The sequence below is a fragment of the Drosophila mojavensis genome, unplaced genomic scaffold (genome assembly GCF_018153725.1).
Source record: "Drosophila mojavensis isolate 15081-1352.22 unplaced genomic scaffold, ASM1815372v1 contig_231, whole genome shotgun sequence".
In the NCBI taxonomy this organism is placed as follows: Eukaryota; Metazoa; Arthropoda; class Insecta; order Diptera; family Drosophilidae; genus Drosophila; species Drosophila mojavensis.
In genome coordinates, this window is record NW_025318772.1 from 9,925,958 (window position 1) to 10,138,727 (window position 212,770).

General features: G+C 39.4%; 35 protein-coding genes and 1 non-coding gene across 81 annotated transcripts; 21 read left to right on the forward strand and 15 right to left on the reverse strand.

Annotated features, from left to right (window-relative positions):
• Window positions 1-3,278: 3,278 nt before the first annotated feature.
• Window positions 3,279-6,556, forward strand: LOC6575505 (tyrocidine synthase 3). Of its 4 annotated transcripts, XM_002001478.4 has the most exons (6): window positions 3,279-4,596; window positions 4,662-4,829; window positions 4,888-5,659; window positions 5,719-5,809; window positions 5,866-6,041; window positions 6,104-6,556. In XM_002001478.4, exons 1-6 carry the CDS (start codon window positions 3,492-3,494, stop codon window positions 6,429-6,431), a joined length of 2,640 nt encoding a protein of 879 aa, XP_002001514.1. In that variant the 5' UTR covers window positions 3,279-3,491; the 3' UTR covers window positions 6,432-6,556. The 4 variants fall into 4 exon arrangements, with proteins under 4 accessions (XP_002001514.1, XP_015023527.1, XP_015023528.1 ...); XM_015168041.3 differs by lacking the exon at window positions 6,104-6,556 and having other exon boundaries at window positions 3,280-4,596; window positions 4,888-5,651; window positions 5,866-5,950; XM_015168042.3 differs by lacking the exon at window positions 6,104-6,556 and having other exon boundaries at window positions 3,281-4,596; window positions 4,888-5,655; window positions 5,866-5,950.
• Window positions 6,557-11,369: 4,813 nt separating this feature from the next.
• Window positions 11,370-19,901, forward strand: LOC6575506 (mycosubtilin synthase subunit C). Its single transcript, XM_002001479.4, has 7 exons — window positions 11,370-11,713; window positions 16,695-17,807; window positions 17,873-18,040; window positions 18,099-18,870; window positions 18,930-19,020; window positions 19,084-19,259; window positions 19,325-19,901. The coding sequence occupies exons 2-7, from the start codon at window positions 16,703-16,705 to the stop codon at window positions 19,650-19,652; spliced, it is 2,640 nt and encodes an 879-aa protein (XP_002001515.1). The 5' UTR covers window positions 11,370-11,713; window positions 16,695-16,702; the 3' UTR covers window positions 19,653-19,901.
• A 360-nt stretch (window positions 19,902-20,261) lies between these two features.
• Window positions 20,262-26,518, reverse strand: LOC6575507 (negative elongation factor A). The gene is made up of 7 exons (XM_002001480.4): window positions 26,113-26,518; window positions 25,026-25,280; window positions 23,451-24,950; window positions 22,242-23,387; window positions 21,513-21,935; window positions 21,290-21,445; window positions 20,262-21,227 (listed from the first exon to the last, which is right to left on the reverse strand). The coding sequence occupies exons 1-7, from the start codon at window positions 26,320-26,322 to the stop codon at window positions 21,096-21,098; spliced, it is 3,822 nt and encodes a 1,273-aa protein (XP_002001516.3). The 5' UTR covers window positions 26,323-26,518; the 3' UTR covers window positions 20,262-21,095.
• Window positions 26,519-26,611: 93 nt separating this feature from the next.
• LOC6575508 (ATP synthase subunit C lysine N-methyltransferase) lies at window positions 26,612-27,515 on the forward strand. Its single transcript, XM_002001481.4, has 2 exons — window positions 26,612-27,094; window positions 27,156-27,515. Exons 1-2 carry the CDS (start codon window positions 26,827-26,829, stop codon window positions 27,503-27,505), a joined length of 618 nt encoding a protein of 205 aa, XP_002001517.1. The 5' UTR covers window positions 26,612-26,826; the 3' UTR covers window positions 27,506-27,515.
• LOC6575509 (protein O-GlcNAcase) lies at window positions 27,506-31,229 on the reverse strand. The gene is made up of 6 exons (XM_002001482.4): window positions 30,872-31,229; window positions 30,033-30,792; window positions 29,308-29,971; window positions 29,162-29,247; window positions 28,682-29,103; window positions 27,506-28,627 (listed from the first exon to the last, which is right to left on the reverse strand). The coding sequence occupies exons 1-6, from the start codon at window positions 31,122-31,124 to the stop codon at window positions 27,810-27,812; spliced, it is 3,003 nt and encodes a 1,000-aa protein (XP_002001518.1). The 5' UTR covers window positions 31,125-31,229; the 3' UTR covers window positions 27,506-27,809.
• A 628-nt stretch (window positions 31,230-31,857) lies between these two features.
• On the forward strand, window positions 31,858-33,157 carry LOC6575510. The gene is made up of 3 exons (XM_002001483.4): window positions 31,858-32,068; window positions 32,187-32,342; window positions 32,395-33,157. The coding sequence occupies exons 1-3, from the start codon at window positions 31,946-31,948 to the stop codon at window positions 32,860-32,862; spliced, it is 747 nt and encodes a 248-aa protein (XP_002001519.1). The 5' UTR covers window positions 31,858-31,945; the 3' UTR covers window positions 32,863-33,157.
• Window positions 33,158-33,316: 159 nt separating this feature from the next.
• Window positions 33,317-44,657, reverse strand: LOC6575511 (actin-binding LIM protein 3). 11 transcript variants are annotated; one of them, XM_044008144.1, is made up of 10 exons: window positions 44,166-44,657; window positions 37,645-38,645; window positions 37,160-37,216; window positions 36,439-36,992; window positions 36,163-36,372; window positions 35,962-36,101; window positions 34,717-34,823; window positions 34,408-34,474; window positions 33,953-34,194; window positions 33,317-33,895 (listed from the first exon to the last, which is right to left on the reverse strand). In XM_044008144.1, exons 1-10 carry the CDS (start codon window positions 44,167-44,169, stop codon window positions 33,782-33,784), a joined length of 2,496 nt encoding a protein of 831 aa, XP_043864079.1. In that variant the 5' UTR covers window positions 44,170-44,657; the 3' UTR covers window positions 33,317-33,781. The 11 variants fall into 11 exon arrangements, with proteins under 11 accessions (XP_043864079.1, XP_043864077.1, XP_043864078.1 ...); XM_044008142.1 differs by lacking the exon at window positions 44,166-44,657 and adding an exon at window positions 38,787-38,894; XM_044008143.1 differs by lacking the exons at window positions 34,717-34,823; window positions 44,166-44,657 and adding exons at window positions 35,355-35,443; window positions 38,787-38,893.
• Window positions 44,658-44,783: 126 nt separating this feature from the next.
• LOC6575512 (ubiquitin thioesterase trabid) lies at window positions 44,784-50,325 on the reverse strand. Of its 3 annotated transcripts, none has more exons than XM_015168049.3 (9): window positions 50,254-50,325; window positions 49,147-49,398; window positions 48,524-49,085; window positions 48,236-48,461; window positions 47,453-48,179; window positions 47,147-47,391; window positions 46,021-46,232; window positions 45,810-45,958; window positions 44,784-45,717 (listed from the first exon to the last, which is right to left on the reverse strand). In XM_015168049.3, exons 2-9 carry the CDS (start codon window positions 49,272-49,274, stop codon window positions 45,639-45,641), a joined length of 2,328 nt encoding a protein of 775 aa, XP_015023535.1. In that variant the 5' UTR covers window positions 49,275-49,398; window positions 50,254-50,325; the 3' UTR covers window positions 44,784-45,638. The 3 variants fall into 3 exon arrangements, with proteins under 3 accessions (XP_015023535.1, XP_043864085.1, XP_002001521.1); XM_044008150.1 differs by lacking the exon at window positions 50,254-50,325 and adding an exon at window positions 49,483-49,789 and having other exon boundaries at window positions 44,784-45,742; XM_002001485.4 differs by lacking the exon at window positions 50,254-50,325 and adding an exon at window positions 49,483-49,776.
• Window positions 50,326-50,388: 63 nt separating this feature from the next.
• Window positions 50,389-54,229, forward strand: LOC6575513 (protein dalmatian). Of its 2 annotated transcripts, none has more exons than XM_002001486.4 (6): window positions 50,389-51,062; window positions 51,122-51,253; window positions 51,315-51,455; window positions 51,589-51,747; window positions 51,801-53,473; window positions 53,734-54,229. In XM_002001486.4, the coding sequence occupies exons 1-6, from the start codon at window positions 50,744-50,746 to the stop codon at window positions 54,004-54,006; spliced, it is 2,697 nt and encodes an 898-aa protein (XP_002001522.2). In that variant the 5' UTR covers window positions 50,389-50,743; the 3' UTR covers window positions 54,007-54,229. The 2 variants fall into 2 exon arrangements, with proteins under 2 accessions (XP_002001522.2, XP_015023537.1); XM_015168051.3 differs by having other exon boundaries at window positions 51,816-53,473.
• On the forward strand, window positions 53,500-53,663 carry LOC116803741. Its single transcript, XR_004363814.1, has one exon.
• Window positions 54,230-54,369: 140 nt separating the features above from the next.
• LOC6575514 (protein VAC14 homolog) lies at window positions 54,370-57,261 on the forward strand. Of its 2 annotated transcripts, XM_002001487.4 has the most exons (9): window positions 54,371-54,549; window positions 54,619-54,769; window positions 54,939-55,169; window positions 55,240-55,705; window positions 55,765-56,091; window positions 56,149-56,257; window positions 56,375-56,671; window positions 56,727-56,969; window positions 57,025-57,261. In XM_002001487.4, exons 1-9 carry the CDS (start codon window positions 54,452-54,454, stop codon window positions 57,143-57,145), a joined length of 2,043 nt encoding a protein of 680 aa, XP_002001523.3. In that variant the 5' UTR covers window positions 54,371-54,451; the 3' UTR covers window positions 57,146-57,261. The 2 variants fall into 2 exon arrangements, with proteins under 2 accessions (XP_032589781.1, XP_002001523.3); XM_032733890.2 differs by lacking the exon at window positions 56,375-56,671 and having other exon boundaries at window positions 54,370-54,549.
• Window positions 57,262-57,349: 88 nt separating this feature from the next.
• On the reverse strand, window positions 57,350-58,839 carry LOC6575515 (pre-mRNA-splicing factor RBM22). The gene has a single exon (XM_002001488.4). It carries the CDS (start codon window positions 58,722-58,724, stop codon window positions 57,438-57,440), a length of 1,287 nt encoding a protein of 428 aa, XP_002001524.1. The 5' UTR covers window positions 58,725-58,839; the 3' UTR covers window positions 57,350-57,437.
• A 276-nt stretch (window positions 58,840-59,115) lies between these two features.
• Window positions 59,116-61,177, forward strand: LOC26528578 (ATP-dependent RNA helicase abstrakt). The gene has a single exon (XM_015168052.3). The coding sequence runs from the start codon at window positions 59,211-59,213 to the stop codon at window positions 61,068-61,070; it is 1,860 nt and encodes a 619-aa protein (XP_015023538.1). The 5' UTR covers window positions 59,116-59,210; the 3' UTR covers window positions 61,071-61,177.
• A 483-nt stretch (window positions 61,178-61,660) lies between these two features.
• On the forward strand, window positions 61,661-70,672 carry LOC6575516 (gelsolin). Of its 5 annotated transcripts, none has more exons than XM_015168055.3 (8): window positions 61,661-61,768; window positions 63,563-63,771; window positions 64,396-64,591; window positions 65,607-65,681; window positions 67,980-68,175; window positions 68,234-69,945; window positions 70,041-70,166; window positions 70,416-70,672. In XM_015168055.3, the coding sequence occupies exons 2-8, from the start codon at window positions 63,728-63,730 to the stop codon at window positions 70,440-70,442; spliced, it is 2,376 nt and encodes a 791-aa protein (XP_015023541.1). In that variant the 5' UTR covers window positions 61,661-61,768; window positions 63,563-63,727; the 3' UTR covers window positions 70,443-70,672. The 5 variants fall into 5 exon arrangements, with proteins under 5 accessions (XP_015023541.1, XP_015023540.1, XP_015023539.1 ...); XM_015168054.3 differs by having other exon boundaries at window positions 61,662-61,768; window positions 70,383-70,672; XM_015168053.3 differs by having other exon boundaries at window positions 61,662-61,768; window positions 64,399-64,591; window positions 70,383-70,672.
• A 69-nt stretch (window positions 70,673-70,741) lies between these two features.
• Window positions 70,742-72,684, reverse strand: LOC6575517 (serine protease snake). Its single transcript, XM_002001490.4, has 5 exons — window positions 72,310-72,684; window positions 72,140-72,255; window positions 71,793-71,902; window positions 71,537-71,701; window positions 70,742-71,228 (listed from the first exon to the last, which is right to left on the reverse strand). Exons 1-5 carry the CDS (start codon window positions 72,626-72,628, stop codon window positions 70,790-70,792), a joined length of 1,149 nt encoding a protein of 382 aa, XP_002001526.1. The 5' UTR covers window positions 72,629-72,684; the 3' UTR covers window positions 70,742-70,789.
• A 100-nt stretch (window positions 72,685-72,784) lies between these two features.
• Window positions 72,785-73,214, reverse strand: LOC6575518. The gene is made up of 2 exons (XM_002001491.4): window positions 73,111-73,214; window positions 72,785-73,052 (listed from the first exon to the last, which is right to left on the reverse strand). Exons 1-2 carry the CDS (start codon window positions 73,123-73,125, stop codon window positions 72,822-72,824), a joined length of 246 nt encoding a protein of 81 aa, XP_002001527.1. The 5' UTR covers window positions 73,126-73,214; the 3' UTR covers window positions 72,785-72,821.
• A 1,614-nt stretch (window positions 73,215-74,828) lies between these two features.
• On the forward strand, window positions 74,829-75,551 carry LOC6575519. Its single transcript, XM_002001492.3, has one exon. The coding sequence runs from the start codon at window positions 74,829-74,831 to the stop codon at window positions 75,549-75,551; it is 723 nt and encodes a 240-aa protein (XP_002001528.1).
• A 2,222-nt stretch (window positions 75,552-77,773) lies between these two features.
• Window positions 77,774-78,993, forward strand: LOC6575520 (transcription factor SPT20 homolog). The gene is made up of 2 exons (XM_002001493.4): window positions 77,774-77,797; window positions 77,861-78,993. Exons 1-2 carry the CDS (start codon window positions 77,774-77,776, stop codon window positions 78,953-78,955), a joined length of 1,119 nt encoding a protein of 372 aa, XP_002001529.1. The 3' UTR covers window positions 78,956-78,993.
• Window positions 78,994-80,870: 1,877 nt separating this feature from the next.
• On the reverse strand, window positions 80,871-82,446 carry LOC6575521 (transcription factor SPT20 homolog). Its single transcript, XM_002001494.4, has 3 exons — window positions 82,248-82,446; window positions 81,510-82,194; window positions 80,871-81,192 (listed from the first exon to the last, which is right to left on the reverse strand). Exons 1-3 carry the CDS (start codon window positions 82,260-82,262, stop codon window positions 80,987-80,989), a joined length of 906 nt encoding a protein of 301 aa, XP_002001530.3. The 5' UTR covers window positions 82,263-82,446; the 3' UTR covers window positions 80,871-80,986.
• A 4,381-nt stretch (window positions 82,447-86,827) lies between these two features.
• LOC6575522 lies at window positions 86,828-88,058 on the forward strand. Its single transcript, XM_002001495.3, has 2 exons — window positions 86,828-87,143; window positions 87,211-88,058. Exons 1-2 carry the CDS (start codon window positions 87,045-87,047, stop codon window positions 88,000-88,002), a joined length of 891 nt encoding a protein of 296 aa, XP_002001531.2. The 5' UTR covers window positions 86,828-87,044; the 3' UTR covers window positions 88,003-88,058.
• A 1,843-nt stretch (window positions 88,059-89,901) lies between these two features.
• Window positions 89,902-92,590, forward strand: LOC6575523 (odorant receptor 82a). The gene is given in 6 exon segments (XM_044008216.1): window positions 89,902-90,257; window positions 90,613-90,781; window positions 91,376-91,721; window positions 91,783-91,887; window positions 92,010-92,162; window positions 92,224-92,590. Coding segments are annotated over 6 exon segments (1,164 nt in total). The 5' UTR covers window positions 89,902-89,917; the 3' UTR covers window positions 92,275-92,590.
• Window positions 92,065-104,517, reverse strand: LOC6575526 (ankyrin repeat and SOCS box protein 13). Of its 4 annotated transcripts, XR_006356934.1 has the most exons (6): window positions 98,694-101,957; window positions 97,985-98,230; window positions 97,723-97,927; window positions 97,283-97,607; window positions 92,209-92,253; window positions 92,065-92,156 (listed from the first exon to the last, which is right to left on the reverse strand). XR_006356934.1 is itself a non-coding variant. In XM_032728098.2 (5 exons), the coding sequence occupies exons 2-5, from the start codon at window positions 99,084-99,086 to the stop codon at window positions 97,336-97,338; spliced, it is 1,116 nt and encodes a 371-aa protein (XP_032583989.1). In that variant the 5' UTR covers window positions 99,087-101,542; window positions 101,605-101,985; the 3' UTR covers window positions 97,291-97,335. The 4 variants fall into 4 exon arrangements, 3 of the variants coding, with proteins under 3 accessions (XP_032583989.1, XP_015023543.1, XP_043864139.1); XM_032728098.2 differs by lacking the exons at window positions 92,065-92,156; window positions 92,209-92,253 and having other exon boundaries at window positions 97,291-97,607; window positions 98,694-101,542; window positions 101,605-101,985; XM_015168057.3 differs by lacking the exons at window positions 92,065-92,156; window positions 92,209-92,253; window positions 98,694-101,957 and adding an exon at window positions 104,428-104,517 and having other exon boundaries at window positions 97,291-97,607.
• On the forward strand, window positions 94,079-95,445 carry LOC6575524 (omega-amidase NIT2). Its single transcript, XM_002001497.3, has 5 exons — window positions 94,079-94,185; window positions 94,243-94,583; window positions 94,639-94,819; window positions 94,922-95,155; window positions 95,210-95,445. Exons 1-5 carry the CDS (start codon window positions 94,173-94,175, stop codon window positions 95,326-95,328), a joined length of 888 nt encoding a protein of 295 aa, XP_002001533.2. The 5' UTR covers window positions 94,079-94,172; the 3' UTR covers window positions 95,329-95,445.
• LOC6575525 lies at window positions 95,781-97,246 on the forward strand. Its single transcript, XM_002001498.4, has 2 exons — window positions 95,781-96,091; window positions 96,181-97,246. Exons 1-2 carry the CDS (start codon window positions 95,878-95,880, stop codon window positions 97,137-97,139), a joined length of 1,173 nt encoding a protein of 390 aa, XP_002001534.1. The 5' UTR covers window positions 95,781-95,877; the 3' UTR covers window positions 97,140-97,246.
• On the forward strand, window positions 101,515-133,998 carry LOC6575527 (complexin). Of its 15 annotated transcripts, XM_015168062.3 has the most exons (8): window positions 102,064-102,237; window positions 104,935-105,154; window positions 108,993-109,162; window positions 113,651-113,662; window positions 123,231-123,388; window positions 123,712-123,844; window positions 126,997-128,165; window positions 129,424-129,510. In XM_015168062.3, the coding sequence occupies exons 3-7, from the start codon at window positions 109,108-109,110 to the stop codon at window positions 127,068-127,070; spliced, it is 432 nt and encodes a 143-aa protein (XP_015023548.1). In that variant the 5' UTR covers window positions 102,064-102,237; window positions 104,935-105,154; window positions 108,993-109,107; the 3' UTR covers window positions 127,071-128,165; window positions 129,424-129,510. The 15 variants fall into 15 exon arrangements, with proteins under 15 accessions (XP_043864144.1, XP_015023548.1, XP_032583991.1 ...); XM_044008209.1 differs by lacking the exons at window positions 102,064-102,237; window positions 126,997-128,165 and adding an exon at window positions 101,515-101,533 and having other exon boundaries at window positions 129,424-130,373; XM_032728100.2 differs by lacking the exons at window positions 126,997-128,165; window positions 129,424-129,510 and adding an exon at window positions 132,074-133,998.
• On the reverse strand, window positions 120,436-123,205 carry LOC6575528. Of its 3 annotated transcripts, none has more exons than XM_015168066.3 (3): window positions 122,620-123,205; window positions 121,610-122,562; window positions 120,436-121,457 (listed from the first exon to the last, which is right to left on the reverse strand). In XM_015168066.3, the coding sequence occupies exons 2-3, from the start codon at window positions 122,487-122,489 to the stop codon at window positions 120,547-120,549; spliced, it is 1,791 nt and encodes a 596-aa protein (XP_015023552.1). In that variant the 5' UTR covers window positions 122,490-122,562; window positions 122,620-123,205; the 3' UTR covers window positions 120,436-120,546. The 3 variants fall into 3 exon arrangements, with proteins under 3 accessions (XP_015023552.1, XP_043864137.1, XP_002001537.1); XM_044008202.1 differs by having other exon boundaries at window positions 121,610-122,556; window positions 122,613-123,205; XM_002001501.4 differs by having other exon boundaries at window positions 121,610-122,556; window positions 122,620-123,204.
• A 4,124-nt stretch (window positions 133,999-138,122) lies between the features above and the next one.
• LOC6575529 (melanization protease 1) lies at window positions 138,123-140,515 on the forward strand. Its single transcript, XM_002001502.4, has 5 exons — window positions 138,123-138,296; window positions 138,602-138,765; window positions 139,291-139,516; window positions 139,569-140,141; window positions 140,197-140,515. The coding sequence occupies exons 1-5, from the start codon at window positions 138,239-138,241 to the stop codon at window positions 140,346-140,348; spliced, it is 1,173 nt and encodes a 390-aa protein (XP_002001538.2). The 5' UTR covers window positions 138,123-138,238; the 3' UTR covers window positions 140,349-140,515.
• Window positions 140,516-140,601: 86 nt separating this feature from the next.
• LOC6575530 (39S ribosomal protein L9, mitochondrial) lies at window positions 140,602-141,670 on the forward strand. The gene is made up of 2 exons (XM_002001503.4): window positions 140,602-140,760; window positions 140,823-141,670. The coding sequence occupies exons 1-2, from the start codon at window positions 140,689-140,691 to the stop codon at window positions 141,522-141,524; spliced, it is 774 nt and encodes a 257-aa protein (XP_002001539.1). The 5' UTR covers window positions 140,602-140,688; the 3' UTR covers window positions 141,525-141,670.
• On the reverse strand, window positions 141,565-143,301 carry LOC6575531 (39 kDa FK506-binding nuclear protein). The gene is made up of 3 exons (XM_002001504.4): window positions 143,179-143,301; window positions 142,748-142,960; window positions 141,565-142,660 (listed from the first exon to the last, which is right to left on the reverse strand). The coding sequence occupies exons 1-3, from the start codon at window positions 143,192-143,194 to the stop codon at window positions 141,777-141,779; spliced, it is 1,113 nt and encodes a 370-aa protein (XP_002001540.1). The 5' UTR covers window positions 143,195-143,301; the 3' UTR covers window positions 141,565-141,776.
• Window positions 143,302-143,407: 106 nt separating this feature from the next.
• LOC6575532 (cytoplasmic FMR1-interacting protein) lies at window positions 143,408-148,545 on the forward strand. The gene is made up of 10 exons (XM_002001505.4): window positions 143,408-143,762; window positions 143,836-145,667; window positions 145,726-145,899; window positions 145,988-146,106; window positions 146,166-146,278; window positions 146,357-146,556; window positions 146,619-147,154; window positions 147,220-147,314; window positions 147,389-147,775; window positions 147,833-148,545. Exons 1-10 carry the CDS (start codon window positions 143,556-143,558, stop codon window positions 148,043-148,045), a joined length of 3,876 nt encoding a protein of 1,291 aa, XP_002001541.1. The 5' UTR covers window positions 143,408-143,555; the 3' UTR covers window positions 148,046-148,545.
• A 301-nt stretch (window positions 148,546-148,846) lies between these two features.
• Window positions 148,847-153,414, reverse strand: LOC6575533 (N-acetyl-D-glucosamine kinase). 4 transcript variants are annotated; one of them, XM_044008205.1, is made up of 5 exons: window positions 153,311-153,414; window positions 152,774-152,852; window positions 149,927-150,137; window positions 149,649-149,874; window positions 148,847-149,551 (listed from the first exon to the last, which is right to left on the reverse strand). In XM_044008205.1, exons 2-5 carry the CDS (start codon window positions 152,797-152,799, stop codon window positions 148,938-148,940), a joined length of 1,077 nt encoding a protein of 358 aa, XP_043864140.1. In that variant the 5' UTR covers window positions 152,800-152,852; window positions 153,311-153,414; the 3' UTR covers window positions 148,847-148,937. The 4 variants fall into 4 exon arrangements, with proteins under 4 accessions (XP_043864140.1, XP_015023554.1, XP_043864141.1 ...); XM_015168068.3 differs by having other exon boundaries at window positions 148,847-149,527; window positions 153,311-153,413; XM_044008206.1 differs by having other exon boundaries at window positions 153,307-153,396.
• LOC6575534 (serine--tRNA ligase, mitochondrial) lies at window positions 150,970-152,446 on the forward strand. Its single transcript, XM_002001507.4, has one exon. It carries the CDS (start codon window positions 151,114-151,116, stop codon window positions 152,389-152,391), a length of 1,278 nt encoding a protein of 425 aa, XP_002001543.2. The 5' UTR covers window positions 150,970-151,113; the 3' UTR covers window positions 152,392-152,446.
• A 198-nt stretch (window positions 153,415-153,612) lies between the features above and the next one.
• Window positions 153,613-154,929, reverse strand: LOC6575535 (protein FAM50 homolog). The gene has a single exon (XM_002001508.4). It carries the CDS (start codon window positions 154,804-154,806, stop codon window positions 153,733-153,735), a length of 1,074 nt encoding a protein of 357 aa, XP_002001544.1. The 5' UTR covers window positions 154,807-154,929; the 3' UTR covers window positions 153,613-153,732.
• A 10,114-nt stretch (window positions 154,930-165,043) lies between these two features.
• LOC6575537 lies at window positions 165,044-192,788 on the forward strand. Of its 3 annotated transcripts, XM_032728096.2 has the most exons (12): window positions 165,044-165,516; window positions 169,312-169,484; window positions 170,711-171,092; window positions 171,309-171,650; window positions 175,190-175,569; window positions 184,754-184,832; window positions 185,985-186,088; window positions 186,153-186,290; window positions 186,356-186,580; window positions 186,660-186,866; window positions 187,447-187,657; window positions 187,718-192,788. In XM_032728096.2, the coding sequence occupies exons 1-12, from the start codon at window positions 165,389-165,391 to the stop codon at window positions 190,170-190,172; spliced, it is 4,824 nt and encodes a 1,607-aa protein (XP_032583987.1). In that variant the 5' UTR covers window positions 165,044-165,388; the 3' UTR covers window positions 190,173-192,788. The 3 variants fall into 3 exon arrangements, with proteins under 3 accessions (XP_032583987.1, XP_015023556.1, XP_002001546.2); XM_015168070.3 differs by lacking the exons at window positions 165,044-165,516; window positions 169,312-169,484; window positions 170,711-171,092; window positions 171,309-171,650; window positions 175,190-175,569 and adding exons at window positions 177,867-178,488; window positions 183,206-183,426; window positions 184,105-184,635; XM_002001510.4 differs by lacking the exons at window positions 165,044-165,516; window positions 169,312-169,484; window positions 170,711-171,092; window positions 171,309-171,650; window positions 175,190-175,569 and adding exons at window positions 181,691-182,706; window positions 184,105-184,635.
• A 1,775-nt stretch (window positions 192,789-194,563) lies between these two features.
• On the reverse strand, window positions 194,564-195,961 carry LOC6575538 (glutamate--cysteine ligase regulatory subunit). The gene has a single exon (XM_002001511.4). It carries the CDS (start codon window positions 195,830-195,832, stop codon window positions 194,945-194,947), a length of 888 nt encoding a protein of 295 aa, XP_002001547.1. The 5' UTR covers window positions 195,833-195,961; the 3' UTR covers window positions 194,564-194,944.
• Window positions 195,962-199,568: 3,607 nt separating this feature from the next.
• LOC6575539 (probable cytochrome P450 4ac1) lies at window positions 199,569-201,508 on the reverse strand. The gene is made up of 5 exons (XM_002001512.4): window positions 201,237-201,508; window positions 200,975-201,178; window positions 200,837-200,918; window positions 200,680-200,780; window positions 199,569-200,612 (listed from the first exon to the last, which is right to left on the reverse strand). The coding sequence occupies exons 1-5, from the start codon at window positions 201,436-201,438 to the stop codon at window positions 199,675-199,677; spliced, it is 1,527 nt and encodes a 508-aa protein (XP_002001548.1). The 5' UTR covers window positions 201,439-201,508; the 3' UTR covers window positions 199,569-199,674.
• Window positions 201,509-212,770: the final 11,262 nt, after the last annotated feature.

A 212,770-nucleotide genomic window follows, 5' to 3' on the forward strand; every position in this document is an offset into this window, starting at 1 on the left:
CGCCCCAACTGGGCGTAGACACCTCATTTTTGGTCAGTTTTTAGAAAGAGATAACGGTACCCTAACTGCAAAGTTTGAATGCTTACCCTCAAAAAATGTGAAAATTACAGGGTATTTTTTCGATATGTCACACCCCTAAAGAGGCGTAAAAATTATTTTTGGGGAATCGATAGAGGAGGCTACCAGTAACTCAACTATCCAAATTTGAAGCTTTTAGCTATTATACTTTAGGAGATATCAACTTTTGCCGTTTGCCTCGCCCCCTGTGGGCGGACATATATCCGACAAAACTTTTTGGTCTTGGGTGATCAGTCCGAGTATATATACAAAATTTGAGGTCTCTGCCATTAATAGTGTCCAAAATATAGGAGAATTTAAAAAATCACTATATCTTCAGGTCCGATTTGCCACGCCCCCAATGGGCGTAGACTTATAATTTATCTTCAGACTTTATAGAATCATCCCATTAGCTGGCGTGCAAAATTTTAGCATTCTAGGTTTACAAATTTAGGAGATACAGTTTTATCCGATTTGCCACGCCCCCAATGGGCGTAGATATATCCGCCATAGCTCGTGATCTTGGGTGGTCAACGCGGACCTACATACCAAATTTCAGCTTTCTAGCTCTTCAACAAACATGATTTCTGGTATATCGGAAAATGCATTTTCCGATTTGCCACGCCCCTAGTGGGCGGATCGGGAAAATTTTAACACTTTATAAATCGGAGATATACACGAGTATGTGTTCCAAATTTCAAGTCTCTAGCTTCAATAGCGCCGAAATAGATTGCGTTCATACGGACAGACGGACAGACGGACGGACGGACAGACGGACAGACGGACGGACAGCAAGACGGACATTGCACAAAACCAATATACTGATTCACTTTCGTGAATGAGTATAAAAATACCGAAGGAGAATTCGATTGAAATCTTGCTTGCAGATCAGTATCCGGCCATTAATTCAAACGAATTCAAAAGATAAAAAATTGAATGAGAAAAATATAGAATTAATTCTAACCGCAGTAGATGCCCCTTTTTCTAACGGTCTGAACGAAAGATTAAACCAGACCTTGGTAAATAAGATAAGATGTATGCTCAATGATAATGGAGCAACAAAAAGGCGTGGTCGAAAATCGCAGAAGAATGCGTAAAAAAATACAATAGAACATCGCATACAGTAACAGGATTTTCTCCTATCTATCTGTTGAACGGAGAGGTCACTGACTTACTACCTCCGGAACTAAAAAACATGAACAACTATTCAAGAAATTTGGAACAAGATCGGAATCTAGCACTGCTCAGATCAAAAAGATCACATGAATATAATAAAGCACTATTTGATAAAAATAGAAAAAAACATGATTTTCAACAAGTAAGAAGGCTCTAGTCGAGACTGCTCGACTAGGAGATACCCTGAACCCCCTAAGCTGATATTCTAATCATTCTGCACTTTTATGCACACATACATACACATGCATCCACACGCACGCATAAGCCTGCGCTCTGCTAACTGCGCAGTAAGCAGCGACTGGGCTGCGCTGCAGTGTGGGCAATATTATGAGAATTTATTTGTTGAATAATTTCTTTTGTAAACATATGATCTTAATGAAACTTTCAGAGTGTAATCATATGGTGAATATGGGTGTACATTCCAAAGCAAAAGTCTCTAGTACTTGAAATGCGTTTTTTACAAATTGGGGGAGAAGGGGGCGTGGTATCCAAAATCTGTAAATTACAAAGTCTTTGTATCGATTAACTTTATATACAACGCGAATTTGAAGACTCCAGTCCTAAAAATGTTCAAATTAGGCTGAAAAAACAAAATCAATTTTTCGATTATTCTCGATAAAAAAGTTATCGGACGATTTATCGAAAAAATAAAGCAAACTCGTACTGCGTATGGTATACACGAGTATGCATGCCAAATTTCAGCTCTCTAGCTCTTATAACTTCTGAGATCGACGCACTCATACGGACGGACGGACGGACGGACAGACGGACAGGGCTATATCGACTCAGCTCGTCGCGCTGATCAAGAATATATATACTTTGTGGGGTCTGCCACGCCTCATTCTGCCCGTTACATACTTTTTCAGAAAACCATTATACCCTGATTTCCCATTTTCAATGGGTTCAGGGTATAAAAAGGCGATATGGTCTATATAACCAACGGCAATAAGCTAAACAGGAGAAAAATGGATGAAATAAGAATTGGTCCCTTTGAAATAGAAGAAAAAATCTCTGATTCGATTTGTAAAATAAACACTGGTCGTGGAAAAAAATCTATATCTCTTTACCATGTCACAAAGCTCATTCCCATGGCTGAGTTCTAGGCTTAATTCATACATATTTAATCAATTAAGCAACTCGGGGGAGTTGGAGATGTAAGCTTTGTGTACATTTACATTTCCCTAATCATATGTTTGTGTAATCATATGGTTGTGAGCATATGTGGGCCACATATCGATGATCACAAATAACTATCGGAGAGATATAAAAAGATGAAAAAGAGAGATTGGTGATACAAATACGAGTATAATAAACTTAATAATAAACTTAATAATAAATTAATTAATATTAAACTACATTAAAAATAATTAAATTAATCTTAAGTTAATGAAAATAATTATAATAATTAATTATTGAAGTTTAATGGAATGCATAGGAGCATAAACATTTAATTGTTGATTCTCTTATTTTAGGTTAGTAACCATGTGCTATTATCTTTTCGTTGTAATAAAAAAACTCTTATTTTAGATGAATCAAATTGTGTCGTTGCTCCAAGGGAGTTCCAACATATTATATGTGTATATTAATATTCAACCATACTTGAACACTCACGGCCCAGACGAGTTCTACTCAGCTTGCGATCTGATCATGAATTGATGAATTTTGTTGAGGTGTGCCGCGCCTCCTAATGCATGTTCTACATATACATTTTCACAAAAATATACTCTGAATCTCTCTGATAATGGTTGCATTTGAGCTGATTGTGATAAGCGAAACGAAGTATTCGAGCCCCGTCCCATATGGGCTTAGCTCACACACACGCACACGGTAACATTCGCACTATATAACAGCTCCCTATGATAATTCCAGCTGGCTAGATCCCTGAGTTTCCAGAACTTAACTGCAATCAGTTTTGGATTGCCGCGAGTAACCAATAAACCAAATTTCGTGCAGACAGATTTGATTGAACTGTGGACATGTGTTTGTTTCTGTTATTTTGTTTGATTCCTCTTATTTCCTTAATGAAGGTGGAAAAATCGATGTGACATATCTCGAAAGCTGTAATACTTAAAATATATAAATTTAAGTGCTACACTTTTCGTATTTGTATTTTCCAAAATTTGTAGTATGTGACTTCTTTGTTATCGCCAGGGATAGTAAGCGACTTGGTACTGCGGCAGAGGAGCACCTCTCCTTCCAGCTTAATGAACGCCACTCATGTCACCTAATTCCCGTCTGCCATCTAAGCAGCTATCGTTATGCTTGCGCTGCCACAGCTCTCGATTGTGAAGGGCCTGCAGCAGGATTACGTGCCCCGGGGGCTGCACCGTATCATTGAAGAGCAGCAGCTGCGCCACGCAGACAGTGTGGCGCTCATCTATGACCACGGCCAGGAAGAGAGTTCGGCGGCCAGCCAGAGCACCTATCGCCACATGAACGAGAGCGCGAATCGTGCCGCACGCCTCCTCGTCGAGGAAGCCCAAAGATGTTTCCTTCAGCCAAACAACGATGGTGACTTCATTTTGGCCGTTTGCATGCAGCCATCGGAGGCGCTGGTCACCACATTGCTGGCCATTTGGAAGGCGGGCGGTGCCTATCTGCCCATCGATCCGAGCTTCCCGGCTAATCGTGTCCATCATATATTGCTAGAGGCCAGACCGATTCTAGTACTACGTGATGATGACATCGATGCTCAGCGTTTCCAAGGCACGCCCACGCTATCGTTGACTGAACTGTATGCGAAGTCGTTACAACTAAGCGGCAGCAATCTGCTCTCGGAGGAGATGTTGCGCGGTGGGAACGAGCACATTGCCATCGTTCTGTATACCTCGGGAAGCACAGGTGTGCCCAAGGGCGTGCGTCTGCCCCATGAGAATATATTGAATCGCTTGCAGTGGCAGTGGGCAACCTTTCCTTACACGGCCAATGAGCAGGTGGGCGTGTTTAAGACAGCACTCACCTTTGTCGACTCTGTTGCGGAGCTATGGGGTCCTCTTATGTGTGGCCTTTCCATTGTAGTGGTGCCCAAAGCAGTCACCAAAGATCCTCACCGCCTTGTATCACTTCTTGAGAAGTATAAAATTCGTCGTCTAGTTCTGGTGCCCACTTTGTTGCGTTCCCTGCTCATGTACCTGAACATGGAAACTCCTGATCCTGGACAGAAGTTGCTGCACAATTTGCAGATTTGGGTCTGTTCAGGTGAGCCATTGGTCGTACCGTTAGCCAGCAGCTTCTTCGACTACTTTGATGAGGGAGTGCACAGACTGTACAACTTCTACGGCTCCACCGAGGTGATGGGCGATGTGACCTACTTCGCCTGCGAAAGCAAGAAGCAGCTTAGCATGTACGACAATGTGCCCATAGGTGAGCTCTCCACTCTCTTTCTGTCCTCTTGCTTTTTCTGTGCTTATGTATCTATATTTCCCCAGGCGTACCCGTCTCAAACACTGTTATCTATCTGCTGGATGCGGACTATCGTCCGGTCAAAAATGGAGAAATAGGCGAAATCTTTGCTTCAGGTTTGAATCTGGCTGCGGGCTATGTGAATGGTCGTGATCCGGAACGCTTCCTCGAGAATCCGTTAGCTGTGGAGAAGAGTAAGTGGGACACTTGAAACATCCTGATGAATGAATTTCTAATCAATCAGCTTCACAGAATATGCGCGTCTGTATCGTACCGGTGACTATGGCTCGCTGAAGAATGGGAATATCATGTATGAAGGACGCACCGATTCGCAAGTGAAGATACGCGGGCATCGGGTCGATTTGTCTGAGGTGGAGAAGATCGTGGCCGAGCTGCCACTGGTAGAGAAGGCCATAGTACTTTGCTATCGGGCCGGACATGTGGATCAGGCCATCCTCGCCTTTGTCAAGCTGCGCGATGATTCACCTGTGGTCACTGAGATGCAACTGGAAGGCAGGCTCAAGGATAAGTTGGCTGATTATATGACACCACAGGTGATCATATTGGAGCATGTGCCGCTCTTGGTCAATGGCAAGGTGGATCGCCAGGCCCTGCTAAAAACCTATGAGATGGCTAATAACGATCAAGGAGGCTCGGCTAGTGTTCCCGATTTTGACTACAGTCACGTTCCCGAGGAGCTGAAATTGACGGCTCGTGACCTCTTTGAAACCGTGAGCACTGTCATTGGACGTTCTAGGCGAGCAACTCTCTCAGCTCATAGCAACTTCTACGATCTCGGTGGCAATTCACTCAACTCCATCTTCACGGTCACCCTACTGAGGGAGAAAGGTTACAAAATTGGAATCTCTGATTTCATAGCGGCGAAAAATCTGGGAGAGATCATCGAAAAGATGGCTAGTAACCATGACGCAGTACAACTGGAAGAGGAGACGCTCAATGCATGCCCGCACCTTCAAATGGAGGCGGTACTGCTGCAAGAAGCGCATCATCAGCCTGTGAGTGAGTGAGTGGTTGGTTGAGTGAACTGAGTGTGAAAATCAATGCTAATCTTTTCCTCGGCAGCATTATCGTATCCAGTTTCCACAACAAAGGCGATCTGGAGCAATGGCTAAAGCCTGGCGCTTTGCCCACAGATTACAGTGATCTACTCGATGCAAGTTAAGAGTAATACGCGAAAGCTTCAGCTAATTATTCATTAATCCTTTGCAGGAAATGTGGAGCGTCCTGGTGGAACGTGAATTGAGCTTTGTGGTATACGATCGAAATACGGAACGCATCATCGGCACCGCGCTCAACTATGATGCTCGCGCTGGGCCCGTGGTGGAAATCAAGTCCGATCTGGCAACAGTCTTCGAGCTTATAGAATTCTGCGAAGGACCCATACGGTACCATAAAATATCTACTGTTAGTCGTAGCTCCGAAATAACCTCTTGCAATGCATTTTAAGAGACAACTATTTGCCCAAGGGTTTGAATCAAATCCTACGCTCGGGCATGATGGGCACCGCCGAGCATCTGAATCCGCGCGAGAATGTTGCTTGCATTCACTTCATGGAGAACGAGGTGCTAAACGTGGCGCGCAATAAAAATTTCGCCGGCATCTTCACCACCAACACCAGCCCACTGACGCAGCAGCTGGCCACTGTAAATCAGTATAAGACGTTGCTCAATTACCAGGTGAACGAGTTTGTTAGCTCCGATGGCAGTCGACCTTTCCGGGATGCACCAGACGAGCAGCGCGCCATTGTCCAGTGGAAGGAGGTGACTAGCAAGTAGGATCCATCCGCTCGACCGACAGTGTCTGGCAAATCTATAACTACATAATCAAGACCTTTTTGCTTCTTGATTATTTACTTAGCAAGTACAAAACTATATTTTTAATACAATGTTTTTATATCTTTTTGGCTATTGAGTATCTTTACTAGGGGTTATCATTAGTCAGTATATTTGGCTTTATCTGAATTACAACTGGTGTATAATTCGATCACACGAACATTTTCTTACATATTTTCTAAGCCGCACTGGGTCTAAGCCAAAGTGTTCTGTTGCGTTCTGCGCCGTACGAGCTTTTGTGAATGGAGTGCAAGGAAACGTTGCGCTAATTGAGCGTGACACGCAGTATAATTGAATGCCTTTCTATCGCAAGGGAAAGGTTCAGGCAATAAGAAAAGAGCCTCAACAAAATGTGCGTGGATTAGTGGGTGTTTCATGCTTTTTATACGTGGCTGCTGACAGGCAATCAATCATCGACTTTGAATTGGGAGGCTGGTATGATTTGATATCTAAGATGTTATATTTGCATAGTAAATGAATGATATATAAAATGACATACATACATTACAGACGAGCTTAAAGTAAAACATATAAGGCCTTAAAACACTAAGAACAGGATATTCAAGATGGAGCATTTACTCACTCTCTCAGATTAAAAATATAAATGTATTTATGGCATACATTTATATATTATGCACAATAAATCAAATTTAGATCCACTTAGAAGTAAAAAAAAATAAATAAACTCAATACAAAGGCGTAACAAATCGGGTAAAACTATAAATTATTAAGATAAAGTAGCACGAATGCTATATTAAGTCATTTATAGCCCACCAGAACTATCGGATATAAAAGACAGAAAATGGAGGGCGAGGCGAGGTGGGGCGTGGCCTAGTTGAGAAAGTGATTAAACGATAGCGACTGCTATTAGAGCTCTACTAATGCGATTTGCAAATATTATCGAACCTGTTCCTCATAAGCATGCCATACACAAGGAATTACTCTGTGTGAAGTTATGAACTATATATAAGATAAGATATAGATAGACTTCGGATTGGGGCATTTTAATTACTTCATTAACATTTAGTGACAGTTTTGCATAGAACGCATTGAAAGTTGTATGGGGAGCAGTCATTAAGTAGTTGAGCAACAACAGCTGGTGCACCTGCTTAACGCTCGACTAAAGTAAATTGCAATTGAATTATGCGATTCTGCCCGCCCCACATTGATTACAACCAGACTAAGGCCCTAGTGCGAATTTAATGATAATTTAATTGCACCTACATGTACAAGTACCTACATGTCGCTAAAGTCGATCGAACGATTCGATCAATCTACCATTTCGATGGCGCAACAGCAAGTCGGCAGCTACAACACTTCCGCAAGCCGCCCAAAACAGACAATTCAGCATGCTCGAGACGGGCGTGAACGACTGACAGGTACCCTTAGCCAAAGCTGTGTCACCTAAAATCCAATTGAACGACCGCCTTAAAGGATCTGTCTCACTGTAAATGTTAGACTTTAGACTGAATGTAGCCTCGTTTAGTCTCTATCTAACTCTATCTAAATCACCTTCACCCATTCTACTCTTGTGCTATATTCCATTCCTCTGTCGCCAGCCGCAAAGCATTTTACTCTAGTTATCTTAGGGTATGAGAATCAATAATATATAACTACGAATTCTTGCAAGTAATCGTAGTCAATGCTGACGGTCATGGCGCCCGCATACGTGTGGATACACATATAAATATATATTGTCGAACGTACAATAGATAATTCTCACATGTATAAAGATTTAGATATCCCAAAAGAAACTGTCATTGTCACTGTCAATGTTGTTGTACAACATGACGTATGCCTGATATGTGCAGCTAATCAAAACAATTCGAATTTGGCTCGGGTTAAACACGCTCAGCTACGCAACGACAAAGACAATAGCCAAACACAAAACTAGCTCGGCTCGGCCGGTTGGCATTTAACACCGTCGAAATGCTTGTGTAAATAAAAACTTGAAAGAACAGTTATCACTGAGACTGACGAGCTTGCCCTGATTTGAATTGAGGCGATGTGCTAAAGATCACAATGAAATCAGCAAGGTCTTCGTAAGAGTATTGAAAACCGTGGCTTACCTGTAATTGATCTTTAGCTGTAAATCGTCGTTTCATTATGGCTGTTTTTGTTGCTGTTGATGTTGTTGATGTCGCTATAATTGCTCAGGGAAACACTTGAGAGGAACATTCCAAACAAGTTGTTATTTTTCATCACTCAATACGTCAGGAAACTGTCCGCTAAAAAAAATCACATAATAACAAAGATGAAGAAGAAGATTATAACAATTCATGGAACTATCGCAAAAAAAAAAATAAATAAATAAATAAATAAAAACAAATGCGTCACTTTCTTTGGGGAACTCCAGACGAAGTCCGAGAGTCGAGAAACGTGACTTTGTCACGAGCGAACCAGATTATGACCAAACTGGAATTAGATGTTGTTTATGGACTATTCGAGGCGGTCACCCCGATTCTGGACACGCACGTTACTTTTGTGTTGTATTAACAATGAATTGATTTACAAATTGATGATTAACTAGTATCTGACTAGCAGAAGAAACCTTTCGCAAAGCGAACCAACAAAACTTTGCCAAAGTGGAAAAGCCTAAAAATTTCAGAACAAAATAAATAGTATATATAAAGATTAAATTAGATTAAAATATACAATGAAACAAATAATTAGTTGGGGAAGTTAAAATGTAAGTAGTTAGTAAACTCAAAACATTTACAATATAGTTAGTATACAAATTGCTTAATACATTTCGTAAGACAATCTAACATGGAAACGCTAGTGGCCTAAAATCACTGAAGCCCATCGAAATGAGCCAGCTGAAGAGGAAGAACCAGACTCACACTCTCTCGCGCATATCCAATGAGAAGCAGGCCGAAGGCTAGAGCCATTTATAAGCTCGACTGCTATTTAACAACTATATCCTATTCTCGTAAAACAAAGGTGGCAATAAATCGTGATTGCTTTTCAAATGCAATTTATTTAAACTATTAAAGGAAGCGCATATTTGTTAGCACAAATGTGTAAAAAATTCACAGAGTTTTATGGTCAATAAACTGAACTGGAAATTTTATAATTGCAAGCAATTACATTATTGATGTTTTTTTTTTTTTAATTGTTTTTACAATTGTTATATATTAGAATATTTTTTATTTTTATTAGTAGTTGGCTTATTTTAACCTACAATAAGCAAGCTAAGCCAAATGATGTAAGGAAATATTATGCAAATGGGCTTTGCTGTGTAACATGATAATTAGGTAACGACATCAATTGATCAACAATAATTTCACTTAATTAAATCATATTCAACAGCACTACGATCGTAACGGACCAACCTGCAAATATTCTGTGCCAACTTCAGAAATTCAATCTGCCTGAGTTTGTGATCAAATTAACTCAGAATACATCGTAGGAATATGTGTATAATATATATACATAAGTAATAACTGATCAAGAATAATAATTTAATATGTATATACATATATCCGAAACGAATCGCATCAAATCAAAACACATCAGATCAATCTCGGATAACTAGTGAATCAAGAGTCTATGCAAATGCAACACACATATTTATAGTTATTCGTTTGTCTTCAATTGGATTTTCTTGAATATGGATGTATTTATTATATATACATATACATGTATTATTTATAGATCTATAATGTGCCATACATATGCATATGCCATAATTTATGATCTATGTAAAGCTCATTTGATGCGGCATCTAATTTTTCACACTATTCTCACATATAATAATGCACCGAATAATAAGAGATCCGGACATAAGGTCAACTGGTGTAGGAATATGTTTAAAACATTCACCTAATCCATGTTAATACTAAGATATTCTACTATATTATCTGAACTGCAGCTACTTACAAATACGAACTACAAATTGCACGCATCGTAAATGAAAGGCGCGCGCTGACAATTCCAGTTCACAATTTGAAATTTCATTCAACATTCGAATGGAATTCAAGATGTCAATACCCTGGAAGCTATCGAACAAAGTGAAGGAATGATGAGCAAGGAAGTACTTAAGAATTTATTATTATTACGTACATTTATTTTCGTATATTCCATACATTCCTATATCAAAATTGATTGGTGACAAGGACTATCCTACCCTATGAACACAAATGCTCCAAGAGTCTGAGTCTGTTATTTCCGTGGACTCTAGGGTATCTGCCAGCTAAGCACAACCCCATAGAACATCTGACTTGTTTTTAATTGGCGATCAACAATTTCACCAATAAGTAGTTCCTTTGAAGTGGATACCCTTTGCTGTTTTCATACTTTTTATTAACCATAAATATTATGCGTCATATTTCGCGGCTTTGCCTCCAAGGGATTTCCAAGCTTTCTAACAAACAAATCTAGTCATATCATGTATACTTATTTGCGTCTGTGTGTGTGTGTGTGTGTGTGTGTGTGTGTGTGTGCGTGTGCGCGTGCGTGTACTAAATTAGCGTTTTTCATTGCCAGGAATTCACTAATTTCATTTCCTACGTCACTGAACTCGACTCAATTAAGCGAAACTAACGTAAAAAGGCGTTTCAGCTGTAACAAAAATCAAAACAAACAAACAAACAAACAAAACACACAACCACACACATATCAATATATATATAGATATATATGCACACCCTCGTTTATATACGAGTATATACGAATGCATATACATTTATATTTAGTATACGATCTGCGAAAGGCGATTGCAGGTGCTCGAAGAGCAGGAACTGGTTTTAGTTTCAGCCGAGCCAACGAACAAGAGCAAAGTCAGCATCGGCGTCAACGACGGCGACGACGCTAACGCCGACTGCGCTGCTGATTGCATACTCGATTCTGCGGCATATAAAAGTTAAGCGGGCGCTGTTGTTCTGATTAGTCTGCAAACGCCGCTTTCGAGTTCCGTAGTACGTTGAAATCGAAAAAGAAAAAATCCCAAGTTTATTTTTTGGGCTGCCTTTAAAAGCATAGTGAATCGCATGTGCAGTGTGAGCCAAGTGCTGGAAATCCCAAAAAACAAAAAACAAAAAATAAACAACAAATTATTAAAGATCAAAAATTTTAAATTACAAACAAACGTATTGCAAATTTTTGGCAAAAACTAACTCGGAAAATTGAAGCGTGCTAAGAGAAAGAAAACGGAACCATCGACAATAAGAGAAAAATTTAAAAACTTGAATACAATAAACAATCATAAATTTGAGTAACTAAAAGTACGTATACGTAATATTTAATAAAGCCCAACATGATGTGCAACAGCTCATCAAATTAGCCACGCCCCTCATACCCTCGCTGATCGCTGACCGCTGCCAATCTCATCTAGCCATTTGAAAAATAGTAATTAAGCTCGCCATAAGTGAAATTCAAATTACACAGCTCTATTACGAGACACTCATTAGGAACGTCTAAAAAAATCAAAATTTATAAGCCATGAAAATTTAATTAAAAGAATTACACGGACCATATTGATCTTAACAGAAAGAATTTATAGAGGTGCTTATATTCATAAAGTGTAATGTTACAAAATATAAGTGACCAATATTCATCGAAAATCGATTCAAATTTCAAACATTTTCTTGAGTAACGGGTCCCAAAATGCCATTTAATATACAAAGAACGCAAGCCAAGTATTTTCCATTTGCATATTTAGTTCATTGCACTAGCTCAACAAACGGTTAGGTAATATAAAGTCGCAATTAAATATTCGTGAGATCAGGTTATTTATTCTGATGTGAAAATTCTAAACAAATTGATATAGCAGCTAATTTTCGACTAAGCGTAACAGATTCTATTGATTTTAGTTCGATGCAATAAAAGCCAAAAAGTATTTAAAATTTTAATTATTATTAAAACAATTTGTATGACTCGGTAACTCGAACTGAGGCGAAAATTGAGGAACTGCATGCCAGAAAGTGTTTCGTAATTGACTGAGTATAAAATGAAAGTCGACTGACGACAATACAGGGTATATAAGCGCATTCTTTTCAAAATGCTTGTGTCAAATGCAAAAGGCAAACACAACTCAAGGCGAGGCCTACGGAAAATAAACTTCAATTAACAATTTGTTGGCAGCCGTTGCAGTTGAATGCAATGCCAACATGTCATAAAAAGTTAATAGCTAAAAGATAGCTGAGACCAAACTTGTCTAAACGAACATTAAATACCTTTCAGACATATGGGCGAAATTTCTTTGAAGCCCCAACTGAATCCCCGAAGCACAAATTAGCACGTTTGCTATTAGGCAATTATCATTTATTAAGTACACACTCGAATTGTGATAAAATCATAGTGCCCTGAAAAGGGTATCCAAATTCAATCAGAGCATTAGAAACTTAAGTGGAATGGCCAAACGAGTTGCAACAACTTTTGGCAGCACTTTAGCGACTGGTCTGCATGCTCAGCATGCAAACAATTAGGAAAACGGCTATGTCGAATTAGACAGCGATCGGTATTATGATTTATGTTATCCGCGCAATTGACATTTAATTTGTGTCAAGCGATCGCTTGTCCGACGCCGCGTATACATAATCAGCGTATTTTGTTCGCTTGCTTTGATGGCTTTTTAATTGCATTCGAGCTGTGCGAACTGCAAATTAAAATTGAGTCATTTGCAGTCGACCATTAATTGTGAAAAATTAATATATGCTTATATTAGTTTTAAATAAGATCTACCCAGTTGGACATTTGCTTAGGAGGGGCTTTTGCTTCTGCTTTAATGAACTTGCGAAACGATTTGTCAGTTTTTTTAATGATGTCTTTATCGACTGTCTATCTGTCTGACCGTTGAAAGGCATTTTTTTTTATTTTTTTTTTTTTAAATTTAGAATGCATTTTTTAAGCATTATCTCAGCCAAGACTGATACCAAATGTTTCAGACTTCACAAACATAAACATTTGAATGCTGGCTGAGATGAATGCTTGTGCGACCTTCTTAAAAATGTTTCCAAAAGTGTTAAGCTGATAACTCCTCATAAATGTGCTTTGACCGTGAACATGTATTGAGCAGTCGTTCTTATTTGTTAGATCGCATTTGTATGTTGAAAATCTCAGCACGTATTTGTCACACAGTCACTCACACACGCTCATTCAATTGTTGGTTGTCATTCAATTGACTCACAATCGGAAATTCTAAAAAAAAAAAAAAAAACCCACAATGTGAGAGGGTCGCTTCTCGTACTGGTGGTTAAGCAGACCTAGGTCAGGCGAGGCAGTGCACCCTGCCAGGCCGCAAATTGGACACTTTTTACTCAATTAAGCAAATCAACAGTCGCCGCAGCAACAAGAGCCGATACAAACAATGATATGATTTTGGTTACGATTACGATTACGATTGCGATTACGAGATATGGCTGCAGATCGGGCGGCTTAATTAGTTTGACTCGAATCAACCATACAACGGAAACCAAATTCAGACCAGAATTTGGTGACCTTAGCCAATGTTGTAGATTTACAGAAAAGCTGCCCAGTCACCTAGCGCCTTAGCCAAGTATCAAATCTGTTGGCAATTATGTAAATTACAAATTACAAATTACATGGCACGCTGATAATTATGGAACGATTTTCCAAAAGCCTCAAAGAAATCACAAAAGAGCAAAAAAAAAATATATATATAATGAAAACAATCAAAGTTAAATGCAACCTTGGGCAGAAAATTATAAAGCTTAACTTCTAAGTAACATACACACATACATATGTATATATAATCAATATTAGATATGCAATAGACGATATACGATGTCTATCTAAATGCTGCTTGATCGTTGGATCGAGCAGCACAAAGCTGCACAGAATAGAGCATTAGTAGCTTTATGGCAATTGCTGGATTTCACCTCATCAACAGAAGCAGCGATGCGATGCGGTACATTAAATCGATGATGTGAAAAGCCACCAGCAGCTACCAACTAATCACAAATCATGTCAAGACAGACGGCCTAATGCCCTGTAATCTCTACCATAAATTGCAGCTTGTGCCTCAAAATGTGAAACTGATATACTGATATACTTTACAAACACAAAGAATATGATTTATCTCGTGCATTACTGATGCATAGCAAAGTAATAAGAACTGCTAATAGCTAGAGGCTTAGCACCGCACACATAGCTTAACAAATATGCTCCTCTGTTTAGATGTAGAGTATTTAAAAAGAACTTGTACTCAAGAATGCAAGCGATCTACTCCGATCACAACAATGGACAATGAACAAAGATGCGGATAGAGAGATACCAGCACGGCATTGTATGCAGATATACGTACATATGAATACACACACACGCACATGCACAATGTACAAGTTTACAGTTTTCATTCAGCTTGAGCATGTGTGTGCATGCCCAGCTAATTGGGCGCACACGGCAAACGTAATGCGCGCTTGGGAAATGCGTTTTGCCTCTTGCCATATTATTTATACGTCCCATACAACGACTGTGGACAGCGCCTAAAGCTGTCGAAAAAAGTATGCCAAGCCGCCTAGCCAAACGACTCGACCAAACGCCTCTGATAAAGCTATGCCAAACATTTAGCAAAAAAAAAAAATAAAATAAAATAAAAAAAAAAAATAAAAAAATAAAATATAAATACAGAAATGTTTCACAATCGCGTGTGGAACTTGTTTAGAACGAAGCGATTGGCCGCGTTTTCTTCGCACCTGTCAGCTAGGCCCGACTGGAAATTGCGGACCTATTAACGGAATAAATAATTCAGAATACACTTGTACCAAAGGCAGACGCCACCCAGCGCGAAGAGTTTTGTTTCCTGGACTTGGATCGTAATCGGAATTGGATTGTAGCCAGGGACTGTGACAATGCCAATGTAATTGAGCGACATATTTCATAAAACAAGACAAGACTCGGCAGTTAACCTGCTTTAATGAGTTGTTTGTTGGTTTAGTAGTTCGTTTAAAATTGAAATGTGGCGAGACTAAGGACAAGTTGACGGGTAATTGCCTTTATAGCGTAAACTATTTCCACTTTATGCATGACATTGGAGCCAGAGAATTGTAGAATCGGAGAATCGGCAAATCGGATGGTTGTACACAACCAGAAGTTGTTTGTTCAATGACACTCTGTTGGATTAAATGACATAATAAAGCGAAGCTTAAAGACCTCCGGCAATAACCAAGACCGTCAGCTAAATGAGATTTAATAATTCCGCTCAGTCTTTACGTACTTCACGAGATTCCTGGGTAAGCTCATAATAAATTATTGGTAAATTTCCTGAAGGCGACCATAAAAGTCTTATATTTCAGCACTCACTTTCAATTCAGATTCAGAATACTAAAATGCTATTAAGTCCAATAGCGTAAATGAAAATATATGCCTTGTATGAATATCTAGCTCATAAAAGCTGCATCTATTAAATCTAGATTTTATCGGTATGCAAATGGCTCTAATAGATTTCAATCGAATCCAGATGCATTTATTAAGCTTATACAAGCACTTAAGAGTTCTGTTTGCTCATGGCGCTATTGCTGCACGTCATAAACAACAAAATGCAAATATTATATTTTAAAAACTATTCCTTAATCGTTAAACATGAAAATATGTTACAACTGCATTAAATGCGTATGCCAATGGTTGAGCTGTGAATTCCTGGAAGAAGAAAGGAACTTCAAAGCGAACTGATCTTCGTATGAACAGTAATAGGATAATGAGAGAATATAACTATAATCGAATATATATAGTATATATATAGTTTATGATTATGGCTTAGCTGTGGGTTATGCTGTACATCGGAAGCTGTCGACCTAGTTAGTATTCACAGTAAGCATACGATTGTCACTTAACAGCTCGAACTCGTATTTTATGGCAGCCGGAGATAAGAAACTTATCTAAATCTATTTGTTTTACTGTTTATTAGTTCATAATTGACTTCACTCGTAGTAAATTGAATTCGATGTCCAGCACTCAATTAAAACGGTTGTAAGATACGTTAAATGCCTGCACAAAGTCAATTATAGTTACAATCATTAAATGCGGTAAGCAGAGTCTCGTAAGATACAGATGATGATAACACGAATAATTTCCCTCGAATATAAAATACATATTTTTAAATATTTCAAAACGTTTTGTGCTGGGTCATTTGTGTAGTCATTCCTAACTAGTAGTCGACTTGAATGTACGCTGTCTCTTCAGCCTAATCTTATGCATATAGCAAATTCTATAGTCCCCTAATTGTTGCCTCTTTTTTATAAGCAGCTATCGATATGGGTTCGCTTCCACAGCTATCGATTGTGAAGGGCCAGCAGCAGGATTACGTGCCCCGAGCTCTGCATCGCATCTTCGAAGAGCAACAACTGCGTCATGCCGATAAGGTGGCGCTCATATATCACCAGGGACAGGGTCAGACCCTGGCACCCAGCCAGAGCAGCTATCGCCAGATGAACGAGCGTGCGAATCGTGCTGCCCGCCTCCTCGTCGAGGAAGCCCATGGACGTTTCCTTCAGCCAAACAGCGATGGTGACTTCATTGTGGCCGTTTGTATGCAGCCATCGGAGGCGCTGGTCACCACATTACTGGCCATTTGGAAGGCGGGCGGTGCCTATCTGCCCATCGATCCGAGCTTCCCGGCTAATCGTGTCCATCATATATTGCTAGAGGCCAGACCGATTCTAGTACTACGTGATGATGACATCGATGCTCAGCGTTTCCAAGGCACGCCCACGCTATCGTTGACTGAACTGTATGCGAAGTCGTTACAACTAAGCGGCAGCAATCTGCTCTCGGAGGAGATGTTGCGCGGTGGGAACGAGCACATTGCCATCGTTCTGTATACCTCGGGAAGCACAGGTGTGCCCAAGGGCGTGCGTCTGCCCCATGAGAATATATTGAATCGCTTGCAGTGGCAGTGGGCAACCTTTCCTTACACGGCCAATGAGCAGGTGGGCGTGTTTAAGACAGCACTTACCTTTGTCGACTCCATTGCGGAGCTATGGGGTCCTCTTATGTGTGGCTTGGCCATTCTAGTAGTGCCCAAAGTAGTCACCAAAGATCCTCACCGCTTTGTATCACTTCTTGAGAAGTATAAAATTCGTCGTCTAGTTCTGGTGCCCACTTTGTTGCGTTCCCTGCTCATGTACCTAAAGATGGAGGGTGGTGGTGCGGCTCAGAAATTGCTATACAATCTACAGATTTGGGTCTGTTCAGGTGAGCCATTGGCTGTGCCGTTAGCTAGCAGCTTCTTCGACTACTTTGATGAGGGAGTGCACAGACTGTACAACTTCTACGGCTCCACCGAGGTGATGGGCGATGTGACCTACTTCGCCTGCGAGAGCAAGAAGCAGCTTAGCATGTACGACAATGTGCCCATAGGTGAGCTCTCCACTCTCTTTCTGTCCTCTTGCTTTTTCTGTGCTTATGTATCTATATTTCCCCAGGCGTACCCGTCTCAAACACTGTTATCTATCTGCTGGATGCGGACTATCGTCCGGTCAAAAATGGAGAAATAGGCGAAATCTTTGCTTCAGGTTTGAATCTGGCTGCGGGCTATGTGAATGGTCGTGATCCGGAACGCTTCCTCGAGAATCCGTTAGCTGTGGAGAAGAGTAAGTGGGACACTTGAAACATCCTGATGAATGAATTTCTAGTCAATCAGCTTCACAGAATATGCGCGTCTGTATCGTACCGGTGACTATGGCTCGCTGAAGAATGGGAATATCATGTATGAAGGACGCACCGATTCGCAAGTGAAGATACGCGGGCATCGGGTCGATTTGTCTGAGGTGGAGAAGATCGTGGCCGAGCTGCCACTGGTAGAGAAGGCCATAGTACTTTGCTATCGGGCCGGACATGTGGATCAGGCCATCCTCGCCTTTGTCAAGCTGCGCGATGATTCACCTGTGGTCACTGAGATGCAACTGGAAGGCAGGCTCAAGGATAAGTTGGCTGATTATATGACACCACAGGTGATCATATTGGAGCATGTGCCGCTCTTGGTCAATGGCAAGGTGGATCGCCAGGCCCTGCTAAAAACCTATGAGACGGCCAACAATAACGAAGGCGATTCGAGCATCGTACTCGACTTTGACTACAGCCAGGTGCCCGAGGAGCTGAAATTGACGGCACGTGACCTCTTCGAGACGGTGGGCGGTGTCATTGGACGCTCTACACGAGCAAGTCTTTCGCCTCATAGCAACTTCTACGATCTGGGTGGCAATTCACTCAACTCCATCTTCACCGTCACCCTACTGAGGGAGAAAGGCTACAACATTGGTATCTCCGAGTTCATAGCGGCGAAAAGTCTGGGAGAGATTATCGAAAAGATGGCTAGCAACCATGATTCAGTACAACTGGAAGAGGAGACGCTCAATGCATGCCCGCACCTTAAAATGGAAGCGGTACCTCTCAAACTGGAGCATCGTCAGGCTGTGATTGAGTGAGTAGTTCGATTGAGTTCATTTAGTATGCTATAATTCCTAATCTTTGCTTCTGCAGCATAATCGTATCCAGTTTTTACAACAAGGCAGATTTGGAACAGTGGCTGAAGCCCGGTGTTTTGCGCACAGATTACAGTGATTTGCTTAATGTAAGTGGAGAGCAATACACAATAGCAATAGCTTTAGTAACTTATCCATTAATTTTGTTGCAGGAAATTTGGACCGTTCTAGTGGAGCGGGAACTCAGCTTTGTGGTATACGATCGAAATACTGAACGCATCATCGGCACCGCTCTCAACTTTGACGCGCGCGCCGAGCCTGAGGTGGACATAAAGTCCGAGCTGATCACTATATTCGAATTTCTAGAGTTCTGTGAAGGACCCATACGGTACGTCACACGGTTTTCTGGCACTACATTTACCTCAAAACCAACATCTTGATTTATATTTTTAGAGACAATTATTTGCCCAAGGGCTTGAATCAAATATTACACTCATTCATGATGGGCACCGCCGAACATCTTAATCCTCGCGAGAATATTGCTTGCATGCACTTCATGGAGTACGAGGTGCTAAACGTGGCACGCAATAAAAAGTTCGCCGGCATCTTCACAACCAATACTAGCCCTCTGACGCAACAGCTGGCCGATGTCTATCATTACAAAACGTTGCTCAATTATCAGGTCAACGAGTATGTCAGCTCTAATGGCAGTCGGCCTTTCCGGGATGCACCAGACGAACAGCGCGCCATCGTCCACTGGAAGGAGGTGGCCAGCAAATAGAATGTATCCATTAGGGTCCATTAGTAGATCGAATTTAAGGCGCACCTATGTATGTTGTATGTAACTCGTAGCATGTAGTATATTTATATATATGTATATATACATATATATATTATAGTCTTTAATATATTGCATATAGATTTACCTTCTAGTATTAGCCAAAGGCATTGTCCAATCAAAATTGATCAATTTATGTTGACTAGTTGTAAGCTTTCAATGCAATTAAACAGAAACAACGAAGTATTCAAATTCAGGTTTCTTTTATTATTGATGATTAAGCGACCAAGTAATGGTAAGAGCTGGTAAGCTAGAGATAGTAGAGAATCGTCCTAAATATTTATGAAGCTTGCTTGAGTGGTAAGCTGGAGATATTAGAGAATCGTCGTAAATATTTATGAAGCTTGCTTGAGTGACAAAAGGGTAAAATCTAATTCCCAGAGGACCCAGAATCAAGATCTTTAAATTAACGCTGTATCCGAACCGAAGTCACATTTACAATTACAGTTGAGTTGCATGTCAGGTTTAAGAAATACAATACATTAACTATATGAAAGGAGGCTGTAATATTAAGAAGCTATTGCTGCCGCCTTTCATTTAAACAAGCGTTGGTTTAAACATTAAAGCCATAAATATGGTTGGTTTATTTTAGACTATTACACATTTCTCAAGGTTAATATTAAATTTTTGCTGCGGTTTCTTCGCTATAATTTTAATTTTTTTTTTTTTTTTTTTATAATTTTACATACATTTATAATATTCATATTTTGGATTTTTTTTATGATTTTGTAAGGTGAGCGTTGCATTTCTTCGCGTGGCTCCAAATAAGTATTATTATGCTTCTTGCTAAATTAATTATACAGTTGTCTTTACTCGAGAACTAATTACATAATGCTAATTATGCATATTTATATTTATATAACATATATATAATTTGTGTAAATACATATATATCTTGTATATATTTGCATATAAATGACCACATACATTGATATATGTGTGGGTGTGTGTTAATGTATGATTATTTGCATTCCCCATTCAATTCATCTCTCTATCGCTCTCTAGTCAAGCGTGCTAATCATACATATTCATATATACTTGTGTGTATGTAATGTTTATGTGTTGCCGTGTGTATGGGTGTGTGTTTGTGGCATCATTACTAAACGTTTAAAGCGCTAGCATATATACTACATACATATATACTAAGAACTGTACAACTACTAATTTACGTTAATTGTTTTATAATTCATTTATTTCCATCGTGGAAAGCGGAGTTTAATAATATAAAGGGGATGGGAGAACTGGTTAGTAGCCTAATTAGCGGATAAGCCAAGCTGCTGGCCATGCAGAACGACATGGACGCACAGAACAAGCCCAGTAGCAAACAAGTGAAGTCTAGGGCATACGCATAGGCTACTTGCGTACTATGCGTATAACCCTTGTGGACTATGAGGCACCAGTCTGATCCACCAGCCTGTAGTTCTGGAATGTCTTCCACTCGCCCGTATTGTAGTCCAAGCGAATATGCGATTCCACCTGACACAACGCCGTATTGCCATCTTCCTGTTGCACTTTTTCCTAAACAATTAGATTTAGTATTTAGCATATGTTCAAATTGATAAACAAAAAAATAAACATACCTCAGTTTCTCCCAACTTTATGACCAACACATTCTCGGAATTGGGTCGCGGATTCTCGCGCAGCCCAGCCATAAAGCCCAAGATGAGCGCCTTATCAGGACGAGAAACGCGATTCGCTTTGCGGAACATTTCATGAGCCTTGTGAACGTGCTCATTCTGAACAAAAAATAAATAAATAATGAGATTTATGTTGCTTGTTTAGCAAGTAGTTATTAGGACTTACTGATAACGAGAGGCCACGTCGCTGTGGCGCCTGTTGTGCCGCGGGCGCTGTCGTCTGCTGCTGCTGTTGCTGTGGCTGCTGCTGAGTAACCTGCACCTGCACGGTGCGCGGTATGGTCGCATTGTTCCCTGGGGTGCTCGTCGAGGTGACCAAACACTGCTGCAGGGCTGGCTTATGCTGCACCAATATCTGTTGCTGCTGTTGTGCTTGTTGCTGCTGCTGCTGGCGCGGCTGCTGTTGCGGCGCCGATGCAGCCGGCGACTGCGTTATAATCGTTCGCTGCGTGCTGCTCGGCGCTGCCTGCACCTGCACCAGCTGCGGCTGTTGCCCAGGACGCTGAATCAATGTCAGGCCCTGCGGCAGCGTGGTCAACCCGCCGCCCACATTGGTCATGACAGGCCGGATTATCGTCTGCTGTGAGGACTAAAACGCCATTTAAAATTAATAAAATTAGGTAAACTTATATTCAAGTTATATATATCTAGTTATATATATATAATCCATAATCATTACACGATTGTAAAACTATCTTCTCTATTGGATTAGCTTACATCGAAGCAGATCGACAGACGAACGGGTATTGTACACAAATGAAAAGCAAAATCAGGGCAAGATTAAACAGAATATATGGCAACATATTAACTCTTTGATCAAATCAAAGCCGTTCTCTATCTTTCTTCCTTCCTTAACAAACACCCCCGTCAAAACAGTCGAAACAGTTCCACTTACATTGCCAATTACACTCGTGGGCGTCTGTTGCTGGACGATGACGTGCTGGCCTCCAATGGGGTTGGTTGGTATTAACGTAGGCATCAACTGCTTGCCGGGCTGCACACTTTGCTGCTGTGATTGCTGTAATGTGTGTGGCTGTATGCTCGTTGACGTCGTCGTCTTCACCAGGCTGGGCGGACCGGCCGCCGTGCTTGTCATAAGGGTGGCCCCAGCACTGAGTCCGGATAAGCCGCCTACATTGCTAATAGGTATCTGGTACATGTCGCCGCCAATGTTGCGCAATATGACGCCCTTTTGGGTGAGTATGATCGTCTTGCTTTTAGCCGCCGTCGGTGAGACATTCAGTGTGCCACCCGCTATGGCACCACCAGGTTGCATTAGCACCTGGGATAGCTTTGGCTGTTGTGTGGCAGTCGTGTTGGACACAATCGTGTGCTGCGGGTGCGGCAGTGGCTGCTGTTGCTGCAGCTGCGCCTGCAAGTGCTGCTGCTGCGCCGCCTGTGAAGCGGGCTGTATGGTGACCGGACGATTCGGCAGCTGTACATTTTGTATATTAAGCGTTTGCTGGCCAGCAGCCACGGCTGCCGTCGTAGCCACCAACGGTGGCGGATTAGTAGATACTAACGTTGTAGCTTGTTGATGCTGTCGCAGCGGTGTCATGACCACTCCCGTGGTGCCCGTGGTCTTCAGCAGTATTTTCGTTGGCGTTTGACCACTGCCGCTCGCTGCTGTTTGGTACAGTGTCGTTGTCTGCGGACGCGTCTGAGTGAAGGAAGTAAGCGTCGGTAATGCAGGCTGTTGCTGCTGTTGCGGCTGTGGTGCAGCTAGAATGTACTGTGTGGTTTGTGGCTGTGACGTATTAACGACCACTTGTTGCTGCTGCAATTGTTGTTGATGCTGCTGAGAAGCAGCTGCCGCTACGCTGGATGTGGCACCTTGTTGCTGTTGTTGTTGTTGTTGTTGCTGTAGCTGCTGCTGCTGCTGAGCACGCTTAGCCGGCTGAATGATGGTTTGCGAGATAATAACCGGTCCACTATTTGCTGCCGTCTTTAACTGACTCAGCGGCATGGTCTTAATAGCTTGCGATGGTATTGTGGTGGTAGTGCTGCCAATGCCACTGGTGCTGGCTACCAACTGCGGTTTCTAAAAGGTAAATAGAATATATAATTAGGTAAAAGCTATTATTTATATATAAAAGCCACCTACCGCTCGTTGAGCACTGGGCGTAGAAGCCAATATGACGGGCGTGGAGCTGTTAATCAGGATGGGCTGCTGCTGCTGTACTGCGGCAGCTCCTGATGCTGTCTGACTTCCACTGCTGCCTGCACCGCTTCCTGCTGCAACCTTGGCCTTTGCCGATGTTATCTTTACCGAAATGTTGTTCGGCAGATTGGCCAGCGGACTGGTCGCCTGCCGCAATTGTTGCGGCGTCAATATGGTGGTGGTTGTGGTGGTGCTGCTGCTGGCACTGCTGCTGCTTCCGCTGGGAGTAGCTGATGCTCGCGACAAGGGCTTTATGTCCAACTTTTCCATTTTGATAGTTGTGTTGCCGACGGTTGTTGTTGCTGTTGTAGCTGTTGTTGTTGTCGCTAAAGTGTTGCTGTTATTGAGGCGTTTCTGTTGCTGCGGCGTGCTGCGTATGAGTAAATGCGGAGCACGCTGCACTGGCTGCTGCTGCTGTATTATGATTCGCTGCGTGGTCGCCGCTGTCAGCTGCGTCTTAGCCGTTGTTGGAGTAGTTGCGATAGTAGGCTCTATTTTCTCCAGCTTAATGCTGGCCGGCACAATGATCTCCTCACTCTTGATCTCAATCTCCTGCTTGATGCGTTTCGGCGTCTGATGGTAGCTGTTATTATTATTGTTGTTGTTGTTGTTGTTGTTGTTGTTGTTGTTGTTGTTGTTGTTGTTATTGTTATTATTCGCCTTAGCTGCCGACTTGTTAGCTCTAGCTTTACTCTCTGTCTTGCGATTGGGCGTAGTCGGCGCCGCCGCTGTATTAGTTTGAGTGAATTGTAGAGTAGCTGCTGCATATTCTGGTGTGCTTGGCGGATCTGGTTGCATCGTCTTTGTAGCTAGCTCCGGAGCTTTGAACTCCTGCTCATCCTGCTGCTCATCTATGCTGCCACTGCTTTGGTTCAGCTGTGGCTCCAATTTGATTTCAAAGCTGTTATTTGCTGATGTGGTTGGCGTAGTTGGTGTCTCTCCTCCGATAACGTTATTAGCTGCAGACTCTGCAGGTGGACTATCGCTGTTGTTGTTTGTGTTTGCTGCTGCTTGAGCAGCAGCCGCTGCGGCAGCTTGTTGTTTCTGTTCCTGCTTTTTCTGTTGCTCCTCCAACTGCTGTTCGCGCTTGCGCTTCTTGGCGGCAGCATAGCCCAGTGGCTGTTCAGTGAATTCGAGTATTTTAATGCCTCCATCCTTGCGTCCAGCAGGTGTGCGACTCAGATTGGGCCGTTGCGCATTACCCGGCACACTGGGCGAACGAAAGCCTGTGGTGGGCATACGCGATGGTATGCCTTTCAACGGTGTTGTGTCCGTCATTTTCCGTGGCATACCACGCGAGCGCAATGGAATCGTAGGTGCCGACGACTTCTTTAGCGAGGATTGCGCGTCGGCCGACTTGTGCAACAGCTCTGTACGCAACTGAGCACTTTTTGGTTTGCGCTTCAGCGTGAAGTGCTTAACGGGCACCGGCTGTTGGCCAACCTGTTGAAATAATATACAATATATTATGTATACTCTGCATACATAAGCAAAAAATCAAGTGCTCTGCCTACTTACCACCGAGACCAGTGCGTTCTTGTTTAGGTATTGACATTCGAGCGGCAACATCCCCAGATCCGAATGCTTGGTAACCAATTTGCGAAGATCGTTGACCATGTCGGTGAATATAGGTCGCGTATCCTCATAATCGGAGATTTCTGTATTTAGCGAACTAGTCGCTGGAAATGTTTTCATTGTCTCTGCCAGCATGGAGACCCATAACTCGGTATCTAGGCCGGCGACTTCGATGACCTCCTCTAATTCACTCTTCCACTGTAAATTTAATTTGGACAAGTTAATTACACACTTAATTTCTCCCACAGCGATCAACTAGATGCATCTATCATTGGTTTTTAAGAAATAGGGCAACAACTTGACGACCAATATCTTGATAACAGCATTCTTATTGAATTTTGTAATTTTAGTTTTAATTCAATTCCATAATTCGTTTAAAAAATTTTCTCAGCGTTAAATGATTTATATATTTTTATCTATAGTTCAGCAACAACATACATATACTTATAATCTTTTAAACGAAATAATGAATTCCTCACTAAATCCATACAATTTATATATACAACTACACTATCCCAAATTTTGTAGGCTTTTGGAGTAATAAATTTCCGTCTTGAAATATAAATAACAAATAACAGTAAATGACGACACATATTCAACAGATTTGTGTTCACCACCCGCTTGGCGCCCATACATACAAGCACACGCATACACAAATACCATCACTGAACACCTGAACACTTAGACATAAAATCACAAACCCACACACACACACATGTATAAACACATCGATCGCGCAGAAGTGGCGGGAAATATTTCATTTCGCTGATAGGCAGCATATGAACACCTAACACTTGTACGCATGCAATTACACAAATAAATTAGATACTCAAGCTAAACGATGCGATTCACATTTTTATTTTACGTTAATTATCAGATTTATTTGCACTTATGGGTTCTCAGTACTACAAACTCTTCATCAACACAGCATGTGTGAGTGCGCGCTCGTGTTTGTGTGTGTGCGTGAGTATGTATGCGTGTCCATGCTGGTGTACTTTTTTCCACTTTGTATGACACCAACGAGATTTACCTCTTCAACCAGACGACGCGGTATGTGCAGAAAACTGAGCAGCAATTTTAATTTAACCTGCGTCTGCAAATCGGGAAAACATTCTTTGATGTTGCGCAAAACTTCTTTGTTTAATTGCGAGCATATTGAACCATTTATCCAAGAATCATTTGATGTGCCCAGTTTATTATGCAGCCACAGTGATGTGTCGCTGTCCCTTACGTTCGCCATTTTTACGTTTACGCGTAAACACACACGGCGCACATAAAATTTAGTACGTCCGACGGTCGATCACTTTATTGCAGCGCAATTTTCAATGAATATTCGTTTTATATTTTAGTTTTGACGAAAATAACACACACACACGAAATGCCCGTGGAAAATTGTAATAGGAAGCTACGACTGAAAAAAGTGTTGCCACAAGATATAGATAAGTGTGTACTCATGATGCGTTGCGCGTAAATGGTCGACACAACTCTGGTCTATAGGAGAAGCCTGTCAGCCCTGGCAATATCGATAAAAAATGAGTGATAATTTGTTGATGAATGCAATTTTGTTACACAATTATATATATAAATTGGTATAATGTTAACAGCTAAGAGTATTTACTTCCCAATTAAAATTTCAAATTGGTTTCATTTATTTTGATTTGTATGTCAACCCTGAGCGCTTGTAATCAGATGTTTTTTGTTGCTGCCAGCTTTGCAAGATCCGCCTATTTAAAATTGATTTACAATGGAAATTCTAAATGAAAACGCGCATAAATCTGTTAAAAAACAGAGTATTTCAACGGGGGGTAAACTCCTGATAGGCCTTACTGGTGGTATAGGAATTGGACTGTCCATTGTGTGTGCCTCATTTGTAGCGCCCGCTTTTCGCAAGTTCTGTTTGCCTTTTGTGCCAGCGACAACGGAACAAATACAAAATGTTTTACGTTTCCTACCTAGGAATGCCAATGGCAAGCTTCTGGATATTGGCTCAGGAGACGGACGCATCGTTGTGGGTGAGCTGAATTCGAATAGTAATTTACGCATCAATGTAAACAGTTATGTAATCTCCTTCAGCGGCGGCTCAACATGCCCAAAGATTGAAAGCAGATGGCGTGGAGTTAAACCCATGGTTGATCTACTATTCCCGGTTGGCTGCAATTCGTCATGGTGTTCGCCAGCAAACTAGCTTCTTTCGCCGCGATCTGTGGAAGTTCAACATCAAAGATTACAACTATGTAATAATCTTTGGAGTGGAGCAAATGATGCAGGATCTAGAACACAAACTGATTGCAGAATGTCCACACAATGCGAAGATTATAGCGTGTCGTTTCCCACTTCCACAGCTGCAGCCGACTCGTGTCATCGAGGAGGGGGTCAACACGGTTTGGTTCTACGACCTTAACAAGCAGAATAAACTAAGTTGATTTTATTTAAGTGTTTATTTAGTCAATTTTTATTGCGTATACTTAAATTAAATGTTGGAAAATGGAGCAGTCGGCATACGCATGGATCGATCTCCAATACTCCAATATACTAGGATTGTGTAAGAAGAGGTTTTACGAGAGTACAAAAAGGTAAATAGATCAAGAACGATTAATGCACATACAAACAAATACAATTAAATAAAATCTTAAACATGTACTTAGGAAACCACATGGACCAGATGTAGAAGAAGCAATATCAGTGGTGAAGGTAGTGTTCAAGTAGCCAAGAGCTCAGTCTTGCCTGCTAGAAACGTCGCCCCAAATATATGTTCTTATTGCCATCATCGCGGTAGATCTCAATGAATCCAATTTTTGTGTAGAAGTTCAACTGCTCTCTATCGTGCTCCGGCACTCGGGCGTGTACGCCAAAGCAGCCGTTGGCACGGAGCGCGGCTAGCAATACGGTCAGCATACGCTTAGTAATTCCATTATCATGCTGCTCCGCCTCCCGCACGGTGGCTGTGCATATTACAGCTGGAAATGAGGCACACACTTCAGGTGGACAAGCCTCATCCACCTTGCTGTGCACGCTTTCAACAAAGCGCGCAATAACCTTTTGAGACTTGCTACTGCTGCCATTAGCTATAACATCTAGCAAATCTTTGGGATACTTTTCACGCAGCTCTGTAAACCAACAAATTTCCGTGTTCCGCATAAAGACATTAACATCCAGGGCAGCACACGCATAGCCAACAATCGAGTCACTCTTATCGTAGGCTACCAAGCACAATTCCGGATGTAGAAGTAAATGTGCGCCCACCAATACATCTGCCACAATGTCGACCAACTGCGCGGGCATCAATATCTCGTCTCCATCCGTCTCGCTTTGCCATTGCAAATAAGTACGTGTACAGATCCTATTAACGTCCGATTCATCTGAGCTCTGATATGGTCTTAAGAGGTAATAATTGGCCGTTGGCTGTTCGGGCAACTTGTATACGAACAAATCATTGCCGGAATCGACGGGCATCAATCGCTGCAAGTCCGCTGTAAGGCCACCGCGAAATACCCAAGGCTCCTGCTCACCAGACATGAAGGCCTCCTTCCAGCCTTTACTGAACCCTGAAACCCAATAAAGATTGTTTATATATGCAAAGAGAATATGATCTTACTTACATGTGTAGCTGCCTTCCGTGTAGGTGGCCATGTTCGGTGGAAATTTACCCAAGGCCAGCCACTTGACATAGCCATTGAGCAGCGAGACCGCACCAGAAATATCCCATACATACGAATACAAGTCATGGCAGATCTCCTTATTCTGACAGTAGGCAATTTTGAGTAACAGTTCCTGGACACCACCACATATTTTTCCGAAGAGTTCGGCACGTTGCAACCATTCGCTAACCTCTGGCTTGATGGCCTTTGTCGCATCTGGATCAACGATACGATTCTGGAGCAGCACATTTGCATTGACTTTAAGCCATTGGAATTCGGTTAGCAGCTTCAGACCACGACTACCATGCTCAAAGGGTAAAAAGAATAGATCACAGAGAAAGTTTAAATCATCTAAAGTTATTTTTTTTCGATCCGCAGTTGCTCTACAAAAGAATGAATATATGTGAAAATGTAGTAGCTAAAATTAGCAAGAGACCTTACTTGACTAATAAATCTTCGAATTCTCCCGGCTCCTGCATTTCGGCACTAGATTGTGGCGAAGATGAAGGGCTTTCTACGTTCATGCTCTACAAGAAAACCAATGTAATTTGGTGTAAAATATTGGTTTGGTATTACAGTTCACCTACATTCATATCATTGGCAGATTCCTCCATGATTACGTCATCGGTTACCAACTTACTGGCCTCCTTTGGCGAAATTTGCGAGTTGACGCTGCTGCTGCACTCCATTGGTTCGTTGATGCCCGGGCTCAAACTTTGCTCATCCAGCATCGAGTCCACATTCAAATTAACAACCTGTTCCCGTTTTTCCACTGCTTCATCCTTATTGGTTTCTACTAGAGGCTCGAAAATCTCACAGGTCAACTTGATAGTCTCCTCAACGCTCTTAGTTTCCATTATGGGCGCTGGCACAATCGATATGGGTATCTTCTTAGGCAGTTCAATATTGGATGCAACGGTTGTGGGTATGGGATTTATAATCTCATCATTGGTTACAACTTTTGTTGGTGACACCAAAGAGTTCATCACCGGATTGGAAATGGGAGTCAGAGTGGAGCTCACTGTGCTGCACACATCCGCTAGAGCCTGAAGCTGGGTGGTATTCACCTCGGGGACTGTGCGGGAATTTGTAGATGTTGTTGTTGTCGTCGTGAGGGTCATGCAGGTATTGATAGAGGGTATTATAGGTATTATGGGCATAACCATCTCAACTTGCGGCTGAGGCTTAGCAATCGGTCCCCAGGCTTCCTTCTCCACGAAGAACTCCGGTAACCAATCATTGATGGCGTTTCTATGGGGTTAAACATAATCATGAGCTACTAGACATTTTGTAGTTACAAAAGTTGCATTACTTAAGAGCCAAGCGCGGGTGGTATATGTTCTTCGACAGACACTCCACTGGTAAATCGTCTTCATTTTCAGTCTCCAGCTTTATATCAGCGCTCAATGAGCTATTCATCTTTGAGTCCATGCTGCAGCGCGACCAGAAGGCCAACGTGTGCACTGCTATGAAATTTCCATAGAACTCGCAATTGGGATTAGTCATAATACCTCGCAAATAAGGAATAAGCTCTGGCGAACGACCGGTGTATGGGCCTAGGAAGACACGTTTTTGGTCGTAATCGTTCGCATGCAGATTATCCCAAATGACAGGCGGACGCCGCAGTACCTCGGTTATCTCCCGTATCGACTCAATCGTAATAATCTTCGATATCACCTTGTCGCCCGTCCAGAGAATATCAATCTCATTGTTAAGCTTAGAGCCGAGCGTATTCAAGTATTCCGAATCGACAACAGTGGGCACGGCACGCGATGCACAATACTGAGTCGGGCAGAAAAGGAATTTGGGGCTACCTAAATGCGTGAATATCTCATTGGTCACCGAGACCTGAGCATTGGCGAACGTCTGGAATACCTCTTTATCAGCTTTGGACAGCTCTGATTCAATGTCATCGAAGAGCAGAGCATAGCCGTCACAGCCGAACTGTGATACCTGATCTAGCTTGCGCTTCAACGTCGCAATTTCCTTCTGGCTGCTATACGTCATATCCAAGCCCGGCGATAAAGCATAGTAGAACACAATACCCGCTTCCCTAGCAGCAGTAATCAGACCTAATATATAAAATAAATAATACATTTGTCTTTGAATAACAAGCCGCAAGCAATTTTTGGAAATAGCGCAAATAAATACTTGATAGATGATCAGCCTCTTCGACGGTGTAGAGCTCACGCCAGTACGCACGATGCTTATAATCATCTTTCGGTGCGTACATATACGAGTCCATTCCCAGCTTTTTTAATTTGCGAAACAAATCTTTTCGTTGTTCGGTCGTCCATGGTCGGCCGTAAAAACCTTCGATTACACCGCAAATGAATTGACGTTGTAGATGTTCAGTTGCATGTTCTAAAGTTTCACATTTTTCCCTCATGTGACCGTCTTCCATTTTCACAGAATCAGGATAGATGCGAGCTAAATGATTAGTAATTTCAGATCACAATCGCTAATGCGGCAAACGTATTGGTGGCCATTAATCAGTGTGACCGAATTTCGCATATGCAAATATTCGATCAAATAGAAAAGCTTCGATTAATAATTTTCGTCGATAAGTAAGCAATCGAAAAATTATTTTTTTTTAACCGTTAGATTCAGAAATAGAAAATTTTCTATATATGTAAACGTACATACATACACGTAGCACCATTATGAACTCATTTTGAGTACGATTAGTATTAAGCGCTCAATCCTTTTGAAGCCATTTTGGAGTTTCAAAATATTTTACTTGAAAGACTCAAGCAAATATCAAAAGATGGTTCGATAACGCTATGAAATTAATGCCCGGCTGAGGTACAAACGGAATAGGTTTAAATTAAATGATTGGGCTTCTTGCTAAGATAAATTTAAAAAAGACTATGTGAATGGTTTTTTTTCTACAAAATTATTGGCCACGGCCTTTAACAATAGCTGACAGTATTTTATATTAAATTTATAGGTGATAATGAATGTTATTTGTTAGACAACATCTGAATAAAGAAAATGTAATACATGTTATAATTTTTTGTTATTATTTCCGAGGATATTAAATACCAGTATATCGATTAATCTTCGATAAATCGCATACCAATTATAGACTAGTTGAGGTACATTCGTAGACTTGCCCTACTAGTATTTTATGCAAATTAGTTTACGGTCGCACTGCTTTGTAGTGTTTTTATTTTGTTTTCGTTTAAATTCAAGAAAAAAAAAAATTATTAAAAGGGAAAACAAATGCAACCATTCATTGTAATACGGAACTATCGGGAAGATGATGAGCTCAAGTGCCAGGAGCTGGTGCGAGATTACATCATGTCATTCTCCTTAAAGTCTTTCTTTACGCTCTGCTTTCGTGAGGTAAGCCGCCGACTAATGCGTGACTTATCGATGCTCAATAGTCGCTGCTTCTGTTGAGTGCTTTTCCCTCATACCACATGATGCATGTGACACTTATATAGGGTCATCATTATTTCAGATTACACTGCAGTTTATAGTCATCACTTGGGCCGTGTTTTTCATATTCCTGGGTGTGCCGCTGCTCTTCTGTGTGCTAACCATACCCGGCTGTGTGTTTTTTCTCTTCACCAGCACCTACTTTTCCTTTTATGCCAAGGCAGTGGAGCTAATGAGGGTAATTAAGTTTCTCAGTAGTGGCAATAATTCTAATTGCTTACATTGCTCAGGTGAAGCCCTCACAATCACTGGTGGCTGAGTGTTACGAACCATTCATCTTTCGTTGTGCACCAAACGAGGCTAGCTATCAGATTTTTATGGATAGGCCACCATATGTTGAAAACTATTTGAACAAGTTTCGTCGGCGAATTGTAGCCACTGTAAGCGTTAAGAATCATCATGCTATCTACAATGCCGCCTGGATATACCGTTTTGCGATTGCTAAACACTATCCGCATCAAAAAATCATGGAGCCCATGATTAATCTGGTCTCGAAGAACTGCATTAACGGCGGTTACGCTTCGCTGGAATGCACCATATCCGAATGGCAAGAAAGCGAACGAGACTTCTACGACGATCTTGGTTTTGTAACACGGCAAATATATCACAAGCAAATCATTGGCAGCACACTGACAGTGATGAAGACCCAGTTAACATATAATTTAAAGACAGACGGCGCTCTGCAAAAGCAGAATTAGTGGGATATATAAGGAATAACATCCATATAAAAATATATTAATAATATAAAATCTCTCGGGAAAACAACACTGTGACACTTAGCACAATTATTTATGTTTATTTTTATATTGTATAAACATTCCACTCACGCGAATTTATTTATTTTGTATGTATAAGAAGAAAACACGTTGCTTTCGTTTTGTCCTGCTTTTTAATTTTTCACATATTCTATTTAAATAAATAAAATATATATTAATAAATAAATGTTGCAAGTGTGTTTAGCTGCTTTGCACATCGCATCTAATTCAGAATCAATTTCTGTGCGACTTGTTTTTTGTTTTATTTTTTTTTTCCTTTCTGTGTAAGTAGTAGGTACATTTATTTCTTTCTTTTATGCGATTCTCCATTAGCCGTTGTATTTTGTTTATATAAAAAAAGCTTTGACTGGCCGATTAACTAATTGAAATTTGTATACCCCGCAGATCGCCATTAATACCGCCTGAATGGAGGGAGGATGCGTTAAAGCCTTTTACAATATCGGACTCTGATGGCAATCTTAAATGTTAAATGCTTAGATTATACTCTGCTGTGGTACTTGCTGGTCGGCGAGCCGACTTTTTTTGTTTGGTTTCTTATAGAATTTAAATAGTTATCAGCGCAACTAATGCTTAAAAAAATAAATTGGAGCTGCTAGCTGGGCAGTCCATACTTCAAAATGTAACTATCTCTATCTCTTCTATATACGTTTCTTCATCTTCCTCATTTTTCAACTATTTGTTTAAAGCGTGTTTCGAAAACTGGCTGTGAAGTTAGCATAGTTTTTCTGTTATTTACGGTTTGAGGGCCTCTTTTAATATGTAGTTAAGAACCACTCAAAATATTTAGGTAATTGTTTTGGTTTCGTCACAAGCAGCTGCTCTCGAGGATGCAGCCAGCTATTTAGAACAGCTTCACGCGTCGTTTCAGCTCATTGCGCCTCCACTGCGGCAGCCTATAGAACTCTGATCGTGTGCACTGCAAAATATGCTCGAATTCGATGTCCGACAAATGACGCTGCAATAAAAATGGAAATTTGTATATGAACAATTACTTTTATTTGGCTTGGCTTACCTCCAGGTTGCAGCGATCTACGTCCGATGGCAGACGATAATTCGTTATAAGCAATATGTGATACGGATAGATCTTAGCTGGCTCGTGCACGAGCATCGAGTGCGCCATGTTGGGGAGGCTGCGTCGAATGAGCCCCGCTTGCGGGTAGTGATAGGACAAGGCGCCCGAGTAGGTGCTCGAAACTGGCAAATCTCCTCCCATCAGAGCGCGCCTGTCGCCCTCCGTGATTGAGTCAACCGATGCTGCAAAGAGTACGTTTTTAGATATATGTAGATACCTCCAACACTGTATACAGTAGATTCATTAGCAGTCAATCATTATCAGTCTATTAATCATTCACTGTCGAGCTCAAAGCAGCACTAGTTTTTAGTTATTTACAATAATGTAGGGTTGTGTTAGCAGTTAACAGCAGTCAGTGAATCAACCACTAAACGACTCAGTTAGCCGAAACTTACCCTCTGATTTGCCGCAGCTCAGGTCTGTGCTGTGCGTTTTGTCTCCCAGGCCTCCATAGGAAAAGTCCTACATGGAATATGGAAATGTGCAATTGATTAGTTTAATGTACATCATAAAGGTGACAGCATGCCAAAACCAATCAGATAATAACAAATCAAAAATTAATTGAAACAGATCAACATAATATATGGGTGTAATTGTTGTGTGTGTATGTTAAAGGTTTAACAACTAAAAACAAAGAACAAGCTTAGGCATTCCAAGAAAGTGCAAATGAAATGAAAACGGAAAATGAACTCAAGCATTCTTACAGTGGCACCATGCATCGTAGCTGCGGCAGATGTTGTTGAGCTGAATGTGTGAGAGCGTGGAGCCAACCCGTATCCGGGTTTCGGTACGTGACGCAGCGCGCTCACCACTGAGCCGAGTTTGTATATGGTGTATGTGTGTGTGATTGCATAAATGTAGTGTGATTGATTGTTAGTGTTGTCAATCGAGAATAGCAATGTAAGTTGTAGATATGTGTGGAATGATGTCGTTGATTGAAAATGTATTCATGATGTATGTCACCACATGATTGTAGTTAGTGAATTACAGAATGTTGGTAGGTATGGCAAACATATAGCATAGGCAAACACACATAAATAGTTGGAAAGAAAATGTTAGAGGCACAGCACAAGGAAGCAGCAGACCAACCAGTTGAGATTTCAAGTTAGTGAGTTAGACCCAAGGGACCGCACCGAAAGATACAGTTGGAGTTGGCGCAGCAGCAGCAGGAGCAGCCGAAAGAAACAAATGTTTGTATTCTTTTAGTAAATGAGCAAGAGGTGAAGATGTTAAATGTTACTTAAGATGCTACAGATACACATATGCAGATAATGTTAGCTACAAGTCAATTGACCGATCACCAAGGAACAGCAACAACGGGTAACTGAGGATCAGCACTTACGGAGCTGTAGCCGTTGCGTATGTATGGCGGCAAAGTTGTTGTTTTGAATCCGTATCCGGGCTTCGGCGGCGAGCGATAGGAATGTATGGCTATAAACGTAATTGTTGCACATACATATAATACGAATTGACAAACTTAATGAGGACGCGCCTGTGCCAAGCTACTATAACTATCATTGACAAATTGGAACTGCAAAGCCAGGCCTAACAATGCAAACAAACGTTGAATCAATACAGACCTGCATATGGGGCTTATTTAAGACTATTTAATGCCATTGTCGTTTGTCTCCGTACCTACGCCTTAAGAGAGGCCAAAACTACCTAAAACTAAAGCGAACTGAGAACCAAAAGAAAATTTATATTTTGTTTGTATATACTCGTTCAAACTCTAAAAACTGTTGTTTTTTTTTTTTTTTTTTTTAACTCTGCTTTTCTAGATTTTTTTTTGTCTTTACGCTTGTGCGTACATTCGTCTAAGATCCTATTTTACCTAATACAACTATATTTTGAATAGCCCTTGAATCGTGAACGAGCATTGCGCAGTCGGTTCTATCCGACAGCCACCCTCGGGGATCTCTAGCCTTGACTAGCACATATCTTATGTTTACCATTGTAGCTGGGCGCATTGCCCAACGATTTTCCCAGTGAGCCACGATAGCTAGTGGATCGATCGAACATCTCGTCCTCGCAGAAGGGCTTTTGATGATCCAGATTGCGTGACGGCGAGGCGCCAATGGGCGATTCGTATCTATGAACGAAACCAGCTTGAAATTGTTTGCTTATCTTGTTGTTTATGCCTGAGTTAATACCTCAACTTGTACAGCGGTTCCTTCGAGGCTGAAGGAGTTCGCGACGCATTGCGCGGATCCAGGTTATTTTGCTTCCATTTCCTGTACTTGGCATGCTCCTTCAGGTCCTTGGCAATAGCCGAACCTATGCCAGATTTGAGCTTCTCCAACTGCTCAGCCTCTCGTTGCAGGCGACTATTAAGAATTGCATTAAGAGTCAGTTTACGCGCTCTAGTCATAGGTGCTCTAATAATACCCTGTCGATTCGTTATTCTTCTTTTCTATAAGTCAACTTACGTTTGCTCCTCGTCATTCTTGACCTTGCCATTGGTACGCTTGCCATTCTCGTTCTCCTCGTCGTCGTCATCGGAGACGGGTACACCCTTGTAGGTGTCACTGTAGCGTCGCCTGCGCTCCGGATCCGTATAAGGGTATGGAGGAGCTGGGAAATCGTCTCTTTCTATTTTGGGCTGTTCGCCCGGTGGTGGCTTCTTGGCAGCCGGGTAATGCGACAGCTCAATGGGCTCCTCGTTGTTCATACCGGGGCTCTTAGGGCGTGGCGTCTCCGACCGTATGGCATCCACTAGGACCTTCATGGCGCTGCGCGTTCGCGAATGTGGACGCGATGGTGGACGACTGCCCGCCACGGACCCGGCGTTACTGGTCGTCGCATAGGAGGTGGGCCTATGGAAATGAGGTGACAGAGGTGTCTTGTCATAAGGATCGATTGGCTTGCGCAAATAGTGGGGCGCATCGGTCAGATAGCTATAGGTGTAGATGCGCGATATATCCTCTCCGATCGGTCGACCATACTCGCGCAGAATCAGCCCCGGACTGACAGTGCGATAGTGCTGCAATATAGGTATATTAGTATATATATTTACATATGGGATCTATTGGCTATATGCCAGACACTAGCGTGCGGTGCATGGGGTTTTTGGATAAGCTTATGTAGATATAGAAACAAATAAATAAATGCAAAAAAAAAAGGAAATTATAATAAAATTCAACAACAAACCTTGCGGCTAGAGGAATAAAGTGAACCATTAAAACTCGGTGTTCTGGAACGGATGTACTGCAAAACGAACGATAATAAATCAAAAGGCAAGCTCGAAAACAGGTGGAAAGAAATAAAATGAAAACGAGTAAAAAACCAAAGTCAAATCATAATACAAACTCAAAATAAATTGCAAAATAGGTGCAAAAGGCAGGTGTGTTCTCTGTGTCGGTAACGGTGTTAATGTGTGTATGCGTGTATGTGTCTACGCTCAGAAAAATATTCCTCTCATAAAGCAAAAAATTGTGGATAAACACAGTTCCAGTTTGCTTTAAAATTTAACTTTTGGATTTTTCTCTGTGCGTATGAGTGTAAGATAGCTAGGCATTCATATTAGTAGTTGCAGCTGTAGCAGGAGCAGGAGCAGGAGCTGGATGGCAGCTGCAGTGCTTCTAGGTGCAGTAATTGAGGCCCACCCTACCCGCACTTATTTTATCTCCACCTACCATGTCGCTGAGTGCGCTGGAGCTCATGCGATCGCATTCGGTGTCTGTAAAGTTGCCATTGGAGACGCCGCCCGTGACCGAGGTGGTGCCTGGCCTACCACCGACAACGCCACCACCAGCACCATTGAGTATAATGCCGGACTCGGAGGGGCCGGGACCACAGCGTGGATGCCAAATGGCACTGCCCTGCAGGTACATTTCCTCGCCATCGCCGAATGGATCGCCACACTTGGTGCAGCGGGCACAGGTTGGATGGAAGTGGTGGTTGTCGCCAGCTTGGAGCACCTTGCCACTGATGAACCGATTGCAGTAGGCGCACTTGACGCCAAAGCTCTTCTGGTAGCACTTCTCGCAGTAAGGCACCGCATCCTTACCCATATACTCGCCATTTAGGACTGCATTGCAGGACTTACAGCAGAAACACCATACATGCCATTGCCTATCCAGTGCCACTAGAGCCTGGCCCTCCTTCAACAGCTCCCCGCAGCCGGCACAATCATTGGGATCATAGTCCTCCTTCAGATGCGCCTTATGAGACAAAATGCCGCTAGTTGTCTGCTGCGCGGTGGCACGCGTAGGACTTTCTGCCGGCGGTGCAGGTGATTGTACGCCCGCATTACGCACCGGCGAGGCAGGCGCACCACCCGTCACGCACTGCTCGCAGAGCACCTCCTTGCCGGTGTTGGTCACCTTGCTGCCAGACTTGAATGGTTGGGTGCATTTGGAGCAAGTGAAGCACTTCTGGTGATACGTCTTGCCCATGGTACTGACCACCTCGCCCTCCACATACAGCTGGCAGGTGGCACATTTGGTGCCATACAGCCGTTGGTAGTCCGGTATACAATAGTAGGAGCCATCCTTGGTGAAGAAGCCGCCGGTGGCTAAGGACTTCTTACACTGGCAGCATTGGAAGCACGCCTTGTGGAAATGATTGTCAGCCACACGCAGAACCTCTCCAGAGCACTTTTTTGTGCATTTCGCACAATAGATTTTTTGTTTACCTGCCAGAGAAAGAAAGATAGAGAGGGGGAGGTTAGAGCTGGAATTCATTCAACGTTTACGTATTCGTAATGTGGCACAGATTACGTATTCGCAAAGTTGTACGCTGATGTCATATGCATGTGATGTGATAATGCCCCAACCTTGTGCCGTTTTGCCCGACATTAGTCTGAGCGCAGCTCAACGTGTCGTATTCAAAAATCTCGAATATATAGCTGTATGAAGGAACCGTGTGTATATGTAGCTTAAGTGACAGTTCGTTTGTGTATAATAAATATATTTATGTTTCTATTTATGTATATGTATATAATATAAGTCTAGGCACACTTGCCCACACATACAGATATGTACCCACGCACATTAGTCATATGCAATTAATCTTATCATAGATAAGGCCAAGGGCAAAGCATTTAATAGACATTTAGTAAGAACTGGGTTTTGTTTTCGAATAGCTTCAGGAAATACTTTCATCTATGATTTTTTATTTAAAGTTAAGTTGTAGTATACATAGCAGCAAGGGAAAACCAAATCGTAACAGCCGACCACATCTAAGAATTTTAAAATAATTTCCTTGAAAAACTTTTTATGTCCTACAAAGTAAGTTTAAATAAATTATAGTCGAAAGAAATAAACTTTGGGCTTTCTTTGACTAAAACGAGATTTTTTCCATATAGGACAATAGATAATGATAAAATTATCATTATGTGTTGAAATAAACTGAACATTTGAAGTAAACCGAAAAAGTTGTAAAGCATTTACTAGCTATTAATTAGCAACGAACATGTCTCAGTATATCGAAATGTCTTAAGTAGCATATATATATACCATATAAATTCAAGTGCCTATTCTCTTTATCTGTTCTTTGTGTGCACAAGTGGGGAAGAATAGGTGGAATTTCTCAGTAGTTGCCTTATATACGATAAACACTTATAACTGATATACATACACAGACTTGTATATAGAGAGTCAACAAGGTGACACTGGGGTGTAAAGATAAGAGGTAAAAGAAAACAGATAGAGCAAGCAGATTCATCGATAAGTGATACGTGAAGGCGAATAGTGAGAGAAAAAAGCGAGAGAGAATGGAAGAAATATTGGGAGGCAGAGCTTAACTGATAAAAGATATTAAGACATCAAGAAATATAACTCATAAACAGGGGGACAGACAGTGAGAGAACGGGATTGAAAGAGTGAGAGGAAAAGACCATAAGGAATGGTAAAAATCGCGTGCGAAAGACATGTTTAGAATTAGTGAGACATGAAGATATGAGAATGAAGATATAACACACTATATTTAAATAATATAAAAATGACATTTATTGAAGTTTACTAATTTTTGTTTCTTGATACCTTTGCTACGCTTTTTCAGGCCGAAAGATTATCGACCTAATGACTAATAAATGAATAAAGAAATAGTCTCATAACAAAATCAGAAGATGTTCTTCCGAGAGCTAACGGCTATTTTTCTATCTATTTTCTATGTAAGGACGGTCTTCCGTAGCATTTTAAGGGGAAGAGAGTGAGAAGAAACAAGGCCTAAACAGGTCGCCAGCTCAAAACGAAACCAAACGAGACAAATTGCCGGCCATGACGGATCTTTACAAAAGCGGCTTCATTCCGGGCCCCTAAACAAAGCGTCGATTCTGTTAAAAGATAAAAAATAAACACCAAACACCGCAGTCAAATATAATATATGAGAACATTTCAAACTTTATCCAAGCGCGTAGTATTTACATCTCATTCAGAAGTACATATATATTTTTATTACATATGTACATATATATTTTTAGAAAGGGTATATCTGACTGAGTATAAATACAAACATATAAATAAAAGTAACAATAGAGCCATAACTGATATTTTTAGTAACTTCTCATAAATTTTGGGTATATTTTTCAAATTTACTGTAGACTTTTTAATGATCATTACTTTTTGGGTATAGTTTTTTTTTTCCTTTGCCGTTTTCATTTGTGGCGCTTCTTCTTTATCATTTTTTCTTTTTCTTTCTCATTCTGCCGACAAAATAGAATTTATTGATAAGCAATGCGCCGGGCAACAAATGACAGCAGAAGCAGAAGCAACAATGCCGTTAGCTCGTCGCATTATAACAGTGACGTATGCCCGTCCACTGAATGAAGCCAGCAGCTAGCGCAAACAGAAACACAATCGCCAACACACACAAAGCAACGCAGTCCCGCCACACACACACACACACGCACTATATCACACACATTACGCATACGTGTGTTTCGTTTCAATTAAACTTTTTTTTGCCGCTCGTTTATTATGCAATCACAGACATTTTTCAGCGTTTCGCACATTTAATTTGGCATTTTGTTTATTGACTTTCAACGGCTTTCCTCCGTCCGCCTATTCCATTAACAGATCCATGTTAATTACATGGCCACAACTCAAAATTATTTTCAATGAGTTTTTCGCTGTGAAAATTTGTAGTTTTCATGGCAGATCAGCTTCGCTGTGGTCGACGGGTCCCCGACTATATAGTTGGAAAAAATGTTTATTGTAATTGCGATAGCGATTTTACTGCCTCCGCTCTGGGATGATGTCATCCTCGTCGTCAGAGAGTCGGCGACCTACCACGAATTGGAGTTGTGCCACAAAAAAGCACTGACATAACCTCACAAACTGGTTATGAAAAAGAATAGCGTTCGGTATCGGAATTGAATTTGAGTAACGCTAAACAAAAAATGAAATAAAGAAGAAAAACAACAATAACGAAGGCGTAAGAGAGGGACGCAACCAAGGTTAAATTGTCTGGCTGGCAGAGAGGTCAACTGCAGGCCAAATATTTAATTAATTCAAGCCGCGCCCCACTTTACCGAAATATTCAAAGTCTCTAACTTCGTCGAAAACCTGCAGCAAGACGTCATCGACAGCGCGATACTCTGTTTGCACCACCTGAGAGACGATGAGGTAGAGAGAGAGAGAGAGAGAGAGAGAGAGAGAGAGAAAAAGAGAGCATGTTTTATTGTGAGTTAAAAGGTAGCAGAAATGTAAATATTGATTTTTGTGAATTGCCAAATTTGACTGCACTCTATCTTGAGACATGTCAACGTCGTTTATGTTGAGAACCAAATAGCCATATTCACTTGGGAATACAGGGTATAAGAGCTGCACGACGACCCTGAAGAGGCCAATGCCAACAGCAAGTACAGTCAATCGGAGCACGCATTGCCACTGTCCTTGGCCCTGCCCTAGCTCGTGAGTGAAATGCGCGTCAGATCCTTGACAGGATAACGTCGAGGCAATGCATTTGAAAGCCAGGCCACATTCGAATGACAGCAAACATTCTGACAACATAGTATATTGTGAAGAGAACAAAAAAATAGAACATTGGAGAAGCAACCGAAATGAATGACGTGGGCGTGTCATACTCATACACTCATACGAATACCAAATGTATTCGTATTTATATTTATGGTAAATATCCATAACATAATCAAATACATATACACATACGCACACAAATATATATATTTATTTAACGAATTACTCATCAAATCGAAATTGTTTGGCAAGTGTTTTTTTATGAGCTTAACCAGGCGTATACATAATCTGTCGTTCGAGCTCAAACTCTTGAAAATTTCACTAAACTGGAAATTTTAAAATGTAGCCGAAGATAAGAAAGTTGCTCGTAGCGGCCACTTTAACGGCTCATGTTTTTGGTTGTTTGCGTCCGCGTTAAGAGTATTTCCTATATGCTTATTAGACGCAAAAAGAAAAGTGAAAAGAAAAGCACAGCGCAACGAAGTACGTGAATGCGAGAGCTGATGATGACGTTGCGTCTACGAAAATAGCATTCAATTAGTCGAACGGACGTCGCGACGCAGAGGACGTCTCCACTTTCTCATGCAACTGCTCTGACCTATATAACCCGTCCCAGCCAAAGGGGGCGAGCAAATGAGATGCAGGCGAGTGCACGACGTGAACAAATCAACGACCAAATAAATGAGAAAAGTGCCACAAAGTAAAGAGCCAACTGCGTTGGTTTGGGAGGGTACTGCGGCAGTTGCAGCTCATCTCGCCCCTTTCATTTTCATTTGTGCTACGCGTGCAACGGGGTAAACACGAAATAGAAACAAAACAAAAATAAAAAGGAAACCGAATAAAAAACCACAACGAACATCAAAAACCACAGCCAAAAGCGAGGCCCAATACGAAGTCAATGCTCTGCACATGAATTCATGTTGAGAATTTGCTGTTGTTATTATACCCTGCAAGCATTGTAAGCATCGCAATCAGGTAGTTGTGTTGCAGCTGAAAGTATATCATTGTCAATATCATCAATAGTTTATAGCACGTGACGTTTAAGTTCGTTAATAATCTCTTACTAGGTATTTATTGCATATAAATAGATAGATAGATAGTTTATTTATCTGTCTGTGTACGTTGTAGGATATATGCTGGTGGGTATCTACCGGTCGGGCAAATTTAGTAATTCTAGTGCTGCTGTTGTCTCTATTGTTAAGTCTTTTGCGTTGAGATCGTTGAACGAGCAACGAGCACTGCACATTATGGACTTGTCTCCATATTGGGCCATGGGGAGAGTGGAGCTACCCAAGTCAATTAGGCACTCTAAGCACGCACACAACTACAAGTGTTCGCTGGCGCAGTCCAAAAACTGAGAGGCGAGGGCTAAGCACATGAACTTAATTACGGCCAGAGGACCGGACGACGAGCCAACGCAATTAATCATAAACAACTGTAGGAAAAGTAGAAGCAGAAGCACAAGAAAAATAAAGACAAAAAGCAACTGAAGGAGGGCTATGCAATTACAGCGAACGACTTAGGTTTCCAATGGATTCTCAGCTGCATTTAGTTCCCAGGGAGCGAGACGAACGGTAAATTAACAGGTATTCACGATGACGACGCCCTAACGGTAACGTGTGTAATTGTAGTTGCATTTTAAATCTGATTCGCTTATACGGCCGACAATTTGGGGCCCTGTCGTGGGATACGGTGGGTTAGTTAATAGGAAGGTACTTGAACCAAAAAACTCGTTCTTACAACCACACTGACGTCATCGCAGCTGAGAACCAAAATGGGGAGTGGACGATGAAAAGCAATCATATGTGTGTGTGTGAGTATCAGAGTACGGTTTTTTAGTACTGCGCTCTCAGTCGATGGGCCTAACCAGCTGGCCAGTATTGATTAACAATTGCATGCACATACACACTTAGCGAAATATTACTGGTTTCCTTATACCGTGCCATAATACGATACTAATGCGTTAATACCATCAACTAAATCTATGTACACATGTGCACACACACATTCAAAAATATGAGAGCACACACAAAGAGTACTAGATAGAGCGATAGAGAGACAGAAAGACAGAGAGAGAGAGAATGCGCGCGAAAGAGAGTGGGCCTGGCCACCCTCTTTTACTGACACTCGTGGTCTTCGGCTTTGCGCAATTTCGTTTGCTCACACACACACATCAGACGTACATATATAGTCAACCGTATTCAGTGTCGGCACTACTACTACGAACAACTTACCCATTGCGAGATATACTGCTATGCTCTTCACTCTAGCGCCTGCGATATGGGGGAGGGTAACACACACACACACACGAGTAGAAATCAACAATAAGAATGGTATAGGTGCACAGGTCACCACTACTAATTTAGCCAGCCCCTTCACTTCACTTCACTAACAAATTTTTTCCTCTGTTAGATTTTTTTCTATTTGTATCTTTTCCGTATGCATTCGCAATTCACGTGTATTTATGTATCAATTGTTGGTGGCTGGCGCTCTGCGTGTATGTGTGTATGTATGTATGTGTTTGACGCAAACTCGATGCGCATTCGGCTTTCTGCATTCACAAAATTATATTTATGTCCCAAAATCCAAGAAAATCACAGTGAAATTAAATAGTTTTGGCCTTTTCTTGTATGCTTCTTACTACAGTTGCTTAACAAATATAAATTCCAATTTAAGCTATTCCAAAAAAAACCCCGCGCAGCAACAAACAACACCGACAAGCGACGACGACGGCAGCAACAAAACGACTATCTTTTAAATGAGCCGCAATGAGAGAATATCTCAGATACAAGTAGAGATGAGCCAACCAATTAGACTATCGATATTCACCTATCGATAAAAAAGGCGGAAAATTTGTTTTGATTTTTTTAATGCGTTTTGCGTGTACATTTGCACAATAAGCTTTCTTAAACATTATAATAATAATAGTAATAATAATAATTATAACATTACTAACAAAACTATTACAATTAGAATAAAATTCATAATTCATATTCACCCAATCTGGTGCAATCTTTCACAAGTTAAAATTTAATAGTACATCGAGATTTTGCATAGTTTAAAAGTACATACATGCTTAGTTAATTATAAGAACCATATACATACATATATAATTTACTCATGTTTCTTCAATATTTCTCATTTCTCGATTTCCATTCGCATTTCTACAAGATTCTTCTTTTTAAGTAATTTAAACTACTTTATAATATTGAAATATAATTTTGTTTTTTCTTTTTGCCTTATAATGTTGATAATATCTGCTCGCCTGTCTCCAAATCCGAATTACGCGAATAAATTTGACTAAAATCCACTGAAGTTAATGTGGAAAGGGATATGAAATATGTGTGCAGATAAATATACATATATAAATATATATATATTTGTATGTTTGAATATATATACGTATAGTTGAATGTATTTTTATTACATTGCTGTTGAAGTTTAGTTTGCCTGCAACTACAGCATAACTAGTATGTATATATTCATATAAATATACACCCACGTTTGCTAATTGCACGTGATAGGATCGGTCGAGTACAATTGTTGCCTGCTACCAAATCAAAATATATATAACTTTTTTCAATATATATATTTTTTTTCTTTCTTTTTTTCACTGTATGTGTATGGGCTCTCGTAACCAATTAATTTCCAATCCATTAACCATGTGTTAAATTTCAACTAAAGAAGACCTTTGACCTTTGTCGCCGTTATTCCTCATCCGAATCACCATCACTCGAATAGTGGCTTATCTGCGGCCGACGCACAAAGGGTGCAGTTATCACTTGTCTACAAGTCAAATCAATAAATCAAACTATTTAAATATATATATATGTATATAAATATAATCAATAAGATATCATGGAATTTGGCGGACTCACGCAATGCGCCTATAATGATTCAGCCATTCCTCCAGCATTTGTGCCACCAGCAACGGTCGTTTAGATAACTTTTGCTGTGCCACCAGAAGTCCTCCATCGGTGACACACACATCCAACCATTGGCGCATCATCGCTTCCTCATTGCCCACCTGTAAGCGAACAACAGTGAAATCTTTCATATAGATTTTATCTTCTGTTGATTAGCACTCACTTCCGATTGTGTAAGAAAGTGTATGGGCAACAGCTTCAGTTCACAGTCCATTAGGGGCAGATAAGTAACATCCTCGACATCATCCCGACGTCCATCGATGCGGGAGAACGGCTCCATTGGAACCAGAGCGCTAAAGTGACCGCGTGTATAGCCCAGTGCAATGGGCGATTTTGTACAAAAGTTTTGTTCCCAGAATAAAGGTAGATATACACCTAGAAACAAATATATATGAATAGAAAATAATACTCGACAGCTATTAACAATCTACGACAGTTAAAGATAGGTCTTATTATGAGATAGGTACGGACGAATTTCGTCTAATCAAGCAAATATGCACTTAATGACATCATATTTGTAGATGCTTGTTGATACTCCTATTTCATTTGTATACCCTGAATCCATTTTCAATGGGAAATCAGGGCATAATGGTTTTGTTGAAATGTATGTAACAGGCAGAATGAGGCGAGGCAGACCCCACAAAGTATATATATTCTTGATCAGGGCGACGGACGAGCTTAGTCGATTTAGCCCTGTCCGTCTGTCCGTATGTATGAACGCGTCGATTTAAGACGATATAAGAGCTAGAGACTTCAAATTTTTTTTTAAATGTCCGTATTTACAGCGCGGATATCGAGATTATCATTAAAAATCGATAACTCATCCCGATCTTTTTTTATCGATAAAAACTTTATCGAAAATCATTTATAAAATTATATCTCCTACATCTTGGGAGCTACAGCTACTCCAAATTTTGAATGTATATTTATATGCATTTTATACAATTTCGGTTTTTGTTAAAATTTACCCCCTCCACCCCTATATCCACCCCTTCCCCCTCACATTTGCAAAAGGCGTATGTCAAATACTAAGGGCTTGGGCTTTGGCAAATACATGCATATCTATGTTACATTCATTATAATATGAAAGTTTCATGAAGATAGTCCATCCACAAGAACAATTAAGTTCCCATAGTAAGCCATCAGCCAATGCGCGTTTATGCGTGCGTACGTATGTCTGGGTGTGTACGTGTATGTGTGCATATGCGAATAATTATTAAAATATCAGTTGACACTCTCGACTAGAGCTTTCTTACTTATTTTCTTATAACTTTGCATGCCAAACGTACCTTCAAATCGAGCATAGCCAATGTCCTCGCCGCGAAAACTCTTCACGTATTTAACGCCGTACACAATGATTGGACGTCTTAATATGTGGGCCAAGGCAAATATATGCAACTGCTCCAATGAAGAGCCCGGTTGGCTGGCCAAGGAGAGCAGCGTGCTCCAATCCTCTTCCCACTGTGAGTCCTCTAGAGTGAAATGCAGCATTGATGCCTGCAGCATTTCATATTCCTTCCAGCGGGTAAAGAAACTATGGAATATACATCAAACTATGAGGGAATTCACTACGAGCTGATATTAGACCCACTTACACGTGTCCACACTGATGCAAAGTGTCAGCCAGCGCGCGCCTAAGAATGTTATCGCGATCAAAGACCCCCCAAGTGGCCTGCATTGCTGAGTCGAGTAGGCAATCCCCAGCACTGCGATTCCAAAGCACCAAGAGACGTGAGCTCAGCCTTGCTGTAATCTCCAAAGACCAGTTGAGTGCCGGCGGCGGCACCTCTAACTGTTTCTGTGCATCACGATCGAGCAGCTCATCGTAAAGCTGCTCCTGTATAGGTATGGGCAGCTCTTCAATCTCTGAGGGCAGCGCGAATGTAGCATGTTTCTGAACATAATGGCAGGGTAGGCCAGATTTGCGTATGCGCAGCGTATTCGAGAAATGGCGACGTATATCCGCTGCCAGATCGGGTGCCACATATGACGGTACACGCTTAATACCCGGCCCAGAGCCAGAGATCTGTGCCAAGAGCATCGGCAGCATTTCCTCGCGATGGAAACGTATGGCTAGATGGATGAGTGTGTGACCCACATCAAAAGCCGAATTACGATTCAAGGCGGCAATTTCATTGCTTGTCAATGAACGAGCCGGATTGCCACCACACGAGAGATACGCCTCCACAGCGCTGTAATTGTTCTCCACAACGCCAAGGCAGGCATTAAGCCACTGCCAATCTACCTGCCGCCTGATCTGACGCTGTCGCCGCTCCTGGCGCTCTTGTAGCGTATCACAGTTGTTGATAGTTTCCGAAGAACCTATTTAAAAGTAGACCACATACATAGACAGAAATACATTATGAGTTACTACTCACCTAGTTGGTAAATATGCTTCTTATTGAACGAATTGTTAACACTGACAGTGTCCGTGTTTATCTGCTGCTGCTGTTGCTGTTCTTCCTGCTGATTTAGCTGCTTGTTGCTGCTGGAATTGCTGGCACACGCATGCAAATCCGACTGTGAGCCAGAGTTGCTCAATTCGCGCGCTTTTCCACACATGGAGCACTTGAGACTCTTGGGCCAGTTCTCATATGTGCAGGACTGTGTTAAGGATACATTAAATTGTTAGATAAACTGATACATAAAATGTCATAATTGCTCACATTGCACGCCCATTTGGCTACGTGGCACAGCTTCTGCTGCGTTGACAAATTCGGGTGCTGCTGCTGCTGCAATTGCTGTTGGTTTGTTAACTGTTGCTGCTGCTGCTGTTGGTGGCTCTGACATGTATTGGCTATATTATTGAGATGCGTTGAATTACTGCAGATTTGCTGCTGCTCCAAGCTGGGACTGCCATTACGTCGATTTGAATTGGAAGCAACAGCGCCAATTAGCCTGCTACCATGTTCCGTGGCGTTGAGCTCAGTATCGGACCCGCTAATACGTAAAGCTTGCAGCGCTTCGCCGGCCTCGTTGGTCTCTTTATCCGCAGCTCCACGTTTCGTACAGCATTGCACACAGCGCAGACTGCGCGGCCAATTTAAATAGGTGCACACTTTGCAAGCCCATTTCTCACTATCAGCTACGTTGCTGTGCCGCGTCTGCTGCGGCTGGGGCTGCGCTGATTGACGTACAAAGCATGTGGATGTGGGCTCGACAGGCAGACCAGCTGCCGCCTCCTCTGCGTTGTTGTAGTTGTCGTGTATTGTCTGCGCTGGACTGAGACTGTTCCAACGAATTAAAAATTCATTATATACCAATCGCTCAAATATATCTCACGCTTTACCGAAAAATATCCTCGTTCAGCAACGGTTTGGATGCCTGGCACATTGTGCATTTTAGGGACGATGGATAATTCTCATAGGTGCAAATTTCACATTTCCATTTCTGTGCCTTGTCGCTGGTATCGCACATTTTTTGCGGCGACAACGACAAACAAATTGGCTTTAAGCTCTGGCTCCCGACGTATTACGGACTTCCACTTTTCCACCACAAAGGCTTCACTCGACTCGACAAAACTTTCGACTTGGACGGCCAACTGTTTTGTAAATTAGATATTAAAATTATATATAACAAGCAAATTTGTGTATGTCAGTATATAATGTGCTTCAGCTGTGCTTACAAAATGACCTTGAGCACACAATCCTCAATCCCCAAGCCCCCTCCTAACGAGATATAAGACTAGATATTAACAATTCGCTCGATGATTTGATTATTTTTTAGGGTAATTATAATTTTTGTTCAATTGTGTCAAATAGTGTGGCAGACAGCTTTGCATGACAATATATGACAAAAAACTAGGAAAAATGTTAATTTCTCTTTTTCATCTACTTGAATATTTATATCCAATTTAATAAAATATAAATTTTAGCTTGGAGAAATTCATTCAGCTTTCTATATTTTTGAAACTTTAATGTTTAGATTGAAATTTTTCCAGACATGTAAAACCTGGTTGGTTTTTAGATATCGTGTTATTCAACTAATCATGCCAATGTGAATTTAGCAAACATCTGCTTTAAAAGTCATATTAAGTTTAAAATAGGGTATTCAATATTCGAACTCTTTTCTTCTCTCTTTCTCCACTCGTCACAAACAGCCTTCATTTTGATGGGCTGCCTGCAATTGTTTGCAACGTGTTTGTGGGAGAGAATGGAGGAGGGTGGGAGGGTTTGGGTATATGTTCTTCGATGTAAATAGTTTCGCGCGAGTTTTTTCTGTTCTATGTTCTTCTTCTGTCTTATTGATGGTACCTGGCGCAAATAATACAAGGCCAATTCAGGGGGTACGACGCGATTTTTGTATATATATTTTTTTTATATACAGATGTATATATGTATAACAAAATTGACAATAAGTGAGCAAAATTGATGTCAACCACGAGTAGCGCTCATACCGTGTGAATATTGGCTCGAAAATGGTAGCCAAGAAAAAAAAACAATTACAATTACAAAACAAAGACGAGAAAACTTTCACTCGTTGGGGCTTTTTTAGTTTTTTTGATTGGAACAAAACAACAAATTTGGTTGAACTTGCCCTTGCTGGACTGTGGCTGAACGCACAGTCTGCTTATTTGCGAGCACACAAACACACCACAATTTGGAAATTTGGAATTTTAATCAAACGTCGTAGCGTAGCTGTTGAGTTACATATTAATTAAACGTCGAAATTTTTTTCCCTTTTATATTTATCGTCACATCATCTATCAGCTGCTGGTTGCGAAACTTATCTATACTTATCGATAACATGTCTAACGATTAGCTAGCTGCTGCAGCTCTGTGTAACAACAAAGTAACAAAAATGGCGGGAAAGCATTTAATGCTGTATAAATACGTATGCATGTAAATTGCGTTTAATTTAATAAATTATAACATGTTTTAACCAAAATGGTGAAATCAACTAAAATAAAAGCACGAACAGTGCGTGCTGGAAACAAATCAAATATATCAACCCGAAAAACTTTAACAAAGCTAAACAATAAAGCTATTCTAGAAACGGCAACAACAACTCCCAGTAATAAAGAGTTAAAACGCAATAACTTAGTCCGAGTACGCAATTGCATTGTGCGAATTAAACGACTTAAACTAAATGCAAGGGATCCGACAACATACGATGTAAATAAGACATTAACAGCTGCGCAATCAAAAGATGGGAACAAGGAAAACCGGGACGATGCGCATGCAGGGAGTTACTCATTACAATCAGGCAAGCAAATAAATGCGCATTATTCACATAATCTCGACACTCCAACTTTATTACTACAGGTAGTTTGCAGGGTATGGGGAAGGAGCCCGAGAATGCTGACAGGCGAAACTTTAAACTAATAGTTACGGACAAGAAAAATGTGGACCGAAGGACAAACAGTTTGAGCAACTGCCAGTCCACACAGCACTCAGGTAAACTATAAAGTATATTTACCTAATATACCTATTTGCCTAATCATGCACAATATTTTAGATTTCTCAATAAAACATTGTCGAGTACGCATACTTCGCTTCGCCAATAAGCAGCTAGAAAACCCACCACCCGTTCAATTGGCAGATGCCGGCAAGAAACACCTGAGCGACGAGCCGCTAAGGAATTGCACTCAGCACCAAGGTAAGCAATTTACGAAACGCACAGTGATCAGTTAACCGCTCACAACATTTTAGAGCACGTGCAGACAGCACTCAGGTAGACTTATATGTAAAAGTACCATATTCATCTAATCAAAATAAACATATTACCTTAGATTTTTCGATAAAACCCTGTCGCGTACGCTTACGCCGCTGTTCCACTGTCCAGGATATTGCTAAGAAGCAGTTAGAGAACCTACCACCTGCGCGATTCGCAGATGTTGGCAAGAAGCACCTTGGCAACAAGCCGGCAAGAAATTGTCCGCAGCATCAAGGTAAACAATTAACGAAACGCCTAATGATCAATTAACCACTCACAACATTTAAGGTACTGTCACCGTAGCAAGTCAAGAACGTATCCTACGTGACGCAAATATTCAGGATACGCGCCAGAATGGGAAGGAGAAGTTGAATATGCCACAACGTATGCCGCGATTTTTTCATCGAGATCAGCCACCAGCCAGAACACGTTCTTCGGTGACAAGGCAAGTCTATGACTTTCTTTCCCAGACCCAAATCGAAGACGATGAAAAGCCCGACCCGGCGGCGGATATAATAAAAAATATGATTGAAGATGGTCGAGCCTGTGCGATGACTCGCTCAAAAACGGGCAAAACGCGTGCACGCGCTGTACGTAAAAAAGTGCGTCCAGTGGGCAAACGAAAGCAGTGCTCCGTTCGCAACATAGGTGGAAAGGATCCAATCATTGCTCACGAGTCGGAGCAACCACACCTTTCACCCATCTGCGAGGAGCAAAACAATTTAAGATTAGATATTGCACCTGGGCAAGTAGAGACACCTGTCCAGCTACCACCAACGACTGCAGTGGCACATAAAACATTTGTGGAGGGCGCCTATAGTCCATTAGCGCGCTCTCTCATGCTCAATCAAACCAAGGCACAGCAATTCACGGACAGGCGCCTTGAACTGCTACATATGGCCAAGAAATGTATTAGTACACCGCTGAATGGTAGGAGCAATACAGCTCTAGATGCAACTACAACTATATTTTCTCCTGTGCTAGGGAATTCAGACACAAGACAAATGTCGCCGCTACTTTCAGCGGCTACTCCTAGTGGCGTCAGTTCTCCTTGGCGGGTGCCTGACGAGACGCCGCTGCCTAATACCTTTGAGTTTGGCCTGAACACATCACAATTACCCTCCTACTCGAGTGATTTTATACGCAAGCGGCATGTCTATTTACCCGGTGATCCTGAGTGCTCTGTTCCTATTGAACAGGACATTAGCTCCGTTGGCAACGATTCAGATAGGGAAAATGTTCCGCCATCAGCAGCAGCAACAGAGACATCCACTGGGCCGCAATCATTGACGACAATCGAGCCAGTGGATAATAACGAAAATGTGACGAATCTTGTGCAATTACCTAATCCACGACGAGCACTTAAATATCGTAGTCCTTTAAAGGACATCAATATATTGGATGTAGTTGTATTGCCATCGTGGAAGAAAAATGTTCAACAAAAAAACAATACCCCTACAAAAGAGTCTCTGAGTAGCAATCAACAGCAAGAATTCAACAGCAATATTCCAGGACAACAAACTAGCAAGAACCCCACAAAAGAATCCCAGACCCGGTATGAGCAGCAGGAACTCAATAGTTATAGTCCAGAACATCAGTGTGCACGGGATAAGCAGGAACAGCAGCGACAAGGTTGTGATCTGTTTGGCTTCGAGGATTTTCTCAGTGAAGAAGATGAAATCTGCGTCCGGGAGCCTAATCAAAGCGTGACGAAAAGTTGCACCGACACAACACTACACGAAAAGTTGCAGCGGTTGAAGAATTTGCGACCTGCACAGCAGGAGCTACCCCAGGTATCGCAAGCCCCTATGCGACATGCTTACGATGATTTGAACGCACGGGAGCCCCGGCAGCGTAACATCAAAGATATGCTGTGCTCCACAATGATTGGTAAGGAATCGACGAATGAATCGATAGCGTTATTTAAGGATATCGAACCAGAGACAACCTTTGATGAAAAGGTGAGTGTTAACATTCTCCAATCTATTCTGCGCTTGACAAATACGCGACGCTTTTTAGTCTGAAGCATTTGTGTTTGCTGATGCTGCGCTAAATTAAATCAAAATCAAAAAGGTTATATATTTTGATTGAGCCAACAGGGCCGCTAAGATTTAAGCTCATCTTCAAGCGGTAGTAAGCAGCTCGTACAAAATTAAGTTAAATTAGAATAACTAGTCCAATTTAAGAGAAAAACTAATGAAATCCGTTTGAATCTCTGTAGAAACCACGTCGGACTTACGTGGTGGAGAAACCGAAGCGGAAGCGGAAGCAGCGTGTGCGTGTTCTCTTCATCGACTCAGATTCGTCGGAAAATGAGGACGAGGCCAACGAGCACGGTTCCAAGAACAATAGTGACGAATTGCCCAAAAGGGCAATGCCACCGCAGAAGCGAACGCGCAGAGATGCAGAACATGAGGCCAAATTGCAGCAGTTCATCACGAGCTTCAATCAAGAGTGCTCAGAGGTGGAAAAGTTTCCACTGATCATAGAATAGATGGGATCACAGCGCAGGCGTAAACTTAACTTGTTTTCCCTTTTAATGTTACTTTTAATACACATAAACCTTAACATAAAGTTAGTTGTCACAAAACATTGCTGTAATTATATATTTGAATTGGTTTCGATTAGTTTAAAAATGTAACTCAGATGTAGGGATTAGATATATATATATATAGCAGGATGGCAATATATACATGTTTTTATTGATTTCCAGTTAATCCATTACTTGCGTACACTTTTTTGTGTAAATAAAAAAATGGGATGGAAATTTTGTGTATGGTCATTTAATATTAACACTGTTCTCTGGTCAGTGGTGGCAGCTTCAATCAACAGCTGTGCGAGACATAGTGGCAACACTGATCAAGCAGCTGTGCATAACAGTGGCAACACTGCGAAAAAAAACTAGCTTTAAATATTTTCATTTTAACACAAATAAAACAATGGAGCCACCGTATGCACCTTTAAGTGAGTCCTGTGCTAAAGCGCTGGGCGACAAAGTCTACGAAAAGCGGAAAGTAGCCTCCCAAGAAATTGAGAAGTAAATATTACATAGAAAACGCCCTCTTTGCAGCTGCAACAGACATACTAATTATTCATAATTCTACAGAATGGTCATTGAGTTTAATAATAAGAATAATGCAACACAAATACGAAAGCTGATTGAAGTGCTCTCAAACGACTATGCCACATCACGCGATGCCAATAGGCGCAAAGGAGCGCTCATTGGGTTGGCTGCAACGGGCTTAGGGCTAGGCAAGGTAAAAAGTTGATGAGTATTAGTCATGAATATACCCTTATAGATGCTAATGCGAATTTCTGCTTTGATTTGCAACCGGGAGATATCTAGATATCTATTGCTTCAATTGTCACTTATCAGGAATGCATGACTTTATCACATTTTTATGTTTATCGTTATCTTTTGCTAAGGATTCGGATAAATACGTGAATGAGCTAGTGACACCCATAATGAACTGTTTGTCCGATCCAGACTTGCGCGTACGTTACTTTGCCTGTGAATCCCTATACAATGTGGTTAAAGTAGCCCGTGCAGCCATTATACCGTACTTCCCAGAATTATTCGCCGCTCTATCGCGTTTGGTCACCGACTCCGATCAAATGGTGAAGGACGGCAGTGAACTGCTGGATCGCTTGCTAAAGGTTTTATTGAAGCCATTATATTACAAAATTGCGAATAGAGAGAGAGATATTTACTGATATATTCCTGCAGGACATTGTCACTGAATCGTATGAGACCTTCAATCTAGAAGCCTTCATTCCGCTGCTTCGGGAGCGCATGTATGTGAACAATCCGTTCGCACGTCAATATGTTATTTCGTGGATCTCAATCCTGAATGCTGTACCCGATATTAATATGGTTAACTATTTGACTGAAATACTGGATGGTCTTTTCGTCATGCTAGAGGATAATACGCCGGAGATACAGCCCATGTGCGAGAACACGATTAGTCAGTTCTTAAAGTCTATACGAAATGATTCCTCCTCAGTACGCATGGAGGATACCATCAACACGTTGATAACACACGCACAATCTTTGAACGAATTAATCAAGTCCATTGCCATTTCATGGATAAGAGAATTCGTGCAAATATTTGGCCCAAACGTGTTGCCCTATGCGAGTGGCATATTCACAGCTATTTTGCCATGCCTTGAATACAATGCGGAGTCCAAGCGCAGTGAGTGCATTCAAGCAGAGATTATGTCTCTGTGTAAGTATTGAAATATTTTAATTTAGACATCAAGGAGTGCGCTGTCTCTGTGAACAACTCAATGATGCAGCTGGTATCTTCAAAGGAGTTCAAAACCCAGAATGTGGCCAAAATTGATTTACGTTCGATTATGGAAGTGCTCTCGCAATACCTCACGCACAACTCAGTGCACACAAAGATTGCAGTACTTAAATGGATACATCACCTCTTTTTAAATTTTCCCAATGAAATGGCACTGCACGACAGCAATCTGAACAACAATCTATTGGCCACGCTATCGGACAACTCGGATGAGGTGGTTCTGCAAAGTTTATGTGTGCTGGCTGAGATAATCAACTCGCAGGATACAAAGGGTGGGTCTCTCAGTGTTTGACTTATTCAGCAATTTAATAATTTCTGTGGTAATTTAGATTTAGATGACTTTAATAAGCCGCATTATCGTAAATTTTTGTTGAGCCTGTTGAATCTGTTCACCGAGGACAAACTAATATTGGAAAATCGAGCCAGTCTTATTATAAGGTAAAATAACACATATTAAATAAATTCATTGTAACTGTATGCCAGTGTATGACAGCACCCATAGCCAAAGACAATTGCTTTGATACATATACACAAATGTACACTAACCCTTTTTAGAAACCTGTGTGTTCTACTGAATGCCGAGTATGTCTATCGCACCTTTGCTGAGATTATTGCCGAAGGAGTGCTCAATCTGAAGTTTTCTTCTACTCTTGTGCGACTCTTAAACAATATATTGTTGACTTCAACAGAACTGTTTGAGTTACGCACTAGCTTGCGAGAGATTTCGGATCCAAAATCAGCAGATCTCTTCCAATGCCTTTACAAAAGCTGGGTGTGCTGTCCAGTGTCCACGTTGTCACTTTGTTTGATCGCTCAGTGTTATCAGCATGTCTCTGAGCTGGTTATCCTATTGTAAGTGACAAGCTCATAATTTTCTCTTTATCATATGTAATGCCTTGTTTTTCAGCTCGGATGTTGAGATTACGCTGGAGCTGCTCTGCGAATTGGACAAGCTTGTTCAGCTTATTGAATCTCCAATTTTTGCTGCCTTGCGCCTAACACTTGTTTCCAAATCGAATAATTGTGCTGATGCTCAATATTTGGCACATGCGCTCTTTGGTATACTTATGTTGCTGCCACAAACTGTTGCCTTTGAAACTCTCCGCAATCGTCTGCAATGTGTGCCTACCTATTGGAGTAAAGAGCCCATGTGAGATACCCTAAAAAAAGGGGTATATATATACAAATAATGATTTTACTTGCAGTGATGAGCACAACTCGTTGGAGTACAGGAGCGGCATCGACTTTTCTGCACTTCGGGCTCATTTCATTGAGCGGCAAAAGTCGCAACGTGCTCAGCGTCTAATCAAAGGAAACGTTCCGTAATTACGCCGGATAATAACTAATTTGATATATCAAGTAATTTTTATATCTGTGATTAAGCTAACAATAGGCATAAAGTGTAATTTTTAAAGCAAATATAAATCTGTGTCATGTTTGCAGTTGAATGTTTCTATAAAGGAAATGGGTGGTTTCGTTCATAGTCAATTAGAATACATGATCGATCTCAAAGCTAGTTCAAATGGAAGACAATATTAACTTTTTTTATTTAAGACGTCCTTTTATTTGTTTTATAGGGGTAGCATTAGCTACATGTTATATTGGTATAAAATGAATATTATTTCTTTATGGCGCCCATGCGACTAGCATCCTGGCTGGGATACGGCATTTGTCCAGGCGGTGGTGGAATCGAATCGAGATTCACACCAGAGGTACTTGTGGTTGTGCTATTTGGGGCCAAAGCAGCTCCACTATTACCGCTGCTTGGGAGTCCACTGTAGGGCGCTGCAAAAGTAGGTTGGGCGTACATCTGGTATGCAGAGGCCGGCACCAGATTGGAAGGCAGCTGATGAAGCTTCATACCTGCCGGCATGACATTTATTTGTTCCTGGCGTAGATTGAAGTAGTCGTTTGGCTTAGCACTCGGCGGTGGTATGCCTGCAACATCGAAACGGCGATCTGTCTTGGCGGCGGTGCTCTGCTTGGCCTGAGAATGGGCCCACTTTATGCTAACCTTGCGACCCTGAATTACCAGTTTGTTAAAGGTGCGCTCAGCAGCTAACTCGGCGGCATTGCGTTTGGTGTATTGGACAAAAGAGCACTGCTGGCGCGGCACAAGCGCAATGGAACGTATCTCTCCATACTGATAGAATTGATCACGTATTTCCGGCTCAGTGATTTCTTCAGGTAAATTGCCAACGTAAAGTGTTGTTATATTGCGATCTTCCGGCGGCTCCAGCGTGGGTAATGAAGCGGCACGCTTCATTATCTTCTCGGCAACGGGATCGTTGCGTCCGTAGTATCGGTCTTTAATGTTCTGCTCACATAGAGGATCGTCCGGCTCGTTGGGCTTGTCATGCCGATAGGGACACTCCTCTCCACGTTTGCATTCGCCCTTCACCCAGAAAGAGCAGATGTGAGGCCTATTCCTTTTATAATAAGGCGCTGTACGTGCCAGTTTCGATAGCATTTCGTTTGCAGCCAATGAGCGTCCTACGGTACCAGCTGCTTCAGTACCATCTCCATCCTGGAGCTGGGCATCAATGTTCTGTATGTAGTACTCCTTATTGACATCACTCTGTGGCATATTGTCTGCCACTTTTAATGCTGCGTCGCGCACCTGGATGGGCAAACCATACTCCAAATCCAGCAGACACGTCTGGCACACGTTCTTCAACCGGGCACACGTTTGACAGACTTCAGTCTTCTTAAAGCGCATTCGCGCACCTGGGCACCAACGGAATATGGTAAAAGGTCGGGTGCAGATTTTGCATTCCTTGCCGAAGCGTTCCTTGATCATGCGCACGTATGGATTATCACCCAGGCAGGTCTGGCAGAGGATTGGGAATTCGGCATCCTCCCAATTCTGCCGATTATATGTATTTGTCGTCTTTGACATAGACATGATGACGACGAATATTCACTCAATTACTATACAAAATTACACTGCTCAGTTTGCAACTGGGTTCGTAATAAGTTCGAGTTGACGTCTAAGAAGTAAATTATTTCTCGATAATTTGCAATGATAGCTCGATATATATCGACTTAGCCAGAGGTAACGCTCGCTGACAGCTGGGTAAAACCACTGACCAATTTTATATTTATAGTACTGTAGTTGTGTTAAATGTATTACTCACAAAACTTTAGTTGCACTGCTTAAAAATTGTGCCAACCGAATAAATAAACTACTAAACTCATTGTTCCGCAGATATATCAAATCATCAACGGTCTGGCAGCGCAAAAATTTAAAATATTATGGTGCTGCCAATCTGCTGATATTAAAATTTTGAGCTTATCGATTTGCTCCATGTGGCAGCACCCTGCTGTCGGAAACGTTTGGATTCAGAGCAGAAAACAATACTAAAGATTCCGTTCATGTAAATAAATAAATATGAGTACATCCATAAAACGTTACAGACGTAACTCCAAATCGTCTGATGAAGAAGAGAAGGAAGACAATTATGTGCCCTACGTACCTGTTAAAGAACGGAAAAAGCAACATTTGATGAAACTAGGCCGCATCGTTCAATTGGCCACAGAAACAACACATCCCAAATCTTCTAGCGAAAATGAAAACGAAGATGATGCACAAGGGGCCCAGGATCCAGAGACTTGGGGTCGCAAATACAACATCAGTTTGCTGGACCAGCATACAGAGCTGAAAAAAATAGCGGAAGCCAAAAAGTTGAGCGCCGTGGAGAAGCAGCTTCGAGAGGAGGAAAAGATCATGGAGAGCATTGCGCAGCAGAAGGCACTGATGGGTGTAGCGGAATTGGCTAAGGGTATACAGTATGAAGAACCGATTAAGACATCATGGAGGCCACCGCGCTATATAGAAGCCATGCCCGAGTCGGAGCGGCAGGCTATACGTAAGCAGCTGAGAATCTTGGTGGAAGGCGAAAATGTTAGCCCTCCCATTCGCAGCTTTCGCGAGATGAAGTTTCACAAGGGCATTCTCAATGGTCTGGCTGTCAAGGGAATAAAGAAACCAACGCCCATACAAGTACAGGGTCTGCCAACTGTACTTGCTGGCCGCGATTTGATTGGCATTGCCTTCACGGGCTCTGGCAAAACGCTGGTGTTTGTGTTGCCGATTGTAATGTTTGCCCTGGAACAGGAATTCCGTCTGCCCTTCGAACGCAACGAGGGTCCATATGGTCTCATCATATGTCCGTCACGTGAACTGGCCAAACAGACGCACGAAATCATTCAACATTACAGTAAGCATCTGCAGCTGTGCGGTATGCCTGAGATTCGGTCCTGCCTGGCTATGGGCGGACTACCCGTATCCGAGGCACTAGACGTGATATCGCGTGGAGTGCACATTGTGGTGGCCACTCCTGGGCGACTCATGGACATGCTGGACAAGAAAATACTTACATTGGACATGTGTCGGTATCTGTGCATGGACGAGGCGGATCGCATGATTGACATGGGCTTCGAGGAGGATGTGCGTACTATATTCTCGTTCTTTAAGGGTCAGCGGCAGACGCTGCTCTTCTCTGCCACAATGCCCAAGAAGATTCAGAACTTTGCGCGCTCTGCGCTCGTCAAACCAGTGACAATCAATGTAGGACGTGCTGGTGCCGCCTCGATGAATGTCACCCAGCAAGTAGAGTATGTGAAGCAGGAAGCCAAAGTGGTCTACCTGCTGGAATGCCTGCAAAAGACGGCTCCTCCAGTACTTATCTTTGCCGAGAAGAAACAAGACGTAGACACTATACACGAATATCTACTGCTCAAGGGTGTCGAGGCTGTGGCCATACACGGCGGCAAGGATCAGGAAGAGCGTTCACGTGCTGTCGACGCATATCGTGTGGGCAAAAAAGATGTTCTTGTTGCCACAGACGTGGCCTCCAAAGGTCTAGATTTTCCCAATGTTCAGCATGTGATCAATTACGATATGCCCGACGATATTGAAAACTATGTGCATCGCATTGGTCGCACAGGTCGCTCTAATACTAAGGGATTGGCGACTACACTGATCAACAAGATAACCGAGCAATCTGTACTACTGGATTTGAAGCACCTTCTCCTTGAAGCCAAGCAGGAGGTACCCGACTTTCTTGACGAACTGGCGCCTGAGGCGGAGCATCAGCATTTGGATCTGGGCGACTCGCATGGCTGCAGCTACTGCGGTGGTCTTGGCCATCGTATAACCGAATGCCCTAAATTGGAGGCGGTGCAAAGCAAACAAGCCTCGAATATTGGCAGGCGCGACTATTTGTCTAATACGGCTGCCGATTACTAAAATGTAAAAAATAGCATCTAAATAACAAGACAACCATTCTACAGAATTATTTTAAGAAAATACAATATTTACACTATTTTACAAAATAAGAAAAATTCATGAGTAAACATTAAATTCATCTAAATGAAAAACAATTTGAGTCAAAAAAATACTTTTCAATAAACCATTATACTCTGATTTCCCATTTTCAATGGGTTCAGGGTATAATAATAATTTTATATCAACGAATTAGTTAAGCTTTCAAAATAGTTAGGGTATTTTACAAATTAGGTAAAATTTTAGAATTTAATGCACTGCTCTTTGCATATGAAAATCTGTCACCTGTTAAACAGTGTAATAAAGCTTAGTTGGACTTAGGTTCGCAGAATTAAAAGCTGGGTATTCTCTGTGATCTCTAACCTGGTTTCTAAGAAAGCTTAAATTGTGATTTTCAATTGTTTACAGTTATGTTTTGCGAATTGTACTTATTCTGAGCCAAGCTCCCACTATCTGATCGTCTGTCTTATCAAACCGGAGAGAGCGACTGTGCTTGATTTCGCTTTGCTTTCTAGCGGCCTTTTATAAAGTCTACGACAATTGTTCAGTTTCGTTCAGTGTCTCAAGCTGCGTTGCTTCGATCACTACATACGAGTGTCGCGATTTTGTTTAGTTGCTTCCAAAGCCTGGAAGCTTTCAGTTCATCTCGTTGACAGAGAAGCGTAAGTGATTTATTTACTTAGTGTATATGTATATGTTTGGTTGTCTTGATAGCGTGAATAGATAAGCTGCTCTGCTTAAAATTGTGTGAATTTTAGATAAATATACAAAATAAGAAACTATATAATTTAATATTGTATGTACATGATATACTTCATATGAATGACTTAAAAGCATGAAACGCCAATTGATAACCTGTGGCTCGCAAAATCAAATCATTTGATTGTACTTGTGTATATACATACATGCTTATGTGGTATAGAGTGTATCATTATATTATATGTTTTACTGATTAGGGTTATCAACTGCTGTGAGCTGAGCTTATCTTGGGTTAAAGCCTTCAAATGCGTAATAGTGACTTATATGTATATACACATATCTATATATACATATGTGTATGTAACTCAAGTCTTTTACGAAAAAGCAAAGCAAAATAAGCAATCCAAGAAGTATAATAAAATTAGAAACTGCAAAGGATTAGTATCTCGAGGACCTAAAGATATATTTGAATAATATATACATATATATTTGTCCCCTCATTTGAGAATATTTAATTAAAATTTTGTATTTTCTATTGAATTTGGCTCATTGCAAAGGGCTGCATTTAAATGCTTATTTCAAGAACTACGCTTTTTGTAACCATTATATATTCTATGTGTAATTTTATGTACACAGATAAGAGGAAGTAATATTATTTACCAATTATTGTTTATATTTATCACATTAACATAACATTAAAACGCTGTACTTCTTGTCTATTTTAAAATGCATATATATTGAAGTAAATATTTATTTATGAGTTAACGAGTTTTGAAGTACAATTTGTTAATGAGTTGTTAAACATGAATTTGTGAGTTCTTTTTGTGTTGTTTCTTTTCTATCCATTGTAGTTAACAATTGTTAAAGAAGATGACGTGTGCTTGATCTACAACACTTGGAATACATATTAAGAGCTAGTTGAAATTCAAAACACGTCGCATTTATATATACTACAATATATATGTACACAGATTGTCCAATAACAGGTCGAACTTGAAAATCACAGAGAAAATACATGAATAAGGCAAATAAACAATGTGAGCATTGTCGCTTATCATAAATCATAAATGTATATACATAAATATGTATAATGTTTATAAAGCTCGTGAGCCAGTTGAGAAAAGAGAAAAGGGCTTGCCGATGGTGCTATTTCTTTAATCGTGATATCATACGAGACCCACATGTCGTCATGTTGCAAACTTAATTACTTAAAATTAAAATTAGAAAATAAAAAAGTAAAACGTACGTGACGCGTTTTAGTTGTTATCTGAGCACCACAAAATGTTTAAGCTTGCTTAATGCTGAAAAAATGAAATCAAGCTTACGAACATCAGTTAAAGGAAGTCTGTGGGAATCCTGAACCGGTTCTTATTTCAACACCGTATATTTTTAATATATTGCTATATATTTTTTTTGCCCTATTTGTCACATGTTTAATAACACTAAATATTAGTATTCTTTTCATATATAAATATGTTATATATTGTATATGATATTATCAATGCTCTGGTATATAATATATAATAATATAATAATATTTTAGTCTATATCAGAGTGTATATTTAAATATTGAAAATTATTTCATTTGATTTATTGTACAGATAATAAATTATTATTATTATATAGATATCATGATAAAGAAATCTCGTGAATTTAATTTGTTTGACCTGGAGTAAGGTGCCTTTCATATCAAGTAATGTGTATGTCTCATGTTTTTATCAATGCTTTAATAACCTGTTGTTCTTTCTCATTCACAGTTCATTCTCTCTTTTCATCTCTTATCTAGCGAACAATCTTCTGTGTTTAAGTTGGGAAGCGCATATATACTTATATATATCAAGCAACAATAAACAAAGGCGCTCAGCGAGTAGCCTCATCCCCTGTCGCTCGCTCCATCGCCCAGAAGCCAACGCCACCACGAAATGGCAAAGCGAAGCGCCGCCCGTCATCTGGCAGTCATCTGCAGGTAATGCAAGCGAGTGGTTCGCTAGCTAATAAGCTCCCAGTTTTGAATAGAGCAGAGCAAAGTGTGAAAAAAGCTATTAACTAGTGCAAATATTACTTATACGGCGCGAGCTCATAAATAACGCAATTTATACATATACAAAATTGTAAGTCTTAATCAGATTTTCTGCATGTTTATCAGACTGAAATTCTGATCTAAAAGTGCCAAAAATTTTAGAGTTTATTGTTCTAATAATAGTCACTTTGAATCGAAGTTTTAACGACGTCTTCATTTGTTGACTGATTTAATATTATAAGTTTTATTAGACAACTCTCATAGATTACCTTTTTAGGTAAATAAATAGTGCAAATAGTGTATTACTCATAGGCCGCGAGCGCGTTCATTAAAAGAATATCAATTGTTCATGCTCTCATGCTTGTCAACTATGTATATGTTAGGCCAGTTTTTCGAGTACAGTACATCAAACGACAAGTGAGACTCTCCGCGTTTGAACAACCTTTTATGGTTATGACTCACTGACATTAAAACCTGTGACAGTCCAGCTCAGCTAGATAGGTCAACTTGTTGCCTGAAAAAGGCATTCAGTTGAATAATAGAAACTGAATTACAAATTTTCACTTTTAGCAGTTTGGTCGTGTTCATCGGCATTTCTACGAGATTCAGCTCAGCCGGCACATTCAACACTCGGCCCGCGTTCCCTGTCCCAACTGCTGACGTTCAACCCTCTAGTGGCACCAACAAGCAACCAGCCAGACGCATCATGCATCCAGCTTTTGCCAATGCCGGTCGTGCACCTGGCCTAGAGATCTGGCGCATTGAAGTAAGTATATTTATATATTTAAAAAAAAAGTATCAGGAACATTTAATTATTTATTTATTTATACATTTATTTATAAAAAAAAAGTACTATGAACATTTTCGCATATCTGACCATTAAATTTCTAGCGAAGTTTGTAATATTAATATTTATATTTATGAGAAATCAAATAGAACATTTCATGTAACATAGCTAGGCCATTAAACAAGTGTATTCTCAATGTCTAATAATAATGTTTGAATTTCACCGAAGAAAAGAAAATAAAACGAAAATACTTAGGGAACGACCCAATATATGAAAAAACGGAAAATTCAGATGAGGAAATATTCTATATTTAAATGTACTTAATCTTTTATTATCGGTAAGTTTGGCATATATAGTCTTCTATCGTGTATAGGTGTCTTAGAATACGCTTGAAATTTCACTTTTATACACTGCATATGCGAGGGAAGAGTATATAAAGAGTTGTTGCCGCTGCATGTTTACATCGTTTGGGGGAAAGTTCGACACCCACGCACGAATGCGTTGCTCAGCGAGCGGCGCCTCAGCGGCAGCTGTGGCCATTGGCATGCAAAGTGCTAGTACACACACACATACACACACTTACTTATAGAGACGCACAAATACATACATATATACACACGTGTTTGCATTAAAGGAATTGTTGACTGGTGTCTGATGCTGGTTTCTATTCACTGGCACGCAATATGAACAACACATGTTTGGCCAGCGAAGCTTCACTGTATTTGTCTGTGCTGTCAATACGACCAGTGTGTGTTAATTTACTCAGAAGCAGCATAATTTATTAGCTCCTGCTGGCAAATGGCAACAACTTTTCCTTATGTTTGTTTTTGTATTATTTTGCCTTTGTTTATATTGATTTCATTTTTTCTTTTTTCAAATAATTATTTTGACTGTTCTAGCACCCGAAATAGAACATTAATATATATATACATATATATATACATATGTACATATTCTTTTATATACTCATGTCTGTGCAATTTTGGTGTTCTAGAATTTCGAGCCTGTGCCGTATCCCCCAAACAACTATGGCAAATTTTACACTGGAGATTCCTTCATAATTCTGAATGTAAGTAAAATATAAAAATACAAAGAATAATAATAGTGCAATAATGACAAATATATGAAAATATATTCTTTTTATATGAGAATAATATGAGAATAAGTTGAATAATATTAACATTTGAAATAAATTGTGTATGAAATTTAAAAATAAAAATAATTATAATAGGGTATGCTATCTCCTATGTTGAATTCGTGTTACTAAAAATTTTAACCAATTAAAAGAAGATTTGTTAATGTAATTATCTATAATGAATCATTTTTGCTGCCTTTTATTTTTGTTGTTTTATTCACTTGTCGTATTTTGATCTCAATTTATGATTCACTTTAATAATAAAACAAGTAAGAAAGCTATAGTCGAGACTGCTCGACTACGAGATCTCCTGAACCCTTGGAGCAATAGATATTTCAATAATTTTTCGCGTCTTTCAGCTTACACAAGAAATACGCACACACACACACACACCCACGCACGCATACACACACAAACGCATATACACACACACATACACACACACATACACAAACAAATACACAAACACATACACACACAAACGCATACACACACACATACACACACACATACACAAACACATACACACACAAGCACCTACGCATAAACACGCATGGGCTGCAGTGTTGGCTTACTATGAGAACTTAATTGTTTTATAACTTTTTTTGTGGACATACGATCTTCATGAAATTTTCAGATTATGATTACAACATGGATATGCATGTATTTGCCAAAGCTCAAGTCGCTTTTTACAAAAGTGAGGATGAGGGGGTGGATATGGGGGTGGGGGGTAAATTTTAACAAAAACCGAAATTGCATAAATTGCATATTAGTATGCATAAAAAATTTGCAGAGTAGTGGAGATATAATTTTATTACTGGTTTTCGATAAGGTTTTTTATCGATAAAAAAAAGATCGGGATGAGTTATCGATTTTTAGCGATAAACTTGATATGCGCGCTGTAATTACGGACATTTAAAAAAAAATTTCAAGTCTCTAGCTCTTATATCTTCTGAAATCGACGCGTTCATACATACGGACAGACGGACGGACAGACAGACGAACAGGGCCAAATCAACTCAGCTCGTCGCCCTGATCAAGAATATATATACTTTATGGGGTCTGCCACGCCTCCTTCTGCTTGTTACATACATTTCAACAAAACCATTATACCCTGATTTCCCATTGAAAATGGGTTCAGGGTATAATAATTAAAAAGCCTCATTATAATTGACTTATGACTAACAATAAGTCCTTTGTGAACTTACATAGTGAAGATCTTTTTATACCCTGAACCCATTTTCAATGGGAAATCAGGGTATAATGGTTTTGTTGAAATGTATGTAACAGGGAGAAGGAGGCGTGGCAGACCCCACAAAGTATATATATTCTTGATCAGGGTGACGAGCTGAGTTGGTTTGGCCCTGTCCGTCTGTCTGTCCGTCTGTCCGTCTGTCCGTCTGTCCGTCTGTCCGTATGTATGAACGCGTCGATTTCAGAAGATATAAGAGCTAGAGACTTCAAATTTTTTTAAAATGTCCGTAATTACAGCGCGCATATCAAGTTTATCATTAAAAATCGATAACTCATCTCGATCTTTTTTTATCGATAAAAAACCTCATCGAAACCCAGTTATAAAATTATATCTTTTACACCTTTATTGCTAGAGTCTCCAAATTTTTAATGTATGCTTTTATGCAATTTATACAATTTCGGTTTTTGTTAAAATTTACCCCCCACCTCTAAATTCACCCCCTCACCCTCACTTTTGTAAAAAGCGTATTTCAAATACTAGAGACTTGTGCTTTGGCAATTACGTGCATATTCATGTTATAATCATAATCTAAAAGTTTCATGAAGATCGTACGTCTATAAAAAAAGTTATTAAACAATTAAGTTCTCATAGTAAGCGCACACTGCAGCCCATGCGTGTTTATGCGTGGTTGCTTGTATGTGTATGTGTTTGTGTATGTGTTTGTGTATGTGTGTGTGTATGTGTGTGTGTGTATGCGTTTGTGTCTGTATGCGTGTGTGTGTGTATGTGTGTCTGTATGCGTGTGTGTGTATGTATACCTGAGTGTGCGTACGTTAGTGTGTGTGTGTGTGTGCGTGTTTCTTGTGTAAGCTGAAAGTCGCGAAAAAGTATTGAAATATCTATTGCTCCAAGGGTTCAGGGGATCTCGTAGTCGAGCAGTCTCGACTAGAGCTTTCTTACTTGTTTTTTTTTATAGATAATTACGATATATAATAATAATAATATTAAAACTTTACTTGCTACAATTAAATTCGTAGACCAAGCAGAACCCGAAGGACAAGCAACTCACATGGGATGTGCACTTCTGGCTGGGCTCGGAGACATCCACTGATGAGGCTGGAGCTGCGGCTATTTTGACAGTGCAATTAGACGATATCCTCAATGGAGGTCCCGTGCAGCATCGCGAGGTGCAGGATCACGAATCACAGTTGTTCCTCAGCTACTTCAAGAACGGTAAATATTGTGTAGGTTGTCAAGATGATTTTTTGAAGAACTCTTTTCCACTGTCCAGGTGTGCGGTATGAACAGGGTGGCGTTGGCACCGGATTCAAGCACGTGCAGACAAATGCCCAGGGCGAGAAGCGCCTGTTCCAGGTGAAGGGCAAGCGTAATGTGCGCGTGCGGCAGGTAAATCTCTCAGTCTCCTCGATGAACAAGGGTGATTGCTTCATTCTGGATGCTGGCAATGACATCTATGTCTACGTGGGTGCCCAGGCCAAGCGCGTGGAAAAGCTGAAAGCTATTAGCGCAGCTAACCAGATCAGGGATCAGGATCACAATGGACGCGCCCGTGTGCAGATCATCGATGAGTTCAGCACGGAGATGGATAAGCAGCAGTTCTTCGACGTGTTAGGCTCTGGCTCAGCCGACCAGGTTCCTGAGGAGTCGTCCGCTGATGAGGATGGTGCTTTCGAGCGCACAGATGCTGCCGCAGTCACACTATACAAGGTGTCCGATGCCAGTGGTAATCTCCAAGTGGATACCATTGCTCAGAAGCCACTACGTCAAGCCATGCTGGATACGCGCGATTGCTTCATTTTGGACACTGGCTCCGGCATTTTTGTGTGGGTGGGACGTGGCGCTACTCCCAAAGAAAAGTCCGACGCCATGGCTAAGGCACAAGAGTTCTTGCGCACCAAAAAATACCCAGCTTGGACCCAGATTCATCGCATTGTCGAGGGCGCCGAGTCGGCTCCATTCAAGCAATATTTCGACACATGGCGCGATGTGGGTATGTCTCATACCCGTCTAATACGCTCCGCTTTAGACATCGGCTCGGATGAGTCTCTCGATGTGGATGAGATCGATGCTGTCGTGCAGAAGTTGAAGAAAAGCGGTGGTCGCGCCATCGGCTTCATGCCCGATCATGGCCAGAACAGCATCAAAGATATTACCCAGTATGTGTCCAAGGCGGGTAGCAACGAGGTGCTCCGCAACCACGTGCCTTTCGAGGAGGAGCTGCCGCTGCTAGGTTTCGGCTCCTACGTGCTTACTTACAACTATGAGGCCAACAATGGTGACAAGGGCGCAATTGTTTATGTCTGGCAGGGTGCCAAGGCCAATGCGGCTGTTAAGGAGCGTGCATTCGAGGATGGAATGGCCTTGGCCGTCGAACAGAATGCTTTGTTGGTGCGCACCACACAGGGCCATGAGCCTCGTCACTTCTACAAGATCTTCAAGGGCAAGCTGTTGACTTCCTATACGGCATTGCCTATGTCAGCGCAGCTGTTTCGCATTCGCGGCACGGTCGAGAGCGATATCCACGCAAGCGAAGTGCCTGCTGATAGCTCTTCGCTGGCTTCTGGAGACGCGTTTGCTCTAGCTTCCACCAAGACGCACAAGGTTTTCATTTGGCAAGGACTGGGTGCTTCTAACTTTGAGAAGGAGGCGGCGACGTTACGCTTTGCGAACTACTGGAAGGATGCGGAGCTGGAGTTAATCGAGGAGGGAGCTGAGCCCGACGACTTCTGGGAAGATCTGAACGGCGAGGGTCAGTACGACCGTAGCCTGGACGATCAAACTCCACCACTGCTCGAGCCACGGTTATTCCACTGCCGTCTGACACGCGCTGGACGTACTAAGGTCGAGGAGGTCGCCGACTACCAGCAGGAGGATCTCGACACGGATGATGTCATGCTGTTGGATGCTGGCGATGAGATCTATATGTGGGTCGGCACCGGCGCCACAGCCGAGGAGAATGGCAGGATACTGGACATGGCAAAGGTAAAATAGTGTTCAACACAGCCAAAATTAGGTCTCCAGTTACTGCAATCTTTGTAAAAGTTCCTTAATGACCCACTTTATCCATTCGATTATAGCGTTACATCAGCTTGGAGCCCACCGCCCGCACCGTGGACACTGTTAGCATTATTCGGGTGACCCAGAGTCAAGAGCCTCGCGTCTTCAAACGCATGTTCCCCTCTTGGGACGACAACTACTGGCAGGTTGGTAAAACTCTAATGAAATCAATTCGTTGCTCTTCACATTGAAACATAATAATCGCCTGCTTTTCATAATTCCGTTTTCGCATGTCTGATATCAAATACTCCACTGAATACTGTACGTGAGTATTTCAGCGCCTAATGCTTATAAATCATATATCATTTAACAATTTCTTCTACTACCTTTGAATGCATTTTGAATTGTGTTTCCCTTTGTAGACCCTGCCTTCCTATGAGGACATCAAACGTCAGGTTCTGGATGCCAACAATGAGGTCTAATACTCCCTCGGCTAGAATACTCAGCAAACTTAAACAAAAATTTTCTTTCGTTTTTCCCTTAAAAAAATACAGAATATATAAAATATATTTTGCAATTAATTGTTTGTATTACATGTAAGAGTTTTGTACTCAAATTCCTAATCGTAGTACACTTTCATTGGCCTGTTTTATGTATTCCATGCGCTTTCCAATTTTTGTGGGTAATAAATGTTCTATTTTTTTTCTTGTAAGTTTTAATTTTATTTTAAGAAATACATGAACATATTCTAGAATATCTTCTACATATTTGCATTGCTCAGCTATTGTTAGCTGCAGTCTGTGATACATAATTTATGATTCAGTGACGTTCAGTTTTGCGGCATACCCCATGTAATATTTTCGATCCAGTCTAAGAACGAATACACACGCGTATATACACTTGGGTAGCTGCTGCGACAGAATACGCCAAAGGAGGTGATTCCTATAAGATGATAATGAATTAGGCTGCGTCTGCGACCAGGCAAATTAAGCTGTAGCGGACCGCCCGAGTCGCCCTGACAGGTGTCCCGATTTTGAAGGAAATCCTGCGCGCAGATCTGACTGTCTATAATGCCATTGGGAGTTTCAGCAAACACAGGCAGATCCCGGGTGCACTCATCGTTGGGTACTATGGTCGCATTTAGATGGGTCAGGCGATATGTCATGGCCTTGCTAAAGCTAGTCGAGCCATAGCCCATGGCGAATGCAATTGAAGTAGGTATCTCCTTATCCACCCACAGCCGGATGGGGCGAACGAACTCACTTAGTCTGAAAGAAACCATTAATTTATGTTGATTTGAATTCCAAGAGTATCTATTCCTATTTTACACAACTGTAAATTAGCAGTAGTAATATTATTATCTGCTACTCTTACCTAACGCGTCTACTTTGTACTGCTTCGACTAACTACTACTACCTATTACTTCCAAGTATTCGTAATATACTTGTGTCTATCTACTACTATTATCTACTATATATACCTATATTTTATCAACTTTTTGCATCAACCTGTAACTCATTCACTTAGTTCAAATAAACAATTGGATATGAATTTTCGAAAATCCGTGAATACTCACATTACATTATTCGACAGCTTAAGCAGTGCTATATCATTATAATATGATTCAACTCTGTAATCGGGATGGTTGAAGATGTTCTCGATGTCGAAGTTCTGAGGCTCAACCGTAACCTCATCGATCATAAGATTCAGTCCACCGATGCGAACCCATTTCGGCGCATCTCTACAAAAATGTTAAATGTTCCGGATGCAATCAGAGAATCATCGACTCAGCACTCGCTCTCGACAACGCGTCCTCTTGACTCGGCACTCACCCGTCCACCTCGGTGCAATGGGCCGCCGTCAATACGAAATTCTCGCTTATCAAACTGCCTCCACACTTGTAATCGATTTTGTCGGAGTTAGTCTGAAAGCCGACAGCCGCCTGTCAAAATAAATGTTCCGGTTTTATGCGGGTCACTTACGATAATGGGAAGCTACACTCAGAGAAAAATGTTGTACTTATGTACATATATACTGAATTGAGCGTAGGTTTTGAATAAACGGAATAAAGAGATATACAACTAATCCGTTCCTAGGTTGGCCAGCACTTGACACTTTTGCTTGAGCTCATAACCTTTGATGTTTTCTCGGAGTGTACAATAGTTTATTATCAGCTTACCATATGGGGGTATTCACCAGGCCGGGCAAGAACGCGGCCATCGAAATCTTCGTCATTTGCGTCTTCCGAGACACCCGTATCGTTGGGAAAGATTCGCTCAACATACTCGGAGTACTCTTGATAAGAAGATTTCAGTCATTGGATGAGAGAGAACTGTGAAAAGAACTCACTGCGCTCGCAGAGGCGTTTATTCTGCCCCGTGCGCCTTTTCTTGTATCGTCGCCCATTTGGCGGAGGTGGAAACGGTTGCCCCGGCCTGAAGCGAGTTGGGTTGAGTTCACGCTGCGGCGGCATTGGAAGGTCGAGCTTATTGTTTAGCTTACTATTATAGTAAAAGTCACTGATTTTGAATGGTGTATTGTACTGCTTGTTATCTGGAAAGACAATGTCCTGTTCCTTGGGAAAGAACATCGGCTGATTCTTGGGCAATCGCTGGCCTCCAGCCAAACAAAACAGAGCAGCCGATAAAAGTGCCAGCAAGCGACGCATTATATAAATTTATATATACAAATAATATAAATTTATATATACAAATAATTTTTGGGTTGTTTACACTTGAAGTGGTAAGGCGCGACTGAAGCCCTGACGATCGGAGACGCGGTGAGGCTGCGCCTTATCACCTTATCAGTAAATTATTACCGAATATTCACAGCAATTTGTAATTTATTAAACTTATCGGTATTTAAATGTGGATGCCGAGGGTCTGGGTATTGACGACACTTGCGGTGCGTGGTGCATGAATCTGTGTGGTGCCGCCAAGTCGACCTTCGTATTGCGCAATTATGGCACGCTGTATATACTCCAGTTCCTGATCGTTCCTATATCGCAAAATGGATACAGTGGGCTCATCGGGAGAGGCTGCGGGTGCCGGGGCAGCACAGACTACAGCCAGCAGGGCGAACAACACAAGCAACTGAATAACATGTTGAGATTTAAATATTTCTAGAAATATTAAATTCAGAAGTACTTACGCAAACAGTCTTCATTTTGCCCCGATTCCTTGAGCTAAACTAAAACGCGCGTGCCTATTCACAAGCCTTTTTATAGCCCACAAAATAAAATACTATTGTAATTTTGTATTATCGTGCTATTCATAATCAAATTATAATTTGCAACTATCTGAACTTGAGCGACTTGAAATAATACCGAAACGAGTTTTTAAACTTTATTTGTTTAACATAATCCACAGCCGGTCGGCCACACGAGCAGACGAGACAATATCAACCGCTGAATTTTTCTAGTAATCGCAAGTCGGACTCCTTACTTAATGCCCTCACTGATTCAAATCTGGTAGTATACCCATATGTTTTATGTATGAATATGATCTCAAAAACTGTTGATCTTCTTTATTTTATATGATCTTATTTGGGTTTATATGTGTTTATTCACATGGACATGAAAGCGGAATATGAAATTTCCTTATCCAACTTCGGGTGTTTATAGGCCATCAGCTAGTCGCTCAATCCCGAATGGAGAACTGTTACTTGCTTATAAGGCACTGATATTTTAAGATTATTTTTATGAAAAAAAAAAAATAAATAAATAAAATAAATAAAAAAAAAAAAAAAAAAAAAAACATTTTGGCGTGCTTTTGTGTTCAAACGAAAATGAGATCGTTTTGTGGGAAAGTGAGATCATTTAGCGAGTTTTTTTGATATGTAAATTTAAATAAAATATGGGCAATATTACTAAAAGAGAAGTTGCTGGAAAGATAAAAATAAAGAATTTAGAAGAAAATTTTAGTAAAATGTCACTCACTAATAAGGTGAAAATTAATAAACAGATTATTGCGCCAAAATGGGACTGATTTCCCATTTTCAATGGGTTCAGGGTATAAAAAAAAAAATTTCATTAGAGGTATACAAAAAGGTATTGTAAGACTGTTGCATACTTGCAGGCACAATATAAAATTGAGAGTTTTAAAATCCATTATTGCGCCAAAATGGGACTGATTTCCCATTTTCAATGGGTTCAGGGTATAAAAAAAAAAATTTCATTAGAGGTATACAAAAAGGTATTGTAAGACTGTTGCATACTTGCAGGCACAATATAAAATTGAGAGTTTTAAAATCCAGGTGTCTGGGCTTATTTATTTTCTTGATATCCTTCAATTAAAGTCATAGCCTATTCTGTTTTATGCTAGAAAAGAAATATATTGTGCTTAATAACTTAAGTGTGCTCATCTGGTCTGGTATTTAAGTTATTTGGAACTTTGGTAAATTTCCCATTATGCAAATTTGATATACAACTTTAAGCAATTCATCGACCGATTTGTCTCAGATGAATCCAGACGAAATGCAATGCCGACAAAATGTCGCATTCCATGCGGGTTGCAAGTTGGGCAAACCCACAAATCTGTAGGTCAAATTAAAGACCGCGACGTAATTTGAATACATTTACATATTTTCCGACTTATTAAAGCCGATGAAGCCGCTATTTTTCATTCAAAGCTATATGTTCCAATTAAAGAGCGTTTGGTATTTTAATTGGAATATGGGGGGCAGTTAATGCTGTACTGTTGCCTCATGTAGCGCATTTGCATGTCTTGCAGCCAAAAATGGGATCGGATGCATCTGAGCCTCTATATAAATAAAGGCTAGACTTGCAATTGGCACACAGACACAGCTCAACAGCTGCCCAACACGTTCATACTCCATTGGCAAGAAAAACCTACTAGCCCAGGCTCAAGATGCGCGCTTTTCTGGTAAGTCCATATATGATCTTTGTAAGAAACGGCTTAGTCAATCAACCCATGCTGCAGATGCTATGCTTCATTGCCGTTGCTCGAGGCCAATATGATTATTCACCCCAATCCCATTCTGGCGATAGGCGTGGCGGATTGATCGCCACCTCTGATGGCGGTCTTGTGCATGGTGGCTCGGCCCAGTTGTCAGAGCCCATACTCCAGGTCAACGAGTTTAACAAGGAATTCTACACATACAGTGCACCGGAACAGGAGTTCGACAATGGTCCCATCAACGATCAGATCGCGAATAGTCTGAGGAGGAATCTGCGCGTTCTCTTCATTAAGGGTCCCGAAAATACGGGTCTGGAGCATGCTGCACTACAATTGGCTTCCTCCGCCTCAGATGATCGCACAGCCATCTATGTGCTGAACAAACAGGCCGATGTCAATGAGTTGGCCAACAAACTGAACCACATCAAGCTCCAGACTAACAACAAACCAGAGGTGCACTTCGTCAAGTATCGCACTCCCAGCGATGCTGAGAATGCTCAACGTGTTATCCAAGCCCAATACGATTCGCTCCCCGGCCGCTCGACCAATCATAATGCCGGCTCCTCATCTCCCGTCTTGGACTTTGCCACAAAGAGCGGAACAGGGGCTGTTGGATTAACTGCAGCCGAGCTGCCCTCGAATAGCGCGTACTTGCCACCAAGTCGTAGGTTTTAGATTTAAGCAACAAAATCATAGCTAGTAAATATTTCTAACAAATATAATTTAGTTTTTCAAACATAATTTGCAAGTGTCTAGTTTATGCTTCTAGGGATAATATTTTGGCACGCGACTGTTGCCTATGCTGAATTGAGTTAGCTCAAAGTCGCATAGTAGCTTACAGATTGGCGATCCCAACAATTCGAGACTCGACTGTCATCAACGTCGTTTATCTTACCCAAAATCAAATTGGATTTTGGTGAAACTTAGCTTTTTGCCAAATTGTCGGATGAATCAGTTGTGACACGACTATAAGCAGGGCTGCATACTAAACAGGTAAAATGCTCTAGTGAAGAATCTTAATATTACATACAAAGAAGTTATATGTGAACAATCTTAATTGGAAATGATATGATATCTGTCAAGACGTCGTTGTAGTAAAGTTAAGAATTTACACTGACGTTAACGCTGGTGAGTTAATAACAAATGATTATAACTGTATACGCGTTTTTACCAAGATATCATGAGCTAAAAAAAAGAAACGAGTAAGAAAGCTCTAGTCGAGACTGCTCGACTACGAGATCCCCTGAACCCTTCGAACAACTGATATTTCAATAATTATTCGCATATGCACACATACACGCACACACACAGACATTCGTGTGGGCTTACTATGGGAACTTAATTGCTTAATAACTTTTCTTATCGATGGACGATCTTCATGAAACTTTCAGATTATAACATAGATATGCATGCATTTGCCAAAGCACAAGTCTCTAGTATTTGAAATACGTCTTTTACAAATATGCTGGTGAGGGGGTGAATATACGGGTGGGGAGTAAATTAAACAAAAAGCGAAATTGTATAAAATTCATATAAGTATACATATAAAATTTGGAGACTCTAGCTTTAAAGATGTAGGATAACAAATTAACGGGGCAATTTATCGATATTTAAAGCAAAACTTGATATGCGCGTGCTATACACGGACCTAGGAAAAAAAAATTTCAAGTCTCTAGCTCTTATATCTTCTGAGATCGACGCGTTCAAACATACGGACAGACGGAGAGACGGATGGAGGGACAGACGGACAGAGCTAAATCGACTCCGCTCGTCGCCCTGGTCAAGAATATATAATATATATTATGGGGTCTGCCACGCCTCCTTCTGCCTGTTACATACATTTCAACAAAACCATTATACCTTGATTTCCCATTGAAAATGGGTTCAGGGTATAAAAATATGCATTATTGTAAAACAATATTAGTCAAATCGAATGCTACATTTAGTATTAATTAAGATTTAAATCTTATGCCACATTTAATCGTGAATTATGCATTTTATACTTTTCTCCGCCCACATACCTCATGCGTGATTTATTATTTTTCAGAAGACACAACAAATTGTAAATAATTATTACACGAGCTTTATCTGCGGGCATCTACTATCACGCATTTGGATGCTGAATTGATTAGCATAATGAAAGACAATGACAGTTTGGGCCTTTGTTATGTTATACATTTCGAAAGCTAACGACACCCAAGGGGTTGTGTAAAAAATTCAAATTAAAATGAAGTAGACCAACAAGTTAAGGCATGCCAAACCAGAAATGAGAAGAAAATAAATGTGTAGACTTGGAACCATAAAATGCTTTCTTCGAAAACAAAAATTTGTTTACATAGTTTTTTTTTTTATCACTTGGTTAACTTGTGTCTATTTTTTTGGGGCTGAACTAAATTATGCATAAAGTTTGCTCCGAACAACTCAACGAACTACTAATTTGCCCATCAGTAAACGTTTTGGGTCTGTGGGCTTCAGCTTGGGCTTGGGCCTGGGTCTGGGACTGGGCTTGGACAGCTGCATATGCATATGAAATGACTTTCTTTTTGAGGGGGTAGTGTTTGATACATTGATGTGTCGTATTAACCAATAATATTTCGCATTAATTCCGCATCGCTTGTTGAAATATTATGTGATTATACAAATTTAAATATCAAGTTGGATATCGTTATATAACAGTTGACTATGCGAGATGCAGCTCTAATGCGCTCATCTGAATATTTCCGAATATGGTTCCGTGATTTGCCAACTATGTAGATGGAGCTGGAGCTGGACAATAGATTGAATAATTTTATGCCCAGCCGACGGTGAGGAAGAGCATCTTATAAAAACCTTTGCTGGTGATCTGTTGGGGCATCAGTTGAGCTCAAACTGTTCGAGCAGAAGTTCAGTTTACCAAAATGAAACGGTTCAGCTTTCTAGTGGTAAGTCGCATGCTTCTAGGAGTCAAATGCTATTTAAATCGGAATATCTGTATATATTTGCAGTGCTTGTCTTGCGTGGCGCTCGTCGTCGCTGCTCCACAGGGCTACAAATATCAGCAAAATACGCCGATTCTGCCAGTTGGCAATCTGCGTCCGCAGACGCCGCTTTCTACTAGTGGAATATACAGTGTGTCCGGCCAGCAGTCCCTCTCACAGCCCATCTCACCTGTGATTAATAATGTGATTCAGGCCCCGCAGCCGTTACCCCAGCCGCTGCCCCAGCAGCCGCAGCCTCAGCAGCCGCAGGTCTTCCAGCAGCCGCAGCAGCAACAATTTGTGCCCTCCATTCCTGTTCAGCCTCAGCAGCAGCAACAGCAGTTTGTGCAGAACTATCAACAGCAACAGGTCCTGAATCCGCCACAGCCACAGATTGTGTCTCAGCCCCAGCAGCAGTTCGTGCAGTCGCAGTACGTACAGCGCCCCTCGATCGTGACGAAAGACATCTACATTCACTCAGCTCCCGATGACACTGAGGAGCTGCAGTCGTCACCGCAATTGGATAACACGCCCATTCGTAAGAACTATCGCATTGTGTTCATCAAGGCACCCACACAGAATCTGAAGCACACGGCTGCAGTTTTAAAACGTGCCCAGGCCAGCAACGAGGAGAAGACCGTCATTTATGTACTGTCCAAGAAGCCCGATATCAATGAGATCCATCAGCATCTGCAGCTGGCCCAGACCGAGCCCAAGGTACACAAACCAGAGGTGTACTTCATCAAGTACAAGACCTCTGAGGAGGCCCAGCGCGCCCAACAAGAAATTCAAGCGCAATACGATGCTTTGGGCGGTGCCACACACATTTCCGATGAGGGCGTGGCTCCCATCACCAGCTTCTCGGGCACTGGCTCCCTCAACCTGGGCAACATTGTCCCCCAGTCTATCCAGCAGCAGCACCACCAACTTCATCATACGCAGACTCAGACAGTTGTCCAAAATGGTCAGGGAATCGTCCAGCAGCCGAACTCATTTTTGCCATCGATCGGTGGGGGTAATATTGGCATCCAGGGCGGTCTACAGACCTCTTCGGTGTCAACGGGAACAAGCTTTGGCGTCAACGTGCCATCCAAGCGCTACATCCCAGCCAAAACTAAATAAGCATCCCTAACGCATTTCATGTATTCAGCTTAAAGAATCGCCCGATTGTAGTTAATTCTAATTTATTGTCAATTCAATATTCACATCAAAACAAATATATATTTTAACCAGAAATACAAATTCAAGTCATGATTATATATTATACAGATATAGGTTTTGTCGTGCACAGAAAAAGACATCGAAATATATTACTATATAGATAAATAAAATTAACTGAGTTGATTTTTGCATATGCATGAAAGCATCATGCTGAAACGTTGAGGTCTTCAGCAATCAGTATAGCTGGACTCTGAAAGGTGTTCTGCATAGCTCCAACTTAACATTGTAATAACATTTACTTGTAACTAACATATCTTCTTCCAATCACTAAGTTAGAGTCCTAATTCTTATAAAATATTAACATACAGCCTTGTCTGTTAATTAATAATATAATTATAATACTTACTACCTATCTTACTATAAACAAGTAAGAAGGCTCCAGTCGAGACTGCTCGACTAGGAGATACCCTGAACCCTCGAAACTAATATTCTAATCATTCTGGACTTCTTTTATGCACACATACATACACATGCACTTATAAGCACGCGCTCTGCTAACTGCGCAGTAAGCAGCGGCTGCGCTTGGGCTGCACTGTAATGTGGGCAATATAATGAGAATTTATTTGTTGAATAATTTCTTTTGTAGACTTACGATCTTAATGAAACTTAGAGCGTAATCATATGGCTAAAATGTGTGTACATTCCAAAGCACAAGTCTCTAGTACTTGAAATACCTTTTTTACAAATTGGCGGCGAAGGGGGCGTGGTATCCAAAATCTGTAAATTACAAAATCTTTGTATCTATTAACTTTATATACAAAGCAAATTTGAAGTCTCCAGGTCTAAAAGTGTTCAAATTAAGCTGAAAAAACAATGTCGATATTTCGATTATTCTCGATAAAAAAGTTATCAGACGAGCTATCGAAAAAATAAAGCAAACTTGTACTGCCTATGGTATACACGAGTATGCATGCCAAATTTCAGCTCATTAGCTCTTATATCTTCTGAGATCCTTTTGCTCATACGGACGGACGGACAGACGGACAGGGCTATATCGACTCAGCTCGTCGTCCTGATCAAGAATATATATAATTTATGGGCTCTGCGATGATTCCTTCTGCCTGTTACATACTTTTCACAAAACCATTATACCCTGATTTCCCATATTCAATGGGTTCAGGGTATAATAAATTAAATAATTAAGATTGTTATAAGCTTAACTGCTAAATCAACATATTTTTCCAAGAGATTGATAGGGATATTTATTTATCATTTACTTTCGGGCCTTGAAAAGAGTAAAAGCAATAAAAGATTCTACCCTATGATTCGACTCATACGTACTTACATTATCTATATTTATATTACTTACTGCTTTAGCTTCAACAATTTCTGTTTTGGATAGACCTTCCACATTGCAAGAAAATGTGTTTCCTGGTTTAAGAAATTTTGTAATACCAATCAAAAGACGAAATGAATATCTTAATGAACTGAGCTACGATCATAATTTAATCATTTTAAATATAACATATATACTCCCTTATCATATAGGTAATAAATTTGGAATGTTCGCTCACATATATATATATATATATATCTTATGTGTTTTTATATGAGGATCGTCAAGAGTGAGTGACCACTTAGCGGCTGCATTCGTAATCAAGATATTGGTCAGTGGCTTCATTATGCATATGTAGATGGCAGTTATGCAAGACTAATCAAATGCTAATCGCTCCGACCGGTTTTCCCGACCGGCTAAACAAATGTGGCAATACAGAGGCATAAATGAGTTCGTCTTTTTTCTCTGAATTCAATTCGTGCTCGCCTTTGTCAAATTGGCTGTGTTAATGGGAAAAGTTGTGAAAGACACACTTAAAGGTCGGAGAAGAAGGGGTATGTTTATTTAGCTAGATATATATACACATACATACATGATAACAATTTCTTACTTAGTTAACTACAACAATAACGATTCTTTTCATTTCAGTCAATTTTCTATGTCCGCAAATGGGCGGGCAAATATTTGTTGGGTATGGTGCCTGTCAGACCCCCTATGGAGGTCATGGAACCAGTTCCAGCTGTTCCGACTCCAGCAACTGAGACACGTCCACTCTGATTGTCCAGGGATCCGATGACCGATGTTACCGGTGCCACACCCTCATCAGATACTTGCGTAGTGCCGCCCAGCTGATCATATTGAGCTGGAAAATCATAAAAACCATTTGAGAATCGATTGCGTAGTACGCTTTTATGTTTATGATAGACATTTTCATTAATCTCCTTGCTATCTAAAGTACATATGTATGTGTAAGAGACGTGCCCCAAAAGATGCACGCACACTCGTGCTGATCACACGAGTTGACCAATCTTCCGTTTTTAGCAGTGCACAAACGAGCATAAAACCCGTAATGAGTAAACCATACAGGTTGACCTCCAACTCTCACAAATCTTCAAACATTTCTGGGGGCTCAAAATGTGAACTGCAAGGTCTCGGCCTTATGCAAAGTTGTGGACTTACCTTGTATGGTGCGTTGCGCATGCGCCGCTTCCTCCTGCGTTTTGTACTTTATAAAGAAGACTTCTGGTTTGCTTATGGGTTTGGGCGCTGCCTCTTCAATGGCTGTTTGCAGCTCGAGAGGATCAGGTTTCTTTGTCAGCACATAGATGATGGTCTTTTCCTCCACAGGAGCCTGCTGAACACGCACAGCTGCCTTACTGACACTGGGTGTGGGTGCCTTGATGAACACAATGCGGTAATGCTTACGAGGTGGACCTACAGGCAGCACGGGCTGCGGATAACGCTCTTCGGGCTCCTCGGCGGGTGGCACATGCACATAGATATCCTTGGAGACGACTGGGCTGTAGGCCTGCTGTTGCGCCAGTTGATTGTAACCAAAGTTTGTGGCCTGTTGCTGGAAAATTTGGTGTTGCTGCTGAGGTTGCTGGAAGATCTGCTGCTGCTGCTGCTGCGGCTGTGGTTGCTGGAGAATCAGGGGCTGTTGGAAGACTTGCTGGCTCTGTGTCGGCTGTGTACTCAGTAGTTGCTGAACTTTGGGTGCCTCCAGCGCCTGCTGCAGGAGCCGTTGCTCATCCAGGCTTGCACCTTGCTGTTGCTGCTGCAGACCCGCTAAGCCGGGTATGCGTCCCGCCTGGTAATTGTATCCTTGCGGCTTGGCCAGCGACACGCCCAAGAGGCACATAACCTAGGTAAACACATGAGAAATCAAGCTTACGTGGACTGAGTCCAATATCTTACAATAAACGTGCGCATTTCGGCTCGAGTTCGTTCGACTGAAGGTTGGGTTTTGAAGAGCAGCACCGGGTCTCTCGGCTAACAGATACCAACTAAATGCTAATCAGTGGTCGGCTGTCACTTATAAAGCGGATACCCAAATCTATTGTGATGATGATCGAGCTGCTGCTGCTTGGCTTGATGAGCGACGAAGCAGAGTTCAAATGAAACTGAAACCATCAGAGACCACAACAAATTCCACTAAGAGCGGAGCCAACAGATCTCACAAGCGCCATTGAAGAAACTTACCTTTGTAATACCCTGTAGGCATTAAAAAATTTGGGGGTATTATACTGCTGAGCAACTGAAAGTGGCCGGGTTGAAATCTAACAGCGTTTGTCTATGTTTGCATTAAAATTGCTCGAAACATGTTTAATATAAACTATGTTAAAGAGATACCAGAAAAGCTCAATTCGTCTGTCGGATATCCAAGATGACATACAATTGAAAGCTGACATACAACGTAGTACCGCTTTGCGTTACGCGGATAATATAGAAGGCTTAAAGACTTTTTACAGGCCACCTAAGAGTCTATCAGTCGCCTCTATCACTCATACCAGTTTTCTTTTGAGTAACCTTGAGACACAGTCTTTAGTACTTACTCTCTCCACAATACTAGACAATACTCTCACACAGGCAATTGGCTGCGTCATCTGCCAGACAATATATTTTGGGGCTTATGCATACACGCATACAATCCGACTCGCCGGAAGTCATATATGAATTAGCATATTCATTGTTTAGGGCCCCATACACAATTCAATTTCGCTGACCAACGTTGGGGGATTTGTTTTTGAGAGCTGCCCGCATTATCGCATCAATAATTAAACATAACTTGCACAAATCGCGCGAGATTGTCATTAGTGACGCGCCAAATTGCACAGTTTTTGGCCAATTCATAAATCGCTTCGATGGCCATTGCCGATCGTCTGACCCAGTTGACCAGTTCAATTTGCGGATCGTGGCGTTTAATTGGGCTGTGCGCTCGCGTTACATAACGTCCAGTAGACTAGACGTTACATGTCCATGTGTTTTTGGGTTTTCAAATTATTATCATTATTTATATAATTTTGGAATTATTTGCGGGGATCAATATAACAAATATGTAACTGAAGTAGACTCAAGTAATTTTGTTGCAATTCGCATTTCTGTAAAAATTAACTTGATATAGTATATCATTATTCTGATTTTCCTTGCACTGATATTAATTTGCGCAAATTTAATGCAGACTCATAATATTTTCGTTAAATAATAGTTTTTAGTAAAGTGCCATACTTACAATCAATGTCCATCATTGGGTCGAAAATATGATTGGCACATGCTTGCTTGCAAAGCATATATCTAGTATTGCCTTAATAATAGTTATTATAAATAAAATTATAATTTCTATATTTTGTTTTGCATTGTTTCAAAATCAATCAATGTCTATCAAATACTTGGAATATGTGGGTCATAATTTGGTTGGCGCAGATATTTACCTGAATGATGACGATGATGTTTTGATGTATAATCGGAGATTAATCAAACGCTGTGTTTCGTCATTTTTATACTCATTCACGAAAGTGAATCACTATATTGGTTTTGTGCAATGTCCGTCTTGCTGTCCGTCCGTCCGTCCGTCTGTCCGTTTGTCTGTATGAACGCAATCTATTTCGGCGCTATTGAAGCTAGAGACTTGAAATTTGGAACACATACTGTGTATATCTCCGATTTATAAAGTGCTAAAATTTTCCCGATCCGCCCAATAGGGGCGTGGCAAATCGGAAAATGCATTTTCCGATATGCCAGAAATCATATTAATTGAAGAGCTAGAAAGCTGTAATTTAAAATAAAGATCCGCATCGACCACCAAAGATCAAGAACTATGGGGAATACATCTACGCCCATTGGGGGCGTGCCAAATCGGATAAAACCGTATCTCCAATAGTTTTACAGCTAGAGCGCTGAAATTTTGCACGTCAGCTAATGTTATGATTCTATATAGTCAAATTATATGTCTACGCCCATTAGGGGCATGGCAAATCGGACCTGAAGATATAGTGATTTTTTAAATTCTGCTATATTTTGGACACCATTGATGCCAGAGACCTCAAATTTTGTATATATACTCGGGCTGATCACCCAAGAGCAAAAAGTTTTGTCGGATATATGTCCGCCCACAGGGGGCGTGGCAATCCGCAAAAGTTTATATCTCCTAAAGTATAATAGCTAGAAGCTTCAAATTTATATACTTAAGTTACCAGTTAATTTTTACGCCTCTTTAGGGGCGTGGCATATCGAAAAATACCCTGTAATTTTGACATTTTTTGAGGGTAAGCATTCAAACTTTGCAGTTAGGGTACCGTTATCTCGTTCTAAAAACTGACTGGGCAGTAGGGGCGTGGAAAATCGGGAAAAACTGCATTTTCTACAGTGTTAGAGCGAAACTTAACTACTAAATTGCTGATGGGATGTGAATGAGTATTCCGCAGTCGGTAACGCCCGACTGCAACGTTCTTACTTGTTTATAAATTGTATTTGTATGTGATATACAATTATAATATCGCTCGCATGCTCAGCGGAACAGTCGACGTATTTTTGTTCTTTTGTTTCAAAGCACTCGATGTTCCTTTGTGTACTTTGGTAGCTGTTGTTGCTGGGATTGTAACGGGGCTCAACGGCTCATTAGCGATTTATTGTTATATCACTGAAACAAAATTCAACAACAATTACTTTACGCCTGCCGTGTCATTTTTATATACATATATAATATATTATATTTAAATCTCTTTCTACGACCACAATTTTCACTTTTGCGACTATGGCGTGCATAGGAAATTAACATGGTCAAGGTTTTTGCGATAATACGCAGCAATTACCAATACTGCAACAAAATAGTAAAATAAAATAGTATATATAATTTATTAATTAATAAAAAATGAATTAAATCATTAAAATATTATGCATAACATCTATAATAAAATACATATACATCAGAGATTAGCAACAAAATTCGACGAAAACTTTATAAAAATGATGAGTTAATAAAAACGGTTTTTGTTTTCAAATCAACATCAAAAACCAAACAAAAACTTGCTTCTTAAGTCTTTTACAATTGCTTAGTGAATCGAGAAATTCAAAGCTCTACGTCTTTAAGTCAACTTTTGGTTTCGATACATAATAACGGTTGCTGACTAAGCTATTGCTCAAGCTAAAAGCTCTGCGCGCAGCTCTCATTTAATTTGTTGCTTTAAAATGAAACGTTGATAAAGGAACATATTATTTGTAAAAGATTTTCCATATAACTCACACCAATAAAAATACAAATTTGACCTAACGTTAGTAAATTTAGATTTCTAGCTGGATAGTCATATTGGATCTCATTTAATCTCCAAAATCATTTAATATGTATTTATTATAATTAATGTTTCGCGTTCTTAGTCTTTACCAATAATATACATTATAACCTTTTAATAATTTTTCAGACTTGGTTTACAACACCAAATATTTCTCAGATATTGCATGAAGAGGCATGCGATGTCTTATTGTGCAACGCCCTCAAGTTGTGGCTTAGCCCCGACCCAATCGCCGACACTCGACTGAGGAACTTAGTAATGAGAAGCGTTGAGGGAGCATTGCATTGCATGTTCATTAGCCTGGGTTAGCTATGGTTAGCCGGCTGGCGCGGCTGCGGAGTAAACGGATCATTACACTATCCGCAAATAGGTGGATGGGCGCCTCGGCCAACAATTGCTGCCGTCTTCATGTATTGACAAAGGGCTTTTGTCCAAATAATCAAAAGTAAATTAATCTTGGCCAGCTCGGACAGCTGGAGATATGTTCCACTGAATGGAACTATGTCTCTCTTTCTTTATCTCTCAGTCTTTCTCTCTCGCTCTCTCTTTGCATCTCACTCCATGATAAATGGGGCCCCTCACATGCAAAATTTTCAAAGCTCGACGGGTCATTAATTAAGCCTGAAAATACATGAGCATGAGCATGACCATGGTAAAGAGCATCAACAGAGGGACAGAGGAGAATAGAGGTTAGGGCTTCAAATTTGTAGTTCAAGCAATATTTTAGTCTCTGAGATGTACTAAAAATTGATTAGGTGTTTATGTAATTCCTGGTTTTAATAACATTTAATCGATGCGTGGCCCAAAGGGTCAACCGCATAATGGCAGCTCGGGTGCTGAAACTTGGACTGTGGCAAACAATTAAGAGCTCTGCAGCAAATGTGGCCAAAAAGCCGAAAGTTAAGAGTCGATGAGTAACAGGTGTACGATACTCGCCTAGGCAGATATTTTTCTTGTATGATCATTTTTTAGACTTCATTGAGGCTTACATGCATAAGTTGTGATAAGATGATAAGATGTGCTATCATCTGATGTGTACTTGAATTGCAAAAGTTTTGTTCAATAGCGCTCAGAGTCGAACTTGATACAAAACTAATATTCCTGTTTCGTAACTGATGAACGAGTATAAAAAGCTTGCAGGGGAATCACGCTAATTGGCTGTGTATCGTGGGCCAACTACAAGCAAGTCGCGGTATTTAATGAGAAATTTTTAAAAAGCGAAGGCGACGGCGAAGGCGATTTGACGGACAACTAAGACCCAAAAAAGTAGATGAAGACGAAGTCTAACAAAAACAATGAACATGCAACGTAAAAGGGGGAAGAAAAAACTAAAAAAAAAATTGAAAAATGTAAAAAAAAATAGCTGAACTTCACTTATTAAGCTGTCGAAAGCGAAGAGCGTATAGCGTATAAAAGTCAGCTGAAGATGGCAAGAGTCATACAGTTCACAGCGAATAGCCAAGTAAACCACCAACCAATCAACCACCAGACAGCTCAACCAAGTACAGAAATGCGTGGACTCATTGTAAGGAATAGACTCGAGCAGGAGTAACCCCAGACATCTTATATATACCCGCTTTATTCTTCTCTAGGTCTTGTGTCTCTCTGCCGTGGCGTTGGCCGCACCACAAGGCTACAACTATAATCCTGGCCCCTCAGCTGTGGCAGGCCTGAGTAGCATCAGTGGCAGTGGCGCCAGCTTCTTCCAGGCAGCTCAGCAGCAGCAGGTCCATTTTCAACAGCCCCAGCAGCAGACGTTCTTCCAGCAACAGTCCGGAGTAAATCAGCAGTATCATGCAGAGCAACATCAACAGCAGCAGCAGCAGCCGATTGTGTCCAAGCGCTTCTTCATTCACTCGGCGCCCGAGGATATTGAAGAGGAGTATAAGGAGCGTCACATTACAGTGGGCGTGCCCAAGCGCAACTATAATGTGGTCTTCATCAAGTCTCCACAGCGCTCCAACAAGAAGACCTCCATCAAGATCAGCCCCGCCGTCAACGAGGACAAGACTGTCATCTATGTGCTGAGCAAGAAGACCGACAGCTCCGACATCCACGCCGAGGTCGTCGAGCAGCCTAGCTCCACCAGCAAGCCGGAGGTCTTCTTCATCAAGTACAAGACCAACGAGGAGGCGGCACATGCCCAGCAACAGATCCAGGCCCAATATGATTCCCTTGGTGGAACTAGCCAACTGACCGATGAGGGTGTCGCCCCCGTCACCTCTGTCATCGGCGCCCTCGGTGGACAAACTGGTGGTGATGCCGGCGCCACAGCTGTTGGCAGCACGGGCATTGGTGCCTCTGCCGGTCAGGTCATCTCCCATCAGGCTGTCACCAGTGGACATGGCCACACAAGCAATGCATATCTGCCGCCCAGTTTCTAAGTAGTTGAGCTCAACCCTTACTTGTATCCCCTCAAACTGGTTGTTAATAAATTTGAATTGTTGTTAAAAAAAAACTTTTGCTCTATCTATTAGCGTTGATCATTGAAATCTTTATTTAGATTTTTTACCTTGTCATTACGCTTCTCTTGATGTTACTTAATTGTGTGACCAGCTTTAAAAGATATCCTCTTGTCTCTCAATGCTGTCTATTCTGTATTTGCTCTCAGATAGTTTACAAAAGTCAACATCATCACCTGGTTTCATAATCACTCATAGGATTACTAATTTTTTTACAAGTTTCATAATTATTGCTTATTCTGTACCTGCCTTAAGCATCGGGGTTTTCACCTCCTCAGAGCTTATTAGAATTTTTGCTAAGATGAAACAACTTTTACTTTCTTATATTCAAATGGGCTTAATTATAAACCTAATCAGTTTTCTTAAGTATTTTTATAATTATAATTAATAATTTTTCAGCGTGAGCAAAATAATTACGTCTTTAAGCTGTTTTAGGACAGGGATGAAGCCAAGCAAAGTCTTCATTCATGAAGACCATATTTTCGGTGAATGTCAGCAATAACTCGACTGCTCAACTGGGAGATACCCTGAATCCTCTAAGCTGATATTCTACTTATTCTGCACTTCTTTTATGCACACACGCATCCACACGCACGGATAGTCACGTGCTCTGCTGACTGTGTAGGCAGTATTATGAGAATTTATTTGTCGAATAATTTCTTTTGTAGACATACAATCCTAATGAAACTTTCAGAGCGTAATCATATGTGTGTAAATTCCAAAGCACAAGTTTCTAGTACTTGAAATGCGTTTTTTACAAATTGGGGCGAAAGAGGCGTGGTATCCAAAATCTATAAATTACAAAATCTTCGTATCGATCAACTGTATATACACAGTAAATCTGAAGTCTCTAGGTCCAAAAGTGTTCAAATTAGGCTGAAAAAAACAAAATCAATTTTTCGATTATTCTCGATAAAAAGGTTATCGGATAAGTTATCGAAAACATATGATAAACTTGTACTGCGTATGGTACTCACGAGTATGCATGCCAAATTTTTAGATTATGCGTATAACATGGATTTGCTTGCATTTGCCAAAGCACAAGTCTCTAGTATTTGAAATACGCCTTTTACAAACATGTGGTTGAGGGGTGGATATAGGAGTGGGGGGTAAATTTTAACAAAACCCGAAATTGTATAAATTGCATACATTATAACATTAAAATTTTGGAGACTTTAGCTTTAAAGTTGTAGGAGATATAATTTTATAACTGATTTTCGATAAGGTTTTTTATCGATAAAAATATCGAGAGTAGCTATCAATTTTTAAAGCAAAACTCGATATCCGCGTGGTAGACACGGACATTTTACAAAAAAATTGAGGTCGCTCTTATATCTTCTGAAATTGACGCGTTCAAACATACTGACAGACGGAGGGACGCACAGACAGACAGACGGACAGGGCTAAATCAACTCAGCTTGTCGCCCTGATCAATAATATATATACTTTGTGGGGTCTGCCACGACTCCTTCTGCCTGTTACATACATTTCAACAAAACCATTATACCCCGATTTCCCATTGAAAATGGGTTCAGGGTATAAATAGTAAAGTTGCTGCGCACAATACGATTGCGAACTTTCTTTTTAAAGCTAGGAGGTGAGCGTGGAATGTGGAAAGGTGACTATGGGACTCCCACACCAATTAGTGTCAGCAATGATAATTTATGATGTCAACATGTCAACGAATGTCCTCACAATCACAGTTATTAGAGAGGATAATGTCAAATGTACAATTAACTACACAGGCCGCCAATTAAAATTGATTCTTGTCTCTATATATAGACTAGTTGCCTTCAGCTCTTTAAACAGAGCACAGAAAGCTTCGAGAGGTCAATTAATGGCTCGTCTGTTCCAGCTGCAGGAGAACTGTCTACGCCTGATGGGCCACAACATGGAGAGTTCTGGTGAGAGGAGTCCGCCCCTTGGCCTTCGGCACATTGTATCGCTAGTATTCGTACTGTCCGCCGAGTATCCTATGCTGTCGTATATCGTTTATAATCGGGATGACATGGAGCTGATTACGGCCTGTCTGAGCGTCGCATTCACCAACTTGGTGACTGTCACCAAGATATGGACGTTCCTCGCTTACAAGCAAAGCTTCATTCAAATGATGCAGAGTTTTAGGCAGCTTGATTCAAAATGTAAATCAAATTAATTACAATATGTGCCAAAGTACGGTAAGGCAGCAATCTTATTTATTAGGTTTATTGGGTGCTACTTACTTATATATTTTGCTGCTTCTGGTAAATTAAAATGAATACAGAAATTGATTTCTAGGGCTATCCCAAACTAATATATAATTTAATTAAATTATATACAGATATGCTAACTTGTTTTATACATGTGGACAATTTTTTTTAATAATATTGCAATCTATTCAATTACTAAAAAAAAATTACTCTCAAATCCGTAAATAATAATGATGAAATTGTTTACCTAACCGTTAACATAGGCATGACTTTGTTGGAGAGTGTAACTTTTTCTGATACTAATTAAACTTCAAACTCGGCACAGCTCAACATGGAACAGTAGGTTATGGGTATGTGGAGCACGGTAACAAATTGGCCACGTTGCTGGGCCGTGCGTATAGCCTGTCCTGCGGCTTCACTGGACTCTACTTCATGCTTGGACCCATCATCAAGATTGTCACCAACAACTGGCGGGGAGTCCCTTATGAGAGGGAGCTGCCCATGCCCATGAAGTAAGAACACTTATTTCCCTGACTGAGCTTATTTTTCTTCGTTTTAGCTGGGGTAATCCGTCTCCGTTTGGCTAAGCTGATATTCGCTTCTGAGATGGGAGCGATATGGGAGCCCTGAAACCTTTGTCCTTTACAGCTGCTTTGCATAGAAAGTAAAGATAAAAGGAAAGGAAGGTCTGCTTAGTCCCTTTTATTTTTTCACAATTTCGAAATGACATTCTTAAGAAATGTATGCACAAGGGTACTGACATTTTATGCTTTGCTTGCGAAGTAAAGAAGGGTATATTAGTCCACTTTTCTGTGCGACTTTTGAACCTGTATACAAATCAATTTTAATTTTTTATTATTTAAGAAAATTTTTAGTTTAAATAAGACAACAAAAAGTTTTTTCATTTTTGTTTTTAATTTAGTATTAGGCTTTATGTGATCCAGTAACCTTCCTTTTATGAACTTTGAACATTTTTTTTTTTTTTTTTTTACATTTTCACTTTTTTCCCTTCAGCAATCTGTTTTCATTTGTGGTAACTTCCCAGCTACTAGAATAGGACTCTGGTAAACTCCATATTAATTTCGTTTTGTTGTTCCTATTATCAGATTCCCTTTCAATGATGTCGAGAGTCCGGGCTACGAGTTTGGCTTTATCTACATACTGTTCGTAACTATCTTTGTGGTGCTGTATGCCTCGGCTGTGGATGGGCTGTTCATATCGTTTGCGATCAATTTGCGCGCCCATTTTCAAGCGCTGCAACAGGACATTACCTTATTGGCCTTTGGGCAGGAGGAGCAGCTGGTAGATAAGCAAATGGCCGATGTAGTCGACTACCATGTGCAGCTACTTAGCCTGTCCAGGCAACTGCGCCACATCTACACGCCCATCGTGTTTGGACAGTTCTTTATCACCTCGCTGGAGGTGGGCGTCATAATTTACCAGATCGTGACGGTGACTATATACACTATAATAAATATTACACATCTAGCTGAAGCGATGATTACTTTTGCAGCACTTTGATTCCATCATGGCCCTCCTTGTGTACTTTTCTTTCTTCTGCTCCATAATGCTGCAGCTCTTCATATACTGTTATGGTGGGGAGGTTATCAAAGTGGAGGTACCTGCATTCGTATTTCTATCAACATACAATGTCTGCATCTGAGTCTAAATCTTCACATGTGTCTCTGAGCATTTTTGTATATAGTTTATATTTGTATGAAGTCTTGTATATGTTCATAGGGCCTACGAGTTGGAGTGGCTATCCAGACATCCAATTGGCATTCGGCTTCACACACACAAAGACGTTTCTTGATTTTTATCATGCATCGCTCTCAACGGGAGGTGCTCATCAAGGCGGGATTCTACGAGGCTTCCTTGGCCAACTTTCTGGGGGTAAGTAATAGATTGAATTGGTGTCAATGTGCATCTGATAACTTACTTTGATTTGATACAGATTCTTCGGGCTGCCATGTCGTTTATAACGCTGATTCAGTCGATAGAGTAAAATACGCAAAGCAAAAATAAACTCAAATAAATAAGTAATTTAAATATACATATTGTATTTGTTAAAAGCTGGAGGCTATATAAAAATTTGAATACGCTTTTGTGGGATCTGAAATATATTCCATAATAAATAAACGTTAAACGTAGAAAATAATTGACAAATGCTCGTGCCTACACTTCATAAATACTTTTGGGTGCAGGGTGTATGTGCATTGTCTCTGTGTAACAAGGCTTCTATTGATTATAAATACTTGACGGGGACATTGAAATACAATAAAAACAAGTAAGAAAACTCTAGTCGAGAGTGCTCGACTAGATACTACCCTGAACCCAACAAATAAAAATGCCCATTTAGTATGGCTAAAATTTCAATTTCGATGTATTTAAAAATATAAATTAAATAGAAAACTCATTTATGAAAATATAAAAATATTTTGAAACAATTAAAAAAATTAACATTAGTTGCACCGATCGGCACTCGAACCGCGACCAAAACTAAACGAAACTAACAGCTGATGTGTTTCAAAGAATGTTCTAGAAGAAGTTTGAATGTATGTATGCACACGCATACAATGCTGTTGTAGCTGCTGCACGTGCGTTTGTTAATTGGACAAATATTTGATGATTTTTAATTAATTTTTGACTCAACGGAATTTAATGAAACTTTCAGCATATGATCTACATATTATATTGAATATTTGAGAAATTTAAAAAAATGAAAAGTCATTCACAATTAGCTATAGTGGCATCTGACTTGAACTTGAATGTTTTTACTCGATAAAAACATAACGGGATGATTTATCGAATTTTAAAAGCAAACTCGACGTCCGCGCTGTATATACGGTCATTTGAAAAAAAAATATTAAAATCTCTAGCTCTTATATCTTCGGAAATCGACGCGTTCAAACATACGGACAGACGGACGGACAGACAGACGGACAGGGCCAAATCGACTCAGCTCGTCACCCTGATCAAGAATATATATACTTTGTGGGGTCTGCCACGCCTCCTTTTGCCTGTTACATACATTTCAACAAAACCATTATACCCTGATTTCCCATTGAAAATGGGTTCAGGGTATAAAAATATAAATCGAATCTCGATTGATAACACAAGTAATCAAGTAAGAAAGCTCCAGTCGAGACTGCTCGACTAGGATATACCCTGAACCCACGCACGTATAATCACGTGCTCTTCTGACTGCGCAATATGCGCTTGGGCTACGCTGCAGTGTGGGCAATATTATGAGAATTTATTTGTTGAATAATTTCTTTTGTAGACGTAAAATCTTAATGGACTTTCAGAGCGTAATCGTATGGTGAAAATGTGTGTACATTCCAAAGCTCAAGTCTCTAGTACTTGAAATGCGTTTTTTACAACTTGGGGGGCGAAGGGGGCGTGGTATCCAAAATCTGTAAATTACAAAATCTTCGTATCGATAAACTGTATATACAAAGTTAATCTGAAGTGTCTAGATTTAAAAATGTTCAAATTAGGCTGAATAAACAAAATAAATTTTTCGATTATTCTCGATAAAAAAGTTATCGAGTATGCATGCCAAATTTCAGCTCTCTAGCTCTTAAACCTTCTGAGATCGACGCACTCATACGGACGGACGGACAGACGGACAGGGCTATATCGACTCAGCTCGTCAAGCTGATTAAGAATATATATACTTTATGGGGTCTGCGATGATTCCTTCTGTCCGTTACATACTTTTTCACAAAACCATTATACCCTGATTTCCCATTTTCAATGGGTTCAGGGTATGACAAGGCTGTTAGGTCCAGATAGGTGAATTGGAAAACCGAGCTATAAAATGGGAAAAACGTTTTGCACAAGTCGTCAATTGGCAACTGTTGTGCGATTAACTCGAAACGAGCGAGCGATACAAAATATATGATGAGTAACAGTAAGTAAAACGTATAAAGTCTCTGAAGTCGTAATTAAAATCTGTACCTGTAAATAGAACTCACACTGGGTTTGCTGCAGCTACCCGTAGGCAGGGACGTGGCGAATAATGTGCGCCGGGCGCTGGAAAGCATAACGCAGCTAAAAGCTGACAATCCACTGCTACAACTGGCCATATTACCGGAGAGCTTCAATGGCCCCTACAGCGTTGAAGAGTTCAGGCGGCATGCTGAACCGGTACCGGATGGCCCCACCTGTCAGGCGCTGTCCAAGCTGGCCAGCAAGTTGGGTATCTACATCATTGGCGGTAGCATAATTGAGCGGGATGCCCGCAATATGCTGTACAACACGTGCACTGTCTGGGCGCCCAATGGCCAGCTAATTGGCAGACATCGGAAGGTAAAAGCATTGCACATAATTAAGCAGATCTGCAGCCTCCCCCTGTTGCTTTCAGCTGCATCTCTTTAATATGAACATCGAAACGGAACAGCTCGGCGGTGTGCAGTTCGATGAGGGTGATGCCTTGATCGCAGGCAACGAGCTGACTGTGGTGCAAATCGGAGCGCAAAAAGTCGGCATCGGCATCTGCCACGACAAGCGGTTCGAGGAGCTGGCGCGTCTCTATCGCATTATGGGTAAGTGCTTCTGTTATGATAAGCCTTTAAAAAATATTATACTTATACTCTATATATATGTACATACATATATGTATATATGTAAATATGTAAATGCTATAGGATGCTCAATGATTGTCTATCCTTCGGCTTTCTGCATCTGCCAGGGCCCCATGCACTGGGAGCTTTTGCAGCGAGCCCGTGCGATGGATAATCAACTGTTTGTGGTCACCTGCGCTCCCGCCCGCAACAACATGTCCGGCTATGTGGCATACGGACACTCGATGATTGTAGATCCCTGGGCTAGAGTGCTGCGCGAGGCGGGCCAGGGACATGAACTGATTGTAGAAACAATTGGTAAGTGGTTTTCTATATGCGAAGAGTCCTACTAAGTGCCCCATTTCTCAATAGATTTCGACACAGTGGTTGAAGTGCGTCGCCAGATTCCCATCTACAAGCAGCGGCGCACTGATATATACGAGCAAGCCAGAGCGAATATTTACAAACTGGGAAGCGTCTTGAAAATGTGAGCAACTTTTAATGACGCACTAAATTTTTAGGTGAGACTAGTAGATTCCCTATACTCGCTGAAAATAAATTTTATACTTTACAATAATATACAATAATATATAATCACGAAACAATGACTTTCAATTGTGTCAGATATGTTAATGGGCAACCCATAATTAGAATGGAAATTGGATGATCTATAGTGATCACCAATAGATGTATGGTCCCTAAATTGCCCTAATTCTTGGGCTTGACTTAAGATCTGGTGCAATAACAAGTCCATAGCATAGTTTTAGTACAATAGATGGAGCATAATACCTTATTCAATTTTCCTTTTCGTAAGGGGTATAATTAAGTCATCCAAGCAGTGGGAGAGCAATAGAACTGCTGCTGATACCACTCGACATCAGCTCTTATCAGCGCTTGAGCTTGGGCAACGGCGGATGCCATCGACATAGCTGACTATACAGCTCGAGGCTTAGTGTATTCGAATACGCGTTGAGGGAACAACAGCGAGAAGAGCTGAAACTAAGCAAAACCCTTAGATCAAACGTAAGCAACAGTGAAAGATGTGGACTGCTCCACTGTGTGTTCTCCTCTGCGCCTACTTGGGCGCTGCGGAGGCACAGATTGCATACACAGGCCACCTCTCCGAGCTGCGCATCAAAGAACTAAGCCAGTTGGCTATGCGCATGGAGCACTCTATCAATGCCCAGAAATACGCCTGCGACAGCTACTACGACCACGTCTGCAGTCGCAATCGTCCTCTCTTCTCGGTTATGGGTGGGTACAAATATATTGGATACCTAATTATATATTAAGCCTATCATAAGTTTAGCTGGTTTGCCATTGAACTATTAAATCTCCTACAGGTCACATGCCGCCAAGCAACGATCTCATTCAGTTGCTGACTAAGCTTCAGAACGATCCGGAGCAGTTTGAAGCAAAGCAGAAACTAATCGACTTCTTCATATCGTGCAACACCCTGAAGTCCTTGCAGGACTGCTATCGCGAGACATTTGAGTTCTTCAAACCGCTCTTTGGCTACATCATTACCAAAGACCTGATCGAAGGCAGCTCGCATGAGTTGCGTGACTTTCGGGATATAATCCAACGCTTTGTGGACCGCAGTAAATCAGTTTTTGGAATCGACTCCCATCCATTAAGGAACCGATTACAAACCTATAAGGAGAAATTTGCCACGCCCAGTATATATTTCTATGCCGGAGACCTGAACCGAGAGTACGCCGGTTTGCGCATCTATCGCGAGAGCTACGAGCACAATTTGCGGAATCTCGAAATGCATCGGAAGCGTAACTCTACTTTCGAGCTGGGTGTGCAGCGGACGATGCTCGACTGGAGCTTGTATCTGTACCAGAGTCGGTACAAGCCCATGTCATACTTCTATCCTACGTTTACCGTGCATTTGTACATGACCATGTTTAACATTAGCGAGCGGCAACGGGACTCAACGCACTTCCGGGAGGAGGCGGAATGCCTCAAGCTGCCCCAGTACGTAAACGTGCTAAGCGAGGCTCGCATGTTAGCTGTCATTTATTTAAAGAGCTTTAGGCACACTTGGCAAGAGTATAGCGATTGGATACAGTCCTCGACAAAGCATCGCGCGATCTACGACCAAGAAAACGAGATACTTCGACACTACCAGTTGAGTAACAAGCGAATCTTCTTCACTCTCTTCGCCCAGAACTTTTGTGAGTTTGGCAAGGAGTTGGCTGAGCACGTTTTTTACCTGGGTCTCAAGGAAAACGCGGACTTCTTTAATACTTACTCTTGTGGCTATCAGACGGAAATCACAAGAAATTGTGTTTAAAATAATATCTAAAGCCTAATGTTTTTTATAATCCAAGTATAATTCATTAACATTACACATGTATACACTTTGTAATATTGATATGTATATAATTGTTGAAAAGTGAAGTATGAAGTGTTCTTCGAATTAATGATGTAACATACCTATCTGCAAGTAGTTAGCTAGGGTATGCCATGTGCTGAGCTGAGGACATTCATTAGCACGTTCTTCGACAGATTTCATCCTGGTAGCCGGCCGGTTGCACTAAATCCTTTTGGCCGGATTGTGGTGGTGTGTTAGCCAAAGCTTGCGCAGCCTTTGCTTGCTCCTGGCGAAACTCCTGCACCTTGTCGAAATAATCCGTTGCCTGCTGCCGGCGATAAAGTTTGGCCAAATCGCAGCAGCTTTTGCCTAGGCTATCGCGAGCCCCGAGCTCGGCTCCATGTGTTATCAAAAGCTTGATAAGCTCCAGTCCAGCATCCATGACCACTGCGGGGTGTAAATGAAAGGCGGTTAAGGCTAAAGCTGTTTGACTTTGAAGTGACCAAGTACCATATACATAATATATGGTGTGTACAAAAGAAGAGCCATTTCTAAGAGTTACCTGCCCGCATTAGAAGTGTCCAGCCGCAAGCATCTCTTGCCTCCAGGTTGGCGCCAGACTCCAGCGCAAACTTCACCATTTCAAACTGATTGGCATCAACGGCGCAGTGCGCGGGTGTCATTCCATTGCAGTCAATCGATTCTAGCTGCGCTTTTTTGTTCAGCAAAATACGGGCCGACGGCAGATGACCATGATAGAATGCCAGCTGCAATGACCAGGCGAGTGATTAGTGGAAGCGACCCAAGTGATCCTTTCCACTCACATGCAGCGGGCTGCGCTTGTTGTGGGGATTGCCCAGATGCACGCTGCAGCCAGCCGAGAGGAGGACATCAATTACGCACATCTCGCCCTGAATAATGGCATTTGCTAACGGGAGATATCCGTTCGGACCGGGATAGTCCACCAGGCTAGGGCGTCGGCGCAGCATGCGCTTGACCAAAAATTGCTGCGACTTGCGAATAGCTCGATACAAACAGTTTGTGGATGGTAGCGCTGCTTCCGTGGTTGCCTAGATTATTACAAAGCATTATATCACTTAATACCTGTAATTAATGTAGTGACTACAGGGTATAAATAGCCTACACTTAAATGTATTTATGCGCATTGCATGCACATGCATGCATGTGGCCATATGTACATTTCGGCATGTATGATTCAGATTTCAATATCATTTGACAATTTGTAGGAGTTGTGGTCAAAAGTGATACACATATATCTATAAGTATGTATGAATTAGCGTATGCGTATACAAATAGATAATGCCTTTCTATGTTCTATGATTCTCAAGGCCCTAAGTGTTGAGCTGATTACCGTATGCAAACATACTCGAGCTTTATTTAATCTTTACACCACAATTTCCTCAAACGACTTTTGAGATTTCTTTAAAAGTTTTATAAGGAAAAAAAATTTGAAAAGAGGCTCGACTACACTAAAATATTTTAAATATATAAAAAGAGCAATCAGCGCTTTACAATGATGTCCGGTGAAATGGCCAGAGTTTCGTATTGACTGCCATCCGGAGCGGGTCGTAGAGCTCGGATGCGTATTCGATAGCCGAAATTCTCTTCCAGATGGTGGATGGTCTGGGGACTCGCGCTCGCCCATAGCACCTGCTGCCAGCCGTGTCGCCTGTGGAACTTTTCGATGCTGAACACAGAAACGGATTCCGGGCTCGGTGTCCAGTCGATGCAGACGCTGCTCACCGTCTGCTTCGAGATGCGTGCCTCGAAACCGAGCCAAGCGGCCACCAACAGGAATGGGGGTTCGATGGGAAGTGATGGTATCGAATTCGATAGGATTGCAATTTTATTGCTCGTGTTTTCTGGCTGGCACGAATCCTTATTGTTGTTTATATTTTCGGACATGCTGCAAGCCGTATATGCACACAATTCGCCAATATGCCGACTGAGCCGGCTTAGCTTTGATTCTTATTCCCAATTCTATTTCCCCGGTAAAGTCAATAGAAACGGAACAATAGTAACAGAAACAGAAGCAGAAACACACACATCAACAACAAAAATCAAGGAAATTGGCTTTGTCGATTTAACTTTGCCCGCAATTCAGCTCGCTTGCCCTTCTCTTATACGCTTTCCAATGAGTCCATTAACCATTTGCTTCACGTTGTAGCGCAATAATTTTCTTCATGCATAATATCCAGCATGGAAACACGAATCAATCCGTTTGTATTAAAACCAGTTTTCGTTGAAAAATTTTCTGTGTTTCAGTTTACGCCCCGAAATAAGGAGTGTTAGAGCATTAAATTTGAGATACCCGAGCAATATGAATTTTCTCTTTATTTCGGTTGTTAAATCAATAAATTGTTGCAACATTGCTGGTGGCTGTTAGCTGTTGATTGCTTGTCCTGCCGCCCGTTTCGCTGTCCATTGCAGCAGGACTCAAATGTATATCCGTGTAGGCTGTAACCAGGGGAGTACTGCGAAACACAGGCAAAGAATAGAGACAGCAAGAGAGAAAGAGAGAGAGAGAGAGAGAGAGAGGGAGAGAGAGAGGGAGAGAGAGAGATTGGCGCATGTAGCAGTCAGTCCAGATGTACATAGTTTTTTGATCTACCAAAACTGAAACTGAAACTGAAACTTTTCTCAGTACTATATCAATGTCTGAGTGTGTATAGGTACGAGTGTATGTGTGTGTGGCAGCTTACTTACTTAACGACCCTTTGACACACTCTGCAAATGGGGATAGGGCTCAGGGGATAGGGGATAGGGGCTACGAGTGGGGCTGGGGCAGCTATCGTTTATCTGTCGCGCGCATTGTGCCAACTCATCGACCACTACAAAATTACAGACTCAAAAGGCAGCATACAAAGGGAGGCAGAGATATCGTACTCATAGCTGGGATGACGAAGCAAACACAAAAGCTATCGCACACAGCCTGCCACACACATACACCTAGCCTGCTTGCAACACTCGCCCACACGCGCACACATACAGCAAGGCATGCAAAAAAAATTATCATTTGTCAAAATCACAACATGAAACCGTTTTAAATTAAGCCACTCCGCCGTGTACATCCGACCACGCCTCTGCTGCCTCATGCCCCGCCGCTCTCTACCCACCTAAAAAATGACATTTTGTCTGCGGCTGAAGTGAAGTTTAGTTGTCATCTTTGGCTGCGGCTGCGGCAGCTCTTGAATTCACATTGATTGACGACGACCGCCAAGTGTATGCCGCCCCAGGGAAATGAGGGGCTGGATAGGGGGGGAGGGGTGGCGGTTAGGGGTCGGGCAGTTTGTATTAAATATCATGGCTTTCAGCTTGCAGATACCAGTGAGGGGTAAATTAACTTTATCATTTGGCTTGGTATTGTAAAAGAAATCAATTTCGAACGCTAAGTGCGATTGCTCCATTGCATTTTCAATGGCATCGCGTTTCAAAGCAAAATCATTTTCCAGCTACAAGACAATATAAAATGGAATATGAAATAAATATTTGTAGGAGAGATAGAATATGCGCAGTGAAATTGAATACTAATCCGAATGAGTTTCTTATTTTAAAATTTTACACAATATATTTAAGATAAATATATACTTTAGAATTACCTCTGATTTGTATTTTGTTTAAAGATGAAAATCAGAATAAATTTAAGTTTAAAAATACATATATAAATATCATATCTTAAATCTTCATATATTAAGGATCTGAGTCAATGATAATTATAAAATGATAATGATATTTATTTGTCCTATATATATATATATATAGGAAATATCCTGCATAAGCAATAGCAGTCTTTCTCTCATCAGTCTTAAAATTCTCCAACAAAACCGAAAACCATAGGCACGCTCCAAATGTGGCCAATTTAGGTGGCATAGGCAACACGGGAGGGGCGGCTAAAGGCAATGTCAAGAACAATCATAACAAAACCAATAGACGTTAACGGAAGAGAGAGAGAGAGAGAGAGGGGGGAAACAGATAGTGAGAGGGAGAGAGGGTGAAGAAGGAAGCGCTAAAGACAGTTGGCATAAAACGTAATGGGTTTGATTTTAATCTAAATAATGGGCTCTGCGCCGCGTGCTGACGTACACGGCTTAATTAAATAATTTATATAAATTACCTATACGCCTCTTACCCGCTCGCAGCACACATACACACACATACATTAGTTACAAATGTAGGCGCAAAGCGCGCGCACATTCTCTGCGTATGGGTCTGTCTATGTGTGTGTGAGTCAAGAGCTGCTACCTCGCCTGTAAAAAATTCAGTAACTTTTTCGTTTATTTTTTGGGGGGTAAGCAAGACAGCCTGGCTTTAGTCTGTTTTATCAGCGCTTCGTGTACGCTCGACAGCTTCCGGTGCGTGTGCTAAAAATTTACAAGCGGAACATTTATATAAAAAAGCAGACGATAAACAAGAAAACACTCACACTCCCACATGCACACACACAGATGTCGCCGGTTACCATTTCCGCGTATTTGTAATCAGCCAACAATTTGCCTGTACAAGCACCTGGCAAATACATTTAAGAGTTAAAATATATATAATTGTCGCATTGCTGCACTATCAGCCTTTTTTCAGCTAGCCAATTTAAAGCAAGCTTTTTTCGGCCAAGAGCTTTCGTTTGGGGTCAACTGTCAAAACTGAAAGTCAGCCCGCCAGTCAGCCAGTCAACCCACTAGTTGGCGACTGAATTGAGAGCCACTCGATGGCTGCTCTCGTTCTGGCAGCCGTGTAACTGCTAGAAAGCACAGTTTCTCTCTCACACGCTCTCTCTCTCTCTCTCTCTCACTCAGTCGCTTGCATATTCAAGCTCACGCTAGTTGTCCGCTCTTTGCATGTTGGAATTGTAAACTGTGTGCAGTGAATAACAGTTATTTGGTATTTTCGTTGTAGTTGGGCTCGAAAAAAATGGTTTTTGTGTATGCCAGTGGCGAAAAAGATTTGTTGTTGTCACGCCGCGAACAGAGCTAAGTGCGAAAGAAGATAGTAATTTAAAAAAAAAAAAATTGTTGTTGTTGTTGTGGCATAGTGTGTTTAACGGTGCCTTCAACGGTTGTAGGTAAGCGAATCCCGCTGCGGCCCATTAATAATACAAGTGCACAAATTTTTCTACATTTTATATCAACGAATAAAATAAAATGAAAAGCCCGCTCTGAAAACAAAGTAAGCGCCATCCGCGTTGCCCGCTCATTACCCAGGGGAAAACGCAATTCGCCTAGGGCCAGAACGTGACATTCATCTCAAGCAGAACTAGCACAGGTAGCCAGAGGTGAGGAGCTGCTCAACGGTAATAAGCAATTTGTGGCTACAAAAAGAAAGAGGAGAATAAATAGAAGCAAAAGAAAATATAATTGATTGCTATATAAAGCAGAGACAAAGAAACTATAATTGATAAAGTGCAAGACAATAAAGTTGGAGAGCATTTGTTGGATTTATATCAGACTAATTAGAATTCATGCGACAGACAGGCAGACACTTCACCCTAAAGGCAATTGATGCACTGACCACTGAGCAGCAGACGTGGCAAAGAACTTTGCAATTTCCTACATTCAAGCTGTGCGTTTCCGCTGAACCACAAAGTTAGCTTTGTATGTGTATGTGTTTTTGTGTGTGTAAGTATGAGGGTGTTTAAGCTAATGGCAAGTGACAGGGAGAACAAAGGCGTCAGGCATAACTCTTTCGCAGCTGTGTGTGCCATATGCTGTGCTTATCAGTGCCATTTGGGTACATCACTTCTATTACGTTTTTTTTTTCTTTCTTTGCGGGCAGGCTATCTCATCAACAACAAATCAATAACGCATAATTTGCCCATATGTAATGCTTAGCGTAAAACTCAACATTCCCTGACGGGCTTCTCTCATTTGCGTGGCGCAGGCGCCGGCCTCAAATAAGTAGGCAACATTTTTTATTTCAAAGTCAAAAAGTCAAAAGAGAACGAGAACGAGACCGAGAAGGAGAAAGAGAGAGAAAAAAAGAGAATGCCCGCGAGTGTAAGCAGTTCGTACAACAAATTATATAATACAAATAAAAGTAGATGAAAGGCGACGGCAAATAAATATATTATTAGTTAAAAAGCTAAAAGCTATTATGTACGCACACAAACGCTCAATAGCATAAATGTACATACATGTGCGAAGCGCTTCGTTGAGCCTACTCGAAGAGCGTATTGAAGTAATCAGCCCAAGCTCCCGTTATGTGTTAGAGCAGCACAGCTAGTGGGGACTCACTCAAAACATTAGGTGGGGAAATTACTAAAAGCTTTGGCAAAAATGTTTGCTACCAGTGGAATCGTGTAAGTGAGCGCTTTTGCTTGTCGGTTTTTGTTGTAAATGTAGGCGCCGTTTCGGCTGCGACGTCGACGCTGGCGGCGCAGCTGCCTACAGCTGGCTGTCTGGCTGCCTCTGTTCTGCTTTGCTCTGCTCGCTGCGCGCCGTAAAGGCCCGAGTTTTCCATGTAGGCGACTCAGCCGTGCGACACAGAAGAGTGCGAACATAGCATGAAGTAAGAAGCGCCCGTATTAAATACGAAAGTAAAGTGCACACAAAAGTATTGAATAAAAAGAAGAGAAAAATAAAGTAGCATATATATATATATATATATATATATATATATATATATATATATATATATATATATATATATATATATATATTTACATAGACATATGTATATGTGTCTGCCTGTGCGTGTACATCAACACTCGCTTAACAGATATATAATAATACAATACTCAGATATACAAGGAAAACCCGCAAACACAACTTTTACAAATCGATTAAGAATAAAGAAATTAATTCAATTATATACAATTATATTGCTTATATAGCTGCTTGCTGATCGGCGAGGCGATGGCTTTTTTATGTAATCAGCAGGCCAAAAGTGTCGAAGTTCTTAAAAATTTGATTAAAACAGAGTTGTCTACAACGATTGTTACGTAAAAATGTTGTCTGTATATGTGTTTGTATTTGTATGTGTCTGCTTATATGCCGCACACACGCCTGGCTCAGTCTCGTAATGGGCCCTTACGTGCACGCTCACATAAAAGAAACCCTAATAAAGAAATATCGATAAAAACAACAAAACACGAACACACATATGAACAAAACAAATAACTGTATACGACATCGCCGAATATTAAATTCACTTCCTGACATCATTTCCGCACTTACATGTACATCATATGTAGAGTTCACATATGATATGATTCTTTCTATGCTAATTCGTTTTTGTATCTATGTATATTACTTACACAACTTCAGAACAGGAACTCATAACTTTCACTTTTCATATATATACAAGGCAAAAACTTCATGGCGAAAATGACTTGGCTGTACTCAGCAATTCGATGCACACACAGTCAGAAATTTCGTAACACAGCTAAGTTACCCCTTGCAAAACAATATACTCTTGAATAACAGTAAAGAGACACACACAAAAGGCTGCCTCTGTGTGTATAAGTCTATGTGTATGTGTTTGCGTGCTTCTGTTTAAATTAGCTGCAATGTCAATAGGTTCTGCGTTCAATAGACCTGACCCCCAAAGCAAACTCATTAAAATTGTTTCGCGATCTCTTTTTATCTACTATCTACCCAACCATTCGTCTTTCTCTCTCTCTCTCTCTCTCTCTCAGTCTCTCTCTCTCTTTCTGTCTCCCTCTCCCTCTATATCTCTTTCTCTGCCTCTTTGGCTTTATCTTGTGAAGCAGTGAATTCATCCAGTTGTATTTTTGATCTTTTTATCTGTGTTTACTTTGCAGCAAACTCTTTCTGTTGATGCTCGCTTTTCTTAGAGGATTTCTTTAAAAACAACACAAACAACTTTCTAAAACTTTGCTTCTACTTCTACAACAACGACCACTACAACTACATCTACAACTACAACTGTATCACCAACAACAACAATCACACCATCTACAACAACAATATACACGCACATCAACACACGCAAATCTAAGCGGAATATTTACGGAACAGTAGGTAAGTGAATGCACAGATGCCCAGCTGAAAAGTATCTAAAAGAAGCTACAAGTATCTCAAAAGTATCTCAAAGCGTTCAAAGTATGTGAGAAGTACGCTTCAAGCAGGCAACTCACTAAAACTCTGCATAAACTCTGCGCATTTTCATGCGTGAAAAGGCCAGACACCGCAGTGCACACCTGATTTACCCCTGCCGATTTAGCTAATAGTCACCTAATGAAAAGTTTTGATTTGTGCCCACGTTCACTGTTAAAAAAGTTCGCCCCAAAAGTTAACTTTGACAAGGTTTGTGCTGTTCAAACTTAATAGCGTCTTACTCTTAAGGTAAGCTCCAAGATTCCTGATCTTGAGCTACCAATTCAGCAAACAGTTGCGCAGTGAAAACTTTTGTGCTCATTATATACCCTATAGGAATATGATTTCGCATTACATTTAGCTTTTATTGGACACGTATACTTAATACATATCTTTATTAGAAAATAGCTTATCAAACGTAAAAATAGAAATGCAAAAGAACGCTACATATACTTAATATATATTTCTCTCAAAAGAAGGACATATCGTAAATTAACTGCTAACTTTGATAAGGAAACACCGAATATAAATTATTGTTCGTAAGAATAGTTATGAAACTCCTGATCTATCCCTTGTTAAGCTCTCGAAAAGGTAGGCAAGTTTCTTCCAATTAAAAGCTTAATGGCTATTGTAATAGTTGGAAAAGGACTTTCCAGTGACCTCGGAATACCTTGCTTATTGTTAATATCGTCACTCTTGCTTTCGATTCAGTCAGGCCTATGCTAAGTTTGAGCCAGCGAAATGTTTTGATTTGCTCCATTATACAAGTGAGCCGCAGTTGGCAAAGGGGTTTCTACTTGACGTTGGGATTTGGGCTGGATTTGGGCGCGTATAAACATATCGCTGCTGACCCCTTGACCCCGTCCTCCTGTTAAGGAGCCCCACTTACTGCGACGTCATGGGAACGAATAAAACTCAACATGGCTTATTTGCGTGTTTATTGGCTTTAGTTTTTCATATCAGAACAAGTAAGAACGTTGCAGTCGGGCATTACCGACTGCGGAATACTCATTCACATCCCATCAACAATTTAGTAGTTAACTTTCGCTCTAATACTGAAGAAAATACTGTTTTTTCCGATTTGCCTCATTTTTGATCAGTTCTTAGAACGTGATAACGGTACCCCAACTACAAAGTTTGAATGCGTACCCTCAAAAAATGTCAAAATTACAGGGTATTTTTCGATATGCCTCGCCACGCCTAAAGAGGCGTAAACATTATTTTTGGGTCATCGATAGAAGAGGTTACTGGTAACTTAACTTACTGGTAACTTAACTATTTAAATTTGAAGCTTCTAGCTATTATACTTTAGGAGATATAAACTTTTGCGGATTGCCACGCCCCTTGTGGGCAGACATATATCCGACAAAATTTTTGCTCTTGGGTGATCAGCCCGAGTATATATACAAAATTTGAGGTCCCTGGCATCAATAGTATCCAAAATATAGCAGAATTTAAAAAAGCACTATATCTTCAGGTCCGATTTGCCACGCCCCTAATGGGCGTAGACTTATAATTTTGTCTTTAGACTTTATAGAATCATAACATTAGCTGACGTGCAAAATTTCAGCGCTCTAGCTGTAAAACTCTTGGAGATACAGTTTTGTCCGATTTGCCACGACCCCAATGGGCGGAGATATATCCGCCATAGCTCGTGATCTTGGGTGGTCGACGCGCACCTACATACCAAATTCCAGCTTTCTAGCTCTTCAACCAACATGATTTCTGGCATATCGGAAAATGCATTTTCCGATTTGCCACGCCCCTAGTGGGCGGATCGGTAAAATTTATAAATCAGAGATATACACGAGTATGTGTTCCAAATTTCAAGTCTCTAGCTTCAATAGCGCCGAAATAGATTGCGTTCATACGGACAGACGTACGGACAGCAAGACGAACATTGCACAAAACCAATACACTCATTTCACTTTCGTGAATGAGTCTAAAAACAACTTCAAAAGTAATTGGATAGCCCAGCAAAAGAAATTCGAATTGGCTTTTGTTGGGGCACACCTGAAACAGCGGCAGCTGCTGTTTTTGCTATTTCGCCATCAAATTCTAAGCACGAAGCCCATAAATTTTCGCCTTTTATTTACATATTTTATAGTAGGAGCAGAAAAGCCTTGACTAGGCTCTTAAAACCCTTCTGTTTCGAGCAACTTGTCAGCTTCGCTTCAAAAATTAGAGTGAATTTCGTAAAGTTCGTAAACTAACAGCCTGAAGCTCACTTAGTTTGCTCGATTACCACTTGCCGTGTAGATATAGAAATGCAGACATTTTGAATAGCGAATAGTTAGAATCTAAAATTAGAAACCGCTTACTATTTCGTAGTTTAAGCAGCAGACTAAGTATATCAACTCCTCAAATCACTAGGTAGATAGTAAAATAGGAAATTATCTAATGTTTACAGAATATGAGACGTGTTTTTGAACGGCAACAAGTCCTAAAAGGCTGCATTGACGTGGCCATATTTGGTCGTATGAAACCACTGGACCTGGAATATATATAGCTTTATTCTTATTGCTAATTATTTTTCACTGTCTGATAGCTCACATAGTTGAAGCAAATGCATTTAACGCATAGGGTATGCTTAAAGTAAATTTTTGTAAAGAAAATTTCTTTCTTGTTTTTTTTTTTTGTCGGCGGGTCCTGGAGCAAAGTGTGGGCTGGGTGTTTGGGCTAGGATCCAATAAACAATTCTGTTGAAGCGTGGCCGCAGGGCGCCTGAAAAGCTAAAAATTCTTTGCAGTGCCAGCTTAATTCATTAGCTTTGCGCAGGAAGCAGGCTGGCAGGCAGCAAGCGATGGGGAGACTGGAAGGGAAAGCAAGTCCTGAGCTCCGTACATCCTGACGATCTGACAGGCTATCTGTATATTCGCTCTGCCTGTCTGCCTGCCAGCTGTATGCTTTTTATGTCAAACTAATTTGGTTGCTCGTTTAGCTGGGCGTTGTTTTAATTTGTTGCAGCCCAGCCCCAGCCCCAACCCCAGCCCTATTCCCATACCAGTCACGCCCCTAGCTTAAGCTTGTTAGCCCAATTTGAGTAAATATTAATACATGGCCATGAAGCCGCTGGTACTAGATGAAGATGCAAATGAAAATGAAAATGAAAATGAATATAATCCGTAGCCGAAATATTTTGCAAAATTGCAAATTTTCTCTTTCGATTCTCGCTCCTGCTGAGTAAACAAGTATATTGGCTTTCTTCAGACTATCCGAAGATTTGATATATTTTGTGTTTGTACTCGTGTAAAGCTTTTGCGTCGAGAGTTAAGAAATTTCTAATATGGATGACATTTTTAGCCGCTTAACTCGAGGCATTTGAACTGTGAGCGACTATTAATTCACCAGCTACAGGCAACTACGAAGCTCTTATTTAATTTTTTGTTGCGCCCACATTCATTATATTAGATTATGTGTACTAATACAACTTGCAGGCAAGTAGGCAGGCAGGAAGACAGTGATGGGCAGAGCTGGCCTGGGCTGGGCGAGTAATTCCAGAAATGTGCTTCACACACTCCCACGTACAGAGCCCAGCTGTAAACTGGGAACTGTCGAGAAGCGCGCTCGGACAGTCGGCGGCATTTAAGCTAATCGGCTTAAAGTATCAGGGGTACAGCCACTAGCACAGGTGACAGAACAAGTTGGCTGTAGGATGCAGAAGGAGAGCTCTGGCGCTCACTGTCCTAAGCATTGTTCTGTTTGAACACAATTTAATTTGCTTGGCTTTTTTCTGTCTCTCACAGTTTGGTTTTCTTTTCAGTTGCGGAGTTGGGCGCAACGAGAACCGTGACTGCACCTTTCATTACCAACAACAGCAGCAGCAGCATCCACGCCCACAGATCCAACAAACAAGCGATAGCAAGTAATAAAACACAATGGCGGCTTTTATTGCGAAACAGATGGTTGGAAACCAATTAAGTGCCGTTAAAGGTAAGTGAAATCTAGAAACAAAAGTTCCCGGCCAACAACTATTTACTGAAATTTTTGTACCCTGAACCCATTGAAAATGGGAAATCAGGGTATAATGGTTTTGTTGAAATGTATCTAACAGGCAGAAGGAGGCGTGGCAGACCCCACAAAGTATATATATATTCTTGATCATATATATATATTCTTGTCCGTATTCACAACGCGGATATCAAGTTTATCATTAAAAATCGAAACTCATCCCGATCTTTTTTTTTATCGATAAAAACCCTTATCGAAAATCAGTTATAAATATGTCTCCTACATATTTCGAGCTACAGTCTCCAAATTTTGAATGTATATTGATATGCAATTTATACTATTTCGGTTTTTAAAATTTACCCCCCACCCCTATATCCACCCCCTCACCCTCATGTTTGTAAAAGGCGTATTCAAATACTTGTGCTTTGGCAAGTGCATATTATGATTATAATTACGATCCGAAAGTTTCATGAAGATCGTATGTCCACAAAAAAGTTATTAAAAAATTAAGTTCGCATAGTAAGCGCACACTGCAATTATTAAATAAGATGAAGAAAATCGAAATAAGAGCAGAAAGTATGGTAAATGGATTTATGCATATCTATCCACAGAAAGATATTTGTATGTTGAGTATTCAAAACATAACCGAATAGTTAACATACGTGCTAAAAAGTTGACAATTCACAGAGAGCTAAATTAATTAGCTTCATAAAGGCTCAAGTTCTTGCTGTTTTCTATTTCTGTAATCTGTAACTGAATCGCAGGTAAATAGAAACTGAAATCACTAAGCAACCGGACTTAAATGCGACTTTACATTGATCTTATATGATTATGCTCATGTATACATGAATATGGGTAGCTAAAAGGGGTGAATATCTACACATACACACATACATATATGCGTACATATATTTTTGGCACACCCGATCGATAAACATACATAATTCACTTTCAAGCTATTGCACAGCGCAGTAGATGGAGGCAAGTACAAGTAACATGCCACACATGAAAGTGGCTAACGCTTTTAGCTAGCTCCAGAGTCTCTTCGTCCTAACTCATCCAACTGTTGTTGCTGCTTTTGTTTAATCGTTGGCTGTGCAATCGCTTGGAAAATCATTGAATGCTTTCAAAAACGCGCCGCTAGCATATTTTATTTAAAACGCTTATCAACTGAAAGCATGCGACATGCCACACTGCAGCATATGGCATGTGGCAAGCATTTACATAGCCACTATATAATGTGTATCTGTGTATTTAGGCGTCTGTATTTGTGTCGCTTTAGGTATGAAGCAGGCTCTCGCAATTCGCAAGCGTTTGGTGCAGCTGCCCGAAAGGCCGAGTGGTTATGCCGAGTCCCAACCCCATTTCCATTTGCAACGCGAAGTGGGACGGGCCCCCGGGTCGAATGGTTTCCTCTTATCAAGCGCAGAAATTCTGCACGAATGCGTCGCCAAGTGGTTCTAACAAATTGATACAGTTAATTGCGTAGATTGATGCTAAATTTACAGAACTCTGGCAATGACTTGGCCCAGCCATAATACCACTTACAAAGAGTGGGAGCAAGCAGAGCATAGGCGTCTAGTTCGATAGATAGATAGAGTGAGAATGGACGAGCTGAATCATTAGCCAACCCACTTGTCCACCCACCTGCCACAGGCACTTGCCACATGCCACATGCCACACGCCACTTGCCTCTTCGGACTTCTCAGCTGTCGACTGCGGCTCTGCAAGTTGGCATTGATAGACTGGTCGAAAAACATGAAAATGCTATTAGCATGACCATAAAAATTGAGAAATCAAATCGAAGTGCCATATATTTGTATTTATATATATATATATATATTTGTATATATGTACACTTATAAGATGGCGCACATATGTATGTCAATTACCCAGCCACAAAACTTCAGATTCTCTGTATCCTCCATTTTTGTCGCCAGCCACTTACAGTTGCTCCAATTGGTAAAAAATTATATAAAAATTGTATAAGCAATTGTTGACTGACTACAAGATATCCTGTACACAGCATAGAGTTTGCTCTATATCATAATATAAGATTATATCAATCATAACTTATTGGTATCGAGACAAGAAGTTTAGCAGTTTTTATAAACTCTCAATTAGGTGCAACACTTGCTGAAAAACAAGATAAGCCCAGCCTCAATTCAATTTCGTATACTACTTTTGAAGGACAGAACTTGACTAATCTGGAATCGATAAGGTTTTGTGGCCTCTAAAATGTCATATATGTATTTCTTAACACACTTACAATTGAGCATAATAAAAGTAAGGAGCAAATCATAAAATATTTTTGCAACGACCGGCCAATAGCTGAAACTGAATGGAACATTGTTTCGAAATTCAACTTTACAGTTTTCAATCTGTAAAACATTTTCCGCCCTGTTAGACAAAAGCAATAACAGCAATAACAGTGTATGTGTGTGCTTTCATAGCATGGACAGCTAATGCGTTTCCATTGTCGTCTTCGTGGAGCACACTCGTTGAATTTATTTGAGTTGCTGTCGTGTTAGCCTTTATTACTATTGCCTGTCTTATGCGAGGATAATATATATGGATTTGTCCAGTTGGGAGGAAATAAGCGTAATAAATGTATCAAACGTGTTGACAGCAAATAACTCCATGATATATGGAGCACAATGTATTCCAAGAACAACTAGCCATACTGTATTTTAATCAAATTTAATTCCTTTTCTCTTGCAGGTAAGCGTTTGGTTTGTGCAAGTTAGTCGAGCTCGTACTCTGCGCGTAAGTTGCATACAAGAAAATAAGCATATCTATAAATAAGTTAATATCAATACCATATCGAATATTATATATATATATATATATATATATATATATATATGCGGCACACATTTCGATTATGATTTGAGCCTGACTTTCAGTTTTGAATGAGGAAACCGAAAATTGTTATTGATTGGCCTTAAAGCATGATTGAAAATAAAAGACCATTAGACTATATTTATCGACTTGTTCATTTTGCGTCATGGATTCGTTCAAAATTGAAGTTAAGATCAAACAAATATTATTTGTATTATTTCCAACTCCTAAGCATAGCGTTGCACTTCAAGAATACCCACCTTTGAGTTTATTTCTTTGATTTCGGTAAACTGCTCTAATTACTAACACACACACTTTCATCCGAAATAATTTTTGGCTGGCAGTTTTCATTAACAAGTCAATTGATAACTACGTATTATATTATATAAAAATCTATTTAAGCTTAAGCGCACACACAAATCATGAACACCGCCCACAACCAACTTAAAGATGAAATAAAATTTACATATTTGTACGCTCTTCCCTCTGAACCTATTCACGGCCGAGCTTTACCTCATTGTAAAACACACACTAAACACAAGAGCTTGACAAACACCAGTAACAGGAAGATATAAAATACAAAACTCGAAAAAACACACACTCACAAACAGCCAAAGCCAAAACCACCTTCAAAACGATACCCAAGTGCACAGAAATCCTTAGAAATTTTCATGCACTTCACACAAAAAATGAACACAGCTGCCAACGCCTTTATACGAAATATAAAGAAAAAAACACAATTCAATTTCTTCTATTACAATCTCTTCCTGCCTTCTTCTGATAAGGCTCTTTCATTTAATTTAATTTTTTTTTTTTTTTTTACATGCTTTTATTTATTTTGTTTTCTCTGATATTAACATGAATTCCACGCCTCGTCATGACTCGTATTGTAAGACGAAGCCGGAAATTTAATACTTTCAGTATCGAATATTTCTCGGGGCTGACTTTCTAAAAAAATAGTCTTCAGTATGAATACTCTAAGTATACGCTTCGCAATAAACGCCTATTTAGCGTTAGTTTCGGCATCTTTTAACACTACGAACACAAATATGATGATTTTCAACCTTATCTCACACGAACTCCCCTTCTGATTCTTAAATAGATACAGAAGCGATTAATACTTAGGCTCTCAACGTTAAATCAGTCATAAGTAAAATAAGTAATATAACTAAAATTACGCATATTTTGCTGACTAACAGATATTTTCTACGATTTACTCATTTTCTTAACTTGCAAACACAACTTAATACACCTTTTTCAACACTTACTTTTTAATATATATCGCGCATAAGCAGTTCATTTTTCAAACTCAACGGCACTGAAACAAACTTCAATATAATAATAAATCACAATTACACAAGCAAAACTATTTACTAACTACTACTATATTCTATCAACTATAATAACCCCCTCGCTGTTTCTCCCTCTTTTTTTTATATATATTTTGCCAAGCTATTCACTATAATCTCATACTCTCATGACTTGCTTAATGCCTCATATCTTTAGAAATGTAGCCATCTAGTAACTATATCTATCGCAATACAATACCAAATCTAAAAAGACAACAAACAGGCAGGCTTATTAATGAATATTTACCGTTTACTCTCCTCGACCCCACACGCTGAACAGATGCTGCAGGCGGTAATTTCTCAAGAAATAATACCTATATATAACACTACTATAAAAATAAAAAAAATAATAAAAAAAAAAAATATATATATATATATATATATATTTGTATATATATATATATGTATATATATATATATAAAGTATAATCTCGTTTCTTTATATTTCCTAATCAAAGTTTTGTATGAATTACACGCATTTTGGATTCGAATTTTGCGAAATTTCAAATTAGATCCCACATGTATTCTGAATTTATTATCATATACAATCGTACTCTATAAAACTCTTAATATATATACATATATTGTGTGGGTATTTTGATTATAGAGAACGGTTTCTACTCGATTTATTAGGCTATATTGCCATTTAGTTTTTAATTGAATAAAAATAAACTCATAATTTTGTCATACATAATTTAGTTATTTAACTTAGCGCACATACCTAACTCACGCGCTCTCTCTCTCTCTAAAATACAAATCGAATAAAAGTTTGCACAAGAAAAAAACAGCTTTCGTTAGTACCGATAATTATGCATAACAAAACTTTGGTCCTACGAACTTTTTTAACTAAAAAGACAAATAATTTAAAAAGAAAATGATAAATTTGTTGGTTAATTTTGTAATTAGCCCACCAAAAATACCTGAACATTTTTTAGTTGTCTAGCATTTGTACTATATACTAACTACATATGATTAACAAACTTGAGAAAAATGTATAAAGGTTTGCATAGTTAGCATTGTCTTCGAAGTTTTTGTTTCTTCTAAGTCAAGATAAAAAAAGTAAATACTACCTATATGAATATTGATTTTGCATTGAACTATTTTTCGTATATTAAAATGTTATCTATTTTATTATCTTTGGTTACCTATTGCTTCTATATCTACTACTACTTCTACTTCTTCTCTAACTACTACTACTTCTATTACTAAAACAACAACAACAAAAATGAAAACTACAACAACCTCTCGTACTCTACTCTGTACTTACAACCATATATGGAACCATACTAACTACAATAAAACAACTTACATCATCTATTTTCTACTACTACTATAAAACTACTCTTAACTACAACAACAACAACAATTTCTACAACTATTATACAACGTATTTACAATGAGGTAAAGTATAAGTAATTATTAACGCTATGTATATAACACAGAACTATCTGAACTATCTTTATGCGCTCTCTATATGTATATCTATATCCTACATCCATATCTGTATCTATATCTATGACCATATATATTATCTATATACACAGATATCTCTATTTCTGTCTATACCCTTATCCATATCTATATTTAGCTAATTCTGTTAATAACACAATAAAACCAAAAATAATCTGTTCTTGACGGAAGTGACCGAAAATTAAGTACTTCAAAGTTAAGTACTTAAATTCTCTTTCTACTATACACTTAGTGAACTTAAAGTCATTAGCTCATGTAAACTACATATAATAGAGAAATATTTGCAAGGCATAATGTCGTCCATTTTGTAGCCTATTTGCAATAGATGTAGGATATGAACTGAACATATACCGTTCCAGGTTGCCATTTTCAATTCGTATTTTGGCGAGCAAACATTTTAACACATGCCACAAACAAGCAAGACAACACCACCTACATGACAGCTACAGCTCCGGCTAAAGATGCATGCAGATACTGACACAGACACGGATACAGATAGCTGTAGCTGTCCACAACGTTTGCAGTTGATGTACCAAATGCAAATGTCGCTCGTTTTTCTCAATTTGTCAGACACATTTGTGACGAGCACAAAGAAAAATTGGAACTTAACTCCACCTAATATTACGGTGCGGATTTTCAATTTTCTTTCCAATCTATTCATTATTTAAACAGATCAATTGATTTCTATGCTCCAATTGGTAACAAATGTCATAAGGCGGAAGCTTAAAAAGAAGAAAAGTATAACTTTATTTGAACCATTTGAGATTCTTTCAATATATTAAGAGAATTAGAATTTGACTTATGGTTATTTCAGACTTATGTTGTTGAATACAATGAAATAAACAATCTGATTTCTGTCTTTTAAGCAATTAATTTAGCTTGCTTCCCAAGAAAGAAATGTTAATTCTAAAGACGACAGACTCGAAATCCTCTAAACAGCTGTCAAATTTGATTTGCTCAAGCTCAGTTAACGAATAAAATGAGCCTGGAGCTGACATACTAGCACGTTCTGGCAGTCGCGCTGCATAACTAATTCTGTGGGCGCAAAAGACCACAAAACTAAGTGCTAAATGACGCATTTAATGGGCGAAGCGAGTGGTGGCGAGTGGTTAAAGAGCGGGGTAAAGATCGTAGCTCTCACATAAATGCTGCATATTAAAAATTCTTTAAATATCTGTACTGCGAAAAATATTTGCATGCAGTTTATCAGCTGTCAGAGCTGTAGACGCGGCCACATTTTTGTCAAATTTCCAACATTTACCGACATGGAAGGCACATTCCCAACAGAGACGACGCTGGTTGCGTAAGAGGCGAGAGATGTGAGTGGGTGTGCTAGTGTATGTGTGTGTGTGCGTGCGTGGATGTATGAGTGTGTGCAAGTGCTGTTGGCTAACAACTAATTGCTATAGCTCAAGAACTGAGAAAAGAATTGAGTGTACAGCCAACGAAATGGCAATGAGATTTACTTGCGTCATTATGAAGAGCCATAAACCAAGGCTTGGCCAAACGGGGCCCACACAGGAAAAGAACGAGACACTCTTTGCCACAAGTACAGGACAACATTATAACACTTGCACACGCCCACTTTTCGACTTACTTATGCACACGCATATGGCCACAGCGGTACAGCTCAAAGATACAGCATCTGCTCCAAGGGATACTAGGGCTCGCGCTGAAAATACACTCAACGAAATAGAGAACCTAAAATCGTTTCGTGTCTTTAAACCATTGACTTTCTATAAATAGTCCAAATACTTCTTGAACTGCTAACACAATACAACAGAATAAAAAAAAAAACAATTTTTTCTGACTTAGACAGTTAGTTTTGTTCATTCAGCTTTCAAAGTTATTAAATAAATGGCTTGTTTAAATACTGTTCTTCCTACGACTACTAATAAGTTCAATAATCGGCTTTTTCATTACCATGGCCATTACAAATTCATTGCCCATACAAATTCACGAAAAATTATTCTTTTTTTAATTCTTTCGGCATGCAATATTTTTTCGTGAAGTGTACAATTAAAGCCAAAATATACATCTGTATAACTTAAAGGTACATGGCCAAATTGTGAAGGGTGTGTGTGTACGAGTGTGTACAAGTGGGTGTGTAGCCATAAGTAAATATCCAGGACTCTTTGAGGCTGTTAAGATATAATTACGTCGGGAATATGGTAGTTGCTATTAGTGACTATGACAATGAAATCATTTGCTCTAGGGGAACCAGCGACTTAGGACTGTGGCAGCGTTGAGCTGGGCCGAAGTGGGGGGCTAGGCAACGTTTCAGCTGCTTAAGCCAGCATCTTAGAAAAGTTACAGCGTTGCGAGACCGTACACCCACTTCCTGTCATTTGTAAATGCCGCCGTCTTCTCCAGTTCTAACCCAGATGCGGATGCAAAGCCCGATAGAAGCGTGTGTGGTGGCAGAGGGCAACAAAGCTCGGCGGTCTTGAACCGGATTAAGAAAGAAAATAATTTGACGTTCGTGCCTTTTCAGCAACTCCTTGCAATAAAAAAAAGAACAGAAAAAATTACGCACACACTGAGGGAGTGGAAGACGAAGAGAGGATGGAGAGTGTGTAGTGGAGAGATGGGTGTGTGAGACACTCGCACAAATGGCTTGCGCTTCCTTTACGTTTCTCTTAGCACTTACTTCTCATAAGAATGGAAATGGAACTCTAATGTAGTATTCCCCCAGCATGCGCGTAGTAAGTTGCATAAATGTCACCAGCTCGCAGTCATCCTCATCCACTTATCCATATACAGATGTCTCAGCAAAGCCTAAGACAATTCCAAGGGGGCACCCCCACTGTCCCATTCAGCCGTCTATCCACTCCCTTCCTGACGCCTGACGTGTTGGTATTCAAAATAGCATTCGAAGCAATAAAACGCAGCGAGTGTCTTACTTATCAGGTCTTTGGATCGTATATCAGGCTTATGACTGGGGCCACAACTCTTAGGCAGAATCAAAAGAGGGATGAGGAGAGAGAGAGAGAGAGAGAGAGAGAGAGAGAAAGAGGGAATGTATAGAACGAGAGAGCTTGGCCGTAGGGCTAGGTATTAAGTACCCTCATTACGGCTAGGACACGCAGGAAAACCGAAACAATAAAAAAGAAAAAATTGTTACCAAGAAAACCCAATTTCTATACCCAGTGTTAGATGCAAAGTGATTTCTTACAACAACAACAAAAATATGGGTGGATCTGTCAAGCAAATGTTGCACGCAATTGTAGACTTCCGAGGGGTCGGTTTTACATATATTGGTTATTTTGTAATGGACAACCCATTGGCCATCGGCCTGGACCATCTATATATATGTATAAAGAAGAAAAACTGACGAAAATGAAGAAAAGCTGGCTGACCAAGCGAAGATTGCAGCTACATGAACAAGCGCTGTTAATTATGCTGTCACGATAATTATATTACAATAGGCTTGATTAGTTTTTAATTGAGTTGCGACGAGTTGCGAACAACTTCAAACATAAGAGAAAGAGAGTGAGAGAGGAGAGCGCGCATACATAAAAAACACTCAAAGAAAATATGAATGAGTTTTGAAGCTTAAATGGAAAATAAACTTTGTTAAGCCAACATTGTGAGCGAATTTCCAAGTTTAAGAAGCTTATTCGATTTGAAATTTCAAACCTTCATTTAGATTTTTATTTAAAAAATTAGCTTGTTTAAGGGTTTAGGATTTCAATAAATTTTTCTCTCAATTGCATTCGATATATTTAATCTGAATGTATTCCTCAATTATGATATCTGAATATAGCTATTTAATTGAAGGAATATATGTATATATATGCTATTTCTTTGGAGAGTCGATTCATATTTTGCGTACAGTACATATACATAATGGTATATACATACATATGTATGTAGAGGTGCTCCTAAGAGTCAGTTACAGGCACAAATAAAAGAGAGACGTAAAGTGGCAGTAGGAGCTGCTGGAGAATAACTGAAAGCGTCAAATGGCATAAAAGGAAGTTTATAAAGTTCATAAAGCAAATTACAAAAGTCTCATAAAAGCGCAACAAACGTAGAGCGGTTGGTTGGAGTCAGGGTGAAGCTTGACTAAGGGTTGATTCGGCGTATATGGGTTGCTTAGCTCAAAACAATTTGACATCATTTTGCTTGAGCGAAGTCAATCAATTTTTATTATAAAATACATTGAACTGATTTAAGAAAACAATAAATGGACGTCCACACAAATCAATGCGAATACCCTATAATAAAAATAAGAAAAAGTTAATTCACGAAGCTATTCAGCAAATTGATGACTATAAATTCAATTTAATGTGCGTTGCCTTTAGCAGCAGCATCTGCAGAGACATGCACCGGCTGCGGCAGCGCTGTCAACGCAGCAGTAGAAAAATGTGGTCAACAGCTAGCAGCTAACCCCCTGTGGTAGCTAGGAAAAACGCTCAAGAGCAACGCGTGGGAATTTTCTATTGCGTTTGCGCCGTCACATTGGAGGCTGTGCAAATAGTGCCGTTAACGTCGGCAGCGTTGCCCGAGTGCGACAACAATAATTAGAGCGAGACTGCGAAGATAGATTCTGCTGCTGCTTCTGTTACCAGAGGTAATGCCTCAGCCACATTCAAAGATGAACCTGCGCAGGCGCTGCACAACGCACAGTTAACAGTTAACAGAGTCAACCCCAAGCACTTGGGTCAAATACGATATGGTCCATCGCTGCGACTGCGACTTCGACTGCGGCAGCGACTGCGACAGCGACAGTGGCGCTTTGGCATAAAAAGCCCAGCAACTGTTGGATTGACTCCTACTCCATCTTTGCAGTTCTGCGAATAAAGTTCACTCACGTAGCCACGCTGCTGACGTAACCCAGAACGTCGCCGCTCAAAAGTCGGCAACAGTCAAATTCAATTTTTGTGCATTCAGTTCGTGTGCGCTCGTGGCCGGGTACGCAGTTCGTTTTCTATGCCGCTGTGTGAGCAAATCGATTTGATAGACATGGACACGTACACACGGACCACAGCAAACGATGCCAAAGTCGATTGGGCACGAAACCGAACAAAACGACGGCGAACACGAAGACGAAAGCGCAGCGTCAGTGTGTCACAGTTGCAGCGGACGACTGGGGCCTGGCCATTCTCAGTGCGAAGCGGCGATGCGGCTACGCTACTAACTGGCCAGTCGTAACCACAACGGCAGCGACACCAGTGCCTGCATTTGACGTAGTCGCTTGTTTTACACAAAAGCCAGCAGCACGGAGAGATAGCATTGGCCTAAAAGCGTCTCGAAATCATGAATTTCATTGGTATGGAAACAACAGTTAAACCAATAACAAAAATCATAAATCTAAAAGAGAATTTACAGTTGTGTGCACTTTAATTTCATTTTAACTCTTCGTTCTCTCTCTCTTTCTCTCTCGCTCTCACTATCTATCTAACTAACTCTTTCTCACTCTCGCTCTCTGTGTGTGTTTTGCTGTTTATACTAACACAACTGTACTCTGCTAAATGTAAGTCATAAAAATTAACTTTGTTTTACATACATATGCACTTAAACAATTTAAATGAAAGCACACATGTTCTTTACCACAAAAACAAGAAGCGAACAAAGCAAAAATCAATTGACTTAATCCCCAACAACCCCATGTGCTTGCAGTTTATTGATTTCCTGCCACAGGAAAAAAAGAAAAAGTTCAAGGTTGATACACTCACATTTATCTGCTTCGATTCATTTTTGTTATGCACTAACGTTGCGCGCAAGATTTTCAGCGAGGTGGCAAGGCTGCGGCTGCACATAAAGTGCATCGCCGAAGCGACAGTTGAACGCCTCGCTGAATTCGGGAGTATTACGCAAGAGCGTGTGCTGCAGCTGACGTTTATGCTCCTGCTGTCCTTCTGGGCACTCCATGAGCAGATTGCCAATGAAGTACAGGCGCTGCAGCGATAACTGCAGCCTACCTGCAGCCAGCAGCACATTCACTCTGTTCGCTGTAGGCTGCTGACCCAGCCACTCTCTGTAGCTGCTACCGGCCAGGCGCTGAGCCAGCGTATTCAGTAACAGTTCGTGGGCATTTGTGTTGGTCGCCGTCTTGCTGCAGTTCACAAACTGGGCGAACTGGCGATCTGAGTCCATGCTGCGCCAGGCGCCGGGTGTGCGACTGCTGCTGCCGGCAGCCACCAGATGACGCGCAAAGCGTTCCGCAAGCAGCACATAGCCAAGCGGTGCTGTCAAGTTCTGGTGTTGCTGTTTTGGCAATAATCCATAGATGGTCTCAAAGCCTCGCGCAAATTGGCGGAGCTGCAACGCAGCTGGTGAAGGTGGCGGTCGATTGTGTTGGAAGCGCCGCAGCTTCTCCATATTCCTATAGAAGTTTCGACGACCCAGCTGTAGGTCCTGGTAGGCAGCATCTAAGTACTCATCTCCATTGAGCATTATGTGCATCACCTGGCTCAGAAACCGCTTTGACGACTGCTCGGAGATCTCGTCTATCCACACACTGCCAACCAACTGCGCCTTGTAGGCTCTGCCAATGCTCGCATACATCTGTGTCAATTGTACGCGATCCGTGCTCAAGCGCTGCAGCAGATGCGCATAGACATCGCCGGCATAGATGTCGGCCAGCTGCTGACAGTCGGCGGTTACAATATCTACAACAACATAATATAAGTATTTGTAAAAAATGAAGTTGGAGTTAAGAAAGCTAGGTACATTACAGCTGGCAACTAGCAAAATTTCAGTAAAGAGTTTGACTTTTTAAGACTAGCATTGCGCTATTTATTAAGACATTAGGTATACGTACCTATCAAATAATCAATCCAAATCCAATTAAGTAGTCGATGCATGCTCGTATTCTGCAATAGCTGAATATAGTCTACAAGGCGGGGCAACTGCCTAACAACAATTGCGTCTGTGGGCTTCAACATCTTGCCACCGAGCAGGTTGCGAAAATAGGCATCCCAATCAAGGCGAGACATCGAGAAGTTGCCGAACGAGCATCGCTTGAAATTCGCATAGCTGAACTGCACCTGATCATCAATACGCTCCGTCTTAATGATATCGCGGCGATTGCGCTCCAGGCTGAGCACCTCCAGCGATACGATATGGGCCCGACTCTGCTCGACACCGAAGCTCTGGAGCAGCTCGCCCACACGCTGCTCAAACTTGCGCAACGTGTGGCGCCTGGTGACATCTGGCTGCAATGTGACCAGCCGTTTGTTCGACTGCATGCTGATGCGAGTCTCGAAGAAATACGGGGCTCCCATCTCATGGAACTGGCTGAGCAGTCCCAACCAACCGAGTCCAGTTTGATTAATGCTGCTGGATTCAAGTGCAGGCCAGCCACCGCTGCTCTTGTACAGCTGCGTGGACATGAGCGAGTCCAGGCTGCGACCGCTCTGGCAGGATTTGTAAAAGTTGAGCAGCTGTTGCTCCATGGCCAGAAGTTTATCGGGATTGTTTAGGCGCAGTAGCTGCTGAAAACGCAGCTGTTCCTGTTGAAGGCGCAGTGTCTGATTCGCGGTGCGTCCGCAAACATAGCCAAAGAAGTCTTGGCAAGGCGAAAATGTCGTGTTCAGCAGCTGTTCGAGCTCTTGGCCAAAGCGCAAAACATCCTGTTCCACAATCGATACGCTGTGGCAAGCGCCAACTAACCATAACACGCAAAACAATGACACCAACATTTCAGCGATCTGCCAGCCACGAGCTATAAATTTCGAATGATTTGGCCAACTGTAAACTTGGCTCGCACTGTAACTGACCTTAGACGATTAGAGGCTAGGAGATTGAAAGGTTGCAGCGCATACAAATTACCGGAAATTGCTAGCAATTCCACTTCCGCGACAGTTTTCTATTTTTGTGGCACGTCATGCCGCATTCAATGCTACCGGCCAACTAATCTTATTTTCTATACAACCCAGATAAGCCGTAGACATCAGTCTCAAACCTACGCCGATGAGCACGGCAACACTTAACAAAAAAATTAGTCCCGAGACTCAATTCAAGTTTAGCTAATATACATAAAATAAATAAATAATCTAATTTAAAAGCAAAATTTAAAAAAAAAAATATCTTCATAAATTTAATGTAAGAATTTTCTGCCTACAATAAGTTTCATAATTAATTATAAATTTATAAACTTTTTATAAACTTTAAAGTTTAAACATTAAAAAAAAAAAAAAAACAAAACAAAAAAATAATTACTGTGTAGAGCTGGTAATCTCTGCTTTTGTGTCAAAGTGTCAAGCTAAATTGGTCATGACCTATTTTGATTGAAACAGACAGAATACAGAGCAGTATTGAAAGTGTAGACAACTTGTGCCTACAGTACAGTAAATATACGCTTTAGTCTACATAAATAGAGTAAAGATTATCTTGCAGTAGGCTAATACGGATTTCAATTTATCATTGTGCAGGCGCGGTAGGAGGTGATGGCGGCGATGATGGTGACGATAAGGAAAAGGCAGAGGAGGAGGAGAGGGAGCGTCAGGAGGCCATACGTGAGGCCGAGGAGCGGCGCAAGGAGAAACACCGCAAAATGGAAGAGGAACGCGAGAAAATGAGACAGGACATACGCGATAAGGTAAAAAAAAAGATATATATATATATACATACATACATATACGCTACGAGTTTCCTCATGCAGTTCAAATTGACTCTAGTAGGGAGTCCTTTTTTTTAACGACTCCCTAACGGAGTCAGATTGAATTTCAGAGGACCCAGACAACGAAGAAGCGCGAGCACAAATGCAAATAATGGTATACAGTGGAATAAAAAATTAATAAGTGAATCCAATTTACAGTGGTTAATATAACTGAATACACGTTCGTTACATTTTTAGTTTCAGGCTGAATTCTTAAGCATAGTTGATCATATATATATATCTATATATAACCTATCTTGCAGTACAATATCAAGAAAAAGGAAGAAATTGTGGAGGCTGCGCCACAGGAGGAGCCCAACCCGTTAATGCGAAAAAAAAAGACCCCCGAAGAGTTGGCCGCCGAGGCTGAGCAGGAGGAGCTCGACGATTTTACAAGTAAGTCAGAGATTGTCCCTACTTCCATAGCCACATACCTCTACAAAATATCTTATGTATGTGTGTATGTAGTACTCGTACTCATATGTATCTAGTATATGTATATAACTGGTCCTTCATCTATATTCGCTGTATTCAATATGCAGCGCCAAAATACCTAATGTCGCGGATAACAACTCTCTATCTATCAGTATCGCTCCTTTTTCTTTATATACATATATATTTATATGAGCACTTTCATTATGTACATTGCATAATTACATTTTTTATTTTTTAAGTGTATTTAACGTTTTTTTGAAGCAGCTGTCAACAAAAAAAATATAAATATAGAACAAAATTTTAAACAACAGTCACACTCAGAAGTAGTACTATATGTGTGTTTGTGTGTATATTTGTATCGTTACTTGTTCAAAACATTATACAGAAGTGCCTATGAAACTGTCCAACTTAATCTATCTCTATCGAATGCTACTGCGACTACTACGACTATTTTCACTACTATATGTGTGTATCTATCTGTATGCTATGTTTCCTGTGCGTAAGATCGTATCGTATCTTCTTACTATCACATATAAACTAATGTAAACTCTGCTCAACTAAACTCTAAATCTATAAATGAATATAATTTGAAAGCAACGTTTGAAAGAATCTATGAAGTATGCACCTCCATTCGATCTCATTTAACTATTATTTAGAATTTTTTTATTATTAATTCATTTTCTGTTTTTAATTTATTTTTAACGGTATCTAACTATGGAAAATATGTGTTGTATTCGAAAAATGGGTTGAAATAATTAAATAATTGACGTTAGTTGGCAAAAGATTGTTTTATTCGTGGGTTAAAGTATATTAGACTAAGGTAAGTGCGACAAATGTCTTATTATAATTTCTGTGTGTTTTAATCTAATTGCAAAGATTTTTGCATTTCAAACTTATCCATTCTACCTATCTTATTCTTTATCCTCTTAACTATCTCTGTGACTCTCTCTCTCTCTCGCTCGGTTTCTGAATATTGTTAAAACTATGAAACCGTACAATCCAATGACAGCTTAGTCATAATGTCTACAATGTTTCAAGTATTTCCGCAACATCACAAAAAAAATAAATAAATATATAAATAATACAACACACAAGTTTAGAAAATTGTTCGGGATGAACCTATTTCTAGTTGGGGTTTTTTATTTTTAAGGCTAGATAGCTTATTTAGTTATACTTACATTAAACTTATCATTTACATGAAAATTATTTTTTCTGTTAAACAACATAAATTAAGAAATACTCACCAAGTGCACTAACTAACTAATAACTTTGTATGATTTCTTTTCAAACTATAACAAAAACTAACCTAAAAAAACGCTCTTTCCATCTATGAAAACTAAACACGCATAACAACCACAAATATATATTTATGAAGCTCGAATAAAACTATCTACTAATATTTTGTTTGCTAAACTAATGTACTAAAAAAAAACCAATCCAAAAAAGAAAACAGAAACATAACAAAACTAACTAAACGTTCTTATAAACTTTTTCCCTCTTACAATTGCTTACTCTTTTTCTCCTTTACGCCTTATGTAATATATGTATTTTACATAATCAGAACACGTCTATGTAAAATATATATAGTGCATATGCTGTCTATGTATGTGTATTTCTCTTACTCTATACACCATTTGAAATCTAACTATCACACGCTTCGCACACACACGACTTACTATGACTCTTTCTCTCGCTCTCTATCTGTTTACATCTCTACCTTTATACTCATTCACGAAATTTAATTATTATACTCATTCACGAAAGTGAATTATTATACTCATTCACGAAAGTGAATTAGTATATTGGGTTTGTGCAATGTCCGTCTTGCTATCCGTCTGTCCGTATGAACGCAATCTATTTCGGCGCAATTGAACCTAAAGAGAAATTTGGAACACATACTCGTGTATATCTCTGATTTATAAAGTATTAACATTTTTACGATCCGCCCACTAGGGGCGTGGCCAATCGGAAAATGCATTTTCCGATATGCCAGAAATCATGTTAGTTGAAGAGCTAGAAAGCTAAAATTTAGACTACCCAAGATCACGAGCTATGGCGGATATATCTCCGCCCATTGGGGGCATGGCAAATCGGACAAAACTGTATCTCCAAGAGTTTTACAGCTAGAGCGGTGAAATTTTGCACGTCAGCTAATGTTATGACTCTATAAAATATATATATTCTAAGTCTACGCCCATTAGGGGCGTGGCAAATCGGACCTGAAGATATAGTGATTTTTTAAATTCTGCTATATTTTGGACACTTTTGATGCCAGAGACCTCAAATTTTGTATATATACTCGGGCTGATCACCCAAGAGCAAAAATTTTGTCGGATATATGTCCGCCCACAAGGGGCGTGGCAATCCGCAAAAGTTTATATCTCCTAAAGTATAATAGCTAGAAGCTTCAAATTTAGATAGTTAAGTTACCAGTAACCTCCTCTATCGATGACCCAAAAATAATGTTTACGCCTCTTTAGGCGTGGCGAGGCATATCGAAAAATACCCTGTAATTTTGACATTTTTTGAGGGTAAGCATTCAAACTTTGCAGTTAGGGTACCGCTATCACGTTCTAAGGACTGATCAAAAATGAGGTATCTACGCCCAGTATGGGCGTTGCAAATCGGAAAAAACAGTATTTTATACAGTATTAAAGCGAAACTTAACTACTAAATTGTTGATGGGATGTTAATGAGTATTCCGCAGTCGGTAACGCCCGACTGCAACGTTCTTACTTGTTTTGTTTTGGTATTTTCTCTGAATGCTTCATTTCGCGAGCAGAACAATTATGTTTTATGTTCTGACTGCCGCCCAAACCCCTCTGCCTTCACCTGCTGCATTGCATTTTGAGTGACGTATTTTTAGCAATAACAAATTTTACAATTTTCATTTAGAACAATTACATATACTTATACATATATATTTGGCTACCGTACAGTTATCAGTTGCACTCAAAAACATAACTTTACGAAAATTGCGCTATGTTAGTTAACATAAGCATCTATGCAAAATACATATACATATACCAGTTAAACATACATATAACATTTGTAGTCTACTCTACAAAGTATGCTTATTTATTGCTGTTTCCATACTCAATTTCTTTTTACAGAACTGAAAAATCAAATAGAAACGCAAGTAAATGAGCTAAAAACTCAAATAGAGGGAAAATGTGTCATGCAGTGATATGTCAGTCATCATAAAAAATATATGTAACAATAATAACAAAAATTAATTAAAATAATAATAACTGAACGAGTAAAAACGAAACATTTATAAAATGCAATTGATTTCTAACACTTGAATTTGTTGATAATGCAAATAATATAAATATTATGTTCCGAATACGTTCTGCGTAATATTGGAATAATCCATTTAGTTATATTTATATATAACACAGTATCTCGAAAAAAAATTATATAAACTGCAAAATAATACAAAAAGTTTAATAGTAACAAAATAAAAGTACCGAAATTATAATGACTAAAACAATATACATTCGTTTGAATGTATGAAAAACAGGACGGTGAAATCCTATTGAATTTTAAAAGTAGTTAAAACATAAACTAAATTATGTATAAATGAAATATATAGTAAACGCCTTTAATAATATATTCAAATCACTTTTGCTTCGATGATAATGTAATATACTCAATGCCCCCAAAACTATAAAAAAGAAAAAGAAAAACAAACAAAACACTTAAAAGAAACAAAAAGAATACATTAGTTGATAGCGATAAAAATAACAGAAACGATATCGATGACATAGTCGTTATCGTAACTAAAACGTAACTGCGATTGGTGCGACAGAGACATAGTCAGAAAACAGTTATAATGGAGAGGTTGCTGAATCATGTCGAACCGTCGAAATACGTTGCTGAAGAATCTTTTTTTGGACTTTAATGAAACATAATTACATAAACATGCATCCCAATATATACACGAATTTCTATGGAAACTGGATATGATCTAGCATACTTTTTCTGTTGGCGATAAATGATATATTTAGATCTATACTTCCAAAGAAATTAAAATTAAACTTTCCCAAATGTGGACTACAAAATCAACGTTGGTATTCGAACTGATTGAAGAATTGAGAAAAAAATAATGATGAACCAAACCCAAGATCTCATGATCGTTTTGTTTTTTAAAAGTCTCCTTTAACAGCTGTAACATTTTGTTTCTTTTCTATACAATTAAAAATACATACACACAACAAACTGAGAACATTCTAAGCTATTTGAGATACTTACTGAACATACTGATTGAAGCTTCTAAAATGTAAGTAAAACCAACTCCTATCCTAGAATTAAAACTCTACATTAAATACTTTTAAAACTTTCAGTTTCTTAACTAAAACCTATATATATTTATTAAGTTACAAAATAATCAAATAGGACATAATGTATGATAAACAGAAAAAAAAAAAAAAAAACAAAAAATTAGATAAAACTTTATATTATAGGCATTTAGCCCAGGACAATAGTTCTTAAGAAAACGCTAGGCAGTTCGAGAGCATAATGCTGTGATACATTTAGCATCCATTTTGTCACGTCCCCTCTTAAAAAAGTAATAATAATAAATATTAAATAAAAAATGATGCATGCTTTAAAGCGCAAACCTTAATATCATCACATACTTAATACGTAATACCATAATACATGCAGACAATGCTAACGATTAAAAACGGAAACTTATACTATATATATTTTCTATACATATAACTCTGTTGTCTGATCTGACTCTATAATATTTGGGTCTCAAGGGTAGGTACTTGGGTACATCCCTTTCGATATCCATAAACATATATACTACAAATACAAATACCACATCTGAATTGTAGATAATACGATGTTTCACGCAATAACAAAACAATACCCTGGTACAGAATGCTATGCATGAATGTACATATTTGAGCCATGCACATAAACGAGTCAAGTATATATCAATTATATGTGAAATTATAGTATATGGTTAATATATCGTTATTCGATTAATAAGCGATTCAACACTCGTATGTCTGCTAACAATATATAGCCAAATATATATAGACATAATGTATATATATATAATGTATATATATCACACTTTCCCTTCATTATGTGCCCTTTCCAAATCCAAATTTAGATCCGTCTTTAAATCTGCCTGTAGAATGCCTTATAGAGTTAACCTTAAAAAAATGTATACAAATCCAAGATTACTATTTGGAAAGGACATTTCAGCTTCGGGCAACCGAAGCTCGCATTTTTACTTTTTGTTTTTAAATTTATGCAATATACTTTACATATATATGAATATAAATACATATGAATAAATGTATTAATCACACTGCATTCTCTATATTTATCTCTCTCTCTTTCTCTGGTGTCTCTTTTCTCTCTCTTTCTCTGTCTCTCTCTTCTTTTGATTTGAAACACTATTTTGAATCTATAATCTGCGCCACTACTACTACTCTGCCTAAAAATACAACAACAACCACACGAAACAACAACAATCTTCACCACAACATCAACAACAACGACTCGCTGGTCTCTTTCAGACATATGTACTCTCGTGTTAAAATATATGGTACACCACCCGTATCATCATCTACAACAACAACAGCACAACAAGAAAACAAGTACAACAACAACATCTACAGAAGTTATCTTATATGTACAATACTAAATGAAACAACAAATCATTATACCACAAAACCAAACAATAGTTCAAAAGTATATCTAATTGTTGTGAATATTTCTTTTTATTTTTCCTTCTTTTGTATAGTGCATATCTATATACACCTACACACACTCCCTTACACACACTCATATATAGTAACATGCATATAGACAAAGAAATATATACGGTGTTGTAAATGTTAAAAGTTATATGTACAGATTCAACAAAAACAGACGACAAATACCAAAACAAACAAATGTTCAACTTACATACACAGTCAAAAATACCGCATAGTGAGTAAAGTGTATTCAATACTTAATATATGAGATATACATAAATTAGTGAACAATATTTATTACATCAAAAAGTGAAACGAGTTACAAAAGCTTTTGACTAACCGGAAGCTTGTGTGTTGTTAAAAACTTTTGGGCATCAACAATAGCCCATTCTGATCCTGACGAAAGTCAAGACTTTTTCGTAGTATAACTACCTATTTCTTTCTATCATTGCCTAACACTGTTTCTTACATATTTTGACTTCGAAGGCAACAACTAAACTCGCTGTCAATCCCTAAAAAGCAATTCCCTAGTGCCCCTCGCTCGATAAAATTATGAACGATCAAATTGCCTTAAAGTGGCTCCAAGATACTATCCAAATGCTTAAAATATCTTTAACTTCTAAACTCTACTCAAAAACTACTACAATTAGTATAAATATATATATTTATTTATTTATGTCCAAACTTAATTTTTCTAGTTTTACCGAACCCAAGTTTTATGCTCTTTCCAATTCTTAGCTCTTACAAGTAAATGGAAAATGCTTTCAAAATATAACAACATGTTTAACTAGATTCTAGTAAAGGAAATATATCTCTATTGCGTTCTTTCAAAACATATATATGATATTGAAGTTCACTTGTATTGATTACTAAACATTAAAAGAAAAAAAAAAAGACACACCAAATTTATACCAAATATATACACAACAAAAGAAGAAGAACATTATATTTAATCATAACGAAAGATTTTAATGTAAATCATTAATGTTGCAAATGTTTAAAATGGTTCAGATGAATTTTTTTTTAGTTTTGACGTTTAATATTACAGATAGTTATGATATAATATATATGTATATGTATATCGAAAAGTTTATAGATACCAAATTATTATTGAATATTATTAAATAATATACCCATTTATATATATTCCTACATATATGTATATGTATCTATATATCGCTATATATATATTTGGGTATTTGTGTAACTAAATAGGGAAATGAATTTAAAAAAAAAAAAAAAAAAAAACGTAGAAAAAAAGAAAACATCAAACAAAACAAAAAATGCAATATAATGTTGAAAATTATACCATTCAAGTCATTATTAAATGTGAAAGCAGCTCTATACACAAAAAAAAAAAAAAAAAATTAAAAAGTTAATAAAAAACATAAGAAATCGTTAATAGTTGATTAATTATATTGTTACTTTAAACATTTGAAAAGAAAAAAATATAATAAAAAAAAAAAACACAAATGAATAATAAAAACAAGATATATATGTATAATATATACTTATATGAGAAAAAACACAAATAATACAATGGTTTTTTTTTGTGTACGTCTGGGCAAATAATCTCGAACTCTTTTTCTCTGAGTTTCTCTCTCTTCCCATCGAACCAAGTACACTATATCTCTTATATTCTCTCTCTCTCTCTCTCTCTCTCTCTCTCTCTCTCCCTCTTTCTATCTCTGTCTACGTTTAGCATTCTTGATTTGGCATGAATGTTAGTCTAAATGTTTCTCCATTTACCTTAAATTCCTTATATGTGTGTCTGTTCGTGCCCATCTCTCTCTCTCTCTATCTGTCTCTGTCTCTCTATCCCTATACCTTTTGCTCTCTATAATTTCCTGTTCCTTTTTTAACTGAAAAAAACGCAGGTGCTACTGTCTATTGTCTATCTTAACTATTATAAACGCTAAGTATACCTAATCCTTAAAAACGTTGTCTACTCGTATACCATGCATCTCTGCATCTGCATCTCCATACATTCTGAGCTGACACTCAGATATATTTGTTGTACACTAAGTCAAAGGTAGAAGGTGAGTTGTGTCTTTAAAAATCTTTAAAACGAGATGCCTCCTAAAAAACGTGAGTATCATCGTTTTCCTCTTAATTTCCGTTGCACTCTTAAGACTCATTTATAGTCAGCCCCACCGCTCGGTAGGTATCTCCCAAATACAAAATTAATGTAAACAGCACAATACAGACGCAAAACAAAATTTTTAACAAATGAAAAAAAAAAGAAAAAAGAAAAGATTGAGACAATTTCTTCCGATTGTGTCTTGTGTGTTCTAGGCTGAACAAAAAACTATCAAAAACTGTCAACAAAAACTCTTTCATTTTGTAACATTTTTCTTTATCTTATGTCATTTATTCTGGTAATTTATTATTTTTCTTTTCGTAGCCAATTTGACGAACTTGTACAAATTTTTCAATAAAAATTAATTTCTTTTCATTTTTGTACTTTCAGCGAAATTAAGAAAACGTCTCAGCGATGCTTTTAAGAATTGTCCACTGAGAAACTTGTTTTGAAACACCAGTCTATCCCCGATTCCACAGAAGATGTATTAGCATTGCATAATTTCGGTTTCAAGCTGCATGCGGACATATATATATATATATATATATATATATATATATATATATACATATATAAGCCGACATGCTCTATTAACATATATACTTTATACTTTATTCATAGTGCCAAGAAAACCTCCTTATTGCGTATAAATGTGAAAAAGCGGTTGATATACATAAATAACTATGTATATCGATCAATATTATATAAATATTTGTACAACCTTACGATGTGCCCTTGGAACGCATAAGCTGCTGCACTAAATTTTAATTAGAGTTCAGTATTGAGCAAATTGGTGAATTGTTTTTGAAGTTCTGTTTATCGATAGAAATATTTTATATATCGAATAAGTACAACGATGAAGCATTAGAAAAAATAGATTAAAGCATTTCAGAACTCGAAATTTAATAAACAAAAACATTAGTTAAAAGCAATTAGGGCACACAAACTCAACCAGAATAAAAAAAATCGTCTTTTATATTTTACCGTGTGCGCGGTTCTTAAGATTCGATTTGATTCGGTAATATTCAAAACGTTTCGATTATGTTCAATTTAGCTTGTAGACGCTTTAAAATGTTTTCGTTCGTTGCCAAAATAATTCATAAGATTTTTAATGTACCTGAAATTCCAAATATGCTAATGGAAGTCTAAAAAATTAGGTTAAGCTTCTTCAAAATATTTACATAATTTTTCAGATATATATAGTTATATCTTCTATATTTTCAGGAATAGAAGCTAGTTGAAAACCATTTCAAGAGTTAAGAAACATTTTTCCGTACTTCGGTCAGCCGAAGCAGACAGATTATTCAAACCTATATATAATACGTTATAATGATTAATAATGATGAACAAAATGGCAAATTTTCTTTTAGTTTTTTAGAGGCATGCTAGTGAGATTTTTCGAATCAATCATTTAGAAGAGCAACAATCATATCTAAAACCTATCAAATTTCGTGTCTTAATTTAAAAATATTAAATGATTTTACAAAAATTTAATGAAAGTAAAATACAGAAATGTTTCAAAAATGTAAACGTAGTTGATATCGAATGTAGTGTATATATATATATATATATATATATATATATATATATATATAACGACCGACTGAAATTATTGTTAAAAGTTTGATATATATATAAGATGAAAATGAAAACGAAATATATATTAAAGTTTCTATACCTTAATCAATCAGAAATTTGCGATTCAATATATACAATATATACATACATATATACATATTGCGATAGTTGAGCAAATCCAAAAAATAATTAATTGTATAGAGTCATTTACAAAATTTTACGATTCTAACAATACTTCGTAAGAAAGTATAAAATATAAATAAATTAAAATAAAGCTGTTATATACTTTTATAAAATAGCAAACGAGTGTTTGTCAGCTTATCTTAGTTAACTCTGGAAATCTATATCTATATCCTGATGCTCGTGAATGTCAAAATGCAAACTAAATCGAAGACTAGTTTAAAAAAAAAATAAATAAATAAGAGACAAACTTCAGCGGTTTGAAAAAGGAAAGAAAAAGAAAACGAACTAAGAATTATTATCCTAGCGATTATGATACTAATAAATAAATATATTCAGGCATTTTAATAATTATACTTAAGACCCTCGTTCTACATAGGCGCCCATGCATATATGTACATACAAAGGTACATATGCATACTGCATTACATTGCATTCGTTTATATATTATACTGTATTGCGTTTTAATATGTTGTGTTGTATTTACTGTTGAATTGTATTTTAATATATATAGACAGTGTTAATTTCCAATAAAAAGTTTTTAAATGCAACTAAAACTCCTGCTTTTTAATTGCTCCTTTATTAGCTACTGCAGCCCAACTATCTACGATCAGTAATAAATAGAAAATACTCGTTACACTGTTAGTTACACTGAGGAGTCAGTGCTTCAAGACAGAGTGTCCCTCGATATTAATCAAAATTTAAAAAATCATATCTGTTCGTTTGTCAATGTTGTGTTTCCGTGAGGCATTTGTCTTGAGACTCATTTCGTAAGTGTTTTGGTTTAAGTCATGCATACATATAAAATAGGTCGGCCACTAAATAATTTCGTTTAATAAGATCAGATGATCCTCTCGAATTTTGTTGCAGTCAACCTCTCTCTAACCGCTTTACCGTTCTATATTTGGATAGCTATTATAATAATGCATGTTTGTTAATATTTTTTAAAGATTTTTATACCCTGATTCCATTGAAAATGGGAAATCAGGTTGTAATGGTTTTGTGGAAATGTATGTAACAGGCAGAAGGAGGCGTGGCAGACCCCACAAAGTTTATATATTCTTGATCAGGGCGACGAGCTGGGTCGATTTGGCCCTGTCCGTATGTATGAACGCGTCGATGTCAGAAGATATAAGAGCTAGAGACTTCAATTTTTTTTTTTTTTAATATCCGTATTATTTATCACAAATAATCGATAACTCATCCCGTTATTTTGTATCGATAAAAAGCCCTATCGAAAATCAGTTATAAAATTATATCTCCTACATCTTTAAAGCTAGAGTCTCCATGCATTATATGCATTTTATACAATTTCGGTTTTTGTTAAAATTTACCCCCCACCCCTATATCCACCCCCTCACCCACATATTTGTAAATGACGTATTTCAAATACTAGAGACTTGTGCTTTGGCAAATGCATGCATATCAATGTTATAATCATAATCTGAAAGTTTCTTGAAGATAGTCAATCCACAAGAAAAGCTATTAAACAATTAAATTCTCATTTTAAGCGCACACTGCAGCCCATGCGTGTTTATACGTGTGTGTTTCTTGTGTAAGCAGAAAGACGCGATAAATTATTGAAATAGCTGTTTTTCGAAGGGTTTAGGGGATCTCGTAGTCGAGCAGTCTTGACTTTCTTACTTGTTTTAAAATAGTTTTTTTAATAGTTTGCAAAAACAATTAAAGCAGACTTCAACGGGTCTCGACTCAACAAGATAAACTGAAAATATTATTTTGTGACTTATTTATTACAACCCACCACTCAAACATAAATAAAGCCTGGTTTTAAGCATCCAGGATATTTTTAATGGTATTTGGTATTTGGTTTGGCATTTCATGATGCTGTCATTATGCGAGGCCGCATTGTTTAAAGATAAAATGCCAAAGTGTTTGGAAACTGCCCGTCCTGCCTTGACATGGCTGGTCCTGGTTCTGCTTCGCGCTCATCCTTGTGCTGTTCGACAACGAGGAATTCGATTGGGGGTGGCAGTTGACTATTGCACGTACTACAAATCAATACAGAATGTGCTCATGCTTATCGTTATCTCCCTTTTGCTTCTAGCATATTTCCTTTAATTAAAAAAGTTCCGCAATGTTTCCAAACAATTGATTCCTAAATTGACATCGTTGACATTTTAATGCGTTTAGTTCCGCTTGTCACTTAATGCGAGCTTTATCCACACTATAAACATACATATCGACAGGGCTGCCCATTTTTCTCAGTGCAGAAAGGATATACATATGTTTTGTGCGAATGTGTGGATCTAGTTCATATATTTTCTTATGAATTTTGAATATACATAAACTGCACATGATGAAACACAAAGCTTAACTGCTGGATATGTACAAGAAACGAATAATATTTCGAATAGCAATCTGCGCAGCGTTATTACACGTTTTCTATACCCTGAACCCATTGTAAATGGGAAATGAGGGTATAATGGTTTTGTGAAAAAGTATATAACGGGCAGAAGGAATCATCGCATAAAGTATATATATTCTTGATCAGCACGACGAGCTGAGTTGATATAGCCCTGTCCGTCTGTCCGTCCCTTCGTCCGTCCGTCGATCTCAGAAGTTATAAGAGAGAGCTGAAATTCGGCATGCATACTCGTGTGTACCATACGCAGTACAAGTTTATCATATTTTTTCAATAACTCGTCCGATAACTTTTTTATCGAGAATCGAAAAATTGATTTTGTTTATTCAGCCTATTTTGAACACTTTTAGACCTAGAGACTTCAGATTTACTGTGTATATATAGTTGATACGAAAATTTTTTAATTTACAGATTTTAGATACCACGCCCCCTTCGCCCACAATTTGTAAAAAAGTACTAGTAGACTTGTACACAATTTGGAATGTACACACATTTTCACCATATGATTACGCTCTGAAAGATTCATTAAGATTGTATGTGTACAAAAGAAATAATTCAACAAATAAATTCTCATAATATTGCCCACACTACGCAGCCCAAGATCAGTTGCTACTATCTGCGCAGTCAGCAGAGCGCGTGATTACGCGTGCGTGTGGATGCATGTGTGTATAAAAGAAGTACAGAATGAGTAGAATATCAGCTTAGCGGTTAAGGGTATCTCCTAGGCGAGCAATCTCGACTGGAGCCTTCTTACTTGTTTTTCTTTGCGAACTTTGCTCATAAATAATGCATCAAATGCCTTTTAATTATACAAACATACCAGGTATCCCCTCCCCAAGCACCAATAAATGGACACACACTTTGTTTTCACCCAAGTGTAAAGAGTCGTGTTTATTAGCCAAAACAAACGCAAGCAATCCCAGTGTTGGTCTGTATGTGCTTGTATATTCTGGCTAAAGTTCCACTTTAATGTAATACGAAGCAGCAATGGAATGCCATAATGAAATGCATTGTCAAATGAAATGGTAAAATTGACGACGTCCACTCTTTCCTAAAGTGCCCAACCGCATTAAATCAGCAAACTAACCGCCACTAAATAAACACTCACACAAGCACACACACACACGTAAGCAGCAAATGTTGGTTGCTGCCTCGACCAGGATCTAAAGTTAAAAGCACTTGTAACAAATTGAAATCATTCATCTTACTTTTCGCATTCATTTGCACTCACATCTACACACTCCTGCACACCCACCCACACACACACAGGTGTACATGTGCCAAGCCCCGTCGTCCACATTAATGTGGGTCTTTCAAATTCGCCTGGTCAGCCAATAGTATTAAGTAGTTGGGATTTGGGCATTTCTGTGCACAGGTAAAACCGCCTTGTATTTACTGTTTATTTATAGAGTGACACAAAGCTTATCTCTTTTGGAAGCGTTGGTCATTCTGTATAAATTTCCATAAACAGTTCTACTGGGATACAAATGTAAATATCTTCAGAGTAGATTAAAGTAAACCATATCCCAAAAATATATATATATACTTTTTTTTCGATTAAGAAGCTAATTGAGCGAGTGATAGATTAATAACATATAAAATGCTTTAACGAATTAAATAACTAAAAATTTCAGTTCCCTTAGTTTCCAGTTCAAATATATGTTACAGCCTTTAAAACAACAAATAATAATAGATTAATAATATATAAACAGCTTTAACAAATTAAATAAATAAAATTTCAGTTCCATTAATTTCCAGTTCAGATATATGTTACAGCCTTTAAAACAACAAAGGCTACTAAATACGCATGGTAAACATATACATATGTATGTATACATCTTCGTATAGAAAAAAAAAGAAGAAAATGATGAAAAAAATTTTAGAAGTGAACTTCAGTTTTTCGCTCAATCGAGTTGTCTGCTGCAGTTACCGCAAGCGCTTTCGAGTGGAAGTGGCTATTAAAACCGGCCAAGAACTGTCAGAGTGAAGCAGAAGAGAAATCAACTCGCCATTCAACTAAAAATTGCATTGATGACGCGGTAGATGGGGAAACGTAAATATAAAAGAAGAAAAAATTTAGCAGATAGCAGAGACTTCACAATCGTCTTATACGTATTAACTTATGAGCTCTTTACTTATAGAGCTAATCACTCTCACACACTCCCTCTCCCTTCTCTCTGTTGCTCTTTCTTTCTCTCTCTCTCTCTCTGTCTCTCTCTATCTGCTCTCTACCCTCTATCTCTCAGAGGCTTCGCTGACAGCTATAAGTAGAATCAGGTTGATCTTCATAAGGCGCGTTCAGTGCAATTGAGCTGGCTACGGGAAGAACACGTAGCAACGCTATATTTAAAATCTTGTTATCGAATAAATTGGTTTTGTATTTAAAATTTAATTAACATTTTTATAATTTCAAAATGAAAATCCTTCTGGTTTTGATGCTGCTACAAAGGTTACATTATAGCTACGCGCAAGGTGAGCGAAGACAATGGCCGCAGACACAATCATTGGGTAGAGTCCCAGAATTGAGTCAGAGAACGGCATTAAGACTAACAAGAATAAAAAAACAAGAAGTAATCAACTGGTTATCAGCTGTGAACTCGACCCAATGAAATCTGTGAAACGACGCGTCGTTTACAATTTCAAATATTCGACATTGTCATTTTTATACCCTGAACCCATTTTTTTCATTTATTTTCTCTTCATTCCTATTTTTTTTTTTTTTTTTTTTTTATTTTGTGCTTAATTTATATTTAATTTTATTACTATTTTCTCTGCAGAAACCTTCGGATATTGTACTACGCCTACTGATCAAAGTGGCACCTGTATTTATCTCAGAGATTGCACCTATCTATTCGAGCTGATCCAGAAGATGACTTTATCCTCGTCTGAACGCAGCCTCCTACAAAATAGCCAATGCGGCTATCGGACTGGTCAGGTATTGGTGAGTATGAATCAATCAGTGAATCAATAAATACAGACATTTATATATGTGTGACAGCAATGAGAAGTCGTGAAACCCACTTGGTGGGTCTGAATGAGTAAAAAAGTGAATGAGTGGATGAATGAGCATCAGTCGACTAAATGTAAATAAAGGATTTTCATACAAAATCAATATAGTGAAAGCAGAAAGACTCCGACTTTCTTCAGTGATTATTATACCCTGAACCCATAGAAAATGGGAAATCAGGGTATAATGGTTTTGTTAAAAGTATGTAACAGGCAGGAGGCGTGGCAGACCCCACAAAGTATATATATTCTTGATGTCATCTTGGGCGAAGAGCTGTGTCGATTTGACCCTGTCCGTCCGTCCGTATGTATGAACGCGTCGATCTCAGAAGATATAAGAGCTAGAGACTTACTTTTTTTTCCTAGGTCCGTGCATATCACGCGCACATCGCATTCACAAAGAAAAATTGTGGGTAGTAGGCTAGCTGAAGTTTTACTGTACATTTAAAATTATTTGTAGATTTGCTGCGCAAATAGTCGCCAACTAAGTGAACAGCCCATTTGGGGCCAAAAGCAACCACAACCCCAGCCCCAGCTCCAGCCGCAACCAAGCATGCCCATTAGGCGCTCTGGGCTTCTACCCCAGGCTCCAAATTGTGGCGATAACTTCGCCGATCGGGTGGTGGGGGGTATTAATACTGCCATTAATGAATTTACCTGGTTGGCTCTAATCGAGTATACAAAACGTAAGTGGCACGTCGTCCAGCCGAAACTGTACTAATGAGTTTGCTTTCGCAGCCAACAATGATATTGGACACCACTGTGGGGGATCGCTGATCAACAACCGTTATGTTCTAACAGCGGCGCATTGCGTTTCCGCCATACCACGGGATTGGCGGCTGACGGGCGTCCGTCTAGGTGATTGGGACACCACATCCAATCCAGACTGTATCACCGGGCGAAATGGCAAAACGGACTGCAATGATCCGTATGTCGATGTGGGTGTTTCGGAGAGAATACCACATCCTCAGTACCCCGGAAACACGCGGGATCAATTTCATGATATTGCGCTGCTGCGTTTGAGTCGGGAAGTGGCCTTCACGAATTTCATTGCGCCTGTTTGTCTGCCGATACTGCCGGAGCAAAGGAATACGATTTTCCTGGGACGTAAAATGTTTGTCGCTGGTTGGGGTCGTACCGAAACGAATAACACATCGAATATCAAGCTTAAGGCTGAACTGCAACCTGTGCCTACAGAGGACTGTAATCGCCGATATCAGACCCAGCGACGTACTCTGACATCGAATCAAATGTGCGCTGGTGGAGTAGAAGGCATCGATTCTTGCCGAGGTGACTCCGGTGGACCATTGGGTAACATATATCACCATCAATATCAATAATATCTTTCAATGTTTCCCTATTTTAGTCATGGAGGAGTCCAATAACGGTTACAGCAATTTTTATCTGACTGGCGTTGTCTCGTATGGACCCACACCTTGCGGTCTTGCCGGCTGGCCAGGCGTATACACACTTGTATCTGCCTACATTGATTGGATTGAGGCAACTATAAGAGGATAAAATTGCGCTAAAAACGGACAATTGATGCTTTAGATTTTATAATCGATTGTTGATCAATATTTCGTATATATATATATATATATATATATATATATTATACTGGAATATCAGCGCTATAGCTTTTAACCTAAAAAAAAAAATACAAAATAAAAAAAAATAGCAAAATACTTTTTTGAGATTTTAGATTCTGTATTATTGACAGGGCTGCTTCTGTCACTTACTATCGATATTTGTTGCGTTAGCATGCGATGAATGTTGAGTTTGCACACTAGCCAGAGTGGTTTGCAACCGATATTTTTACGAATAATAATCTGTGGTTACTTATCCATACTAAACAAATATGTTGAAAAACCTATGTACAACACAATTATATCTGCTAAAAGGGGCAAACAATTTGAAGCAACAAGTGCGGGTAAGCTGTCTGATGTCTTATAGAGCGAGTGCAAGTCGAATAATATATCCCAACATCTGCAGACCACTTTCGTCTTGAAACGCAAATATGAACCGCTGTTACACAAGACGAATGAGAAGCCTCGTCGCCTACGCGCGAAACACTTCATTTATGAGCTTGTGGAGGATACACAAGTAAAAAAACGCCCTAACATGGAAGTGGTGCTGAAAACCTTCGTAGAGGGTGTTGGCGACAAGGGCGATGTGGTCTCAATGAAGCCACATTTCGTGTACAACAAGTTGCTGTTGCCCGGTTTGGCGACTTATAAAACACCTGAAAACATTGTCAAATATTCGAAGACGGAAGCCGAAAAGTCGGCTGTGCAGCATAGTTCGGCATATGCACAACGCACTGTCAACATGCTAGAGTCAATCGTTCTAGCGGTGATAATGAACAAGGATGAGCCCTGGGTACTAGAACCGTGGCACATTAAAGCTTCCTTACGCAAGGCGGGCTTTCACTGCAAAGAGGAATGCATAAAGCTACCCTCAGAGCGCATTGAAGGACCCGACCTAAGAAAGGAGAATAAGGAATTCAGCTGCATCATAACAATTAACAAGCTGGAACAGGCCACACTAAAATGTCGCATTCATCACTGGAGCACTGACCCGAGCGAACGCTTGCCCTATGTCCTCGAACACTGGAAGCTGCCAGCAGAACCACTGCTCGAATCAAGCCAAAACGAGGCACCAACAAGCAATGTCCAAAAGCCAATTGTTAAATGAATATATCTTATATATATATATATACATATAGTAAGTCATATAGTCTTTCCTATAAATCTGCTTTATTTGAAATCAACATTCAATCGCACGAAAAGTGGATTTTATAAATTTATAAGAAAATAATATGAGCACATTTGTTATATATATCCGTGTATGGTGTATGCATTCATAACCGAACGATCTGCTGATATTGATAATCAATAGTAATATTTAATTCTATATTTAGATGCCTAATTTCTTCTTTAAGCTGCCTTAGTGTACAGCCTTCAGCTCCACATCGAAGACGAGCGTCGAGTTTGGCGGAATAGTGGGCGGATGGCCGCGTGCGCCATATGCCATGTGAGCTGGGCAAGTAATGCGACGTTTACCGCCCACCTTCATACCACTAACGCCTACATCCCAGCCTTTAATCACTTCTCCAGCGCCTAAGGCGAACTTAAATCCACTTCCTTTCTGCATGCTGTCGAATGTTTTGTTATTGGATTTAAGGCGTCCAACGTAGTAAACGGACACGCGTTTACCCTGCTTAGCCTCCGGCCCGTTGCCTGCCTGTATATCCTGGACCTTAACACCACCCGCTATGGTGCGCTCCCCACCAGATGCAGTAGAAGCAGCGGGATTTTGTTTACCCTCCTTTGCCTTGACCTGCTCTTTCTTCGGCTCAGATCCAGCTACCACTTTGTTTTCCTTCTTTGATTTTTGCTGCTGCTGCTGCTTCTCCTGTTTTTTGGCCACACCATTTTGTTCCTTAGCTGGTTTTTTGGCAGTCTCATTTAATTTGGCTTTTTTTGCCTTGGGAGCTGCGTTATTTTCCTCCTCATCCTCTTCATCAGAGTCATCCTCGTCCTCGTCCTCGTCAGAGTCATCCTCTTCGTCGTCTTCATCACCAGATTCATCCTCGAGCAATGATGAATACTCAGCAGCGAGCTTGCTATCATCCATATCATCATCATCGTCCTCGTCTTCATCCTCCTCTCCGCCATCTTCATCAGATTGAATGGCGTCGGCACCCCCTTTAGCCTTTTGGCCCTTCTTTAAAGCGTTCACAACTTTCTCATATTCCTCTTCGTCTTCGAATTCATCATCAGATTCATCAGTATCATGCAAGTAGCCAATCAATGAAACCACAGCATTTCCTGAAAAATATTACAATATAAATATATATATAATATATGTATACGTAGTATATAAATACCACAGTATGTATTAAATTAGAGCCTCACCAGTTGTTTGAAACATAATCTTATCGCCCTTGCAGAAGTTCAAATCGAGTGTCATTTGGGGCAAGCTTTTAGATAAAGTTGCAACAATGAACTTGGTTTTATCTGCGGTAATGTAAACCTTAGCGGAGTCGCCCTCATCAAGTGCTACGCCCGAAATATGGAACGATTTCACAATGGTTTGTGTGTACTTCCGGTTGGGTTTCATACTTAATCCTAAAAGAGTATATAAGGCAAACACAAATAGATATTTATTATTTACAAAAAAAAAATAAATGCACGGCCCTAAAACAAGTCCACGCTGTGACGGCGGCGGCAAGCACGTGGTATATGCAAAATTCCACGAACTGCCGGAGCGTTAGCTTGTACTCAAGTATTTTATGAATTATTGCATCTGAAAATATTAAAACATTTAATAAACAATTAAAACTTACCCCAGAACATCGACATTTTGTAGATTGAATTTTATTTAGCGCAATAGAGAAATATATTAAAAAAAAAACGTGCACGACAGAAGACGCGTTCTCAAATAAACGACTGACGCCGGTAAATTGCAAGTGCTGGAAAAGATGTAATGGCATTCCGGCGCCAACGATTACTACATATCGATATTATAAACTGACATTCACACACATTTTGGAACTTGCAACACTGCATGTACGCGCCTCGCTGTGACTCAGGCACATAAAATTATTTGTGTATTTGTGACGAAAAACTCGTGTCAGAGAAACAGAGCGCCATAGCCCCGCCTTTCAGTGCGTTTTTATCTGTTCATTTCCGTCACTAAGTTAAAAGTGATGAAAATAGTAAAATGACCGAAAAGATAACGCTAGCTGATGCCCTGTCTAATGTAGAGGTGCTGGACGAAATACCTCTGCCCGATGAGCAGCCGTGTATTGAGGCCCAGCCCTGTTCCATTATTTACAAAGCAAATTTTGATACGAACTTCGAGGATCGTAATGGTTTCGTTACAGGCATTGCCAAGTACATCGAAGAAGCAACAACACACGCAAACTTGGTAAGTTCTTGAGAATCGATCGGTATAGTATTTTAGAAAATGATAATTGAATGTGATTTTACATTCGCTCCAGAACGTTTTACTTGACGAGGGTCAAAAGCATGCTGTTATGCTGTATACCTGGCGCTGCTGCTCCCGGGCCATACCGCAGCCAAAATCAAACGAGCAGCCAAATCGTGTGGAAATCTATGAAAAAACCGTGGAAGTTCTAGCACCGGAGGTGAATAAGTTGCTCAACTTTATGTATTTCCAACGCAAAGCTATCGAAGCATTTTCGGGAGAAATAAAACGTCTATGTCATGCTGAGAAACGCAAGGACTTCGTATCGGAGGCATATCTTCTTACACTCGGAAAGTTTATTAATATGTTTGCCGTGCTGGACGAATTGAAGAATATGAAGTCAAGCGTAAAGAACGACTATTCGACATATAGACGCGCAGCACAGTTCCTTAAAGTTATGTCCGATTCGCATACGCTTCAAGAATCACAAAATCTTTCAATGTTCTTGGCGACTCAAAACAAAATACGTGACACTGTCAAGGATACGTTGGAAAAAATCGTTGGCTACGAGGATTTGCTATCTGACGTTGTCAACATTTGCGTGCATATGTTTGAAACGAAAATGTATTTGACGCCCGAGGAGAAGCACATGCTGGTGAAAGTCATGGGCTTCGGTTTATTTCTCATGGACAGTGACGCGTGCAATATCAACAAACTAGATCAGAAAAAAAAAATACGTCTGGATCGCATTGATCGCATCTTCAAGAATCTAGAGGTGGTGCCTCTCTTTGGCGATATGCAAATAGCTCCATTTAACTATATAAAACGCAGCAAACATTTTGATTCTAGCAAGTGGCCCTTGTCTAGCTCCAATGCCATCAGCCCGCAGGCAGATTTGATGGTGCATTTGCCCCAGATACGCGAGGACCATGTGAAATACATATCCGAGCTGGCACGATACACAAATGAGGTGACCACCACCGTCAAAGAGAATCCAACGGATGCTGAGAATCGAATTACGGCAGACCTGGCATTGCGCGGTCTGCAGCTGTTATCTGAGTGGACCAGCGTCGTCACCGAGCTCTACTCGTGGAAACTGCTGCATCCCACTGATCATCATCAGAACAAAGATTGTCCCGTGGAAGCGGAGGAATATGAGCGTGCTACTCGCTACAATTACACATCCGAAGAGAAGTTTGCACTGATCGAGGTGATTGCTATGATCAAGGGACTGCAGGTTCTAATGGCACGCATTGAAACAGTACTCTGCGAGGCAATCAGACGCAATATCTATGCTGAGTTGCAGGACTTTGTGCAGCTAACACTACGCGAACCTCTTCGCAAGGCAGTCAAAAACAAAAAGGATTTGATCCGGAGCATTATTATGTCGGTGCGTGAAACTTCCGCGGATTGGCAAAAAGGCTATGAGCCCACTGATGATCCAGTGTCCAAGGGCAAGAAGGATCCCGATGGTGGCTTTCGTATACATGTGCCCCGCTTGAATGTGGGGCCCTCCTCCACACAACTGTACATGGTGCGCACAATGCTCGAGTCCCTGATTGCTGACAAAAGCGGCGGAAAGCGTACTCTACGCAAAGATATTGATGGCAACTATTTAATGCAGATTGATACTTTTCATAAGACATCTTTTTATTGGAGTTACTTGCTAAATCTGAGCGATACACTGCAAAAGTGCTGCGACCTGTCCCAGTTGTGGTATCGCGAATTCTACTTGGAAATGACTATGGGCCGCAAAGTAAACAAGTGCATGGTGCGACATCAACACAATGAAGAATGCAAAGATTTAATTACAATGGAGAAACGTATTCAGTTTCCTATTGAAATGTCCATGCCATGGATATTAACCGATCACATACTCCAAACCAAGGAGCCATCTATGATGGAGTAAGTTTCTGTCCATTGAACCTTATAGTATTATTGTAATTCTTGTTTATTGCTTTAGGTTTGTGCTGTATCCGTTGGACTTGTACAACGATTCAGCACATTATGCTCTTACAGTGTTCCGCAAGCAATTCCTCTATGACGAGGTGGAAGCCGAAGTCAATTTGTGCTTTGATCAGTTTGTATATAAACTAAGTGAGCAAATATTTGCACACTACAAGCAACTGGCTGGCAGGTGAGTTTGATATATGTACTTAGATGATTTGCACCCTTCAAACCTTTAAGTCCATACTTTTAACTCTGTGATCGTATTTTTCTTCTAGCATTTTCTTAGATAAACGTTTTCGTCTGGAGTGCGAAGTTTTAGGTTTTAATTTCCAATCATATCCACGCAACAATCGCTATGAAACACTTCTGAAGCAAAGGCATGTGCAGCTCTTAGGTAAATATAATAGTATTGCGCACAAAACATATACTTAAACACTTTTTGCCGCTTACCAGGTCGTTCCATTGATCTAAACAAACTAATTACACAACGTATCAATGCAAATATGCACAAGAGTATAGAATTGGCCATCAGTCGTTTCGAGGGCAATGACATAACAGGGATTGTGGTAAGTAAAATCTGAAAGATGCACCACAAGAAAATTAATGATAAATTGAACATGTACTTGTCAATATTATTATTGAAGGAACTCGAGGGACTTTTGGAAGCCAACCGTATTTGTCACAAAATGCTAAGCAAATATTTGGCTTTAGATAATTTTGAAGGCATGGTCAAGGAGGCAAATCATAATGTCCTGGCTCCGTATGGCCGCATCACTTTACATGTTTTTGTGGAATTAAATTATGACTTTCTGGTTAATTACTGTTACAATGCAGCTACGAATCGGTATGTTCTGGTCAACTACATTACATCAGAATTCAATAAAATGTTTGTTATTTCATTTACAGCTTTATTCGTACGAAGGTCAATTTATCGTCCTCACAGGCCATACAGCGCGAAAAGCCGCCTCAGATGTCGCATTATTATCTATGGGGCTCAAAGCAGCTGAATGCTGCATATACCACACAGTACGGCCAGTATACTGGGTTTGTTGGCTCACCACATTTCCATGCTATGTGTCGTCTATTAGGCTACCAGGGCATCGCCGTAGTAATGGACATAATACTAAAGGACATTGTTAAGCCACTGATACAAGGCTCGTTGCTGCAGTTCACTAAAACGCTAATGATTGCTATGCCCAAATCTTGCAAATTGCCCCGTTGCGAATATGGCTCGCCCGGTGTGCTCAGCTATTATCAGGCACATCTTACTGACATTGTGCAATATCCAGATACCAAAACGGAATTATTTCAATCGTTTAGGGAGTTTGGCAACTGCATAATCTTTTGCCTTTTAATCGAGCAAGCTCTGTCGCAAGAGGAGGTGTGCGATCTGCTCCATGCAGCACTCTTTCAAAACATCTTCCCGCGTCCCTTTTGCAAAGGTGCGCTTTAGTCTTTCAATTTGATACAATTTTTATATTTATATGTTTACCATATATTTTTATAGAGAACGAAAAGCCGGAGGCTAAGCAAAAACGTCTGGAAGCTCAGTTTGCCAATCTGCAAATTGTGTCTAATGTAGAGAAAATTGGTACCGCCAAGGTAAATATCTAGTAAATAGATAAATAAATGCTTATACTTTTTCTGATTTTTTTTTTTACAATTATAATACGCAGCAAGCAATGATAGCACGTGAAGGAGATCTGCTGACACGCGAGCGCCTTTGCTGCGGCCTGAGCATATTTGAAGTCATTTTAAATCGAGTAAAAAGTTATTTGGATGATCCTGTCTGGTGTGGCCCACCGCCTGCTAATGGTATTATCCATGTTGACGAATGCTCTGAATTTCATCGTCTCTGGTCTGCATTGCAATTTGTCTATTGTATACCAGTGCGCGGCACCGAGTACACCATTGAGGAGCTCTTTGGCGAGGGTCTCAATTGGGCTGGTTGCGTTATGATCGTACTGCTTGGTCAGCAGCGACGTTTTGAAGCGCTCGACTTTTGTTATCACATATTACGTGTGCAACGCGTCGATGGCAAGGACGAGGATGTGAAGGGCATTGTAAGTGGACATTCCCCTAACTAAATTACAATTTTAATTAACATCTTCCTAATGCAGCAATTGAAACGAATGGTCGATCGCATAAGACGCTTTCAAGTATTAAATTCACAAATCTTTTCAATACTTAACAAATATCTGAAGGGAGGTGACGGTGAAGGCTCAAATGTGGAGCATGTGCGTTGTTTCCCGCCACCACAGCATCCATCGGTCATATCCTCATCGTCACACTATCAAGATCCACAAAAGCTACGTCAGAGCATGAACAATTAAGATTTATACAGTGTTTAAGCTAATCATAGACTCTTAACATTAATATATTTAATCATGACGCAACTAGCTACTCACACACAATATATTCGGGTATTTAGACAGTTTCTATGCAAGCCTGAGAATTCATTCGATTTTATAACAATTGTTTATTATTTCACATGATATATTTTGAATTATGCAACTATCTATAGATTTATAACAATAACAATAATTCTACACTATTTCTTAAACATTGTAATTTCTGAGTTGAGTACTATATTCAAAACAATCAAAAATAGTAGCAAAAGCAAAATTAGCCAAGGAATCGACAATTGGGCAATGAATTAAACTGGTTTAACGGTAAAAAAGCTTAAAAAATCAAAATCGAAAGTGTATTAAATAAAAATAAATCAGACAATTAGCCAGCGCGCATATACATATAAATATATTTATACACATACAAACTTAATACAATGAACTTTATCGAATAAAATTTTCATACGTATTTCTAATAAACTTTAGAAAACTCCGTTTTTTCAGTTATTCTAACGAAGAGCATAGATCAAATATAAACAGAAGTCGAATAGTTCTTTTATATATTGCATATTTATTTTGACTTGGAGCAATTTTGAACTATAATACAGCTTTGTGGTAAGCCCCACTTACGAATAGATATTCCAGCACGAAACTACTTTAGTAGAACTTACTAACAGTATATCGGGACAGACAGGACAGAAATGCGTACATTGTACACAACCAATATACTCATGTAACTTCGTGAATGAGCATGTAGACATTTATAGTTCTGTTTTTACATAATAGTTCGATTTGGAATACATTACCTACTAGATACGGTAATATTGTTTTATTTACTGATAATTCTTGGAATGACTGAAAAATACATTTTATTTAGTTAATAGCCAGAAGCTCTCGCTGTGACCACATTTTTAATCGGAGTGCTTGTTGGATGGACGTGCAACACGGCAAAGTTGTCAGCATAGTTGCGGGGCAACTCGAATTTAGCACTATCGGCACCCAGGTAACAGGCGCCATAAGCGCTGCTTTTGGTGATACGCACCAGCTTGAGATTATAATCCATGCTCGTTTTCGAGATCTCATTGATGAAAGCCTCCTGCAGCAGATTCCAGCTGCTCCACACTGATCCGACGCAGACAATATTCAGATTACCGGATTTGACCAGTTCCTCGTGCACCTTAGGCAGCACCGCCTTGATCATACGCGCAAGATGGATAGCAGCCTCGTGGAAAAGCGATAAGGCCAGTTTGTCGCCGGCTTCGGCATTCCTCGCTAGCTTTTCGCACAAATTGGCAAAGAAGGGCTTATCGAATTTGGCATAACAATAAGGTAGTAAATCGTAGCGTGTCTCTATGCTGAAATGTTCACGAATGAGCGCCCAGGTCCGATCAATGGGAAAAGGTGACTTGACCAGGTTGTCCATATGATCAAAGACCACCTTAGTTGCACGATAAGATATAAACCAGGCTGAAAAAGCAACCAAAAACTCATCTGCAATTATATTGCTATCAATATTGCTATCAGCTGTTATTAATGGATTAATAAAGCTGATAATCATTAATGCATTTTTCATGTTAAGTGCACTCACCGCTGCCCTCGTCCCCCAGAAAATGTCCCCAACCACCGCAATTAGCCATGCTGCCATCAGGATTTCGCAGCAAGCAATTGGAGCCGGTTCCCGAGATAAGGACGATCCCGCCAATGGAGGAGGCCGTGAACATACTGCCCATTGTGTCGCTCGAGACGGCATAGTTCTCTGCCAGAGTAGGGAAAGTACGTCGCAGCTCCAGTTCCAGCTCGCGATTGGTAGTTTCCTATTGTGTACAAGAGTATAAACCAAGGGTTTCATCTTTTATTACAAGTTACCTGTTCGCAGCCACTCAGGCTGAGACCAAGGCTCGCCAATGGGATATCTCTTGGTATGTTACATTCATCCTTGCATCGTTCCACCATATCAGCGATGCGACGCGCACATGTCGGTATTCCGATGCCCCAATGATTTGTGCCCAGACCACTTGTCGTGCCCACTGAGGCACCGCTTTCATCACAGATGATCAAATGGGAGTGCGTCGCTCCGCTGCAATACACAAACAAAAAAGTATATATGTATGTATGTATATCTTCTATCTGTATAATCGGTTTGATTGTATTGTTCGACTATTAAGAGCTATTTAAGAATGCTTTTATCAATGGTTATTCAATTAAAGCAATTGAGTTAATTTAATTAATAATATTCTATATTTAGTGAAGTTTACTCAATTGATCAAATTTCTGAAAGGTATTCATACACATATTTTGGCTGCTGTCACAAGCCCCATCAATTTTGAATGTAGTGAATTGAATTATAGGAATTATTTTCAGAATATTATTGAGCTTGAATTATTTGACATAGATTTTCATATATTTTTAGATCAATTGTTTTATTTTATACATTGTATGTATATAACATTAAATAGAGTTATATATATATATATACATATATGCGGATAACTTTAACATAAATTTACCAAGCCCACTATTCGTTTTCATACACATACATATGTATATATGTATGTAAATATCTACATTCATACATATGTATACATTCTCTAGATATATGTACATATGTATATGTGTGTGGGTATGTGCGCCTTTGGCTGCATTTATATTTATTGCCACAATTGCCGTTATAGAGCACGCTGGATGCAAGTTTGTTTATCAGCAATTTAAACGCAATTCAATTCAAATAAAAGCGTGATGAAATAAAAAAAAATGTTTATGTGCCATTGTGTTATCGTAATATGAATTATTAGCTAAATTTGTATGAGTTGAAGAAATATATGTTGCATAGTGCTGTGTATTGGAGCATGACATTTGTGACGTCAAGACTCTCTTCGCTTAGTGGCAGCACTAAACTAAATGGTGCTGCCACATCGTCGCACAGAATTTGTTCATATTGCACAATGAAAATTTATAATTGATAATTTAATAGATGACGAGAAGTCGAAAAGTGCGTGCTAATTAACAAAAATTTCACGCAACAAAAGAAGAATAGAAACGTAATTTTAATTGATATGAAGCTTTTGACAAATGTACAAAAACTGCTGTTGCTCAATTGCCGCAATAGCATGAACCGCCGATTAATAAAATCAACAACAAAGGAGGCGGCGCATGATCAACCGGCAATAACCAGTGCACAGCTGGATGAGCTGGAACGGAATGTGCTCATGCGCCATCACAGGAACAATATACCACGCATTCGGCAGCTTGTGGAAGACGTGCAGGTGGACAGAGGGCAAGGAGCGGAGGACACACGCCAGGAATTGGCTGCTGAGCTCCAGCAACTACCGAACGCAACTCATCCGCGCCTGCTCACCTACGACAATAAGGCAATGGAGTTGGCTAAGTTTGAGCATCGACTTCAACCTGAGCGAGCCAAAGAGTTCTCGGAACTGGCGCGTACACTTAACCTGTACCGCATGGAGCATCTGGGCAATTATACGGGGCACAAGAGCTACTACCTGATGGGTCAGCTGGCCATGCTGGAGCAGGCTATCATACAATACGCACTGAAATCGCTGACCCGAAATAAATTTAATCTTATCTCAGTGCCTGACCTATTGCCCCGAGGGATTATCGAGAGCTGTGGCATGCGTACCGAAGGCGAACGGACACAGGTCTATAAGTTGGACATAGGAGAATGCCTGTCGGGCACATCCGAAATGGCTCTCGCTGGTTACTTTGCAAACCGTCAGCTGACGGAACGCGAGTTGCCTTTAAAAGTAGCTGCCGTCAGTCGTTGCTATCGAGCAGAGACTTCAGGACTGCACGAAGAGAAAGGCATCTACCGGGTGCATCAGTTTACCAAAGTAGAAATGTTTGCCATTGCGACGGCCGATCAATCGGAGCCCACGCTCGAGGAGCTCAAGAACATTGAAATAGACTTGTTTAAGCAATTGGGCATTAACTTTCGACTGCTCGACATGCCGCCTTGTGAGCTGGGTGCGCCCGCATATCAGAAATATGATATAGAAGCGTGGATGCCAGGTCGCCAGATGTGGGGTGAAATATCAAGCTGCAGCAACTGCACGGACTACCAGGCCAAGCGCCTGAATATCACGTATAAACGCGCCTGTGATGGAGCGGTTGTGTACGTTCATACTCTCAATGGTACCGCCACGGCAATTCCACGGCTACTGATCGCTCTGATTGAGTCATATCAGAGCGGAGATCACATACAGATACCAGAGGTATTAGTGCCCTTTATGAATGAACAGCGTGCGATAACAAAGAATAAAAAGGTCCCTGAGACTAAGCTGGTAAAGTTTGTCAAAACAGGTTGCATTCGTTAAAATGAAACACAAGCGTACATAAATAAATACATACGTGTATAAGATACACACACTATATAATGAGTAATATTTTACCATTCATTAACTTTGCATATTTAAGTAGAGTTGTTAGGATTTGTATCATATGCAAATATTTTTGCATCCAATGCACCTAAAAAATTTATAGTTATGTATACATAAAATATTAGTATAAGAGGTTGCTTGTATTGATCCCCTTTGATAAGTAATTGTCGCGCAACAAAAAAAAAAAAAAAAATAAACAAAACACGTAATCTAGCTCATTGTTAAACAATTGCGCATTTCACAGATAGATGAATCTAATATACATAATATATATACTGAAGTTAACGTATTAGTAGCAACTACTAACAACCTTACTTACCCTTCAATGCCGCCAAAATATTTCATTTTAATTTTGAATACTTTAGTTTGAGCCGTGTAATGGGGAACTTGTATAAAACCTGCAATTAAATAAAAAATACTATGGTAAACGTATACCTATCATACACAATCTTATCGAGATTTGAACCACTCTAGTCATTAGAATTTGCTAATCTAAGCACAAAAATAAAAACGAAATCCGAGTTGGATGCATGTGCAGCAGTTTTGCTAATTCCGATTGGAAGCAAAACAATTACTGCAGCAACAGCACAAAGCAGTTCAGCTGGTGAGAGTGAAAGCGAAAAAAAAAACCAGTTCTCATAATAAATTCCAGTCACTTTTTAGCATTTTGTAAACGTAGTCGGTTTTATGCCTTATTTAAGAAGAAATGAATTTATTGAACTCAATCCATGGCCTTTACTCAAAAGCCGTTATTATTTACTATTTGCACACGCACTGATATGTATATATTGTACACGCAAATAGTCAGTTTAAGTTAGTAATTCGCGCACTTAATGTCAGTTGTATTCTCACCCACCAATGTAGTTGCTCACGTCCAAGCACTTTGAAACCCACGCACCAAATATTGTTTTCAGACACTTGTATTGTTATTTAAAGATTGTCGTCCGCCACAGTAATCAGATGTTGTAACAGCAATAGTGCTGCAAAACGCCATGTTGAAAGTAACAGAAAACTGTTTAACCTTTAGCTGCGCCGACCTACCGCTGACTCACTGTTAAGAGACACAATCGTGTTGCTGACTATTATCACCAACCATACAAGATGCTATATGGTAAGTGCTCTTATTATTGCTCCATTTTAAAAATATATATCCAAGACTATTTTAGTATTCGATTTTTATTCATAGCCAAAGCGTTCACTACAAACAGAGGATAGTTTTGAATTTAAATGAATTTAATCAGTTTTAAACCAGCATTTAAATAATATAAAAACGAAATTCTATTTTTTGTTTTTGTCTTTGTCGTTATCCTTGATTGTATATTTGTCGTACGACTTGGTGGGATCATATGGCTCCCAGCGGCTGGCCGGGAAGATGTGCTTGTTGCGCTCATACCACGAACGCAACAGCACTTTGCCAGCATGTGATTCCTCCTTCTCGACGGAGGCGTCACTAATCATACGAACATCGTCGTGTACATCGAACTGGAATAGTGGGCCGGATTTGCCGCGAGCCTTAGTAACGATGAAGTCATAAAAGGAGTAGTGATGCGGCAATATCAAATCCTCCTTCACATACATTAGCTGATCGGCCATAACAGTCTTCAGCTCGATGAACTCTTTGCGTAGCAGCTCCAGGCATTTTTGAAGGAACTGATATATGGAATTACCCTTTTTCATCAGCACATTTCGCCTGTGCCCGGAGCCATCCCAGTAGCTAAACGTAATGGAGATGTCCTCGTCTTTAAGTTCCGCCTGCTGCATAACCCACTCTTGTCGTAATTGTTCCCGCAAGCGATTCTCCTGTTCCTCACGCTCGCGATCTGGCAGAAAGGACGTGTCCACATCAGGATTCTTACAAATTTTCTTTCTTTTGACTGGCAGCTGCACATCAATCTGATCGATCCACTTGGCTGGCTTGGGTTTGACAAACTTTTCCTCTGTCGCTCCATCGTCTTCGTCGTTTTCCTCTTCTTCGTCATCATCTATATTGAAGGATAACGCTTGTATTTGACGCTTCTGTTTGTTCTTCTCTGCTTGTATGGCTTCTAAAGCACGCTGCTTCTCTCGATCCTTTTCATCCTTCTTTTGCGCCAATTTTTTTTCTCTCTCTCGCACTATGTCTTCTTGCTTAGCCTTCATCTCATCGAGAGTGACCAGGCCAATGGTCGACGACTTGAGCTGTTGCTCAACAGCATCGTAGTGTGTCGCAAACTTGTTCTCAATCTTATCCAGCTTCAGCTCCTCCTCGATTTTTTTTTTTCGGAACTCAATTTCTTGCTGCTGGATCTCGCGCTTTTTCATCAGTTGAGCAGCGCGCCCAGCCTCGCTGGCGGCACCCTTGTAGTGGGCCATAAATTATTGTTGAAACTCCTTTATTTAAATAAAATACAATACTAATTTATATTAATATTTATTTTCGCTTAATGAAAGCCGTTTCACTCCTTCACTCGTCGAGAGTGCCAGCTGTTATTGAACAGTAGTTCAATGTTTATTCAGCTGTCGGAACTACTTAGTTCGTAAAATTGAGTGCCATAGCGTCTATCTTTTGTGGCACAGAAATGTTGACGCATTTTGTTAAAACTCAAGTATTTGCGAGCTTTAACGTCCTTTTAAAGTCCTTTACAAAGCTTTTGCGAGCTGGCTAACATAAATACATTCGGCAGATGCCGTTAACTGCTTCAGTTACAGCGGAACTTTCAAACCTATTGGACGCGTTCGGCAGAAAGTAAATCAGCGGAATCAGCTGATTGCTGATTGATATTTTTTAAATCGAATTATATTATTTAAGTCGCACCAAGTGAACTGTGAAGTTGTATAGGACTCCAATTCCGAATTTATTGATTGTTAAATGATGTAAATACCAAAAGCGTCTCTAAACTGCAGAAATGTGAGGTTTTGTCTTGTCTCAGTGTGTGGATATATGGATGTGTTCATGTATGTGTCCGTGCTGTAAATGAAGAAGTGCTCTGCGTTGGGCAAGGACATTACGGACAAAGAGTAACACCAGCAAGTGATGTGTGGTGGGCGGGGCGTGGCGAGTGATGGGGGTGCAGTGTCGGGCGGAAACGGAAGTTCCCAAATTGAAATGGCATTTAAGATGAGCGAACCATTAAAAAGATTTCACTTACAGCATGTTTTGACCATCTTGGTGTCGTTGCTGCCGAGTAAATGACTGTGGCTACTGTTTTAAAGGTATTGATAATATTCATGAGCTTGAATCATAAATTCTCGTTCGACGCCTGGCTAATGGATGGCCATGCTTTGGGTCTGATGGGGTGGGGTGGTGTTGATGCCACGTCAAGTGCCGCTAAAACCATTAACTGTTGCAACACATTAAATTCATGGCCCAGAATCAAGTCGTTATTCAGGCAGCAAACATTGTCGTAAAGACTATTCGGCAGTCAGTCGCTGGCCAATACCCGAGGGCGTGACATGATGTCCTGTGCGTACTGCAGCTAATTGCCAGTGTGTGGGACCATGCGAAATAATATTAAAAGACTATTCTAGGTGGCATCGTGTAAAGTAATTAATAGCGACAATAACTTTATCGAACATTAATTAATTTATCGCTCATTAAACTGGAACACCAGGCACAATATCCATCAAAATATTATGCATATTTATAATATGTACATATATGTATGTATTTCCGATACATGCTAACGGAAAGTGGTTACCATTGTATATGTATATTCAACCTGAGAGGTGGTGAAGCTTGAGCCAGGTCAAACTAAAATTAAACAGTTACAATTCGATTCAAACCGACAAATATCCAATGTTCTTAACTATGCATTAAATCAATTAATTATGAATAATGAGAATGAATCATTAATTCAATTCCGTTTAAGAACTAGTGTGCAACAATTATATATTATTCTCCTTGTTTTACGCTGGTGCATTTGAGTTTTCCTACAAATTGTGTATATTTTAAACCATATAAACATATACACTCTTTTAAGCCGACATCCGTTTGCATGCAGCACAAGGATTTATGCAAAATTTTCATAAAGCTGACAACTTGACGTATGATTAATTTGTTGTTGCTCCCTCAAATTGGGAAACAGCGCTATCTGAGCAGCTCCTTTTTCATATAGCTTATGCATTTATATATGAGTTCCCATAGCGCTGAGAAAACGCAAAGCGGGTCTATTGAGACCTTCCAACATTTATATTATATTTTTAGCAACGCTTCCCATCATCAACTTGCCTTAAGCGAACAACAAAATGAACAACAGCATAGAACATTTGAAGTGCAACTGAAAATATCTTATGTGGCAGCTTTTCAAATTATGTCAACCATACACTCTTTCGACGTCGACGCACTATGGAAATAAGCACAATAACAACAACGCCAACAGTGAACAGTGAAAGCTCTTGTAATAGTTCTCCCTCTAGCTCTTATATCTTCTGAGATCGACGCGTTCATGCACACGGACGGACGGACAGACAGACGAAGAGGGCTAAATCGACTCACCTCGGCGCCCTGATCTGCCTGTATATATATATATATTAATCTGTGTTTAGTTCAATTGTTAATGCGAACTGTTCATTTGCGCTTGAATAATGCATTCGCCAGTTTGTCCCTGATGCTTAGCCAAAACCCTTAAAAAAATCACCATAATTTTTTCCCCTGATGCAGAGGGAATTGAGTTAACACGGCACACGAATCGTAAATCATAAATATAAAAGTCTTCACTCGTATCTCTATGTCCCTGTTCGGCCAAAATCGATCTGAAAGCATTTTATGGCATAATTTTTCTTGTTCCCATTTTCAATGGGAAATCAGGGTATAATGGTTTTGTTGAAATGTATGTAACAGGGAGAAGGAGGCGTGGCAGACCCCACAAAGTATATATATTCTTGATCAAGGCGACGAGCTGAGTTGATTTGGCCCTGTCCGTCTGTCTGTCTGTCCGTCTGTCCGTCTGTCCGTATGTTTGAACGCGTCGATTTCCGAAGATATAAGAGCTAGAGACTTCAAATTTATCATTAAAAATCGATAACTCATCCCGATCTTTTTTTATCGATAAAAAACCTTATCGAAAACCAGTTATAAAATTATATCTTCTACACCTTTATTGCTAGAGTCTCCAAATTTTTAATGTATGCTTATATGCAATTTATACAATTTCGGTTTTTGTTAAAATTTACCCTCCACCCCTATATTCAACCCCCTCACCCTCACTTTTGTAAAAGGCGTATTTAAAATACTAGAGACTTGTGCTTGGCTATTGCATATCCATGTTACAATCATAATCTGAAAGTTTCATGAAGATCGTATGTCCACAAAAAAAAGTTATTAAACAATTAAGTTCTCATAGTAAGCGCACATTGCCGCCCATGCGTGTTTATGCTTGTGTGTGTATGTGTGTGTAAATGTTTGTGTATGTGTGTGTGTGTGTGTGTGTGTGTGTGTGTGTGTACGTATGCCTGTGTGTGTGTGTGTGTGTGTGTGTGTGTGTGTGTGCTGAAAGACGCGAAAAATTATTGAAATAGCTATTACTCCAAGGGTTCAGGGGATCTCGTAGTCGAGCAGTCTCGACTAGAGCTTTCTTACTTATTTTTTCTCAACTTTAATGTGGCCCCCGTCATAAGTAAGTCGTAAAAGTTGGATTTTCGTACCTTCTACATTGTATATACCCTAAATGCAAGAGAATGTTAATATTCGTCTACAATTTGTTACACATTAAAGAAGGCGAAGTACAGAAAAAAATACGCTTAACATTGATAATATATAGCTTTGGACACGCAAAGAACCATCGAAATAAAATATATACAGAGAGTATACAATGGGCAGCCTAGAAGCACCCACTGCCTAAATTTAAATTGAAGCTCTCTAGCGTTTCTCTTCTACTATGTGTCAAGAAGTCTCGACTGGAGCCTTAATACTTGTTTTTTTTTTGCATTGGCGTTCAAACTTAATCTCTCCGAAAATAATTTTTTTTCTTTTTATAGTGCATACTTTTTCTTTGGACACTGTGCGTGCTAATATTATTTATTTTAATCGGAGACTTGAAACAAAGATAAGCAAATGAAGTGCTAAAAATGTGGCCCAAATGCAGTTCTATGATTTGTGTGTGCGTGAATGTGCTATACCTGTGACCTTGAGCAACTTAAACCAAGAGTATGTGGGTATATGTATGTGTGTGTGACTGCTTTTAAAATAGCTTAATAAGCGGCGGCAAACGCTGTTTGCATTTTCGCAGCGCAGCAAGACAAAACAAATAGAAGAATACGTGGGTGTCTGTGCGTGTACATGTGTGTGTTGATGATTGAGTACGTGCACGTATGTATGTGTGCTCTGCTGATGACTGTATGAATGATACTCGAATAGCCAACCATCCAAATAGTCGAGTGGCTCTCTTTTTATTTCTCGGTCTGTGCAGCGTCCAAGGGACAGGCGCCTGACAGCAGCCACGCCCTGCCCTACCAGACCCTTGCCCCTACCTTTAGACCGTGCAGTCCTTTGTGGCAAAAATATCTGTTCCATCATTGTCGCGTAATTTAATGCCCACTGCTATATCGATCTATTCAATTTCAGGCTGCATCTCAATTACAATTAGAGCCAATTCGGTGGACTGTATGTGTAACTCTGTGTGATGTCTGTGTGTGGGTGGGCTCTTGTCTATATTCTGTTGAATGTGCCGGATTGGTATTAACTACAGGAACAAGGAAATATTCTTTGTAGTAGGAAAATCCAACGTAACTGTTGGAGCTCCCACAATAGACACAATATATATATCTCATATATATATATATATATATATATATATATCTCATACTAATCTATTTTTAATTTCATTTTGTTTTTCGTTCACTTTTGTATGTTTTGCGGCTTTGATTTTTCTGGTTTCGATTTGCATTTTGCTTTAACTTTTCGGCTGCTCCACTCATCTATTATTTTTTATATCTACATCTTCAAATATACACATATGTATATGTAAGTATAGTGCTCTCTTGGCCTTGAAATGGTTTAATGTCAGGTCATTCTGATTTCGACTAAACGCTAACAAGCGTATTTACTTTGGGTATGAATATATATATCAACTTTGCCTCTGTCCAACTCTTGTTATACCCTGAACCCATTGAAAATGGGAAATCAGGGTATAATGGTTTTGTTAAAAGTATGTAACAGGCAGAAGGAGGCGTATATATATTCTTGATCAGGGCGACGAGCTGAGTCGATTTGGCCTTGTCCGTCCGTCCGTCCGTCCGTCCGTATGTATGAACGCGTCGATTTCAGAAGATATAAGAGCTAGAGACTTGAAACTTTTTTTTCTAGGTCCGTGTATATCACGCGCATATTTTGTTTCTTTTTAAATCGATAACTACTCCCGATATTTTATTATCGATCAAAAACCTTATCGAAAGCTAGATATTTAATTATATTTCCTACACCTTAAGAGCTAGAGGTTGCAAATTTTAAATGTAGACTTATATATATTTTATATAATTTCGATTTTTGTTGTAATTTACCCCCACCCCTATATCCACCTCCCTCAACCTCACCTTTTTAAAAAGCGTATTTCAAATACTAGAGACTTGTGCTTTGGAACGTACATACATTTTCACCATATGATTACGCCCTGAAAGATTCATTAAGATTGTACGTCTAGAAATTAAATTATTGAACAAATAAATTCTTATAATGTTGCCCACACTACAGCGCAGTCGCTGCTTACAGCGCAGTTAGCAGAGCGCTTCTAATACGTGCGTGTGTATGTATGTGTGTCGAAAAGAAGTGCAGACTGATTAGAGGGTTCAGGGTATCTCCTAGTCGAGCAGTCTCGACTAGAGTCTTCTTACTTGTTCGATAATCGATAGGATAATTTACGTGTCTACACGACTAATAATAGCAAATCAGGAGCACTGGCTGAGACTTATTATTATATTATCATCAAAGAAGAATGAAGAATAAATATAACAGCATCTCAATTACCTCACTAACTTATCAAGTCGGACGGATTTGAATCTCAGAGATATCTTCGGTAAAGTAATCTACCTTTGCCGTAGTCCTCATTAACTGTTCCGGGGGTATCACTGATTCTTTATTTTTACTAATTATAATAATAAGATTTGACGAAATATAGCAGTTTAGCTCGCCAATTTTTGTATTGCGTGCTTTGAGGCGCGTAATACACGTGATATAAATATTTATTGCGAAGTGGTGTTTCGGCGATCGTAAAGCTCACACACGCAAATCATTTTGTCTGCCATTTAGTAGAAGTACGTATGTGCGATATATGTGAATGGTTAGAACAGAGCACAGGTTTGTGGCTCAGCTCTAGACTGGAATTTCTTAGCCATAAAAGTAAAACTCGACAAACAGTTGAGCCTTCACTTTTATAAATATATTCTTATTAGTTTATTTATTTGTATTATATTAGGTCAGAAATAAATATTGCAATTTTAATAACTTTTCTACGAGTTGAGCTCGTTATTTCCTTGGCCACCAACATGAAGCAGAGGCTTAAATTATTTGCACAACTTGCAGCAAACCAATTTAGGCCGTTATGCAAATATATGCAGACGTCTGGCGCCTCCTTCTTTTGAACAATGACCAATTATGCTGCTTTTTTCTGCTTTTCTATAAAATTTAATTAATAAAAGCATCAAATATTGAAATATATATAATAAACGTTTGGTAGCCAATTAGGCTTTAATTAACACAATAAAATACCTATTGTTTACCTTGTTCTATTCGAAAAAAATGTAGGTTAACAAAATTTGGGCGATAGGCTATTGGTTACTTTTCAAATTTTGGGATTCAATATTTCCAGGTTCGCATCGAACGAGCTGTTGTATAAAGTTTCCTGAGGCACTGCCATAGGATTAGTTTGTGCGGCGATTTCAATGATTAAAGTATTCAAAATCGAGGCACAAATAGCTAATATATAGAAAATTAAAAACAATTTAAAGTACTTTAATACTATTTATATAAAATATGCAAACTCATATTGCTCGCAGAATCAAAATATCAACCAAAACTGTAAGTACAATTGTCAGAGTTGATTTTTGAATGTTGCACTTGGGAAATTTCATTGGATCTGGGCTCGCTTTGATAGTTATTGGTATTGCGCGATTGTTGCTCCATTTCATCAAAATAACAGATGTACATATACGTACGTGTGTGTGTGATTCAATGGCGCTAGTTTTTCTGCTACATGCTTTTGGGCATGAAATTTCTGTAACCTTTTATGTGTGCCTCGCTTAGTTGAATAACTATCTGCCTGCTCATTTCAGAAATATCGCTACGTATGTGTGTATGTGCGAGTGTCGATGTGTGTGGCTGTCTCAATTCTCTTTTGCCCGAAATCTATTTGGCATTAGCCAAACGGCCAAGGCTGGCAGTCAGTCAGTCAGCCAAAAACAAACTACTAGCAAAACAAACTTTAATATACATGCATATACATTGCTTGCGACTGGGAGTGCTTCAGTGTGTGTGTGTGTTCTTGTATGCCAGTCAATGGCGGCATGAAATTTCCAGTGCGTCGCACACTGAACAAAACGATGCTAATGAAAACAAGTAAGAAAGCTCTAGTCGAGACTGCTCGACTGCAAGATCCCCTGAACCCTTCGAGCAAAAGCTATTTCAATCATTTTTCGCGTCTCTCTGCTTACACAAGATACACGCACACAGACTCAAACACACACATGCACACACACACGCATACATAAACACACACACCCATATACATACATAAATACACGTACACAAGCACCCACGCCTAAACACTCATGGGCTGCAATTTGTGCTTACTATGGCAACTTAATTGTTTAATAACTTTTTTTGTGGACATACAATCTTCATGAAACTTTTAGATTATGATCATAACATGGATATACATTTATTTGCTAAAGCAAAAGTCTCTCTGAAGGCATAGTGCACAGGTTATCTTCCTGTCCAGATAGACAGCCCGTTGGTCAAGATTTACCAACAGGCAACTGAAGCCAAATGGAGAAAGGTCCATGCAAACAGAAATCACTGAGGCGATTGTGAGAGGTTGGAGTGTTGGCGGTGTGACAAATGCCAAAGGTGCTGACTGTGCTACTTTTATGTTGCAACTTCATTAAAATTGGTTTTTATGGCAATCGTAAAGTCATCTCAAAAAGTCACTTCTCCGTTGTAAATGAGGCAAGGCGGATAACGCCAAACAAAAGCCAAAAGTACCAGATTGGTCGGTCAAAGGACGAGACGAGAGAAGAGGAGGCGTGGTAGCAGCGGTCGAGGACAACGCTACTTTTAATTACTTGCTGCATAAATTTGCACTTATTTCCTTTTTTTTCTAAGTCGATACAGACTTGGGTCAGTTGACAGGCCGGTCGGATGTAAGGTTGCCTTGTTTGCCTGTAGCAGATTTCTCGCTTAATACCGGACAATTTCGGTGTATGAAAATATGACATGAAAGATCTCAGGTTATGCGTATATTTTACCTACCTATAGATACATACAGGGTAAGTTCTAGTTGAATCTATAGCATTCCTCCTTTTTGTGTGTATCTCCTTATCTTTTCGTCGGAAATGACAAAATTTCGTTAGACTCGTGCGAGATTTCACTAACCTAACAAAATTATGCAAAGTAGTTTTCAAGCTTTAAAGGCTAACGGTACAACAAGGATTAAGCCTATGTGCGTACTCTGCGATATCCTTAATAAAAACACGTAATTTTTACAGTTGACTACATTCTGACAAGTTTTAGCTGCAATAAGACAGAAGTCATATGAATTGGTTGTGTGAGTTTTGGGCAGGTCCTTTGCTATTCTGCTATCTACTCCTCTCCTTTTTTCCGAATTGTGTTTGATTGTGGCATCCTCTACTCTGCTGACCCCAAATGTTCACGAGTAGTATAATGGTAAAAAAATTAAATACATCACATCTAAAAATTCTGAAAATAAGTGGTGGTGTGTGTGCGGTGCCGGGACTGATTGTTAGTCTACAATGATTGACTCTAATGTCATATTGCGCGATTTATGGGGCTAGGCGTGACCGAGTGCTGCAAATGACTAGCAAGAGACCAACCAAAAGTGTAAAGCTGAAATTGACAGTTATATGGCCTGACAGGCAGTTGGGGTATAGGATATATGAGAGAATAGTATTCCATTCAATCAACTAAATGAACCAGCCCAGCTCAAGCTTTATCATGCCTTTGCTGATGGTGGCAGTCACACATAAGGTCAAATATACATACATATATACATATATGTACATATATGCCAGGAATTGGCATATCTACACTCTGCTATTTGCCAAAAATTTTTATGATGAATAATATTTATGCTATCACCCTAGATTTTGTACTGAGTCAAGGTTTTCATTACTCATTGTGATGCGAATTGTTGTCATGATCAATCAACATGTAGTTATGGTAATGAGCCCTACGTCCTCGCCATAGTCAATTATTTTCAATTGTGCTCAACTCAGCTGGGCAGCATCAGCTTATCATTTATAAAGTTAACTGCCACTCAAGACTCTCACAATACAGGTGAGTGAGTGCTTAAGATGTGATTTTTTTAAATGAGCTGACAGAATGAAAATAGACAACGAATGTTGCGGGCTATGAATGTGAAGGTATCTGAAAGAGAAAGGAGAGGTAACTTAGAAAGTATCTTGGCGTGTGTTTCGATGGTGAATATAACTTGATATAGCTTACATTTGACACACAAATGAAATTGACAGCTAATCCGTAATTGATCTGCTGAGCAGGGCCCGATGCAGCTTCAGCTGAGTCGTGAGAGTTAATCTGCCGTGACGGCAGGAAGTTTACAGCTGACAGACATCCAGTTAAACAACTAACAGGATGCTAAAAGCTAAAAGCTAAAAGACGTGCTGAAAACAGAAAATCAACCGAAACTTTTACCCTCTCACTCAGTTCGGTCACTAAGAGTATTTCATCACACACTAGAAAATATCCAAAAGATACATGTTTTTGAGATTTTCCTTTAATTCTATGCAGGGTATCACAAGCAAAGTGTCAACGTAGCAATTGAGCTTTCCATGAATTTGTCAGTCTAAGTGAGTAGGGTAACCTAACTGCATGAATTTCAATTTCTGCCATAATAAAATGTGCCACACGACAAATGCCTTTGGATCCGTGCCTGATTTTTAAGTCTCAAGTCCCAAACACGGTGAGCATGATGGTCTCGCCAGCCATACAAAACTGCTTATTCTAATGCATAAAATCGTAAATTTGCAACGAACTTAACGGCAACAAGCGTCGAAATAACAAATCGTAAATAAAACAATAATACATAAATGCACATTAAAATCTGAGAAAGCGACTTAGAGAGAAAAGGCATTGAACGGGCACTAACCGTAAAAAAGTGGCCACATATCAGACGCTGCCTTGAGCTTAAGAGAGAGTGTAAGATGGGTATTACGTGTGCTTGTATTTGCATATGAGTGTGTATGTGTGCGGGTGTCAAGCAGGAGACGAATCGTTTGCGTTGATTGCACAACAATGAGGTGTAGGGACTTTCGTTTGTGTGTGGGGAGTTTATGAGACAAGGGCACGAATACAGTCATAATATATATATAATCATATATGCTGCGTATGTATTTATAAATGTACTCCTACGCCCGACAAAACACAAAGCATAAGACAACAGTACAAATAATAATAAAAATAAAGTGTAGCATTAAAGCGAAAATAGCAAGAGCAAGAATGACAACCCAAAGCACGCACAAGGAGCGAGCTAAAAGGCAAAATTAAACAACGACTACAACAACAACGACGGCGCTTAGTGCATACAAATGTCAGCCAGGTTAACACTGACTACATTGCCGGCAGAAATAGAGGGTAGAGAGCATTATGCTTGCAACGTCAACCCGCTGCTACCTGCTGTATGAGCGCGTTGCGTCCATTGCCATTTCAATTTAAATACAGCGAAACAGCAACAGCTACCCTAACAGCGACAGCAGCTATTTAAGCCACACCATGGAGGACGTTAGCGGAACAACTCCAACAGCAAAAAAGAGTACATTGTCAGTAGATCGTGCCGCATTTCTTCTGCTGCGCGTGAAAAAGGCATTCAAGAAAAAAAGACAGCAACGCAAGGACCGACAGTAAGTTAAAACCATCCGTTTGCCACGCCTTTCTTCACATTCCATCGTCCCACACATTCTTCTCCTTTAATGTTTAAGCTTTCGAATTGGTTTTTCATGTTCTGTTTTGTCTGAATAGCATTTTTCGCAGTACTTTTTTGCTTTGGCCTTTTCGTTTTTTTTTTTAAACTTGTTTTAACTTAACAAGGATTTCCCTATTAGGCCGCCGTAAATCCAAGTGTATTGAATTTTTTCTTTTTATTTAAGCCGTATGACTGAACTTACAACTGTCGACTCAAAACTCAAAGATATACGAATATCCAGTAATTAAATATAATTATTAAATTATTAAAACAAATGTTTAGCTGCCGATTTACATAAATATGCCCCCTGGACAAACCAGTGTTGGGCAGGGTAGCTCCCAAGGTAGTTCCCAATCAAGATTAATTAAGGTAAATTTGGGTACCTTTATTGCCATTTCAACGGGTTTTGGCACGCCAATCAGCATCATATCATCTTGAGGCAGCCTTTGGCTACCACTTAAAATAGCGTCCTTCCATAGCTGTTAAAAACGGCTTTCTGCTAGTGGCGTTCTCGCTCAAAATGTTTGTTAAGCAGATTGTGGTAAATGCGATGGAAACTTTATGGACTTGCAATAACACAGGGGCAGTTGCTGCAGCATGAGCGTGCGCTGCGTTACTCAAGTCCATATACTAGCACACACATCTACACACCATATGATCTTATGACTTTGCACTTATACACATGTGGATATTTTAATACAACACTGTTGAAATGAAGAAAAATGAAGACTTCACAAAAAGACCATTGGAGCAACCGGTATACAATATATTATCAGTATCTTATATATATAGCTTTTATTCGATTTCTGATTTCACTTCGCTTAAAAGTTTGCTGTAAAGCGAATTTTATTTTCCTCACTGCTTCTTCGTAATGAATATGCTTTTTGTGTTGGGGTATTTACATGCTTGGCAATTTTGTAGCTTTTTCTAGAGCTGAAGTGAGAGAAGAACGAGTTTGAGAGTGGTGGGTAAGGAGTGAGAGATGGAGGATGGGGAGCAGACTGTAAAAAATTACTGCAGTCGAAGAAAAACTCAATTAGGCACAAGGAAAAGCAAGAAAATGTGGAGCTTATGCAGCGACTGAGCATGACGCTTGTTAAAATAATAAAATTTTTGACAAACTCATTAAAGTGGAACGTTTCCGATCTTGCCTGCATCTACACCCAAAAGCTCTTTCTTAAAAGACGCGACTTGTATTCATTATAGAACTTAAACACATTTTAACCTCAAAATGGGGATGGAGTTTGTGAGTTAATACTCTTTAGTTGTATATATGTTCCTAAGACATGTCATTTACTACAGCCGTGTTTATTAAAAATTGATATAATTTACCTTTATATATATTATACATTACAATATATTTTTGAAATATTTGTTTTATTTTTATTTGTTAAATTAATAAATCTCGATAAACGTATTTTCAGCTTCCAGTTTTTAGCCGATCATAGAATGTTATGAGAATTCAAATTAGTATATATATTCTGATTATACTTTGATTAACTGGAGGACTTACTTAGAAGGTACATATTACCTATTCGAGCAAAATTGACTTTTTTTAGCGCAGCATTTTTGGTTTTTCATGCTGCCGCTAAGGCAGCTCTTCTTGATTTGATTACATGGGGAGCATTTGTTCTAATTATGTACGCGCATGTAAACACAGCTTCAAATGCAATTACGCAACCACCAACACACACCCACATCGACAGAGAGCGACACACTCGCAGGGGATAGATTGTTGAGCACACAATGCGTATGCGTAATTGGGCATGCGAGACATAACCTTCACCCTTCTTGTAACTTGCTTATTTGAAATGTGTGTGATTATATGTTTGCCTTTATATGTACATGTGAGTTTATACTAGAAAAAGTTATATTCCATTCGAAAAACGTCTGGGTAACAAACAACAAAAATTGTCTGAATGCTGGAATCTATGATATGAGATATGGGAATTCCCGAATTCTATTCATATCAGTTTATTAATGGTATTATGTTGAATACTGGAACTTCGTTTCGAGCCTAAGACTTACTTTGAACTATGGTTCAGTTTACTTTACAAACCACTAAAATTACCACGAATCAGTCGCCTATACTCCTCCCCACACAAAATTCCTTTTTTACCCACATATATGATATCTAATAGTTTGTCACGTTCTATTCAAAGTATTTTTAAGTAAAATATTTCTAATACTAAATGGTGCCAAGTGCCACGTTGTTATGTTTGTGAGTCAATTATGTAGATCCGTTTTAAGTTATGCGCGGGCGGTGACTGCCGAAGAAATTTTTTTGGAAGGGTTGGATAAGAGAAAAGGCTGAAGAGAGGCGATGGTGTATACTTTTAGCCAGCTGGAAAAGCCACAGCAATTGAGCTTACTTTCAAGAAACAGGCGGCCCGACAGCTTAACGCCTTTTAAGTTATTTTACGTCCTGAGGCCTGCTGAGCTCTGTAGGAATACGCGTTTAGCTTGTTTTGCGCTAAAAACTCTTTGCTCCTAAAATCCGTTACAGCTCCATAAATAACAGAAAGGTTACGGTAAAGACGAATAATGAATATTTTCTTAATGATAACTAAGAGTAAATTCGTGCGCTATACCATCTTGACTCATTGAGCGTGAAGGGCTTGCTTAAGATTCTATGTACACATCGTGTGCTATACCTACATGTGGAAATAATATTGGCACAATAAAGCGGTGACTCCAAAGCCAGCCTGATATTTTAGGCACTGTGCGAACTTCTGTGAACAATATGTGTTGTGTGTGTGCGTGTTTATGTAATGTTAGTGTGTGTGTGACAGCAGTTATTTGACATTTTTGTTTCCGCTACTGCTGTGACAAGGACGAACACAAATTGCGAAAAAGTCGACGAAAAGCACAAATGTGACTGTAACTCTTTGCACAGCGCCCGCGGGGATAAAATTGGGTTGAGAGTGTTTTAAGGGACTCTGACAGGCGAACTTACTGCAGTAGAGCTGTTGCCTCTCCAAGGCGCCACTGTAAGCCGTGCAGCTACCTCAAGCTCGCGGGTGGTCAAATTTGCTGTCTCTTTTTCATTTCTTGTCTCACTCCGGAATGATGCTGCTTGTTTGTATGAAGAATGCTATTGAAGCTATTGCAATATCGAAATATTATATATACGTAGGCTAATTAATAATGCATGATGTAAATAAGAGCTAATTCATTTTGCTGGTAGTCGAGGGCATGTTAGTAATTATAGCATGCATGCATTTCCCATACAACTCAAAGGCAGTGTCAGAGATAGAGGCAAAGCCAGCACCACCACCATAAATTCAATCATACGTCAAGTTGAGCAATTCGTGAATGGGTTGACAGCGTACAGCTGTTAGAAGGAGACTGACGGCCTTATGGTGCTGACAGATTCGCACATTTGGTATGCATGTAAACGTTTCAAATGGGAATTCAATATGGGAGGCGGAAAAAGGATTAAAAAATCAGATTTTATTGTACACAATCAAATGTAACTCGAAGCTGGCAAACATTTCCCTCATCTTACTTTTCTGCAAGCATCATGCAAATGCAACGGAAATAAAAAACAGCAGATGGCCCAGCCCACCCCAAGTAATTGCATCTTCTTTCTGCTGCTTTAATTGGCATCAATAAATATTTGCATTGAGTTATTTTTTATTTCACTCTCTCACAATCATTCACACTCTCTTCCTCTCTGCCTCTATTCTCTCTCTCAATCTATTTCTATCTCTCTATCCCTCTCTCTTTGCAGGGCACAGCAGAGTGGCAGCGGGTGCATGGTCTTGGGTAGCAATGGACAACAGTCGCGCGGCGGCAGTCGCAAATTCCCGCCGCCATTGTTACGGTCACGCACCCTGCCCGCCATTATTGTACCAGGGCTTCCGGTTGTCTCACTGCACAGAGATAAGCAACCATTTCACTTGGGTGTGTAATCAATTTAAAACTTATAGAGAAATAGTTATAAGCAAATTCCACAAGGCAGCTTTTTGTCTTAACATAATATACCTCTAAACAAGTAAGAAGACTAGTCGAGACTGCTCGACTAGGAGATACACTGAACCCTCTAATCTGATATTCTAATCAGTCTGCACTTCTTTTCGACACACATACATACACACGCACGTATTAGAACGCGCTCTGCTAACTGCGCAGTAAGTAGCGACTGCGCTTGGGCTGCGCTGTAGTGTGGGTAACATTATAAAAATTTATTTGTTCAATAATTTAATTTCTAGACGTACAATCTTAATGAAACATTCAGGGCGTAATCATATGATGAAAATGTATGTACATTCCAAAGCACACGTCTCTAGTACTTGAAATACGGGGGTAAATTACAACAAAATTCGAAATTATATAAAATGCATATAAGTCTACATTTAAAATTTGCAGCTCTAGCTCTTAAGGTGTAGGAAATATAATTAAATATCTAGCTTTCGATACGGTTTTTATCGATAATAAAATATCGGGAGTAGTTATCGATATATAAAGAAAAACTTGATATGCGCGTGATATACACGGACCTAGGAAAAAAAATTTCAAGTCTCTAGCTCTTATATCTTCTGAGATCGACGCGTTCATACATACGGACGGACGGACCGACGGACGGACAGACAGACGGACAAGGCCAAATCGACTCAGCTCGTCGCCCTGATCAAGAATATATATACGCCTCCTTCTGCCTGTTACATACTTTTAACAAAACCATTATACCCTGATTTCCCATTTTCAATGGGTTCAGGGTATAAAAATTATTGTAAATCTACACTGACGTCAATCCACAATACAACTAGAATTGAATATTAGAAACACTTAAGCCAGTTGTTTAATACCATAAGTGTGGGCATAAAAGTATGCCATGGATTTTTGCTCATTAGATGCTTCTTGAGGGCGCAATATCGGGGACCATATATTCAAGAAGCTAAAACAGCGCTCTTGGATAACACACAAACATTTTGGGTGTGTGGTTACGAGCCAAAAACGTTTTCATTTGTGAGAAAATTAATTCAATCACCTTATCAAGCTTTCAATTTTGAATTTTAATTCAATAACATTTGAGCGCAACGTAATTGCAGCAAACACACACACACCACTCATGCATAATGAAACAGTCATAAATAATATTTGTTATATTTCGAAATCTGTATCCATAGATTGTAAAAGTCGCAATGGCAGCGCGAGTGGTCATCGTTGGTCTTTGCTCACACGCGGTGCGTGTGGTGGAACTAGTGGAGCTGGTGCTGGTGGTGCAGCTGCTTGTGGTGGCAGCCATAACAACAACAATACTAATTTAAGCAACAACAATAACAACACGCTAATGGTGAAGTCATTGAATTTACCAAAAGATGATTGCAGTCTGATTTATCGGAGGAAATCGTCGGGCAGCTCGCCCCACGCTCATGCCGCACATGCGGCTATACAACAGCATGTGGCACAACAACATTTGCATCTCTATCAGCAACATATTCCTGATAGTTCGACTTATCAGTTATCCGATGATTTTGAATGTCATGCGGATGGGTCGCTTCTGCTTCGGTGAGTTAAGACTAAAATAAATGTGAAGCCAAGATTTTTAAACAGAAAGAATCATCATGGGAGTACATCGGTAGCTCCCCAGTGATTAAAAAGGAGTACTGAAATGATACATCCTTATCTGGAGACTTCCGTTCAGCGACTATACAAGTCACTCAATTTTTTTCCTGTGAACTTTAACTGTGTTCTGTAATTATTTCACTTGATTCTTTACCACAGGATACCCTCGCCGCATTCCGCGGCACCATTACGCGGCTATCCGTATCGTCTGGGTGGGAAGAAGCGTGCCACAGCATGCTCAGAGGCAACAACACCTATGGCTAGAGAGCACCATCATCTGCACGATTTTTCCACGGCCGAGAGCAGCGGCTCGGGTGCGCATACGACCTTCACACGGTTGGCCAAATTGCTGCATCAATCAAGATCCACTCTATTGCCACAGCCGCCGATGTTGCACGGCGACAATTTCGGTATCGAAGCGGGACCAGGAACACAACAGGCGAACAGCAAATCTGTATTGGGCCTCGGCGAGGATGCACCGCGTCGTTTGTCGTGGGAAAGGTTCGTATACAATTTACATGGCACTTGCAGCATGCAGGGCGCTATCTATCCACCCAGCTGTTAGCCATTAGCTCTGTCAGCGTGTCAGCTTACCTTCCCTTGGCTTTGGCAATTAATTAATTTCATTTCTGGCGACAAAGTTGCTCCATATTTTAGCCGGGGCTTACACTGGTGGCAGCTACGTTGCGTGCAACGTGCACGTGTGTGTCCACTTAATTGCTGGCTGCATGCGAATACGTGAGATTGGTACACCGGCATCCGATGACGCTACATACTCGAGTGCCCCGCATTTATCTTCATTTAATTTGCCTCTTTCCCCCCCTACAACAAATTTAGACACATGCCTAGCTTGCCCAACTTGACCATCTCAGGATTCACAGAGCTAGTGCGACTGAATTTTTAGTCAGATAAAATAAATGAAATTAATTAACTGAATTATTCTTTCTTCGACTTGTGAAGTAATGAATTTGGTTATCAAATTGCGATTATTTTTACATGCGAATCAGTTCCTGCTTTGCATGTATAGTAGCTGATGACCCAGCACCAACACAATTTATCTCTATATTATATTTAGAAGCGCGCCGCTAAACTTGCCTTCACAGCCAGTTCATCTACAACTAAACCACAAGAGGGGACGAGAAGTTTGACTCTTGAAGGACTTTGTCGTTTTTAAGGCACAAAACAGGAGCAGAAGAGGGAAGAAAGATGGATGGCTGCTCTGGGTTTAATTTGCGTGCGCGCCATTTTAGTTTAGTTTACGCTTTGTTTGTTAGGAGATTTCCCATTAAATATATTTGCTGGAAAAGGGTAGAAAAAGTTGTCAAAAATAGAGCATCTATAAATATATAAATCAAATAATAAAATAATGTATATATATATATATGTATATATATATTATATTTTTCAATTTATGTTAGTACATGCCTTACACATTTTAGCTTTCGCTTCGTAGTAGGGTACCAGAGCTATATATTTAGGTAGAGGGTCGCTCTTCCGAGCTCAATGTAATAAATTTGTTGTTGATTGTTTTTGCTGTGTTTGCTGCTAAATTTAGACAAAGTTTCTGCGCTTGCAAGGAGAAAACAAAACACAGTAGAAATAAAAAGAATTTAGTTGGCTGCAAGCAAAAGATATAAAAGTTGAGCAGTATTTCGCCTGACCCAGACGCTTTTAATTGTGAGTGCATTATTCATAAGCCACAAAGCTAACAACAAATTTCTTAAATACAAACTATGAAAGCAGTCCGAAAAGAAGAATGAGCCTAGCGGCACTTAAAATACTCTAAAAGGCGGATGTGTTTTGCATATATGATTTATGGAATCGATCCAATCGACTAAGTAAAGATATCATTGTATAATCAATTTATAAGATCAGTTTTAAATCTATTATAATCCACGTTGTATTGTGCATATGTTTTCACACGGCAAAGAGCAAGCGAGTCCAGCCAATAAAACTGTGTCTACTACAACTCGGAGGTTAGTGTAACCAGTCTCTATACGCCGACAGCCAAAGCATTCGTGCAAACTTCAGTTTTGTGCAATTGTGGGCTGCTGTTGCCAAACAGACGAACAAACTGAAAGACAGGTCAGTATAGAGAAAAATTGCGTATACGGCATGTGTTATACAAAAATCAGTCTGACAACGAATGACCATGGCCATAACAATGGCTCAATGCCAGCGTAAGCGAGCTACGTAGCTTGCGCCCTTTGACTTGCATTCAAAAGATTATCTGTCATGTTAGGCTCGTTTTATAGAGGCACAACTACAACCAGTGCGAATACTATAGGATATTCGCTTGAATTCGTCCACATAACATAGGACGAGACAATAATGTAACATGTTACGAAAATGAATAAATTTTGTAAACTTATGAGCGAGGCAGTAAGTAAGCGTATGCTTACCACTGAAAAGTGACATTATTGACGAGTGGGAGTGTAGCTGTGTATGCGCATGCTTATAATTGAGAATTGACTCATTTGTTCTCGTAGGTTAGCAGTTAATAAAAACGGGCGTTTGAGTTTCTGGCAAGGCTCAAACGGATTTATTCAAAGTAACGGTAAATTAAAGAAGAGCTCTAGATATTTCTATTTGTCAACTATTTACTTTTAGTTTTTACAGGTCCACCAGTAAATTATCATCTTTCGCTCTCTTTGCTCTTTTGCTCACACTGTTAATAATTATTGTACATTCATTGGCCGTTCATAAAACAATCGTTCATTTGAAGGTATTCCTCTAAGGGCGAACCATATAATTTTTTAATGTTTCCGTCTGTCTTTATCATTTAAAAGTATTTCCCAGCTAATATATCTAAAATATTTAAATTTGGAGCATAAACTTGTATGTATACACATACCGTCAATTTTTATACTCATTCACGAAAGTGAATTATTATACTCATTCACGAAAGTGAATTATTGTACTCATTCACGAAAGTGAATTAGTATATTGGTTTTGTGCAATGTCCGTCTTGCTGTCTGTCCGTATGAACGCAGTTTATTTCGGCGCTATAGAAGCTAGAGACTTGAAATTTGAAACACATACTCGTGTATATCTATATAAATTTATAAAGTGTTAAAATTTTCCTGATCCGCCCACTAGGAGCATGGCAAATCGGAAAATGCACTTTCCGATATGCCAGAAATCATATTAGTTGAAGAGCTAGAAATCTGGAATGTAAATCCGCGTCGACCACCCAAGATCACGAGCTATAGCAGATATACCTACGCCTATTGGGGCGTGGCAAATCGGATAAATCTGTATCTCTAATAGTTTTACAGCTAGAATACTGAAATTTTACACGTAGGCTAATGTTATGATTCTATAAAGTCTAAGTCCTGAAGATATAGTGATTGTTTAAATTCTGCTAAATTTTGTGTATATACTCGGGCTGACCACCCAAGACCAAAAAGCTTTGTCGGATATATGTCCGCCCGCAGAGAGCGTGGCCAACCGCAAAACCACCATATAATCACGTCCGTCTACAAAATAAATTATTCACGTGCTTATACGTACGTGTGGATGCATGTGTATGTATGTGTGCATAAAAGAAGTGCAGAATGATTGGAATATCAGCTTGGCGGGTTCAGGGTATCTCCCAGTCGAGCAGTCTCAACTGTAGGCTCCTTACTTGTTAGTGCTTAAATCTTTTAGATGAGTACGTTACGAAAGGCGGATCACAAAATTTACACGTTTATCTGTAGCATGAAGTTTCTGATCCTCGTTTTAAAAATAGCTACACGTCCAAAAAACGTTACTATATATTCTTTTAATACTACGCCAATTTCCAGCAAAAGCTTCAACAGATGTTGCAGCTGAGGCAGGCACATACCTTTAACTATGAAAACTTTGTGTTGTATTATGTTAATGATAATGCTAATGGTAACTAGGGCGGGACACTGACCGTGAAACTTGGCACAACCTGAGCAAATTGTATCTAATACGCCGTGTAGCTAAAGTAATTGCAAATAGTTTACAACTTGCAAAAGCAACAGATATTCGTCCCAGTCTTTGACAGTTGCCTCAATCTCCCTCTATTATAGGCGTAAGGACAGCAGTGCGTTACAGCGCTCGGCCAGCATTGATTCGTTTGCGGAAATTGTGTTTAACGACCTGCCACGGCCATCGCTGGATGTACCACGCAGTGTGGTCGCCACGCCAACACCCTTCAGTAAGCGTCCATCGGCAAGTAGCCTGTATTCAACATGCAGTAGCATTGCGGCCGCTACGGCCGCCTCCGCACAGGTGCATGCTCAGCTGAATGTTAATTATGGCGACCTAACAGCATATTCGCATCAGCATCAACTTGCACAGCATCCAGGTAACTGCAGCAGCGGTAGCAGCAGCACCGCCAACAGCCGGCGCGAGAGCATGTTGAGTCCCTCGTCAACGCGACGCAACAAGCAATCTCGCATTATAAATGGTAAGTGAAGGAGGTGAAAAGAAAGAGCAAAGAAAGTGTAAATAGAGCGAGCACAGCTTGAGCGGGACACTTGCTGGATATCAAGCTAAACTACTAGCAGCAGTTAAGTCACATTAGGTTGATAGTATCTGATGCAGAAGTAGCAGTAGCTCACGGCATTCGACAACGAAGCTGGCAGCCTATTTGAAATTCAAGTGCGTATTTAAGCACAAGCTGCTTAAACTTCTGAAATAGCTTAAAAGCGATATTCAGAAAATTAAGTGACAAGAGAAGTAACTCTCAATAGAGCATAAAGATTGCAAAAGGAATTGTAATGAACCAAAAAGAAATCAAAATGCACAAAAAACAGCAACACTTGCACACAAAGAACTAATACGTATGTATGTTTATGTTTTTACGTTATTCATATTTTTATACCCTGAACCCATTTTCAATGGGAAATCAGGGTATAATGGTTTTGTTAAATGTATGTAACAGGCAGAAGGAGGCGTGGCAGACCCCATAAAGTATGTTTGAACGCGTCGATCTCAGAAGATATAAGAGTTAGAGGTTTGCAATTTTTTCTCCTAGGTCCGTGTATAGCACACGCATATCGCGTTTTGCTTTAAATATCGATAACTTAACCCCGTTATTTTGTTATCGATTAAAAACATTATCGAAAACCAGTAATAAATTTATATCTCCTACATCTTTAAAGCTAGAGTCTCCAAATTTTTTTTGTAGACTTATATGCATTCTATACAATATCGATTTTTGTCAAAATTTACCCCCCACCTCTAATTCACCCCCTCACCCTCACATTTGTAAAAGGCGTATTTCAAATACTAGATAGTCCATCCACAAGAAAAGTTATTAAACAATAAACTTCCCATAGTAAGCCAACACTGCAGCCAATGCGTGTTTAGGCTTGGGTGCTTGTGTGCGTGTATGTATATGTGTATGTGTGTGTATGCGTGTGTGTGCGTGTGTTTTGTGTAAGCAGAAAGACGCGAAAAATGGTTGAAATAGCTATTGCTCGAAGGGTTCAGGGGATCTCGTAGTTGAGCAGTCTCGACTAGAGCTTTCTTACTTGTTCTCTTAGTGTTCAATAATTCATATCATTACATTCAAGCTTATTCCACTCCTCCACTCTTACGCTGATAGCGATTTGCTTTAGGCTTATCAACGACTTCCGCAAAAAATGGTTTTGATTGCAATATTTTCCCTTTGTATATTTATTTTGTTTTGAAGGCTAGCTCTGCCGCTTTGGTATCGAAAGCTCGTTTGATCCGCTGCTATCAGAGAAAAATATAATAAGCTTAAGAGCAACGATCGTCAGCATTTTTTGCTCACTGCACAGCACTTCGAAATGGCAACTGCGACATCAACGTTATTGTCAGCTGAGAGCGTCAACTGAGAATTGTGAGCGAAGCGCTGACCAATACGACGCTCAGTCGTCCAAGACGTTGACGCTCTGGCGCTATCTCAGTCGCCGTCGCTGCGACTTCGGTTTCAGTTGGCTAACGACTTCTCTTGGAAGCGCAGCGCGCGGTGCGCCGTCTTCGGGTCGAAATTACAATAGCAACAAATAAAAACTAAATCCATTTGAAAATTCAAATTGTGTTAAACACGCTGTGCAGTGTAAGGTGATCTGCAAAAATTGTTAGACGTGAGTCAGGCCCTTGATTAATAACATTTTTAGCTAAATAAAAAGTCGCTTAAAAAAGAAAAAGAAATTATAAAAAACCCTACGCGTATTCGCGCATTTATTTCTGCTTCGTTGTGTTTGTGTGAGTATCTCCAACTACCTGTTTGCAGACGCGCATTTGTGATCGTATATGTGTGTGCTATAAGTCAGGTAGAGATAGAGAGAGAGAGAGAGAATGAAAAAGAGCACGCAGCAACTAAGTTACTTGCAGACGCTATAGAGAGCGCTGTTAAAAAAGAGAGTGTTACTGAAATGCTGAGAGTGAAATTAAACGAATGATCGTCGTGCATTCGTTATTATTGAAGTTGGTTGTGTCAAAAACTGAACGTGCCGCTTTCGTTTTAAAAAGAAACGTTGAGCCAACAGCCTACAACAACAAACACCCGCGGGACTACATAAATTAACTACCGCCTGCTGTCTCTGCTGCTGCTCTGCTTCTGCTACTGGCGCTAGCTGCAAATGCAATGTTAATTTAAAATTAGGTGCCAGAAAAACAACAGTATAAGCACCTCACTTAACTGTAATTGCGTTTCGTGTCCAATTGTTATTATTTACGGAGCTTGAGTAAAATGTACAATGTTCACAACTGCAACTGCAGCGAAAGTGAACTTTTGCTTCTTTATTTTTTTTATCTTTTGTTTAGTAACTTTTTTGTTTTTCCATTGTGTGAGACATAAACTTGGCGCAACTAATTTACTCGCGGCTCTCTCACGCGACTGGCACGGGCAACAACACCAGCGGAAACATTAAGAGATGCGCCGCATCATCATCGGCTTCCCAAACAGCGATTTTCTTTAATGTTTAATGAAATTATTCGCAAAGATAAAGCAACGTTACGAAGTGGACACCGAAATTGTAACATTTATAATCAGTAAAGAAAATGAAAAAGCATTGTGCATATAATTACCGACAAAGAGAGTTTTTCGAATATGTGATAATGTTATAGTACAACAATTGAAACTAGTGAATGATCTAAGTGACTTACTACAGAAAAGACAACGTAGCAATTCTCAAGGGATTCCATATAGTGGCATCTGTTTCTCTCACCACATGCACATATACATACATGTACTTATAGCTGTAAAAATCTTTGCGCGTTGCTCACCGTGTTTTTTCGCTTTTCTTGATGTGCTGCGTGGTTGTTGTTTTTGCAGCAGTTTTACAGCCATCGCGTCTTCGGTTTTATTAAAGGTGTTTGTGTTGCAATTTGAAGTACGTCGCACGATGAACAGGTAAGCAAAACAGGCACACACAGATACACACACAGGCTGTGTTCAGCTTTCTGGCTAAAATATGCAACGCTATGAAAAAGTTGAACTATTGCTAAATTTGTATGACTCTGCTGCAAGTCGCTTTCGCAGATGCGTTTTTTACCCCCAACCAGTTTATTCACATTTCCACTAAACCGATCGATATTTTGTTAGCAAATTACTGTCTATCTCAACATCCTTTGAACTTACTACCCTTGGCCACATTCCATAGGGCTTTCAGGAGAACCATTAGCAGTGTAGTTTTGCAAAACGATTCCAAAACAAAAACATTCCAAAACGGACTGAATTTTAAACGAAGCTATTGCTAAAAAAAAACCTGCGTGATAAAAATGGCCTTTTTTTAACGTATTTATCATGTAAATTTTTTTTTAATACGGTTTCTTAAAATGAATGCCACTGCAATGAAAAATTCAATCAGTCATTCGTTGACAAATGGGTATACTGAAAAGTGTATAAATTGTACTAGTTTTTAAATCAGTTACCAATAAAATACTATCATAATGAAATGCATTAGCGAGTCTATGCACTTAGTTACTAGCTGCCTCGTTTTTCAGTTTTTTCTTCCATGGCTTCATTTATCCATTGAGGTTTGAACTTATCATATTGCCGAATAGCATTATATTAAGCACCCACATGGTAGGCTTTTTATTTACACACACAATTTCGTGTGCACATGCACACACAAATTTGGGAGAATGTACAATAGTCATATGTATGTCAAAAAGTAGCACACACAAAATTAACTTCGGCTTTGCAAATAATGGTCGCAAAGGTCAAGGAACAAGCCACAAATATTTTCTTCCCCGTTCACTTTCGCCCTTTTATTGCGCCATTCTAACTGATTCCACGTTTGGAACTATTCTGCTAGCATACTGAATTCTTCCATATTCCCTCTTATAAACATTTCAATTAGAATCAAATTGGCATCCCAGGAAGCCACAAAGAAACTTTTTACAAATCGGCTGCTAGTTGTATCATTTTTAATGTCAGCCTATTGGCACAGGATGGCTAGGTGGTAGACATATTGATGTTGGAATTAGATTACAGGCAAACGCAAAAAAAGGATGAAATAAAACTTTTAATAACACACATTAAAACCCTTTCCAGTAGAATCCGGTTATAGCGACACTTAAGGGACCGTCGATTTTACGTCGCTATACCCGGGGAACGCTTTAACAAGAAAGAGTAAAAAAAAAAATTTTTTTTTCTTTTTTTTTTACGGTTTCATGTTCGTAATAACTTTTACTATAAAACAATTTAAATTTTTAATCAAAACAACCATTTTTTTTAAACTTCTTTCAATAACATGGTTTAAAAACATTTTTGTGACGTCGGCATTGTACTTTGTCTCTCTCCCTCTCTCTGTCTTAGCAGCATTTGTGGCGTTGCTACGCACACAAGCAAGGGTACTGATCACTGATCAATACATACATGTTACATTTCTAACAGAGTCTTTTTATGCTGAAATTTGTTGTCATTATTTCGCGATTTTTTGTATCATGTCGTAATAACCGGTGATTGACTCAAAAATATGAAAAAAATCGTCGGCATAAGCGGATTGTCGTTAAAAGCGGAGACGTACTAAGCGGAGGCTCTTTCATATAAGTTTGTATGGGGACCAACCAAGACATCGAATTTTCGTCGACATAACCGGTTGGACGCTTTAAGCGGAGTCGTTATAACCGGATTCTACTGTATATGTATATATAACCATATATATAACTAGAAGGAACAATACATATACATGCATACACACAGACAAACATAGGCACGCACGCAAATACACGCATGGGATGCAGTGTGGGCTGGCTACGGGAATTTATTTGTTAATTAACTTTTCCCATTTTGAATGGGTTCAGGGTATAAAAAGGACGCTACAATAATTTGCATTTCTGATTAATATGAATACAGAAGTTTCTTGATTTGACAGAATTGAACAAATAGAATGGACTCAACCAAGATAGCGATAAATAAAATAGCATAACTGCAGTCAATAAAACCTCAGTCAAGGGACAAGCCAAACTCAAATTTATTATATCGCAATCTCTGCCCCCACTTCCTTAAATAACTCAGTTTTATATATACACATATACATATAGATATATACATATTTATATTTATAATGTCGGGTTACTTAAATTCAATTGGCGTTTCCGCTAAAGTTCACACAAGACAGAGCTCGTGGAGGGGTTCCGCACTTACAATGCGGTTTCATATTGGACAGACATAAAATATGCTTTTAGCTCTTGAAGTAGCAATAGGGTGACCCACAGAGACATTTTGAACACTGTTAAGCAATTTCTTCAGAAGTCTACAGTGAATTTTCAAAAACTGCCTTTTTATTAAGGAAGCGACATATTTATTTAAATGAAATCGTCTTGGACTTAATGTATTTTATAATTGGCAATTATGGCAGAATACATTTCCACATAAATGCATAAAACATATCAGAGGATAGGATACAGGGAAGAGTGAGGGTCTAAAGAGTTCTGGAAATTATCCCTATCTTATCAACAATGTTGTCTGCTGTTAAGTGGATTACGTTATTTTTCTGGGAGAGCGAAAAAACTGGCCTTTATGCTGACTATGTACTCTGATTTATGTCGAGCAACGCCAATTTTGCGATGTGTGCATTTTAAACTAGGCAACGATATGCAGTTGAGCCACAGGATACCCCGGGAACACTAAGGATTCATGTGAACCAACATGTATTTAGTGTAGATACCAAAAAGCTTTAATTTAAGCTTTAAAGTTTAAGAACTTTAAAATTTATAGTAACTAACTTCGTATATTTTCGAAAATAATAATAACGATAGGCAATCACAAACAAAAGATCAGGGATTTCTTTGAAAAGACACATGCCCCGCCGCAGGTACAATTATGAATACTTCCCTCTAATATAAATGTGTTTTCAGTGGTTCAAAGAACTATATTTTTAAGGCGGATATTCGCGACTACTATCAATAAGTTTATTTTAAATGTTAAAAAGATCTGCTTGCCATTCGTATTTTATGAATATTTAAATGATAGATGTATTTCGAATATCTTTTACACTTTTCTTCGCTTCGATAAAAATGTTAACTGTTTGTGAACAATTATATAAGCCAACTTTCAAAAAAAAAAAAAAAAAACCCGTGGATCAGTCGGAGATCAACACATCAATATTTCCAAGACAATTCAGCTGAACTCATATAGGGGTTAGGCAGAGGGAATAATAGAGAGGGGAATAGAATAAGAGAGGCATGCAGAGAGTAAAGCGAACTACCTAACTACATATATATATATCAACCCCGATGTATAATAACATCGTTGTGTACAACTCACTACCTAAGTGAATGAGAGAGGGACAAGGACAGTGAAAAAAGGAAATATATGTATACGTGGATATGAGAAAGAGATAACAATATCTAAACGTGGAGTAAAATGAAATCAAATCGAAAAATATCTCAGTTTTCATTTTGTAACCGCGACGAACGCTACAGAATCTCGTGTAACTGACGAAAAAGTAATATTGAAATTGTTTAATTTGTATACGATGAAATAAAAACTTAAAAGAGAAGTGGTAAGGAATGGAACGACGGCGTGCAATGAGCTCCTATGCCAAACTTAAAGAGCAGCAGCGGCAAAATAAACAGGAACAACTAGAAGAAAACGACAGAGAGCATGATGAAAATCCTGATCAACAGTCAGCATTGCGTCGCTCGCATTCGGTGCGCGCCTCGTTGCGACGCCTCAAAAGCAAGCTGCAAAGCCCAGCCCTACCGCTACAATCACCTTTTAAACTTCGCCCGCATTTGCATCGGCGAAGTCGCAGCTGCAGAACCGTCAGCAAATCGAAGGCAGTCCAAGCTCTGTCCATGTGGCATGAAATTGACAAAGTTGCTGTGCTGACCAAAAGCAAAAACAAAACCATGTTGCAAGAGCGTTTACATGAGGATGACGTTCTAGGCATTAACCACCTCATGTCCACACTGCCTGTTGGCGCAGCACTCCCTCGCAAAGTCTGCAAACTGCTGCAAATACCTGAGAGCTACTCAGAAGCCACAAGTGATACGGCGGAGAAATCTCACTCAGATCCAGTACAGACCGAGCTCACGTGCTACGCCTCACAGGGCATCTATGGAACTACACGGATGCGCACGGCTACAATCCGAAAGCCGATGCCTCACCTAAACATTCGTAGGTGTCTAACTTTAGGCTGTGAATATTCATAAGTGAGAAGGAGGGAAGTGGGAAAGGATAAGTCTTCTTTTTAATTTGAAAAAAAAAAAATATATAAAAAAAATAAAAAGTTACCTTTAATATTTATAGTTTTCCAGTGAATATTGTTGCTGTGATAATCATTGAGAATATACTAAACCATATTACTTGTTTCTCAGCTGTATAAAGAGAAGTGTTGTATATTTACTATATATATGTATATGTATATATATATAAATTACATTCAGATAACTAGTCTCAAATAGCTTTGTATGACTGTACTCAATATTGAGTATAGCCAACGTATACATGTATATATGTATGAATTATGTGGCTTGAAAGGGCATTATTAATGCTATTGAATCCATCTGGACTAAGGCTGCTCCCAAATGGTCATAATAGAGAAACGTCGTGTTACAATTACATAATTAAGTTTTAAATAAAAACAATTTTGTGGATGTGTTGTCTGATGTTGCAGATGCCACCAAAGCCACAATGATAGCGACTTCAATGATAATAACCACGTCCCCCAGAAGCTTCAGATGGGCAGCTGTTTGCGTTCGCCTGCGCATTTCATACGCCAAAAATCGTTTCACACGCTCAACGAGCTCACCAAGTTTTGCCAGCTTAAAACGCCGACTGCGACGGCAGTAGCGACATCGACGTGCATAGCACAACGCGGTCATTCTGCCAACGATGGTAAGCAAGTAGCACCGGCGATTCACTCAGCCCACCCACATATATAACAGCTCACCCACATATATAGCAGTATATGGCTATATACAAAATCGTATACTACGGAATAACAGTACATCTATGTAAATCCGTCCAGTCTCTTTGTAGATTATGTCACATACTTTTCTCAAACAGTTCAAGTCTTATATATAATTTTATGGGGTTTTTATTGAGTGGGTCGTTGGGTGGCTACCGGTGGTTGCTTGGGTGATACTTACGCTGCTTGACGGCCAAGGCGATCTAATCCAGCGATGCTTGAGTACATGCAACACACACATACATATACATAACACAATCTCAAACACTCGCACATCTAGAACACATTCTCATACACATAAATATATACAGAGTGCTGAAAAAAATTATTAAAATTGCCTACTAGTCATTCAACAAAATAAATAAAAACGAAGGCAAATATTTCGGTTTAATAATTCATCAATGAAAATTGCGTTCAAAACAGACATTTGTATTTATATATATCACTCACATTGGTTTGGATTATTTACATTTATATATATTCATTTATTTAAGCATAATTTCTAATTAGTCTTTCATTTCACAATTGATAAGATGTTCATTTAATTTGAAATTTATAATTTTTATTCTAAACCCCAATCTTCAATTCTTAATTTGTGCACATAGACAACATTTTGCAAAACTCTAGTGAGGAAGGGGCTGTTAAACTACGCTTGAAGCAGTCCTTTGATTGTCAGGTTAACAATAATCAGGACAGCTATCACGTCTGTCATCCTACCGCCAGTTTTCGTTGGTCGGAGCAACTTAACCATCATGGAACTGTAGCCAAACTCCGAACCGCCATTACATGTCACGGCCAAGATCTGCGCGAAATGGAATTCCTGCTGCCTCAACAGCAGCAGCAGTCTCAACCACAGTCCAGTCCACAGCTGATCATCTCTCGTCACTCCCAGAAGAGTGTGACGAGTGCGAAGCTCCGGGACCAGCACGATGAGGATCAGAGACAAGACATTGATGAGAACTCCTCAACAAATGGACAACAGCAACAGTTATCAATACATCGGCTTCCTGTACAGCTGCGCAATAAAATTGCTGGCAATACACCACATCCACGTGTCAGCAAAATGTCTAAGAAACAAGTGAAGCTTGCCCAGGCACAGCTAGACAAGCTCACTCAAAGCAATCTTCATTTGCACGGTAAACACATTTCTGCTCTGCTCGCTCTTTGCACTCCCAACTAATTTCTAGCTCAAATACGAAGACTCTTAGCTTGTTGCATATCCAACATAATTATTCACACTTTGATTTTTGACAGCTCTCATCTCAGCGGTGGAGCATGGACATTTGGAGAAAGCACGAACCATACTAGAATCCACCGATGTAGATGTCAATAGGTATGTCCGGAAAAAAATATGAAGATGGATAGCAAAAGCGGGATGTAATTGAGTTGGTCAACAATGACCTGTCAAAGTTATCTTTTCTGAAACGCAGCTTAAGATTATATATGTAAATCAGTAAATACAAATCAATTAACACTGATTTTTAACCTGCTCAGTAGGACCTGAGCTAGTAACTCTTGTCCTTCTTTAAGAATATATTTTAGAACTCCAATCTTTAGGAAGAAGTACATTCTTGGTTTTCATTATATTCTTCCCTTTTTTTTGCTCTGTTCTTCCTTAGACGACCATTATTCTTTTTTTTTTTATACCCTGAACCCATTGAAAATGGGAAATCAGGGTATAATGGTTTTGTTAAAAGTATGTAACAGGCGGAAGGAGGCGTGGCAGACCCCACAAAGTATATATATTCATGATCAGGGCGACGAGCTGAGTCGATTTGGCCCTGTCCGTCTGTCTGTCCGTCCGTCCGTCCGTCCGTATGTATGAACGCGTCGATATCAGAAGATATAAGAACTAGAGACTTGAAATTTTTTTTCCTAGGTCCCTGAACCCATTGAAAATGGGAAATCAGGGTATAATGGTTTTGTTAAAAGTATGTAACAGGTGGAAGGAGGCGTGGCAGACCCCACAAAGTATATATATTCTTGATCAGGGCGTCGAGCTGAGTCGATTTGGCCCTGTCCGTCTGTCTGTCCGTCCGTTCGTATGTATGAACGCGTCGATCTCAGAAGATATAAGAGCTAGAGACTTGAAATTTTTTTTCCTAGGTCCGTGTATATCACGCGCATATCAAGTTTTTCTCTATATATCGATAACTACTCCCGATATTTTATTATTACGCACTAAAAGTTTCATTAAGATTGTACGTCTAGAAATTAAATTATTCAACAAAGAAATTCTTATAATGTTGCCCACACTACAGCGCAGCCCAAGCGCAGTCGCTGCTTACTGCGCAGTAAGCAGAGCGCGTTCTAATACATGCGTGTGTATGTGTGTCGAAAAGAAATGCAGACTGATTAGAATATCAGATTAGAGGGTTCAGGGTATCTCCCAGTCGAGCAGTCTCGACTAGAGTCTTTTTACTTGTTTTCTTATTTTTTTTTTTTTTTTCAAATAATCAATGTATATTATATCCCTACCCCACAGCATCAATATAGATGGCCTCTCAGCACTCGATGTGGCAGTCCTCAGCAACAATCGCTCCATGACCAAGATGCTGCTGCAGCATGGCGCTCTAGATGGCTCACAATGTAAGATGAGATAAACTAAGCATATTTATTATTGACCAACCTGTTCCTATTATAACATGAACAGTTTCCGTGGATAGCATTGGCACCAAGCTGAACGGCCTGCTTAAAGACGCGGAGTCTCGTATTCATGATCTCAGTGGACCAGATGGTCTTTGTACACCCGGTTTTAGCTCGCGCCCTTCCATATCTAGCATTATAATTGGTAATTATAGCCTACTTTCGACGCCAGCCTTAATTATTTTACTTTAATTTTGGCTTTGACTTCAGGCAATACGGGCTCCTCAGTCACCGGATGTACGGGCAACGAGGTGGATAAACAGATTGGCATTTGGGAACGTAAGGTCAAGGGACTACGTCGCTTGCTGCTCGGCTGGGACCAGGCCCGACCACCAGATGCTCCTGCCTCAGTTGTTGTCGATGTTACCGGTGACAATTCCATCAGCTTGCAAATACTCGAGCCCTACGAGGGAGCCATAGCTACCAAATTTAAAGGTAAGCAACAAAAGGTCCACAGGGGGCTTTATCTTAGATTTAATTTTGATCCCCATTTATTCGTTCGTTATTCAACCAGTTCAATGGTCAACCCGTGCCGACTTTAGTAACATTGTTGGCGAGCGCGAGCTTCTCGAGTGGATTAGCTTTCACGGCACCATGGGCGCTCACTGCCCCATAACAGGACTTACCCAAGGACGTCGCTACTTTCTACGTGGTGCCTGCGGTAATGTCAAGGGTTGGGGTAATTACCGTAATTCGGTGCCTGCAAGCGTTGTGCCGTCAAGTGAGTATCAATCTTATTACATATTCTTAGTATCAAAATAATACACATCATATAGAAGTTCTTAGATAAAATCGTTCGTTAACCCAAGCGCAAATTTTGGAGCTAAATTTCATGCAAGAAACGCTAAACGGTCATTGGACAGCACTATAATGGGTATTTGGGGTTTCCCCTATTTTGTTGTTAAGCACAGATTGAACATTTTATGAAACACTGATCATTGAAACATTAAGGGAAACTTACTTTCCCAAAAATATCTGTTCGTTATGCAAAATATTCCGTATCCGAGGAGCTTGATAACCGAGGGTCCATTTTATACTATTGTTTTTGTTTATTGTGAACCGATTAACATTGACAAACCAGGATAAAATAGTTTTGTGAACATGGTTTGAAATAAAAATAACAAGTAAGAAAGCTTTAGTCGAGACTGCTATTTAAAAAATTATTCGCTCCTTTCTGCTTACACAAGAAACACAGGTATACCCACGCACACATAAACACGCATTGGCTGAAGTTTGGACTTACTATGGGAATCTAATCTCTAATCTCTTTCTTAATTACATGCTTATTATCTTTCGAATAGCATGGCGTGACCTGGAAAATCGGGAGAATCGATTTTATGGTCGACAATGCATGCTAGACAATCTGTTTACGGCTGTGCGCTTAGCTCGGCCTGCAGATGTGTCTGAACTTACCCTGGATCCCAGCAACGTGCAACGACGCAATCCCAAAAAGAAAACTACTATTAAGCAACTATTCTCTGTCACCTCTAAGTTTCAAAAGACGTTGCGACGGTAAGATAACACGCATCTGTAATACCAGGAGCACCTAACTAACTTTAATATATTTAATAGTGGCATCTACTTCTCGTGCATCGTTCACTGTGATGACAAAGTGCTAGTCACCAGCGAGGATTTTCCGCCTGTTATCGAAATCGATGAGTCTTATCCGAGTGCCCTACACATGGACTACTACTGGCTGATGAAGGTCGCGTGCACATGGGAGGATGTGAAGTCCCTTCGTACAGACATGGAACGGAATCTCAGTTCACCCGTGCACTTTCGCACTAAGCTGCTGTCAGCCGTTTGTCAGATGCAATCTGCGCTAGGAATTACGGATCTCGGCCAATTGTATTATAAACCCCTTCGAGACACACAGGGCACAGTGGTGCTCACCTGCATACAGTCGGTGAAGAGTCAGAAGGCTGTATCTATTATAAATTCACGCTGGCTACCCGTTAGCAAGTTGCAAAAAAAACTGGGCGCTTTGCATGAGGATTACACAATTAATGAGCTGCTTATATCAAGCATTGGGGAGCAGATAGATTATCAACAGGCAGCGCTACAACGACTTGACCCAGGCCTCTATTTGGGCTATCTGAAGATGCAATGCTCAATGGATCAGATACAGGTGGTTGTGCCGGTGAAGACGCCCAATGTACTGCCCCATTGCAAGGTGCGCGAGAATAGCCACGTTACCGCCGAGGAGTGGCAAGTATTGCATCGCATTAAAAATAGTAAATCAGTTCGACTACATCTCGACTTCAGTGCACCTAGCGATAGGAATGGCAATGGCGATGACCAAGCCAACGAGGTGCAGTGTCTTTTCCTACACGATCTCAGCACAGCAGTGCATAAGCTGCTGGATGGTATGAGCATTAAGCCAACGGAAGCTGCAACGCATCGCCTCTACGATGTGGAAATAATCGAGCTTAGTCGCGACATTAGCTTTCTTATTGTCTGCCCCTCGGTGGAGGCATCTTGCGCCGTACCCGGTCAATCGGAGTTGCTCTTACAGCGCAATGAGTTCGTCAGCCTTAGCATCCAGGCCTTCGAGATGATCCATTTACGTACCTATCAGCCGGCCATAGTGCAGAAATATGCGCGACTCTCCTGCATCCTGGAGCTGGATACTGCCCTGGCCACCCATTCGCATCGCGAGGCCTTCTCTAGCAGTGAATTGCAGGCGGCCAAGGAGCGACTAGCAACACTGCAGGACCTCAGCTCAAACCTCTCGCTCGTATGGAAAAGCGTGCGCTGGTTAATGGATGTGGTTGCATATGCTCGAAATAAGCATGCTCAGCCAGCGTTAGCTATGCGTGAAATACTGAAGTTTGTCGAGGAGCAGGATAAGCACTTGTTGCAACTACCGCTTCGCGACTCCAGATGCAGCAAGACAGGTCGCGGGAGCTGGCCAGGTCCAGGTGTTAATGAGGATGGTGACAAGCCAAACAGCAATCCAGAGCATTCCAAGTCCGAAACGAATCTGGGGCAGAACGCACTGACACCCACCTCCGCACAGGCTACATCTCTCGAGGCAGCTGACAAGCAGCCATTAAATGAACAGCAGCAACAACAGCAGTCACAGTTGCTCCAGGTAGGAGTCAGCGAATATACTGCTTCAACCTGTTCAGATGTTTCGCTACGTAAGAACAGCGGCGACTCTGTGAGCTCCGCGTATACGGCACGTAGCTCTGCCTCCGATGGCAGTAACTGTGTGTTTGCTTTGCCCCCTTCGCGCTCCGATGATACGCTGGCGGATGCACTTCGTCATTCACAAGCAGCTGCAGCGGCACAGCGTAAGCGCACCAGTTCCCACATTGGACCCCTTCCCACACCCCTCATCACGGTGCACTGCTCCAGCTCAGTGCCGTATCTAGCGGGAAGTATCTCTGCCTTTTCTGGAGATTTGGAACACAAGGCGCTGAAGCCGTCAGGCGCGGAGTACAGGCTGAAGGCTGCATCCAGTGTCAATTTGCGTGAGAGTGCACTCTATTTGAAAAGCTCTCTATCTGCCCTTCAACCAGATTTGAAGCTTCTAAGCAGCAATGAATTAAATTCCATAGCTCCCAGCACCTCGAAAGCATCCTCAATCAAAAGTCTGACCCATCAAAGCAGCGAGGAGGATACCGCCAGCTGTTCCAGCTTAAACGCCGAGCAGGCAGTCGGTACTACAGGTGCGGGCATCATTCAGGTGTATACCGCCTACAACACAGGATTGGCCAGCGGAACAAGCCTCAAGCTTCATGTAACGCCGAAGACAACAGCTAGAGAGGTGATCAATCTGGTTGTCAAGCAGCTTAACATGGCCGCCGTGCTAAAGGGAAGTAAAGGACCCATTTATAATACTGATATGCTCGATAACTTCTGCCTTGTAGCAGTTATTGGTGCTCGAGAGCGATGCCTTCGTGATGACTTTAAGCCTCTCCAGCTGCAGAGTCCCTGGAAGAAGGGTCGCTTATATGTGAGACAAAAGCATGAGCTACTCGCAGCCATTGAGCACTCTAATCGTAAATCCCACTTGATTTAAGAGCTAAAAAAGCGACCGTAGAAGAGTAACTGTCCACCAAAAGTGCGAGCTTGATATACCTTCAAGTTTGTATATAAAATTTATATGTATGTATATGCTATGATCAGTTATAGACACTACAATTATACGTCTACGACTAATGCAAGCATATTACCACAATATCGTTTGCACAGTGTTTAATTTGATTTTTCCATAGATTGAATAGAAAGGAATAATTTAAAAATATATAGCTTCGTGGCTCAATATATAACACTCCTTATCCTTACTAAACTAATAATAAACTATTACCCAAAAATAACATTACGCTACAATGCTAACAATGCGAAAATCAAAAAACTATTTTAAAATACTACTTTCTATCTACTTCTATCTTTGAATGAAGAATGCGTTACAAGGAATATTTCCTATTGAATCACAGGATTCAAGAACTCAATCTTCGATTAAAAACAAAAGCAATTGGCTCGTTGTAGATTATTTTAACACAGTTAGCTAACAGATATTGGTATACCGACCAAAATGTGTACTTGTACACCGCCAATTTACCCACATGAGTATTATTGTTGGCTTTTTGATTTGGTGTTTGCTTTAATGGGTGCTCACTGTGCCCAAACAAGTTTGACGACCAATTCCCCAAATTAGACTGAATCACCTACATATGTATGCTAAATGAGAAAAAAAGATAAGATAGATACATATGGATATTTCTACAGGAAATCTGAAGCATGTCAACCCTTTAGTTTTTTGTAATTATCTTGAAAACGCACCAAATAATGTGCTAAACAAATGCCAACATTACTATTTTTTTTATTTTGAATAATAATGACTTTTATAGTTTTTGATTAGCAATATATTTAGTAAATTTTCAAGATAATTAAAAAAAAAAAAAAAAAAAAAAAAAAAACAAGGGACTCGCACGCTTCAAAGAATAGAATTTTCTGGAGAAATGCCCATATGTATATGTATATCTAAGAAACTGTAATAAAATGGTATTATATAATAAGCAGCTTAACACAGACAGCCACGTACACGTATTCACACATAAATATGTAAATAAAGCGTAAAAATTGTTGTTAGTTGTGTTAGAACTACTTTAAATATAAGTGAAACAGATTACACCAATATTATACATATACATAATATAATGAATTTTTGTAGCTTAGCAAACTAAATGTTTTGATTGTATTTTTGTGGCAATTTTTAGGAGCACACATTTTTTTAATATATAAATCTAAATGTTGAAGGAAGCAAAAATAATTTTTAAAAATATTAACAAATATATATACCATAAAATTATAGACTCCCTCAATGTGCGTATTGTATGTGTTAAATAATTATTATAAGTCATTTCCAATTTGAATTAAATAATATTAATATAACATTAAGATTACTTTATAGATTGTAAAGCTGGTAAACGCAAATATATATTTTTTAGTGTATTTCAGAAAAAGATAATTGAAGAGATATTAGCAATGGCATTTTTGTGTTTATAAAATGAAAGTTAAAATAAACAGGTTTAAGTTCTGTTGTCCTATGTTACTTTTCATGCCCGTGGTATGTGTTTATAAACAAGAGTATTATAATTACATAAATATATGTTATTCAAATATTCTAGGTGTGAGTGTATTAGCTCATTCTATTTACTCTAGATTTAAATACACTCACATATCCAAATTGTCCAACATTATTATAGCTAGAAGTGCTATACATACATACGGAATAAATTCTAAAACAAGAGTCCATTATAATGTAATAGTATACATACGTATATATGTACATACATATATATCTCGTTATAAAAATATAGATATGATAATTTTGAATCACTTAAGATGAGACCAACAAGAACAAAACAAAGAGAGAAATATGTACATTTTTTGTAAATATTTATTAAACATTTTTTGATAAACTTTTTATTTTTGGATGAACCAAAAAGTCCCAAATCAACGAACATGACTTGAAATTGAAATCCCAAATGCCCAACGCTCCATAAGAGTAAAAATAAAAAGATATTACAACGAATTGTGTTAGCTAAAATTAATTGTATTTGTTATTTAGTCAAGAATTGAAGTACTTCAACAAAAATGAATATAAAAACCGCCGTCCGTTCCCCAAAAGATTGTTTACAGAGTGGAATAACTGTTTATGACGCAATCTAATTGTAAATTGATTAAGGTTTTAAATGTCGGATATGATTATGTAGCACATATGCTTATATTTATATAAAAATATATTATATACATAAACAAAAATAAATATATAACATATCTAGTGTTCAGTAAACGTTTAATAGAATTGCTAAATAAAAACAGCCTAGCAAAAGGTCTTATCAAATAAAACTCTATATGAAATGATGTTATAAAATTAAAAAAGACTAAAAAAAAAAATGTATATATTCTATACTACTCCGTGTATATTTTTGGTGTCCGTTAACTATATACAATATAATTTTTAATAAAAAATTCAGACATATTGAACAAATAAATGTACTAGAAGAACCTAAGAAGAGTAGTGTAAAGGCGAGGAAGACGATGAAGACAAATTCTTCAATTAATTTAAATAAAGACTTCACAAATGTTAATGGTGTTATTAAATTATTATGTATTAAAATTAAAATAACTATATATGTATTTTTGATTTACCTGGTGGGCTTTGACTTAAGCATATTGTTTTTATACCCTGAACCCATTTTCGATGGGAAATCAGGGTATAATGGTTTTGTTGAAATTTATGTAACAGGCAGAAGGACGCGTGGCAGACCCCACAAAGTATATATATTCTTGATCAGGGCGACGAGCTGAGTCGATTTGGCCCTGTATGTATGTACGTATGTCTGTCCGTCTGTCCGTATGTATGAACGCGTCGATTTCAGAAGATATTAGAGCTAGAGACTTCAATTTTTTTTTAAATGTCCGTATATACAGCGCGGATATCGAGCTTATCACCTAAAATTGATAACTCATCCCATTAAAAAACCTTATCGAAAATCAGTTATAACACTATATCTCCTACATCTTTACAAATTTTAAATGTATACTTATATGCAATTTATACAATTTTGTTTTTTGTAAAATTTAAACCCACCCCTATATCCACCCCCTCACCATCACATTTGTAAAAGGCGTATTTCAAATACTAGAGACTTGTGCTTTGGAAAATACATGTATATCCATGGTATAATCATAATCTGAAAGTTTCATGAAGATCGTATGTCCACAAAAAAAGAGTCTAGCTCTTATATCTTCTGAGATCGACGCGTTCATACATACGGACGGACGGACAGACAGACGGACAGGGCCGAATCGACTCAACTCGTCACCCCTTCTGCCTGTTACATACTTTTAACAAAACCATTATACCCTGATTTCCCATTATCAATGGGTCCGGGGTATAAAAATGGACACAAACTCCTCATTTTATATATGTATGTATGTATATGCGAAAATGGCCAATGCCACTCTTATACTCGCTTGTCACTTACAACCTCTGAAATTAGTTGCATTTCTTTCAGACCCTTCGCCTGGAGCTGCACTACACTAACACACAAAAGCACCCACGAAGATCGTTAAGTCAATATTTGCCTGACTCACGCGCTCATTATATAGCGGACTCCCTTCCACTTATAAGTTGGAAACGCAAGTCATGGCGACATCGCAGTCGCTACAAACAGCGCAGCAGTAATTTTATTATAATGATATTGTTTTAGACACTTGAAGTTGTTGTGAAATTATTAAATCTATAATTGTATGTACATACATGTATATATAGGCATATACATGTATGTAGACTTAAGAATGTACATTCATGTAAGATTGGACAATTATTAGTTTACTCTTATGCCTGTGTGTTAGAAGGTATGTATATATTATGTACATACATTGTATGAACACACAATACATATATACATGTGCATTCATATGCGCCTTCCCATACATTCAATATGTAGTCAGATCGACAGAATACATGCGCTACACCTCCATGCGCTACACCATTATAATTTATGACCGCCATAATGCTCAACTGATTGCTAGTTTAGCTCGGAATAAATTATTAGAGTTATTATTAATTGTAAGTATTTCACTATTTGTTTATTTTTTAACTCTTATGGCATATTGAAGTGTCGGTCGGTGGCACTTATTCGACTTCCTATCAGATAGCATCTCAACAACAATATATTTAAAATACCTTTCCATTATGTGCGATTAGATGTTATTAATCTAAACTAAAAAACTAAATGACAAGCAGCGAAGCCACGTGATCAATACGGGACTACAGACTAGACATAAGCCTAGACAAAGAGAACAAATGCGGAAAGTCTGCTTCAGGTCTCGTATTACGCTGACGATAACAATTGGTGATTACTGTTGAAAAGATTTGAATAACACTCATGTATGTATGTTTATATTTATATTTATATTTATATTGTATTACAATTACACAAACCTGCTACCAGTTACAGAAACAATACAGCAATTTAATGGTTTCAATAACTGTTTATAAAAAATTAAAAAAAAAAAAACAAGAAAAACTGTACACAATCAAATCGTTTGAAGTATTCACTCACTGCTAGAGTATCACTCACTTCTGTTCTCATCTCGATTTTGGGTTTTGTATAACAAACAATAAGTACAGTATTTCATGCATACATACATACAATGATACATATACGTATATAAATAAATATATATATACATATATATATATATATATATATATATATATATATATATATATATATATCAGAAGTTCGGTATTGTCAGCCTTTCATTCCACTTCTAATTATCATTGCTCGACTGGGAGGCACCCACTATATAGCCCTTGGCTGTGAGGACGCTGCGACAGCGGACATGCACTTGGTAACGCAGACACCAATCGATTGTATAGCCGGGGGCCAAGCATGCAAATTGCTCTTCAGCTAAAAGAAGCTCCGGATCGCTGTGTGTATTAAGTACCAACTCATGATCGCGACAGAATTCATGCAGTTCGGCTGGTACTACGCAGCAGGTGGCCAGATTTACCTGCGCTATGGTGGGCACCACCTCAGCCGATTTGTATAACTCAGCCAAAGTCTTTGCATCGAGATCGGCAATGCCCAACTGTTTGATTTGCTCTTTAAGTGCGTATTTCTCCAAGCATTTATAGAGTAACTTCAGTTCTTCTATACCCTGCTCACCATTACGTGCACTCCAGCTGTTGGCCGCATCGCTAACGCTGGTGCTGCTTCCGCTTTCGCTCACCTCAGAGCAGGGACTTTTAGCTGTTGTGGCTAATGTTGTTGTGCTGGCAACGGTCGAAGCATTGGGATGGTAAGCGAGCACCACGTTGTCCACATGCGTCACATTGAGTATGTTGAGTAACGCTTCAACGGCCTGATTGATGCACTCCGTCGAATATTTGTTGAGGAATATCTTTGCACCAATGCTAATCTCATTGCGTCCATTTTCTGTCAGTCGACTGTTCAGTTCCTGCGTAGCACAGAGCACGCGACCATGCCGCTTGTCAATCTCAACCACCACGCTCTCTGAATTTGGATTGTTGTGCAGGGTGATTTTCAATCCATCGTACAACTCCTCGTTAGACTTGCGCTGTCCCAGCTCGTTATTGATAATGTTGCCCGTGCTGATGACCACGTTCTGGTAATTTTTCGTTATTGTTGGTATCATATTGATATTGCTGCTCCTTTTTCTCAAGCTAATAATCCCGTTTGTTGATAAGTGATTGCCTGCCACTGTCCCGACTATCGCACTTGTCAGCCTCTGTTACTATTTAGCCCCGAACACCGTGTGCATCGGCTTTTAAATACACTTTGCACTAGCGATGTTAGCATGAAATATCGATATATATTTTCAAATCGATTACTGACAAATGCACAAGTCATTTGCACAATTACTGTTTATATTTTTATACCAAAACAGCAAACAATGAAATTTAATATATTTTTGTTTATTTAATATGGCTAATAATATTCACTGCTTATTTCACTCAATTTTAGTAAATAAATATTAATCAGCATATGGATATTTATATCAATAAGATTAAATACATATTGGTATTTTTTATTGTCTCTATATATGTATTTTTTTTTTATTGTATTTTGACCAACACTTGAACTAGTTCCATAAAGTCAATTACACATTGGCGTATCGATAACTTTGTTGATACTATTAAAATTTTTACTACAGATAATTCGTTTGTCACACTAATGAGCTAATGTAATAACTGTAATGTAATAACGGCAAATGACAATAAACATTACTCTTAATTAATATTTATAATTTTATTTTTCTAGTTGTGTATCTATCTAAATGTTATTAATAGATTTAAAAAGGTATATTAACGCATCATATCTGGCATACGAAAACTTATAGTCCAAGAACTATGGTTTTCGGGTCCACTTTGCGGCGGAGCACTGGAACCAAGAATTAAGTGATCGCATGCATTCTTAGCCAGCGGGCGTAAATTGTGGAGACTGCTATGAAACGAGATCCGATCGCCTTGAGTCATGATGAGCTCGCAGCTCTACATCAGATGTAAAAGGTTCACATCCTAACAGACTTGTCGATGCCTGCTGAACGAGCAGCTCGTACTCATACCAATTTCAACTCTTCAGTGTGCAGTGACCTGTGTATGTATTAAGCGTCTTAATCACGCGCTGCCACTTAATGCTGTCAATCTCGCGCTCAGGATTACTTTCTAAATGCTTCACAATGTTTTCGCCATGCACACAGCAGTCGTCCCAACCTGGTAAACAGGCACGGCAAATCGGACACTCGGTCATGCCCACAATTGAACTAGATATTACATTGGGTATGGGACTAAAACGAAGATTAATCTTAAAACTGGACGTCATATATGGAAATACCAGTACACCTGTGGTAGCGAGGGACGACGCGATAGATAGATGATAGCATGCGGCGTGTAGACTACAGCATTACGCCCAGAATGTAGCTGATCATCGACAACATGTGCACTCAACATACATCAATGACGAGCAAAGTGACGTCTAGGTTATTGAATCGAGAGTGCAGAGTAATATGAAGACGCCAATGGTTATACCATCTTCCAAAAGCTCAGGCTCATACTCGCTGCTTTTCTCGTCCGATAGATTGCGTCGTCCTTTGCGTCGTAGATTACAATGTCGTCGCTCTTTGCGTTCTAGCAGCTTGGGCGTAATGTGCTCATTATTATTGCTCATTTCTTGCAGCACGCCAGATCAGTTTGCTCACCAAATCATTACACCTGCGAACGACCCTCTACTGCAATGTATTACTTTAGCTGTTTAGTAATACAGCTAGGCGCAAAAATGAGAAAATAATTTTTCATATACAAAATTGTCATATTTGAATTAATTGGCATTAAAATTCTTTTGAGATATCAACAACTTTTTGTACTGACGCCTGTCGATATATTTCATATCCATCTGGCCCTCGAAGAGATGCATACTTATAATATTTTTTAAGAGTACATATGCACATATGCAATGTTGCCAGGTTTTGAGACATAACAAGTAAGAACGTTGCAGTCGGGCGTTACCGACTGCGGAATACTCATTCACATACCATCAACAATTTAGTAGTTAAGTTTCGCTCTAATACTGTAGAATATACAGGTTTTTCCGATTTGCCACGCCCCAACTGGGCGTAGACACCTCATTTTTGGTCAGTTTTTAGAAAGAGATAACGGTACCCTAACTGCAAAGTTTGAATGCTTACCCTCAAAAAATGTGAAAATTACAGGGTATTTTTCGATATGCCACGCCCCTAAAGAGGCGTAAAAATTATTTTTGGGAAATCGATAGAGGAGGCTACCAGTAACTCAACTATCCAAATTTGAAGCTTCTAGCTATTATACTTTAGGAGATATAAACTTTTGCGGTTTGCCACGCCCCCTGTGGGCGGACATATATCCGACAAAACTTTTTAGTCTTGGGTGATCAGTCCGAGTATATATACAAAATTTGAGGTCTCTGCCATCAATAGTGTCCAAAATATAGGAGAATTCAAAAAATCACTATATCTTCAGGTCCGATTTGCCACGCCCCCAATGGGCGTAGACTTATAATTTATCTTCAGACTTTATAGAATCATACCATTAGCTGACGTGCAAAATTTCAGCATTCTAGGTTTACAACTTTAGGAGATACAGTTTTATCCGATTTGCCACGCCCCCAATGGGCGTAGATATATCCGCCATAGCTCGTGATCTTGGGTGGTCAACGCGGACCTCCATATCAAATTTCAGCTTTCTAGCTCTTCAACAAACATGATTTCTGGTATATCGGAAAATGCATTTTCCGATTTGCCACGCCCCTAGTGGGCGGATCGGGAAAATTTTAACACTTTATAAATCGGAGATATACACGAGTATGTGTTCCAAATTTCAAGTCTCTAGCTTCAATAGCGCCGAAATAGATTGCGTTCATACGGACAGACGGACAGACGGACGGACGGACAGACGGACAGACGGACGGACAGCAAGACGGACATTGCACAAAACCAATATACTGATTCACTTTCGTGAATGAGTATAAAAATAGCAAAATCGTCTCTAAAAAATAGCTGAAAATAGCTAAACAAATTTTAAAATAGCTTACAAAATAGCTGAAACCTTTATGCATTATGCATTTACTTTAAATTTTATTTTTAAATGTTATTTAATAATGTTACAATTTGGTCCACATCCAAATCATCATCAGAATTATATTTTTGATTAACTGGAATCATTTTTAAATATTTGGAGGGCACGGTATAATCATGGCAGCATTTGCCATTGCTGCGCAAGAAGAATTAGCGATGGTATAAATTCACAACTAGTGATGGTATAAGTACGACAAAGTCGTGGTGGTAGTATCGCGCAGATCATTACGTACAATTTGGGACTTAATCGAAAAATGTTTTTTTTTTTTGCTTTAAATACTAAAATCAAATTCAAAATATTCGTTTGTAAAATAGCTAAATTTATAGCTAATAGCATTTTCAAAATTTTCATAGCATTTAGGGTTCAAAAATAGCTAAAAATGCTATTAAATAGCTAATCTGGCAACACTGCACATATGTATGTAGCCACGAGTTGCACCAAGCTAATCGGAATATGCTCGTCAGAACGACTTGGCTACAAAACTCTGTGCTGGCTCGATAACTGCTTGATGGGTGTGGACTATCGATGTCAGCTCTGGTATTTTTTTTTTTTTTTTTTGTTGGCAGTTTAAACATATTTTTACATTTTACTATTAATTTTAAGAATATATCATTACAAACTTAAAAATTATAATATAATTAATTTATGTAGTTCTGTAAATAAATTAATTTATATAGTTCTGTAAATCAGTTTGTTTACAAACATAAAGCATATTCATATAAAAAAAAAAACCCTAATAATTATTTAAAAAAAAACGAATTCTTGCTATTATACTTTTTCAAGTCGATTTGTTTACAAACGTAAAAATATATTTGGTTACAAATTATTCCACAAGAATTATTTCACAAAGCCAAATGTTAGTAATATTTTATACTTCACGTTTTTTCAATTTGATTCTCACGTTTTGTTGGGAACGTAAAACAATACCATATTCCAAACTTATGTCCTCTAGCTGGGTCACAGGAATGAGTTTGAAGTTTCGCAATATAGAGACTAGTAGAACTTTAATCTCTAAAATAGCAAACTTTTGGCCGATGCAATTGCGTTGTCCAGCACTAAATGGAACAAAGGAAAATGGATGCAGACTCAACGAATTTTCTTTCAAAAAACGTTCTGGCTGAAATTGGCAGGGATTTGAAAAATGTCGAGGATCTCTCATTACATCAAACACGTGTATATTGATTTGAGTCCCCTTTGGCATAATTAAACCGTTAATAACTGTATCTTCAGTACACACGCGTCCTAAAAAAGGAACTGGTGGAAAAAGACGTAATGATTCCTTAATAACACATTCCAGATAATCGAGCTCATTGAAATTGCAAACTTGTAGTTCATTATGATCTCTGGATATATGCTGCAGCTCCTCAACACAACGATTTTGAACATCTTCATGGAGAGCTAACATAAGCAAGGTAAAGATAAGACAGGTGGAAGTTGTGTCATATCCTTCAAACATGAATGTGTTTACTTCATCACAAATGCCTTGATGGTCAATTAAGCCCTCATTCTCTGCTTCCAATAGGGTATCTAGCATTGCATATCGTTGCTTTTTGCCAATGTCACTTTTGAATTCAGTCTGTTGCTTGCTTTGACTTCGTTTACGCTTGATAATGCGGCTAGCAAAGTTGTGTGCCAACTTTAGATTTGTTGTGTGCTTTTTGTAACTACCACAGAGATAAAATATTGGCAAATAGTACATTAAAGGATTACAAGTTCGTTCTACCATGACAGTCTCTAAGGCATGTATTGCTTCACGATATTGTGCGCCCTCGATCATATCATCAAGCTTTACACCAAGAGCAGTTTCTGTTAAAAGCAAGCACAATAATTATATATATTAATTGAATTGGGATATATGTATATATATACGAACCGCAAACATTATTTAATGTAAACTGCGGAATAAGCTTACTGAGATCCACTTCGTTATCCACATTTCGATATAGAACATCGATAAGTTTATTGCATTCTTCCCTAAAATAATCTTACCAATTAGTACACTGAAATCTTTTTAAGCGGTATGCATATACTTGAAAATATCTAAAAACTCCTGTAGGATATTAAAATGAAACGCAGGTGTCAGCATCTTTCGTCTTATGTGCCACTTCCGATCTTAAAAGTTAAAGGCAAATAAATTAAACATAATTATATGACGTGAAATCCCTTACCTGTACTAATAAGCAATCCATCTCCCATAAAGGGCCTTAGCAATTCGTACACAACATTTTTTGTTATCAACTTTGTACTTTGAAAGATTTCTTCGGCATCCTCAGCGCATACTACATTGTACATCGGGGCAAACAGAAAATACCAAATATAGCTCTGTCCGTTGGCCTTAGTATAAGCATCACGGACAAAACGAAATAACATTGCTGTGGTAAGCATATACCGATTTTATTCACATTTAATCATAAAATAGGCCGCACTTACCCGGCGTCATCTTTAGTACATCAAAGTTATTACCAAATCTTGTTTTACCCGGTAGAACAACTACCTTGCCACTTAAAAGACTGCCATCCACTGCCTTAATGCGCTTAGCTAGAGAAAGAATATAGTATCTTCTGTTTATGTATCGAAGTAGCGCCCACACTGCTGCCAGTAATACTGCATTTACAAGCAATGCAATCAACATTTCAGTAAGCTTTAAATTATGTTCGCGATCTATCAAAGTCTAACGTCCCCAACAGACTAATGAAACAATTTTTATAATTTACATTCCGACGCTGATAATGATAATCTCTGACCCTTTTGTTTATTGACATGCTTCAATAAAACAAACAATTCAATGATACAAAAATAATATTGTTACTATACTGTACTGTACTGTATAATTCTCGTTCACGGTCCAGAAAAATCAATATAAATATGTACATATATATATAACAAAACAGGTAAGAAGGTTCCAGTCGAGACTGCTCGACTAGGAGATACCCTGAACCCTTTAAGCTAATATTCTACTCATTCTGCACTTCATTTATACACACATACAAAACCATATGCATACATACACATGCACATACACATACATACATATGCATCCACACGCATATCACGCGCTCTGCTGACTGCACAGCTAGCAGCCACTGCGCTTGGGCTGCGCTACAGTGTGGGCATTATTATGAGAAGTTACTTGTTGAATAATTTGTAGACGGACAACCCTTATGAAACTTTCAGAGCGTGATTATATGGTTGAAATGTGTGTACATTTCAAAGTACTTGAAATACTTTTTTTTACAAATTGGGGGCGAAGGGGCGTAGTATATACACAGTAAATCTGAAGTCTCCAGGTTCAAAAGTGTTCAAATTAGGCTGAAAATACAAAATCAATTTTTCGATTATTCTCGATAAAAACTAGAGTCTCCAAATTTTAAATATATATTTGCTTAACATTTTTACAAATTGTCTTTACGTTTCAAATAAAATAAGCAAACTAATATAAAACTAATGAGAGAACAACGAAGTTTCGCACCTGAAGCGACATAAAGGCGAGACCTAACGGTAGTTTAGCAACTTTAGTCTAGCAACTTTAAAGATTAAAGTGCGCTTTTAAACCGAGAATGTTGTAGTTATTTTTGTTTTATATATTTGCGCAGAAAAAATCAGTTGAACTGATAAGCGCTACGTTTATTGCCTCTCTTGAGCAGTGGCGCGCACGGAGAGGGGTAATAAAGTTTAGCCCTGGTGGGCAACGAATGTAGTTTGTCGCACCCCCCTTGATTTCGTTGGCACAGCGTCCCAAATTTACCGTTAGTGCTATTTTTAGCTTAGGTAGAAGAGAAACTCGCGTACTTTGTCTATGCGTAGCAGATTAGCGAATCTCTCCTAAAAATATGCTACGCAGAGCATATCAAAGTTCGATTTGCGGAGGGCTGAGCAAATTATTAACATTACATTCATATATAATTCTAGAGTGCTTAAACAAATTAAAATGGCAGACATTAATTGGGAATAATATGTAATAGCTACTGTGGCCTAAACATTTGAAATAGAGATGATAGACCAATCATATTGATTAACTTGTCAATCCTCTCCTGCAATTTACAAATATGTATTGGCGTTTCTGACTACTGGACGCTTGCGTCCTCCAGCATGAAGGTAATGAACATGCCTAGTTTCTGATTTGTGCTAGTGTTGGCATCTCTATGTCGCCGAGATTTATACTCAATAGTATCATCAATACTAACATCGTCATCATCATCAGCTAAGTGCAGATAAAGTGGCTGTCGTTGCTGCTGTTTCAGTTGCTGTTTTTTTGACTTGGCAGTTTCTTTGCCTTGACTGGCAGTTGCAATAACTGCTACAGCTGCTGCTTGGACGACGGCTTGACCACTTCGGCGTTGATCAGGTGCCGTTTAATAGTCATAGCAGTAATGACAGCATTGTCACTCTTGTTGCGTGCCAATTCAACCACCATTTTGTTGCCCAACTGACAGCCCGTAGCTGAAGTTGTTTTCAGCCTGTAAGCACCTTTGAAACATTTACAGACACGTTAACTGGCAGCATGCTCCCCCTGGCAGTTGGCACGCTTTGGTGGCGGCTTGCAGCTATCGCCTTTCCTTCTCTCACATTCAGTGGATGGACGTCTGCCACTGTATTTCACGCACACAAACGGGCTGCGCCAATAATTCTTTGTCTAGCCAAATTTCTGGCAACGGTGACATTGAGCAGATGCAATGGAGTCGGCCTCTTCTTGAGCCTTTACAGACTGCCATCATTGTTGACATTGACATCATTGACGTCATTGTCATCATCATCGATTTCTATCATTTTCATGGAATAGGCGCCATCTATTGGCGAGCGACCAGCTCCAACAGCAGCGCTGGCTTTAGCAGCTGCACTGACACTGTTATTAACAGCAACAGCAGCTGTAGTGGCCTTACAAGCAGCCTCAATAGCAGCCGAAAGCCGAGACATCAACCATCAGTTTTTATACCCTGAACCCATTTTCAATGGGAAATCAGGGTATAATGGTTTTGTTGAAATGTATGTAACAGGCAGAAGGAGGCGTGGCAGACCCCACAAAGTATATATATTCTTGATCAGGGCGACGAGCTGAGTCGATTTGGCCCTGTCCGTCTGTCTGTCTGTCCGTCTGTCCGTCTCCGTCCGTCCGTCTGTCCGTATGTTTGAACGCGTCGATTTCCGAAGATATAAGAGCTAGAGACTTCAATTTTTTTTTTAAATGACCGTATATACAGCGCGGACGTCGAGTTTGCGTCGAGTAAAAACATTCAAGTTCAAGTCGGATGCCACTATAGCTAATTGTGAATGATTTTTCATTTTTTGAAATTTCTCAAATATTCAATATAATATGTAGATCATATGCTGAAAGTTTCATTAAATTCCGTTCAGTCAAAAATTAATTAAAAATCATCAAATATTTGGCCAATTAACAAACGCACGTGCAGCAGCTACAACAGCATCGTATGCGTGTGCACACATACATTCAAACTTCTTCTAGAAACATTCGTTGAATCACATCAGCTGTTAGTTTCGTTTAGTTTTGGTAGATGGCGCCGCAGCAGTGAATCTATTTGAGTTTTGGCAGCGCCACTTGCAGATGTGAGGTGGCGTAGTGTGTTAGCTGCATGACGCTTGAGCGGGAAGTCGCGGTTCGAAGCCCGATCGGTACAGCTGATGTAAACTTTTTTAATTGTTTCAAAATATTTTTATATTTTATTAAATGAGCTTTCTATTTAATTTATATTTTTAAATACACCGAAATTGAAATTTTAACCATACTTAATGTGCGTTTTTATACCCTGAACCCATTGAAAATGGGAAATCAGGGTATAATGGTTTTGTTAAAAGTATGTAACAGGCAGAAGGAGGCGTGGCAGACCCCACAAAGTATATATATTCTTGATCAGGGCGACGAGCGGAGTCGATTTAGCCCTGTCCGTCTGTCTGTCCGTCCGTCCGTCCGTCCGTCCGTATGTATGAACGCGTCGATCTCAGAAGATATAAGAGCTAGAGACTTGAAATTTTTTGTCCTAGGTCCGTGTATATCACGCGCATATCAAGTTTTTCTTTATATATCGATAACTACCCCCGATATTTTATTATCGATTAAAAACCTTATCGAAAGCTAGTTATTTAATTATATCTCCTACACCTTTAGAGCTAGAGCTTCCAAATTTTAAATGTAGACTTATATGTATTTTATATAATTTCGGTTTTTATCAAAATTTACCCCCCAGACACCTTTATATCCACCCCCTCACCATCACCTTTTTAAAAGGCGTATTTCAAGTACTAGAGACGTGTGCTTTGGAATGTACCTACATTTTCACCATATGATTACACTCTTAAAGTTTCATTAAGATTGTACGTCTAGAAATTAAATTATTCAACAAATAAATTATTATAATGTTGCCCACACTGCAGCGCAGCCCAAGCGCAGTTGCTGCTTACTGCGCAGATAGCAGAGCGCGTTCTAATACGTGCGTGTGTATGTATGTGTGTCGAAAATAAGTGCAGACTGATTAGAATATCAGATTAGAGGGTTGAGGGTATCTCCTAGTCGAGCAGTCTCGACTAGAGTCTTCTTACTTGTTATACCCTGAACCCATTTTCAATGGGAAATCAGGGTATAATGGTTTTGTTGAAATGTATGTAACAGGCAGAAGGAGGCGTGGCAGACCCCACAAAGTATATATATTCTTGATCAGGGCGACGAGCTGAGTTGATTTGGCCCTGTCCGTCTGTCTGTCCGTCTGTCCGTCTGTCCGTCTGTCCGTCCGTCCGTCTGTCCGTCTGTCCGTATGTATGAACGCGTTGATTTCAGAAGATATAAGAAATTTTTTTTAAAATGTTCGTAATTACAGCGCGCATATCAAGTTTATCATTAAAAATCGATAACTCATCCCGATCTTTTTTTATCGATAAAAAACCTTATCGAAAACCAGTTATAAAATTATATCTTTTACACCTTTATTGCTAGAGTCTCGAAATTTTTAATGTATGCCTGTATGCAATTTATACAATTTCGGTTTTTGTTAAAATTTACCCCCTTCCCTTAAATTCACCCCCTCACCCACACTTTTGTAAAAAGCGTATTTCAAATACTAGAGACTTGTGCTTTGGCAATTACATGCATATCCATGTCATAATCATAATCTGAAAGTTTCATGAAGATCGTACGTCCACAAAAAAGTTATTAAGCAATTAAGTTCTCATAGTAAGCGCTCACTGCCGCCCATGCGTGTTTATGCTTGTGTGTGTATATGTATGTTATTGTTTGTGTATGTGTGTGTGTGTGTGTATGTGTGTATATATGTGTGTATGCCTGTGTGTGCGTGCGTGTGTGTGTGTGTGTGCGTGTTTCTTGTGTAAGCTGAAAGACGCGTGTTAGAGCGTTAAAATGAAAAACACTCCACATTTGCCGAATTCAAGATCTTAACTCAACTCTTTATTGCTTAAAATCCTAGTTCTTATATACCTAACAGAGACTCTTAAAACTACTTCCAGTCACTGGAAGGGTGCATTTTCTCACACAAACAAGTGCCCAGATGTTTACTTAAGTGTCCCTTTTTTTTGAATCTTTGGGCCCAGGCTCACGTTACATTTACATATATTAGACGCTGCATTGGTCGCTGCAACTAAGGGATGACATATTTATTGCTTTGTGTCGGATAACGCGCAGGTTATTCGAGTACTGTCTCTATTTTTATTATTATGTATGTTCATGTTTGAACATTCTGCCAGGGGCCCAAAAATGTTGTGGTTGTAAAAATTTTTATTTTTTGTTCGATGACTCGCAGGTCATCCAGTATTCGCATGTTTTCAAACATTCTGCCAGAGGGGCCAAAAATATATTTGCTTTTTTGTTTTCATTTTAATATTAGTTTGATAACGCGCAGGTTATCGAATAAATTTTTTTTGTCGGATAACGCGCAGGTTATCGAGTATTTTTCTGTATATTTTTTATATTTCAAATTATATGGGACCAGGAAATGTTATAGCTTTTAATCGCCTCTTTACATTACATTTTCTTATTGTATATATGATTAATATTAATGCAATCAAAATACTTATTAACATAGAAGCATGACCTGATATGTGATGAAAATGGAGCCCTTTTAATTCTATATGGCTCTCCTTCATTTGCTGTATTGCTATTTGTAAATGCTCAATTTCTTTCGTATGATTTATTCTTGATAGTGCTAATGGGTTCCAAACTATTTTTGGAACGTCAACAATCTTTCCTACGTATGAGGGTGCGATTTTCTCGTATTTTTCAGTGTGAATATCATTATTATGAGCTATTATGGTCTTATCTCCTGATCGAGCTGTGCAATCTGATTTCATTTTCAACACACCCTGTTCTGGTAATTCTATTAGTTCTTGCTGTGCTCCCTTGCATCGTACGCTTAGCTTTTCATTAATCGGTACTTTAAATAACCACCTACTTTTACCTTCCAATTCAACCCAGTATGTTTTTGAATGAACTAATGTTTGATAGATACAGTTCGCCGGTCGGTTTGGCTTGAATGGTGATATTTCGCAGCTGTTATCGTTGGCATTATCCCAGGGCCAGTTACCTTCACATATGAGCTTGTTGTTGTTTAATAATTAATATTCTAGCGTTATTTAATTCTTCTACTGTTATATATTTTTGTGGCTTTTGTATCGTTTTTTTGGTTATGATTTTAATAAATCTAATAATAAATGCTACTACTTTTTGTAATTTTTGCATACAAGAATATCGTTTGATTAATTCACCTATTATATTCTTTTCTGAGTTTTCTATCATAGTGTTCACACTTATTTTTTCTTCATCTACATTTTCTTCTTCTTTTGGCCAATGGTTCTTTGATTTGGCTAACCACTTTGGCCCATTCCACCAAATTTCGCATTCTACTAATTTATAAGTATTGATTCCTCTGGATGCTATATCTGCTGGATTGTCTTCTGATTTTACATGATTCCATTTAATTTCTGACATTTTCCTAATCTCATCCGTTCTTTTTCTAATGAATTTATTTTTATTCAATCCGTTTTGGATCCAAGCTAATGTGATAGTGGAATCACTCCACGCAAAGATTTCAACATTAATTTTAATCGATTCTGTTATTTTAGAAATGAGTTTTGTCAAAAGATGGGCAGCGCATAGTTCCAATTTGGGAATAGTTTTACGATTTTTCTTGGGATTAACTTTACATTTACTAGCTAATATCATTACCGAATTACCTACTTTGGCATATACTACTGCTGCATAGGCTTTTTCAGAAGCATCAGCAAACCCATGAAACTGTACTTCAATATCTTTTTGTATTTTGACCCACCTAGGTATTCTTAGGTTTTGTAGATGTTTCAAATTATCTTGATACTCTTTCCATTCTTTGATTTCTTCTTTGGATAGTTCTTCATCCCATTTTTTATCAGTTAGCCATAGCTTTTGCATAAACAGTTTCCCTATTATGGTCACTGGAGCTAACCACCCTAAGGGATCATATATTTTAGCAAGTGTTGATAAGACTGTTCTTTTATTTATTGTTTTAATATTGTTGTCAGTGAAACTAAATTTGAATTCATCTTTGAGGGGTTCCCACTGTAGACCTAATGTTTTTATTGACTCATTCTCTTCAATGCTTAACACCTTATTTTCTTCATTTCTGTCTATTTCTTCAATTATTTCTGATTTATTTGAAATCCACTTTCTCAGATTAAATCCTACTTTTGCTAGTTCACTGGAAACACATTCAACAATTTCTTTACAGTTTTGTATGGACTCAGCGCCTGTCATAAGATCGTCCATATAAAAATCTGTTTTAATTATTTCTTTAATTGTTGCGTTATTGCAATTATTGGCTATGTCTAAAAGAACTCTAGTGGCTAAGTAAGGAGCTGATGCAGTACCATAAGTGACTGTGGTAAGCTTAAAGTTCTTTAGTTTTTTACTTGGAGAATCTCTCCAGACAATATATTGAAATTCTTGGTCATGTTTTGCTATTTTTATTTGCCTATACATTTTTTCTATATCTGCTGATACTACATATTCCCAGCGTCGCCATTTTAATATAATGTCAAATATATCTTTTTGAACTCTTGGTCCCGTCCACATAATGTCATTTAGACTTTTCTTATTTGTTGTTTTTGCAGATGCGTCAAAAACTACCCTTAGCTTCGTTGTCAGACTACTATCTCTTAACACTGCCTGATGTGGTAAATAATATTTTCCTTCTTTATTTGTAGATATCATATGTCCTAACTGCAAGTATTCGTTCATGAAATTTGTGTAGTCTGTTCTTAATTTTTCATTTTTTTGCAGCTTTTTCTCTAAGCTAAGAAATCGAGCTATAGCTTGTGGCTTTGATTCTCCTAATTCATTTTCTTCTTTGAACGGAATTGTTACAACATATCTACCCCTTGAATCAATTTTTGTTGTATTCTGAAAATTTTTCTCACAAAATTCTATCTCTTTGACATCTTCTTCTTCTTCGTTTTCTAATTCCCAGAACCGATCTAGGTCTTCTATTGCAATACTTGTCGCTACTATCGTTGTTTTACCTTTTGATTTTGTACAACCTGATACAATCCAACCAAATTCAGTCTTTTGCCCAAGTAATCCATCTATCTTTACTATCCCATCTTTTAGTACGTGTGGATATAAGTCTGCACCTATTATTATGTCTACACGACCTGGTTTATAAAATTGTGGATCAGCTAAAGTGAAATTGTGCCATTGAGCCATGTCTATATTTGCTTTACTAACTGGGAGAGCTTTCATTAACTTTGATAATATGATGGCCTCAACCCTAAACTGTTCTTTATTTGGTTCTCTAGGTTTTATTATTAGCTTAACTTTGTGTTTCGACCTACAAGTATTTTCTGATGAGACACCACTTATTTCTGTCTCATTTCTGATTCTGGGTAAATTTAGCAACTGTGCGGCCTCCTCAGATATAATTGTTTTTTGAGATCCACTATCTATTAAGGCTCTTAAGTTGATATAATTCCCCTTTATTGCTTTAACTTTAATTATCGCTGTGGCTAATAAGGCCTCTTCATTTGTTACTACTGTATTAACTTTTTCTGTATTTATATGTAACATTGTATGATGAGGCTTCTTACAAAAGTAACAATTCATGCTACTTGTACACCTATTAGTATTCGTGTGTCTTAAACACCTCAAACATAACTGTATCTTTCTTGCAGCATCCAATCTTTCTCTTGGGACCATTGCCTTAAATTTCGTGCATTGCGTGGTACTATGACCTACTACTTTGCATATAGGACAATTGTAACCAGAGTGAATTTTCTTTTCCTCCTTATTTGAAGTGGATAATGAACAATGTCGCTGATCTAAGTAGTCCATTACGTCAGTCAGTAATTGTATTTCTTTTGTCTTTTTTATTTGGCTTTCGTATAATTGAAGTGCCTCTTTACTAAATTTTCTTAGTATTATGTGTGCAAAGATTTTATCAACTTCTTCTGAAAGTTGAGCCTTACTTTTAATTATATGTATTGACTCATTAATTGTATCAATAAAATAATTGATACTTTTGGATGAGTCAATATTTAAATTTGGAAGGTCCATTATTCGGTTCAATTGTTCCGAAAAAAATTTTCCTTTTATTTTCATATCGCTTGGTAAGTAATTCCCAAGCGGTAGAATAATTATCTGCGGACCCCGTTAATAAATGAGCAACCATGCTCTTTGCTTCTCCTCGTAATGAGGATTTTAAGTAACTGAATTTGATAGAAGGAGTTAAATCTTCTCTTCTATCAATAAGGTCGCAAAAAATAATTCAGCGAATAAATCCCAATCTTTGACATCTCCAAAAAATATTGGGACTTGAATTTTTGGTAGACCCGGAAGGTTATCCATTTTTTCGTGGATTATGGGTTGAATTGGGGTGCCTTTTTTTGGCTTCTAACGCACTGATTGCATTTTGCACATCAAAATCTAATTCATTAACCTCTTCGTCAAACATTTTGTTTGACACATATTTATTTCTTAGCTCCTGAACTAGCTTTGAAACTTTATTCCATAAATATTTAATTTTATTCTTTCGAATCTCGAAGATTCCTACGTTTCCTTTTGCAATGTCCTCATATACTTCTACTAAATATAGTTTTAACTGTTCGACTTTGCTTTCAAACTCTACTTCTTCTTCAGAGCTTTTGTGAACTGTGACTGCTCTAACATGCTTCACATCTTTATCTTCTTCTTTCTCAGCCCTCATAATTTCTAATTTCAAATCTTGTATGCTTTTCATCGCTTTATCAAATTCCTTATTGTTAAAGTATGCATGGTCTATTACCCCTACTTTTAACAATAAGGTATGATTATTTTCTAATTCTTCTTTTATTTTTTCTAACTCTCCTAAAATTTCGCTCGGTGGCCTAATTTCTTCAGATGAGTCTAGTTTTTTCAATCTGGACACTAAGTCCGATTGCATTTTCAAGAGCTTTATCACTTTTTCTGACAGCATTCTTTTTATTTTTATTTATATTTATTAAAAAAAAATTAAACTACGACTTATCTTTATTTTATCCGCGCTGTCCTCCTGTTGATCCAGTCTTCTCTGAAGGGGGCGCCTGATGATCTTGGTGATATTCCTCTTCCCGTTGGCCACTGACGGTTCTGATGAGTCGCTTTCTTTCGTCGAATTTCGCTGTAGTTTTACTCTGTCTCTCTTTTTGGATGGAGAACAGAAACCTTTTTGGTAGTATTCTGCCTCTCCGCACTTTGCGCGAGAGAACAGAATTACTTCGATTTTTTTTTTTTTTGAACCGAATTTTTCGGATTTTTATTTATTATTTTTTTTTAATTTTTTCTGTCTCCGCACTTCACGCGAGAGAACAGAATCACTTCAATTTTTGTTTTTGTTTTTTGTTTTTCTCTCTCCGCACTTCACGAGAGAACCGAACTTTTCGGATTTTTAAATTTTTTTTTTTTTTTTATTTGGTCTAGTCCCTTTTTGGGAATGCAGACCCACCAGCACTACAAATTTTTCTTTTTTTAAATTTGAGCACCACTTTTAGTTTATATATGTATATACTCTGTCTCTTACCACTGGCGGGGGAAAACAGAGTAATATACTATATTTTGTCTTAAGCTGAGTTTTAAAACTATCAGCATTAAGACGCTGGTTCCTTTCTCTGTGTCTCTTACCACGGGTGGGGGAAAACACAGAGAACGCCGAAGGACCAAAATGTTAGAGCGTTAAAATGAAAAACACTCCACATTTGCCGAATTCAAGATCTTAACTCAACTCTTTATTGCTTAAAATCCTAGTTCTTATATACCTAACAGAGACTCTTAAAACTACTTCCAGTCACTGGAAGGGTGCATTTTCTCACACAAACAAGTGCCCAGATGTTTACTTAAGTGTCCCTTTTTTTTGAATCTTTGGGCCCAGGCTCACGTTACATTTACATATATTAGACGCTGCATTGGTCGCTGCAACTAAGGGATGACATATTTATTGCTTTGTGTCGGATAACGCGCAGGTTATTCGAGTACTGTCTCTATTTTTATTATTATGTATGTTCATGTTTGAACATTCTGCCAGGGGCCCAAAAATGTTGTGGTTGTAAAAATTTTTATTTTTTGTTCGATGACTCGCAGGTCATCCAGTATTCGCATGTTTTCAAACAACGCGAAAAGTTATTGAAATAGCTATTACTCCAAGGGTTCAGGGGATCTCGTAGTCGAGTAGTCTCGACTAGAACTTTCTTACTTGTTCAAGTATTGGTTTTGTTACATTCCCTAGCCGAGTTGAGCCAGTTAATCACACGTTTCATAGGGCTATGCCTTTTATTTAGCAAGCAGACTCTGATCAATATTTCCACAAGTTGTGATGTCTACAAGTTGCACCATCCATGTACCATCCATCGAGTGTCATATCATTCAGCTACTGTCATGCAGTCTCTGAGTCATGAATATGTTTCTATTTCATGAACAATGAATTCATATTATTCAGTCTTTGGCATTGATGTACCTGATGTACATC

Bases quoted from the DNA above. Each gene is read 5' to 3' on its own strand.
- LOC6575519 (XM_002001492.3), top strand. From the start codon at position 74,829: ATGCGCGCTTTTCTGGTAAGTCCATATATGATCTTTGTAAGAAACGGC.
- LOC6575505 (XM_002001478.4), top strand. From the start codon at position 3,492: ATGCTTGCGCTGCCACAGCTCTCGATTGTGAAGGGCCTGCAGCAGGAT. The intron at 4,597-4,661 runs GTGAGCTCTCCA...ATATTTCCCCAG, and splicing joins GTACGACAATGTGCCCATAG to GCGTACCCGTCTCAAACACT. The intron at 5,660-5,718 runs GTGAGTGGTTGG...TTTCCTCGGCAG, and splicing joins CATCATCAGCCTGTGAGTGA to CATTATCGTATCCAGTTTCC.
- LOC6575529 (XM_002001502.4), top strand. From the start codon at position 138,239: ATGAAAATCCTTCTGGTTTTGATGCTGCTACAAAGGTTACATTATAGC. The intron at 139,517-139,568 runs GTAAGTGGCACG...TTGCTTTCGCAG, and splicing joins TCTAATCGAGTATACAAAAC to CCAACAATGATATTGGACAC. The intron at 140,142-140,196 runs GTAACATATATC...TCCCTATTTTAG, and splicing joins TGACTCCGGTGGACCATTGG to TCATGGAGGAGTCCAATAAC.
- LOC6575531 (XM_002001504.4), bottom strand. The intron at 142,661-142,747 runs GTGAGGCTCTAA...AATATTTTTCAG, and splicing joins GATTATGTTTCAAACAACTG to GAAATGCTGTGGTTTCATTG.
- LOC6575508 (XM_002001481.4), top strand. From the start codon at position 26,827: ATGGAAATTCTAAATGAAAACGCGCATAAATCTGTTAAAAAACAGAGT. The intron at 27,095-27,155 runs GTGAGCTGAATT...AATCTCCTTCAG, and splicing joins AGACGGACGCATCGTTGTGG to CGGCGGCTCAACATGCCCAA.
- LOC6575514 (XM_002001487.4), top strand. From the start codon at position 54,452: ATGGAGCCACCGTATGCACCTTTAAGTGAGTCCTGTGCTAAAGCGCTG. The intron at 54,550-54,618 runs GTAAATATTACA...ATAATTCTACAG, and splicing joins GCCTCCCAAGAAATTGAGAA to AATGGTCATTGAGTTTAATA. The intron at 54,770-54,938 runs GTAAAAAGTTGA...TCTTTTGCTAAG, and splicing joins CGGGCTTAGGGCTAGGCAAG to GATTCGGATAAATACGTGAA.
- LOC6575537 (XM_032728096.2), top strand. From the start codon at position 165,389: ATGGAGGACGTTAGCGGAACAACTCCAACAGCAAAAAAGAGTACATTG. The intron at 186,089-186,152 runs GTAAGATGAGAT...TAACATGAACAG, and splicing joins CGCTCTAGATGGCTCACAAT to TTTCCGTGGATAGCATTGGC. The intron at 186,291-186,355 runs GTAATTATAGCC...CTTTGACTTCAG, and splicing joins CATATCTAGCATTATAATTG to GCAATACGGGCTCCTCAGTC.
- LOC6575510 (XM_002001483.4), top strand. From the start codon at position 31,946: ATGCAACCATTCATTGTAATACGGAACTATCGGGAAGATGATGAGCTC. The intron at 32,069-32,186 runs GTAAGCCGCCGA...TCATTATTTCAG, and splicing joins TTACGCTCTGCTTTCGTGAG to ATTACACTGCAGTTTATAGT. The intron at 32,343-32,394 runs GTAATTAAGTTT...TACATTGCTCAG, and splicing joins AGGCAGTGGAGCTAATGAGG to GTGAAGCCCTCACAATCACT.
- LOC6575526 (XM_032728098.2), bottom strand. From the start codon at position 99,086: ATGTCCGAAAATATAAACAACAATAAGGATTCGTGCCAGCCAGAAAAC. The intron at 98,231-98,693 runs GTAAAGCGCTGA...GTAATAATCTAG, and splicing joins CCATTTCACCGGACATCATT to GCAACCACGGAAGCAGCGCT. The intron at 97,928-97,984 runs GTGAGTGGAAAG...TGGTCATTGCAG, and splicing joins ACAAGCGCAGCCCGCTGCAT to CTGGCATTCTATCATGGTCA.
- LOC6575512 (XM_015168049.3), bottom strand. From the start codon at position 49,274: ATGTGCGATACCAGCGACAAGGCACAGAAATGGAAATGTGAAATTTGC. The intron at 46,233-47,146 runs GTACGTTTGGCA...ATTTGTTTCTAG, and splicing joins TGGCTATGCTCGATTTGAAG to GTGTATATCTACCTTTATTC. The intron at 45,959-46,020 runs GTGAGTGCTAAT...GTTCGCTTACAG, and splicing joins ACTTTCTTACACAATCGGAA to GTGGGCAATGAGGAAGCGAT.
- LOC6575530 (XM_002001503.4), top strand. From the start codon at position 140,689: ATGTTGAAAAACCTATGTACAACACAATTATATCTGCTAAAAGGGGCA. The intron at 140,761-140,822 runs GTAAGCTGTCTG...CAACATCTGCAG, and splicing joins ATTTGAAGCAACAAGTGCGG to ACCACTTTCGTCTTGAAACG.
- LOC6575532 (XM_002001505.4), top strand. From the start codon at position 143,556: ATGACCGAAAAGATAACGCTAGCTGATGCCCTGTCTAATGTAGAGGTG. The intron at 143,763-143,835 runs GTAAGTTCTTGA...CATTCGCTCCAG, and splicing joins CAACAACACACGCAAACTTG to AACGTTTTACTTGACGAGGG. The intron at 146,279-146,356 runs GTAAGTAAAATC...TTATTATTGAAG, and splicing joins ATGACATAACAGGGATTGTG to GAACTCGAGGGACTTTTGGA.
- LOC6575517 (XM_002001490.4), bottom strand. From the start codon at position 72,628: ATGCGTCGCTTGCTGGCACTTTTATCGGCTGCTCTGTTTTGTTTGGCT. The intron at 72,256-72,309 runs GTGAGTTCTTTT...CTTCTTATCAAG, and splicing joins TAAACGCCTCTGCGAGCGCA to AGTACTCCGAGTATGTTGAG. The intron at 71,229-71,536 runs GTGAGTATTCAC...GGTTTCTTTCAG, and splicing joins AAGCTGTCGAATAATGTAAT to ACTAAGTGAGTTCGTTCGCC.
- LOC6575539 (XM_002001512.4), bottom strand. From the start codon at position 201,438: ATGTTGATTGCATTGCTTGTAAATGCAGTATTACTGGCAGCAGTGTGG. The intron at 200,919-200,974 runs GTAAGGGATTTC...TTAACTTTTAAG, and splicing joins TGGATTGCTTATTAGTACAG to ATCGGAAGTGGCACATAAGA. The intron at 200,613-200,679 runs GTTCGTATATAT...TGCTTTTAACAG, and splicing joins TACATTAAATAATGTTTGCG to AAACTGCTCTTGGTGTAAAG.
- LOC6575506 (XM_002001479.4), top strand. From the start codon at position 16,703: ATGGGTTCGCTTCCACAGCTATCGATTGTGAAGGGCCAGCAGCAGGAT. The intron at 17,808-17,872 runs GTGAGCTCTCCA...ATATTTCCCCAG, and splicing joins GTACGACAATGTGCCCATAG to GCGTACCCGTCTCAAACACT. The intron at 18,041-18,098 runs GTAAGTGGGACA...TCAGCTTCACAG, and splicing joins TCCGTTAGCTGTGGAGAAGA to AATATGCGCGTCTGTATCGT.
- LOC6575513 (XM_002001486.4), top strand. From the start codon at position 50,744: ATGGTGAAATCAACTAAAATAAAAGCACGAACAGTGCGTGCTGGAAAC. The intron at 51,456-51,588 runs GTAAGCAATTTA...ATATTACCTTAG, and splicing joins GAATTGCACTCAGCACCAAG to ATTTTTCGATAAAACCCTGT. The intron at 51,748-51,800 runs GTAAACAATTAA...ACAACATTTAAG, and splicing joins AAATTGTCCGCAGCATCAAG to GTACTGTCACCGTAGCAAGT.
- LOC6575515 (XM_002001488.4), bottom strand. From the start codon at position 58,724: ATGTCTATGTCAAAGACGACAAATACATATAATCGGCAGAATTGGGAG.
- LOC6575525 (XM_002001498.4), top strand. From the start codon at position 95,878: ATGTGGACTGCTCCACTGTGTGTTCTCCTCTGCGCCTACTTGGGCGCT. The intron at 96,092-96,180 runs GTGGGTACAAAT...AATCTCCTACAG, and splicing joins TCCTCTCTTCTCGGTTATGG to GTCACATGCCGCCAAGCAAC.
- LOC26528578 (XM_015168052.3), top strand. From the start codon at position 59,211: ATGAGTACATCCATAAAACGTTACAGACGTAACTCCAAATCGTCTGAT.
- LOC6575509 (XM_002001482.4), bottom strand. From the start codon at position 31,124: ATGGAAGACGGTCACATGAGGGAAAAATGTGAAACTTTAGAACATGCA. The intron at 29,972-30,032 runs GTAATGCAACTT...TTAACCCCATAG, and splicing joins CACCCGCGCTTGGCTCTTAA to AAACGCCATCAATGATTGGT. The intron at 29,104-29,161 runs GTAAGGTCTCTT...ATTCTTTTGTAG, and splicing joins TTCGAAGATTTATTAGTCAA to AGCAACTGCGGATCGAAAAA.
- LOC6575533 (XM_044008205.1), bottom strand. From the start codon at position 152,799: ATGAAATATTTTGGCGGCATTGAAGG. The intron at 150,138-152,773 runs GTAAGTAAGGTT...TGTGTATTGCAG, and splicing joins TATTTTGGCGGCATTGAAGG to CGGAGCGACGCACTCCCATT. The intron at 149,552-149,648 runs GTGAGTGCACTT...ATATAATTGCAG, and splicing joins TCTGGGGGACGAGGGCAGCG to ATGAGTTTTTGGTTGCTTTT.
- LOC6575535 (XM_002001508.4), bottom strand. From the start codon at position 154,806: ATGGCCCACTACAAGGGTGCCGCCAGCGAGGCTGGGCGCGCTGCTCAA.
- LOC6575524 (XM_002001497.3), top strand. The intron at 94,584-94,638 runs GTAAAAGCATTG...TGTTGCTTTCAG, and splicing joins TAATTGGCAGACATCGGAAG to CTGCATCTCTTTAATATGAA. The intron at 94,820-94,921 runs GTAAGTGCTTCT...TAAATGCTATAG, and splicing joins GCGTCTCTATCGCATTATGG to GATGCTCAATGATTGTCTAT.
- LOC6575528 (XM_015168066.3), bottom strand. From the start codon at position 122,489: ATGTTGGTGTCATTGTTTTGCGTGTTATGGTTAGTTGGCGCTTGCCAC. The intron at 121,458-121,609 runs GTACGTATACCT...ATGTTGTTGTAG, and splicing joins TTGGATTGATTATTTGATAG to ATATTGTAACCGCCGACTGT.
- LOC6575516 (XM_015168054.3), top strand. From the start codon at position 63,728: ATGGCAAAGCGAAGCGCCGCCCGTCATCTGGCAGTCATCTGCAG. The intron at 64,592-65,606 runs GTAAGTATATTT...TTGGTGTTCTAG, and splicing joins TAGAGATCTGGCGCATTGAA to AATTTCGAGCCTGTGCCGTA. The intron at 65,682-67,979 runs GTAAGTAAAATA...TTAAATTCGTAG, and splicing joins ATTCCTTCATAATTCTGAAT to ACCAAGCAGAACCCGAAGGA.
- LOC6575527 (XM_044008209.1), top strand. From the start codon at position 109,108: ATGGCGGCTTTTATTGCGAAACAGATGGTTGGAAACCAATTAAGTGCC. The intron at 123,389-123,711 runs GTAAAAAAAAAG...CCTATCTTGCAG, and splicing joins GACAGGACATACGCGATAAG to TACAATATCAAGAAAAAGGA. The intron at 123,845-129,423 runs GTAAGTCAGAGA...GGTCTCTTTCAG, and splicing joins GGAGCTCGACGATTTTACAA to ACATATGTACTCTCGTGTTA.
- LOC6575507 (XM_002001480.4), bottom strand. From the start codon at position 26,322: ATGGCGAACGTAAGGGACAGCGACACATCACTGTGGCTGCATAATAAA. The intron at 21,936-22,241 runs GTAAGTGGAACT...ATGGCGTTTTAG, and splicing joins CCACGAGTGTAATTGGCAAT to TCCTCACAGCAGACGATAAT. The intron at 21,228-21,289 runs GTATGTTTATTT...CTAATTGTTTAG, and splicing joins TAAAGTTGGGAGAAACTGAG to GAAAAAGTGCAACAGGAAGA.
- LOC6575534 (XM_002001507.4), top strand. From the start codon at position 151,114: ATGAAGCTTTTGACAAATGTACAAAAACTGCTGTTGCTCAATTGCCGC.
- LOC6575538 (XM_002001511.4), bottom strand. From the start codon at position 195,832: ATGATACCAACAATAACGAAAAATTACCAGAACGTGGTCATCAGCACG.
- LOC6575522 (XM_002001495.3), top strand. From the start codon at position 87,045: ATGGCAAGAGTCATACAGTTCACAGCGAATAGCCAAGTAAACCACCAA. The intron at 87,144-87,210 runs GTAAGGAATAGA...ATTCTTCTCTAG, and splicing joins CAGAAATGCGTGGACTCATT to GTCTTGTGTCTCTCTGCCGT.
- LOC6575520 (XM_002001493.4), top strand. From the start codon at position 77,774: ATGAAACGGTTCAGCTTTCTAGTG. The intron at 77,798-77,860 runs GTAAGTCGCATG...ATATATTTGCAG, and splicing joins AACGGTTCAGCTTTCTAGTG to TGCTTGTCTTGCGTGGCGCT.
- LOC6575521 (XM_002001494.4), bottom strand. The intron at 81,193-81,509 runs GTAAGTCCACAA...ATGATTTTCCAG, and splicing joins TGCGCAACGCACCATACAAG to CTCAATATGATCAGCTGGGC.
- LOC6575511 (XM_044008142.1), bottom strand. From the start codon at position 38,808: ATGTCGGGCAAAACGGCACAAG. The intron at 36,993-37,159 runs GTTTGTTGTTGA...CCTATATTGCAG, and splicing joins TTTATTCCTCTAGCCGCAAG to CACTATCGCACTGTCAGTCC. The intron at 34,475-34,716 runs GTAAGAATGCTT...TATTCCATGTAG, and splicing joins CTACGATGCATGGTGCCACT to GACTTTTCCTATGGAGGCCT.